Genomic DNA, 254,839 nt, shown 5'->3' with positions numbered 1-254,839 from the left:
GCGATCATTTGGATGCAGAATTATTTTGGTACCATCCCCAGATAGACCACCCACAGGCCATTCATTGATCACCTGATGTGTGTAACTCAAAAAATTGGAAAGTACGCTGTCGATGTAGAAAGCTTTAATTGGATTGGCTACAGTACTTGGAATAGTTTAAATAATTCTTTCAGCATTAAACTTTACAAGATTACAGAAACAAGGATGACTTCTCCAAAAATATTTTTAAACATTTAGTGGGATCAAATTTGTAGCTGCTAAACAAATATTTTATTTAAGGACACCTTACTCTTTGTTATTGACAAAGCCGGTGAAAGCTGAAAAAATAATAAATAACAGCAATCCTATAGTATTAGATAAGTAAGGAAAAATGTATCGGCAGCCGGTTGTTATTACGCCCCGACAATGCATTTAGGACACGATGCAAAGCGGAGCATCTTGTATCACACTAAAGGAGCTTATTTCGTGATAACAACAGGCTGTCTATACATCATGCCGCTTATTACACAGCTATTAACCATATAAGTAATGTATATTACATTACACATTAAATATTGATTTGAAATATAAGAATAAGACGAGACATTCAAATGTCACAAACACACTATTTGGTTTAATCATTTGTAAATATAATGTGAAATATGTTATTAAAATACAAATTTATTTCAGTTTTGTGTAATATTAAACTGTACCTGTCACAATGATTTGCAGCATCCGGATTACCATGTGTTATTAGTTTTGAGCAGTTGTTATCTGGAAATGACAAACATACAAATGTCACGACTGGCCAATCAAAATTAAGCATTCCAACGAGCTGTATAATAAATATGTAATACCACAAAGAACAAATTATTAACATATGGAAGATGGCAATTCTGTAGGTCTTCACTCTTCAGCTATTTTGCACAATATTATCTCTGGATTTTAAGAAAGCTTTTAACCTCTATGTTATTGACTACTGCTTATTTAAATGACTCACTGTTTTACTTAAGCTAATTGTAGAATAATTAAGTCATTAATCTACTGAGGGACTATTTAGTATTCTTAGAACGCAGTAAATTGTTTTTAAGAGATAATGTAGACAATAATGAAGTGGTTTTAACCTATAATTCCCCTGTGCTTCATCCAAACAGTTTATAAAACACAGAAGTACAGTGAAACACACTCAATGTTTCTTATAAAGAATAAATGCAGCAAGCTCTTGTATTTTGGCATATTAATGTGTATTTAATAAACAGTAGCAGCTCTTCCACTGATATACTGTAATATTAGCTTACAGTATAAAGGCATCTTGCGTGTTTTGGAACTGCGATGCACCTGTTAATGTTTCACAAAGCCAAAAAAGAAAACCACAAGGATGATATCTATTCAATTTAATTTCCGCAAAGCATGCTTTGGTTTCCTCATCCAGTCTCACCGTGTGCTCTTCAGTGCGTTTCCATTAGTTGCTGAGGTGTGTAATTTGCCTCCCTGGAGCCAATTACAGGTACAATTTACAACAGATACATTCTTTCAGTGTCCTCTGGTTCTTATTCGTAAACATGGGCAGCAGCACCAATGCGGCTGGCAAGAATTCATGTAGTGTACTTCCATGGGTAACGTTATTTCAACTGTGTATTTCACTCATAAAACAACAGGCCTATCAAAAGAGAGGCTCATGAATATTACTTATTACATGTAAACACGACCTGTTCTTAGAAGAGTTGTAAAAATATATAGAGATTGTTTTTGGTCATTAAACTGCAAATATGTATTCTTAAAGGGGACATATCATGAAAATCAGATTTTTTTCAGATTTAAATGCTATAATTAGCTCCCCAGTGCTTTTATCAACCTAGAAAATGTGAAAATGAACAACCCAGTAACTTAGTTTTGGTAAACCATTCTCTGCGAGCATGTGAAAAAATAAGTAATTGACATTTTGCTCCCCTTGTGATGTCAGAAGGGGATAATACCGCCCCTTAATCTGCACTATCCAACCACGGCACTGCATTTAGTGCAGAGATCAGCTAATTTGCATTTAAAAGGACACCCCAAAAAATGGCACATGCTTGCTCACACCTACAAAGTGTAAATTTTAATGTGTTGTAATAAATGATCTATATGGTATTTTGAGCTTAAACTTCACATATATACTCTGGGGACACCAAAGATTTATTTGACATCTTAAAAAAAAGTCTTGTGAATGACTCTGATGACTCTGTCTTTGTCAGGCAGCTGGCCTGTACTTGACTGTGTTCTGTCCTGATAGAAATTGATAGAATTATAGGTTTGCTGTCTCCCCAAACCTCCCCAGCATAGATAGCGTAAACATCTCAATGGCCCTTCTGGGGACGCATGGATTCTGAGAAAGAGAGAGAAAGAATACTTAGTCGGAACTATTTGTGAAAACAGGGTGTTTTTTTTATTAGCACCTGATATGAAATATACTAGCTTGCTCTAGTAGTGATATGACTACAGAAAGTGAGCAGAAGAGTCGCAGAAGCCCCTCCCATGACACGAATTTCCGCGTAAATGTCTCAAAAGCTAAAATTTCACATGCCTCTTTTACGCACCATCCGCGCCGCGCCTAACGTGTGTACCACACCGCAGGATGCCTAAGCGCGTCTTTGCATTGCTTAACATGTAAATCACTCGTGCTTGCCGCCTTTACTGCGCCTGGTGTGAACCCTGCAAGAGTCCCACTCCGGCCCTGTATATACTACTACTGTACTACAGCATACAAAGTACTTTAGTCCTCTGTTGCTGTTATAAAAGTGACTATAAAAAACCACAAGCATAAACTACCAGTCAAAAGACTTAAAAAGCAACTTTTCTTGAACAACAAACACGCGGATTGTAGGCATTAAAAAGGTCCAGGGTAGGGTGTTAAGAGTTAACAAACGCTATCCCAGGTGAAAAAAGTGCACTTAAATAAAATACATATTTTTAAGTACACTTAGTAAACGTACTATTTTCGTGCACTCATTTTGTGGCTTATATATCACATTTGTTTTTGGTACTTCTTAAAATTAAGTTAAGATTCTTCTTACTTTTTCAGGTAAACTGAAGTACTGCTCAAGTACAACTTTACTTTTAATGAGTATATTTGTAGCATAACTTTTCATAACTTACAAATGTACTTGCTAGTATTTAAGTGGTTTAAGTACATTGAAGCATACTTTATTTTTACCTGGGATCTAAAATATTCTGTCTTAACCTTTTTACACTTTGGGTGCATACTCTGTTTTGTGGGTTGGACTGGGACTGCTGGATTATTTATTACTTTTTCATGCAACAATGTTTATTTTTGTAATCATTTTAATAAGCAATATTATATAACGAAAACGTTACAAGATTTTAAACAAGAACTTGTTTAGTGCTCTTATTGTTTTCAGCATGACTTTGTTAAAGGTTAACTTCTAAATTAAATTAAATAACAGAATTCTTATGTTTTGTTGAGATTAGCTTTACCGTTTTACGCTACGTTTTTTAACATTTGGCATATTTTATTTAAACCTAATTCTTCTACATTTTGTACCAGAGTTATTTTATGTTTTTCGATAGTGTTGTTGATACTGTTGATACTCTTATAGACACAATTATGATGATTACTGCTTTTATCTTACCGAATGTAGTATTAGCAATAACCTGCTCGCGCTGAATGATGCGTCTTATATGATAACTTTCAGTTTCCATGTTGCCAGATATTAGTATGAAAAACAAAGTTCGTCCAAACCTTGTATTTCAGAAATAAATCAGAGAAATCTCTAATACTAACCTACACCTAACAATCACTTTATAGATAATGTCAAAGTGTCACATTAATTGCTAAAACACTACGTCTAAAGAGGATTTTTAACAATAGGATCTGGCAACACTGCAAATTCTGTACCCGTGCCATCGCAGCTTAAACCAAACTTCGTCATTTTACACTAAACTATACAATAAACTGTCCAAACTTAATTATAAATACGGATTATTTTTGAAAAATTAATTAGTCATTCAGAGAACTTCAAATTTAATTTTTTTATATGAAAAAAATTACAGAGGTCCGGACCTCTGTGACCTCATAGCTGGCTATACGGCCATGATTGTAGGCAACAGTTTACTTCCTGGGCCTGTTGACATAGACAAGACCGACAATATCATAATTCCTCCCGCTTCGGACTAGCCTGTTAGTTAACTCCTGTTAGCATTGCATTGTGAGGGAATCTTTCAAACATGGTAAGGAGCGTCACATTTCCAGCTGACCAATTACAACGTACAGGTTAGCTGGCCAATCAGGGACACAGCGCTTTTCAGAACAATGAGCTTTGTACAAAATGTGTGTTTCAGGAAGACAAGAACATCAGGAGCTACAAAAATATACAGTATTTGGAAGTTTTTTTTACCATAAAACACAAACAGATTGTATTATACCAAATACACAAAATAACATTGTTTTTTAGCAATGAAATATGTGCCCTTTAACATTATACAGTATAGAGCTATGCATGCTATACGTTACCTGTACTTTTTGTGTGATCTGTCTGTGTTATTGGGCCATGTAATGAGGTGCTGTATTGATCTGTTTAGTGCATGCAGAACACAGTCCAGTCAGCCATCGGGCAAACTGCTCTAATTCAGACTGATCGCACCTGCATTTACTGCTTTAACACAATGCAGAAGCAGCACAACATATAGTATGGAAGCTGTTACCATGGCAGCAACACTGTGATTGAGTCATCTATACATACTGTATACACATATATACACATTTATGAACAATTAAAAAGAATAATAATAAAGCAGTTCATATTATGTGACTTGATCATTATGCAATCCAAATGACGTAAAGAGGGGAACCACATGCAGAAACCATCGTGAAACTGTAATCTGCTGATATGGGTGCCAAAACAAACATGTGGCTTTCGTAAGCGGTAACAGTTAAACACAATGAGGTAATAATAATGTGCTCAGTGTACAAATGAATTTGTACACTAACAAACAATTAAGATTTGTAGTTGCCGCTTAACAACATTTTGCTGTTGGATCTGAGATTTATTAGAGGCTTCATGATGATTCAGTCAGTATGCAACAATGTAATTTCTAAATAATTGATTTTTAAATTGACTCTCTTTTTTCAGAAACTCTTAAGAAATTGAGCATTAAAGTAAGTTTTAGACTTAATTTTTTATTTTCACAAATGTCACTTTTAGTCATTTCATTGGTATTTAACAAATTTCACGTTCTTTCACTGCAAAACCCTCTCAGTGCATGGAAAACATCCACTTCTAAAATAAATAAATAATTCACTTTTTTGGACAAGACTAAAGATGCAACTAGAAACAATGCTAATGATGTAAGTCGGAATGTAAAAATGAAGAAACTGAACCACACATTAGGGGTTGTGATCCATGTCACTGCAACATTTTGGTTTTATGTATTTAGATCCAAGTATTCACAAAGTCCACGGTCATTTTGCACGCAACGTTCACCAAATTTATCTTTCATGCACAGAGGACTTTGCTAAAAAAACCAAATAAATAACAGATTCTGCCAAAAAAAGCGTGTTTTCATGTGTTTTGTCCAAGGCTTTGAACTGGTTCACGGAACGAAAACCAGAAACTTTTGATGTTTTGCAAGGAACAGAAACGAAACCAGAAACTTAAAAAAAAGTTCCGGAACAGAATCGTTTATTTAAAATAATGGTAACCGGTTAATACTATTATTTTTTTGTTCTTTGACAAGATTTCTGTGCGATATGACTCCGTGAAGTTCAAGAAATGCGAAGCTTGCCACCACCAAGTAGCCTATACTCAAGAGCAAGTCTCTAATGCTCAATCATAAGAGGTAAATATTGTAGGCTACCATGCATCTCAAGGTGTTTGTTTTTTTTAATACTAATTAGTGGTGTAAGGGATCGCAGTTGATCCGAGATCCATACAGATCGCGACCCAAGGTTCGGTTCGCATGCGATTCGCGGATTAATACGCAAATTTAAATAGGGTAAAAGTTAATAATTTGCACGTGTTTCAAAGGCTTGCTAATGTTAACACTTAAAGGACAAGTTCGGTATTTTACACTTAAAGCCCTGTTTTCAGATTGTTTATGATGAAATAGAACGGTTTTGACTGAAATTTCGAGATTTGCGGCTGCCCCGAGAATTTTTGGGTGTTTGTGTTTCAGCTCCTACCTTTACAATGTGTTAATGGTGCACTGGAACAATCCTTTCTAAAATGCATTAAACTTTCGTTTACAAAGACGTGAAACTTATCGAGTGGTCGGGGGTGTTCAGTGGTGTGCTCACACAGAGATCGCGTTAAAGGATGCTTTCCAACAGGTGTTTTAGCATTCGTTGTTAACTTGTGGACCTATTTTTCCAAACGCCCCACACCCGTACATTCTTCCGCTTAGAGCTCAAATAATAGACACTCCAGCCCAGTTGGTGGCGCTAATCCGCCTTTGCCAATTGCAAGAATAGAAACAAAGTTTCCGGCGCGGAGTAATACCGTACCTCACAGCCGACTAATACAAGTCAATGGATTTGGCAAAAACTACGATAAAACCTGTTGGAGTGCGTATTTTGCAGCGGTTTTTGTGTGGGCATACCGGTGAGCGCCCCTGACCACTCGGTGAGTTTCACGTCTTTGTAAACGAAAGTTTAATATGCATTTAAGGAAGGACTGTTCCAGTGCACCACCAAACCCATTGTAAAGGTAGGAGCTGAAACACAAACACCCAAAAATTCTCAGGGCAGCCGCATATGTCGAAATTTCAGTCAAAACCGTTCTATTTCATCATAAACAATCTGAAAACAGGGCTTTAAGTGTAAAATACCGAACTTGTCCTTTAAGTGATTTTAAACAATTTAACCACAAAAAGGCGCTAAAGTGAGCAATTTTCTGTACGCACAGACGCACATGCGGTTGAACGTGTCCGGTCAAAATCAAACGTGATTATCCCTATGCCCTTCAAAGATCAGAACTCTTGATGAATAAATTTGAGAGAGCGTTGCGCTGCTGTGTCTCATAATGTAGTCCATTAACATACATTTGGTGAATAAAGCACTGAAAAACAACGTAATTTTCACTTTATGTGGAACGACTGTTTATGCTGCATCTTCTTCCCGATGCGCCGTTTGGAATTTGTCCCCCATCTGTGTGTGCGCGCATGTTTAAGTGCACTCAAAAGTGCATACACGGAGAGACGCGTTTCAAAAAGCAAGCGAACCACAGTATTCTTTTTCTAATAAAAACATTAGTTTAAGTTGTTTGCCAATAAACAACGTGGCAGAAATTGTCTTAATTCATGTATAATGCTGAAACAAATGTAGGCATGTCAGAATTACAGTTATGCCACTTATAAATGTAGCCTTTTTTAATGTTTGATGACAAGATAGAGACTTAAGGAAAATTATGTAGACTAATAGGGGAGACCGGGGTTGGTTGTCACAATTTTTACTCATGCATGAATTGCTCATCTTCAAAAAGTCTTTCAGCAGTAATTCCTACATGAAATGAAACTTTGGAGTCTTGGCTTTAAATGTGTATACTTTTTACTTTTCAAATATATTGTAACAGGAAGTAATTAACCATCAAAGACACTCTGACACAATGTGACAACCAACCCCATCACGGGGTTGGTTGTCACAGGGTATGGGGTTGGTTGTCCCTATAGTGGTTCTATAGGATTTCAGTGATAAATTGGGATCTGAAAAGATAATGTGTAATTTTGTTTTTTAAGCTAGTAGAAACTGCAAATAAGTTTTAATATGAATCCACCCTATGATAGTTGTTATTAATGCCCCTTATGTTTAAACAATAGGATTAAAGTGGGTGATCAGTTACTTGAATAGGCTTTATGCTCAGCTGCACTATGAACTTCAGGCAGCTCCTTGTTTCCTGTCTGCCATTTTTGGACAAACTGATTAATCCAGGTGTGTCTGATTATTGTTGTTGTGACTACTGAGGTCAGCCACACCTGGATTAATCATCAGTTTGTCCGGTGGTGGCAGGCGGGAAGCGGGAAGCTGGCTGAGGTTCAGGAAGTAGTGTAGCTGGGCATAAAGCCTATTGTCTACTGTGTTGAGAAATAAAATGAAATAATTTTTAGTGTTAAGACCTCTTTATTTAACGCTTTATTTTATTTTAACAGCAAACAAAAACAAACAAACAAACAGACAAACAGTCTTAAAAGGTCTACATGTCCAATATTCTTATGTGACAACCAACCCCGCAAGCTATGTGACAACCATCCCCAACTGACTTCTTGACAAACATGATAAGCTAGCTGCCACACGGCTTTAACTTGATCGCTAAAAGATGATTCAAAATAAAGCTACTACTTTTAGCTTTTTAATGGGTGTTTTGTTTTTGAATGACTAATATCCTACAAGCTCTCAACACAAAAACAACACCAACATGAACATTTACTCTGACCCATAAAAATAAAAAATTGTCTCCTAACCTTAATGTTTTGTGTCTGCTCAGCAAAATTTCATGTGCAAATGAGTAAGCTATTAAAGGCTAACAAATTGATATCAAAATTGTACCACAGCGCCATGTAGTGTGTCTGGAATAAGCAGTGTGACAACCAACCCGTGAGACAACCAGCCCCGGTCTCCCCTAATTTAAGTTTAATGTCCTAATAATCAACCTACTTATTTATATGTCCCACAGCTGACATGGAACGTTATTAACCGGTTTGGGAACTTTATTTTTTTTGTTGTAACCGGTTCAGGAACTTCAATTTTTTCAGGAAACGTTAAAATGCTGTTTCTGTTCGGAACGAACCAAATGGGGAAAAATCTGGTTCAAAGCCCTGGTTTTGTCAAAATAAGTGCCTGCTGCACACGTCAAAACCTTTTAAGACAAAAGATACGCTCACATTCACAAAACACACACAAGACACTCCCTTAACAGTAAACTCTGCTTATACATGAGATTATGTGAGTATCTTGCAAACGCGAGCGTCTCTTTTATCATAAACTCTTTAGACGCATCTGCAGCAGGCACTTATTTTGACAAGACGCGTGATGCACATAGGATCACTCGACCCGCAGAACACATATTTTGAAATTACGAACCACTCACACGACGGACTATATACATGTTGTGACGAACTTCGCATCGAGCGCCCTCGAAAAAAGAAGTCACCGGCCGCCACTAATACACAGTCCAATCTACAGACTGCTATAATTTTACCAACCCTTTCAGATTTTTCCATTAAACTGAGTGGGTATAGTTTATAATTATAGTAAATTATGCAATTCAGATGACAGTTTTCCTCAAGGGCTTTCCATTATCACAGTAACTGCCAACAGTTCATTTCCCAAAGTAAAGCAAAAACGAGAGGAGACAATGTAAGAAAGCGAGAGGGGAAATTATAACATTGTCTCTTCTGGCATAAACATGAACCATTATTTTTAATTTAGATAAATGCACTCATTTGCTTGCTTAATACTGCGTAAAATACACAAATTGCGTTTTTTCCTTTTGTTTGTTTTTTTCTTGACAGTATAATAGCACATATGCTGAGCTGTATAGTTATCTACATCTCAAGATGCTTTGTTATTCTTGTCAAAATGAAATGTTTACAGAAAAACTGCTCTGAATTTCATAGGGCAGCCGTCACATTGTTATCAATGTTACAGCCTGAGCCGAATCTCTTTGGCTTCACAGCCTTCAGTTGAACCTGTCAGAGTCTGATTGATGTAACACTGCATATTTCAGGTGGAAGAGGTTTATCCATTTCCTCTACACACGAACAGAGAGCGATAATAATGTTCAAAAGGAGCATGCAGGTATTGTGGGAATTGCCCTACAGTACCTGTGTGTTGCTTGTAAATAATAGCCTATCTGGTAGGGCAAAGTCACAGGGGACGCGAATGCATTCATTCAGGAGTAGACATGTTTAACACTGTACAATCTATTGAATGCAGAAAAATACATTTATCAACCCTGCTGAAATAAAACATTACAAATTCAAATGGTTTCCATTACGAAGACCAGTACGGTATGAATCATCGGTTCACTTTATATAGAGTATGCGTTTGGTATTCCATTAGGATTTAATTGTGTACTATTGGTTCCCATCTTCCAGATAACATCCCACCAATAGAAACCAACACATTGCAGTAGAGACCCACACAGACCACTCAAGTCCACATCCCTGCAAATAAAGTCTATTAAATTGAGAAAATCCTGGAATGTTTTCCTCCAAAAATATTATTTCTTCTAGACCGAACAAAGAAAGACATCAACATTTTGGACTAAATTATCTGGATTTTTTTTAGAAAGCGGAATAATCCTTTATAAATGCGTAAAATCCACCAGAAACATCGACAAGCAAGAAAAATGACAAGCACTAAATTCACATTGTTGTCTGAACTGCACCAGCATGGCGTGGGAACATTGAGTACTCAAACTAATCAAGTGTCTTTTAAAGAGAGGGAGATGTTATTTTTTATGTTTGTCTGGTTAATAAAAGTGTAGCAAATAGGATTTCGTTTATCTACACGCTCTGATTGGCTGCTCAATTCGGATGACAAATCAGTTGATTGGCAAGCATCTTGCTACTGCACTCAGAGAAAATCAAAATATCCTTTATAAGACTCTGGGCTTATTTATTTCCCTTGCTCGGCTTTATTTGGACAACTTTTGGTGTCAAAATTAACCCGCACACAAAATGCTTTCTCTGGAGCCTTCTCATCTTACCACTTACAGTTTTTCTCAGTCGCTTTAGAAAATTTATCAGGTCAGAAATTATTTAAAAAAAAACTTTGTCTACAAGTCAGTTGTGCACAACATCAAAGCAAATTCTCATAGTTTTGGACAAATGCTTTGATAAAATCATGCAGTTGATTATGTACAGTTGTCTGCTGTTTGCAACATTTTTATTGCTTTGCTTATGTCATTTTCATCAAAATACATTATATTGGTTTCTGTTGAATAGTTTTACACCTTAAAACTACGACTGTCAAAAGATTAATCGCGATTAATCACATACAAAATAAAAGTTTGTGTTTACAATATATTTGTGTGTGTGTACTGTGTGTATATATTATGTATATATAAATACACACATACATGAATGAATTTAAGAAAAGTGTTATATAGATTTATTTTTTATTTAAATTTATAATATAAAATATATATATTTAAATATACATGTAAATGTTTCTTAAATACAAACATTAATGCGTGTGTATTTATATATATATATATATATATATATATATATATATATATATATATATATATATATATATATATAAAATAATTACATACAGTGCACACACATAAATTATGCAAAAAAACCTTTTATTTTGTATGCGATTAATCGCAAATAATCTTTTGACAGCCCTATTAAAAACATTAAAAAAATAAGTTAATCGCATAAGTCATGACATGCAGAATAGTTGACCTTTTTGACATAATCTGTTTGTTTAATAAACTTTTGTAAAAGTGAACTGAATTAATATATTGCTAAAGGGTAATGAATGTGTGAAGTGTAAGATCACTGTATAAGAGTTATTATGTACGTTGTAAAGAAATATCTGTTTTGATTTGTATGAGAATTTTTCGCTGACAGTATGGGACAACAGGATTTCAATCAGGAGAAAAATTTTAGTTGGGATTTTAAACTTTTTACATAGAGGGTATGCATTGACGTCACTTTTCCACGTGACCACGCCCTGTTGAGTGGCAAACGTTAAACAAAATGGCTGGTTTTCATAGTGGGTGCTGCGAAAATGCCAGTAAAACTGACTATTATAAGCTGAAATTGAATTTAATTGGACTTGATAGCAGAGGTGGACAATACTTAGTTACATTAGTCACATTTTCCAAGCATCTGTGCTTTATTAGGGTGTTTGTCCTGGGAATTTTTTTTACCTCACTACTAAAGCATAGAATCATACTGTGTATTCTTTAATATTGCATATTAAAATGGATCTAATACCTAATTACATTAAAATTGTGTACTTTAACTTGAGTAAAAGTACGTTAATGTACTTAAATATTGAATGTAAAACAAAAACTTGTATTTATGAAATGTAATAGAGTATATTTTATGCTTTATTATGATAATATGCTTTGGATTGTATGTTTTCCAAAGAAAAACACTGATAAAATACAAATACTTGAAAAACTACTTTTAAGTAGGAAGTAAAACCTCTGCTTGATAGTGACCCTAGCAACTTGTCAACCCACCTGTGGTCTGTGGATGTTGGCATGAATGAACGATCAATTTACTTCTCCTTTCGGTGTTTTTTATCAGTCTGTAAAACGATAGCTCAGAATTCTTGTTAAATATGCTGGTACAATCTATCGCACAATTGCCTTTTCCCATTTAGACACGTTTCCCGCGTGTTTTCGCTGATTTCACACTGTACACAAATGCTGCCGCTCTCTTTTTTGTCACTCAGTGGGCGTAACCGCAGTCACTTTCGCCGAATGTGACGTCACGTGCATACCTTTCTAGTTTTGTTATTTTGTATTTGTGCTGTAAAATATAATTTGTTCAATACCACAATATGTGTAACTTTTTTTACAGAAATGGTAAAGTTGTAAATAATATTTGACATCATTGAAATTGAAAAAGTGCAGTCATGTTCATTTACGATCATCATGATCAAAACTGTATAAAGCTCACATCAGAAAATAATGACACCTATAATTGTTTACTCTTGGTATATCGACAACATTGCTCTTGTTCATGAACAATGACACAGCCCTTACGAAAATTAACCATGGTTTTATTGTGGTAAAAGTGTAGTAGCCTAACCATGTTTTTGGTGTATTGATTACTATGAGCAAAACCATGGTTTTACTACAATAACCATGGTTTAACTATGAACTAAAGATTTGTCAATGATGTTGTGCAGTTTGTACAAATTGTTCTGAAAAATGCACTTATTATTTTGCAAATTTTAAGAATGATTCGAGAAATGCTCCAAAGTTACTGAGGAAAAACTGTAATAGACATTTAGGGCCTTCTACTGCCATCTAGCGGATGGAAGCTGTATTACATTTACATTGCATTACACAGCGAAAAGATGTACACAAAAATGCTCGGTTGTTTCAACCTGTGTTAGGTTAAACTGGACAAACTCAATCGTTGGATTAAAGTAAGCTAGACAATGTCCATATTTTACCTAGACATGGCAATGATATGACACAAACACACACACACACACACACACACACACACATATATATATATAATTTATTTATATAAAACACACACTATATATATATATATATTTTTTTTATTTATTTATTTATCAAAGCATGTGATTTTTATATATATATATATATATATATATATATATATATATATATATATATATATATATATATAATACAATTTACAAAGGATTTGTTTGGTTAAATTCATTTAATTTAGCAAGAAATTGGCAGTAAAACAAATATGGGGCGGCTTCCCTAGTCCCAGACTAAAATACATGTTTGAACTGCTTTAATATAAAAACAACTTGTCCTGTTTAATTTTAACATATTTCATTGACATTGTTTTGTCTTAAGATGCACACTCGTAGTGTTTTTTGTAAAGTATGTTTGTAAAAACGTCTTAAATTACCTAATATTAATAAGGCCTAGTCCTGGATTAACCTAAACCCTGTCCAGGACACCGCCCCTGTGTGTATAAAAACTATTTTTTTTTTTTGACTTATGTAATGAGCATTGTGACAGTGTTTTAAACTTCCATTAAAACAAATTCACAATTAAAAATCCAAATGGTCTTAAACAGGCATTGCTTACTTTACACGTCTTGCATGCTCTGTAAAACATTGTGTTGAATCCACATATACATGTTACTCATTTTTATGTTACTTAACAAATTAAGTATAAATTATGTCAACTTCTCACAAGTCAAAACTTAAAATAGTAAGTTGAATTGACTTGCAAAACTAAGTTTAATTTTTACAGTGCGGTTACCTAAAGTTTATCTTAAAAAAATGTGTGGGATTCACCCAAAAGATATTATAAAAGTCTACTGTATTACTTTAGTTTAGTAATCACGTTTATCATGTGTGTGTTTTTTTTATCAAAGCATGTGATTTTTGTGTTGCAAAACAATGCATTATGAAGCACTCCAACTACTCAATCTCACTTTAACCTCTCTCACTTGCACACAACTAAAAAGAAATAAATCACAGCAATGAAACATAAGGTCAAAAAATGTATTTTTATTTATTTATTTGGACTCAAGAATGGTTCACATCCAAACAGCGGGGTGGTGTACGATAACATCACGGGGGATCCGACCATTCGAACACTCATTTAAGAACAGCATCACCAGACGAGAAGTGTTTAGAGGAGGAAAAAACAACCCACTATAACAGACAGATGGCACTTTTGTCCCGTAGGACATCGTGTCCAGAGAAGGAATCCTACTGTAGCATACATACAATAAACACCCACAAAGGCATACATACAATACACGCCCAATGTTGCATACATTCCCAAAACATACTTCCAGAAATATCACATATAGTCTGTTAAGTACAGGGATGCACCAAGTGCCTTAGTAATCGTGCAAGTACCATACAACATCCTATTATAATAAGACCAGCAACGTCTTAAATACTGCAATGCATTAGCTTGGGTAGCAGGTTTCAACTTAACAGCAAAAGTATACGCTTTTCACAGAACAACCTTGTTGGATCACTGGGCACAGGATGAATTATGGATGATATTATTACCTGATATTATTCTTTATGTCAACATCAGCTCCATTACTGTATACATATGTGGATTGTACAACAGACATATGGAAATGTAATGCACTTAATATCCCAGCAGCAGAGAAAAAGAAATCTAAAGATACTCAAGTATTCAAATGCATGAGTGTTACAGAGACAGTGAGCGTATGCAAATCCAAGGTTGTGAAAACACACTTATTTAACCCTTTGGTGCACGGCTGCTAGTGCAAGCTAGAGTTGCCTAAAATGTTAATGGGGGGGGGGGGGGTTATGCTGAAGCATGAATAAATGTGATTACAACTTCAAACTGCCAACTTGGTAGTTGCCCAACACTATTTTTATTTTGTACGTCCTTTTATAATGATCAACAGAGGGAGATGATGAACAAAGAGAGGTCCGTTTTGGCCACCAGAGGGCAGTATTTGTCTTAGCCCTTTTAATGTTCAAAGGCAAATAATCTGATTCATTCATCTGATACCTCCATGGTACACTTTTTATATTCTACATATTTTTTATGAAAATCTTTCATGGTTAGTGAATATTTTTTATTAAAGCCAAATAATTGTTTTAGATCAAAGCAAAATGTGCATATCATGGAAACTGCCATGACTTTTCTGAGATATGTAAATTAGCTACAAATGTCATATTTTCCAGGCATTTTCTCATATTTTTTTAACATTGGAGCCAAGTCAGTCTCAGTTTTAAACGTTGCATTACTTTGCACACTTTTCTATCTGTAAAGATAATCCTATAATTGTATTTTTATAAGGCAAAAGTATAAAGGCTGGATTCAAATGAACATCTAAAAACAAATACGTATATAATTATAGTCTTAAGGTACGCTATGTCACACACATTAACATGACACCTCTTGGGAAATCATACTGGCAATTGTAAATAAAAAAAGTTGCAGAATTAATTCCTGAGATGAACCTACTGTAATCGGTGCAGCTACATCTCCGGTTTTCCTTATCTTATGTAGTCATGTGTATTTCATTTAGGGAAAGGCACCACTGACAGTCTTTAAACTGTCGTATTGGACGGTGTAAGCACGTGCAAGTTGGTCTCCCTCGCATGCGATCAACAGACCCATGCAACTACAAAGTTGAGGCATTCGGACGTATTCAGACTCGAGCTAGTACCACAGCGTAAAAGGTAATGCAACTTCTCAAGACAAATCTTGGAAGTCATTCGTAAATGTTCCTAATGCAAAAATAATATGGCACGTAAAACCTCTAAAAGCAAATTAAAAATATATTGCAAATTAAAAATTGTGCGTAGTAACAGTACAGGTTTCACAACGTAATTCACTTTTCCCTATAGCTATGCAAGCTTTCACATACTGAAATACATACAGTTGTGAGTCCTAAGGCAAATTATAGAAATGTAAAATCGGCAAAGAAGATGAGGAAAAAAACTATGGGCTCAGTGTATTTATGTGAATATCTAGGTCAGTCGGGCAAATTTTGTGCCTGACTTGGTGTTCCCTCTTCAAGCACGGCTCGTGGAGGAGGGGTAACGTTGAAGATGAACTGGAGATGATATGACAGATTGGGGGCAGTGGAGTTTCTCATGTTGGAGATTGTTTCTTTATGCTATTGAATATTCAGATAGGAAGCCGGAAACTACTTTATGAGAGTTCAGATTTATAAATGAATAATTTTCCATTCACACTTTAAAAATAAAGGTGCTGCAAAGGGTTCTGCACTGATGCCATGTCAAAAAACCCTTTTTATAAAACCGTTTTCACTACAAAGAACCTTTTGTTAAAAAGTACCCCGACTATAAACACATGTATGGCTTATTAGATTAACACTATAATGTGAAACTTCAAACAGTACAAATGTCATCATTTTAATTAACCGGAGGCCACCATTTTTTTTAAATCACGATATATGATGTCAAATGGTTGGAATCAAAACCTGTTCTATTAATGCTATAGCATGGTAAACATGGTAAACAAGTCTTCATTCAGTAGACTGTGAAATGCTGTGAAACAGCATTTGGTTCTGACAAATGCTGTGGTTTTGACATCTGCATGCGATTAAAAATACAAGAACATCGACGTCTTCTGTTCAGCCCTTTCAATATGAACCGGAGAGTACCATAAATGATGAACGATACAGAAAACATCTATAAAAACGAGTTAATAGGTAAGAAGTTGGGAGTGGAGAGTAAAACATTGAGTGCGTTTACATGCACAGTCTTACGCTGATTATGCTTAAAGGAATAGTCTACTCATTTTCAATATCAAAATATGTTATTACCTCAACCAAGAACCGCCGACACATCCCTCCACCATCCGTGCGCGCGCACGCAAGCGCCGGAGCGCGCCGCGACGCCCCGACAGCACCCAGCTCAGCCCCATTCATTCAATGGCACCATCCAGAGACAAAGCCAGAAGTGACCAAACACATCAACGTTTTTCCTATTTAAGACGAGTAGTTATACGAGCAAGTTTGGTGGTACAAAATAAAACGTAGCGCTTTTCTAAGCGGATTTAAAAGAGGAACTATATTTTATGGCGTAATAGCACTTTTGGGAGTACTTCGACTCGCCTGAAAAGTCCGCTCCCCTTCTCACTCTCATAATGGGAGAGGGAGGGTGTTACTGCGCCGAGTCGAAGTACTCCCAAAAGTGCTATTACGCCATAAAATGTAGCTCCTCTTTTAAATCCGCTTAGAAAAGCGCTACGTTTTATTATGTACCACCGAACCCGCTCGCACAACTACTCGTCCCAAATAGGAAAAACGTTGATGTGTTTGGTCACTTCTAACTTTATCTCTAAATGGTAGCATTGAATGAATGGGGCTAAGCTAAATGCTTTTGAAGCATCGCAGCGCGCCCCAGCGCCCACGCGCACGCACACAGACGACAGAGGGATGCACCAACAATTCCCAGCCAAGGCAACAACATATTCTAACATTGAAAATGAGTAGACTATTCCTTTAATAAAATAATAACGTGGGGTTATGTAAACGCGTAAAACGCTTTTCTTCTTTTATCGGGGAAAACCGATTGGCACAGGTAGTTTTTTGCTCATTACCCCAATTTCGCGTTGCATGTAAACACCTTAACTGGCTTTCTCACAGTTTTGCTCATGTGCGCACATAGTATTGTGTATTCATATGCGCATGCACAAGTAAGCGCAAAGTAATGCATAAAAGTCTGCGCTCGACTCAAGTAGTTAGCTTTAAAGGGATTTGTTTGTAACCAAACTGATCATGAGCCCCATTCACTTCTATACAGTACAGTAGTAGGAAAAAAGAATACTATAGAAGTGAATGGGGCTTATGAATGGTTTGTTTACAAACATTCCTCAAACATCTTCCTCCGTGTTCATCAGAATAAAGAAATGTATACATTTTTGTAACAACATGAGAGTCAGTAAATAATGACAGAATTTTCATTTTTGGGTGAACTATCCCTTTAAGATAGATTTCCCATCTGCATTTAAAACAAATAGTATGTATTATAGGCGGTGACGTCATTGATGGCGAGAAACCTGACAAATCTCCAAATCCCATGTAAACACAGGTTTCTGCATAGACGGTTTATTGATTTGCATCTAAACGCACAAATAATAAGCAGATTTTGGATAGTTATCTGCTTATTCTGTGCATCTCATTCTCACATTAAAAAACTATAGTAGATGCCATATTATTTATGCTGCATTCCATACAATTTGGATATCATATTTTTCCCCACCTCACACCCCGGAAGTAAACGGCTGGAATGGCAAACGAAGTGTCCGACCTCTCAACTAGGGGTAGATCGATCAACCCAACCTCAGCGAGACACGTAATTTGACATCATGGACAAGATGACGGCCAGCTCTTCGCAATCTTATTTGAACCGTAAATGATTTTTACAGCCTGTAATATGTATGAAAATTAATGTTAAAATATTCCGTTTTTGCCATAATTTAAACCATTACACATCGACCCAGAATGCACTACAATTGGAACATAATGGCGGCCTCCATAGGTTGAAATGAGTACTACATGCTGAGTTTTTTTTAAACTTTATTTTAAGTAATGAATTTGCACAAGAACATGAAATTGTCTTAGTGTCTCATCGGCTGCGTCCGAAAACTCTAAATTGCTGCCTTCTACGGCAGCTTTCCAAGGCAGGAAGGCATCAAGGCATGTCCGAATCCAATGTTAGGTTTACTTCCTGACTCCTGAGATCTTGTCCCACAATTCTATGCGTGTGCGCGCATGGGGAATGTGATTGGTCGAGCCTGGTCGAGTTCGAAAAAATAAAATAGCGGCCAAGAAAGCGTCTGGAGCACAAATTTATTGTAAATAAATGTATATTTTCACTTTTTACACCTTTTAATTGCATTTCTAGTGAGAAATTTGTATTGTAGTTTTCAAATATGTGATAAGTTAGTTATCACGAAGGCGCCCTCTGTTTATATTTCAAACACGCTGCCTTTGAAGTGTGTCCGAAAGCGTTTCTCTTAGCTGCCTTCATGCCTCCGAAGTCATTGCCCCGTGAGGTAGCGAGGCAAAAAGTCAGCTGACTAAGTTTTCGGACGCAGCCGCCGTGACGGAACGCAGCATTACTATAGTAAATTGTAGTAATATTTCACCACAACCATTACACATCGACCCAGAATGCACTACAATCCTAACATAATGGCGGCCTCCATAAGTTGAAACCAGTATTACATGTTGAGTTTTTTTATAAAAATATTAAATATTTTTAATGAAGTAATGAAAATATTTATTGGGGCAGTTTCCCAGACAGGTATTAGACTAGTCCTAGACTAAAATAAATGTAAGAGCTGTCCAAACTGAAAACAACTTGCACTGACATATCTTAAAATACATCAGTGCCCTTTGTTTGGGGCTGTTTACACTTAAGATGTGTTTTCATCGATCGGATCACAAGTGGACGAGAGAGACACATTACGTTTACACCTGGTATTTAAATCCGCCTCTTTGGTCCACATTTGACCGCTTCTGTCCTGAATACTGTGAGGGGGTGGTCTGTGAGACGGTGGGCGAGTCTCTTCTGCTGTCATCTAAACGCTAGCGGGAGTAATGATGAGTTTATATGGACACGAACTAATATTATGACGGAGTTCGCTGCTTGTTTAGCAAGTTAACATGCTGCACAGTGTTTTGTACGTGTATATGTTAGAGCTTTCTCTGAATTTTCAGCGCAATTGATGAAATATGATCGCGCAACTTTCACACGCTTTCAAAACGAAACTACAGAGATCAGCCGGTTTAGTTTTATCAAAGAAAGGCTAAAAATAGCACTGTTCACGCCAGAAGTCAGAAAAGACGTAAAACTTGTGTTTAATACCTCAGATTAAATAAATGGGTGGAGGGAAGGCGGTCGCGTGTGGCTGTTCGAACACATTCAACCACATGTGCGTTCCGCAACTCCAAAGCGATCCGATCGAAAGTGGTTTCGACTACCTCTGGATGTGGTTGAAAGTGGTCGAAAATGCTCAAAACGTTTTGAACACCGTTTACACCTGGCATTAACGTCGTCCACTTGTGATCCGATCGATGAAAACGCATGTTAATGCCAAGTGTAAACAGCCTCTAAGTCTCAAAATGCACACAATGTTTTAAGCATGTTTGTTAAAACTAGTTCTATTTCCTGATTAAACCAAGGTCTAGTCCTGGCCTAAGCTAATCCCTGTTTGAGAAACCAACCCATTGTGTTTTAGCAATGGATTTTAGTAGTAGAAGAAAAATATAGTTTTAAAGCACACAAGCTTCATAGTCGAGGTACCCTTTAAACAGTAAGGTTCTTTGGTTGTTAAAGGTTCTCCATGGAACCACACAGCCAAAAAGTGTATTTTATGGCATCGTGAAGCACATTTATTTTTAAGTGAAAGTGGTTTGCTGATTTTTGTAATAATCATTATTTTGTAACAACCATCATGACCCAAACATATATTGTGCCAGATATGTGAGATTCATCTTTTTAGGGACAATTTGGTTAAAGGAATATTCAATTTTCTTAAAAGAAAAATCCAGATAATCTACTCACCACCATGTCATCCAAAATGCCGATGTCTCTTTTTTGTTCAGTCCAGAAGAAACCACGTTTTCCGAGGAAAACATTGCAGGACCCCTCCAATTTCAATGGACCCCAATAGAGCCCAACATTCAATACCCAACTCAACACTTAACAGTTTTTTTCAACGGAGTTTCAAAGGACCACAAACAATCCCAAACGAGACACAAGGGTCCCATCCAGCAAAACGATTGCCATTTTTGACAAGAAAAATAAAAAATATACACTTTTAAACCACAACTTTTCGTCAAGGTCCGGTCCAGCGCGACCTAACGTAAATGCGTATTGACGTAGGGAGGCCACGTGTTACATATATAAAACGCACATTTGCGGACCATTTTAAAAAATAAACTGTCACAAAGACATTAATTAGTATCAGTTGACATACAACAACGTAGGAACGGTCCTCTTTCAAGACGCTTGTAAACACTGGGGCGGAGTTTCGCGTTCGCCCTCTGTGACCTTTTGACGTCATGACGTATTGCGGTGACGTAGTGGGGTCAGCTGGCGCATCACGACCGGATCTACATGACGAGAAGTTGTGCTTTAAAAGTGTATATTTGTTATTTTTATTGTCAAAAACGACAATCGCTCTGCCAGAAAAGACCCCCACGCCTCGCCTGGGACCGTCCACAGTCATTTGAAACTCCGTTGAAAAAAGTGTTGAGTTAAGTATTAAATGCTGGGCTCCACCAAAGTCCATCAAAACTAGAAAAATCATGCAATGTTTTCCTCAAAAAACACAACTTCCTCTCGACCGAACAAAGAAAGACATCAACACCCTGGATGACACGGTGGTGAGCAAACCATCTGGACCCTTCCTCCAAGAAAATGGACTAATCCTTTAAAGTATCTATATGATCATTCATGAGACACAAATCAAAAACGAGATGTAATTTCTAGATCTCACTGTAACTTAAAATTAGCTTGATTATTAATCTGTTAAAAAAAGTAACTTATGAAAAATGTTTTTGAAATATTCTTTGAAACTGCTACAGTATACGTATTAGCAACTGATGTGGTCCACCCAAAAACACTATAGAGAAGAAATAAGCAGACAACTCCCCAAACTAACATTAATGGCTCAGACTAAAGTATCTGCTTACTTATTCGTTATTTGTTTGCTTATTGGTTGTAAATATCTTGATTCTGGTCATCCTAATGTAGTCTCCCTGTCTCTTACTGTATGTACTAACTAGGCTATACAAGATTGACACTTAAAAAAAGATTCTACCCAAAATGTATATACACAAGTAAAACTACATTTTACCACAGGTATCTTAAAATTAGTTGGTATATTGGTTTTCTGCATCTCATATATGTTTACAGCTTGGCTATGATGTTACTTAATATAATCGCTTATTCTACAAACGAAAAGTATTACAAGTTCAAGTACAGTATATCTCTATTTACAACAGCTCGGCTGTAGGCTGGCTGTCTTTGAGTGAGTTTGGTTTTATCATATATTTACAGTCCAGTTCTGGAAGGCGGGACTATCTCACAACAGTCCTCCAATGAGAGATGGAGTTCATACCCTTTCGAATAACAAAACGTATTATTTTGCAAACAAATGTAATTTTTCTCTAACTAAAACAAGCAATGTCTAAAAGGTCAAAAAAAATTGTCTTAATTTTACTTCCAGCTATCCCTCTATTACATATTTTTATCATACATCACCGTCACCCTGTTAACTTGTTAAAAGTGTAGGCTTTTGCCACTTTTATTCACAGAAAGTAGTAACAGAACTGGAAAAATCACCTGAGCCAGACCCGATTTGCATTGCACGCCCCAAGGCTCAACATATCAGAGCACATGCATCGAACTTTCCAAGGCTCAAAAAAAGAACAAAAAGAAAACAGGGGTACAGCTTTTTCAAAACCTGAATTTCCTGGCCTGGGCGTGACTATTCTGCTCCGCCGCTATCTCACAGATGAAGGCCGCTACGCCGTACCACCGAGGCTACATGGTTCCGGGTTTCTCTCCTGAGTTGGCGGAGGATGCTGCAGCAGCGTTGCTCGGAAACATCTTCTCCGTCGGGGTCACTGCTGGACTTCCCATCCCAGAGGAGCTAGAGCTGCTTGAGCGGTGCTGTGTGGGTGGGGGTCGAACGGGCCGCATGGGCGGAGGTCTGAGCTGGGCTCCCGCAAGCCTCGCGGACAGCGCCGGTTTAAAGGTGGTCATCATCTCGGAGGTGGAACTGCTGCTGCGTCTCAGGGCTGCGTCGGGGTCTCGAATCATGATGGTGTGTAAGGGACTCGCCGGCTCGGAGCTCACGGGGTTCTTGAGGGGTTCTAGAGTGTCCAGAACCACGTCAGGAGCCTGTTTGGCCGTGTTTTGGCGTTCCAGTTCGCGTAGCTCGTGAAGCGCAGTGTTCATTGTCTTCTCGATGTCCTGCGGCACAGATTTATACACATGTGTTACTAATGTAGACATTACGTTGAGAATGACTAAGCAGAAATGTTTGTCATTGGGGTGGTAACTGTGTTAAGATTGCCCGAGCTTACAGTATTATGTGTTTGTACATGAACAAAACTATATTTTTTTCATTTTTTAAAGGGTTATGGTTAAGTCCTGTGGGTGCTTTTCTTAGGATGTTATGGGTAGTTGCTTACAGGTCTACAAAACAAGCTCTATCTGGATGGGTACAAGGGCAATGCTTTGTAATGCAAAGGTGTTTTTAGTACATGGTTATGGGGCTACCAGGGTCACCAAACCTAACCAAGTTTCTATGGTCATTGGATATGGCATGTGTCCCTCATTCAAGTCTATAGGATTTTTTAAACCGTTTCATAGTTCAAAGTTACTATGAAAGGTCATGGTGCATCTCTCCAGAGGTCTTTATGGGTCCACTTATGGCGCTTTTCCATTGCATAGTACCCCACGGTTTGGTTTAGTTTGGGTCGGGTCAGCTTACTTTTGGGAGCTTTTCCATTAGGTGCAGTACGTGGTACCCGATACTTTTTTTCGTACCACCTCGGTTGGGGTTCCAAGCGACCCGAGCTGATACCAAACGTGACGCGAAAACACTGTAGATCACTGATTGGTCTGAAAGAAACATCACTAACAGTGTCATCGCTAGCTTTACCTGTGCTAGGCTAGCTTGCGCTGTCTCGAGCAAACATGCTGTCATCTGTGCTCTGCTATAAGTTCCCAAACACCCTTTTAGCGACGAAAAACATCCACATGTTGAGAATCAGGGACACCATAACAGTTTTTTCCAGGCTTGCAGTTTGTGGCGGAACATTCGCGACGAGCACGTCAGCATTATATGCTTAAATGCAACTTCAGTGAGGCTCAGCGGAGCGCCGTCGGCTGACGCCGCGGGTGTTTGAAACTGTCATGTGATACAGAGGTAGTGATAAACGCGATGGCAAACATCTATTTCTGGTGGCCAATTTTAATTTTGTGGCGGACTGAGAAATAAATAATGTATGGGAATGTACAACAACGCTCTCCTCTCACTTGTATGATGTCACAGCTGTGGGCAGCGCAAATATAACGACACGCCTAAAATCCCTCCCACTGCGAAGTGATACTAATCTCGATGGAAAGGCTAACTACACCAAAGTAAGGTGAGCTGGCCCGGCCCGGACTGGACTAAACCGTGGGGTACTATGCAGTGGAAAAGCGCCATTAGATCCCGAAAACCCGAGGTCCAACCCAAAACCTGATCGGGTTCAGGTCTAATGCAGGGTTTACACCAGACGCGGTAGAGGCGGAAAGCGCAAGTGATTTACATGTTAAGTCAATGCAAAGACGCGATTAGGCATCCTGCGGCGCGGATTGTGCGTTCAGCGCGAATTGTCGCGGGAAACGCGCAAGTTAAAAAATCTGAACTTCGGCGGATTTCCGTGGCACGTTAACCATTCAGGACCTTGCTGTAGTAGTGATGTGATTGCAGGAAGCGATCGGAGTGGCGAAGTCTCAGCAGAGTTGCAGAAGCCCCTCCCATGACGCAAATGTTTTGAATGACTACAATTTCACACGCGCGAACGAAGCGAGTAAACTCAAATGTTCAACCGTCCAACTACATGCGAATAGCCCGTTTTTGCCGCCTCTAACGCGGCTGGTGTGAATGCACCATTAAAGTATCACGTGTGCCTCGGACACAAGTCGGCTATAATAATAGTGGCATCGGGTGTTTTTGCTGAACGGACCCCTTGGGTCTTTCTTTTAAAAAAACGTATTTATGCACGTCGGGTCGTCGTGATTTCACCAAGAAAGATGTGATCCTGGATCAACATTTTAATCAAAGATACCCCAACCTACCCTTAACTCAAACCCTAACCATTTTAAACCCTCAAATGAGTATGAAATAAAAGATTGAGGAGTATTTCTTAAAAGCCCCTAACCCAATCCTAAACCTAAATCTAAAATACACACTTATCCTAATCCTGCAATCTGATTGGTTAATGAAAATGTTGATCCAGGACCAACAATGGTGTTGATCCAGGATCACATCCTACTTGGTGAAATCACGTTCACCTCGGGGGGTCGGGTATAAAGTGATTCGGATCCTTTTGGGTCAGGTACATTTCTTTGGACGAGAAGACCTCTACATCTCTCTTCAAAACACTCCTTGATTTGAGACATCATTCATGTCCAGAACACAAGCAATGTGTGAGACGCTATGCACCAATTCTTGTATTTGTTTATTCAAACTTCTAACCCTATGTATGTCAATAGAAATAGTGATGCTTGCCTTACAACTAATACATGTTAGAAAATTACTTATAACTTCGATTTGTATGTTTCTCAAAATCTGACTTTTTCCATGTTTAAGTGCTATAATTGGGTTCCCAATGCTTCTATCAACCTAGAAAATGTGAAAAAGATCAATCCGGTAACTTAAGTTTTGTTAAACCATTCTCTGCAAGCATGTGAAAAAATAGGTCATTGAAATTTGGGTTCCCTTGTGATGTCAGAAGTGGATAATATCGCCCCTTAATCTGCACTATCCAACCACGGCACTGCCATTTAGTGCAGATATGAGCTAATTTGCATTTTAAAGGACACACCCAAAGTTTGGCACTTTTTTGCTCACACCTACAAAGTGTTGCTATAATAAATGATCTACGTATATGGCATTTTGAGCTAAAACTTCACATATGTACTCTGGGGACACCAAAGATTTATTTGACATCTTCAAAAAGTCTTGTGAAATGTCCCATTTAAAACTGCACAGAAACTATTTCCTGAACTGTGGCCTTGTTGTTCTCTAATCTTTCTAGGTATTTATCTTACTTTTCTACGAGGTCGTGTGTAGTACATCACCACGGTGGATTATGTTTGATACGCACCCAGTGTCCCGGCCTTCCCTCATTCATCTCCGCCCTCTCTTACAGCTGAGCATGCCATAAAAATTTAATGCTCAGAAGATAAAAGGCTCATGAAGACACACACTCGCAAAGAATATGCACCTTGCAGGATCTTATTACTAGACAGATGCTGCACGCCCCCTAAAACGCATTTACAAGCATCCCTTAAAATGCACATAAATCGGATGATTCAGTTTACACTTATAATACAGAAATGCAGTATTAATATACTAATTCACAAATTTTCCCTGACAGTGCTGCACAGTATAAGTCATGTGTTTGTTTTGATATCTATATCCATATAAATCATTTTTGTTTATTAGATGAGCAGAGCACACATGCAATGAAGTCATTACAAAAGATGATAAAGTGTTCAGTGTGTCAGACTTTATTATTTAATGGAGAAAAAATGAAACAGATGGATTAGTGCCATTCAATCGTGTTCATGCTGATATCTGCTCACGAGTGCAAGCGCTTTAGAAATTCCTCCAGCTTCTGCAGGCACACAGATTTTTAGGCTAATTGCACGGCTCATAAGAGCATTTAAAATCTCTTTGAGTTATAGCTCTGATTCATATGCGTGCAGATATAAAGCATTTCTGTATGCCACATCAAGATTTTTTTAAGGTTATACATGAGATAATGATATTAACAAAATGCTCTCGATACGGGTTCATCAAATACTTTTGCTTCAAATCCGCTAAAAATAATCCCGGCCTTGGATCATTCAGAAGGTATTGCTTTGTTGGCAGAAAATCTTAAATGCTTACTTACAAGAAAACATGCAAGACGCACTTAAGAGGGTTTTGCATCTGAGCTCTTCATATAGTTACATGTGTGCTATTAAAGGGACACTCCACTTTTTTTGAAAATAGGCTCATTTTCCATCTCCCCTAGAATTAAAGATTAGATCTTTTACCTTTTTGGAATCCATTCAGCCGATCTCCGGGTTTGGCGGTACCACCTTTAGCATAGCTTAGCATAATCCATTGACTCTGATTAGACCATTAGCATCACGCTCAAAAATAACCAAAGAGTTTCGATATTTTTCCCATTTAAAACTTGACTCTTCTGTAGTTACATTGTGTACTAAGACCGACAGAAAATTTTAAGATTTTCTAGGCCGATATGACTAGGAACTATACTCTTATTCTGGCATAATAATCAAGGACTCTGCTGCCGTAACATGACTGCAAGACACGCAATGATATTACGCAGTACCCGGAAATAGTCCTCTGCTATTGAAAGTTACCAAGGGGACTATTTCAAGCGCTGCGTAATATCATTGTGCTTCCCCTACAGAACAGTCAAGTTTTAAATAGGAAAAATACCGAAACTCCTTGGCCACTCTTCAGGCGCGATGCCAATGGTCCAATCAGATTCAATGGACCATGCCAAGCCATGCCAAAAGTGGTAAGTGGTATATGATGGCATGGTGGCCTAGGACTTTGGCACAGTAATGTCAACTGTCAGAATTTTTTTTTTTTTTTTTGAAAATATGTACCCCAGCTGTCACTGGGGCTGTACCATTTTAAAAAGTATAGCTTTGGAAATAAAGTTGATATTAGTCAGTCCTTCCAGAAAAACGCAGAGTTTTTTGTGATTGTTGTGGGCAAAAATCCATGATCTTGCGGCATGTTTTTTTTTAAATGCGATGGAATATGCGAGATATTTATGCAATGAAATTGCGAGAACTTGCAAAAATTGCGTGAACATGCAAAAACTGTTTTCAGCTTTTCATTGATGTTCACGTCACGTAATTACATCACTTCTTAACATTCCCATGACTACAGCGGACATGGTTGCGCATGTGTGAAATAAATACAAAATTTTTCAACTTTCTGCTTAGATATGCATGATATTTGCTAAGTATATGCGGGATTATGAAATCATGCAAACCCCGCATTTGCAAGCAGAAATGGGCAATTTATTCGACGAAAGTGCGGCGTATTTAAAAACTACGGTCCCCGCATAAATATGCGGACTTCGGCTGATTATGCATTGAATCATGCAATCGCATAATGCCGTTTTCATGGAGGGACTGATTATTACCTCAGAGGTAAGTATTGGTACCAAAGACACCACATTAGTATCTTAAAGGTACATACTGGTAGCAAATGTATACATATCTGTACCTAATTTGGACATATTAGTGACAGCTGGAGTACATATTTTGACCATTTTTCTAACAGTGATCATAAAATCGTGCACTATATTATTGAGCATTTATAAACTGAAAAACACTCACCTCTGCTAAAGCTTCAGCCTCCAGGGACTTATGGTCTCCTAGACTACTGTGTCTTGTTGTTCCTGGGACAGGCCTGAGAGGATGACCCTCAGGATAGATCTTTCTCTCGGGGTAGTTAATGCTACCGGCACTGCCGAAGGTCCCCAAACGTCTCTTCTCTGGACTTTCTATGTGGCCTCGACTGACTGCAATCTTATGGGGGCTGCTGGGGCAGGCGGCGGCCCGTGGCGGTGTGTCCCGGGGAGGGCTGTGTGCATCCGTCCCGCTGCGACGCCGGGGAACAGCAGACCCATCAGAACGCAACCGAACCCTGCACAAATGCATAATTAGATGGTAAACACTAGCTTAATACCGTACAGTTTTAAGGTCTTATTTTTTTCAGGCAGTAAAAGCATGAAGTATCTTCATCACAAACATCCCTTAAAGGGACACTCCACTTTTTTTGAACATATGCTAATTTTTTTGCTCCCCTAGAGTGAAACATTTGATTTTTACCGTTTTGGAATCCATTCAGCGATCTCCGGGTCTGGCAGTACCACTTTTAGCATAGCTTAGCATAATGCATTAAATCTGATTAGACCATTAGCATCGCGCTCAAAAATAACCAAAGAATTTCAATATTTTTTCTATTTAAAACTTGACTCTTCTGTGGTTGCATTGTGTACTGGGACCGACAGAAAATTAAAAGTTGCGATTTTCTAGGCTGATATGGCTAGGAACTATACTCTCATTCTAGCGTAATAATCAAGGACTTTGCTGCCGTAACATGGCGGCAGCAGGTGCAATGATATTATGCAGCGCTCGGAAATAGTCCCCTTGGTTCCTTTCAATAGCAGGGGACTATTTTCGGGCGCTGCGTAATCATTGCGGTAAAAATGAGCCTACTTTCAAAAAAAGTGGAGTGTCCCTTTAAAGTGATAGTTCACCAAAAAAATGAAAATTCAATCATCATTTACTCACCCTCATGTTGTTTCAAACCTGTATAAATTTCTTTGTTCTGCTGAACACACAGGAAGATATTTTTAGCAATGTTTGTAACAAAATCATTTTTGAGCACCATTGACTTCCATAGTATTTTTCTTTCCTACTATGAATGTCGATGGTGTTCTGTTTCATGCTTAATTACAAATATCTTCCTTTGTGTTCAGCAAAACAAAGAAATTGATACAGTTTGTAACAACTTGAAAGTGGGTAAATAATGATTTGGGTAAACTATTCTTTTAAGAAAAGAGGCAAATGAAGTAGATCAAGATTAAACACGTTAAGAGGGATCATTAATTCATCCTGAGGAAGGAAACGTGGAAGAAACCAAGCATAATTTTGCGTAATTAGAAAATGGGCTACTGACCGTCCCATGACCCCGCTGAAGCTGTATTCAGATGAGGGTTCGCATGGAGACTGAAGATCATTTTTGGATGAGGCTTTATCATCTAGTAAAGGTCCACTGCTGGCCTCGCTGTCCGCCTTCTGGCTCAAACTATCAGAGAATGCATCATCCCTAAAGAAACAATGTTATTATGAATTACCAGTTACAATCACTTTTTTAATTATGTAAGAGATAATCTTCATACAGTATCATATCGATGCCATAACTGTATTTTAAAATATTGCAATATCTTATAGCTTATGGCTTCTTTAGATCATGTGTAGAATCATTTTACAGACAGGTATTTAAATTCATGCATTTGGTTGATGATTTCATCCATAAGCTTATTGTGCTATTAAATATAAATTTTTAGTCCAGTGGCGTTGTTTTTCACCTGTTGAGCTACATGAAAATTAGATTTTTGTTCCCAGCAAGCAAACATTCACAGATCGCAATTTCACTGCATGTACACAAGCTGTTTTTACAGTTCCCCTGCGTTCTCATCTTCTTGTGAGACGGCAGCAGAAGGTGTGTGGTAATCTAAAGCTGTTCGATGTGACTTTCACGAAACAACCCAACAGCACAAGAGTTTCATTAACTTGTTTACTGTTTAAAATGCGATGCATGATTGTTGACCTTTGAATATTTTTGCTGCCTGGCAGTAACCATTTTTTGTGATTGATGGTAAGATTCATTTTAGCAGCATCCATTTTCATAATTTGCTGCTGTCAAATCTTGCAATTTTGGAAACAGGTCTTAGATTGACCCTTTTAATAAACTCATTCATCAAACTGACACCGGTTCGACATTACAGAGGGATAATGAGTGTGTCATCTTTTTAGTAATTACTGAAATGCAGTATGGTAGTTAATATCAGTCAATGGCTTAAATATGATCAACCCAAGGACAATGCAATTAAAGGGATAGTTCACCTAAAAATGAAAATTCTGTCATCTTTACTCACCCTTACATTGTTTTAAACCTGATCTTTTTTTATTTTGATAAACACAAAAGAAGATATGAAGAGTTTGGTTCCAAAACGCAATAAACGGCATTTTAAAAAAAAGTTACCACCAAAATTAGTATTGTATCAGGTCAGTATTAAAAAGTATTTTGACGCAAAATCCAATATCCGCTGTGTTATTCTGTCATCTTTTCTCCCTTTTTCCCAAAACGCGATAAACGCCAGTTCTCCTTCTCTACAGAATGCAATAAATACGCTTAACCAATCACAGCACACTATTCCCCGCATTGTAAACAATAATGCTGGTGCTTTGAATACACACAGAATCCTAGTTTTCCTCATCTACTTTGTACTTCGTGATCAACAAACAAACATAAACAAAATAATACTTTGATGGCATTGATAAACCTGTGGTGGTTTTCTGTGGCGGGGAAGACACGTAAGCAACTCGGGCGAAGGAAAAATGCCGTCTGTTTCTTGTTGTCACACAACAACATCAAGCTTCTGTCATGCTAACACATTGACCCCAGGTGATCTTATAAAAAACTTTACATTATTTTACTCGAAGTCAACGAAAATCAGCAAGACGAAATTTTTACAGCTGATCGCTGTCAAAAAAGTTCAGCGCCGACGTCCCAAGGATGACAGCAGCAAAGACAGTGTTCTTAATATGACAAAGTAAGTGTTTTGATTAATGCCATTAATGTTAACTTTTTTTTTATCTGTGTATACCACTAGTCAGCTAAATGAATATAACATGGCAAAGATGAATGCACATTTATATATTGATTCAATAGATTTATAGTATTTTGAAAAAAAACTTGTCATGAATTTATTATATTTTGCGGGAAAAAAAATCAGTTTTTATAATAAATCTTTGAAAATTATGGATTTGAATTTTTAATGTTATTATAACCTAAAGATGCCATGTGAAAGTTTGTAACAGAAAATAGTGGTTTTCATCTTTCACTTTCTTGGTATAGAAAACACATTTTTACCGAAATTAGTCAAAATGGATTTATTGCGTTTTGGAACCAAACTCTTCATATTTTGATAAATTATGGTAAGCACACAACTTCCATAACTATTGACTTCCATAGCAGGACAACAAATATTATGGAAGTATTGTGATAACTGACGAAGAAGATATTTTGATAAATGATGGAAAGCACTAGGGGTGACCCCGAATAGTCGAAGATTCGATGCATCGATAGGAGAAGCCTGATTCGACTACCAATCTCACAGTCGAATCGTCGCAGATGTGTTATGAAATGAGGATCCTTTAATTTTGGCCGTATATGGGTGCACTGTACACAACTCTGATTTCACATATACCAGCTTTCTCCCAATATATTAATATACAGCATATTATTATAATTCTGCAAATAATATGTGAAGTATCAGCTTTCAATATATTTTTAAAATGCGTTAATAAATCCAGCAACCCCTGTGACCGGGCTACACGTCCATAAGAGGTTCCTATGTTAATAAACCATTGACTCTTTGTTTCTACATTTAAAAGAAAAACCTGGCAATTTTGGCTATACGTTCATTCTTTTAATAATTTCTTTATTTTATTTTATTTATAAATCACTCTGGGTTATCTGATTTATCTATTTGGCTTGTGTTTTGTTTTCGTGCACTTGAGGCATTTTGCACATTTGTTCTGCACTTTGTTACTTCTGACCTTATTTTATTAAAAAAATGTATTTTTTATAAACGTAAAGTCTGATCTATTTTAAGTCTGTACATTTTGGATTGCTTTTTGTTGTATAGATTTTGCACTATTGCGTGCTGGCCATGTTTGCGCATGCAATTTAGCTGAACGTGCTAGGTGCGCTTCGTCTCATATTTAGAAGTTCATCAAACTAAACATTAAAAAACGGATGTTTTCGATGGGTATAAGTTTTTAAAATGTATTTAGAATATAGTGGTTATCTAAGTAAAACTACAAAACAGGTAAGCCGTTTCTTTAAATTTCGGTGATGAAACAGAAAATATCTGCACCGAACCTATATTTATGCCTGACACGACTGTCTTTCTTGTGATTTAATATTCGCGTCGGTGTTCACTTTCAAATGATAGAAAAGAGATTTCTGAAATAAATAATATCATCAGTTGTTTCTGTATCTAAAGTGAATGGAGATGATCAAAGTGAAAGCAAGCAGGTATTTCTGTGCTAAATAATAACGCGTAGTGTCTATAAAATCATTAATTTCAGTGTTTTTATGAATTGTATATAAAGCTTAGTTTTTATAATTTGCAGTAACAATCACAAATTATTTGTAATTTCTCATTTGTTGTATTTTTGGTCATGACTGCTTTGACGCGCTTAATCTCCAAATTAAATAAATACACTGAATTAGGCGAGGTTTCCAAGGCAGGACGCGGCAAAGCGTGAAATTTTCACGCTGGTCCGTGCGTGAAATAGTCACGCAATTTCGTGATACTGGGTTGCAACGTTCTGTACATCGTGGCTTTAAAATGTTATGAGCAATAATTAAACAAATGTTGCCTTACATTTTACCTTAAAAATATATAAATGCATCGTCAGTTTTGTCTTCGTTCATCACTTGAAAGACAGTTTTGGTCACTTAATCAGAAAGTTGTTTGTGTGTGCTGCTTGTGAAAGAAAATAAAAGTTATCAATTTGTACCTGGTCTGACCCCCTCCCAACCCATGCACACACACATAGATGATTCGACTATGGGTCGACTATGAAAAGATTCGACAATTCTGATTCGAATATGTAAATCCTTAGTCGAGGACAGCCCTAGAAAGCACACAGTTGACGGTACCCATTCAATTCAATTCCATCGTATTTGTTTTTTCTACTATGGAAGTCAGTGATTACAATCAGCTGTGTGTTTACCTTCATTTATCAAAATATCTTCTTTTGTGCTCATCAGAAAAAATAAATTCATACAGATTTCGAACAACATGAGCATGAGAAAATGATGACAGAATTTTCATTTTTAGGTGAACTATCCCTTTAAGTCTTTCCTGATAATGCACGTCCTTAAAAAATAATTTTTGCTCACTTTAACCTTAGTGAAGTATGTGATGTCCCATTGCACCAAGATGCCTTTGACATAACTGCAAAAGTGCTGTAGGAACCGCCAACCATTTTGGCACATTAGTACACCTCTAATGTTTTTCCCACAAAGAATGCACACATGCACAGCACACTTAGAGGCCTGGTATTTTAGATACATTTAGCCCATGCCAAGGACATAAAAGCATTATTTAATTTTAATTAAATTCCTAAGTGTTAATGGCAGGAACTATTTGATTCTCACTTATGACTATAAGTTATTACAGACTGAACAGCCTGGTCCATTAGTCATATAATACTCACAGGGCAACACTTTGGCAACATGCATCAACTAATGCCAAATCTCCTGTGCATATTATTGTGAACTTAATTTTACATGAGGGGGAACACTTTACAATAAGGGTGTATTTGTTAATATTAGTAAATGCATTAGTGAACTAAGAATAAGCAGTATGTGACCCTGGACAACAAAACCATAAGTTATTGTATTAATTTGTAATGCCAAAATCATTAGGATATTAAGTAAAGATCATGTTCCATGAAGACATTTAGTAAAATTTCTACTGTAAATATATAAAAAAATCCATTTATCATTAGTAATATGTATTGCTAATGACTTCAAAGGTGATTGTCTCAATATTTACTGTAGATTTTTTTGCACCCTTAAAGGATTAGTCCATTTTCTTAAAAGAAAAATCCAGATAATTTACTCACCACCATGTCATCCAAAATGTTGATGTCTTTCTTTGTTCAGTCGAGAAGAAATTATGTTTTTTGAGGAAAACATTCCAGGATTTTTCTAATTTTAATGGACTTTAATAGAACCCAACATTCAATACCCAACTCAACACATAACAGTTTTTTTCGGCGGAGTTTCAAAGGACTATAAACAATCCCAAACGAAACATAAGGGTCTTATCTAGCAAAACGATTGTCATTTTTGACAATAAAAATGACAAATATACACTTTTATTGCACAACTTCTCGTCTAGATCTGGTCGTGATGTGCTAGCGTGACCCGACGCAATACGTCATCACGTCAAGAGGTCACAGAGGACGAACGCGAAACTCCGCCCCAGTGTTTACATGTGTTGAGAAAGAGGACCGTTCCTACGTTATTGTATGTCAACTGATACTAATTAATGTCTTTGTGTCAGTTTATTGTTTACGATGGTCCGCAAATGTGCGTTTTATATATGTAACACGTGACCTCCCTACGTCACCACGCATTTACGTTAGGTCGTGCTGGACCGGACCAAGACGAAAAGTTGTGGTTTAAAAGTACATCTTTTTTTATTTTTCTTGTCAAAAATGACGGTCGTTTCGCTAGATGGGACCCTTGTGCCTCGTTTGGGATTGTTTGGGGTCCTTTGAAGCTCCGTTGAAAAAAACTGTTAAGTGTTAAGTATTGAATGTTGGGTTCTGTTGGAGTCCATTAGAATGGGAAGGGTCCTGCAATGTTTTCCTCGAGAGACATAGTTTCTTCTTGACTGAACAAAGAAAGACATCAACATTTTGGATGACATGGTGGTGAGTAAATTATCTGGATTTTTCTTTTAAGAAAATGGACTAATCCTTTAAACTCCAGATCTGGGCCAAATGTCCTATACTAAAAACATAATATTAATGAAAAGCTAATTTATTCAGCTTTCAAATGATGTATTGTAAAAATCAAAATAAAATAAAAAATATGCTTGCTTATCAATTCTTATATGATTTTCCAAGTTATCGCCCACCAAAAGATAATTGTATTTTTGGTCAAATGAAAACTGATTATTGAAAGTCACAAGAACCATCTATCATCTGTGCAGGACATGCAGTGGTAATAGTTTAGATACTCACAGGTCTTGTACCACAATGTATTGGTGAGGTATAAGTCCATCAACCCCATTGTGTCGGCCTTCCCACCAGTCTTCAGACGCACGATGATAAAGCAAGAGGGATGCGCCTTTTTTAAATGACAGCTCTCGAGGAGTACGACCCGTGTAGTCAAACTTTGCGATTGCCTCAATCTGCTCCACCTCTGTGAGAAAACAGACAGGACGAGTGAGACTTGGAAAAAAGACTTGTTTGTGCAAAGAATTATGTCAACAAATTTGCAAAAGGCTATAAAGCAATAGACTTCCAATCACACTCCCAGCTGGTTTATATACCAGGCATGACAAGATAGCAAACAGTTTTTATGTCCAGACCGAACATGAAAACGTGCAATGTCTAAGTCAAAGCATCAAAATATATTTGAAAAAAAAAATTAATCTTTGGTATAAGGGGAAGTTCATAGAGATCCATTAGCTCATAACAAAGTCTTATTTTTGCAGTGTTAAAGGGATAGTTCACCCAAAAATGAAAATAATGTCATTAATGACTCACCCTCATGTCGTTCCAAACTTGTAAAGCCTCCGTTTATTTTCGGGAACACAGTTTAAGATGTTTTAGATTTAGTTCAAGAGCTTGTTAACCCTTCATTGAAAATCTAAGTATAGTATACTGTCCAGAAAGGTAATAAAAACATAATCAAAGTAGTCCATGTGACATCAGTGGGTCAGTTAGAATGTGTTGAAGCATCGAAAATACATTTTGGTCCAAAATAACAAAAATTACGACTTTATTCAGCATTGTCTTCTCCTCTGCGTTTGTTGTGAAGCGCGTGCGTGAGACTAAAGTACGACATGGCTGACGTGTTATCTGGTGCGCCCCAGCTGGGTTTTTTATGCAGCCGGGCTTCGTTTAAAGTCTAAAGGAGATGCACGCTGTAAAATTGAAAAAAAACCTTTGCAAACATGTCTGAGGATAACACGTCATCCGCGTCATGCAGTCATGTGACATGTGCAGTCTTGTGCATGCACTTCACAACAGAAGACAGAAGAGAAGACAATGCTAAATAAAGTCGTAATTTTTGTTATTTATGGACCAAAATGTATTTTCGATGTTTCAACACATTCTAACTGATCCACTGATGTCACATGGATTGCTTTGATGATGTTTTTGTGACGTTTCTGGGCATGGACAGTATACCAGACATAGATTTTCAATGAAGGGTCAACAAGCTCTCGGACTAAATGTAAAACATCTTAAACTGTGTTTCCGAAGATGAACGGAGGTCTTACGAGTTTGGAACGACATGAGGTTGAGTCATTAATGACATTATTTTTATTTTTGGGTGAACTATCCCTTTAAAAAATCTGATTTAGCCTTGATGTGAAGTAGTATTTATTTAAAATATCCCCTCTGCTGCTACCCCACATCCTGGATGTCTGAAGGAAAAGGTGTTAAAAGTTTACTCATAAAATGGTCCATATATTCACAGGGCGTAATAAAAAGCAATAATATGATGATGACAGACTGCCCCATTGACCAGAGTAAATGTGTTTAAGCATTTACTATTGAAACACATAGAAACTATATTTCATATAACAAAGACCCACCCTGACGACAGAGTTAAGATTATACACAACAAAAGATAGGACCTCCCACCGTTATTTCATCCCATCAGGACCACAAGATGCTTATTTCACATGGATGGGCTGCTAAAAATGCAAAGTGGACTTTATCTAAATCCCATCAAATCTGCCACCCAGCTTTCATTTAACGTTACCACTGCCATCGCCTGACCACAGATCAGTTCACGCATCAGCTCCCAGATGCTGGCGGGGGCAAACACACTTTGGGGTGATTCGGGGTTAAGAAGATACACGGCGCAAATCAGTGCTTGCCAGAAAATCTCAAAGTCAAATAGAAATACCAATCAGTTTCATTAGGGTCTCCAACCAGGGGTGAAATTAAATGCAGGTGCTGCACAGAAGTGGGAAAGATAGAAAGTAAAACTGCAAGTATGAATGCTGACTGATTGTTTCTATGGTGACTGAACCTGATTGGTTGAATTGTAGTGTTAAAATCCAACTGCGAGGATAAGGTTGCAAAAGCCCTGTACAAGACCTAAAGCGTGTGATCAGAAGTCAGGAAAAAGCCAGGTCTGAATAGGGAACATAAACAGTGGCATGGCAAAGTATAATACTTTGGATTTTAGAAATCTTAAGAGAAATAGCGTTCATGATGTTTGCCCTAATTAGTAGTACCACAAAAAAAAAAAACAATGCTGTTATGTTAAAAACTAAGATGGCCTTTTCATCAAATAGTTAAACAGTAAAAATGTCTGTCTCCCTGAATGAGCAGCCAGCTGGATGCTAGAGATGCTATCAGGCATGTGAATGGTGTTTTGGGTTAGGATCTGAGTGCAGCTCCATCAATCAGTAAATGAAGGGAGCAGAGGCAAGAGTCCCACGAGACCTGTTTTCTCACCCACGAACAAAGAGAGTGTGGTGTTGGGGGGGTGTTGGACAAAGCGATAAAAAGCAAAGGAGGCAATTAAGCAGGGGAAACCGAGAAGAGAGATATAGTGCATAGATTACTGACACTGGGCCGATAGAGATATTCCTGTCACGCGCTGTATGCATCCCTACTATTGGCATATTGCATGGATTCAATTCAATTTAGAAAAAAATTGAATATATAAATAATACAATTTATAACATATTCGCATTGAAGATGGAAAGCATTCTAGACAATGCAATCATTTACATATAAGAAATGAAAAAGAAAGAATGAGATTAGCAAAAATGTCCCCTTTATGAAACTGTGTTGCCAGATTTCAATTTGAGATCAACCCTTTTATCTCCTCATAGCTTACTAGCCAATAAGAATGCAGCATGCTTATAGAACACCACTGTGATTGGCTAAGCTAGAGGTCAATCATAGCATCCACTGAACAATATGATTTGGTATGTCGTATTTCTTTCATTTCTATTTCTTTTAGTAAAAAAACAAGCTTGTGTTGGCTGTGTGGTATGAATGATATTCTTTCATGGAAACGGTTTAGATCAAACTGAATGTGACCCAGATATTGCAATGCCAGGTTTAACATCTGATTTCAATTTGGTGGTTTACATTCATGTGCAGGCGCACACAAACACAGAAGCCAAAAAGGTCAGCCTGAGCAACGCTGAAATGCTAATGAGCACATTATCTTTGATACACACGAAGCAAAACAACAATTTGTCCTAAAAAAACGAGTATTTTAGATTCCATTCGTTCCCCAAAATTTGTCTTCATATCTGCCCATACACTGATACAAACTAAACAAAACATTTACACGTACATTTAGATTTAGGTTTTTTTCGCAGTTGCTTTTATCCAAAAATGAAGAACACAACGAAGCGATTCATTAAGGCAGTAATATGAGACATTTAACAAGGAAGGCAAAAATATGAGAAAATCTATACAAGTAACAACAAAACATAATCCAATATCTTGCCTCTGGTTATAATCTGCATGCTTTTCCAAGACAATACAAGAGACATGAGAGACTGTCGTGGGTGTGTACAATATAAAGGAATGGATGAATGCTCAAAGAAAACATAAATAAATAATCTTGCTTGTCTGTGCGTACCATCATCGCTAGTGTGCGGCTCCGTGCCGTTGTCTGCTTCGTCAATGGTGCCCGGTTCACTGTGAGGGCTGTCACTGTACAAATACACACAAAGAAAGAAGGAAAGCTTTAGTACAAAAAACTAAATAACGTAAACGATTCCTAATAATGGTATCTATAAAGACCCCATGAAATGGCTTGAGGAGCGCAGTATCCTCTGGTTTGATTTATTTCCTATTTAAACAGGAAGGTACAGTAAAGTGGGACAAAGCATATCAAAAGTATCTAACCTTCCATCACCATGAACCATGACTTGCCAATTTTAATTGGTAATCCACGACAGGTGGTATTAAAAGAAGAAACATATTGAGTGGCCCCTCCCCCTTGTAAAACAGCCAATAACATTTAGTTCACCTCCTAGTCTGAAAACTGATGAGAAGAGAAGGCGCAGAGTGATGTCACAAAAATCATTGATCAGTGGAAATGAGAGATTGTAAGTTGTGAATGCTTATACAATAGTTTATAAATGTGAATTTTGTCAATGTTTTCTTTTGGAGCTCACTAGTTTATAGATACCTTTAACCTATTCATACTAAAATAAAAAAACTTCATTTTTGATTTAATGGGGACTTTAAATGCCTATGTCTGCTTAAATTCAATTTTTAGGAATACATTAGTCTGCAGTGATTTTATGATGGTAAACGGGTGTTGTTGGGCAAGTGCACTAAATTAGTAATATAGAATTTATGATTAACATATGTACCAGTACATGTAAAAATGTTACTGTTTCCAAAAGGGATGCCAACCAACCAAGTGCATTAATATAGACCACCTGAGTCACCTAACTGTGGCCACAGCTTTTCGCACTTTTCTCATATTTTAAAGTCAAATTAAGTTGCTTTTCCAAAGAATTGCTTAAAAGAGTTTTCCTCAAGTATTTCACTTTACGTGACCTTTGGGCTAAGCCCTCTATTAGAGTTGAGAAATTAGTATAACACTTAAGCGGCTGGCTTTACTGTAGGAATTATGACATTCCTGAGTAACATCAAAATCCAGCTTAAGTCCTAGAGCTCACCAGTACTCCTCTCCTCCAGTCATGCATTTCTCATAGACAGGACCATCCAGCTCACGGTGACTGGGGAAGATGACTTCATGGTTGATGATGATGGTCTTGATGACCTCATTAACATGAGCCTGGCAGGCCACGGGGTCCTGACCGTCCGGAATGGGCATCAGAGTGGGTCCGAAACAGATGGCTAGGTTATATGGGTCCATCATGTTCTCATCACTGTACTGGGACAGGCTAGAGGAAGAAAACCAATTTGTAAAATATCGATGTCTGTGTTTATTAGTCCACCACTGTATGTTTTTATGTGAAGTAGTAGTATGATACAAAATTGCAAAATAATGGTTTCCCAAAACCTTTCTGTCTCCCATTGGTCAGACAAACGGGTAACTACACCACAACTGTTTAAAGGGACACTCCAATTTTTTTTGAAAAATGCTCATTTTCCAGCTCCCTTAGAGTTAAACATTTGATTTTTACCGTTTTGAAATCCATTCAGCTGATCTCCGGGTCTGGCGCTAGGACTTTTAGCATAGCTTAGCATAATCCATTGAATCTGATTAGACCATTAGCATCGCGCTCAAAAATAACCAAAGGTGGCGTAGTGATATTACGCACTGCCCGAAAATAGTCCCCTGCCATTGAAAGTAACCAAGTGGACTATTTTCAGGCAGTGCGTAATATTACTACAGAAGAGTCAAGTTTCAAATAGGAAAAATATTGAAACTCATTGGTTATTTTTTTGCCCGATGCTAATAGTCTAATCAGATTCAATTGTGCTAAGCTATGCTAAAAATGCTAGCGCCAGACCCGGGGATCAGCTGAATGGATTTCAAAACGTTAAGAACTCTAGGGGAGCTGAAAAATGAGCATATTTTTAAAAAAGTGTAATGTCCCTTTAAGGTTTTGACCATAGTCTAAGAATGGGTTATATAAATTTAAGGGAAACTAACAGCTTAAGGGAAAATTACAGCCATTGTTCCTTTATAGTAGTTCCTTATACAGAACTTTGGTTTGTTGTTAACTAACTAAAATTTTACTTTGTTGTTAAAAATTGGGTTTATATCATAAACATCAGTGATGGTCCAAAATACAATTTTTACAATTCAGTAACTGTATCTGGCAGTTTCTAACTAAAGTAATTATCTTAATAAAATTACCAGCCAACTGGCCAGCAACTCCATTTAATTTACAAACCAAAGACAATTTTAGATTACATTTGGCACATTTTGCATCATGGGTGACAGGAATGTTTGGGAAACCTCTGATTGGTGCTGCTATAATGGTCCAGCAAAGGCACACTTCATCTGTCTCTTAAAAGGACACTCTACTTTTTTGAAAATATGCTTATTTTCCAACTCCCCTAGAGTTAAACAATTGAGTTTTACAGTTTTGGAATCCATTCAGCCGATCTCCGGGTCTGGCGGTACCACTTTTAGCATAGCTTAGCATAATTCATTGAATCGAATTAGACCATTAGCATTGCGCTTAAAAATAACCAAAAAGATCTCATTCTGGCATAATAGTCAAGGACTTTGCTGCCGTACCATGTGTGCAGGAGACGCAATGATACGCAGTGCCCGAAAATAGTCCCCAACTATTGAAAGTTACCAAGGGGACTATTTTAAGCAGCTGCGTAATATCATTAACTCTTTCGCCGCCATTGACGAGATATCTCGTCAATTAAGAGAAAACGCTTCCCCGCCAATGACGAGATTTTCCGTCTTTCCGCAATAACGCTATTACCCACCATCTTCCACCACTTCCGCAACTTATACAACCCGGAAGTAGCGCCTCACGTGAAAGAGAAAGAACTCCGTGTATGTTTTAAAGATTGCTTTGCATCTGATCTCTATCAAAAGTCCTTCGCAAAAATTGAATTATCTCAGCTTTTTGTTCAAAATTAGGTGTTTTTGAAGAAACCTACCCATGTTTGAGAGGTGATTACAAGAGAACTAATGAAGGTAGGATGAAACGTTTTTTTTTTTTTGTTTGAAAGCAGATGGTCTGTTCTTTCATCTGATATATTGTTTGTTTATATATTTAAAGAAGAACATTTTCTGGAAGGCATTAAACTTGAAAATCATGAAAAATGCTGGCGCTGGCTGACAACTTTTTTAAAAAACGCTGGCGAGGAAAGAGTTAATATGCCGGAATGAGAGTATAGTTCCTAGCCATATCGAAAAAAAATCTGATTCAATAAATTGTGCTAAGCTATGCTAAAAGTGGTACCGCTAGACCAGGGATCGTCTGAATGGATTCCAAAACTGTAAAACTAAATTGTTTAACTCTAGGGGAGCTGGAAAATAAGCCTTTTTTTAAGTGGAGTATCCCTTTAACATTTCTCATATCCAAATCTTATTTCAGCCGTCTATTTTAATACATCCATCCATAACTTCCAGAAGTCATCTTCGTGCACAGTGCATTATCTTTCAATAGAGATGAACTCTTGTCTCTTATTGGACGTTTTTCCGAATGCAAAAGTGAAACTGTAATGAGTCCCAGCTGTAAGAGCTGAAGGCATAAAGAAAAACTGAAGGGGAAAAATTCATATGGAAAACTCGTGACAAGAAATCAAATTCTTTGTTCGGTGTCTGGTCGAGAGTAAGCGCAGGAAGCATTAATAAAAGGCCAGCGGAAGGGGACAGGTGAAGTACAGTAAAGAGCAATGGATTTCCTCTGGAGTAAATATCCTCTAAAGCGCTCCTTAACAGACAGGGTCATAAATTAGCCTGGAACAGAGGGGGGCTGTTGAATCGCTCTTTGTAAACATAATGAATGTCTTTGCTTGTGACTGCGGCTATTCATAAATGTTTATTTACTGATTTACAGTTTAAAGACAGGATGTGTTAAAACATTAAGGATTACACTCCAAATTTAAATGTTTATCTGTTAAAGCAAACAGCAACAGGTCAGCTGGTTTAAAGTATACTACTTGTTTAAAAAAAAGCTTACTGATTGAGAAATGCAAATAGGTATCTCATGACGATGATGACGGTACGAGGAAGGGTGACTACTATCTGCTGGACGTGGTGAGCTCTCTCCGCGGACGATTCAAGCTCTGAAACGACAAAACAACAAATCATCATTCATACAACATACAAACGGCATATGCAACACCAACCCGTAGCTCCTCAGTCAAAATTTATTACGACCTTTTATGCAAAATTGTGTACTTTTTATATTTTCATGCCACACGGTTTCTATTGCTTCGCCAGGCAGCACAAAGCGAATAAAAGATGAAGTCAGCCAGAAATAAGACCATACAACCCATCACAAAAAATGGCATCTATTGTCTAACATCACGATTAAAGGACACATTATGCAAACATTTTTAGTTTGGACATAAATGTGTGTTGGCAGTGTGTGAACACATCAAGCCTACAAAGAAGAAAATCCACCCTCTACTTCTTTTTTAATCCCCATTAAACCAAAGCAGTCTTATTTGATACATAGTTTTGATTCTCTTGTTAATGTGACATCACAAAAACAAAGCCCACCCACGTCCGCTGACTCCCTGGTTAATTTTACCCAAATGCTTTTCTTAAAGGGATAGTTCACCCAAAAATGAAAATAATGTCAGTAATGACTCACCCTCATGTCGTTCCAAACTCGTGGGACCTCCGTTCATCTTCGGAAACACAGTTTAAGATGTTTTATGTTTGGTCCGAGAGCTTGCTTGACCCTTCATTGGAAATCTACGTGCGGTGTGCTGTCCATGTCCAGAAGGGTAATAAAAACATCATCAAAGTAGTCCATGTGACAATAGTGGATCAGTTAGAATGTGTTGAAGCATTGAAAATACATTTTGGTCCAAAAATAACCAAAAATACGACTTTATTCAGCATTGTCTTCTCTTCCGCGTCTGTTGTGAAGCACATGCGCAAGAATAAAGTCACGTAACTGCAGTGACGCGGATGACGTACGACGCGGCTGACGTGTTATCTGGGGCGCCCCAGCTGTTTTGTTTTTTTGTTTTTTTTCTGCCCGGGCTTCGTTTATAGTCTGAGGGAGACGCACGCTGTAAGGTAAGTAAGTAAACATGTCTGAGGATAACACGTCATCCGTGTCACATGACTTTAGTCTCGCGCATGCGCTTCGCAACAGACGTGAAAGAGAACACAATGCTGCGTAATTTTTGTTATTTTTGGACCAAAATGTATTTTCGGTGCTTCAACACATTCTGACTGACCCACTGATGTCACATGGACTACTTTGATGATGTTTTTATTACCTTTCTGGACATGGACAGTATACCGTACGTAGATTTTCAATGAAGGGTCAACAAGCTCTCGGACTAAATCTGGAACATCTTGAACTGTGTTCCGAAGATGAATTGAGGTCTTGCGAGTTTGGAACGACATGAGGGTGAGTTATTAATGACATTATTTTCATTTGTGGGTGAACTATCCCTCTAATGTGTTTGTTAGCACATTATAATGCTAATGCAGGAATCAAATCTATTTTAAATGAAAACGCTCACTGTCTGTTGGTAAGGGAGTGAGGAGCTGTAGCTCATTTGTATTTAAAGGTACAGACATTAAAATAGTGCTTTTTTGCTTCAGCTAAAGGCAATACTCACTGATGGTGGAGATGAGATCTAAGAAGCGCTCCTTAGGGAACAGAGGGTTTTCCAGACCTCTAAAGTAGAGTTTCAAAACACCTGCCACTGAGTTGATGTCGTGATCGCTCTGATCATCCACCAGTGGGTCTTCACCTGAAATACACGGTTGTAAAATCTGGTAAGTGTCTGCTGCGAAGCACATTCATGATTCACACTGTAATGGCAACCGCAGCTGGCTTGCAGGCCAGTCAATAACTTATCAGATACTTAACAGACACCATTTGGGCATGAAGGTAACTCCTAGGACCGGGCTCACACTACAGAATATTTTGAAATCCTAGCTGATTCATCACACAAAATGATATTAAGATTACCATGCCAAAGAGAGCGCAAACATGATCTCAGGTTTAAGAGTTTGACATTTATTATTATTTTTAGGGGCGGTTTCCTGGACAGGGTTTATCCTAGTCCCAGACTAATATGCAAGTTTGAGCTGCTTTAATTTAAAAACATCTTGTCCTGACTCATTTTAATATATCGGTGACATTGTTTTGTTTCAAGATACAAACCTGTAGTGTTTTTGTAAGGTATGTTTGTAAAAACTTCTTAAATTACCTAATAAAAATAAGTTGGAGTCCTGGATTAACCTAAACCATGTCTGAAAAACATATATTTATGTATAATTTATATATAAATACTTAATATATGAATATATATTTTTTCTTAAAAATATACATGCATGTGTGCATATTTATATACATACATAATTATTATGCACAATTCACACACACACACACACACACACACATATATATGATATAAACAAAATAGGGCTGGGAAAAGATTAATCACGATTAATCGCATACAAAATAAAAGTTAACCACACACACATACATATATTCATGTCAGATTTTTTTTAAATATAATATATTTAAAATTAATTTAAATATAATATAGAATATATAAAAATATAAATAAATATATATACACATGTAAATGTTTCTTAAATACATACATGAATGTGTGTATATTTATATTTACATAATAATTACACACAGTCACACTCATATATTATGCCAAAAATCACTTTTATTTTGTATGCGATTAATCTTTTCCCAGCCCTAAAAAAACTTTTATTATAGATTAATCGCAATTAACCGTTATGCATCCCTACTAGGGAACAGTTGTTCCTTGTGGTTAAATTGTGCTTGTTTCACAACATCCAAGTTAACGACTCACTTGTTGTTATGACAATGTGTTTCACGTTATGTATTAACATGGGGGATAGGGCTATATCAGAATTTCATTCCCACAACCCATATTCATACTATATAAAACCTACTGTTTTAACGGTCGATGAGTAGGTACTTTATCTATTCAGTAACAGTATGCCGTTTCGGACACAGGGTTGCTATGCTTAAAATCTTAAATGTTTCATATATTCGGGGCAACCACTATTTGCTTACAAGCAGATTGGGAGGTGTAAGATTTGTTCTGTAAACGTCACACATTACACGACAATCTGAGACAAACATCGGAACCGATCAAGGACCTGGACCCGATTTCGGGGAATATAAATATAAATATTCAGGATACAGATAAAGTAAAACATAACTTACCTTTAATAAACTTCACAACTTATCAATCAATGATTACATGCAAAGAAAGTGTGCAGACTACAATAGCTTTGTATTTACATCAGTAGCCTACAGTAGAATGCAAAGCTTAGAGAGCTTAATACGGTAAATCAATTCCTGATGTCAAATCAAATTTTCTGATGTTTTTTTTACTCTGGTATATACTCAAGGTGACAAACTTAAAGCTTGGAAAACACAAAAATAAAGTTTTGAATCTGAGATCATACTATAAGAATTACTGTTTGACTTACCCCTCTCGAATGAATTTTTAATATCGTTCACTTCCACCTGAGATCCAGGAACTCTAAATATGCCTTGTTGCTGCAGCCCTTACAGATGGAAAGAAAAAGAAACGTAAGACCCAGACTTGTCAAGGTTTGAAATAGCATTATTTCAGTCGCACGGCTTTCAGGCAATCTCTATATAGAAAAGAGCCTGTTTTGTGACACGTGGCAACCATTTTTCTGAGATTACATGATATCCTGAAAGGAAGCAAGAGTATGCCTGTAATCTTAAAGCAATAATCTGAAAGATATATGGAAAGAAATAAAGGCTTGAGCCATGTTAGCAATCTTCCTGCTGGGACAGAGAATTGAGAATTGTGTTTTCTTTACTTGATATCCGTAAAAATCTATAGTCTTATAACCGGCAGGCGGTAAATAATAAATCACCAATCCAAAGCATGTTTAGGACCCAAACTGATGTCATTCCCTAAATTTACTGACTCCAGTTTCACCCTGACAGATGGACTTTATATGGAACTATTTTGAAAGTGCCACGGGATCACTAAAACTCGCAGCAGATGAGATCCTTTACGGATTAGCATCTGCGTCTCTTTTTGGTTCTGTGTGTAGGGTCTTGTCTGAATGACAAGAGCTTGTGCTGTTTTTTCGAGGGCTCTCTAATGGTTTCCAGTAGACTTTGAGTCAGCATGTTTAGCTGAAATCAATTAGCGACCTTTCTTTGAACCTCTTACCATATAGATTAATGTATCGTATGCAGCTCTCCACCACCAGAGGAATGGGTTGACCTGAATCCTAAGAAACAACAAGCATTACAAGATGCCATCAATTTAGAGTAGTGACAGAAATTGAAAATGGTTTCTAATGAAAAATAAATACAGTAAGTTACAATATGAAAATTATCATCTATGTAAAGGTGCACTAAGTAGTTTTGTCTTTATTTGTTCATGCTTGCTTATAAAAAATATAGGGCTGTCAAAAGATTAATACAAATACAAAATAAAAGTTTTTTGCATAATTTATGTGTGTGCACTGTGTACAATAATTATTATTGTGTGTGTGTGTGTGTGTGTGTGTGTGTGTGTGTGTGTGTGTGTGTGTGTGTGTGTGTGTGTGTGTGTGTGTGTGTAAAATAAGTATTTGATACATCAGCGTTTTTATCAGTAAGGGGTTTCTAATTCTAAGTGGGCAATTGACACAAAATTTCCACCAGATGTAGCCAAATATTGAATTCATACAAAGAAATCAGAACATTTAAGTATACAAGTTGAGTCATAATAAATACAGTGAAATGACACAGGGGATAAGTATTGAACACACTTTATTTAATACTTTGTAAAAAGCCTTTGTTGGGGATTACAGCTTCTATATGCCTCTTGTTGAAGGTTCCTTGGGCCTCTTTTATGAACTTTGATCTTCAGTTCTCTCCATAGATTTTCTATGGTATTTAGGTCAGGTGTTCTGATTTCCTTGTATGAATTCAATAATTGGCTGATGTGTCAAATACTTATTTTCCCCGCTGTAGATATATTTTATATAAAAATATAAATAAATAACATTTTTCTTAAATTCATACATGCATGTGTGTATTTATATATACATAATATATACACACGGTACACACACATATATTATGCAAACTTTTATTTTGTATGTGATTAATCGCGATTTATCTTTTGACAGCCATAAAAAAGCTAACTTTTTGTGTTAAATCTTCTGTCTTTTAGCCATTTGTAGGTTGGTTCCCCAAAATGCAAAAACTGTGGTATTGTGGTATTAAACATTGCTCTGTTTGTCTATGCTGGTGGTTCTCAAACTGGGGGTGGGCCCGAGATGGTGCCAGGGGGCACTTTTATGACATTTTATAAAATACATTAATTTATTGCAAATTGTGTGCAATTATACCCCAGAAAAATAAGGCTACTAACCAAGAGCACTACATTGTGCAATTTTATATGTTTTGTTTAATTCTAAGTTTGAGGTTGTTTTATGCCAGGAATTTTCTTTGGTGGGGTGACGCAAAGGGATGCACCCTACACAAGGGGGGGGGCACGCTGAAAAGTTTGAGAACCACTGGTTCTAAGCATAAAATAGGATTTAGTAACATTGACTTAATCAGTGGTGTTTGTTTGTGGTGAGGGTTTCTGTTTATTCAACCAATGACAGACAAAAGGAGTGCTCATGAAACTAATTTAAGAACCAAGTAATTATTTTTGCAATTCTATGTGGTGATGCCAGATTTTACACAATTCAACTTTAATGAGTCACCAATTTAAACTCTCTTTAAAGAAAAAATATGACTTAGTGCACCTTTAATTAACATGCTGTATGTGTGTTTTATGAACAAATTTCTAGATGCTTTAAAAACAAGAAATATGTTCACAACCTCGAGTAAAATGAACTTTCTAGTAATTTTAGTACAGAATAAAGCAAAGCATTAGGCATATCTTTCCACAAGAGTATTTCACAATAGAAAAAACATGTTTGGAAGTCCAAGCCAGGGTTGTCAGTACGACTAGTATTGTTAGAAAAAATCCTGTAACTAATACAAGGTCACTACAGAAAGCTTTGTTTTTGACCTCTTGGGGAAAGAGGCAATGACGTGCCATTTCAAGTAACTGCATTACAGTGCTATCAGACAGAAAAAGTCAGTTCATGCCTGGCCCTATTGTAAAGTACCTGATTGCGGGTACGAGCATTCCGTCTTCCCCTAGGACAAAAGCAGCGTAGAGCAGAGCAGAGTGAAAAGAGAGATTCACAGTTAGAGAGGAACGGATGACAGAATCGCCATGGAGACGACAGTGTCGCCGTGGTGACTGGGTAAAATAGCATTAGGGCAGCTGCTGGAATGGCTTGAGATGCAGTAAAGGGAGGCAGGAGAACACAATGTCTCTGTGGAAAATTTTTCCATTGTATCTTTAAATCAGATCGTCTAAAAGTAGTACTCAAGCATTTAATAGCACAAATTAAGTATATTATTTCAGCAATAGGCAGTTTCTTAAAAACTACTGGACCTGTGCATCATTTGCCACCCTTATTATCTGCATCATCGCCATCTGGCGAAAGACGGATTGAAATAACAGGAGCGGGTAGAGGGCGTGAGCGCATGAGTCAGCGGTAGGAAAGTTAAGAGACAGAGCTTGTGACAGCTATCCCTCCAGCCCACCAGGAGGCGCAACTGGCGCCACAGTCAGTGGATACCTTAATGAAACTCTCCATATTGCCATTAAACAGCTTATGGTTATAGATGGAGCGAGGCCTTGGTTTTCGCAATTTCTGTGGTTTCGGAGGAAGGGTTGGGGGTCTGAGGAATGGATATGGTTAGGAGAAACAAAAATACACACAAAGCTTCCTTAAATTACATATTATATCAAAGACCATATGAAGAGTTTGGTTCCAAAACGCAATAAATCCATTTTGACAAATTTTGGTAAAAACGTGTTTTCTATACCAAGAAAGTGGCAAGATGAAAACAACTATTTTCTGTTACAAACTTTCACATAGCAACTTTAGGTTATAAAAACATAAAAAATTCAAATCCATAAGTTGATTTTCAAAGATTTATTATAAAAACGGATAATTTTTTCCACAAAATGCAATAAATCCATGACAAGTTTTTATTCAAAATGCTATAAATCTATTGAATCAATAGCCTATATAAATGTGCATTCATCTTTGCCATGTTATATTCATTTAGTTGACTAGTTGTACACACTAATTAAAAATATAAACATTAATGTCATTAATCAAAACACTTACTTTGTCATATTAAGATCACTGTCATTGCGGTTACTTGACGTCCTCGCTTAACGTCTTTCACAGAGATCAGCTGTAAAATGTTTTTGGTCCTGCTCGATTTTCGTTGACTTTGAGTAAAATTATGGAAAGTTTTTCATAAGATCCTCTGGGGTCAATGTGTTAGCATGAGAAGCTTGCTGTCGGGAGAACAAGCACCCGTCTCCCGAGTGCCTCTCAGGGAAAATATTAGATGCTGATGGCTTACGTTTCTTTCCCATCACAGAAAACCATCACAGGTTTAGCGATGCAATTAAAGTATTATTTTGTTTTGTTTGTTGATCACGAAGTACAAAGTAGATGAGGAAAACTAGGACTCCGTGTACTCAGCGCGTCCGCCATTGTTTGTTTACATTGCGTGACTGGTGGGCTGTAATATCAGAAATGGATTTATTGCGTTCTGTAAAAAAGGGGGGAGTGGCGTTTATCGCATTTTGGGAAAAAAAGGGAGAAAAGATGACAGAATAACACGGCGGATATTGGATTTTGCGTAAAATTAAGAATTTACTTTTAACTACTGACCTGATATAATACTGATTTTGGCAGTACCTAATTTTTTTCAAAAATGGCGTTTATCGCGTTTTGGAACCAAACTCTTCATATATATATATAAAGGGACACTCCACTTTTTTAAAAATATGCTCATTTTCCAGCTCCCCTAGAGTTAAACATTTGATTTTTAACATTTTGGAATTACTGAGCCGATCTCCAGGGCTGTCGGTACCACTTTTAGCATAGCTTAGCTTAATCTATTGAATCTAATAAGACCATTTAGCATCGCGCTCAAAAATAACCAACCAGTTTTAATATTTTTTCTATTTAAAACTGGACTCTTCTGTAGTTATCGTGTACTAAGTCCAAAGGTCTTTGGTTATTTTTGAGTGCGATGCTAATGGTCTGATCAGATTAAATGGATTATGCTAAACTTTGCTAAAAGTGGTAGCGCAAGAACCGGGGATCAGCTGAATGGATTCCAAAACGGTAAAAATCAAATGTTTAACTCTAGGGGAGCTGAAAAATTTGAATATTTTCAAAAAAAGTGGAGTGTCCCTTTAATATATACATTATATATGCACCTCTGAAATAACTCTTACTAACTAATCTCAGTTGAGGTAACAGCCTATAATGACAGGTTAAATAAGCAACAGGCATTATTTGTTGTGTTTCTAATTACATCCTAAGCCATTTGACATCGATTCAACCAATAACAACTGCAGGGGGGTTTCTATTCATTAAAGGTGCCTGAATTGGCCCCTTATTGAAATATTTAGCTATGGAAACATAATTGCCATTGTGACATGCTGGTAAATGCAATTAAACTCAAATATGACATGACTCTGTACTTTGTCTGTAAACCTGAGGGCATTGCACACTCTGTTGTTTATATTTGCTAGAGATTAATCATTAACACGATGAAACTGGTTGTTGTCAGTGGAAATAAATGTTAAATATTAAAGGATGTACATAACGCAATGTCCAATGAAGAAAACTATTATTCCCTTGAGTACTGAGGTCTGTTACCACCAAAGTAATGCAAGAATGCACATGAAGTACTGTATGTACACACTTGCATATAGTATTTTTATGGCTTTATATTTTGTACTATGGACATTTCAAATAAAGGGCTTTTGAATATCCATCTATACAATTGTAGGTGCCACCCAACCGGGAGGTGAGAAGGGGTACAGATGTACAGATGATGCTCTGCATCTGTTTATCATGAAAGCAGTTTTCTCAGCATTATTAGACTGCCTGAGGGCATTTTGGACAACCCAGCAGGAGAAGAGTCCTTGCCAGCGACAGCTTGAGGACAAACCTCTATCCAAAATGCAGTGCGATATCTATGTGGACTGCCAAAAAACTTTTATTTGTCCTTGTTGGGTTTTACAATGGCTTGTTATGGGTTTATGAGTTTATTTATCAGCTGAACTCGCAGTAAATGGACTGACAAAAATAGTTTTGTCCAAGTACAACAGAAACTCAAGATATCACATATTTATCTATCACATGCTCCCCGGTGAAAAACAAACGATTGTATGTTAGCTTGTAATAACATAATAAAAATGCAAAAAAGAGGAGGAGAGATGGGGAAATGTTTCATCAATCTTACCTTGTAGTTCCACATTCGGCCCTTTCTCCTGGAAATGAGAGAGGAAAAGAGGGCGGAGTTAGAAATGTCATTATTAGTATGATCTCATGCAGTGCGTTCTAAAGCTCAGTCAGACTGCACTGATGGCTATGGTGAGAGTGACCAGCGCTATTATAGGAGAGATGAATGGGTGAACAGCCATACTGTTTCTGAGACAAAGACCGGCGCTGGTCACCGTAGAAACCTCGGAAGGACACTGTGGGGTGTCAGACGGTTCACAGAAGTGAACCAAAAGGGGTCTAAATAAGTGTGTGTGTGTGAGAGTAAGGGCGCACTCACACTATCCAAACCAAACCGCGCTCGGGCGCGTTTGACCCCCAAAGCCTGGTTTGTTTGACAAGTGTGATCGCTCTGTTCCGCGCCCGGGCGCGGATTGGTTAATCGCGCCACGGCCGGGTTGCAGAGGTGGGCCGGAGCGCGGTTCACTTGGGCTCAGGCGCGGAAGGCTGTGGTGTGAGCGCATTCGCGCCTGAGCGCGATTCAAAAGGTGAAGACGTCAGCTGCGCGACCACTCACCTTCATCTGCCGCCGTAAAAACCTTTTGATGCGAGCAGTGGGGTTATGTGAATGTCCGAGCTGCGCACGTGACAGATCAACTAAGCAATATGATGACATGCGAGAAGGCTGTCTGTAATCGCGCACCAAACGACTCCGAATAAAAAAAACACAGACTTATCATTACGGTGGGTTCCAGTGTTAAGAGAGAGCTTTACTTCCTGCTTTTTTCAAAACAATCGCATTTTAATGACGAAAGCGCGCCCGGACTCGGATCGATAAAAAGTACAGTGTGAGTGCGTGCACCTAGGGGAGTAGGGAGGGGTGACAAACGCGCTGGGGCATGGTTTGGTTTGGATAATGTGAGTGCGCCCTAAGTATCTATGAAGGGATTATTTCACACTGGCTACAATGACTGAAGTTTGTGGCAGCTCACTTAATACTTTTTCCCAATCTTAAGTCTTCTCAAAAGTGTCCCCTGCTATCAACATGATACAAACAATAAAAAACATGCACACCTACAAACCTAAACATGAAGGATGGCTACAAAAATATATATTTGAATGTCAGTCTCTGAATTACACAGTCTCACAAGGTTTCGTGATATAGTCACGTACATTTTTTATTCTTTTTTCATGATATTATCACAAATTTTTTCTCGTGATTGTATAACGAATTCCTGTTTTCGTGTGATTATCACGTATTGGTTACTCAACCACTTTTTCTTAATTTTAAACCATTGTCGCTTCAGTTTAGGGTTAGATTTGGTGCTTGCATTAGAATGTCTCTTTATGTATTGGTCAGAGGTGGAAAGTAACGAATTACATTTACTCATGTTACTGTAATTGAGTAGTTTTTTTGTAGTTTTTAAAATCTGTACTTTTACTTTTACTTAAGTATGTTTTGTTTAAAGTATTGTACTTCGCTAAATTTTAAATCATATCCGTTACTGAGTAAAAAATATTTTTAAAAAAAGCAAGGTGATAAAGACGCGCAATGGATGATTGATGGGCGGGGGAACGCGCAAAAAGAACCATGGAGACGGACGAGACAGGCGCTCGCTAATGCAGACCCGCCTCATGTCAAATCTTATGAAAGAAACCCCTGGTTATATTTTACACTGACGCGAAGCGAGTGATTCCTATGAAAGGTAAGATTCATGCTCTTGAGTACGAAATTGCCGACTGGGTTTTTACCGCTCATTTGCACGACGCGTTTTTAATGCCATGCGCATTATCTTCAGAGGTCTAGCAGCTTCGCTTTAAGTCAAACACAACTTCAGAACGTCCTCGAGAATGCGCAGGTCATTAGACATTGCAGAGAAAGAGAGAGATAGATAGATTACAACCTTACTATAGTGATTGCTGACCACCTTCAAAAGTGCATAACTCACATGTAAAAATCATTAAACAATTCCATAAATGTTTCTTACTTTAAAAAAGCTTTTAATTTTATTAACTTTTTGTTATTGCACTTAAATTGTAAAGATGTTCCTACAATTACAAACAACTAGTTTGAGATTTATATTCCCTTGTCGTTTTTGAACTATACTAGAATCCTCCACCTCTCCCCGCTGTAAAAAAAAGTAACTTTTACTCTGAGTAAAGTTAAAATGACCGAAAACAGGACATTTGTGATAATATCACGAAAAAATAATCACAAATTTACGTGACTATAAAACGAAATTTCGTGAGGCTGAGAAGGGGTGGGCTGCTTTGAACTACTGAAATTTTAATACTGTATTTTAAATGTACTGTATACACACATATACACATACAGTATGTGACCCTGGACCACAAAACCAGTTGTAAGGGTAAATTGTTTTTAAATTGAGATTTATACGTCTGAAAGATAAATAAATAAGCTTTCCATTGATGTATTGTTAGGATAGAACAATATTTGACTGATATACAACGATTTGAAAATGAGAGTGCACAACATAAAAATATTGAGAAGATCACTTAAAGTACAAAGCTTACCAGTGTAATGTTGTTGACTAAATGGGGAAAATTGTAAGCGTTTACATAAAAAATTAACTTGAATGGAAAGTCCCCAATGGTAGCAATACAAAGTTTGTAGGCGAGTTTCTGGCCAATTTTGATAGCGATTTGGATCCACTCACAAAAATAAAGTTTGGATATATTTACGGTAGGAAATGTACAAAATATTTTCATGAAACATGATCTTTACATAATATAATAATGATTTTTAGCATAAAAGAAAATTTTATTATTTTAACCCAAGTACCGTTTCCGGACTATAAGTTGCAACATATAGGTGTGACATATACCTCAAAATGATTTCATATGAACCAAGAGAAACCATTACCGTCTACAGTCACGAGAGTCGGCTCTATTCTGCTCCTGTATTTATGTATTTCAATGGATTCAGTGATGCCGAATGACTTCGGGACCTTTTTGAACCTGATTTGGCTTATCGTGTTAATTTAAAAAATGATTTCACTAAATCCAAGAACAGACATTTAATCTGGAAAGGCAAGTTATTCAACTAAACAATTCGTTTTGTGGTATACAGCAAGTTCAATTTAAAGAATACTTCATCTCCTAAGTACAATGTGCGACCAATTACTGTATTTGCCAACATTTGATAAATCTTTGCCTAATCTTTGATTTATTTTTTTTATAAAATTCCTGCAAGGATAATAATATTTCACTTTAAAAACAAAATAATGCAAACCAAAAGAGTCATTTTTTACCTATTATTTAAGACAGAAGGTTAAAAGCCAAAGTCCACTCGCTACCATTCATTTACATCCATGATTAATACACTAAGCAATCTCGTCCAAGAACCCCAAAATTACAGTCTGGATCCCACCTGCCCAAATCTCCACATAATGCAAACCCAGTTCTTCGTCCAATTCTGAAGCGCTGTGTAATGAGGTGGAACTACAGATGTGTCTACATAGGCCCTTCAGAGATGTGTAGTGGCCCTCAAATCATTTCATTTCATTAAATCTGCATATCAAATGAAGTGGTTCCACTTTCTATGCTTGTTTTCCCCTTTTAAATCATTTTAAACACTGAAAGGCTTTTGTCCTGACAGCTGAGGGGTTAAAAAAGATTCAGAGTCCTTTCCAAGAGCTCATTCGCGTTTCTGGGAGATTTGGTTTTCGACATACTTCGGATATGCAGATTTGAGATACTCATTTTAATGTCCATGAGCACAAGCATTTAAGCCAGGTGTCTGGCACCATGGCAACCCCCGATAACATTAATGGAGAGAATTAGATGTGCCAAGCTAATTGGCTTAATGGATCTAGGATCAATTAGGTGAATAATTAAAAACATAGGCGAAACCTGCTGCAACCATATGTGCCAAACTCATGTATTTGCACCATGCACACAAACACATGCACACACACACACACCTTGGCTTTAAATCACTTTGTGTGTCTGGTGTTAATCAGCCGATGATGTCAAGTGTAAATGAGCACACCGACTGGTAAGGATTGGAGAGCAGGACTGGTCAATGATCATATTTGTGGATGGCTGGACTCAGCTGTGCCGTCCCACAGCACACCACCATTAGATCACGAGCCGCCACACATGCAGCTGCCGTAACGCGCCCCCTCGGGTGCCGCTGGCTGATTGATTGGGCGTAAACTGCCCGTAACCAAAGTGACAAGGGGTCTTATGGGAAATGTGGCCGTGAAAGCGGGGTCTCTATAATGATCTGACAAACGCAGGGTTCACGCTTAAAAGAATATTCAGGGTATTTTTCACATTATTGTATGTGGACCCCATCTGCGTCATTATGTCAGATGCCAAACAATTATGTCAGGTGCTTCCAAATGCACATTGGAAATATTATGCTTTGTCTGTTTTGTTAAAGCACTTTTTTGTATGTTAGGCTAATAATATAATATGTAATACTTTACAATAAAGTTGTATTTGTTAACATAAGCAATATATTTAGAGCTTTTATATTGTACTATTTATGTTCTTTTTAGCATTTATTAAAATATTTTTTTAATCAAAAGTTATAACTAGTTAATGCACAATGAACTAACATTAACAACTGCATTGGAAAAACATAAATGCTGAAAAACTATATAACTTATTGTTATATATGAAGAGTTTCGTTGCAACCACCATTTTTTTTAATTGTTCATAAATCGCGTTTTTTGGTTGTGCATTCCAATTAATTTCAATGCAACAGCAGTTGGTCTGTTTTGATTTAAAACCTTCATAACTTAAAAAAATACAGCTAAGTAGCACCATAAAACAAAATAATAACATGATAACATAATAATAAACATGTTTTGACAAAAATGTAAAAAAATGGATTTATCTCGTTTTGCAACGAAACTCTTCATATACTAATGGTAACAAATGCAACCTTGTTGTAAAGTGTTTCCATAAAGTTTGAAATAACATTACAAAATAATGCAAAAAAATCCTAATGATTTAAAACTTCCTGTTTTCACAACCGCGTTTGAGGCGTCAAATCGTGACTACTGAATCTAGTTTGCTGCATAAACATTTTGAGTTTACTCGCTTCATTCGCACATGAAAGCCAAGCGTGAAATTCTAGTCAACGAGACATTCACACGGAAATTTGCGTCATGGGAGGGGCTTCTGCGACTCCGCTCGCTTGCTGTAATCACATTACTACTAGAGCAAGGTCCTGATTGATTAACGCAGCGCGTTTTTTCGCCAAAGTTAAAATTTTTCAAGTCGTGTGTTTCACGCGGCAACGTCTAATTTGCGCCATTCCCCAAACTAGACGCGCAAATGAGGCGGAATCGCGTCTAACACGCTAAACGCCTTATTCGCACCGTGAGACCTCCAGATGTGCGTCAATGCGTCTTCACATTGACTAAACATTGAAATCACTCACGTTTGACGCCTCTACCGTGGCTGGTGTGAACGCAGCATTAGACCTTACTGTTGTCAATAAGTCTGACACCATTTATTAGATATTACAGTCAACAATTTCAGCTTATACATCTAACTGGGACCAAAGTTACACTTAGTTTCATTTGACAATTAAAATGTTGGCAATGCTGACTTTCCAAATTTTCCAAATAACAGAGGGAAGCTTATTTAATAAACTGACTGCTCACCTTCCCCCAGGGTCTGCTTCAGCAGGTCATGCTTGGCCTGCAGTTTAATGATGAGGTTGCTGCCGTTCAGGTACTCCTTGAATTTCTGCGGACACAGATAAAGGCATCAGTGAGCTAATGATTTTAATAGGACGTGACTAAAACAGGGGAGGTAACGTCTGTTGCGGGCAGATTTCGGCGTACTTTGCACGCCACAAATTTAATCTGTTCCAATAGGAGAATTTAATTTCCGTCTCATTGGCGAGGCAAGGGCGCTGTCGCCAATGTTTTGAGCCATCGTGTGTGATGAGTTTGCAAGGATAGATAAGACAGGATGGGTAAACTTTCATATTGGTGCGCACAGGTGATGAGAACCACGTAATAAAAGATCTACTGATATCTACTGGACACCAGGACCTCAAGGGTATCTTTAAAAACAAGATATATGGAATGGTATCATAGGATGTACAAAATAAATATCCTTTTTCAAACCATGTGAGCTGCCTACAGAAGCAGAATTTTAAAGCACCAAAGACTTCAAGTGAAGGCGATATCAAAAGTAAGCGGTGTTAAAAATTTAGCTACGGCGTAGAACTTACGCACGACTATAAATCGGGAGATGGCAGATTTCCTGCGAGTGGGCGTGGCTTCAGTGCAAGATTTTGATCACTTATTTTGCCAAATTTGAACGATGAGAAAAAATGTTGAGTGGTTAAAAACATATTTTTTCGTGGTGTGACAAACTGAGAACACATTTAATATCTGACTTTACACGGACATTAAATGATTATTATATGTTTGTCATCGTAAATTGGGGTAAACACTGTTTTGAACACTGACGGTTTGTGTAGGCCTACTTCAAGTTCACTAAATGATTTTTGTTTATTTCTAACCACAAAAAGTTACGAATTGCAGCTTTAATTGTTTTAGTACCGAATAAGTTTGATTTATAATAGACATTTCTGTCATGTGTCATCCACCATATTCAAAACCCAGTTCACTGGGTTTAAAGCAGAACTGTGGTTAAATATTGTCAAAAATAATATAACCGTACATGAGGTCTCCATCCTTATTGACTGAGAAAATAAGGCCACTCACAGTGAAGTAGAAAACTTCCGTCTCCTGCTGATTGGCTCTCCTCTTAGCGATGTTTAACTTGCTCATATAGCTCTCGGAAGCAACAGATTTAATGGACTCTGTGGATCGGCTGTGCTGGAAGGCGTCTGACACATCAAAGTCCTCCACTGTCAGCATGTCTTGTAAGGTCTGCATGGTGGCATCCAGGGTCTTGCGTACCTAATTAAAACACAGCGGGGACTCGATGAGCCGAGAAAGAGGCCAGTATGAACTTTGGAATATAAGTTATGCTTAACTTTCTGGAAGTTTGACAGTGACATACTTCAAATGAGGAAGTAGTATCGGTATACAGGTTTAATTGAAGTTTTCACATTCAGTTAAAGGATTAGTCCATTTTCTTAAAAAAATCCAGATAATTTACTCACCACCATGTCAGCCAAAATGTTGATCTCTTTTTTTGTTCAGTCGAGAAAAAATTATGTTTTTTGAGGAAAATATTCCACGATTTTTCTAATTTTAATGGACTTTAATGGACCCCAATACTTAACAGTTTTAATGCAGTTTAAAATTGCAGTTTCAAAGGACTCTAAACGATCCCAAACGAGGCATAAGAAGACAAATAGAAAAATAAAAAATATGCACTTTTAACCCACAACTTCTCTTCTTCCTCCGGCTGTGGGACGAGCCAGCGCGACCTAACGTAATTGCATAATGATGTCGAAAGGTCATGTGTTACATATATGAAACGCACATTTGCGGACCATTTTAAACAATAAACTGACACTGTCATTAATTAGTATCATTCGACATACAACAACGTCGGAGCGGTCCTCTTTCTCCACATGTGTAAACACTGGGGCGTAGTTTCGGTACGTCATCCATGACCCTTTTGATGTCATGACGTATTACGTGAAGTCGCGCTGGTGCGTCACAGGACCGGAGGAAGACGAGAAGTTGTGGTTTATAAGTGCATATTTTTAGATAAGACCCTTATGCCTTGTTTGAGATTGTTTAGAGTCCTTTGAAACTGCAATTTTAAACTGCACGTTTTGGGGTCCATTAAAGTCCATTACAATTTGAAAAAAATCCTAGATTGTTTTCCTCAAAAAAAATAATTTCTTCTCGACTGAACAAAGAAGGACATCAACATTTTGGATGACATGGTGGTGAGTAAATTATCAGAATTTTTTATTAAGAAAATGGACTAATCCTTTAATTTCAGCATTTTCATATATTTAAACGCACAATGTATTGAGTGAATATAAGCCCAAGAATATTGAGTGATTTAATATCATATTACAACCTATATCCGAGTATTTGTGTACAGTAAATAAAATAAAAAAATGACTGATAAAAAAAGCAAGTCTTAATGTGCTTCACCCGAATGTCTGCAATAACAGGTAGGCTATGTTTGATTTTTCTGTATCTACGCCCACAGTAAATGTGTTGCTGCTTATCTACGTCATTTAAAACAAGAATCCTAGAATGTTTATGCTGGTAAAGCTTTCAAACCTTATAAGTGAGCAACAACCCAGATAAAACAAACCACACGTGTGCAGACTGGAAGATGTGAATCTATTCCCATCTATTTAAAAAAAAAAATCACAAATACCACAATTGACCTTCGCCTTCAATGTTGTACATCCCTCTGAAACTTCTTAAACCTCTAATCTGAAGCGATCCCTAATGATCTGTTCATGGTCTGATTCAATTCGACCCTGGGTTCAAAGATCACTCACGGCAAAGTGAAAATGAGGATGGTATGAATGCTATAGAGACCAGTGTGTAAATTGGCCCCGGGCTCGAGCTTCACAGCACACAAATTAATGTGGCACATTTCCTCCATGACACAAAATCATCCATTACAAGCTGGTTATGAGAGACAAAATGATAAGGGCAAGATGAAGCCATCAATACACATACAGATGGGAGCTATTATAAAATCCATTAGCACCTCCATACATTTAGACAAAAAATTACCCTCACCAAAAACCAAACATGGAGATAACATTTCATCCCAGAAGAAACACCATTAACACATGAAAATACTAAAAATACACTTGCAGTTCCAAGGAAATGCACACTAAGTTGCAATGAGTCTGATTTCCAGGCTGAAGTATTCTCTGGAGTGGTTTAAAAGCAGCAGAGGAAAATGTATGAAGGGCTCTATGAGCGCTAAAGACTCTCTGCAGTGTTATGACTTACACTAGACAAGTTGATGGACTATATACCTTCCCAATGTGTAAATAATGCTGTATAGTTTCTAAAGCATTTGTAAACTGTGCCTGTGAAATCCAGAGTAAACTCTCAATGTAATTATGAGATTAGGAGCATCAAAGTTTGATTTCACTTTAATTTCAATTTTTGGCATGGCCTTAATCAATATTAAGGATATCAAGGTTATATTTTTAAAAAATGTTCTTTACATTATGAAGGACGATTTTATGTAGATAACAGAGTAAATCACTAAAAATTACTTTAGCTTGGTTTTCACAGGCAATGAAATAGTCCTACAATTTCTGAGAAGCTAACTTTAGTGGTTAAATTCAACATGAAATGTCATTTTTACAAACTATTTTACTTTTAGAATCTGACACATTTTTAGGTCAAATTATATTTAAAGGAATATTCCATTTTCTTAAAAGAAAAATCCAGATAATTTACTCACCACCTTGTCATCCATAATGTTGATGTCTTTCTTTGTTCAGTCGAGAATAAATTATGTTTTTTGAGGAAAACATTCCAGGATTTTTCTCATTTAAATGGACTTTAATAGAGCCCAACATTTAATACTTAACTCAACACTTAACAGTTTTTTTTCAACGGAGTTTCAAAGGACTATAAACGATCCCAAACGAGGCATAAGGGTCTTGTCTAGCGAAACGATTGTCATTTTTGACAAGAAAAATAAAAAATATCCACTTTTAAACCACAACTTCTCATCTAAATACGGTCGTAATGCGATAGCGTCACCCCAGGCAATACGTCATGACGTCAAGAGGTCACAGAGGACGAACGCGAAACTCCGCCCCAGTGTTTACAAGTGTTGAGAAAGAGGACCGTTCCGACATTGTTGGTTGTCGAATGATATTAATTAATGTCTTTGTGTCAGTTTATTGTTTACAATGGTCCGCAAATGTGCGTTATATATATGTAACACGTGACCTCCCTACGTCACTACGCATTTACGTTAGGTCGCGCTGGACCGGACCTAGACGAAAAGTTGTGGTTTAAAAGAGCATATTTTTTATTTTTCTTGTCAAAAATTACAATCGTTTCGCTAGATAAGACCCTTATGCCTCTTTTGGGATCATTTATAGACCTTTGAAACTCCGTTGAAAAAAACTGTTAAGTGTTGAGTTAAGTATTAAATGTTGGGCTCTATTAAAGTCCATTAAAATGAGAAAAATCCTGGAATGTTTTCCTCAAAAAACATAATTTCTTCTCGACTGAATAAAGAAAGACATCAACATTTTGGATGACATGGTGGTGAGTAAATTATCTGGATTTTTCTTTTAAGAAAATGGAATATTCCTTTAATATAAAACATGAACAGGTCTTTTAAAATATTAATGATTATGAGCCATATGTGACCCTGGACCACAAAACATAAGTCAAAACCATAGACTTAGGTTTGAGAAGAGCATTTTTGAAGTTTGAAGTCTAAAACATCTTAAACTGTGTTTCCAAAGATGAACGGAGGTCCTACAGGTTTGGAACAACATGAGGGTGATTAGTTTCATTTTTGGGTGAACTATCCCTTTAAGTCACTTCCGTGTTGGCTTCACGCGGGTGATCGGAAGGTTTTCCCTTGGCTTTTATCTGACATTGTAAATCAACCCTTATCCTTTTACTCTTAATTTTTACATTTACATATGTCTTTGTCTGATAAGTTTATCCAAAGCAACTTACAGTGCATTTCTATGCTTTTTCCTACATCTATTAATGTAAAGCTGCTTTGAAACAATTAACAATTGTGAAAAGCGCTATATTGAATTGAATAAGCCAAACATTATCTCCATGTGTGTTCACCTGGATTAAACCATGACTTTTTTGGGTGCTAAAGCAATACTTTACCAATTCACCTACATGAATTTTTCCTTGCTAACTACTGCATATCTGTGATGATTGTTAGGTAGCGCTCACCTCTTCATTCTCGATCTTGAGAGTGGCCAGGCGTGACTGCAGCTGGTGGTAACGCATCAGTAGCTCCGTCTGCACTGGCTGTTGGGCACTCACCTGGCACACCTGAGACACAAAATGCACATTGTTGCTTTCTTATGATTTATAAGAGGTATTTGCAGTCGTACTGTATGTGAATGACATTATTTCTACTTGTTGGGTGATATGTGAGATGAAGTTTAATACCTCATCTCCCATGTGCGGCAGGAACTCAAAGCGCATTGGTGGGCAAAAGACCTGATTGTACATATCCATGATCTTGTGCTTATCGCTGCGAGGGTCCAGGTTGTCCACAGCATTCTCAATGACGTCCAGACCCTCATGACGGGAGGTCTCCAGGTTATACTCAGCAGATAGGTACGTCCTAAACGTGCGTGCCAAGCTAGCATGATATCCGAGGTCACAGCACTGTTGAAAGCAGAAGTAAAATAATGAGGACAGGAAAGATGCAACTCACAGGCGAACCCGTCTGACATTTAGATGAACACAATTCAATCTTTCTTTCTGTCAAGCATTGTATAAATGAAGTTTTTCTGGAAAATGTTTCCATGGTGATGCCTATTTTTATCCGTCACGAGATTTCACATTCTGTCAGGGCAAAGTGTAAGACAGGTAAAGTCTCCTGAGCGTGAATCGTAATGTCATTATATTGACATCATCTAAATGAGTGGATATGAACCTGCTGAGAATTGAGATCCTCAATATCTATAATTAGAAAAACAAGCACAGTGGGATATCTAAGCTAATTAGTTTAACTGCACAACAAATGTCCAACTAACCTCTTTTAGCGACGTGAAACAAGTGCAAATTTGCTAGATGGAAACTTAAAACCTTCATGAACCATTAAGATGTGCCAGCTGTCTCTCTATTACACTGTACACCTCCATAATAAGCTTGGAAAGGTTTTGGGTATACAACAATAGACATTATGACCTGTTGATATTTTAAAGCAAACCAAAAAAGTCCACGAGGTTACATTATAGTTTGTTCAGATCAGCATATTGCTTCTAGGTATCAGCAGAAAGATGAAGCCCTACTGGGTTGTAAATATTCTTTATTATTTTATAGAGAAGCATGGAGATTAAATGCTCTCCATTGACTTCATAAACCTGTAAAATCCTTAAAAAATATATATTATTAAGGATATGTGGAAGTCTTAGAAATGTTACCCTAGAAAGAGGAGAAAGGTAAATCGCACCACAATGATACACAGTAATGGCACAAGACCATACTTGTATATATACACAGTAATAAATATACTTAAAGGCAAATGAGCAAATGAGTACTCAAAGGAAATTTGGTTAAAAGGGGACATTTCATAAGACTTTTTAAGATGTCAAATAAATCCTTTGTGTCCCCAGAGTATGTATGTGAAGTTCTGACTCAAAATACCCCACAGATAATGTATTATAACCAGTGATGCCGGTAACGCGTTACTTAGTAACGCGTTACTCTAATTTTACCACTTTTTTTAGTAACGAGTAATCTAACGCGTTAATATTTCCAAACCAGTAATCAGATTAAAGTTACTTATCCAAGTCACTGTGCGTTACTACTTTTGAAATGTTCCTTACTAAAATATATATTTTCTTGTATATTTCTTCTTGCGTCTCGGGAAGTGAAGTCAGGTGTGCGACAAGTCACGTTTTCAGCACGAGGACAATTCAGGTCACGTGTAAGCGACACAAACGTAAACAACGTACAATGGAGAGAGAAGAGAGATGCAGCTACAAAAAAACTACGTCAATTTAAAAAAAATCATTTGGAGTCGCGGCACGGCGCAGACAGTCAAACTAAGAGCAAGTCCCACCCGGTGATGCGAAGCAGCGAGCAGGAGTTCATCCACTACCCAAACAACAAAAGCTGGACTTCATTGCAAAACCAGTAAGTGTGGGAGAGTTGAAGAACGAAAGTAACAAAGCGATTTTCTCCGAGCCGTGATAACATCTAAATCTCACTATGACAGCATATTAGCACCTCTGAAAGAGTTAACAAATATCGCGTTATTTACTCACCGATTTCCACGTGTAGATCCAGAACTGTGTTTTCAACCATGATAAGTACATTCCAAAAGCGGTCTTTTTTTCTTACAACGCGTTGTTTTCTCGTTTCATGTGTTACAATACTGATAAATCTACAAGGTATATAACATCCTGAAGACTTCTCAGTTTTTCAAAATAAAAGTAAGTCGAGTTTATAGAGTAAGTAGATCCTGTCGGGTCAAAAGTAACACTTGTTAGTTTTGTCCCGCTGCTAATACTGTGTATAATGTGGTAAAAATTGATATTATTCTAATTTGATTTAATTTTATTTTCATAGTGTTCAAACTATTGAATTTTTTTTAGTCTCAGCAATTTAAGTTTGTAGGCTACTGTTGGTTGCTTTTGAAACATTTGATAAAACTGAAATTTAAAATAAAAATGTAATTTAATTATTTTTTACAAAGATAAATGACAAAATAAGTTTGCAGTTACATATTAAAGAGGTCATAGTAATATATATTTAATAAAAACAAGTGTAACACAAAAATCTATCATGTTTTGTTGTCTTACTTTTGACCCACCTGTGTGTTACTTTCGTCCCTGCTGTCAAGGTCAAAAGTAACAATTCACTACTCTTGTTTAAAGTGAAATTATACAGAAGTCGTTTTACATTTGTTCAAAATTTCAGCTGGTTTTGATAGACCACACTTGTGAGTTATTGACCACAGCAAAAATATATCTCTGTCTAAAACATTAACTTTTAAAATTAAGTTTTTCTGAAAATGGCCCCTACTCACCCCTATTTATGTTTAGTGAAGTCAAGAAAGACTCATATATATATATATATATATATATATATATATATATATATATATATATATATATATATATATATATATATATATATATATATATATATATATATATATATATATATATATATATACATATATATAATTATTCGTTTTTTAAAACACAACAGTTCAACTTAAAATGTCAGGAGATACATTGTTGACGTTACTGTTAAAAATGCACTTCCAATAAAGTGAGTGTTGGCAAAACCGGTTGTCATTTTTAATGTTGAGGCAGTGGCGGTGTGGCAGCTACTGGAATGTAACTAACAAAGTAACTTGTAATCTAACTTAGTTACTTTTAAAATCAAGTAATCTGTAAAGTAACTTAGTTACTTTTTAAAGGAGTAATCAGTAATCAGTAATCAGATTACTTTTTCAAAGTAACTGTGGCATCACTGATTATAACATATTAAAATGGCCACGTTGTAGGTGTGAGCAAAAATTTGCCGTTTTGGGTGTGTCCCTTTAAATGCAAATGAGCTGATCTCTGCACTAAATGGCAGTGCCGTTGTTGGGTAGTGCAGATTAAAGGGCGGTATTATCCCCTTCTGACATCAGAAAGGGAGCCAAATTTCAATTTTTTCACATGCTTGCACTGAATGGTTTACCAAAACTAAGTTATTGGGTTGATCTTTTTCACATTTTCTAGGTTGAATAAAGCATTGGGGACCCAATTATATCACTTAAACATGGAAAAACTCAGATTTTCATGATATGTCCCCTTTAAATCACTGTGCACATAATACGCTCCTTAATACTCAGGATGTTTTCCAGCAGTAGCATGGGTGGTCAAATTTTTTGGACTCGCAGGCATATCACAACATTTTATGGTAAAAGGTAACCTGGCATCCTAATACCAGAGCAGGCCACAATTACCACATGAATTTCTATATAAACAATGGTGGCTATAGAAGTTCTGTAAGTTTGGGTTTGGAGGTTTCAACCTATTAGCGGCTTTAAAGACAACCTAACTGAAAACCAGTTAACCTGTTTTGATTTCACAACTAAATGATTCAAATCTTTTTTAGCTGAAATGTATTTGAACAAGGTGAAGTAGCAGCAGTTAGTCAACTTAGATTGATGCTGGTGGTTTACTTATGCAATGAGGTATGAGTGGGCACATTGTTATTTAATCACTGTTCATATAGTCTTTGACATGCAAATTATCTATTGTATAATGATATTTACTTTCTCTTTTTGCTTTGAACAGGAAATACATGATTGTATGTGTTTTGTCAATATGACACAGGATATCATGGTGTACTGGTGGACAGCAATGCGGCACACTTTGCATCTCTTAGCAAAAACCACAGAGGTCTGACTTTTACAGCTTAGAGTAAACGTGTTGAAAGTATGCAACACCACTCTCTGTCCCTCTTGCTTACACACACATACATGACTATCACCACTGTTACCCTACCTTGATATGAAAGTTTGATAATAACAGAATTGACACTGACTAATTCGTACAATATAGCAAATCATGATTTTCAGCTACATTATCGATCTTAAAAATGTACCGATCCATCTGAAGATGTACAGTTAAATGCTAAATTATTGTTGTAAGCAAAAATATCAGATTCAGATGATAAAATGTAACAGAGTTTGGATCATTTTAGTCACCAACATCATTCCCACAGTTACATTTGTGTTATGCCATAGTTTGGACAAGTTTATTATTATTCATTTTATACCACGGTTACCACAGACATTGCTCTGGTGGTGATTTTAAGACATTTGACAGGTTAGTTGTGCATTTTACTGAAAAATAATCAACAACCATGGAACATTTCTCAACCAATCAAAATAAGCATTCAAAAGATATAATAATAAAAAACCTGCGGTGTAATGGCACTCCAATGGCCCTTTGTAAATTATTTCTTACGCAAAGTAGTGTACCAAAACTTTTGACCGGTAGTGTATATAAAACACTTTTTACAGGCAATAGTCCATTATTGTGGCCTGTAACATCTTGTAATAGATAAAAATAGCTATTTTCCATCCACCTATTTTTATATGCATTTTGGAGATGCGCATAAAAAACGCTGGATAAAAACGCCAAGATGCACATAAATTCTAAAAATTTCCATAAAAAACGTATGCACATAATAGTAAAAAAAAATCTTATCCGATAAGAAAACGTGTATGAACTACGATAGAAACACTTTAAACAAATAAATCCCTATGCGCAGCAAAAAAGTCATGAAAGTGTTGGAAGGCATAACTGAACTAACCATCTTACAGAACTCATTGCACAGCATCTAAAAAATACAGTTTTGTAAGTTCTGAAATAAACAGGTAAAGACTTTTATCTCAGTTGGTTCGGTAATATTACTTGACAGGGATGTCTTACTTGACTGTCAAGGCAAACAGCAGGAATCCACATCCGAAAGCAGTTAACAGGTTGAAAAATTACAGTATTACTGGGTATTACTGGCAACTAGCTGCCAGTAACTTACTGTAGATTTTACATTTATGTTATTTACTGGCAACAGTTTGTTCAAAGTTAAATGAACATGAAACATTTTCAATCTTTATCTTCTACAGTAAGTTACTGGCAACCAGCTGTATAATTACAGCAATTTTTTTACAGTGTAGCCTATAGTGTTTTGTCTCCGGCTGCGAGCTCTGAGGTAATTATACACGAAAATGGTTAAATACAATGGCTCTAGTTTTTTTAATGATATTTAGTGCTAGTTTATCAGTAAGTGACGATTTTGCTCCCTTCAACTTACTTGATGAAATCGCATGCTTTATTCACAAATGTTTAATGCGATATTCCACTGATGCGCATAAGTTTAATACACAACATTGGATGGAAATAGAGCTAATGAGTATCAAAGTTATACAATTATTTATAATTTAACCCTTTAAAAAAGCTGAAAAAATAATTACTTGGGACACCAAATGTACTTGCAATTATATAATCACCCAAAAATGATTTATGAAGAAACTAATAGGCACTAATGTAAAGACAGACAAATCACAAATAGAATCTCTATATTATCAGTCTAGTTTATCCAAGACATAAATGAAAATAAACAGGGAACTAATGGAGCTGGAGGACAAATGGAGTCTTCTGCTATTCAGATGTGTCTTCTAATGCTGCGTACACATCAAACGCGAAGCATAGCGTTCCCCGCTCTAGATTACTTGCGGGATTTAACTTCGTGTCATGTGGATTTTTTGCTTAAGTTGAATATTTTCAGCTTGCACGAAGACGCGTTTGAGGCGCATAACGTATGGGTTTTTTTGCCGCAATCGCACCGTCCAATTCGCATCATTCGCATGGCCCTGCATGGGTTCGCGTCTATTCACATCTTTGCATTGACTTTGTATGTAATCTACTCGCGCAAATCATCAATTTGCTGATTTGGTGAAAGTTCAAAATCAGCAATCAAAACTAAAAGATTGTAGTATAAATCAAAACATTTATCATGTGTTATACAGTATGTTATCCACATTTATTTGACAGTTTTACAGTATATTCTTACTCTACGACAACTATTGTTGTCTAGCTGTTAAGTGAATCTCTGAGAAATAACATGTTTCCACTGAAATGGTTTATGTGCAGTTAAGCTGGCTAATTAAACCTTCATCTTTTAGATCTGACAGAAATCATTCTAGGTGGCAGAATAATAGTTTTATAGTCTTTGTGATGCTGAATGAAGCTGTAAACTAGATTAGATGACAGTAATGGAGATTATGAAAATATAACTTAATGAAAAATAAATCAATAGAAAAGCAAATACCAGGGGAAAGAAAAATAAAATCACGGTAACATCAAATTCCAATTCACCAACAATTACACTCTCGTAAATACAAAGCAAACATTATGAGAACGCAACCAAGGAAAACCACTTTAGCACAGGGACAATTTACCCACAATGCAAAGAGAAACAGATGGAGTTGAGCCCTCGTCAGTTCCACTGTGTTAAGCCAACGCATTTACATCCCAGCTGATAGACACAAACAAACAAACAGGTTTCATTGTGCATACTCACATCAATCATATCCGAAACGTCGTGGATGTAATATTTCGCCACAACGGCGTTGGTGGCTGCCAGGTTCAATAAATAGTCATTACGAGCTTTTGTGCATTTCAGCTTGTTCTCTGAGTACTTGGCTTGCCTCTAAAAAATGGAAACAAATAGAAGAAATCACAAACAGGAAAGAAATGGGGCATGCTTAAGTTGTTACAAAGGCAGTTCCACACTTGAAATAATGAATTAATTCCCTAAGCACGGATATTTTTTATATATCATATACAGTAATCATTTTGGTAATATAAACACGCCATACAGACTGGGTCTCATCTACTCATATGCTCCAGATGGATCCTGCTGAATTTTTCATCAAAACACAGGAATTCTGAAAGCAGACAGCTGCTTAGTACCATTAATAACACGACCCAGCTGACTGCTACATAATGCTATTGACTAAACAAAATACTTAAAGGAAGAACAAACAGAAGTGATTACTGATCAAATGAGTCATTGTTACATAAGTCAAGTTATGAATGCATGTGTGATGTGAACATTACATAATTTATATCATTTAGTAAATTTGTTAGACACTTTAATACAAATTAATGTACATGTACAGCGGGTAAAATAAGTATTTGACACATCAGCATTTTTATCAGTAAGTGGGCTATTGACACAAAATTTCCACAAGATGTAGCCATCAAGGCAAATATTGAAATCATACAAAGAAGTCAGAACATTTAAGTATACAAGTTGAGTCATAATAAATAAAGTGAAATGACGGTCATATTAAATGCATGCACACCTGCCTGGATATCAAACTGTATTAGTAACTGATACAATAGTTCATAAAGGTTATTAAGGTTGCCAGCAGGTGTATTAAGATGACTGTAACCTGCAAATTCAGGTCATGTTGCAGACACACACACACACACACACACACACACACACATAGAGCATCCATGACTACAACGGTTATAAATAGTGTGAGGCTGAGTGGCTTTCATGCCAACATCTCTACGCATTGCAGCCTGAAAACGGGGATGGGAGGATGGGGGAAGAGAGAGACAGAGACAGACCGATAGCTGGCAAGCATTGAAAACCGTTATGATAAACAATTAATATATATGCATTTATACATATTTTGTACTGTATAATGGAGCAGTCAGTATAAATTATCTTTCTACCACGGCTCTTGTTAAGAATTAGCATGAATTAGGGCACTGACCTGAAATGTTGAATCTGGTATGTGTGAGTAGCCAGCCATTCAGACTCCGGGCTGTCTATGGTCTCACTGACCTTATTGTCCATTCTTACATAAAGCTCAGCCCACACTCATTTTTATAAACCATCAGGTTCACTCAAACTTTAGTGCATTTGCATGACTTTTTGAAATCAAACATTGATGCTCCTAATCTTATAATTAGATCATGAGACTTTAGCATGGATTGTCACTTTGTTTGCCTCGATCATGTTAAACCAAAGACAAACTTTTGCAAAAAATGTATGGGTTTTGGCATAGTGGTAGATGCTATGTCTATCAGTCTTGCAAACAGACATCCGCATTTGGCCCTTGCATTGGTCATGATGATGGGAATGAACTTCGAAGTCATGAAGTGACAGACATCGCATAAAAGCCTGACTGATCCTGTACTGTAAACAGACAGGGTCTTAATCCTCCTCAAGAATGTATTATAGAGCACCTGAATAAGTGAGATTTGGACAGCAATGGCCTTTTCTTTTAAATAAACAGTCTGGCATTATGAGTTTGGCGGCTCGGGAAAGCATTCTCACCTTTTCCTTCATCTTTTCAATCTTCCGGACAGAGCTGCGGCGCTGGGGTCGGTCCTCGTGGCGCAGGAGGTTGACGTTGAGGTCTCCAGACTTGCTAAATTGCTTTTCCTCTTGTTTTTCAGCATCCTTCAGCTTGCTCTCCGCGCTGATGCTCTCCGTATGGTACATGTGATACGTCTTCATCACCTGCAGGAGAAGGTGCACAAGATGATGAATAACGCAAGTCACGCTTGAGTTACCATGAGTCATTCCATCGTATTCATTCAATTTCATCATTCATAATTGAGATATGAATCTGATTACTTTGCTTAGTAGACAGCTGTGCAGAAAGTGTAGATTATTTTGTTAATCAGTTCTATATGTATGGCACTGTACCGTGAAGCACCAACCACTGCGAAATCTCATTGGCCAAAAATGTCACTATCCATACACTCACCTAAAGGATTACCTGTTCAATTTCTCATTGTTGCAATTATCTAATCAACCAATCACTTGGCAGTTGCACAATCTGCTCAGTTACTGGGATTTTCACGCACAACCATTTCTAGGGTTTACAAAGAATGGTGTGAAAATAGAAAAACATCCAGTATGCGGCAGTCCTGTGGGCGAAAATGCCTTGTTGATGCTAGAGGTCAGAGGAGAATGGGCCGACTGATTCAAGCTGATAGAAGGGCAACTTTGACTGAAATTACCATTCGTTATAACCGAGGTATGCAGCAAAGCATTTGTGAAGCCACAACACGCACAACCTTGAGGCGGATGGGCTACAACAGCAGAAGAATCTACCGGGTACCACTCAACTACAAATAGGAAAAAGAGGCTACAATTTGCACAAGCTCACCAAAATTGGACAGTTGAGGTCTGGAAAAATGTTGCCTGGTCTGATGAGTCTCAATTTCTGATGAGAGATTCAGATGGTAGAGTCAGAATTTGGTATAAACAGAATGAGAACATGGATCCATCATGCCTTGTCACCACTGTGCAGGCTGGTGGTGGTGGTGGTGTAATTGTGTGGGGGATGTTTTCTTGGCACACTTTAGGCCCCTTAGTGCCAATTGAGCATCATTTAAATGCCACGGCCTACCTGAGCATTGTTTCTGACCACATCCATCCCTTCATGACCACCATGTACACATCCTCTGATGGCTACTTCCAGCAGGATAATGCACCATGTCACAAAGCTCAGATAATTTCAAATTGGTTTCTTGAACATGACAATGAGTTCACTGTACTAAAATGGCCCCCACAGTCACCAGATCTCAACCCAATAGAGCATCTTTGGGATGTGGTGGAACGGGAGCTTCGTGCCCTGGATGTGCATCCCACAAATCTTCATCAACTGCAAGATGCTATCCTATCAATTTGGGCCAACATTTCTAAAGAATGCTTTCAGCACCTTGTTGAATCAATGCCACATAGAATTAATGCAGTTGTGAAGGCGAAAGGGGGTCAAACACAGTATTAGCATGGTGTTCCTAATAATCCTTTAGGTGAGTGTATGTCGCTGTAATATGTAGCACCACCCACTGCGAAATCTCATTGACCAAAAATGTCACTATACATATGTCACTGTACCTTATAGCACCACCCACTACAAAATTGAATTGGGCAAAAATTTCACTATACAAATGTCGCTGCATTGTATAGCCCCACCCATTGTGACATCTTATTGGTCATAAATCAAGCTACATAGCACAGCATAGCGTAGCCATACCCACTTGGCGTTTCTTTTACATTACATTTCTCATTTGTCCTTTTTGGCTTACAGTGCATTATATTTTTGATATTTACATGTATATTTTGTATGCAGTCGCTGGGAGCGGCTTCACATGTAAACAGTATTAAATATAAAGTGTATCATTTTCTGTGTCACTAGCAGCCCCAAATAGAATTGTAAATAATATTTTTCAAAAACTCCAACAAAATGACAAAGTATTTTAACATTAAGAAATGATATGCTTCACCTGTAAACACACATTTGCTCTTTTTGCTCATATGGCCCCAAATGTTTCATATTTTCATAAAAATGTAAATGGCACTCTGTAATAGAGAGATAACCGAAGGGTTTAAATGTCAAACAACAAACAAAACATTTCAGAAATACTGTTCTCACACTTGCAAGATAAAGATGTTATAATCTTTGGTGATAAAGCGGAAATGAAACTCAATGAAATGATCTCCAGTAGTTTCATTTCAGGAGAGCATTACAGTTCACCGTCAAAGAGATCAGCTGTGTTCCCATCAACACTACAGAAGCAGGCCACCTCATGAATATGCATGCGAGTATAAACTTGGCAGCAGTGTTACCCATAATCCTCTTTTCCACTACAACTCCAAGCTTCTCATTCAGACCTAGGAAAATACGCACAGCACTGACTGAATTAAACTACACATTTCGCTAATTCGGAAAAGGCTTCTTATTGTAGAAATGGGTCATAACAGCTGAATAATCATCCAACAACCTTTACCTCGTTTTTAGTGTAGTTCTTTACAAATTCAATTTTATAAAACAAAGGTAAAATAACTGGATTGATTCAAAGTATTTACATCATTTATCAAGCCCATAGCTCATCTGTCTTTAAAGGTTTATTAATTATAGTTAAAAATCTATTTCTCTACAGAGAAAACAAATGTGATCTTAACTTCCGGAACATAAAAAAAAACTTCCAGCCGATGTGCTCTATTGAAAATTTATCAACACAGGAAAGAAAACAGCACTCTTTATACCATTTCATGGCGACTATAAGTCAGATTTGACTAGCTGTTCAAGGAACCCATTAGTGGCAGTGAAAGAGAGATCAAAGAACGAGAGCAAGTGAAATAGGAGAGGGATTCTCTGCACTATTGCCCTGCTTTATTCTGCTCCTTTTAGCCTGCAGACGCCTGTCTGATGGTGTTTTCAATAAAACGCTTATTAAATCTCCAAGCCTACGGGCATCCACAGACTACTCATTGAGACCGACCCTGACACTAATGTACATACAACTCGGTGCTTTGAATCTCACTTCACACACCCAGATCTTCACTTTATTCCAAAGGTTGTTGAGTGCATCCACAGGATGGCACTGTATTGTATATCCCCCTATATCTTAAACGGGAATATAAGTAGTCTATGTATACTACAATTTTGAGCTTACGATTTATGGTCCGTATTTTCATCACAGTAAAATATGTATAGTTATATGTTAAATTAAATTACCTCCCAAAAGTAGACATAAATAAGGCCCCAAACCTAATTCCTTAGAGACACAGAGTCCAAATTTGCATAATGTGGTGGATGAGCATGAGAAATATTTTATTGGAAGTTTTTTAATACTCTATATGTTTATGATTTGAGTCGTACTTATACCAGCTATAGGGTTAAATGTCTACCCAACAAAGCCAATTTTAACTGTGGGCTGTGCTTCTTCTTTAAAATAATACAAGTTCTACTCATTAAACAGTACAAATGTTCCCGACAAACCGTCCCTAGTATTCCCCGATGGAAAAGCTGTTTCCTCAAACCCATTAGGGTGCAAAAGATATTTCTCAGAGAAGCGCTAGCAGTGTCTCACCCCGAGACATCATCAGCCTTTTTATAACAGGGTCTGGTAAACATACACAGATGTTAGACATATCTAACAGCTAACCAGTGCCAAGACTGGTGTACTCATCTGATTCATACACAATTATTTACATGACATTGCCTTTAACAGATTGATGGAGGGTGATATGTGAAGCTAGAAACGGTATACAGTATAAATTATTTATAAAGATTAAACAACAGTTTACATCATTGTCATTACATATTAAACATTTAGAACAGACATCAGTATATATAGGTACTTACAGTATATCCAAATAATAGTTTAGTAGAATATTAATATCATCATGTTATTATTTCAATGACATGCTTTGTATTCTTCTACATATTCTTGAAACATGGACTAAAACATGAATTAAATTGTAGCTTGCAAGAAAAATCAGTAGTGTCTGTTCATTGATTTGACAGGATCTATATTCTCTAGCGCCAAAGAAAAACTAGGTTAGCACTCAGCACCTCCCAAAGCTGTCAACCATCAGCAACACAGCAAAGACATATTTACAAGCTGATTTGATGGGCATGGCTGGCAAACCTCCAGCAACACTATCTTATTTATAAGCATGGTGAGGTGAGATGCCCTGAGTTTTAAAGAGTAATGCTAGGGCAAGACTGACATTACAGTAATAGGTACATTAACCATAAATACATGTAAGGTTAGTAATCACAAAATGTTATTTTTGGGGTGAACTGCCCATTCAAGGGAACTAAAGCTACACTGGGTTGCTGTAAATTTGCCACCATTAGGCATAGGCCAGTATGAAATTTTGGCAGTATTATTGCCATTACAACACTAAAATGTGTTATTTTCAAATGTCTGCATATACAAACAACTTTTCAAGTGGACACAATATATTTTATTTTCAATAACATACAACATGTATGCCACATAAAAATAAAACCTTTAAATAATCAGGGGTGCAAACTCACAAAGACAGTTTATACAGTATATCAATTATTATTTATATTTGTATTCTAAATATTTTGTAATGTATTAATTACAAATTAAATTAAAGCTGCAAGCAGCGATGGAAGGGCCCTCGCACGCATGTGCACCGCTACCCTATGGCATTAGTAAAGCAGTGAACCAGGGGGATATGAATTAAAGTGGGTAAATATAGGTAGATATTCAAAGGAAAATGTGCAGCAGGTGGCGCTATGACTGTACATGATTATTATTATATTGACGTGTTCAGGCCGGGACCCTTAACACACGTGTGAAGTCTGGAGCAGATCGAACAATGTATGTCTGAATTACAACAGCTTTCTGTTTCATGGCGAAACATCACACTTTGCCAGGCCGCCACGGACACGCCCTTCAACGAAAAGTCAAGATCTTCTGAATATATCATATTAAAGTCCTTAAGATCAGTATTACCAAAAATGATGATGATTTGATTAAATCTCTAAGAGCAGTAAATCACAGCGTAAAACATGTAATTTCCTGCAACCTCTAGGTGGCGCTATGATTAAAGCTGAATATTGGCATTGAAATGTGTTCAGGCCAAGACCCTTATCAAACTTGTGAAGCATGGGGCAGATTGGACATTGTATGCCTGAGTTAGAGCCACTTCCTGTTTCATGGCGAAAATGCCGAAATTTGTCAGGCTGCCACGGACACACCCTCTAACGAAAAGTCAAGATCTCCGCAATTTAACACCGCAAAGGCCTTTAGATGACATTGACCAAATATTACGATGATTTGATTAAATCTGTAGGAGGAGTTTGTTAAAGTATGAAGCCTGGAAATGACCAAATTTGCACAGAAATCACAGCAAAAATTCAAAATGGCCGACTTCCTGTGGGGTTTAGAGCTTAGCTTCAAGAGACTTTTTTGTAAGTCTTGGGGTGATAGATGATCCTACCAAATTTCATATCTGTATGTTTTTCGTAGTGGGGGGGCTGTTCTTTTGAAATTTTGCAGGTGGCGCTATCGAGCCATTTCTACACGCCCACTTCTGGCGCCTATGCCACATGTAAATTTTCGCCACTTCTGACGTGTGTGCAACGTTTTATGACTTTTTGGGCTTGTTTAGCCTGTCAAAAATGCGATTCATTTAGCGATACTTGGCGAGGCCGCCATGGACACGCCCTTTAATGAAAAGTCAAGGTCGTTGTTTTTTATCATCACACAAGGTCTTGAGATTACACTGGTGAAATATGATGTTGATATGGTTAAATATCTAAGAGCAGTAAATCACAGTGTAAAACATGGTATTTCCTGCTGCCTCTAGGTGGCGCTATGAGTGTTACTGAATTATGCCATGTTGATGTGTTCAGGCCTGGACCCTTATCAAACGTGTGAAGTCAGGGGCAGATCGGACATTGTATGCCTGAGTTATAACAACTTCCTGTTTCATGGCGAAACATCACACTTTGCCAGGCCGCCACGGACACGCCCTTCAAAGAAAAGTCAAGATCTTCGCAATTTATCAAGGAAAAGGGCTTAACATCAGTCAGACCAAATATGATGATGATTTGATTAAATCTCTAAGAGCAGTAAATCAGAGCATAAAACATAGTATTTCCTCCTACCTCTAGGTGGCGCTATGAGTGAAGTTGAATATTGGCATTGAAATGTGTTCAGGCCAAGACACTTATCAAACGTATGAAGCGTGGGCCAGATTGGACATTGTATGCCTGAGTTAGAGCCACTTCCTGTTTCATGGCGAAAATGCCGAAATTTGTCAGGCCGCCACGGACACACCCTCTGACGAAAAGTCAAGATCTCCGCAATTTAACATCGCAAAGGCCTTTAGATGAGATTGACCAAATATGACGATGATCGGATTAAATCTGTAGGAGGAGTTCGTTAAAGTATGAAGGCTGGAAATGACCAAATTTGCACAAAAATCAAGGCAAAAATTCAAAATGGCCGACTTCCTGTTGGGTTTAGAGCTTCGCTCCAAGAGACTTTTTTGTAGGTCTTGGGGTGATAGATGATCCCACCAAATTTCGTATCTGTACGTTTTTCGTAGTGGGGGGGCTGTTCTCTTGAAACTTTGCAGGTGGCGCTATCGAGCCATTTCTACACGCCCACTTCTGGCGCCTATGCCACATGTAAATTTTCGCCACTCCTGACATGTGTGCAAAATTTCATGAGTTTTCGAGCATGTTTCGCCCCTCAAAAATGCGATTCACTTTGGAGAAGAAGAAGAATAAATAATAATTAAAGCTGCAAGCAGCGATGGAAGGGCCCTCGCACGCATGTGCACCGCTAACCTATGGCATTAGTAAAGCAGTGAACCAGGGGGATATGAATTAAAGTGGGTAAATACAGGTGGATATTCAAAGGGAAACTGATGTGCCACACCGCCTGTGTGCAGCAGGTGGTGCTATGACTGAAGCTGAATATTGGCATTGAAATGTGTTCAGGCCAAGAACCGTATCAAACATGTGAAGTCTGGGGCAGATCGAACAATGTATGTCTGAATTACAACAGCTTCCAGTTTCATGGCGAAACATCACACTTTGCCAGGCCGCCACGGACACGCCCTTCAACGAAAAGTCAAGATATTCACAATTTATCACCGCAGAGGGCTTTACATCAATCTAACCAAATATGATGATGATTTGATTAAATCTCTAAGAGCAGTAAATCATAGCGTAAAACATGGTATTTCCTGCTACCTCTAGATGGCGCTATGACTGAAGCTGAATATTGGCATTGAAATGTGTTCAGGCCAAGACCCTAATCAAACATGTGAAGCGTGGGGCAGATTGGACATTGTATACCTGAGTTAGAGCCACTTCCTGTTTCATGGCGATAACGCCGAAATTTGGCAGCCCGCCACGGACACACCTTCCAACGAAAAGTCAAGATCTCTGCAATTTAGCATCGCAAAGGCCTTTAGATAAGACCGACCAAATATGACGATGATCGGATTAAATCTGTAGGAGGAGTTTCTTGCAGTATGAAGCCTGGAAATGACCAAATTTGCACAAAAATCAAGGCAAAAATTCAAAATGGCCGACTTCCTGTGGGGTTTAGAGCTTCGCTCCAAGAGACTTTTTTGTAGGTCTTGGGGTGATAGATGATCCTACCAAATTTCGTATCTGTACATTTTTCGTAGCGGGGGGGCTGTTCGCTTGAAATTTTGCAGGTGGCGCTATCGAGCCATTTCTACACGCCCACTTCTGGCGCCTATGCCACATGTAAATTTTCGCCACTTCTGACATGTGTGCAACGTTTTATGACTTTTTGGGCTTGTTTATCCTGTCAAAAATGCGATTCATTGACAGATACTTTGCAAGGCCGCCACGGACACGCCCTTTAATGAAAAGTCAAGGTTGTTGCTTTTTATCTTCACACAAGGTCTTGAGATTACACTGGTGAAATATGATGTTGATATGGTTAAATACCTAAGAGCAGTAAATCACAGCGTAAAACATGGTATTTCCTGCTGCCTCTAGGTGGCGCTATGAGTGTTACTGAATTATGCCATGTTGATGTGTTCAGGCCTGGACCCTTATCAAATGTGTGAAGTCAGGGGCAGATTGGACATTGTATGCCTGAGTTATAACAACTTCCTGTTTCATGGCGAAACATCACACTTTGCCAGGCCGCCACGGACACGCCCTTCAACGAAAAGTCAAGATCTTCGCAATTTATCAAGGAAAAGGGCTTAACATCAGTCAGACCAAATATGATGATGATTTGATTAAATCTCTAAGAGCAGTAAATCAGAGCATAAAACATGGTATTTCCTCCTACCTCTAGGTGGCGCTATGAGTGAAGTTGAATATTGGCATTGAAATGTGTTCAGGCCAAGACCCTTATCAAACGTATGAAGCGTGGGGCAGATTGGACATTGTATGCCTGAGTTAGAGCCACTTCCTGTTTCATGGCGATAACGCTGAACTTTGTCAGGCCGCCACGGACACACCCTCCAACGAAAAGTCAAAAGCTCCGCAATATAACATCGCAAAGGCCTTTAGATGAGATTGACCAAATATGACGATGATCGGATTAAATCTGTAGGAGGAGTTCGTTAAAGTATGAAGGCTGGAAATGACCAAATTTGCACAAAAATCAAGGCAAAAATTCAAAATGGCGGACTTCCTGTTGGGTTTAGAGCTTCGCTCCAAGAGACTTTTTTGTAGGTCTTGGGGTGATAGATGATCCTACCAAATTTCGTATTTGTACGTTTTTTGTAGCGGGGGGGCTGTTCTCTTGAAATTTTGCAGGTGGCGCTATCGAGCCATTTCTAGACGCCCACTTCTGGCGCCTATGCCACATGTAAATTTTCGCCACTCCTGACATGTGTGCAAAATTTCATGAGTTTTCGAGCATGTTTCGCCCCTCAAAAATGCGATTCACTTTGGAGAAGAAGAAGAATAAATAATAATAATAATAATAATAAATATAGCTGCAAGCAGCAATGGCGGGCCCTCACACGTTTTTTTACCGCTACACGGTGCCTCCGAGAAAATGATGCACGGTGGGCATGTGCATCAAGTGGGTAAATATCAGTGGAATATTTCATGTTGCTACTGATCCATTTTGGTACTGTAGGTAAAAGAAACCCCACATTTTAGACAAATGGAGGCGCTAGTGAGACACTAAATAGACACGCCTTTATCTGACGTTTTTGTCAACACTTAACAGCCGACAACTCTGATGTGTTTGCCAAATTTAAATTTAATCTAAGCACGCCAAGAGCCTTAAATATGCCTTAAATTAAAGTAAAGTTTGAAGCATTGCCATGGCAACAGCGTTCGAAATGTCAAAAATTCCTTCAATTTAGCATCTGCAAAGTCTCAGCATCATGATAACCACTTTTGGTGTCAATCGCATAAACATTCTAGGAGGAGTATTTAAAAGAACATCACATGGAACTGTCAAAAAAATCAACCTTTGTGACTGCAACACTTCCTGGCGCCTAGTGGTGGCGCTATACCCGAGACTCACAATAGGCACATCGATGCAATCAGAATCTTCAGACGAACAAACACCCCGTGTGTCATCACAATAAGACATTTTTTTACCTTAGATATTAGACACTTCCTGTTTCTCTGATTTCGCCATGAATTTGTCGCCTCGCCATGGCAGAACCGTTCGAGATATCAAAAATCCCTTCGCAATTTAGCAAGTACAATGTCTCGGCATCATGATCAGCACGTTTGGTGTCAATCCCATGAATCCCCTAGAAGGAGTATTCAAAAGTTCACCGTATGCATTTTTGAAACCATCCAAAATGGCCGACTTCCTGTGAGGCGGAGCTAATAGGTTTGATTGTGAAAGTTGTTCGGGTCGATGAGATCTATATACGTACCAACTTTCGTACATGTGCGTACATGTTTGCCCGATTTGTGCACCAATATTTTTTTTGCATTACAGGGGGCGCTACAGAGCCCTACTGCCACACCCGTGTTCCAGCGTTTGCCCAGTCCTAATGGCCAATGACTTTGAGGTCTGTGCCAAATTCCCGGTGTTTTCGAGCATGTTAAGGCACCCAAAGTGCATGCCAAGTGCTTAAATATCCCTGAAAATGAAAGTAAAGTTTGACGTGTTGCCATGGGAGCAGCATTCGAGATATCAAAAATCCCTTCGCAATTTATCATCTACAATGCCTCAGCATCATGTTGACCACTTTTGGTGTCAATCGCATGAAAATCCTAGGAGGAGAATTTAAAAGAACATTGCATGGAACTGTCAAAAAATCCACCTTTTGTGACTGCCACACTTCCTGGTGCCTGTTGGTGGCGCTATACCCGAGACTCACAATAGGCACATCGATGCGATCGGAATCCTTGGCCGAACATACACACTGCGTTTCATCCCAATAAGACATTTTTTGCTTTAGATATTAGACACTTCCTGTTTCTCTGAATTCGCCATAAATTTGTCGCTTCGCCATGGCAACACCGTTCGAGATATCAAAAATCCCTTCGCAATTTAGCAAGTCCAATGTCTCAGCATCATGTTCACCACGTTTGGTGTCAATTGTATGAATTCCCTAGGAGAAGTATTTAAAAGTTCATGACTGACACACTTCCTGGCGCCTGGTGGTGGCGCTATACCCGAGACTTACAATAGGCACATCGATGCGATCGGAATCTTCAGACGAACAAACGCCCCGCGTGTCATCACTATAAGACATTTTTTGCCTTAGATATTAGACACTTCCTGTTTCTCTGATTTCGCCATGACTTTGCCGCTTCGCCATGGCAAGACCGTTCGAGATATCAAAAATCCCTTCGCAATTTAGCAAGTCCAATGTCTTGACATCATGATCACCACGTTTGGTGTCATTTGCATGAATCCCCTAGGAGGAGTATTCAAAAGTTCACCGCATGCATTTTTTAAACAATCCAAAATGGCGGACTTCCTGTTGGGCGGAGCTAAAATGTTAGAGGGCGAAAGTTGTTCGGGTCGATGAGATCTATATGTGTACCAACTTTCGTAAATGTGCGTACATGTTTGCCTGATCTGTGCACTCCTGTTTGTTTTTGCATTACAGGGGGCGCTACAGAGCCCCTGTGTCACGCCCGTGTTCCAGCCTTTGGCTTTCGGCGATCACGGACGACTCTGATGTCTGTGCCAAATTTCAAGAGTTTTCGAGTATGTTAAGGCCCCCAAAATGTCCAAAAGTGTTGAAAAAAATAATAAAAAAAAAAAAAATAAAAATAATAATCCGAGCAAAAACAATAGGGCTTCGCACCTTTCGGTGCAGGCCATTCTGGCCTGCTCCTCGGTGCTCGGGCCCTAATTAAAACTGCAAGCAGTGATGGAAGGGCCCTCGCACGCATGTGCACCGCCACTCTATGGCCTTAGTAAAGCAATGAACCAGGGGGATTGAAATTTCAGTGGGTAAATATAGGCGGATATTCAAAGGAACGTTGAAGTGCCACACCTCCTTTGTGCAGCAGGTGGCGCTATGATTGTATTTGATTGTTGTAACATTGATGTGTTGAGGCCAGGACCCTTGTCAAACGTATGATGTCTGTGACAGGTCGGACATTGCATGCCTGAGTTACAACAGCTTTCTCATGGAGAAACATCACTCTTTGCGAGGCTGCCACGGACACGCCCTTCAACGAAAAGTCAAGATCTTCGCAATTTATCATCGCAAAGGGCTTAAGATCAGTCTCACCTGATATGATAATGATTTGATTAAATCTCTGAGAACAGTGAATCACAGCGTAAAACATGGCATTTCCTGCTACCTCTAGGTGGCGCTAGGACTGAAGCTGAATATTGGCATTGAAATGTGTTCAGGCCAAGACTCTTATCAAACATGTGAAGTGTGGGGCAGATTGGACATTGTATGCCTTAGTTATAACAACTTCCTGTTTCATGGCGAAAACGCTGAACTTTGTCAGGCCGCCACGTACACAACTTCCAACGAAAAGACAAAAGCTCCGCAATTTAACATCGCAAAGGCCTTTAGATGAGATTGACCAAATATGATGACGATCTAACAAAATCTCTAGGAGGAGTTCGTTAAAGTACGAAGCCTGGAAATGACAAAATTTGCACAGAAATTACAGCAAAAATTCAAAATGGCTGACTTCCTGTGAGGTTTAGAGCTTCGCTCCAAGAGACTTTTTTGTAGGTCTTGGGGTGACATATGACCCTACCAAATTTCGTATCTGTAGGATTTTCGTAGCGGCGGGGCTGTTCTCTTGAAATTTTGCAGGTGGCGCTATCGAGCCATTTCTGCACGCCCACTTCTGGCGCCTATGCCACATGTAAATTTTTGCCACTTCTGACGTGTGTGCAACGTTTTATGACTTTTTGAGCTTGTTAAGCCTGTCAAAATGCGATTCATTTAGCGATACTTTGCCAGGCCGCCACGGACACGCCCTTTAATGAAAAGTCAAGGTCGTTGCTTTTTATCATCACACAAGGTCTTGAGATTACACTGGTGAAATATGATGTTGATATGGTTAAATACCTAAGAGCAGTAAGTCACAGCATCAAACATGGTATTTCCTGCTGCCTCTAGGTGGCGCTATGAGTGTTACTGAATTATGCCATGTTGATGTGTTCAGGCCTGGACCCTTATCAAACGTGTGAAGTCAGGGGCGGATCGAACAATGTATGCCTGAATTACATCAGCTTCCTGTTTCATGGCGAAACATAGATCGGATAATGTATGCCTGAATTACAACAGCTTCCTGTTTCATGTCAAAACATCACACTTTGCCAGGCCGCCACGGACACGCCCTTCAACGAAAAGTCAAGATCTTTGCAATTTATCACAGAAAAGGGCTTAACATCAGTCTGACCAAATATGATGATGATTTGATTAAATCTCTAAGAGCAGTAAATCACAGCGTAAAACATGGCATTTCCTGCTACCTCTAGGTGGCACTATGACTGAAGCTGAATATTGGCATTGAAATGTGTTCAGGCCAAGACCCTTATCAAACATGTGAAGCGTGGGGCAGATTGGACATTGTATGCCTGAGTTATAACAACTTCCTGTTTCATGGCGAAAATGCCTAACTTTGTCAGGCCGCCACGAACACACCCTCCAACGAAAAGTCAAGATCTCCGCAATTTAACTTCGCAAAGGCCTTTAGATGAGATTGACCAAATATGATGATGATCGGAATAAATCTCTAGGAGGAGTTCGTTAAAGTACGACGCTTGGAAATGTAAAAAAATGACAGAGAAAATTCAAAATGGCTGACTTCCTGTGGGGTTTAGAGCTTAGTTCCAAGAGAGTTTTTTGGAGGTCTTGGGGTGATAGATGATCCTACCAAAATTCGTATCTGTACGTTTTTCGTAGCGGGGGGGCTGTTCTCTTGAAATTTTGCAGGTGGCGCTATCGAGCCATTTCTACACGCCCACTTCTGACGCCTATACCACATGTAAATTTTCGCCACTTCTGACGCGTGTGCAAAATTTCATGAGTTTTTGAGCATGATTAGGCCTTCAAAAATGCGATTCATTTCGGAAAATAATAATCATAATAATAATTAAAGCTGCAAGCAGCGATGGAAGGGCCCTCGCACGCATGTGCACCGCTACCCTATGGCATTAGTAAAGCAGTGAACCAGGGGGATATGAATTAAAGAAAGTGGGTAAATATAGGTAGATATTCAAAGGAAAATGTGCAGCAGGTGGCGCTATGACTGTACATGATTATTATTATATTGACGTGTTCAGGCCGGGACCCTTAACACACGTGTGAAGTCTCGAGCAGATCGAACAATGTATGTCTGAATTACAACAGCTTTCTGTTTCAGGGCAAAACATCACACTTTGCCAAGCCGCCACGGACACGCCCTTCAACGAAAAGTCAAGATCTTCTGAATATATCATATTAAAGTCCTTAAGATCAGTATTACCAAAAATGATGATGATTTGATTAAATATCTAAGAGCAGTAAATCACAGCGTAAAACATGTAATTTCCTGCAACCTCTAGGTGGCGCTATGATTAAAGCTGAATATTGGCATTGAAATGTGTTCAGGCCAAGACCCTTATCAAACTTGTGAAGCATGGGGCAGATTGGACATTGTATGCCTGAGTTAGAGCCACTTCCTGTTTCATGGCGAAAATGCCGAAATTTGTCAGGCTGCCACGGACACACCCTCTAACGAAAAGTCAAGATCTCCGCAATTTAACATCGCAAAGGCCTTTAGATGACATTGACCAAATATTACGATGATAGGATTAAGTCTGTAGGAGGAGTTCGTTAAAGTATGAAGCCTGGAAATGACCAAATTTGCACAGAAATCACAGCAAAAATTCAAAATGGCCGACTTCCTGTGGGGTTTAGAGCTTAGCTTCAAGAGACTTTTTTGTAAGTCTTGGGGTGATAGATGATCCTACCAAATTTCATATCTGTATGTTTTTCGTAGTGGGGGGGCTGTTCTTTTGAAATTTTGCAGGTGGCGCTATCGAGCCATTTCTACACGCCCACTTCTGGCGCCTATGCCACATGTAAATTTTCGCCACTTCTGACGTGTGTGCAACGTTTTATGACTTTTTGGGCTTGTTTAGCCTGTCAAAAATGCGATTCATTTAGCGATACTTGGCGAGGCCGCCATGGACACGCCCTTTAATGAAAAGTCAAGGTCGTTGTTTTTTATCATCACACAAGGTCTTGAGATTACACTGGTGAAATATGATGTTGATATGGTTAAATATCTAAGAGCAGTAAATCACAGCGTAAAACATGGTATTTCCTGCTGCCTCTAGGTGGCGCTATGAGTGTTACTGAATTATGCCATGTTGATGTGTTCAGGCCTGGACCCTTATCAAACGTGTGAAGTCAGGGGCAGATCGGACATTGTATGCCTGAGTTATAACAACTTCCTGTTTCATGGCGAAACATCACACTTTGCCAGGCCGCCACGGACACGCCCTTCAACGAAAAGTCAAGATCTTCGCAATTTATCAAGGAAAAGGGCTTAACATCAGTCAGACCAAATATGATGATGATTTGATTAAATCTCTAAGAGCAGTAAATCAGAGCATAAAACATGGTATTTCCTCCTACCTCTAGGTGGCGCTATGAGTGAAGTTGAATATTGGCATTGAAATGTGTTCAGGCCAAGACCCTTATCAAACGTATGAAGCGTGGGCCAGATTGGACATTGTATGCCTGAGTTAGAGCCACTTCCTGTTTCATGGCGAAAATGCCGAAATTTGTCAGGCCGCCACGGACACACCCTCTGACGAAAAGTCAAGATCTCCGCAATTTAACATCGCAAAGGCCTTTAGATGAGATTGACCAAATATGATGATGATCGGATTAAATCTGTAGGAGGAGTTCGTTAAAGTATGAAGGCTGGAAATGACCAAATTTGCACAAAAATCAAGGCAAAAATTCAAAATGGCCGACTTCCTGTTGGGTTTAGAGCTTCGCTCCAAGAGACTTTTTTGTAGGTCTTGGGGTGATAGATGATCCTACCAAATTTCGTATCTGTACGTTTTTCGTAGTGGGGGGGCTGTTCTCTTGAAATTTTGCAGGTGGCGCTATCGAGCCATTTCTACACGCCCACTTCTGGCGCGTATGCCACATGTAAATTTTCGCCACTCCTGACATGTGTGCAAAATTTCATGAGTTTTCGAGCATGTTTCGCCCCTCAAAAATGCGATTCACTTTGGAGAAGAAGAAGAATAAATAATAATAATAATAATAAACGGAGCAGAAACAATAGGGTCCTCACACTTGTGTGCTCGGGCCCTAATAATAATAATAATAATAATAATAAACCGAGCAAAAACAATAGGGTCCTCGCACCCCGGTGTGCTCGGGCCCTAATTAAAGCTGCAAGCAGCGATGGAAGGGCCCTCGCACGCATGTGCACCGCTACCCTATGGCATTAGTAAAGCAGTGAACCAGGGGGATATGAATTAAAGTGGGTAAATACAGGTGGATATTCAAAGGGAAACTGATGTGCCACACCGCCTGTGTGCAGCATGTGGTGCTATGACTGAAGCTGAATATTGGCATTGAAATGTGTTCAGGCCAAGAACCTTATCAAACATGTGAAGTCTGGGGCAGATCGAACAATGTATGTCTGAATTACAACAGCTTCCTGTTTCATGGCGAAACATCACATTTGCCAGGCCGCCACGAACACGCCCTTCAATGAAAAGTCAAGATATTCACAATTCATCACCGCAGAGGGCTTTACATCAATCTAACCAAATATGATGATGATTTGATTAAATCTCTAAGAGCAGTAAATCATAGCGTAAAACATGGTATTTCCTGCTACCTCTAGGTGGCGCTATGACTGAAGCTGAATATTGGCATTGAAATGTGTTCAGGCCAAGACCCTAATCAAACATGTGAAGCGTGGGGCAGATTGGACATTGTATACCTGAGTTAGAGCCACTTCCTGTTTCATGGCGAAAACACCGAAATTTGGCAGCCCGCCACGGACACACCCTCCAACGAAAAGTCAAGATCTCTGTAATTTAGCATCGCAAAGGCCTTTAGATAAGACCGACCAAATATGACGATGATCAGATTAAATCTGTAGGAGGAGTTTGTTGCAGTATGAAGCCTGGAAATGACCAAATTTGCACAAAAATCAAGGCAAAAATTCAAAATGGCCGACTTCCTGTGGGGTTTAGAGCTTCGCTCCAAGAGACTTTTTTGTAGGTCTTGGGGTGATAGATGATCCTACCAAATTTCGTATCTGTACATTTTTCGTAGCGGGGGGGCTGTTCGCTTGAAATTTTGCAGGTGGCGCTATCGAGCCATTTCTACACGCCCACTTCTGGCGCCTATGTCACATGTAAATTTTCGCCACTTCTGACATGTGTGCAACGTTTTATGACTTTTTGAGCTTGTTTAGCCTGTCAAAAATGCGATTCATTTACCGATACTTTGCGAGGCCGCCACGGACACGCCCTTTAATGAAAAGTCAAGGTCGTTGCTTTTTATCATCACACAAGGTCTTGAGATTACACTGGTGAAATATGATGTTGATATGGTTAAATATCTAAGAGCAGTAAATCACAGCGTAAAACATGGTATTTCCTGCTGCCTCTAGGTGGCGCTATGAGTGTTACTGAATTTTGCCATGTTGATGTGTTCAGGCCTGGACCCTTATCAAACGTGTGAAGTCAGGGGCAGATCGGACATTGTATGCCTGAGTTATAACAACTTACTGTTTCATGGCGAAACATCACACTTTGCCAGGCCACCACGGACACGCCCTTCAACGAAAAGTCAAGATCTTCGCAATTTATCAAGGAAAAGGGCTTAACATCAGTCAGACCAAATATGATGATGATTTGATTAAATCTCTAAGAGCAGTAAATCAGAGCATAAAACATGGTATTTCCTCCTACCTCTAGGTGGCGCTATGAGTGAAGTTGAATATTGGCATTGAAATGTGTTCAGGCCAAGACCCTTATCAAACGTATGAAGCGTGGGCCAGATTGGACATTGTATCCCTGAGTTAGAGCCACTTCCTGTTTCATGGCGTAAATGCCGAAATTTGTCAGGCCGCCACGGACACACCCTCTGACGAAAAGTCAAGATCTCCGCAATTTAACATCGCAAAGGCCTTTAGATGAGATTGACCAAATATGACGATGATCGGATTAAATCTGTAGGAGGAGTTCGTTAAAGTATGAAGGCTGGAAATGACCAAATTTGCACAAAAATCAAGGCAAAAATTCAAAATGGCGGACTTCCTGTTGGGTTTAGAGCTTCGCTCCAAGATACTTTTTTGTAGGTCTTGGGGTGATAGATGATCCTACCAAATTTCGTATCTGTACGTTTTTCGTAGCGGGGGGGCTGTTCTCATGAAATTTTGCAGGTGGCGCTATCGAGCCATTTCTACACGCCCACTTCTGGCGCCTATGCCACATGTAAATTTTCGCCACTCCTGACATGTGTGCAAAATTTCATGAGTTTTCGAGCATGTTTCGCCCCTCAAAAATGCGATTCACTTTGGAGAAGAAGAATAAAACTGCAAGCAGTGATGGAAGGGCCCTCGCACTCATGTGCACCGCCACTCTATGGCCTTAGTAAAGCAATAAACCAGGGGGATTGAAATTTCTGTGGATAAATATAGGTGGATATTCAAAGGAACTTTGAAGTGCCACTACTTCTTTATGCAGCAGGTGGCGCTATGATTGTAATTGATCGTTGTAACATTGATGTGTTGAGGCCAGGACCCTTGTCAAACGTATGATGTCTGTGACAGGTCGGACATTGCATGTCTGAGTTACAACAGCTTTCTCATGGCGAAAAATCAAACTTTGACAGGCCACAACGGACACGCCCCTTTAACGAAATGTCAAGATCTTCACAATTTATCATTGTGAAGTCCCTAAGTTCAGACTGACCAAATATGATGATGATCTGAATACATTTTAATGAGCAGTAAATCACAGTGTAAAACATGTCATTTCCTGCTTCCAGCAGGTGGCGCTATAACTTTTACTGAATATTGCCATGTTGATGTGTTCAGGCCAGGACACTTATCAAACTTGTGAAGTGTGGGTCAGATTGGACATTTTAAACCTGAGTTAGAACAACTTCCTGTTTCATTGAGAAACACAGAAATTTGGCAAGCCGCCACATACACACCCTCCATTGAAATGTCAAGATCTCCGCAATTTAGCATTGCAAAGCCCTTTAGATGACACTCACCAAATATGATGATTATCTGATTCAATTTATAGGAGGAGTTTGTTAAAATACGAAGGCCAGAAATGGCAAAATTTGCACTCAAATTACAGAGAAAATTCAAAATGGCTGACTTCCTGTGGGGTTTAGAGCTTTGCTTCAAGAGACTTTTTTGTAGGTCTTGGGGTGATACATGATCCTACCGCATTTCGTATCTGTGCGATTAACGTAGCGGGGGGGCTGCTCTATTGAATTTTTGTAGGTGGCGCTATAGAGCCATTTTAACACCCCAAGTTCTGAAGCCTATATCACATGAAAATATTCGCCACTTTTGACACGTGTGCAACGTTTCATGACTTTTTGAGCTCGTTTAGGCTGTCAAAAATGGGATTCATTTAGCGATACTTTGCGAGGCCGCAACGGACACGCCCTTTAACGAAAAGTCAAGGTCGTTGCTATTTATCATCACACAAGGTCTTGAGATTAGACTGATGAAATATGATGTTGATATGGCTAAATCTCTAAGAGCAATAAGTCACAGCATCAAACATGGTATTTCCTGCTGCCTCTAGGTGGCGCTATGACTGATACTGAATTATGCCATGTTGATGTGTTCAGGCCGGGACCCTTATGAAACGTGTGAAGTTGGGGGCAGATCGGACTATGTATGTCTGAATTACAACAGCTTCCTGTTTCATGGTGAAACATCACACTTTGCCAGGCCGCCACGGACACGCCCTTCAACGAAAAGTCAAGATCTTTGCAATTTATCACTGCAACAGGCTTAACATCAGTCAGACCAAATATGATGATGATTTGATTAAATCTCTAAGAGCAGTAAATCACAGCGTAAAACATGGCATTTCCTCCTACCTCTAGGTGGCGCTATGAGTGAAGTTGAATATTGGCATTGAAATGTGTTCAGGCCAAGACTCTTATCAAACGTATGAAGCGTGGGGCAGATTGGACATTGTATGCCTGAGTTAGAGCCACTTCCTGTTTCATGGCGAAAATGCAGAAATTTGTCAGGCCGCCACGGACACACCCTCCAACGAAAAGTCAAAAGCTCCGCAATTTAACATCGCAAAGGCCTTTAGATGAGATTGACCAAATATGATGATGATCGGATTAAATCTGTAGGAGGAGTTCGTTAAAGTATGAAGCCTGGAAATGACCAAATTTGCACAAAAATCAAGGCAAAAATTAAAAATGGCGGACTTCCTGTTGGGTTTAGAGCTTCGCTCCAAGAGACTTTTTTGTAGGTCTTGGGGTGATAGATGATCCTACCAAATTTCGTATCTGTACGTTTTTCGTAGCGGGGGGGCTGTTCTCTTGAAATTTTGCAGGTGGCGCTATCGAGCCATTTCTACACGCCCACTTCTGGCGCCTATACCACATGTAAATTTTCGCCACTTCTGACATGTGTGCAAAATTTCATGAGTTTTCGAGCATGTTTTGCCCCTCAAAAATGCGATTCACTTTGGAGAAGAAGAAGAATAAATAATAATAATAATAATAATAATAATAATAATAATAATAATAATAAACCGAGCAAAAACAATAGGGTCCTCGCACCCCGGTGTGCTCGGGCCCTAATTAAAGCTGCAAGCAGCGATGGAAGGGCCCTCGCACGGATGTGCACCGCCACCCTATGGCATTAGTTAAGCAGTGAACCAGGGGGATATGAATTAAAGTGGGTAAATATAGGTGGATATTCAAAGGACAAAAAATGTGCCACACCGCCTGTGTGCAGCAGGTGGCGCTATAACTGTACCTGATTATTGTTATATTGACGTGTTCAGGCCGGGACCCTTATCAAACTTGTGAAGTCAGGGGCAGATCGGATAATGTATGCCTGAATTACAACAGCTTCCTGTTTCATGGCGAAATATCACACTTTGCCAGGCTGCCATGGACACGCCCTTCAACGAAAAGTCAAGATCTTTGCAATTTATCACGGCAAAGGGCTTAACATCAATCTGACCAAATATGATGATGATTTGATTAAATCTCTAAGAGCAGTAAATCACAGCGTAAAACATGGCATTTCCTGCTACCTCTAGGTGGCGCTATGACTGAAGTTGAATATTGGCATTAAAATGTGTTCAGGTCAAGACCCTTATCAAACATGTGAAACGTGGGGCAGATTGGACATTGTATGCCTGAGTTATAACAACTTCCTGTTTCATGGCGAAAATGCTGAACTTTGTCAGGCCGCCACGGACACACCCTCCAACGAAAAGTCAAGATCTCCGCAATTTAACATCGCAAAAGCCTTTAGATGAGACTGACCAAATATGATAATGATCGGATTAAATCGCTAGGAGGAGTTCGTTAAAGTACGACGCTTGGAAATGTCAAAAAATGACACAGAAAATTCAAAATGGCCGACTTCCTGTGGGGTTTAGAGCTTAGCTCCAAGAGACTTTTTTGTAGGTCTTGGGGTGCTAGATGATCCTACCAAATTTCGTATCTGTAAATTTTTCGTAGTGGGGGGGCTGTTCTCCTGAAATTTTGCAGGTGGCGCTATCGAGCCATTTCTACACGCCCACTTCTGACGCCTATACTACATGTAAATTTTCGCCACTTCTGACGCGTGCGCAAATTTTAATGAGTTTTCGGGTATGTTTAGGCCCTCAAAAATGCAATCCATTTCGGAGAAGAAGAAGAAGAAGAAGAAGAAGAAGAAGAAGAAGAAGAAAAATAATAATAATAATAAACGGAGCAAAAACAATAGGGTCCTCGCACCCTGGTGTGCTCGGGCCCTAATAATAATAAACGGAGCAAAAACAATAGGGTCCTCACACTTGTGTGCTCGGGCCCTAATTAAAGCTGCAAGCAGCGATGGAAGGGCCCTCGCACGCATGTGCACCACCACCCTATGACATTAGTAAAGCAGTGAACCAGGGGGATATGAATTAAATTGGGTAAATATAGGTGGATATTCAAAGGGAAACTGATGTGCCACACCGCCTGTGTGCAGCAGGTGGCGCTGTGACTGTAACTGATTGTTGTTATATTGATGTGTTCAGGCCAGGACCCTTATCAAAAGTGTGAAGTATAGGGCAGATCGGATAATGTATGCCTGAATTACAACAGCTTCATGTTTCATGGTAAAATATTACACTTTGCCAGGCTGCCACAGACACGCCCTTCAACGAAAAGTCAAGATCTTCGTAATTTATCACGGCAAAGGGCTTAACATCAGTCTGACCAAATATGATGATGATTTGATTAAATCTCTAAGAGCAGTAAATCACAGCGTAAAACATGGCATTTCCTGCTACCTCTAGGTGGCGCTATGACTGAAGCTGAATATTGGCATTAAAATGTGTTCAGGTCAAGACCCTTATCAAACGTATGAAGCGTGGGTCAGATTGGACATTGTATGCCTTAGTTATAACAACTTCCTGTTTCATGGCGAAAATGTCGAACTTTGTCCGGCCGCCACGGACACACCCTCCAACGAAAAGTCAAGATCTCCGCAATTTAGCATCGCAAAAGCCTTTAGATGAGACTGACCAAATATGATAATGATCGGATTAAATAGCTAGGAGGAGTTCGTTAAAGTGCGACGCTTGGAAATGTCAAAAAATGACAGAGAAAATTCAAAATGGCCGACTTCCTGTGGGGTTTAGAGCTTCGCTCCAAGAGACTTTTTTCTAGGTCTTGGGGTGCTTGATGATCCTACCAAATTTCGTATCTGTATGTTTTTCGTAGTGGGGGGGCTGTTCTCTTGAAATTTTGCAGGTGGCGCTATTGAGCCATTTCTACACGCCCACTTCTGACGCCTATACTACATGTAAATTTTCGCCACTTCTGACGCGTGTGCAAATTTTCATGAGTTTTCGGGTATGTTTAGGCCTTCAAAAATGCGATTCATTTCGGAATATAATAATAATAATAATAATAATAATAAACGAAGCAAAAACAATAGGGCTTTGCACCCACGGTGCAGGCCATTCTGGCCTGCTCCTCGGTGCTCGGGCCCTAATAATAATAATAATAATAATAAACGGAGCAAAAACAATAGGGTCCTCACACTTGTGTGCTCGGGCCCTAATTAAAGCTGCAAGCAGCGATGGAAGGGCCCTCGCACGCATGTGCACCGCTACCCTATGGCATTAGTTAAGCAGTGAACCAGGGGGATATGAATTAAAGTGGGTAAATATAGGTGGATATTCAAAGGAAAATTGATGTGCCACACCGCCTGTGTGCAGCAGGTGGCGCTATGACTGAACCTGATTATTAACTGATTGCTATATTGACGTGTTCAGGCCGGGACCCTTATCAAACTTGTGAAGTCGGGGGCAGATCGGATAATGTATGCCTGAATTACAACAGCTTCCTCTTTCATGGCAAAATATCACACTTTGCAAGGCTGCCATGGACACGCCCTTCAACGAAAAGTCAAGATCTTCGCAATTTATCACCGCAAAGGGCTTAACATCAGTCTGACCAAATATGATGATGATTTGATGAAATCTCTAAGAGCAGTAAATCCCAGCCTAAAACATGGCATTTCCTGCTACCTCTAGGTGGCGCTATGACTGAAGCTGAATATTGGCATTAAAATGTGTTCAGGTCAAGACCCTTATCAAACGTGTGAAGTGTGGGGCAGATTGGACATTGTATGCCTGAATTATAACAACTTCCTGTTTCATGGCGAAAATGTCAAAATTTGTCAGGCCGCCACGGACACACCCTCCAACGAAAAGTCAAGATCTCCGCAATTTAGCATCGCAAAGGCCTTTAGATGAGACTGACCAAATATGATAATGATCGGATTACATCGCTAGGAGGAGTTCGTTAAAGTACGACGCTTGGAAATGTCAAAAAATGACAGAGAAAATTAAAAATGGCCGACTTCCTGTGGGGTTTAGAGCTTCGCTCCAAGAGACTTTTTTGTAGGTCTTGGGGTGATAGATGACCCTACCAAATTTCGTATCTGTAAGTTTTTCGTAGTGGGGGGGCTGTTCTCTTGAAATTTTGCAGGTGGCGCTATTGAGCCATTTCTACACGCCCACTTCTGACGCCTATACTACATGTAAATTTTCACCACTTCTGACGCGTGTGCAAAATTTCATGAGTTTTCGGGTATGTTTAGGCCTTCAAAAATTCGATTCATTTCGGAAAATAATAATAATAATAATAATTAAAGCTGCAAGCAGCGATGGAAGGGCCCTCGCACGCATGTGCACCGCTACCCTATGCTATTAGTAAAGCAGTTAACCAGGGGGATCTTAATTATAGTGGGCAAATATAGGTGGATATTCAAAGAAAACTGATGTGCCACACCACCTGTGTGCAGCAGGTGGCGCTGTGACTGTAACTGATTGTTGTTATATTAATGTGTTCAGGCCGGGACCCTTATCAAAAGTGTGAAGTATAGGGCAGATCGGATAATGTATGCCTGAATTGCAACAGATTCCTGTTTTATGGCGAAACATCACTCTTTGCCAGGCCGCCACGGACACGCGCTTCAACGAAAAGTCAAGATCTTCGTAATTTTTCATCGCAAAGGGCTTAAGATCAGTCTCACCTGATATGATAATGATTTGATTAAATCTCTGAGAACAGTAAATCACAGTGTAAAACAAGGCATTTCCTGCTACCTTTAGGTGGCGCTAGGACTGAAGCTGAATATTGGCAATGAAATGTGTTCAGGCCAAGACCCTTATCAAACATGTGAAGTGTGGGGCAGATTGGACATTGTATGCCTTAGTTATAAAAACGTCCTGTTTCATGGCGAAAACGCTGATATTTGGCAGGCCGCCACGGACACACCCTCCAACGAAAAGTCAAAAGCTCCGCAATTTAACATCGCAAAGGCCTTTAGATGACATTGACCAAATATGATGACGATCTATTAAAATTTCTAGGAGGAGTTCGTTAAAGTACGAAGCCTGGAAATGACAAAATTTGCACATAAATTACAGCAAAAATTCAAAATGGACGACTTCCTGTGGGGTTTAGAGCTTCGCTCCAAGAGACTTTTTTGTAAGTCTTGGGGTGATAGATGACCCTACAAAATTTCGTATCTGTAGGTTTTTCGTAGTGGGGGGGCTGTTCTCTTGAAATTTTGCAGGTGGCGCTATTGAGCCATTTCTACACGCCCACTTCTGGCGCCTATGCCACGTGTACATTTTTGCCACTTCTGATGTGTGTGCAACGTTTTATGACTTTTTGAGCTTGTTTAGCCTGTCAAAAATGCGATTCATTTAGCGATACTTTGCGAGGCCGCCACGGACACGCCCTTTAATGAAAAGTCAAGGTCGTTGCTTTTTATCATCACACAAGGTCTTGAGATTACACTGGTGAAATATGATGTTGATATGGTTAAATATCTAAGAGCAGTAAGACACAGCGTAAAACATGGTATTTCCTGCTGCCTCTAGGTGGCGCTATGAGTGTTACTGAATTATGCCATGTTGATGTGTTCAGGCCTGGACCCTTATCAAACGTGTGAAGTCAGGGGCAGATCGGACAATGTATGCCTGAATTACATCAGCTTCCTGTTTCATGGCGAAACATCAAACTTTCCCAGGCCGCCAAGGACACGCCCTCCAACGAAAAGTCAAAAGCTCCGCAATTTAGCATCGCAAAGGCCTTTAGATGATACTGACCAAATATGATGATGATCAGAGTAAATCTCTAGGAGGAGTTCGTTAAAGTACGACGCTTGGAAATGTCCAAAAATGACAGAGAAAATTCAAAATGGCCGACTTCCTGTGGGGTTTAGAGGTTCGCTCCAAGAGACTTTTTTGTAGGTCTTGGAGTGATAGATGATCCTACCAAATTTCGTATCTGTTCGTTTTTCGTAGTGGGGGGGCTGTTCTCTTGAAATTTTGCAGGTGGCGCTATCGAGCCATTTTTACACGCCTACTTCTGACGCCTATACTACATGTAAATTTTCGCCACTTCTGACGCGTGTGCAAATTTTTATGAGTTTTCGGGTATGTTTAGGCCCTCAAAAATGCGATCCATTTCGGAGAAGAAGAAGAAGAAGAAGAAGAAGAAGAAGAAAAATAATAATAAACGGAGCAAAAACAATAGGGCTTTGCACCCACGGTGCAGGCCATTCTGGCCTGCTCCTCGGTGCTCGGGCCCTAATTAAAGCTGCAAGCAGCGATGGAAGGGCCCTCGCACGCATGTGCACCGCCACCCTATGGCATTAGTTAAGCAGTGAACCAGGGGGATATGAATTAAAGTGGGTAAATATAGGTGGATATTCAAAGGACAAAAAATGTGCCACACCGCTTGTGTGCAGCAGGTGGCGCTATGACTGTACCTGATTATTGTTATATTGACGTGTTCAGGCCGGGACCCTTATCAAACTTGTGAAGTCAGGGGCAGATCGGATAATGTATGCCTGAATTACAACAGCTTCCTGTTTCATGGCGAAATATCACACTTTGCCAGGCTGCCACAGACACGCCCTTCAACGAAAAGTCAAGATCTTCGCAATTTATCACGGCAAAGGGCTTACATCAGTCTGACCAAATATGATGATGATTTGATTAAATCTCTAAGAGCAGTAAATCACAGCGTAAAACATGGCATTTCATGCTACCTCTAGGTGGCGCTATGACTGAAGTTGAATATTGGCATTAAAATGTGTTCAGGTTAAGACCCTTATCAAACATGTGAAGCGTGGGGCAGATTGGACATTGTATGCCTGAGTTATAACAACTTCCTGTTTCATGGCGAAAATGCCGAACTTTGTCAGGCCGCCACGGACACACCCTCCAACGAAAAGTCAAGATCTCTGCAATTTAGCATCGCAAAGGCCTTTAGATGAGACTGACCAAATATGATAATGATCGGATTAAATCGCTAGGAGGAGTTCGTTAAAGTACGACGCTTGGAAATGTCAAAAAATGACAGAGAAAATTTAAAATGGCCGACTTCCTGTGGGGTTTAGAGCTTCGCTCCAAGAGACTTTTTTGTAGGTCTTGGGGTGCTAGATGATCCTACCAAATTTCGTATCTGTACGTTTTTCGTAGTGGGGGGGCTGTTCTCTTGAAATTTTGCAGGTGGCGCTATCGAGCCATTTCTACACGCCCACTTCTGACGCCTATACTACATGTAAATTTTCGCCACTTCTGACGCGTGTGCAAATTTTCATGAGTTTTCGGGTATGTTTAGGCCCTCAAAAATGCGATCCATTTCGGAGAAGAAGAAGAAGAAGAAGAAGAAGAAGAAGAAGAAAAATAATAATAATAATAAACGGAGCAAAAACAATAGGGTCCTCACACCCTGGTGTGCTCGGGCCCTAATAATAATAATAATAAACAAAGCAAAAACAATAGGGCTTTGCACCCACGGTGCAGGCCATTCTGGCCTGCTCCTCGGTGCTCGGGCCCTAATTAAAGCTGCAAGCAGCGATGGAAGGGCCCTCGCACGCATGTGCACCGCTACCCTATGGCATTAGTAAAGCAGTGAACCAGGGGGATATGAATTAAAGTGGGTAAATATAGGTGGATATTCAAAGGGAAACTGATGTGCCATACCGCTTGTGTGCAGCAGGTGGCGCTACGACTGTACCTGATTATTGTTATATTGACGTGTTCAGGCCGGGATCCTTATCAAACTTGTGAAGTCGGGGGCAGATCGGAAAATGTATGTCTGAATTACAACAGCTTCCTGTTTCATGGCGAAATATCACACTTTGCCAGGCTGCCACGGACACGCCCTTTAACGAAAAGTCAAGATCTTCGCAATTTATCACGGCAAAGGGCTTAACATCAGTCTGACCAAATATGATGATTATTTGATTAAATCTCTAAGAGCAGTAAATCACAGCGTAAAACATGGCATTTCCTGCTACCTGTAGGTGGCGCTATGACTGAAGCTGAATATTGGCATCAAAATGTGTTCAGGTCAAGACCCTTATCAAACATGTGAAGCGTGGGGCAGATTGGACATTGTATGCCTGAGATAGAACAACTTCCTGTTTCATGGCGAAAATGCTGAACTTTGTCAGGCCGTCACGGACACACCCTCCAACGAAAAGTCAAGATCTCTGCAATTTAGCATCGCAAAGGCCTTTAGATGAGACTGACCAAATATGATAATGATCGGATTAAATCGCTAGGAGGAGTTCGTTAAAGTACGACGCTTAGAAATGTCAAAAAATGACAGAGAAAATTCAAAATGGCCGACTTCCTGTGGCATTTAGATCTTAGCTCCAAGAGACTTTTTTGTAGGTCTTGGGGTGCTTGATGATCCTACCAAATTTCGTATCTGTATGTTTTTCGTAGTGGGGGGGCTGTTCTCTTGAAATTTTGCAGGTGGCGCTATCGAGCCATTTCTACACGCCCACTTCTGACGCCTATACTACATGTAAATTTTCGCCACTTCTGACGCGTGTGCAAATTTTCATGAGTTTTCGGGTATGTTTAGGCCTTCAAAAATGCGATTCATTTCGGAATATAATAATAATAATAATAATAATTAAAGCTGCAAGCAGCGATGGAAGGGCCCTCGCACGCATGTGCACCGCTACCCTATGGCATTAGTAAAGCAGTGAACCAGGGGGATATGAATTAAAGTGGGTAAATATAGGTAGATATTCAAAGGAAAATGTGCAGCAGGTGGCGCTATGACTGTACATGATTATTATTATATTGACGTGTTCAGGCCGGGACCCTTAACACACGTGTGAAGTCTCGAGCAGATCGAACAATGTATGTCTGAATTACAACAGCTTTCTGTTTCATGGCGAAACATCACACTTTGCCAGGCCGCCACGGACACGCCCTTCAACGAAAAGTCAAGATCTTCTGAGTATATCATATTAAAGTCCTTAAGATCAGTATTACCAAAAATGATGATGATTTGATTAAATATCTAAGAGCAGTAAATCACAGCGTAAAACATGTAATTTCCTGCAACCTCTAGGTGGCGCTATGATTAAAGCTGAATATTGGCATTGAAATGTGTTCAGGCCAAGACCCTTATCAAACTTGTGAAGCATGGGGCAGATTGGACATTGTATGCCTGAGTTAGAGCCACTTCCTGTTTCATGGCGAAAATGCAGAAATTTGTCAGGCTGCCACGGACACACCCTCAAACGAAAAGTCAAGATCTCCGCAATTTAACATCGCAAAGGCCTTTAGATGACATTGACCAAATATTACGATGATTGGATTAAATCTGTAGGAGGAGTTCGTTAAAGTATGAAGCCTGGAAATGACCAAATTTGCACAGAAATCACAGCGAAAATTCAAAATGGCCGACTTCCTGTGGGGTTTAGAGCTTAGCTTCAAGAGACTTTTTTGTAAGTCTTGGGGTGATAGATGATCCTACCAAATTTCATATCTGTATGTTTTTCGTAGTGGGGGGGCTGTTCTTTTGAAATTTTGCAGGTGGCGCTATCGAGCCATTTCTACACGCCCACTTCTGGCGCCTATGCCACATGTAAATTTTCGCCACTTCTGACGTGTGTGCAACGTTTTATGACTTTTTGGGCTTGTTTAGCCTGTCAAAAATGCGATTCATTTAGCGATACTTGGCGAGGCCGCCATGGACACGCCCTTTAATGAAAAGTCAAGGTCGTTGTTTTTTATCATCACACAAGGTCTTGAGATTACACTGGTGAAATATGATGTTGATATGGTTAAATATCTAAGAGCAGTAAATCACAGCGTAAAACATGGTATTTCCTGCTGCCTCTAGGTGGCGCTATGAGTGTTACTGAATTATGCCATGTTGATGTGTTCAGGCCTGGACCCTTATCAAACGTGTGAAGTCAGGGGCAGATCGGACATTGTATGCCTGAGTTATAACAACTTCCTGTTTCATGGCGAAACATCACACTTTGCCAGGCCGCCACGGACACGCCCTTCAACGAAAAGTCAAGATCTTCGCAATTTATCAAGGAAAAGGGCTTAACATCAGTCAGACCAAATATGATGATGATTTGATTAAATCTCTAAGAGCAGTAAATCAGAGCATAAAACATGGTATTTCCTCCTACCTCTAGGTGGCGCTATGAGTGAAGTTGAATATTGGCATTGAAATGTGTTCAGGCCAAGACCCTTATCAAACGTATGAAGCGTGGGGCAGATTGGACATTGTATGCCTGAGTTAGAGCCACTTCCTGTTTCATGGCGAAAATGCCGAAATTTGTCAGGCCGCCACGGACACACCCTCTGACGAAAAGTCAAGATCTCCGCAATTTAACATCGCAAAGGCCTTTAGATGAGATTGACCAAATATGACGATGATCGGATTAAATCTGTAGGAGGAGTTCGTTAAAGTATGAAGGCTGGAAATGACCAAATTTGCACAAAAATCAAGGCAAAAATTCAAAATGGCTGACTTCCTGTTGGGTTTAGAGCTTCGCTCCAAGAGACTTTTTTGTAGGTCTTGGGGTGATAGATGATCCTACCAAATTTCGTATCTGTACGTTTTTCGTAGTGGGGGGGCTGTTCTCTTGAAATTTTGCAGGTGGCGCTATCGAGCCATTTCTACACGCCCACTTCTGGCGCCTATGCCACATGTAAATTTTCGCCACTCCTGACATGTGTGCAAAATTTCATGAGTTTTCGAGCATGTTTCGCCCCTCAAAAATGCGATTCACTTTGGAGAAGAAGAAGAATAAATAATAATAATAATAATAATAATAATAATAATAATAATTAAAGCTGCAAGCAGCGATGGAAGGGCCCTCGCACGCATGTGCACCGCTACCCTATGGCATTAGTAAAGCAGTGAACCAGGGGGATATGAATTAAAGTGGGTAAATAATATAGGTAGATATTCAAAGGAAAATGTGCAGCAGGTGGCGCTATGACTGTACATGATTATTATTATATTGACGTGTTCAGGCCGGGACCCTTAACACACGTGTGAAGTCTCGAGCAGATCGAACAATGTATGTCTGAATTACAACAGCTTTCTGTTTCATGGCGAAACATCACACTTTGCCAGGCCGCCACGGACACGCCCTTCAACGAAAAGTCAAGATCTTTGCAATTTATCATATTAAAGTCCTTAAGATCAGTATTACCAAAAATGATGATGATTTGATTAAATATCTAAGAGCAGTAAATCACAGCGTAAAACATGGCATTTCCTGCAGCCTCTAGGTGGCGCTATGATTAAAGCTGAATATTGGCATTGAAATGTGTTCAGGCCAAGACCCTTATCAAACTTGTGAAGCATGGGGCAGATTGGACATTGTATGCCTGAGTTAGAGCCACTTCCTGTTTCATGGCGAAAATGCCGAAATTTGTCAGGCTGCCACGGACACACCCTCTAACGAAAAGTCAAGATCTCCGCAATTTAACATCGCAAAGGCCTTTAGATGACATTGACCAAATATTATGATGATTGGATTAAATCTGTAGGAGGAGTTCGTTAAAGTATGAAGCCTGGAAATGACCAAATTTGCACAGAAATCACAGCAAAAATTCAAAATGGCCGACTTCCTGTGGGGTTTAGAGCTTAGCTTCAAACAGACTTTTTTGTAAGTCTTGGGGTGATAGATGATCCTACCAAATTTCATATCTGTATGTTTTTCGTAGTGGGGGGGCTGTTCTTTTGAAATTTTGCAGGTGGCGCTATCGAGCCATTTCTACACGCCCACTTCTGGCGCCTATGCCAGATGTAAATTTTCGCCACTTCTGACGTGTGTGCAACGTTTTATGACTTTTTGGGCTTGTTTAGCCTGTCAAAAATGCGATTCATTTAGCGATACTTGGCGAGGCCGCCATGGACACGCCCTTTAATGAAAAGTCAAGGTCGTTGTTTTTTATCATCACACAAGGTCTTGAGATTACACTGGTGAAATATGATGTTGATATGGTTAAATATCTAAGAGCAGTAAATCACAGCGTAAAACATGGTATTTCCTGCTGCCTCTAGGTGGCGCTATGAGTGTTACTGAATTATGCCATGTTGATGTGTTCAGGCCTGGACCCTTATCAAACGTGTGAAGTCAGGGGCAGATCGGACATTGTATGCCTGAGTTATAACAACTTCCTGTTTCATGGTGAAACATCACACTTTGCCAGGCCGCCACGGACACGCCCTTCAACGAAAAGTCAAGATCTTCGCAATTTATCAAGGAAAAGGGCTTAACATCAGTCAGACCAAATATGATGATGATTTGATTAAATCTCTAAGAGCAGTAAATCAGACCATAAAACATGGTATTTCCTCCTACCTCTAGGTGGCGCTATGAGTGAAGTTGAATATTGGCATTGAAATGTGTTCAGGTCAAGACCCTTATCAAATGTATGAAGCGTGGGGCAGATTGGACATTGTATGCCTGAGTTAGAGCCACTTCCTGTTTCATGGCGAAAATGCCGAAATTTGTCAGGCCGCCACGGACACACCCTCTGACGAAAAGTCAAGATCTCCGCAATTTAACATCGCAAAGGCCTTTAGATGAGATTGACCAAATATGACGATGATCGGATTAAATCTGTAGGAGGAGTTCGTTAAAGTATGAAGGCTGGAAATGACCAAATTTGCACAAAAATTAAGGCAAAAATTCAAAATGGCGGACTTCCTGTTGGGTTTAGAGCTTCGCTCCAAGAGACTTTTTTGTAGGTCTTGGGGTGATAGATGATCCTACCAAATTTCGTATCTGTACGTTTTTCGTAGTGGGGGGGCTGTTCTCTTGAAATTTTGCAGGTGGCGCTATCGAGCCATTTCTACACGCCCACTTCTGGCGCCTATGCCACATGTAAATTTTCGCCACTCCTGACATGTGTGCAAAATTTCATGAGTTTTCGAGCATGTTTCGCCCCTCAAAAATGCGATTCACTTTGGAGAAGAAGAAGAATAAATAATAATTAAAGCTGCAAGCAGCGATGGAAGGGCCCTCGCACGCATGTGCACCGCTACCCTATGCTATTATTAAAGCAGTTAACCAGGGGGATCTTAATTATAGTGGGCAAATATAGGTGGATATTCAAAGGGAAACTGATGTGCCACACCGCCTGTGTGCAGCAGGTGGCGCTGTGACTGTAACTGATTGTTGTTATATTAATGTGTTCAGGCCGGGACCCTTATCAAAAGTGTGAAGTATAGGGCAGATCGGATAATGTATGCCTGAATTGCAACAGATTCCTGTTTCATGGCGAAACATCACTCTTTGCCAGGCCGTCACGGACACGCCCTTCAACGAAATGTCAAGATCTTCGTAATTTTTCATCGCAAAGGGCTTAAGATCAGTCTCACCTGATATGATAATGATTTGATTAAATCTCTGAGAACAGTAAATCACAGTGTAAAACAAGGCATTTCCTGCTACCTTTAGGTGGCGCTAGGACTGAAGCTGAATATTGGCATTGAAATGTGTTCAGGCCAAGACCCTTATCAAACATGTGAAGCGTGGGGCAGATTGGACATTGTATGCCTTAGTTATAAAAACGTCCTGTTTCATGGCGAAAACGCTGATATTTGGCAGGTCGCCACGGACACACCCTCCAACGAAAAGTCAAAAGCTCCGCAATTTAACATCGCAAAGGCCTTTAGATGAGATTGACCAAATATGATGACGATCTATTAAAATCTCTAGGAGGAGTTCGTTAAAGTACGAAGCCTGGAAATGACAAAATTTGCACATAAATTACAGCAAAAATTCAAAATGGACGACTTCCTGTGGGGTTTAGAGCTTCGCTCCAAGAGACTTTTTGGTAGGTCTTGGGGTGATAGATGACCCTACCAAATTTCGTTTCTGTAGGTTTTTCGTAGTGGGGGGGCTGTTCTCTTGAAATTTTGCAGGTGGCGCTATTGAGCCATTTCTACACGCCCACTTCTGGCGCCTATGCCACGTGTAAATTTTTGCCACTTCTGACGTGTGTGCAACGTTTTATGACTTTTTGAGCTTGTTTAGCCTGTCAAAAATGCGATTCATTTAGCGATACTTTGCGAGGCTGCCACGGACACGCCCTTTAATGAAAAGTCAAGGCTGTTGCTCTTTATCATCACACAAGGTCTTGAGATTACACTGGTGAAATATGATGTTGATATGTTTAAATCTCTAAGAGCAGTAAGACACAGCATAAAACATGGTATTTCCTGCTGCCTCTAGGTGGCGCTATGAGTGTTACTGAATTATGCCATGTTGATGTGTTCAGGCCTGGACCCTTATCAAACGTGTGAAGTCAGGGGCAGATCGGACAACGTATGCCTGAATTACATCAGCTTCCTGTTTCATGGCGAAACATCAAACTTTCCCAGGCCGCCAAGGACACGCCCTCCAACGAAAAAGTCAAAAGCTCCGCAATTTAGCATCGCAAAGGCCTTTAGATGATACTGACCAAATATGATGATGATCAGAGTAAATCTCTAGGAGGAGTTCGTTAAAGTACGACGCTTGGAAATGTCCAAAAATGACAGAGAAAATTCAAAATGGCCGACTTCCTGTGGGGTTTAGAGGTTCGCTCCAAGAGACTTTTTTGTAGGTCTTGGAGTGATAGATGATCCTACCAAATTTCGTATCTGTACGTTTTTCGTAGTGGGGGGGCTGTTCTCTTGAAATTTTGCAGGTGGCGCTATCGAGCCATTTTTACACGCCCACTTCTGACGCCTATACTACATGTAAATTTTCGCCACTTCTGACGCGTGTGCAAATTTTCATGAGTTTTCGGGTATGTTTAGGCCCTCAAAAATGCGATCCATTTCGGAGAAGAAGAAGAAGAAGAAGAAGAAGAAGAAGAAGAAGAAGAAAAATAATAATAATAATAAACGGAGCAAAAACAATAGGGTCCTCACACCCTGGTGTGCTCGGGCCCTAATTAAAGCTGCAAGCAGCGATGGAAGGGCCCTCGCACGCATGTGCACCGCTACCCTATGGCATTAGTAAAGCAGTGAACCAGGGGGATATGAATTAAAGTGGGTAAATATAGGTAGATATTCAAAGGAAAATGTGCAGCAGGTGGCGCTATGACTGTAAATGATTATTATTATATTGACGTGTTCAGGCCGGGACCCTTAACACACATGTGAAGTCTCGAGCAGATCGAACAATGTATGTCTGAATTACAACAGCTTTCTGTTTCATGGCGAAACATCACACTTTGCCAGGCCGCCACGGACACGCCCTTCAACGAAAAGTCAAGATCTTCTGAATATATCATATTAAAGTCCTTAAGATCAGTATTACCAAAAATGATGATGATTTGATTAAATATCTAAGAGCAGTAAATCACAGCGTAAAACATGTAATTTCCTGCAACCTCTAGGTGGCGCTATGATTAAAGCTGAATATTGGCATTGAAATGTGTTCAGGCCAAGACCCTTATCAAACTTGTGAAGCATGGGGCAGATTGGACATTGTATGCCTGAGTTAGAGCCACTTCCTGTTTCATGGCGAAAATGCCAAAATTTGTCAGGCTGCCACGGACACACCCTCAAACGAAAAGTCAAGATCTCCGCAATTTAACATCGCAAAGGCCTTTAGATGACATTGACCAAATATTACGATGATTGGATTAAATCTGTAGGAGAAGTTCGTTAAAGTATGAAGCCTGGAAATGACCAAATTTGCACAGAAATCACAGAGAAAATTCAAAATGGCCGACTTCCTGTGGGGTTTAGAGCTTAGTTCCAAGAGACTTTTTTGTAGGTCTTGGGGTGATAGATGATCCTACCAAATTTCATATCTGTATGTTTTTCGTAGTGGGGGGGGCTGTTCTTTTGAAATTTTGCAGGTGGCGCTATCGAGCCATTTCTACACGCCCACTTCTGGCGCCTATGCCACATGTAAATTTTCGCCACTTCTGACGTGTGTGCAACGTTTTATGACTTTTTGGGCTTGTTTAGCCTGTCAAAAATGCAATTCATTTAGCGATACTTGGCGAGGCCGCCATGGACACGCCCTTTAATGAAAAGTCAAGGTCGTTGTTTTTTATCATCACACAAGGTCTTGAGATTACACTGGTGAAATATGATGTTGATATGGTTAAATATCTAAGAGCAGTAAATCACAGCGTAAAACATGGTATTTCCTGCTGCCTCTAGGTGGCGCTATGAGTGTTACTGAATTATGCCATGTTGATGTGTTCAGGCCTGGACCCTTATCAAACGTGTGAAGTCAGGGGCAGATCGGACATTGTATGCCTGAGTTATAACAACTTCCTGTTTCATGGCGAAACATCACACTTTGCCAGGCCGCCACGGACACGCCCTTCAACGAAAAGTCAAGATCTTCGCAATTTATCAAGGAAAAGGGCTTAACATCAGTCAGACCAAATATGATGATGATTTGATTAAATCTCTAAGAGCAGTAAATCAGAGCATAAAACATGGTATTTCCTCCTACCTCTAGGTGGCGCTATGAGTGAAGTTGAATATTGGCATTGAAATGTGTTCAGGCCAAGACCCTTATCAAACGTATGAAGCGTGGGCCAGATTGGACATTGTATGCCTGAGTTAGAGCCACTTCCTGTTTCATGGCGAAAATGCCGAAATTTGTCAGGCCGCCACGGACACACCCTCTGACGAAAAGTCAAGATCTCCGCAATTTAACATCGCAAAGGCCTTTAGATGAGATTGACCAAATATGACGATGATCGGATTAAATCTGTAGGAGGAGTTCGTTAAAGTATGAAGGCTGGAAATGACCAAATTTGCACAAAAATCAAGGCAAAAATTCAAAATGGCCGACTTCCTGTTGGGTTTAGAGCTTCGCTCCAAGAGACTTTTTTGTAGGTCTTGGGGTGATAGATGATCCTACCAAATTTCGTATCTGTACGTTTTTCGTAGTGGGGGGGCTGTTCTCTTGAAATTTTACTGCAAGCAGTGATGGAAGGGCCCTCGCACTCATGTGCACCGCCACTCTATGGCCTTAGTAAAGCAATAAACCAGGGGGATTGAAATTTCCGTGGATAAATATAGGTGGATATTCAAAGGAACTTTGAAGTGCCACTACTCCTTTATGCAGCAGGTGGCGCTATGATTGTAATTGATTGTTGTAACATTGATGTGTTGAGGCCAGGACCCTTGTCAAACGTATGATGTCTGTGACAGGTCGGACATTGCATGTCTGAGTTACAACAGCTTTCTCATGGCGAAAAATCAAACTTTGACAGGCCACAACGGACACGCCCCTTTAACGAAATGTCAAGATCTTCACAATTTATCATTGTGAAGTCCCTAAGTTCAGACTGACCAAATATGATGATGATCTGAATACATTTCAATGAGCAGTAAATCACAGTGTAAAACATGTCATTTCCTGCTTCCAGCAGGTGGCGCTATAACTTTTACTGAATATTGCCATGTTGATGTGTTCAGGACAGGACAATTATCAAACTTGTGAAGCGTGGGTCAGATTGGACATTTTAAACCTGAGTTAGAACAACTTCCTGTTTCATTGAGAAACACAGAAATTTGGCAAGCCGCCACATACACACCCTCCATTGAAATGTCAAGATCTCCGCAATTTAGCATTGCAAAGCCCTTTAGATGACACTCACCAAATATGATGATTATCTGATTAAATTTATAGGAGGAGTTTGTTAAAATACGAAGGCCAGAAATGGCAAAATTTGCACTCAAATTACAGAGAAAATTCAAAATGGCTGACTTCCTGTGGGGTTTAGAGCTTTGCTCCAAGAGACTTTTTTGTAGGTCTTGGGGTGATACATGATCCTACCGCATTTCGTATCTGTGCGATTAACGTAGCGGGGGGGCTGCTCTATTGAATTTTTGTAGGTGGCGCTATAGAGCCATTTTAACACCCCAAGTTCTGAAGGCCTATATCACATGAAAATATTCGCCACTTTTGACACGTGTGCAACGTTTCATGACTTTTTGAGCTCGTTTAGGCTGTCAAAAATGGGATTCATTTAGCGATACTTTGCGAGGCCGCAACGGACACGCCCTTTAACGAAAAGTCAAGGTCGTTGCTATTTATCATCACACAAGGTCTTGAGATTAGACTGATGAAATATGATGTTGATATGGTTAAATCTCTAAGAGCAGTAAGTCACAGCATAAAAGGTGGTATTTCCTGCTGCCTCTAGGTGGCGCTATGACTGATACTGAATTATGCCATGTTGATGTGTTCAGGCCGGGACCCTTATGAAACGTGTGAAGTTGGGGGCAGATCGGACTATGTATGTCTGAATTACAACAGCTTCCTGTTTCATGGTGAAACATCACACTTTGCCAGGCTGCCACGGACACGCCCTTCAACGAAAAGTCAAGATCTTTGCAATTTATCACCGCAAAGGGCTTAACATCAGTCAGACCAAATATGATGATGATTTGATTAAATCTCTAAGAGCAGTAAATCACAGCGTAAAACATGGTATTTCCTCCTACCTCTAGGTGGCGCTATGAGTGAAGTTGAATATTGGCATTGAAATGTGTTCAGGCCAAGACCCTTATCAAACATGTGAAGCGTGGGGCAGATTGGACATTGTATGCCTGAGTTAGAGCCACTTCCTGTTTCATGGCGAAAATGCAGAAATTTGTCAGGCCGCCACGGACACACCCTCCAACGAAAAGTCAAGATCTCCGCAATTTAACATCGCAAAGGCCTTTAGATGAGATTGACCAAATATGACGATGATCGGATTAAATCTGTAGGAGGAGTTCGTTAAAGTATGAAGCCTGGAAATGACCAAATTTGCACAAAAATCAAGGCAAAAATTCAAAATGGCCGACTTCCTGTTGGGTTTAGAGCTTCGCTCCAAGAGACTTTTTTGTAGGTCTTGGGGTGATAGATGATCCTACCAAATTTCGTATCTGTACGTTTTTCGTAGCGGGGGGGCTGTTCTCTTGAAATTTTGCAGGTGGCGCTATCGAGCCATTTCTACACGCCCACTTCTGGCGCCTATACCACATGTAAATTTTCGCCACTTCTGACATGTGTGCAAAATTTCATGAGTTTTCGAGCATGTTTCGCCCCTCAAAAATGCGATTCACTTTGGAGAAGAAGAAGAATAAATAATAATAATAATAATAATAATAATAATAATAATAATAAAAGCTGCAAGCAGCGATGGAAGGGCCCTCGCACGCATGTGCACCGCTACCCTATGGCATTAGTAAAGCAGTGAACCAGGGGGATATGAATTAAAGTGGGTAAATACAGGTGGATATTCAAAGGGAAACTGATGTGCCACACCGCCTGTGTGCAGCAGGTGGCGCTATGACTGAAGCTGAATATTGGCATTGAAATGTGTTCAGGCCAAGAACCTTATCAAACATGTGAAGTCTGGGGCAGATCGAACAATGTATGTCTGAATTACAACAGCTTCCTGTTTCATGGCGAAACATCACACTTTGCCAGGCCGCCACGGACACGCCCTTCAATGAAAAGTCAAGATATTCACAATTTATCACCGCAGAGGGCTTTACATCAATCTAACCAAATATGATGATGATTTGATTAAATCTCTAAGAGCAGTAAATCATAGCGTAAAACATGGTATTTCCTGCTACCTCTAGGTGGCGCTATGACTGAAGCTGAATATTGGCATTGAAATGTGTTCAGGCCAAGACCCTAATCAAACATGTGAAGCGTGGGGCAGATTGGACATTGTATACCTGAGTTAGAGCCACTTCCTGTTTCATGGCGAAAACACCGAAATTTGGCAGCCCGCCACGGACACACCCTCCAACGAAAAGTCAAGATCTCTGCAATTTAGCATCGCAAAGGCCTTTAGATAAGACCGACCAAATATGACGATGATCGGATTAAATCTGTAGGAGGAGTTTGTTGCAGTATGAAGCCTGGAAATGACCAAATTTGCACAAAAATCAAGGCAAAAATTCAAAATGGCCGACTTCCTGTGGGGTTTAGAGCTTCGCTCCAAGAGACTTTTTTGTAGGTCTTGGGGTGATAGATGATCCTACCAAATTTCGTATCTGTACATTTTTCGTAGCGGGGGGGCTGTTCGCTTGAAATTTTGCAGGTGGCGCTATCGAGCCATTTCTACACGCCCACTTCTGGCGCCTATGCCACATGTAAATTTTCGCCACTTCTGACATGTGTGCAACGTTTTATGACTTTTTGAGCTTGTTTAGCCTGTCAAAAATGCGATTCATTTACCGATACTTTGCGAGGCCGCCACGGACACGCCCTTTAATGAAAAGTCAAGGTCGTTGCTTTTTATCATCACACAAGGTCTTGAGATTACACTGGTGAAATATGATGTTGATATGGTTAAATATCTAAGAGCAGTAAATCACAGCGTAAAACATGGTATTTCCTGCTGCCTCTAGGTGGCGCTATGAGTGTTACTGAATTATGCCATGTTGATGTGTTCAGGCCTGGACCCTTATCAAACGTGTGAAGTCAGGGGCAGATCGGACATTGTATGCCTGAGTTATAACAACTTCCTGTTTCATGGCGAAACATCACACTTTGCCAGGCCGCCACGGACACGCCCTTCAACGAAAAGTCAAGATCTTCGCAATTTATCAAGGAAAAGGGCTTAACATCAGTCAGACCAAATATGATGATGATTTGATTAAATCTCTAAGAGCAGTAAATCAGAGCATAAAACATGGTATTTCCTCCTACCTCTAGGTGGCGCTATGAGTGAAGTTGAATATTGGCATTGAAATGTGTTCAGGCCAAGACCCTTATCAAACGTATGAAGCGTGGGGCAGATTGGACATTGTATGCCTGAGTTAGAGCCACTTCCTGTTTCATGGCGAAAATGCCGAAATTTGTCAGGCCGCCACGGACACACCCTCTGACGAAAAGTCAAGATCTCCGCAATTTAACATCGCAAAGGCCTTTAGATGAGATTGACCAAATATGACGATGATCGGATTAAATCTGTAGGAGGAGTTCGTTAAAGTATGAAGGCTGGAAATGACCAAATTTGCACAAAAATCAAGGCAAAAATTCAAAATGGCGGACTTCCTGTTGGGTTTAGAGCTTCGCTCCAAGAGACTTTTTTGTAGGTCTTGGGGTGATAGATGATCCTACCAAATTTCGTATCTGTACGTTTTTCGTAGTGGGGGGGCTGTTCTCTTGAAATTTTGCAGGTGGCGCTATCGAGCCATTTCTACACGCCCACTTCTGGCGCCTATGCCACATGTAAATTTTCGCCACTCCTGACATGTGTGCAAAATTTCATGAGTTTTCGAGCATGTTTCGCCCCTCAAAAATGCGATTCACTTTGGAGAAGAAGAAGAATAAATAATAATTAAAGCTGCAAGCAGCGATGGAAGGGCCCTCGCACGCATGTGCACCGCTACCCTATGGCATTAGTAAAGCAGTGAACCAGGGGGATATTAAAGTGGGTAAATATAGGTGGATATTCATTTGATGTGCCACAACGCCTAGTAGGTGGCGCTGTGACTGTACCTGAACGTGTTCAGGCCGGGACCCTTATCAAACTTGTGAAGTCGGGGGCAGATCGGATAATGTATGCCTGAATTACAACAGCTTCATGTTTCATGGCGAAATGTCACACTTTGCCAGGCTGCCACGGACACGCCCTTCAACGAAAAGTCAAGATCTTCGCAATTTATCACAGCAAAGGGCTTAACATCAGTCTGACCAAATATGATGATGATTTGATTAAATCTCTAAGAGCAGTAAATCACAGCGTAAAACATGGCATTTCCTGCTACCTCTAGGTGGCGCTATGACTGATGTTGAATATTGGCATTAAAATGTGTTCAGGTCAAGACCCTTATCAAACATGTGAAGCGTGTTGGCCATTGTATGCCTGAGTTATGACAACTTCCTGTTTCATGGCGAAAATGCCGAACTTTGTCAGGCCGCCACGGACACACCCTCCAGCGAAAAGTCAAGATCTCCGCAATTTAGCATCGCAAAGGCCTTTAGATGAGATTGACCAAATATGATAATGATCGGATTAAATCTCTAGGAGGAGTTCGTTAAAGTGCGACGCTTGGAAATGTCAAAAAATGACAGAGAAAATTCAAAATGGCCGACTTCCTGTGGGGTTTAGAGCTTAGCTCCAAGAGACTTTTTTGTAGGTCTTGGGGTGCTAGATGATCCTACCAAATTTCGTATCTGTACGTTTTTCGTAGTGGGGGGGCTGTTCTTTTGAAATTTTGCAGGTGGCGCTATTGAGCCATTTCTACACGCCCACTTCTGGCGCCTAAGCCACATGTAAATTTTCGCCACTTCTGACGTGTTTGCAAAATTTCATGAGTTTTCGAGTATGTTTAGGCCCTCAAAAATGCGATTCACTTTGGAGAAGAAACGGAATAATAATAATAATAATAATAATAATAATAAACCGAGCAAAAACAATAGGGTCCTCACACTGGTGTGCTCGGGCCCTAATTAAAGCTGCAAGCAGCGATGGAAGGGCCCTCGCACGCATGTGCAACAGGCATTAGTAAAGCAGTGAACCCGGGGGATATGAATTAAAGTGGGTAAATATAGGTGGATATTCAAAGGAAAATTGATGTGCCACACCGCCTGTGTGCAGCAGGTGGCGCTATGACTGTACCTGATTATTGTTATATTGACTTGAACCCTTATCAAACGTGTGAAGTCGGGGGCAGATCGGATAATGTATGCCTGAATTACAACAGCTTCCTGTTTAATGGCGAAATATCACATTTTGCCAGGCTGCCATGGACACGCCCTTCAACGAAAAGTCAAGATCTTCGCAATTTATCATCGCAAAGGGCTTAACATCAGTCTGATCAAATATGATGATGATTTGATTAAATCTCTAAGATGATTTGATTAAATCTCTAAGAGCAGTAAATCACAGTGTAAAACATGGCATTTCCTGCTACCTCTAGGTGGCGCTATGACTGAAGCTGAAAATTGGCATTGAAATGTGTTCAGGTCAAGACCCTTATCAAATGTGTGAAGTGTGGGGCAGATTGGACATTGAATGCCTGAGTTATAACAACTTCCTGTTTCATGGCGAAAATGCTGAACTTTGTCAGGCCGCCACGGACACACCCTCCAACGAAAAGTCAAGATCTCCGCAATTTAGCATCGCAAAGGCCTTTAGATGAGACTGACCAAATATGATAATGATCGGATTAAATCGCTAGGAGGAGTTCGTTAAAGTACGACGCTTGGAAATGTCAAAAAATGACAGAGACAATTTAAAATGGCCGACTTCCTGTGGGGTTTAGAGCTTAGCTCCAAGAGACTTTTTTGTAGGTCTTGGGGTGGTAGATGATCCTACCAAATTTCGTATCTGTACGTTTTTCGTAGTGGGGGGGCAGTTCTATTGAAATTTTGCAGGTGGCGCTATCGAGCCATTTCTACACGCCCACTTCTGACAGCCTATACTACATGTAAATTTTCGCCACTTCTGACGTGTGTGCAAATTTTCATGAGTTTTCGGGTATGTTTAGGCCCTCATAAATGCGATCCATTTCGGAGAAGAAGAAGAAGAAGAAGAAGAAGAAGAAGAAGAAGAAGAAAAATAATAATAATAATAAACGGAGCAAAAACAATAGGGTCCTCACACCCTGGTGTGCTCGGGCCCTAATTAAAACTGCAAGCAGTGATGGAAGGGCCCTCGCACTCATGTGCACCGCCACTCTATGGCCTTAGTAAAGCAATAAACCAGGGGGATTGAAATTTCCGTGGATAAATATAGGTGGATATTCAAAGGAACTTTGAAGTGCCACTACTCCTTTATGCAGCAGGTGGCGCTATGATTGTAATTGATTGTTGTAACATTGATGTGTTGAGGCCAGGACCCTTGTCAAACGTATGATGTCTGTGACAGGTCGGACATTGCATGTCTGAGTTACAACAGCTTTCTCATGGTGAAAAATAAAACTTTGACAGGCCACAACGGACACGCCCCTTTAACGAAATGTCAAGATCTTCACAATTTATCATTGTGAAGTCCCTAAGTTCAGACTGACCAAATATGATGATAATCTGAATACATTTCAATGAGCAGTAAATCACAGTGTAAAACATGTCATTTCCTGCTTCCAGCAGGTGGCGCTATAACTTTTACTGAATATTGCCATGTTGATGTGTTCAGGACAGGACAATTATCAAACTTGTGAAGCGTGGGTCAGATTGGACATTTTAAACCTGAGTTAGAACAACTTCCTGTTTCATTGAGAAACACAGAAATTTGGCAAGCCGCCACATACACACCCTCCATTGAAATGTCAAGATCTCCGCAATTTAGCATTGCAAAGCCCTTTAGATGACACTCACCAAATATGATGATTATCTGATTAAATTTATAGGAGGAGTTTGTTAAAATACGAAGGCCAGAAATGGCAAAATTTGCACTCAAATTACAGAGAAAATTCAAAATGGCTGACTTCCTGTGGTGTTTAAAGCTTTGCTCCAAGAGACTTTTTTGTAGGTCTTGGGGTGATACATGATCCTACCGCATTTCGTATCTGTGCGATTAACGTAGCGGGGGGGCTGCTCTATTGAATTTTTGTAGGTGGCGCTATAGAGCCATTTTAACACCCCAAGTTCTGAAGCCTATATCACATGAAAATATTCGCCACTTTTGACACGTGTGCAACGTTTCGTGACTTTTTGAGCTCGTTTAGGCTGTCAAAAATGGGATTCATTTAGCGATACTTTGCGAGGCCGCAACGGACACGCCCTTTAACGAAAAGTCAAGGTCGTTGCTATTTATCATCACACAAGGTCTTGAGATTAGACTGATGAAATATGATGTTGATATGGTTAAATCTCTAAGAGCAGTAAGTCACAGCATAAAAGGTGGTATTTCCTGCTGCCTCTAGGTGGCGCTATGACTGATACTGAATTATGCCATGTTGATGTGTTCAGGCCGGGACCCTTATGAAACGTGTGAAGTTGGGGGCAGATCGGAGTATGTATGTCTGAATTACAACAGCTTCCTGTTTCATGGTGAAACATCACACTTTGCCAGGCTGCCACGGACACGCCCTTAAACGAAAAGTCAAGATCTTTGCAATTTATCACCGCAACAGGCTTAACATCAGTCAGACCAAATATGATGATGATTTGATTAAATCTCTAAGAGCAGTAAATCACAGGGTAAAACATGGTATTTCCTCCTACCTCTAGGTGGCGCTATGACTGAAGTTGAATATTGGCATTGAAATGTGTTCAGGCCAAGACCCTTATCAAACGTGTGAAGCGTGGGGCAGATTGGACATTGTATGCCTGAGTTAGAGCCACTTCCTGTTTCATGGCGAAAATGCCAAAATTTGTCAGGCCGCCACGGACACACCCTCCAACGAAAAGTCAAGATCTCCGCAATTTAACATCGCAAAGGCCTTTAGATGAGATTGACCAAATATGACGATGATCGGATTAAATCTGTAGGAGGAGTTTGTTAAAGTATGAAGGCTGGAAATGACCAAATTTGCACAAAAATCAAGGCAAAAATTCAAAATGGCCGACTTCCTGTGGGGTTTAGAGCTTCGCTCCAAGAGACTTTTTTGTAGGTCTTGGGGTGATAGATGATCCTACCAAATTTCATATTTGTATGTTTTTCGTAGTGGGGGGGCTGTTCTTTTGAAATTTTGCAGGTGGCGCTATCGAGCCATTTCTACACGCCCACTTCTGGGGCCTATGCCACATGTAAATTTTCGTCACTTCTGACGTGTGTGCAACGTTTTATGACTTTTTGAGCTTGTTTAGCCTGTCAAAAATGCGAATCATTTAACAATACTTTTCGAGGCCGCCACGGACACGCCCTTTAATGAAAAGTCAAGGTCGTTGCTTTTTATCATCACACAAGGTCTTGAGATTACACTGGTGAAATATGATGTTGATATGGTTAAATATCTAAGAGCAGTAAATCACAGCGTAAAACATGGTATTTCCTGCTGCCTCTAGGTGGCGCTATGAGTGTTACTGAATTATGCCATGTTGATGTGTTCAGGCCTGGACCCTTATCAAACGTGTGAAGTCAGGGGCAGATCGGACATTGTATGCCTGAGTTATAACAACTTCCTGTTTCATGGCGAAACATCACACTTTGCCAGGCCGCCACGGACACGCCCTTCAACGAAAAGTCAAGATCTTCGCAATTTATCAAGGAAAAGGGCTTAACATCAGTCAGACCAAATATGATGATGATTTGATTAAATCTCTAAGAGCAGTAAATCAGAGCATAAAACATGGTATTTCCTCCTACCTCTAGGTGGCGCTATGAGTGAAGTTGAATATTGGCATTGAAATGTGTTCAGGCCAAGACCCTTATCAAACGTATGAAGCGTGGGGCAGATTGGACATTGTATGCCTGAGTTAGAGCCACTTCCTGTTTCATGGCGAAAATGCCGAAATTTGTCAGGCCGCCACGGACACACCCTCTGACGAAAAGTCAAGATCTCCGCAATTTAACATCGCAAAGGCCTTTAGATGAGATTGACCAAATATGACGATGATCGGATTAAATCTGTAGGAGGAGTTCGTTAAAGTATGAAGGCTGGAAATGACCAAATTTGCACAAAAATCAAGGCAAAAATTCAAAATGGCGGACTTCCTGTTGGGTTTAGAGCTTCGCTCCAAGAGACTTTTTTGTAGGTCTTGGGGTGATAGATGATCCTACCAAATTTCGTATCTGTACGTTTTTCGTAGTGGGGGGGCTGTTCTCTTGAAATTTTGCAGGTGGCGCTATCGAGCCATTTCTACACGCCCACTTCTGGCGCCTATGCCACATGTAAATTTTCGCCACTCCTGACATGTGTGCAAAATTTCATGAGTTTTCGAGCATGTTTCGCCCCTCAAAAATGCGATTCACTTTGGAGAAGAAGAAGAATAAATAATAATAATAATTAAAGCTGCAAGCAGCGATGGAAGGGCCCTCGCACGCATGTGCACCGCTACCCTATGGCATTAGTAAAGCAGTGAACCAGGGGGATATGAATTAAAGTGGGTAAATATAGGTGGATATTCAAAGGGAAACTGATGTGCCACACCGCCTGTGTGCAGCAGGTGGCGCTATGACTGTACCTGATTATTGTTATATTGACGTGTTCAGGCCGGGACCCTTATCAAACTTGTGAAGTCGGGGGCAGATCGGAAAATGTATGCCTGAATTACAACAGCTTCCTGTTTCATGGCGAAATATCACACTTTGCCAGGCTGCCACGGACACGCCCTTCAACGAAAAGTCAAGATCTTCGCAATTTATCACGGCAAAGGGCTTAACATCAGTCAGACCAAATATGATGATGATTTGATTAAATCTCTAAGAGCAGTAAATCACAGCGTAAAACATGGCATTTCCTGCTACCTCTAGGTGGCGCTATGACTGAAGCTGAATATTGGCATTAAAATGTGTTCAGGTCAAGACCCTTATCAAACATGTGAAGCGTGGGGCAGATTGGACATTGTATGCCTGAGTTATAACAACTTCCTGTTTCATGGCGAAAATGTCGAACTTTGTCAGGCCGCCACGGACACACCCTCCAACGAAAAGTCAAGATCTCCGCAATTTAGCATCGCAAAGGCCTTTAGATGAGACTGACCAAATATGATAATGATCGGATTAAATCGCTAGGAGGAGTTCGTTAAAGTACGACGCTTGGAAATGTCAAAAAATGACAGAGAAAATTCAAAATGGCCGACTTCCTGTGGCGTTTAGAGCTTCGCTCCAAGAGACTTTTTTGTAGGTCTTGGGGTGCTTGATGATCCTACCAAATTTCGTATCTGTATGTTTTTCGTAGTGGGGGGGCTGTTCTCTTGAAATTTTGCAGGTGGCGCTATCGAGCCATTTCTACACGCCCACTTCTGACGCCTATACTACATGTAAATTTTCGCCACTTCTGACGCGTGTGCAAATTTTCATGAGTTTTCGGGTATGTTTAGGCCTTCAAAAATGCGATTCATTTCGGAATATAATAATAATAATAATAATAATAATAATAATAATAATAATAAACGAAGCAAAAACAATAGGGCTTTGCACCCACGGTGCAGGCCATTCTGGCCTGCTCCTCGGTGCTCGGGCCCTAATTAAAGCTGCAAGCAGCGATGGAAGGGCCCTCGCACGCATGTGCACCGCTACCCTATGGCATTAGTAAAGCAGTGAACCAGGGGGATATGAATTAAAGTGGGTAAATACAGGTGGATATTCAAAGGGAAACTGATGTGCCACACCGCCTGTGTGCAGCAGGTGGCGCTATGACTGAAGCTGAATATTGGCATTGAAATGTGTTCAGGCCAAGAACCTTATCAAACATGTGAAGTCTGGGGCAGATCGAACAATGTATGTCTGAATTACAACAGCTTCCTGTTTCATGGCGAAACATCACACTTTGCCAGGCCGCCACGGACACGCCCTTCAACGAAAAGTCAAGATCTTCTGAATATATCATATCACCGCAAGTCCTTAAGATCAGTATTACCAAAAATGATGATGATTTGATTAAATCTCTAAGAGCAGTAAATCACAGCGTAAAACATGGTATTTCCTGCTACCTCTAGGTGGCGCTATGACTGAAGCTGAATATTGGCATTGAAATGTGTTCAGGCCAAGACCCTTATCAAACTTGTGAAGCGTGGGGCAGATTGGACATTGTATGCCTGAGTTAGAGCCACTTCCTGTTTCATGGCGAAAACGCCGAAATTTGGCAGCCCGCCACGGACACACCCTCCAACGAAAAGTCAAGATCTCCGCAATTTAACATCGCAAAGGCCTTTAGATGAGATTGACCAAATATGACGATGATCGGATTAAATCTGTAGGAGGAGTTCGTTAAAGTATGAAGCCTGGAAATGACCAAATTTGCACAGAAATCACAGCAAAAATTCAAAATGGCCGACTTCCTGTGGGGTTTAGAGCTTCGCTCCAAGAGACTTTTTTGTAGGTCTTGGGGTGATAGATGATCCTACCAAATTTCGTATCTGTATGTTTTTCGTAGTGGGGGGGGCTGTTCTTTTGAAATTTTGCAGGTGGCGCTATCGAGCCATTTCTACACGCCCACTTCTGGCGCCTATGCCACATGTAAATTTTCGCCACTTCTGACGTGTGTGCAACGTTTTATGACTTTTTGGGCTTGTTTAGCCTGTCAAAAATGCGATTCATTTAGCGATACTTGGCGAGGCCGCCATGGACACGCCCTTTAATGAAAAGTCAAGGTCGTTGTTTTTTATCATCACACAAGGTCTTGAGATTACACTGGTGAAATATGATGTTGATATGGTTAAATATCTAAGAGCAGTAAATCACAGCGTAAAACATGGTATTTCCTGCTGCCTCTAGGTGGCGCTATGAGTGTTACTGAATTATGCCATGTTGATGTGTTCAGGCCTGGACCCTTATCAAACGTGTGAAGTCAGGGGCAGATCGGACATTGTATGCCTGAGTTATAACAACTTCCTGTTTCATGGCGAAACATCACACTTTGCCAGGCCGCCACGGACACGCCCTTCAACGAAAAGTCAAGATCTTCGCAATTTATCAAGGAAAAGGGCTTAACATCAGTCAGACCAAATATGATGATGATTTGATTAAATCTCTAAGAGCAGTAAATCAGAGCATAAAACATGGTATTTCCTCCTACCTCTAGGTGGCGCTATGAGTGAAGTTGAATATTGGCATTGAAATGTGTTCAGGCCAAGACCCTTATCAAACGTATGAAGCGTGGGGCAGATTGGACATTGTATGCCTGAGTTAGAGCCACTTCCTGTTTCATGGCGAAAATGCCGAAATTTGTCAGGCCGCCACGGACACACCCTCTGACGAAAAGTCAAGATCTCCGCAATTTAACATCGCAAAGGCCTTTAGATGAGATTGACCAAATATGACGATGATCGGATTAAATCTGTAGGAGGAGTTCGTTAAAGTATGAAGGTTGGAAATGACCAAATTTGCACAAAAATCAAGGCAAAAATTCAAAATGGCTGACTTCCTGTTGGGTTTAGAGCTTTGCTCCAAGAGACTTTTTTGTAGGTCTTGGGGTGATAGATGATCCTACCAAATTTCGTATCTGTACGTTTTTCGTAGTGGGGGGGCTGTTCTCTTGAAATTTTGCAGGTGGCGCTATCGAGCCATTTCTACACGCCCACTTCTGGCGCCTATGCCACATGTAAATTTTCGCCACTCCTGACATGTGTGCAAAATTTCATGAGTTTTCGAGCATGTTTCGCCCCTCAAAAATGCGATTCACTTTGGAGAAGAAGAAGAATAAATAATAATAATAATAAACGGAGCAAAAACAATAGGGTCCTCACACTTGTGTGCTCGGGCCCTAATTAAAACTGCAAGCAGTGATGGAAGGGCCCTCGCACTCATGTGCACCGCCACTCTATGGCCTTAGTAAAGCAATAAACCAGGGGGATTGAAATTTCCGTGGATAAATATAGGTGGATATTCAAAGGAACTTTGAAGTGACACTACTCCTTTATGCAGCAGGTGGCGCTATGCTTGTAATTGATTGTTGTAACATTGATGTGTTGAGGCCAGGACCCTTGTCAAACGTATGATGTCTGTGACAGGTCGGACATTGCATGTCTGAGTTACAACAGCTTTCTCATGGCGAAAAATCAAACTTTGACAGGCCACAACGGACACGCCCCTTTAACGAAATGTCAAGATCTTCACAATTTATCATTGTGAAGTCCCTAAGTTCAGACTGACCAAATATGATGATGATCTGAATACATTTCAATGAGCAGTAAATCACAGTGTAAAACATGTTATTTCCTGCTTCCAGCAGGTGGCGCTATAACTTTTACTGAATATTGCCATGTTGATGTGTTCAGGACAGGACAATTATCAAACTTGTGAAGCGTGGGTCAGATTGGACATTTTAAACCTGAGTTAGAACAACTTCCTGTTTCATTGAGAAACACAGAAATTTGGTAAGCCGCCACATACACACCCTCCATTGAAATGTCAAGATCTCCGCAATTTAGCATTGCAAAGCCCTTTAGATGACACTCACCAAATATGATGATTATCTGATTAAATTTATAGGAGGAGTTTGTTAAAATACGAAGGCCAGAAATGGCAAAATTTGCACTCAAATTACAGAGAAAATTCAAAATGGCTGACTTCCTGTGGGGTTTAGAGCTTTGCTCCAAGAGACTTTTTTGTAGGTCTTGGGGTGATACATGATCCTACCGCATTTCGTATCTGTGCGATTAACGTAGCGGGGGGGCTGCTCTATTGAATTTTTGTAGGTGGCGCTATAGAGCCATTTTAACACCCCAAGTTCTGAAGCCTATATCACATGAAAATATTCGCCACTTTTGACACGTGTGCAACGTTTCATGACTTTTTGAGCTCGTTTAGGCTGTCAAAAATGGGATTCATTTAGCGATACTTTGCGAGGCCGCAACGGACACGCCCTTTAACGAAAAGTCAAGGTCGTTGCTATTTATCATCACACAAGGTCTTGAGATTAGACTGATGAAATATGATGTTGATATGGTTAAATCTCTAAGAGCAGTAAGTCACAGCATAAAAGGTGGTATTTCCTGCTGCCTCTAGGTGGCGCTATGACTGATACTGAATTATGCCATGTTGATGTGTTCAGGCCGGGACCCTTATGAAACGTGTGAAGTTGGGGGCAGATCGGACTATGTATGTCTGAATTACAACAGCTTCCTGTTTCATGGTGAAATATCACACTTTGCCAGGCCGCCACGGACACGCCCTTCAACGAAAAGTCAAGATCTTTGCAATTTATCACGGCAAAGGGCTTAACATCAGTCAGACCAAATATGATGATGATTTGATTAAATCTCTAAGAGCAGTAAATCACAGCGTAAAACATGGTATTTCCTCCTACCTCTAGGTGGCGCTATGAGTGAAGTTGAATATTGGCATTGAAATGTGTTCAGGCCAAGACCCTTATCAAACGTATGAAGCGTGGGGCAGATTGGACATTGTATGCCTGAGTTAGAGCCACTTCCTGTTTCATGGCGAAAATGCAGAAATTTGTCAGGCCGCCACGGACACACCCTCTGACGAAAAGTCAAGATCTCCGCAATTTAACATCGCAAAGGCCTTTAGATGAGATTGACCAAATATGACGATGATCGGATTAAATCTGTAGGAGGAGTTCGTTAAAGTATGAAGCCTGGAAATGACCAAATTTGCACAAAAATCAAGGCAAAAATTCAAAATGGCGGACTTCCTGTTGGGTTTAGAGCTTCGCTCCAAGAGACTTTTTTGTAGGTCTTGGGGTGATAGATGATCCTACCAAATTTCGTATCTGTACGTTTTTCGTAGCGGGGGGGCTGTTCTCTTGAAATTTTGCAGGTGGCGCTATCGAGCCATTTCTACACGCCCACTTCTGGCGCCTATACCACATGTAAATTTTCGCCACTTCTGACATGTGTGCAAAATTTCATGAGTTTTCGAGCATGTTTCGCCCCTCAAAAATGCGATTCACTTTGGAGAAGAAGAAGAATAAATAATAATAATAATAATAATAATAATAATAATAATAATAAACCGAGCAAAAACAATAGGGTCCTCGCACCCCGGTGTGCTCGGGCCCTAATAATAAACGGAGCAAAAACAATAGGGTCCTCACACTTGTGTGCTCGGGCCCTAATTAAAGCTGCAAGCAGCGATGGAAGGGCCCTCGCACGCATGTGCACCGCTACCCTATGGCATTAGTAAAGCAGTAAACCAGGGGGGTATAAATTAAAGTGGGTAAATACAGCTGGATATTCAAAGGGAAACTGGTGTGCCACACCGCCTGTGTGCAGCAGGTGGCGCTATGATGGTACCTGATTATTGTTATATTGACGTGTTCAGGCCGGGACCCTTATCAAACGTGTGAAGTCTGAAGCAGATCGGATAATGTATGCCTGAATTACAACAGCTTCCTGTTTCATGTCAGAACATCTCACTTTGCCAGGCCGCCACGGACACGCCCTTCAACGAAAAGTCAAGATCTTCGCAATTTATCACGGCAAAGGGCTTAACATCAGTCTGACCAAATATGATGATGATTTGATTAAATCTCTAAGAGCAGTAAATCACAGCGTAAAACATGGCATTTCCTGCTACCTCTAGGTGGCGCTATGACTGAAGCTGAATATTGGCATTAAAATGTGTTCAGGCCAAGACCCTTATCAAACATGTGAAGCGTGGGGCAGATTGGACATTGTATGCCTGAGTTATAACAACTTCCTGTTTCATGGCGAAAATGCCTAACTTTGTCAGGCCGCCACGGACACACCCTCCAACGAAAAGTCAAGATCTCCGCAATTTAACATCGCAAAGGCCTTTAGATGAGATTGACCAAATATGATGATGATCGGATTAAATCTCTAGGAGGAGTTCGTTAAAGTACGACGCTTGGAAATGTAAAAAAATGACAGAGAAAATTCAAAATGGCTGACTTCCTGTGGGGTTTAGAGCTTAGTTCCAAGAGACTTTTTTGTAGGTCTTGGGGTGATAGATGATCCTACCAAAATTCGTATCTGTACGTTTTTCGTAGCGGGGGGGCTGTTCTCTTGAAATTTTGCAGGTGGCGCTATCGAGCCATTTCTACACGCCCACTTCTGACGCCTATACCACATGTAAATTTTCACCACTTCTGACGCGTGTGCAAAATTTCATGAGTTTTTGAGCATGTTTAGGCCTTCAAAAATGCGATTAATTTCGGAAAATAATAATAATAATAATAATAATAATAATAATAATAATAATAAACGGAGCAAAAACAATAGGGCTTTGCACCCACGGTGCAGGCCATTCTGGCCTGCTCCTCGGTGCTCGGGCCCTAATTAAAGCTGCAAGCAGCGATGGAAGGGCCCTCGCACGCATGTGCACCGCTACCCTATGGCATTAGTAAAGCAGTGAACCAGGGGGATATGAATTAAAGTGGGTAAATATAGGTGGATATTCAAAGGGAAACTGATGTGCCACACCGCTGTGTGCAGCAGGTGGCGCTATGACTGTACCTGATTATTTTTATATTGACGTGTTCAGGCCGGGACCCTTATCAAACTTGTGAAGTCGGGGGCAGATCGGATAATGTATGCCTGAATTACAACAGCTTCCTGTTTCATGGCAAAATATCACACTTTGCCAGGCTGCCACGGACACGCCCTTCAACGAAAAGTCAAGATCTTCACAGTTTATCACGCAAAGGGCTTAACATCAGTCTGACCAAATATGATGATGATTTGATTAAATCTCTAAGAGCAGTAAATCACAGCGTAAAACATGGCATTTCCTGCTACCTCTAGGTGGCGCTATGACTGAAGCTGAATATTGGCATTGAAATGTGTTCACTTCAAGACCCTTATCAAACATGTGAAGCGTGGGGCAGATTGGACATTGTATGCCTTAGTTATAACAACTTCCTGTTTCATGACGAAAATGCCGAACTTTGTCAGGCCCGCCACGGACACACCCTCCAACGAAAAGTCAAGATCTCCGCAATTTAGCATCGCAAAGGCCTTTAGATAAGACCGACCAAATATGACGATGATCGGATTAAATCTGTAGGAGGAGTTTGTTGCAGTATGAAGCCTGGAAATGACCAAATTTGCACAAAAATCAAGGCAAAAAATTCAAAATGGCCGACTTCCTGTGGGGTTTAGAGCTTCGCTCCAAGAGACTTTTTTGTAGGTCTTGGGGTGATAGATGATCCTACCAAATTTCGTATCTGTACATTTTTCGTAGCGGGGGGGCTGTTCGCTTGAAATTTTGCAGGTGGCGCTATCGAGCCATTTCTACACGCCCACTTCTGGCGCCTATGCCACATGTAAATTTTCGCCACTTCTGACATGTGTGCAACGTTTTATGACTTTTTGAGCTTGTTTAGCCTGTCAAAAATGCGATTCATTTACCGATACTTTGCGAGGCCGCCACGGACACGCCCTTTAATGAAAAGTCAAGGTCGTTGCTTTTTATCATCACACAAGGTCTTGAGATTACACTGGTGAAATATGATGTTGATATGGTTAAATATCTAAGAGCAGTAAATCACAGCGTAAAACATGGTATTTCCTGCTGCCTCTAGGTGGCGCTATGAGTGTTACTGAATTATGCCATGTTGATGTGTTCAGGCCTGGACCCTTATCAAACGTGTGAAGTCAGGGGCAGATCGGACATTGTATGCCTGAGTTATAACAACTTCCTGTTTCATGGCGAAACATCACACTTTGCCAGGCCGCCACGGACACGCCCTTCAACGAAAAGTCAAGATCTTCGCAATTTATCAAGGAAAAGGGCTTAACATCAGTCAGACCAAATATGATGATGATTTGATTAAATCTCTAAGAGCAGTAAATCAGAGCATAAAACATGGTATTTCCTCCTACCTCTAGGTGGCGCTATGAGTGAAGTTGAATATTGGCATTGAAATGTGTTCAGGCCAAGACCCTTATCAAACGTATGAAGCGTGGGGCAGATTGGACATTGTATGCCTGAGTTAGAGCCACTTCCTGTTTCATGGCGAAAATGCCGAAATTTGTCAGGCCGCCACGGACACACCCTCTGACGAAAAGTCAAGATCTCCGCAATTTAACATCGCAAAGGCCTTTAGATGAGATTGACCAAATATGACGATGATCGGATTAAATCTGTAGGAGGAGTTCGTTAAAGTATGAAGGCTGGAAATGACCAAATTTGCACAAAAATCAAGGCAAAAATTCAAAATGGCGGACTTCCTGTTGGGTTTAGAGCTTTGCTCCAAGAGACTTTTTTGTAGGTCTTGGGGTGATAGATGATCCTACCAAATTTCGTATCTGTACGTTTTTCGTAGTGGGGGGGCTGTTCTCTTGAAATTTTGCAGGTGGCGCTATCGAGCCATTTCTACACGCCCACTTCTGGCGCCTATGCCACATGTAAATTTTCGCCACTCCTGACATGTGTGCAAAATTTCATGAGTTTTCGAGCATGTTGTGCCCCTCAAAAATGCGATTCACTTTGGAGAAGAAGAAGAATAAATAATAATTAAAGCTGCAAGCAGCGATGGAAGGGCCCTCGCACGCATGTGCACCGCTACCCTATGGCATTAGTAAAGCAGTGAACCAGGGGGATATGAATTAAAGTGGGTAAATATAGGTAGATATTCAAAGGAAAATGTGCAGCAGGTGGCGCTATGACTGTACATGATTATTATTATATTGACGTGTTCAGGCCGGGACCCTTAACACACGTGTGAAGTCTGGAGCAGATAGAACAATGTATGTCTGAATTACAACAGCTTCCTGTTTCATGGCGAAACATCACACTTTGCCAGGCCGCCACGGACACGCCCTTCAACGAAAAGTCAAGATCTTCTGAATATATCATATTAAAGTCCTTAAGATCAGTATTACCAAAAATGATGATGATTTGATTAAATATCTAAGAGCAGTAAATCACAGCGTAAAACATGTAATTTCCTGCAACCTCTAGGTGGCGCTATGATTAAAGCTGAATATTGGCATTGAAATGTGTTCAGGCCAAGACCCTTATCAAACTTGTGAAGCATGGGGCAGATTGGACATTGTATGCCTGAGTTAGAGCCACTTCCTGTTTCATGGCGAAAATGCCGAAATTTGTCAGGCTGCCACGGACACACCCTCTAACGAAAAGTCAAGATCTCCGCAATTTAACATCGCAAAGGCCTTTAGATGACATTGACCAAATATTACGATGATTGGATTAAATCTGTAGGAGGAGTTCGTTAAAGTATGAAGCCTGGAAATGACCAAATTTGCACAGAAATCACAGCAAAAATTCAAAATGGCCGACTTCCTGTGGGGTTTAGAGCTTCGCTTCAAGAGACTTTTTTGTAAGTCTTGGGGTGATAGATGATCCTACCAAATTTCATATCTGTATGTTTTTCGTAGTGGGGGGGCTGTTCTTTTGAAATTTTGCAGGTGGCGCTATCGAGCCATTTCTACACGCCCACTTCTGGCGCCTATGCCACATGTAAATTTTCGCCACTTCTGACGTGTGTGCAACGTTTTATGACTTTTTGGGCTTGTTTAGCCTGTCAAAAATGCGATTCATTTAGCGATACTTGGCGAGGCCGCCATGGACACGCCCTTTAATGAAAAGTCAAGGTCGTTGCTTTTTATCATCACACAAGGTCTTGAGATTACACTGGTGAAATATGATGTTGATATGGTTAAATATCTAAGAGCAGTAAATCACAGCGTAAAACATGGTATTTCCTGCTGCCTCTAGGTGGCGCTATGAGTGTTACTGAATTATGCCATGTTGATGTGTTCAGGCCTGGACCCTTATCAAACGTGTGAAGTCAGGGGCAGATCGGACATTGTATGCCTGAGTTATAACAACTTCCTGTTTCATGGCGAAACATCACACTTTGCCAGGCCGCCACGGACACGCCCTTCAACGAAAAGTCAAGATCTTCTGAATATATCATATTAAAGTCCTTAAGATCAGTATTACCAAAAATGATGATGATTTGATTAAATATCTAAGAGCAGTAAATCACAGCGTAAAACATGTAATTTCCTGCAACCTCTAGGTGGCGCTATTATTAAAGCTGAATATTGGCATTGAAATGTGTTCAGGCCAAGACCCTTATCAAACTTGTGAAGCATGGGGCAGATTGGACATTGTATGCCTGAGTTAGAGCCACTTCCTGTTTCATGGCAAAAATGCCGAAATTTGTCAGGCTGCCACGGACACACCCTCTAACGAAAAGTCAAGATCTCCGCAATTTAACATCGCAAAGGCCTTTAGATGACATTGACCAAATATTACGATGATTGGATTAAATCTGTAGGAGGAGTTCGTTAAAGTATGAAGCCTGGAAATGACCAAATTTGCACAGAAATCACAGCAAAAATTCAAAATGGCCGACTTCCTGTGGGGTTTAGAGCTTCGCTTCAAGAGACTTTTTTGTAAGTCTTGGGGTGATAGATGATCCTACCAAATTTCATATCTGTATGTTTTTCGTAGTGGGGGGGCTGTTCTTTTGAAATTTTGCAGGTGGCGCTATCGAGCCATTTCTACACGCCCACTTCTGGCGCCTATGCCACATGTAAATTTTCGCCACTTCTGACGTGTGTGCAACGTTTTATGACTTTTTGGGCTTGTTTAGCCTGTCAAAAATGCGATTCATTTAGCGAAACTTGGCGAGGCCGCCATGGACACGCCCTTTAATGAAAAGTCAAGGTCGTTGCTTTTTATCATCACACAAGGTCTTGAGATTACACTGGTGAAATATGATGTTGATATGGTTAAATATCTAAGAGCAGTAAATCACAGCGTAAAACATGGTATTTCCTGCTGCCTCTAGGTGGCGCTATGAGTGTTACTGAATTATGCCATGTTGATGTGTTCAGGCCTGGACCCTTATCAAACGTGTGAAGTCAGGAGCAGATCGGACATTGTATGCCTGAGTTATAACAACTTCCTGTTTCATGACGAAACATCACACTTTGCCAGGCCGCCACGGACATGCCCTTCAATGAAAAGTCAAGATCTTCGCAATTTATCAAGGAAAAGGGCTTAACATCAGTCAGACCAAATATGATGATGATTTGATTAAATCTCTAAGAGCAGTAAATCAGAGCATAAAACATGGTATTTCCTCCTACCTCTAGGTGGCGCTATGAGTGAAGTTGAATATTGGCATTGAAATGTGTTCAGGCCAAGACCCTTATCAAACGTATGAAGCGTGGGCCAGATTGGACATTGTATGCCTGAGTTAGAGCCACTTCCTGTTTCATGGCGAAAATGCCGAAATTTGTCAGGCCGCCACGGACACACCCTCTGACGAAAAGTCAAGATCTCCGCAATTTAACATCGCAAAGGCCTTTAGATGAGATTGACCAAATATGACGATGATCGGATTAAATCTGTAGGAGGAGTTCGTTAAAGTATGAAGGCTGGAAATGACCAAATTTGCACAAAAATCAAGGCAAAAATTCAAAATGGCCGACTTCCTGTTGGGTTTAGAGCTTCGCTCCAAGAGACTTTTTTGTAGGTCTTGGGGTGATAGATGATCCTACCAAATTTCGTATCTGTACGTTTTTCGTAGTGGGGGGGCTGTTCTCTTGAAATTTTGCAGGTGGCGCTATCGAGCCATTTCTACACGCCCACTTCTGGCGCCTATGCCACATGTAAATTTTCGCCACTCCTGACATGTGTGCAAAATTTCATGAGTTTTCGAGCATGTTTCGCCCCTCAAAAATGCGATTCACTTTGGAGAAGAAGAAGAATAAATAATAATAATAATAAACGGAGCAAAAACAATAGGGTCCTCACACCCCGGTGTGCTCGGGCCCTAATTAAAGCTGCAAGCAGCGATGGAAGGGCCCTCGCACGCATGTGCACCGCTACCCTATGGCATTAGTAAAGCAGTGAACCAGGGGGATATGAATTAAAGTGGGTAAATATAGGTGGATATTCAAAGGGAAACTGATGTGCCACACCGGCTGTGGGCAGCAGGTGGCGCTATGACTATACCTGATTATTGTTATGTTGACGTGTTCAGGCCGGGACCCTTATCAAACGTGTGAAGTTGGGGCCAGATCGGACAATGTATGCCTGAATTACAACAGCTTCCTGTTTCATGGCAAAACATCACACTTTGCCAGGCTGACACGGACACGCCCTTCAACGAAAAGTCCTTAAGATCAGTCTGACCAAATATGATGATTATTTGATTAAATCTCTAAGAGCAGTAAATCACAGCGTAAAACATGGCATTTCCTGCTACCTCTAGGTGGCGCTATGACTGAAGCTGAATATTGGCATCAAAATGTGTTCAGGTCAAGACTCTTATCAAACATGTGAAGCGTGGGGCAGATTGGACATTGTATGCCTGAGATAGAACAACTTCCTGTTTCATGGCGAAAATGCTGAACTTTGTCAGGCCGCCACAGACACACCCTCCAACGAAAAGTCAAGATCTCCGCAATTTACCATCGCAAAGGCCTTTAGATGAGACCGACCAAATATAATAATGATCGGATTAAATCGCTAGGAGGAGTTCGTTAAAGTACGACGCTTGGAAATGTCAAAAAATGACAGAGAAAATTCAAAATGGCCAACTTCCTGTGGGGTTTAGAGCTTAGCTCCAAGAGACTTTTTTGTAGGTCTTGGGGTGCTAGATGATCCTACCAAATTTCGTATCTGTACGTTTTTCGTAGTGGGGGGGCTGTTCTCTTGAAATTTTGCAGGTGGCGCTATCGAGCCATTTCTACACGCCCACTTCTGACGCCTATACTACATGTAAATTTTCGCCACTTCTGACGCGTGTGCAAATTTTCATGAGTTTTCGGGTATGTTTAGGCCCTCAAAAATGCGATCCATTTCGGAGAAGAAGAAGAAGAAGAAAAATAATAATAATAATAAACGGAGCAAAAACAATAGGGTCCTCACACCCTGGTGTGCTCGGGCCCTAATTAAAACTGCAAGCAGTGATGGAAGGGCCCTCGCACTCATGTGCACCGCCACTCTATGGCCTTAGTAAAGCAATAAACCAGGGGGATTGAAATTTCAGTGGATAAATATAGGTGGATATTCAAAGGAACTTTGAAGTGCCACTACTCCTTTATGCAGCAGGTGGCGCTATGATTGTAATTGATTGTTGTAACATTGATGTGTTGAGGCCAGGACCCTTGTCAAACGTATGATGTCTGTGACAGGTCGGACATTGCATGTCTGACTTACAACAGCTTTCTCATGGCGAAAAATCAAACTTTGACAGGCCACCACGGACACGCCCCTTTAACGAAATGTCAAGATCTTCACAATTTATCATTGTGAAGTCCCTAAGTTCAGACTAACCAAATATGATGATGATCTGAATACATTTAGATGAGCAGTAAATCACAGTGTAAAACATGTCATTTCCTGCTTCCAGCAGGTGGCGCTATAACTTTTACTGAATATTGTCATGTTGATGTGTTCAGGACAGGACAATTATCAAACTTGTGAAGCGTGGGTCAGATTGGACATTTTAAACCTGAGTTAGAACAACTTCCTGTTTCATTGAGAAACACAGAAATTTGGCAAGCCGCCACATACACACCCTCCATTGAAATGTCAAGATCTCCGCAATTTAGCATTGCAAAGCCCTTTAGATGACACTCACCAAATATGATGATTATCTGATTCAATTTATAGGAGGAGTTTGTTAAAATACGAAGGCCAGAAATGGCAAAATTTGCACTCAAATTACAGAGAAAATTCAAAATGGCTGACTTCCTGTGGGGTTTAGAGCTTTGCTCCAAGAGACTTTTTTGTAGGTCTTGGGGTGATACATGATCCTACCGCATTTGGTATCTGTGCGATTAACGTAGCGGGGGGGCTGCTCTATTGAATTTTTGTAGGTGGCGCTATAGAGCCATTTTAACAGCCCAAGTTCTGAAGCCTATATCACATGAAAATATTCGCCACTTTTGACACGTGTGCAACGTTTCATGACTTTTTGAGCTCGTTTAGGCTGTCAAAAATGGGATTCATTTAGCGATACTTTGCGAGGCCGCAACGGACACGCCCTTTAACGAAAAGTCAAGGTCGTTGCTATTTATCATCACACAAGGTCTTGAGATTAGACTGATGAAATATGATGTTGATATGGTTAAATCTCTAAGAGCAGTAAGTCACAGCATAAAAGGTGGTATTTCCTGCTGCCTCTAGGTGGCGCTATGACTGATACTGAATTATGCCATGTTGATGTGTTCAGGCCGGGACCCTTATGAAACGTGTGAAGTTGGGGGCAGATCGGACTATGTATGTCTGAATTACAACAGCTTCCTGTTTCATGGTGAAACATCACATTTTGCCAGGCTGCCACGGACACGCCCTTCAACGAAAAGTCAAGATCTTTGCAATTTATCACCGCAACAGGCTTAACATCAGTCAGACCAAATATGATGATGATTTGATTAAATCTCTAAGAGCAGTAAATCACAGCGTAAAACATGGTATTTCCTCCTACCTCTAGGTGGCGCTATGAGTGAAGTTGAATATTGGCATTGAAATGTGTTCAGGTCAAGACCCTTATCAAACGTGTGAAGTGTGGGGCAGATTGGACATTGTATGCCTGAGTTAGAGCCACTTCCTGTTTCATGGCGAAAATGCAGAAATTTGTCAGGCCGCCACGGACACACCCTCTGACGAAAAGTCAAGATCTCCGCAATTTAACATCGCAAAGGCCTTTAGATGAGATTGACCAAATATGACGATGATCGGATTAAATCTGTAGGAGGAGTTCGTTAAAGTATGAAGCCTGGAAATGAACCAAATTTGCACAAAAATCAAGGCAAAAATTAAAAATAGCGGACTTCCTGTTGCGTTTAGAGCTTCGCTCCAAGAGACTTTTTTGTAGGTCTTGGGGTGATAGATGATCCTACCAAATTTCGTATCTGTAAGTTTTTCGTAGCGGGGGGGCTGTTCTCTTGAAATTTTGCAGGTGGCGCTATCGAGCCATTTCTACACGCCCACTTCTGGCGCCTATACCACATGTAAATTTTCGCCACTTCTGACATGTGTGCAAAATTTCATGAGTTTTCGAGCATGTTTCGCCCCTCAAAAATGCGATTCACTTTGGAGAAGAAGAAGAATAAATAATAATAATAATAATAAACGGAGCAAAAACAATAGGGTCCTCACACTTGTGTGCTCGGGCCCTAATTAAAACTGCAAGCAGTGATGGAAGGGCCCTCGCACTCATGTGCACCGCCACTCTATGGCCTTAGTAAAGCAATAAACCAGGGGGATTGAAATTTCCGTGGATAAATATAGGTGGATATTCAAAGGAACTTTGAAGTGCCACTACTCCTTTATGCAGCAGGTGGCGCTATGATTGTAATTGATTGTTGTAACATTGATGTGTTGAGGCCAGGACCCTTGTCAAACGTATGATGTCTGATGAGGTCGGACATTGCATGTCTGAGTTACAACAGCTTTCTCATGGCGAAAAATCAAACTTTGACAGGCCACAACGGACACGCCCCTTTAACGAAATGTCAAGATCTTCACAATTTATCATTGTGAAGTCCCTAAGTTCAGACTGACCAAATATGATGATGATCTGAATACATTTCAATGAGCAGTAAATCACAGTGTAAAACATGTCATTTCCTGCTTCCAGCAGGTGGCGCTATAACTTTTACTGAATATTGCCATGTTGATGTGTTCAGGACAGGACAATTATCAAACTTGTGAAGCGTGGGTCAGATTGGACATTTTAAACCTGAGTTAGAACAACTTCCTGTTTCATTGAGAAACACAGAAATTTGGCAAGCCGCCACATACACACCCTCCATTGAAATGTCAAGATCTCCGCAATTTAGCATTGCAAAGCCCTTTAGATGACACTCACCAAATATGATGATTATCTGATTAAATTTATAGGAGGAGTTTGTTAAAATATGAAGGCAAGAAATGGCAAAATTTGCACTCAAATTACAGAGAAAATTCAAAATGGCTGACTTCCTGTGGGGTTTAGAGCTTTGCTCCAAGAGACTTTTTTGTAGGTCTTGGGGTGATACATGATCCTACCGCATTTCGTATCTGTGCGATTAACGTAGCGGGGGGGCTGCTCTATTGAATTTTTGTAGGTGGCGCTATAGAGCCATTTTAACACCCCAAGTTCTGAGGCCTATATCACATGAAAATATTCGCCACTTTTGACACGTGTGCAACGTTTCATGACTTTTTGAGCTCGTTTAGGCTGTCAAAAATGGGATTCATTTAGCGATACTTTGCGAGGCCGCAACGGACACGCCCTTTAACGAAAAGTCAAGGTTGTTTCTATTTATCATCACACAAGGTCTTGAGATTAGACTGATGAAATATGATGTTGATATGGTTAAATCTCTAAGAGCAGTAAGTCACAGCATAAAAGGTGGTATTTCCTGCTGCCTCTAGGTGGCGCTATGACTGATACTGAATTATGCCATGTTGATGTGTTCAGGCCGGGACCCTTATGAAACGTGTGAAGTTGGGGGCAGATCGGACTATGTATGTCTGAATTACAACAGCTTCCTGTTTCATGGCGAAACATCACACTTTGCCAGGCTGCCACGGACACGCCCTTCAACGAAAAGTCAAGATCTTCGCAATTTATCACGGCAAAGGGCTTAACATCAGTCTGACCAAATATGATGATGATTTGATTAAATCTCTAAGAGCAGTAAATCACAGCGTAAAACATGGCATTTCCTCCTACCTCTAGGTGGCGCTATAAGTGAAGTTGAATATTGGCATTGAAATGTGTTCAGGCCAAGACCCTTATCAAACATGTGAAGCGTGGGGCAGATTGGACATTGTATGCCTGAGTTAGAGCCACTTCCTGTTTCATGGCGAAAATGCAGAAATTTGTCAGGCCGCCACGGACACACCCTCTGACGAAAAGTCAAGATCTCCGCAATTTAACATCGCAAAGGCCTTTAGATGAGATTGACCAAATATGACGATGATCGGATTAAATCTGTAGGAGGAGTTCGTTAAAGTATGAAGCCTGGAAATGACCAAATTTGCACAAAAATCAAGGCAAAAATTAAAAATGGCGGACTTCCTGTTGGGTTTAGAGCTTCGCTCCAAGAGACTTTTTTGTAGGTCTTGGGGTGATAGATGATCCTACCAAATTTCGTATCTGTACGTTTTTCGTAGCGGGGGGGCTGTTCTCTTGAAATTTTGCAGGTGGCGCTATCGAGCCATTTCTACACGCCCACTTCTGGCGCCTATACCACATGTAAATTTTCGCCACTTCTGACGTGTGTGCAAAATTTCATGAGTTTTCGAGCATGTTTCGCCCCTCAAAAATGCGATTCACTTTGGAGAAGAAGAAGAATAAATAATAATAATAATTAAAGCTGCAAGCAGCGATGGAAGGGCCCTCGCACGCATGTGCACCGCCACCCTATGGCATTAGTAAAGCAGTGAACCAGGGGGATATGAATTAAAATGGGTAAATATAGGTGGATATTCAAAGGAACTTTGATGTGCCACACCGCATGTGTGCAGCAGGTGGCGCTGTGACTGTAACCTGATTATTGTTATATTGATGTGTTCAGGCCGGGACCCTTATCAAAAGTGTAAGTATAGGGCAGATCGGACAATGTATGCCTGAATTACAACAGCTTCCTGTTTCATGGCGAAATATCACACTTTGCCAGGCTGCCACGGACACGCCCTTCAACGAAAAGTCAAGATCTTCGCAATTTATCACGGCAAAGGGCTTAACATCAATCTGACCAAATATGATGATGATTTGATTAAATCTCTAAGAGCAGTAAATCACAGCGTAAAACATGGCATTTCCTGCTACCTCTAGGTGGCGCTATGACTGAAGTTGAATATTGGCATTAAAATGTGTTCAGGTCAAGACCCTTATCAAACATGTGAAACGTGGGGCAGATTGGACATTGTATGCCTGAGATAGAACAACTTCCTGTTTCATGGCGAAAATGCTGAACTTTGTCAGGCCGCCACGGACACACCCTCCAACGAAAAGTCAAGATCTCCGCAATTTAACATCGCAAAAGCCTTTAGATGAGACTGACCAAATATGATAATGATCGGATTAAATCGCTAGGAGTAGTTCGTTAAAGTACGATGCTTGGAAATGTCAAAAATGACAGAGAAAATTCAAAATGGCCGACTTCCTGTGGGGTTTAGAGCCTAGCTCCAAGAGACTTTTTTGTAGGTCTTGGGGTGATAGATGGTCCTACCAAATTTCGTATCTGTACATTTTTCGTAGTGGGGGGGCTGTTCTCTTGAAACTTTGCAGGTGGCGCTATCGAGCCATTTTTACACGCCCACTTCTGATGCCTATACTACATGTAAATTTTCGCCACTTCTGACGCGTGTGCAAATTTTCATGAGTTTTCGGGTATGTTTAGGCCCTCAAAAATGCAATCCATTTCGGAGAAGAAGAAGAAGAAGAAGAAGAAGAAGAAGAAGAAAAATAATAATAATTAAAACTGCAAGCAGTGATGGAAGGGCCCTCGCACTCATGTGCACCGCCACTCTATGGCCTTAGTAAAGCAATAAACCAGGGGGATTGAAATTTCCGTGGATAAATATAGGTGGATATTCAAAGGAACTTTGAAGTGCCACTACTCCTTTATGCAGCAGGTGGCGCTATGATTGTAATTGATTGTTGTAACATTGATGTGTTGAGGCCAGGACCCTTGTCAAACGTATGATGTCTGTGACAGGTCGGACATTGCATGTCTGAGTTACAACAGCTTTCTCATGGCGAAAAATAAAACTTTGACAGGCCACAACGGACACGCCCCTTTAACGAAATGTCAAGATCTTCACAATTTATCATTGTGAAGTCCCTAAGTTCAGACTGACCAAATATGATGATGATCTGAATACATTTCAATGAGCAGTAATCACAGTGTAAAACATGTCATTTCCTGCTTCCAGCAGGTGGCGCTATAACTTTTACTGAATATTGCCATGTTGATGTGTTCAGGACAGGACAATTATCAAACTTGTGAAGCGTGGGTCAGATTGGACATTTTAAACCTGAGTTAGAACAACTTCCTGTTTCATTGAGAAACACAGAAATTTGGCAAGCCGCCACGTACACACCCTCCATTGAAATGTCAAGATCTCCGCAATTTAGCATTGCAAAGCCCTTTAGATGACACTCACCAAATATGATGATTATCTGATTAAATTTATAGGAGGAGTTTGTTAAAATACGAAGGCCAGAAATGGCAAAATTTGCACTCAAATTACAGAGAAAATTCAAAATGGCTGACTTCCTGTGGGGTTTAGAGCTTTGCTCCAAGAGACTTTTTTGTAGGTCTTGGGGTGATACATGATCCTACCGCATTTCGTATCTGTGCGATTAACGTAGCGGGGGGGCTGCTCTATTGAATTTTTGTAGGTGGCGCTATAGAGCCATTTTAACACCCCAAGTTCTGAAGCCTATATCACATGAAAATATTCGCCACTTTTGACACGTGTGCAACGTTTCATGACTTTTTGAGCTCGTTTAGGCTGTCAAAAATGGGATTCATTTAGCGATACTTTGCGAGGCCGCAACGGACACGCCCTTTAACGAAAAGTCAAGGTCGTTGCTATTTATCATCACACAAGGTCTTGAGATTAGACTGATGAAATATGATGTTGATATGGTTAAATCTCTAAGAGCAGTAAGTCACAGCATAAAAGGTGGTATTTCCTGCTGCCTCTAGGTGGCGCTATGACTGATACTGAATTATGCCATGTTGATGTGTTCAGGCCGGGACCCTTATGAAACGTGTGAAGTTGGGGGCAGATCGGAGTATGTATGTCTGAATTACAACAGCTTCCTGTTTCATGGTGAAACATCACACTTTGCCAGGTTGCCACGGACACGCCCTTCAACGAAAAGTCAAGATCTTTGCAATTTATCACCGCAACAGGCTTAACATCAGTCAGACCAAATATGATGATGATTTGATTAAATCTCTAAGAGCAGTAAATCACAGCGTAAAACATGGTATTTCCTCCTACCTCTAGGTGGCGCTATGAGTGAAGTTGAATATTGGCATTGAAATGTGTTCAGGCCAAGACCCTTATCAAACGTATGAAGCGTGGGGCAGATTGGACATTGTATGCCTGAGTTAGAGCCACTTCCTGTTTCATGGCGAAAATGCCGAAATTTGTCAGGCCGCCACGGACACACCCTCTGACGAAAAGTCAAGATCTCCGCAATTTAACATCGCAAAGGCCTTTAGATGAGATTGACCAAATATGACGATGATCGGATTAAATCTGTAGGAGGAGTTCGTTAAAGTATGAAGCCTGGAAATGACCAAATTTGCACAAAAATCAAGGCAAAAATTAAAAATGGCCGACTTCCTGTGGGGTTTAGAGCTTCGCTCCAAGAGACTTTTTGTAGGTCTTGGGGTGATAGATGATCCTACCAAATTTCGTATCTGTACGTTTTTCGTAGCGGGGGGGCTGTTCTCTTGAAATTTTGCAGGTGGCGCTATCGAGCCATTTCTACACGCCCACTTCTGGCGCCTATGCCACATGTAAATTTTCGCCACTTCTGACATGTGTGCAAAATTTCATGAGTTTTCGAGCATGTTTCGCCCCTCAAAAATGCGATTCACTTTGGAGAAGAAGAAGAATAAATAATAATAATAATAAACGGAGCAAAAACAATAGGGTCCTCACACCCTGGTGTGCTCGGGCCCTAATTAAAGCTGCAAGCAGCGATGGAAGGGCCCTCGCACGCATGTGCACCGCTACCCTATGGCATTAGTAAAGCAGTAAACCAGGGGGGTATGATTTAAAGTGGATAAATACAGGTGGATATTCAAAGGGAAACTGATGTGCCACACCGCCTGTGTGCAGCAGGTGGCGCTATGGCGGTACCTGATTATTGTTATATTGACGTGTTCAGGCCGGGACCCTTATCAAACGTGTGAAGTCGCGGGCAGATTGGATAATGTATGCCTGAATTACAACAGCTTCCTGTTTCATGGCGAAATATCACACTTTGCCAGGCTGCCACGGACACGCCCTTCAACGAAAAGTCAAGATCTTCGCAATTTATCACCGCAAAGGGCTTAACATCAGTCTGACCAAATATGATGATGATTTGATTAAATCTCTAAGAGCAGTAAATCACAGAGTAAAACATGGCATTTCCTGCTACCTCTAGGTGGCGCTATGACTGATGTTGAATATTGGCATTAAAATGTGTTCAGGCAAAGACTCTTATCAAACATGTGAAGTGTGGGGCAGATTGGACATTGTATGCCTGAGTTATAACAACTTCCTGTTTCATGGCGAAAATGCCGAACTTTGGCAGGCCGCCACGGACACACCCTCCAGCGAAAAGTCAAGATCTCCGCAATTTAGCATCGCAAAGGCCTTTAGATGAGACTGACCAAATATGATGATGATCGGATTAAATCTCTAGGAGGAGTTCGTTAAAGTCCGACGCTTGGAAATGTCAAAAAATGACAGAAAAAATTCAAAATGGCCGACTTCCTGTGGGGTTTAGAGCTTCGCTCCAAGAGACTTTTTTGTAGGTCTTGGGGTGCTAGATGATCCTACCAAATTTCGTATCTGTACGTTTTTCGTAGTGGGGGGGCTGTTCTCTTGAAATTTTGCAGGTGGCGCTATCGAGCCATTTCTACACGCTGACTTCTGACGCCTATACTACATGTAAATTTTCGCCACTTCTGACGCGTGTGCAAATTTTCATGAGTTTTCGGGTATGTTTAGGCCTTCAAAAATGCGATTCATTTCGGAATATAATAATAATAATAATAATAATAATAAACGAAGCAAAAACAATAGGGCTTTGCACCCACGGTGCAGGCCATTCTGGCCTGCTCCTCGGTGCTCGGGCCCTAATAATAATAATAATAATAATAAACAAAGCAAAAACAATAGGGTCCTTGCACCCCAGTGTGCTCGGGCCCTAATTAAAGCTGCAAGCAGCGATGGAAGGGCCCTCGCACGCATGTGCACCACTACCCTATGGCATTAGTAAAGCAGTGAACCAGGGGGATATGAATTTAAGTGGGTAAATATAGGTGGATATTTAAAGCAAAATTAATGTGCCACACCGCCTGTGTGCAGCAGGTGGCGCTATGACTGTAGCTGATTATTGTTAAATTGACGTGTTCAGGCCGGGACCCTTAACAAACGTGTGAAGTCTGGGGCAGATCAGATAATGTATGCCTGAATTACAACAGCTTCCTGTTTCATGGCGAAATATCACACTTTGCCAGGCTGCCACGGACACGCCCTTCAACGAAAAGTCAAGATCTTCACAATTTATCATGGCAAAGGGCTTAACATCAGTCTGACCAGATATGATGATGATTTAATTAAATCTCTAAGAGCAGTAAATCACAGCGTAAAACATGGCATTTCCTGCTACCTCTAGGTGGCGCTATGACTGAAGATGAATATTGGCATTAAAATGTGTTCAGGCCTGGACCCTTATCAAACATGTGAAGTGTGGAGCAGATTGGATATTGTAGGCCTGAGTTATAACAACTTCCTGTTTCATGGCGAAAATGTCGAACTTTGTCAGGCCGCCACGGACACACCCTCCCACGAAAAGTCAAGATCTCCGCAATTTAGCATCGCAAAGGCCTTTAGATGAGACTGACCAAATATGATGATGATCGGATTAAATCTCTAGGAGGAGTTCGTTAAAGTACGACGCTTGGAAATGTAAAAAAATGACAGAGAAAATTCAAAATGGCTGACTTCCTGTGTGGTTTAGAGCTTAGTTCCAAGAAACTTTTTTGTAGGTCTTGGGGTGATAGATGATCCTACCAAAATTCGTATCTGTACGTTTTTCGTAGCGGGGGGGCTGTTCTCTTGAAATTTTGCAGGTGGCGCTATCGAGCCATTTCTACACGCCCACTTCTGACGCCTATACCACATGTAAATTTTCACCACTTCTGACGCGTGTGCAAAATTTCATGAGTTTTTGAGCATGTTTAGGCCTTCAAAAATGCGATTCATTTCGGAAAATAATAATAATTAAAACTGCAAGCAGTGATGGAAGGGCCCTCGCACTCATGTGCACCGCCACTCTATGGCCTTAGTAAAGCAATAAACCAGGGGGATTGAAATTTCCGTGGATAAATATAGGTGGATATTCAAAGGAACTTTGAAGTGCCACTACTCGCCTATGCAGCAGGTGGCGCTATGATTGTAATTGATTGTTGTAACATTGATGTGTTGAGGCCAGGACCCTTGTCAAACGTATGATGTCTGTGACAGGTCGGACATTGCATGTCTGAGTTACAACAGCTTTCTCCTTGCGAAAAATCAAACTTTGACAGGCCACAACGGACACGCCCCTTTAAAGAAATGTCAAGATCTTCACAATTTATCATTGTGAAGTCCCTAAGTTCAGACTGACCAAATATGATGATGATCTGAATACATTTCAATGAGCAGTAAATCACAGTGTAAAACATGTCATTTCCTGCTTCCAGCAGGTGGCGCTATAACTTTGACTGAATATTGCCATGTTGATGTGTTCAGGACAGGACAATTATCAAACTTGTGAAGCGTGGGTCAGTTTGGACATTTTAAACCTGAGTTAGAACAACTTCCTGTTTCATTGAGAAACACAGAAATTTGGCAAGCCGCCACATACACACCCTCCATTGAAATGTCAAGATCTCCGCAATTTAGCAATTGCAAAGCCCTTTAGATGACACTCACCAAATATGATGATTATCTGATTCAATTTATAGGAGGAGTTTGTTAAAATACGAAGGCCAGAAATGGCAAAATTTGCACTCAAATTACAGAGAAAATTCAAAATGGCTGACTTCCTGTGGGGTTTAGAGCTTTGCTACAAGAGACTTTTTTGTAGGTCTTGGGGTGATACATGATCCTACCGCATTTCGTATCTGTGCGATTAACGTAGCGGGGGGGCTGCTCTATTGAATTTTTGTAGGTGGCGCTATAGAGCCATTTTAACACCCCAAGTTCTGAAGCCTATATCAAATGAAAATATTCGCCACTTTTAAAACGTGTGCAACGTTTCATGACTTTTTGAGCTCGTTTAGGCTGTCAAAAATGGGATTCATTTAGCGATATTTTGCGAGGCCGCAACGGACACGCCCTTTAACGAAAAGTCAAGGTCGTTGCTATTTATCATCATACAAGGTCTTGAGATTAGACTGATGAAATATGATGTTGATATGGTTAAATCTCTAAGAGCAGTAAGTCACAGCATAAAAGGTGGTATTTCCTGCTGCCTCTAGGTGGCGCTATGACTGATACTGAATTATGCCATGTTGATGTGTTCGGGCCGGGACCCTTATGAAACGTGTGAAGTTGGGGGCAGATCGGACTATGTATGTCTGAATTACAACAGCTTCCTGTTTCATGGCGAAATATCACACTTTGCCAGGCTGCCACGGACACGCCCTTCAACGAAAAGTCAAGATCTTTGCAATTTATCACTGCAACAGGCTTAACATCAGTCAGACCAAATATGATGATGATTTGATTAAATCTCTAAGAGCAGTAAATCACAGCGTAAAACATGGCATTTCCTCCTACCTCTAGGTGGCGCTATGAGTGAAGTTGAATATTGGCATTGAAATGTGTTCAGGTCAAGACCCTTATCAAACATGTGAAGCGTGGGGCAGATTGGACATTGTATGCCTGAGTTAGAGCCACTTCCTGTTTCATTGCGAAAATGCAGAAATTTGTCAGGCCGCCACGGACACACCCTCCAACGAAAAGTCAAGATCTCCGCAATTTAAGATTGCAAAGGCCTTTAGATGAGATTGACCAAATATGACGATGATCGGATTAAATCTGTAGGAGGAGTTTGTTAAAGTATGAAGCCTGGAAATGACCAAATTTGCACAAAAATCAAGGCAAAAATTCAAAATGGTGGATTTCCTGTTGGGTTTAGAGCTTCGCTCCAAGAGCCTTTTTTGTAGGTCTTGGGGTGATAGATGATCCTACCAAATTTCGTATCTGTACGTTTTTCGTAGCGGGGGGGCTGTTCTCTTGAAATTTTGCAGGTGGCGCTATCGAGCCATTTCTACACGCCCACTTCTGGCGCCTATACTACATCTAAATTTTCGCCACTTCTGACATGTGTGCAAAATTTCATGAGTTTTCGAGCATGTTTCGCCCCTCAAAAATGCGATTCACTTTGGAGAAGAAGAAGAATAAATAATAATTAAAGCTGCAAGCAGCGATGGAAGGGCCCTCGCACGCATGTGCACCGCCACCCTATGGCATTAGTAAAGCAGTAAACCGGGGGGTATGAATTAAATTGGGTAAATACAGGTGAATATTCAAAGGGAAACTGATGTGCCACACCGCCTGTGTGCAGCAGGTGGCGCTATAACGGTACCTGATTATTGTTATATTGACGTGTTCAGGCCGGGACCCTTATCAAACGTGTGAAGTCTGGAGTAGATCAAACAATGTATGCCTGAATTACAACAGCTTCCTGTTTCATGGTGAAACATCACACTTTGCCAGGCTGCCACGGACACGCCCTTTAACGAAAAGTCAAGATCTTCGCAATTTATCATCGCAAAGGGCTTAAAATCTGTCTGACCAAATATGATGATGATTTTATTAAATCTCTAAGAGCAGTAAATCACAGCGTAAAACATGGCATTTCCTGCTACCTCTAGGTGGCGCTATGACTGAAGCTGAATATTGGCATTGAAATGTGTTCATGCCAAGACTCTTATCAAACGTGTGAAGTGTGTGCCAAATTGGACATTGTATGCCTTAGTTATAACAACTTCCTGTTTCATGGCGAAAACGCTGAACTTTGTCAGGCCCCCACGGACACACCCTCCAACGAAAAGTCAAAAGCTCCGCAATTTAACATCTCAAAGGCCTTTAGATGATACTTACCAACTATGATGATGATCTAATAAAATCTCTAGGAGGAGTTCGTTAAAGTACGACGCTTGTAAATGTCAAAAAATGAAATAGAAAATTCAAAATGGCTGACTTCCTGTGGGGTTTAGAGCTTAGCTCCAAGAGACTTTTTTGAAGGTCTTGGGGTCATAGATAACCCTACCAAATTTCGTATCTGTACGTTTTTCGTAGTGGGGGGGCTGTTCTCTTGAAATTTTGCAGGTGGCGCTATCGAGCCATTTTTATACGCCCACTTCTGACACCTATACTACATGTAAATTTTTGCCACTTCTGACGCGTGTGTAAATTTTCATGAGTTTTCGGGTATGTTTAGGCCCTCAAAAATGCGATCCATTTCGGAGAAGAAGAAGAAGAAGAAGAAGAAGAAGAAGAAAAATAATAATAAACGGAGCAAAAACAATAGGGCTTTGCACCCACGGTGCAGGCCATTCTGGCCTGCTCCTCGGTGCTCGGGCCCTAATTAAAGCTGCAAGCAGCGATGGAAGGGCCCTCGCACGCATGTGCACCGCCACCCTATGGCATTAGTTAAGCAGTGAACCAGGGGGATATGAATTAAAGTGGGTAAATATAGGTGGATATTCAAAGAACAAAAAATGTGCCACACCGCCTGTGTGCAGCAGGTGGCGCTATGACTGTACCTGATTATTGTTATATTGACGTGTTCAGGCTGGGACCCTTATCAAACTTGTGAAGTCGGGGGCAGATCAGATAATGTATGCCTGAATTACAACAGCTTCCTGTTTCATGGCGAAATATCACACTTTGCCAGGCTGCCACGGACACGCCCTTCAACGAAAAGTCAAGATCTTCACAATTTATCATGGCAAAGGGCTTAACATCAGTCTGACCAGATATGATGACGATTTGATTAAATCTCTAAGAGCAGTAAATCACAGCGTAAAACATGGCATTTCCTGCTACCTCTAGGTGGCGCTATGACTGAAGCTGAATATTGGCATTAAAATGTGTTCAGGCCTGGACCCTTATCAAACATGTGAAGTGTGGAGCAGATTGGACATTGTATGCCTGAGTTATAACAACTTCCTGTTTCATGGCGAAAATGTCGAACTTTGTCAGGCCGCCACGGACACACTCTCCCACGAAAAGTCAAGATCTCCGCAATTTAGCATCGCAAAGGCCTTTAGATGAGACTGACCAAATATGATAATGATCGGATTAAATCGCTAGGAGGAGTTCGTTAAAGTACGACGCTTGGAAATGTCAAAAAATAACAGAGAAAATTCAAAATGGCTGACTTCCTGTGGGGTTAAGAGCTTCGCTCCAAGAGACTTTTTTGTAGGTCTTGGGGTGCTAGATGATCCTACCAAATTTCGTATCTGTACGTTTTTCGTAGTGGGGGGGCTGTTCTCTTGAAATTTTGCAGGTGGCGCTATCGAGCCATTTCTACACGCCCACTTCTGACGCCTATACCACATGTAAATTTTCGCCATTTCTGACAGGTGTGCAAATTTTCATGAGTTTTCGGGTATGTTTAGGCCCTCAAAAATGCAATCCATTTCGGAGAAGAAGAAGAAGAAGAAGAAGAAGAAGAAGAAGAAAAATAATAATAATAATAAACGGAGCAAAAACAATAGGGTCCTCACACCCTGGTGTGCTCGGGCCCTAATTAAAGCTGCAAGCAGCGATGGAAGGGCCCTCGCACGCATGTGCACCGCTACCCTATGGCATTAGTAAAACAGTAAACCAGGGGGGTATAAATTAAAGTGGGTAAATACAGGTGGATATTCAAAGGGAAACTGATGTGCCACACCGCCTGTGTGCAGCAGGTGGCGCTATGATGGTACCTGATTATTGTTATATTGACGTGTTCAGGCCAGGACCCTTATCAAACTTGTGAAGTCTGGAGCAGATCGGATAATGTATGCCTGAATTACAACAGCTTCCTGTTTCATGGCGAAATATCACACTTTGCCAGGCTGCCACGGACCCGCCCTTCAATGAAAAGTCAAGATCTTCACAATTGATCATCGCAAAGGGGTTAACATCAGTCTGACCAGATATGATGATGATTTGATTAAATCTCTAAGAGCAGTAAATCACAGCGTAAAACATGGCATTTCCTGCTACCTCTAGGTGGCGCTATGACTGAAGCTGAATATTGGCATTAAAATGTGTTCAGGTCAAGACCTTTATCAAACATGTGAAGTGTGTGGCAGATTGGACATTGAATGCCTGAGTTATAACAACTTCCTGTTTCATGGCGAAAATGCAGAACTTTGTCAGGCCGCCACGGACACACCCTCCAACGAAAAGTCAAGATCTCCGCAATTTAACATCGCAAAGGCCTTTAGATGAGACTGACCAAATATGATAATGATCGGATTAAATTGCTAGGAGGAGTTCGTTAAAGTACGACGCTTGGAAATGTCAAAAAATGACAGAAAAAATAAAAAATGGCTGACTTCCTGTGGGGTTTAGAGCTTCGCTCCAAGAGACTTTTTTGTAGGTCTTGGGGTGCTGGATGATCCTACCAAATTTCGTATCTGTACGTTTTTCGTAGTGGGGGGGGCTGTCCTCTTTAAATTTTGCAGGTGGCGCTATCGAGCCATTTCTACACGCCAACTTCTGACGCCTATACTACATGTAAATTTTCGCCACTTCTGACGCGTGTGCAAATTTTCATGAGTTTTTGGGTATGTTTAGGCCCTCAAAAATGCGATCCATTTCGGAGAAGAAGAAGAAGAAGAAGAAGAAGAAGAAGAAGAAGAAGAAAAATAATAATAATAATAAACGGAGCAAAAACAATAGGGTCCTCACACTTGTGTGCTCGGGCCCTAATAATAATAAACGGAGCAAAAACAATAGGGTCCTCACACTTGTGTGCTCGGGCCCTAATAATAATAATAAACGGAGCAAAAACAATAGGGTCCTCACACTTGTGTGCTCGGGCCCTAATTAAAGCTGCAAGCAGCGATGGAAGGGCCCTCGCACGCATGTGCACCGCTACCCTATGGCATTAGTAAAGCAGTGAACCAGGGGGATATGAATTAAAGTGGGTAAATATAGGTAGATATTCAAAGGAAAATGTGCAGCAGGTGGCGCTATGACTGTACATGATTATTATTATATTGACGTGTTCAGGCCGGGACCCTTAACACACATGTGAAGTCTCGAGCAGATCGAACAATGTATGTCTGAATTACAACAGCTTTCTGTTTCATGGCGAAACATCACACTTTGCCAGGCCGCCACGGACACGCCCTTCAACGAAAAGTCAAGATCTTCTGAATATATCATATTAAAGTCCTTAAGATCAGTATTACCAAAAATGATGATGATTTGATTAAATATCTAAGAGCAGTAAATCACAGCGTAAAACATGTAATTTCCTGCAACCTCTAGGTGGCGCTATGATTAAAGCTGAATATTGGCATTGAAATGTGTTCAGGCCAAGACCCTTATCAAACTTGTGAAGCATGGGGCAGATTGGACATTGTATGCCTGAGTTAGAGCCACTTCCTGTTTCATGGCAAAAATGCCGAAATTTGTCAGGCTGCCACGGACACACCCTCAAACGAAAAGTCAAGATCTCCACAATTTAACATCGCAAAGGCCTTTAGATGACATTGACCAAATATTACGATGATTGGATTAAATCTGTAGGAGAAGTTCGTTAAAGTATGAAGCCTGGAAATGACCAAATTTGCACAGAAATCACAGAGAAAATTCAAAATGGCCGACTTCCTGTGGGGTTTAGAGCTTAGTTCCAAGAGACTTTTTTGTAGGTCTTGGGGTGATAGATCATCCTACCAAATTTCATATCTGTATGTTTTTCGTAGTGGGGGGGGCTGTTCTTTTGAAATTTTGCAGGTGGCGCTATCGAGCCATTTCTACACGCCCACTTCTGGCGCCTATGCCACATGTAAATTTTCGCCACTTCTGACGTGTGTGCAACGTTTTATGACTTTTTGGGCTTGTTTAGCCTGTCAAAAATGCAATTCATTTAGCGATACTTGGCGAGGCCGCCATGGACACGCCCTTTAATGAAAAGTCAAGGTCGTTGTTTTTTATCATCACACAAGGTCTTGAGACTACACTGGTGAAATATGATGTTGATATGGTTAAATATCTAAGAGCAGTAAATCACAGCGTAAAACATGGTATTTCCTGCTGCCTCTAGGTGGCGCTATGAGTGTTACTGAATTATGCCATGTTGATGTGTTCAGGCCTGGACCCTTATCAAACGTGTGAAGTCAGGGGCAGATCGGACATTGTATGCCTGAGTTATAACAACTTCCTGTTTCATGGCGAAACATCACACTTTGCCAGGCCGCCACGGACACGCCCTTCAACGAAAAGTCAAGATCTTCGCAATTTATCAAGGAAAAGGGCTTAACATCAGTCAGACCAAATATGATGATGATTTGATTAAATCTCTAAGAGCAGTAAATCAGAGCATAAAACATGGTATTTCCTCCTACCTCTAGGTGGCGCTATGAGTGAAGCTGAATATTGGCATTGAAATGTGTTCAGGCCAAGACCCTTATCAAACTTGTGAAGCATGGGGCAGATTGGACATTGTATGCCTGAGTTAGAGCCACTTCCTGTTTCATGGCGAAAATGCCGAAATTTGTCAGGCCGCCACGGACACACCCTCTGACGAAAAGTCAAGATCTCCGCAATTTAACATCGCAAAGGCCTTTAGATGAGATTGACCAAATATGACGATGATCGGATTAAATCTGTAGGAGGAGTTCGTTAAAGTATGAAGGCTGGAAATGACCAAATTTGCACATAAATCAAGGCAAAAATTCAAAATGGCCGACTTCCTGTTGGGTTTAGAGCTTCGCTCCAAGAGACTTTTTTGTAGGTCTTGGGGTGATAGATGATCCTACCAAATTTCGTATCTGTACGTTTTTCGTAGTGGGGGGGCTGTTCTCTTGAAATATTGCAGGTGGCGCTATCGAGCCATTTCTACACGCCCACTTCTGGCGCCTATGCCACATGTAAATTTTCGCCACTCCTGACATGTGTGCAAAATTTCATGAGTTTTCGAGAATGTTTCGCCCCTCAAAAATGCGATTCACTTTGGAGAAGAAGAAGAATAAATAATAATTAAAGCTGCAAGCAGCGATGGAAGGGCCCTCGCACGCATGTGCACCGCTACCCTATGGCATTAGTAAAGCAGTGAACCAGGGGGATATGAATTAAAGTGGGTAAATACAGGTGGATATTCAAAGGGAAACTGATGTGCCACACCGCCTGTGTGCAGCAGGTGGTGCTATGACTGAAGCTGAATATTGGCATTGAAATGTGTTCAGGCCAAGAACCTTATCAAACATGTGAAGTCTGGGGCAGATCGAACAATGTATGTCTGAATTACAACAGCTTCCTGTTTCATGGCGAAACATCACACTTTGCCAGGCCGCCACGGACACGCCCTTCAACGAAAAGTCAAGATATTCACAATTTATCACCGCAGAGGGCTTTACATCAATCTAACCAAATATGATGATGATTTGATTAAATCTCTAAGAGCAGTAAATCATAGCGTAAAACATGGTATTTCCTGCTACCTCTAGGTGGCGCTATGACTGAAGCTGAATATTGGCATTGAAATGTGTTCAGGCCAAGACCCTAATCAAACATGTGAAGCGTGGGGCAGATTGGACATTGTATACCTGAGTTAGAGCCACTTCCTGTTTCATGGCGAAAACGCCGAAATTTGGCAGCCCGCCACGGACACACTCTCAAACGAAAAGTCAAGATCTCTGCAATTTAGCATCGCAAAGGCCTTTAGATAAGACCGACCAAATATGACGATGATCGGATTAAATCTGTAGGAGGAGTTTGTTGCAGTATGAAGCCTGGAAATTACCAAATTTGCACAAAAATCAAGGCAAAAATTCAAAATGGCCGACTTCCTGTGGGGTTTAGAGCTTCGCTCCAAGATACTTTTTTGTAGGTCTTGGGGTGATAGATGATCCTACCAAATTTCGTATCTGTACATTTTTCGTAGCGGGGGGGGGGCTGTTCGCTTGAAATTTTGCAGGTGGCGCTATCGAGCCATTTCTACACGCCCACTTCTGGCGCCTATGCCACATGTAAATTTTCGCCCCTTCTGACATGTGTGCAACGTTTTATGACTTTTTGGGCTTGTTTAGCCTGTCAAAAATGCGATTCATTTACCGATACTTTGCGAGGCCGCCACGGACACGCCCTTTAATGAAAAGTCAAGGTCGTTGCTTTTTATCATCACACAAGGTCTTGAGATTACACTGGTGAAATATGATGTTGATATGGTTAAATATCTAAGAGCAGTAAATCACAGCGTAAAACATGGTATTTCCTGCTGCCTCTAGGTGGCGCTATGAGTGTTACTGAATTATGCCATGTTGATGTGTTCAGGCCTGGACCCTTATCAAACGTGTGAAGTCAGGGGCAGATCAGACATTGTATGCCTGAGTTATAACAACTTCCTGTTTCATGGCGAAACATCACACTTTGCCAGGCCGCCACGGACACGCCCTTCAACGAAAAGTCAAGATCTTCGCAATTTATTGAGGAAAAGGGCTTAACATCAGGCAGACCAAATATGATGATGATTTGATTAAATCTCTAAGAGCAGTAAATCAGAGCATAAAACATGGTATTTCCTCCTACCTCTAGGTGGCGCTATGAGTGAAGTTGAATATAGGCATTGAAATGTGTTCAGGCCAAGACCCTTATCAAACGTATGAAGCGTGGGGCAGATTGGACATTGTATGCCTGAGTTTGAGCCACTTCCTGTTTCATGGCGAAAATGCCGAAATTTGTCAGGCCGCCACGGACACACCCTCTGACGAAAAGTCAAGATCTCCGCAATTTAACATCGCAAAGGCCTTTAGATGAGATTGAGCAAATATGACGATGATCGGATTAAATCTGTAGGAGGAGTTCGTTAAAGTATGAAGGCTGGAAATGACCAAATTTGCACAAAAATCAAGGCAAAAATTCAAAATGGCCGACTTCCTGTTGGGTTTAGAGCTTCGCTCCAAGAGACTTTTTTGTAGGTCTTGGGGTGATAGATGATCCTACCAAATTTCGTATCTGTACGTTTTTCGTAGTGGGGGGGCTGTTCTCTTGAAATTTTGCAGGTGGCGCTATCGAGCCATTTCTACACGCCCACTTCTGGCGCCCATGCCACATGTAAATTTTCGCCACTCCTGACATGTGTGCAAAATTTCATGAGTTTTCGAGCATGTTTCGCCCCTCAAAAATGCGATTCACTTTGGAGAAGAAGAAGAATAAATAATAATTAAAGCTGCAAGCAGCGATGGAAGGGCCCTCGCACGCATGTGCACCGCTACCCTATGGCATTAGTAAAGCAGTGAACCAGGGGGATATGAATTAAAGTGGGTAAATATAGGTGGATATTCAAAGGGAAACTGATGTGCCACACCGCTTGTGTGCAGCAGGTGGCGCTACGACTGTACCTGATTATTGTTATATTGTCGTGTTCAGGCCGGGATCCTTATCAAACTTGTGAAGTCGGGGGCAGATCGGAAAATGTATGTCTGAATTACAACAGCTTCCTGTTTCATGGCGAAATATCACACTTTGCCAGGCTGCCACGGACACGCCCTTTAACGAAAAGTCAAGATCTTCGCAATTTATCACGGCAAAGGGCTTAACATCAGTCTGACCAAATATGATGATTATTTGATTAAATCTCTAAGAGCAGTAAATCACAGCGTAAAACAAGGCATTTCCTGCTACCTCTAGGTGGCGCTATGACTGAAGCTGAATATTGGCATCAAAATGTGTTCAGGTCAAGACTCTTATCAAACATGTGAAGCGTGGGGCAGATTGGACATTGTATGCCTGAGATAGAACAACTTCCTGTTTCATGGCGAAAATGCTGAACTTTGTCAGGCCGTCACGGACACACCCTCCAACGAAAAGTCAAGATCTCTGCAATTTAGCATCGCAAAGGCCTTTAGATGAGACTGACCAAATATGATAATGATCGGATTAAATCGCTAGGAGGAGTTCGTTAAAGTACGACGCTTAGAAATGTCCAAAAATGACAGAGAAAATTCAAAATGGCCGACTTCCTGTGGCGTTTAGATCTTAGCTCCAAGAGACTTTTTTGTAGGTCTTGGGGTGCTTGATGATCCTACCAAATTTCGTATCTGTATGTTTTTCGTAGTGGGGGGGCTGTTCTCTTGAAATTTTGCAGGTGGCGCTATCGAGCCATTTCTACACGCCCACTTCTGACGCCTATACTACATGTAAATTTTCGCCACTTTTGACGCGTGTGCAAATTTTCATGAGTTTTCGGGTATGTTTAGGCCTTCAAAAATGCAATTCATTTCGGAATATAATAATAATAATAATAATAATAATAATAATAATAAGAATAAACGAAGCAAAAACAATAGGGCTTTGCACCCACGGTGCAGGCCATTCTGGCCTGCTCCTCGGTGCTCGGGCCCTAATAATAATAATAAACGGAGCAAAAACAATAGGGTCCTCACACTTGTGTGCTCGGGCCCTAATAATTAAAGCTGCAAGCAGCGATGGAAGGGCCCTCGCACGCGTGTGCACCGCTACCCTATGGCATTAGTAAAGCAGTGAGCCAGGGGGATATGAATTAAAGTGGCTAAATATAGGTAGATATTCAAAGGGAAACTGATGTGCCACACCGCCTGTGTGCAGCAGGTGGCGCTATGACGGTACCTGATTATTGTTATTTTGATGTGTTCAGGCCGGGACCCTTATCAAGCGTGTGAAGTCGGGGGCAGATTGGACATTGTATGCCTAATAACAACTTCCTGTTTCATGGCAAAAATGCTGAATTTTGTCAGGCCGCGATGGACACACCCTCCAACGGAAAGTCAGAAGCTCCGCAATTTAGCATCGCAAAGGCCTTTAGATGATACTGACCAAATATGATGATGATCGGATTAAATCTCTAGGAGGAGTTTGTTAAAGTATGAAGCCTGGAAATGACCAAATTTGCACAAAAATCAAGGCAAAAATTCAAAATGGCCGACTTCCTGTGGGGGTTAGAGCTTCGCTCCAAGATACTTTTTTGTAGGTCTTGGGGTGATAGATGATTCTACCAAATTTCTTATCTGTATGTTTTTCGTAGTGGGGGGGCTGTTCTTTTGAAATTTTGCAGGTGGCGCTATCGAGCCATTTCTACACGCCCACTTCTGGCGCCTATGCCACATGTAAATTTTCGCCACTTCTGACGTGTGTGCAACGTTTTATGACTTTTTGAGCTTGTTTAGCCTGTCAAAAATGCGATTCATTTAGCGATAATTTGCGAGGCCGCCACGGACACGCCCTTGAATGAAAAGTCAAGGTCGTTGCTTTTTATCATCACACAAGGTCTTGAGATTACACTGGTGAAATATGATGTTGATATGGTTAAATATCTAAGAGCAGTAAGTCACAGCGTAAAACATGGTATTTCCTGCTGCCGCTAGGTGGCGCTATGAGTGTTACTGAATTATGCCATGTTGATGTGTTCAGGCCTGGACCCGTATCAAACGTGTGAAGTCGGGGGCAGATCGGACAATGTATGTCTGAATTACATCAGCTTCCTGTTTCATGGCGAAACATCACACTTTGGCAGGCCGCCACGGACACGCCCTCCAATGAAAAGTCAAAAGCTCCGCAATTTAGCATTGCAAAGGGCTTAAGATGATACTGACCAAATATGATGATGTCCGGATTAAATCTCTAGGAGGAGTTCGTTAAAGTACGACGCTTGGAAATGTAAAAAAATGACAGAGAAAATTCAAAATGGCTGACTTCCTGTGGGGTTTAGAGCTAAGCTCCAATAGACTTTTTTGAAGGTCTTGGGGTCATAGATGACCCTACCAAATTTCGTATCTGTACGTTTTTCGTAGTGGGGGGGCTGTTCTCTTGAAATTTTGCAGGTGGCGCTATCGAGCCATTTTTACACGCCCACTTCTGACACCTATACTACATGTACATTTTCGCCACTTCTGACGCGTGTGCAAATTTTCATGAGTTTTCGGGTATGTTTAGGCCCGAAAATGCGATCCATTTCGGAGAAGAAGAAGAAGAAGAAAAATAATAATAAACGGAGCAAAAACAATAGGGCTTTGCACCCACGGTGCAGGCCATTCTGGCCTGCTCCTCGGTGCTCGGGCCCTAATTAAAGCTGCAAGCAGCGATGGAAGGGCCCTCGCACGCATGTGCACCGCTACCCTATGGCATTAGTAAAGCAGTGAACCAGGGGGATATGAATTAAAGTGGGTAAATATAGGTAGATATTCAAAAAAAATGTGCAGCAGGTGGCGCTATGACTGTACATGATTATTATTATATTGACGTGTTCAGGCCGGGACCCTTAACACACGTGTGAAGTCTCGAGCAGATCGAAAAATGTATGTCTGAATTACAACAGCTTTCTGTTTCATGGCGAAACATCACACTTTGCCAGGCCGCCACGGACACGCCCTTCAACGAAAAGTCAAGATCTTCTGAATATATCATATTAAAGTCCTTAAGATCAGTATTACCAAAAATGATGATGATTTGATTAAATATCTAAGAGCAGTAAATCACAGCGTAAAACATGTAATTTCTGCAACCTCTAGGTGGCGCTATGATTAAAGCTGAATATTGGCATTGAAATGTGTTCAGGCCAAGACCCTTATCAAACTTGTGAAGCATGGGGCAGATTGGACATTGTATGCCTGAGTAAGAGCCACTTCCTGTTTCATGGCAAAAATGCAGAAATTTGTCAGGCTGCCACGGACACACCCTCTAACGAAAAGTCAAGATCTCCGCAATTTAGCATCGCAAAGGCATTTAGATGAGATTGACCAAATATGATAATGATCGGATTAAATCGCTAGGAGGAGTTCGTTAAAGTATGACGCTTGGAAATGTCAAAAAATGACAGAGAAAATTCAAAATGGCCGACTTCCTGTGGGGTTTAGAGCTTAGCTTCAAGAGACTTTTTTGTAAGTCTTGGGGTGATAGATGATCCTATTAAATTTCATATCTGTATGTTTTTCGTAGTGGGGGGGCGGTTCTTTTGAAATTTTGCAGGTGGCGCTATCAAGCCATTTCTACACGCCCACTTCTGGCGCCTATGCCACATGTAAATTTTCGCCACTTCTGACGTGTGTGCAACGTTTTATGACTTTTTGGGCTTGTTTAGCCTGTCAAAAATGCGATTCATTTAGCGATATTTGGCGAGGCCGCCATGGACACGCCCTTTAATGAAAAGTCAAGGTCGTTGTTTTTTATCATCACACAAGGTCTTGAGATTACACTGGTGAAATATGATGTTGATATGGTTAAATATCTAAGAGCAGTAAATCACAGCGTAAAACATGGTATTTCCTGCTGCCTCTAGGTGGCGCTATGAGTGTTACTGAATTATGCCATGTTGATGTGTTCAGGCCTGGACCCTTATCAAACGTGTGAAGTCAGGGGCAGATCGGACATTGTATGCCTGAGTTATAACAACTTCCTGTTTCATGGCGAAACATCACACTTTGCCAGGTCGCCACGGACACGCCCTTCAACGAAAAGTCAAGATCTTCGCAATTTATCAAGGAAAAGGGCTTAACATCAGTCAGACCAAATATGATGATGATTTGATTAAATCTCTAAGAGCAGTAAATCAGAGCATAAAACATGGTATTTCCTCCTACCTCTAGGTGGCGCTATGAGTGAAGTTGAATATTGGCATTGAAATGTGTTCAGGCCAAGACCCTTATCAAACGTATGAAGTGTGGGCCAGATTGGACATTGTATGCCTGAGTTAGAGCCACTTCCTGTTTCATGGCGAAAATGCCGAAATTCGTCAGGCCGCCACGGACACACCCTCTGACGAAAAGTCAAGATCTCCGCAATTTAACATCGCAAAGTCCTTTAGATGAGATTGACCAAATATGACGATGATCGGATCAAATCTGTAGGAGGAGTTCGTTAAAGTATGAAGGCTGGAAATGACCAAATTTGCACAAAAATCAAGGCAAAAATTAAAAATGGCCGACTTCCTGTTGGGTTTAGAGCTTCGCTCCAAGAGACTTTTTTGTAGGTCTTGGGGTGATAGATGATCCTACCAAATTTCGTATCTGTACGTTTTTCGTAGTGGGGGGGCTGTTCTCTTGAAATTTTGCAGGTGGCGCTATCGAGCCATTTCTACACGCCCACTTCTGGCGCCTATGCCACATGTAAATTTTCGCCACTCCTGACATGTGTGCAAAATTTCATGAGTTTTCGAGCATGTTTCGCCCCTCAAAAATGCGATTCACTTTGGAGAAGAAGAAGAATAAATAATAATAATAATAATAAACGGAGCAAAAACAATAGGGTCCTCACACTTGTGTGCTCGGGCCCTAATAATAATAATAAACGGAGCAAAAACAATAGGGTCCTCACACTTGTGTGCTCGGGCCCTAATTAAAGCTGCAAGCAGCGATGGAAGGGCCCTCGCACGGATGTGCACCGCCACCCTATGGCATTAGTTAAGCAGTGAACCAGGGGGATATGAATTAAAGTGGGTAAATATAGGTTGATATTCAAAGGACAAAAAATGTGCCACACCGCCTGTGTGCAGCAGGTGGCGCTATAACTGTACCTGATTATTGTTATATTGACGTGTTCAGGCCGGGACCCTTATCAAACGTGTGAAGTCTGGAGCAGATCGGATAATGTATGCCTGAATTACAATAGCTTCCTGTTTCATGTCAAAACATCACACTTTGCCAGGCCGCCACGGACACGCCCTTCAACGAAAAGTCAAGATCTTCGCAATTTATCACGGCAAAGGGCTTAACATCAGTCTGACCAAATATGATGATGATTTGATTAAATCTCTAAGAGCAGTAAATCACAGCGTAAAACATGGCATTTCGTGCTACCTCTAGGTGGCGCTATGACTGAAGCTGAATATTGGCATTAAAATGTGTTCAGGCCAAGACCCTTATCAAACGTGTGAAGCGTGGGGCAGATTGGACATTGTATGCCTGAGTTATAACAACTTCCTGTTTCATCGCGAAAATGCCTAACTTTGTCAGGCCGCCACGGACACACCCTCCAACGAAAACTCAAGATCTCCGCAATTTAACATCGCAAAGGCCTTTAGATGAGATTGACCAAATATGATAATGATCGGATTAAATCTCTAGGAGGAGTTCGTTAAAGTACGACGCTTGGAAATGTAAAAAAATGACAGAGAAAATTCAAAATGGCTGACTTCCTGTGGGGTTTAGAGCTTAGTTCCAAGAGACTTTTTTGTAGGTCTTGGGGTGATAGATGATCCTACCAAAATTCGTATCTGTTCGTTTTTCGTAGCGGGGGGGCTGTTCTCTTGAAATTTTGCAGGTGGCGCTATCGAGCCATTTCTACACGCCCACTTCTGACGCCTATACCACACGTAAATTTTCACCACTTCTGACGCGTGTGCAAAATTTCATGAGTTTTTGAGCATGTTTAGGCCTTCAAAAATGCGATTAATTTCGGAAAATAATAATAATAATAATAATAATAATAATTAAAGCTGCAAGCAGCGATGGAAGGGCCCTCGCACACATGTGCACCGCTACCCTATGGCATTAGTAAAGCAGTGAACCAGGGGGATATGAATTAAAGTGGGTTAATATAGGTGGATATTCAAAGGGAAACTGATGTGCCACACCGCTTGTGTGCAGCAGGTGGCGCTACGACTGTACCTGATTATTGTTATATTGACGTGTTCAGGCCGGGACCCTTATCAAACTTGTGAAGTCTGGAGCAGATCGAACAATGTATGCCTGAATTACAACAGCTTCCTGTTTCATGGCGAAACATTACTCTTTGCGAGGCCGCCACGGACACGCCCTTCAACAAAAAGTCAAGATCTTCGCAATTTATCATCGCAAAGGGCTTAAGATCAGTCTGACCAGATATGATAATGATTTGATTTAATCTCTGAGAACAGTAAATCACAGTGTAAAACAAGGCATTTCCTGCTACCTCTAGGTGGCGCTAAGACTGAAGCCGAATATTGGCATTTAAATGTGTTCAGGCCAAGACCCTTATCAAACATGTGAAGTGTGGGGCAGATTGGACATTGTATGACTGAGTTATAACAACTTCCTGTTTCGTGGCAAAAACGCTGAAATTTGTCAGGCCTCCACGGACACACCCTCCAACGAAAAGTCAAAAGCTCCGCAATATAACATCGCAAAGGCCTTTAGATCAGATTGACCAAATATGATGACGGTCTGATAAAATCTCTAGGAGGAGTTTGTTAAAGTACAAAGCCTGGAAATGACAAAATTTGCACAGAAATCACAGCAAAAATTAAAAATGGCCGACTTCCTGTGGGGTTAAGAGCTTCGCTCCAAGAGACTTTTTTGTAGGTCTTGGGGTGATAGATGACCCTACCAAATTTAGTATCTGTAGGTTTTTCGTAGCGGCAGGGCTGTTCTCTTGAAATTTTGCAGGTGGCGCTATCGAGCCATTTCTACATGCCCACTTCTGGCGCCTATGCCACATGTACATTTTCGCCACTTCTGACGTGTGTGCAATGTTTTATGACTTCTTGAGCTTGTTTAGGCTGTCAAAAATGCGATTAATTTAGCGATACTTTGCGAGGCCGCCACTGACACGGCCTTTAATGAAAAGTCAAGGTCGTTGCTTTTTATCATCACACAAGGTCTTGAGATTACACTGGTGAAATATGATGTTGATATGGTTAAATATCTAAGAGCAGTAAGTCACAGCGTAAAACATGGTATTTCCGGCTGCCTCTAGGTGGCGCTATAAGTGTTACTGAGTTATGCCATGTTGACGTGTTCAGGCCTGGACCCTTATCAAAATTGTGAAGTCATGGGCAGATCGGACAATGTATGCCTCAATTACATCAGCTTCCTGTTTCATGGCGAAACATCACATTTTGCCAGGCCGCCACGGACACGCCCTCCAATGAAAAGTCAAAAGCTCCGCAATTTAGCATCGCAAAGGCCTTTAGATGAGACTGACCAAATATGATGATGATCGGATTAAAACTCTAGGAGGAGTTCGTTAAAGTACGACGCTTCGAAATGTCAAAAAATGACAGAGAAAATTCAAAATGGCAGACTTCCTGTGGGGTTTAGAGCTTAGCTCCAAGAGACTTTTTTGAAGGTCTTGGGGTGGTAGATGACCCTACCAAATTTCGTATCTGTAAGTTTTTCGTAGTGGGGGGGCTGTTCTCTTGAAATTTTGCAGGTGGCGCTATCGAGCCATTTTTACACGCCCACTTCTGACGCCTATACTACATGTAAATTTTCGCCACTTCTGACGCGTGTGCAAATTTTCATGAGTTTTCGGGTATGTTTAGGCCCTCAAAAATGCGATCCATTTCGGAGAAGAAGAAGAAGAAGAAGAAGAAGAAGAAGAAAAATAATAATTAAAGCTGCAAGCAGCGATGGAAGGGCCCTCGCACGCATGTGCACCGCTACCCTATGCTATTAGTAAAGCAGTTAACCAGGGGGATCTTAATTATAGTGGGCAAATATAGGTGGATATTCAAAGGGAAACTGATGTGCCACACCGCCTGTGTGCAGCAGGTGGCGCTGTGACTGTAACTGATTGTTGTTATATTAATGTGTTCAGGCCGGGACCCTTATCAAAAGTGTGAAGTATAGGGCAGATCGGATAATGTATGCCTGAATTGCAACAGATTCCTGTTTCATGGCGAAACATCACTCTTTGCCAGGCCGTCACGGACACGCCCTTCAACGAAAAGTCAAGATCTTCGTAATTTTTCATCGCAAAGGGCTTAAGATCAGTCTCACCTGATATGATAATGGTTTGATTAAATCTCTGAGAACAGTAAATCACAGTGTAAAACAAGGCATTTCCTGCTACCTTTAGGTGGCGCTAGGACTGAAGCTGAATATTGGCATTGAAATGTGTTCAGGCCAAGACCCTTATCAAACATGTGAAGCGTGGGGCAGATTGGACATTGTATGCCTTAGTTATAAAAACGTCCTGTTTCATGGCGAAAACGCTGATATTTGGCAGGTCGCCACGGACACACCCTCCAACGAAAAGTCAAAAGCTCCGCAATTTAACATCGCAAAGGCCTTTAGATGAGATTGACCAAATATGATGACGATCTATTAAAATCTCTAGGAGGAGTTCGTTAAAGTACGAAGCCTGGAAATGACAAAATTTGCACATAAATTACAGCAAAAATTCAAAATGGACGACTTCCTGTGGGGTTTAGAGCTTCGCTCCAAGAGACTTTTTGGTAGGTCTTGGGGTGATAGATGACCCTACCAAATTTCGTATCTGTAGGTTTTTCGTAGTGGGGGGGCTGTTCTCTTGAAATTTTGCAGGTGGCGCTATTGAGCCATTTCTACACGCCCACTTCTGGCGCCTATGCCTTGTGTAAATTTTTGCCACTTCTGACGTGTGTGCAACGTTTTATGACTTTTTGAGCTTGTTTAGCCTGTCAAAAATGCGATTCATTTAGCGATACTTTGCGAGGCTGCAACGCACACGCCCTTTAATGAAAAGTCAAGGCCGTTGCTCTTTATCATCACACAAGGTCTTGAGATTACATTGGTGAAATATGATGTTGATATGTTTAAATCTCTAAGAGCAGTAAGACACAGCATAAAACATGGTATTTCCTGCTGCCTCTAGGTGGCGCTATGAGTGTTACTGAATTATGCCATGTTGATGTGTTCAGGCCTGGAACCTTATCAAACGTGTGAAGTCAGGGGCAGATCGGACAACGTATGCCTGAATTACATCAGCTTCCTGTTTCATGGCGAAACATCAAACTTTCCCAGGCCGCCAAGGACACGCCCTCCAACGAAAAGTCAAAAGCTCCGCAATTTAGCATCGCAAAGGCCTTTAGATGATACTGACCAAATATGATGATGATCAGAGTAAATCTCTAGGAGGAGTTCGTTAAAGTACGACGCTTGGAAATGTCCAAAAATGACAGAGAAAATTCAAAATGGCCGACTTCCTGTGGGGTTTAGAGGTTCGCTCCAAGAGACTTTTTTGTAGGTCTTGGAGTGATAGATGATCCTACCAAATTTCGTATCTGTACGTTTTTCGTAGTGGGGGGGCTGTTCTCTTGAAATTTTGCAGGTGGCGCTATCGAGCCATTTTTACACGCCCACTTCTGACGCCTATACTACATGTAAATTTTTGCCACTTCTGACACGTGTGCAAATTTTCATGAGTTTTCGGGTATGTTTAGGCCCTCAAAAATGCGATCCATTTCGGAGAAGAAGAAGAAGAAGAAGAAGAAGAAGAAGAAGAAGAAGAAAAATAATAATAATAATAAACGGAGCAAAAACAATAGGGTCCTCACACCCTGGTGTGCTCGGGCCCTAATAAACGGAGCAAAAACAATAGGGCTTTGCACCCACGGTGCAGGCCATTCTGGCCTGCTCCTCGGTGCTCGGGCCCTAATTAAAGCTGCAAGCAGCGATGGAAGGGCCCTCGCACGCATGTGCACCGCCACCCTATGGCATTAGTAAAGCAGTGAACCGGAGGGATATAAATTAAAGTGGGTAAATATAGGTGGATATTCAAAGGACAAAAAATGTGCCACACCGCCTGTGTGCAGCAGGTGGCGCTATGACTGTACCTGATTATTGTTATATTGACGTGTTCAGGCCGGGACCCTTATCAAACTTGTGAAGTTGGGGGCTGATCGGATAATGTATGCCTGAATTACAACAGCTTCCTGTTTCATGGCGAAATATCACACTTTGCCAGGCTGCCACGGACACGCCCTTCAACGAAAAGTCAAGATCTTCGCAATTTATCACGGCAAAGGGCTTAAAATCAGTCTGACCAAATATGATGATGATTTGATTAAATCTCTAAGAGCAGTAAATCACAGCGTAAAACATGGCATTTCCTGCTATCTCTAGGTGGCGCTATGACTAAAGCTGAATATTGGCATTAAAATGTGTTCAGGTCAAGACCCTTATCAAACATGTGAAGCGTGGAGCAGATTGGACATTGTATGCCTGAGTTATAACAACTTCCTGTTTCATGTCGAAAATGTCGAACTTTGTCAGGCCGCCACGGACACACCCTCCCACGAAAAGTCAAGATCTCCGCAATTTAGCATCGCAAAGGCCTTTAGATGAGATTGGCCAAATATGATGACGATCTAATAAAATCTCTAGGAGGAGTTCGTTAAAGTACGAAGCCTGGAAATGACCAAATTTGCACAGAAATCACAGCAAAAATTTAAAATGGCCGACTTCCTGTGGGGTTTAGAGCTTAGCTCCAAGAGACTTTTTTGTAAGTCTTGGGGTGATAGATGATTCTACCAAATTTCATATCTGTATGGTTTTCGTAGTGGGGGGGCTGTTCTTTTGAAATTTTGCAGGTGGCGCTATCGAGCCATTTCTACACGCCCACTTCTGGCGCCTATGCCACATGTAAATTTACGCCACTTCTGACATGTGTGCAACGTTTTATGACTTTTTGAGCTTGTTTAGCCTGTCAAAAATGTGATTCATTTAGCAAAACTTTGCGAGGCCGCCACGGACACGCCCTTTAATGAAAAGTCAAGGTCGTTGCTTTTTATCATCACACAAGGTCTTGAGATTACACTGGTGAAATATGATGTTGATATGGTTAAATATCTAAGAGCAGTAAGTCACAGCGTAAAACATGGTATTTCTGGCTGCCTCTAGGTGGCGCTATAAGTGTTACTGAGTTATGCCATGTTGATGTGTTCAGGCCTGGACCCTTATCAAAGTTGTGAAGTCAGGGGCAGATCGGACAATGTATGCCTGAATTACATCAGCTTCCTGTTTCATGGCAAAACATCACATTTTGCCAGGCCGCCACGGACACGCCCTCCAACGAAAAGTCAAGATCTCCGCAATTTAGCATCGCAAAGGCCTTTAGATGAGACTGACCAAATATGATGATGATCGGATTAAATCTCTAGGAGGAGTTCGTTAAAGTACGATGCTTCGAAATGTCAAAAAAATACAGAGAATATTCAAAATGGCCGACTTCCTGTGGGGTTTAGAGCTTAGCTCCAAGAGACTTTTTTGAAGGTCTTGGGGTGATAGATGACCCTACCAAATTTCGTATCTGTAAGTTTTTCGTAGTGGGGGGGCTGTTCTCTTGAAATTTTGCAGGTGGCGCTATCGAGCCATTTTTACACGCCAACTTCTGACGCCTATACTACATGTAAATTTTCGCCACTTCTGACGCGTGTGCAAATTTTCATGAGTTTTCGGGTATGTTTAGGCCCTCAAAAATGCGATCCATTTCGGAGAAGAAGAAGAAGAAGAAGAAGAAGAAGAAGAAAAATAATAATAAACGGAGCAAAAACAATAGGGCTTTGCACCCACGGTGCAGGCCATTCTGGCCTGCTCCTCGGTGCTCGGGCCCTAATAATAATAATAATAAACGGAGCAAAAACAATAGGGTCCTCACACTTGTGTGCTCGGGCCCTAATAATAAACGAAGCAAAAACAATAGGGTCCTCACACTGGTGTGCTCGGGCCCTAATAATAATAATAAACGGAGCAAAAACAATAGGGTCCTCACACTTGTGTGCTCGGGCCCTAATTAAATTATTTATAAATTGTAAATCTTATTAATTTGAGCACTTACTAATCATTTTATAATAACGTTTAGTTCATGCACTAACGTGATAACTGTACTGACATGAACAAGAATTCATAAATTCTGAAAAACGATATAGTTCATTGTTTGTTCATGTTAGATAATGCATTTACTAATGTTAAAAAATACAACCTTATTCTGAAGTGTTACAGAAATTTGTTTTACATTTTATTCAGTACACATAAACAAATAACCCAGGGCCTCTTCTGTTCACACAACATTTTACAGTCACAGCTCTAATATAATGTATTAGATGTACAATATACAATACCCTGATCTGTAAATTAACCTAATCTGGGATTTAATTTACCACACATGATGTTTCTTGTGTCTGTGCAATTTCTGTCAAGGCAAACAAACCAGCGCACCTTTACTTGTTGCTTAGGGACGGTTGTTCAGATGTAAAAGCCAGAAATGCGCAGATGCTTCACAATTTGACTATATCTAACAATATGTTTACATGTACCCTAATCATTGTAATCTGATTAAAATGTTTGTTTAACTTTACATGTACATTCTATGTAATCCTAACCAAACGTCAGCGTAAGGGCAGAGGGTTGCCAGATTCGCGTATCAAAACCACCCCAATGAACATTCAAAACTAGCCCAAAAGCATCCCAATCTCTATTTACAGCCCAAATACCAATAACTAATAAACAAAATCTTTTCATCTTAAACTCTTTCCCCGCCAGCGTTTTTTAAAAAAGTTGCCAGCCAGCGCCACTGTTTTTCATGATTTTCACAAAATTTAATGCCTTCCAGAAAATGTTCTTCTTTAAATATATAAACAAACAATATATCGAAAGAAAGAACAGACCCTCTGCTTTCAAACATACAAAAAAACTTTTCATCCTACCTTCATGAGTTCTCTTGTAATGACCTCTCAAACATGGGTAGGTTTCTTCAAAAACACCTAATTTTGAGCAAAAAGCTGAGATAATTCAATTTTTGCGAAGTACTTTTGATAGAGATCAGATGCAGAGCGATCTTTAAAACATACACAGAGTTCTTTCTCTTTCACGTGAGGCGCTACTTCCGGGTTGTATAAGTTGCAAGTTCCGGCTTGGGAAGCGTTTTCTCTTAATTGACGAGATATCTCGTCAATGGCGGCGAAAGAGTTAAAGGAACACGCCCACATTTTGGGAATTTAGTTTATTCACCGTATCCCCCAGAGTTAGATAAGTCCATACATACCTTTCTCATCTCTGTGCGTGCTGTAACTCTGTCTGGTGCAGCCCCAGCTAGCTTAGCTTAGCACAAAGATTGGAAGTGAATGGCTCCAGCTTGCATACTGCTCCCAATAAGTGACAAAATAACGCGAACATTTTCCTATTTATCACACCGTGTACAAATAACAAGTCATATGAGACACAGCCATCTTAAAACAGTATACATACTGGGAACTATATTCTCAGAAGGCGAAGCACTGCTACTTGGGCGGAGTGATTTGCTCGCAGCACCCGAGAAGCCGCCTGGTGAGGAGCAGAGAGTTCGGTCAGAGTTGTGCTAATCACTCCGTCTAACAGGACACGGTGTGATTATACAAATCACAACACATAAATATTAAAATGTTTGTGTTATTTTGTCACTTATTGGGAGCAGTATGCTAGCTGGAGCCATTCACTTCCAGTCTTTGTGCTAAGCTAAGCTAGCGGGGGCTGCGTCAGACAGAGTTACAGCACGCACGGAGATGAGAAAGGTATGTATGAACTTATCTAACTCTGGGGGATACGGTGAATAAGCTAAATTCCCCAAACCTGGGTGTGTTCCTTTAAGCCGCAGAAAAACATAAACTCGCTGAAACGGTTTAAAAGTACCCCAAATCTGAAGTCCGCAAAAAGCAGAGGACTTGGCATCGCAGCGCACAGAAAACTTCTCTTGTCGCGACAAGAGAGTTTGAAAGTTTGTTCATAAGAAGTTTTCAGATATTTGAAAACAGCTTTTGAAAGGTACGACACTATTTTATTGTTTTTATGTAATGTTATGAAAGACATGAACGTTGCAGAATGTACAGCGCATGACAACTTTATCCTTAATAATGCGTGTTGCCACTGCCTTGCTATTGCGTGTTTCTGTTTTATGAGAATCATGTGATACGTAAATAAGAGGTAAATATAAGGACGTGAACTTAAGAACAATTCTTCTGCGCATGTGAACAAGGTATTTTTTTCATCTGATTGAGAAAATACTATTAGTTGAGTATGTGCACCTAATCTGCACCTACTGCTTAAATTTCGGCAGCAAATAAGGTGATATAAATTGTAAAACATAACAGGCCAAACGGGTTAGTGTTTTGAAATTGTTACCACAATAGTTGGACATGATTTTAATAATTTCATTCACTGCGATCCTGTCTCAGAACCCCCTCACCCCTCATTTTCAAAAACACAGGATCTAGAGGGACCCTAAAAAATTCCTTATTTTGGATCCAAAACGATGAATTTTGCCGAAAGGTGACAAGTTTGCAACACTGAAATTATAATATTATTTAAAAACAAAATAAATGTAATATATATAAAATGTAAACATCAAAACAATTACATGATTTAATTAATTTTGTGCAAACAGCTCATACCATGGAAACAGTATCACAAAAATTTTTTAAAACCTCTGTATACCTTGAAATCAGTAACCGCACAATCACCATTTAAAAGAAAAACGACTCTTCTCAAATGCACAACCAATATTCCAATGCAGTTTTGCTCTCATGAATTTAAAGCCTGTTTGCGGGCAATATCTGCTAAGCTTTCATGGTCAACAGATGAGCAAACATCATCTTAAATTATACAGTCATTATTTGACTTCCTGTAGCTTGTAAAATATTAAATTAAACTGGATGAACAAAATGCATTATCTTTGGATTCTTCATTATAGGAAATCAAGGTCCATTTATCATACTAATACACAAACACAACAAAAAAAAAACAAGTGCAGTGCAGATATTTCATGTTGTTATTCAGGGCGGCAGAATCTTTACCTTCATATTTCTTGTTGCCAATTCAGAACACATAACTCTAGCCACAGGAAGGAGGCAGATGGATCAATACTCAAGGCTTGCAGTATAGACCTTCCTTTCTTTATATTGCTCATACATCAAGAACAGCTAATCAGCAGCAAACGTCGCTAGTCATACTTTTGATACTACTGCTTTTAAAGTTTAACATTTACATTACATCCATTTGGAAGACAGTTTTGTCCAAAACGACACAGTGCATTCAGGTTATGCATGTGTGTTCTTAAGGGTTTTAAAACCATGACGTTTGCATTGCTAATTCAATGCTTAACCAATTGAGCTATAGCAACATAATATGTTTCAATCCATTAATTCCTTAATCCCCAGTTTATAGAGTCACTTAAGGGTGTATTGTGTAACTTCTAGACGTATCTTTTAACAGAAATGCAATATAATTTACATAACTATAGTATCAGTAGTGTATAAAGACCTTACAAAATGAACTGTGTTGTTTTTATTACCTTAGAATGAGCCGTTTTGCATACACTTTGGGTCCCCTTAAATGGAAGTCGCCATTTCGCGCCACCATGTTTCTGCAGTAGCCCTTAACCATAGACTGTAAAAAAAATGAACGATGCGACACCGCTTCCTTCCATTGTAATAAACTGAAAGTAAAATGTACGATGATGGGCGCCGACAAGTTACGCAAAAACGTTTGAAGCCTTGGCATGCGCAAAAGGAGCCCGGAGGCAGAGCTGCGGTATCAAACTTCCGCCCAAACGCTCGCACGCCCAATTCAACCACGCCCCTTGAACGTCACATTTGACTGGCATGCTAAAATAAGTTAAGTTAAATACAACTAATTTTGTCAATGTGAAATAACACAGAAATCAAAAATTAATAGTAAGTTATATGTTCAATCTTCCCTTGAATCTCCGACAGTCCGCTCAGAGAAGCTGTCAATCACAAATTTCAATAATCATAAATTTCAAATAACATCAAATTACTAGCTAAAATAAAACTTATCATAAAAATGAACATTTGAACATATATCAGCGTGATAACAACTACCTTAACTCGTTCCCGCCAGGGTTTAAAAAAAAAGTTGCCAGCCAGCGCCAGCATTTTTTTATGATTTTTATGAGTTGAATGCCTTCCAGAAAATGTTCTTCTTTAAATGAAAGAACAGACCCTCTGCTTTAAAAAAAAATCATCCTATCTTTATTTGTTTTCTTTTTATCACCTCTCAAATATGGGTAGGTTTCTTCAAAAATACCAAATTTTGAGCAAAAAGCTCAAAAAAGCTTTTTGTGAGGGACTTTTAATAGAGATCAGATTCAGAGCGATTATCAAAACATACACGGAGCTTGAACAGTTTGACCTTAGCAGTTGCTTCCGGGTTTTATACGTTGGGTAAAAGTGTCACCTGGTAGATAATAGTGGAAATATGTATTGCCGGAAAAACCCGTCATTGGCCTGGAAAGAGTTAAAAGACCAAAACCATCTTTCGGAAAATGTAATTGGATGTTTAATTATTTTTTTATTTTGACCCGATTCCCATTCGTTTCCATGGAGAGAGCGGGGTTCATGACTTGTACTGCATCTAGCCACCAGGGGGCGATCAAAAAGCCAGCAGCTTCACTTTTCAGGACATATGAGGTACACCCGCCCTAAACGGACAAACTGTCCTATAGATCGTGTTTTGTCACAACGTTGTCTCAGACGATGACACGTTTGTCATGTGGTGGCTACTGTAGCTTCTCTATGCATTTCAAAAGGGAGGGGTGAGCTGTGGACTGTGCTGTCGGTTGCAATTCAAAATCTCACTGCTAGATGTCGCTAAAAATCTACACAGTGGACCTTTAAGTCATGAGAGGTCGACCAACAATAAAAGCAACTATTTACAGAGCTAATCGCCAATAAAATGCTGATGTACAGTATATTAATCTAAACTAATCATCAAACTAATAAGACATTAAAATAAGTATATGAAACAAAGTTAAACTAGTGTATTGTATGTAATAATCCAATAAACAAATTCTACACAAGTAAAAAAAAAAAAAAAGATATCATCATAAATTATAAACAGCACACAGCCTGTTTTCTAAAAATACAGCCAAATGCTCATAGTAGCCTATACATTTTAATGTATAGTAGAAAACACAAATAATTCGCAATCATCCGGAACGTATTCATTTGGATCGTTCTGTAGGGAAGGAGAAGAGAAAGGAAGGGTAGTGAAGGGAGGATAATGATCCTCTCCCATGTCTTTTCCAGCGACACATTACCCTAGCTGTCAGTAACCTTGAAACACACCAGCGTCAGAAAGGCAGAACTGAAACCACATATGTGACTATTTCAAAAATGTATAGAAAGAAACAGAATCGGCCTGATTTATAGGTGACATTTATAGGATTTAAGGAATGGTTTTGAGAATCTTTTACAGAAGATGGATTGCAGCCACTTTCTTTAAATTATTTATTACTATAGGATGAACAGAAATGACTGTCTTTTCTGCCACTTTACTTTTTTGTAATTTAACTGTAATTTATAAAAGAATAAAGCACTGGGCAGAAACAGTGCTTACATTTCTAAATCATAAGGATCCACTGTTAAAAATCGGGCTCCTACAGAGCACCATTATTTTAAGAGAGGCGATTAGTAAGAGGATTAATTTCTAGCAATATTTAAAGTTTATTGCAAACAAAAAAAATATTGCAGGGAATGTAAAACATATTTTAAGTTTATTACAAGGGAACACGTTAGCCTTCATAAAAAAAAATGTACACAGGATATCACCAAAGACAAACTGGTGCGCTACACAGCCATGCAATAATAAAAGCTTAATATGGCTTATATTTTTAAAATGGAGTCAACCAGTGGTGTGATTTTAGGAAGGGCTATCTGTCTGCTGAGACAATAACATAACAACAGACAGGGGAAGTGTTTTGAAATCAGTCGCCGTTGCAATTTCACTTGGTGACAAAAGATTTTTGGAAATTGCACACTTCACCAAAGCCCACAGGAACTGTGACACACTTTAATCGACTGTATTCTGTTGTTATGCCTCCCGCATAAAGATGCTTAGGGGACATCTGGAAAGGGTCAAGCAAAGGGGACGTGTGAAAGATTTCTCTCTGATGCCCCGTCATGAGTGACAACATTAATCTCAGACCGATCCTTTGCAGAGGTATCTTGGATTTCATCCAGACAAAAAAAAACAAAGAAAGAGGAAGCGTCTCAGTTTAAAAGAAATTTCTGTTTGTAACAAAGCGTTTTATAGATAATAATGGCCTTGATTTTATTTGAAATGTTTAAAAGAAATCGAAACAGATTTAAAATGTGAGTACTATTGTACAGGAAGCTTTAAAACAGACGTTTGATAGTATTAGCTATCAGATAGTATAAACTGACCTAGTGTGCATGTAAGCTGCAATCTGATCTCAGGAAGTGGTTTGAAATGCATACAAAATGCGACTGTAAATGCATCTGGTTGTTCAGGCCACATGCTTAAAATTTACGCCTTTCAATCTGAACAATGTCAGCATCAACGTCAGAATCTTGAAATCCGCACTAAGTGGCACATGGGGCATATAACAGAAAATGTTACTGCAGTACATTAGCATCGCCATAACGGAAATAAGCACTGATATATCACCATGCAGTTCAGCAACAGCAGAACAGATTTAAATCAGTTATATAACAATGCAATGCTCATACAGGCAAACAGACCAAAAATATAAATAATAATTTCTCATTAGTACCGCAACAACAACATTACACATCACTATACGTTCCCTTGATTTGGTTCTCTGTGCTTTAATATAAACCTATTTTATGCAACAGTAACTTCAGTTCTACCCAAGCATGTCGCACAGCCAAAATGCTTTTGTTTCTGGCCAGAATGTCTGTGTTACCATGGTGCAATGTTAGGACACAGTGGGTAAAAGCTCAGTTCAGGGGAAGAGAGAGAGAGAGAGAGAGAGAGAGACAGAGAGAGAGAGAGAGAGAGCTCTTAGAGGCTTTATACTCACAGTATACAGCTCGTTTGTCACTTTCACTAGCTCCTCGTGCATCTGAATCCCAATTTCTTTACTCTGAAATAAAAAGAAAGGGTTACAAATATAAAACAATGTCTAAATTCTGCAGTTACAACCTTACATGTATACAGTTTAAATCTTTACCCCAAGTAAAAGCTACAGAAACACTGAATCGTATTGTAGTTGTAACTCTACTGAAAAATCTAGCAAAGACAAGCATAAGCTGGTAGCTGGTTTTAGCTGGTATAAGGTGGCAGTAGCTGGTCCTCCCAGCTTGGCAAAGCTGGTGGGTCAGCTGGTCTTCCAGCCTGACCAGCTAAGTCCATCTAGACCAGCTTAAAAAGTGACCAAAACACAGCTAGACCAGCTTGCTACACCAGCAAGCTAAAACCAAGCTGGAAGGCCAGCTAAAACCAGCTCACCAGCTTATGGTGGTCTTAGCTGGATCTTTCAGTAGGGAAGCAGTACTAATAAAATGTAAAATGAAGATTGGTCTACGTATTAACCACCCAATTAAATTTGAATGATGGAAAAAAATGCCAAGTAAAGAAATTAAGTTATCAAAAATAGGCTGCATTCTCTGCTTTCAAGCGGTGGGGGGTGCCCGCTGTTGGCACTAAAACCACGCCTACTGGCGGGAAAGCTGCCATCTCTTTCAATTTTCAAATACCACTAAAACCTGAATGAATGCTCGCGATTGTGTTAGGGGCGGGGCCAAAGAGTTTTATTAAAGGGACATTCCACCTCTTTGAAAATATGCTCATTTTGCAGCTCCCCTAGAGTTGAACATTTGATTCTTACCGTTCTGGAATCCATTCAGCTGATCTCTGAGTCTGGCGCTTTAAGCATAGCTTAGCACAATCCATTGAATCTCATTAGACCATTAGCATTGCGCTAAAAAATAACAGAAGAGTTTCAATATTTTTCCTATTTAAAACTTGACTCTTCTGTAGTCTGTAACATGGCTGCAGCAGGCATAGTGATATTACCCACTGCCCGAAAATTGTCCCCTGCCATTGAAAGTAACCAAGGGGACCATTGTCCTGCACTGCGCAACACAACTGCGCCCCCCGCAGCCATGTTACATCAGCAAAATCCTTGATTATTACGCCAGAATAGAATATAGTCCTAACCATATCTGCATAGAAAATCGCAACTTTACATTTTCTGTCGGTCTTAGTACACGATGTAACTACAGAAGAGTCAAGTTTTATATATCGAAACTCTTTGGTTACTTTTTAGGCTCGATGCTAATGGTCTAATCAGATTCAATGGATTATGCTAAGCTATGCTAAAAGTGGTACCGCCAGACCCGGAGATCAGTTGAATGGATTCCAAAAATGGTAAGAGTCAAATGTTTAACTCTAGGGGAGCTGGAAAATGAGCATATTTTCAAAAAAAGTGGAATTTCCGTTTAATGATTAGATAAATTATATTTTAATAACTTCAAATCTACACTCTCAGAAAAAAAAGTACAAAAGCTGTCACTAGGACAGAACCTTTAAAAAAAGGTCTTAATATTTACCATTGTACAGATATGTCCCTTTGAGATACCAGTATATACCTCTAAGCTACCAATATGTGCCTTTGAGGTACCAATATGCCCCTTTTAGACACAAAAGTGTACTTTTTGAAAAGGTACCGCACCAGTGACAACTTTTTTACTTTCTTGTACATTTACTTCGGAGAGTGTACTAAGCCTTTAATTGTGCAAAACATTCAAATACGTTGCAGCACAGTTGTCCTCTGACAACGGCAATAAAAACAAATGCATATTGCTGTGCTAAATAAAACTGCACTTTATAATTCTACAAATATGTCTGTAAAGACGAAGACGACTTCAGGAGAAAAACATTTTGTATCTCCTCCCACACACCACAGAAACTTCTCCATACACAAACATACACAGCCATGTGATCTAAAAGCGAGAGAATTTTCTGCATTTAACTTTTAAGTAGGTGAGACAATCTGCCAGGAACAGGAGGACTGGAACTCCAGGGAAGCTAGAAATCATTCACTGCAAGCACAAGTCCCTTCATTAGTCACAAACCAGTGAGACTGACACAGAAAAGGCGTCTGGGGTGAGAAAGACAAAGTAACATTCCCTTATCTACAGACTCTTCCGATCCCAGAACCATTCTTCACTTTTGTTTTCAACAGTTAAAAAATGAAGCAATGAGCATGCTGGAATAAAGCAAGATGGTGCGATTTACATTCAGTGATATTTTGAGTCAAACAGAACGATATACATTTACATTTTGTGATATTTTGAGTCGAATACATAGTTATTCATTATCTGTCACACTGTAGAGTTGATTCTGATCCCATCCCAGTCTAAGCATTCACCTAAAAGCATCACCCCAGTCTCCATCCCATGCCATTTTACAGTCATAAATCATAATGCACTATAATTCTGAATGATCAATAAATGTTGCAGTATGATTACAGTCAAGGCTGTGCCTGGAGAAGAAGAATCTCTTACACTTTCAAATGAGCACAGCCACTTACTGCAACCAATATAAGCATCTGGTCAGCCACGTTAAAAGTACTTTTACATCATACATACATTACGATTTTATTTTTAGATAATACACAGGAATAGCATATTGTACATCTGAAGTTGACTTCATGTAAGGATGGAAGATTGTGTCTATGAAATGGTAAAACTTTCATAGCTTTAGATACTTAATCTAACTCTCAAAATTATGTGGGATAATAAACGAGTATAGAGTTATACAATTTAAGAATAATTTGATGTAAAGTGTTTAAATTCAATTGCAATTGTTCATTAAAGGCTTTGGCATCTCGGCAAACCTGAGCACAGTATGAGACATCGAGACATTATTGCGCTTTATCAAACATACAATTTAGGCCTTCAAATGTAAGCTTAAATAAGCATTTATATTATCCTGTCAAGACCTGTATTACCAAGCAACAAGATTTCATACAGTACTGTACATTACTGTACTGTACGCTGCCTAGATTTATGCTCAAATAATCAAATGAAATGAAAAACAAAACGTTTCAGCCATATCAAACTTTATTATGCATTCAGAATCATTATTAATTGTAAATCTGCATTGTTGTTGTGCATGTCACATTCACAGAAGAAAATATATGGCAATAGCTCTCTGATGCAATTTTATGAAAGAGCCAAAGCCACTAACTCACTGCAATCTCTCTCCACCGGTAACACTGTTGTAAGAACACTGTCATGTTTCCCAGAAGCCTTTGCTGCTCATTCATCTATAACCGATCCACCAGAGAGACAACACAAGTCGATGCTGAGCTCTTGCTGTGTGCTGAATCTTTACATTTGTCAAAACTTCTGTTAGTGTTTACTTACTGCTTATTTAAGCCCCAAAGACATAAAGTACAAATGAAGAGTTTCGTTGCAAAACGAGATAACTCAGTTTCTAACATTTTTGTCAAAACATGTTTATTATTATGTTATCATGTTATTATTTTGTTTTGTGGTGCTACTTAGCTGTACTTTTTAAGTTATGAACGTTTAAATCAAAACAAACCAACTGCAGTTGAATTGATATTAGGGACTTTAAGCAACAGCTGGGAATGGAACGGCTACGGCGACCGGAAGTATGCTGTCACACCCCCGTAGCCAAGAACGTTAAAATCACTAAGCAACCGTAAACAGGACCGCGCAACGCGGTATTAATTCATTTATTGAGAAACAAAAAAATGAGATTTCTGAAAAATTGTAAAAACTGAGTTATCTCGTTAACTCTTCAAATAAGAACTTACAAAATAGCACGAAGGCCACTACCTATCCACAAAACGCGTTTCTCAGGTGTGATGTGTTGAAGACAGTGTGTTGCAGCAGGGTCTAACTTCTAGTCGATTTGACACCTTGAACACATTGTGTAAAATTCACTCTATAATATAAATAAATAATTGTAATCTGTAAATTTGCTTGCAAGAGGACTTATGGTGTGTTCACACCAGCCGCGGTAGAGGCGGCTACCATGCGTAATTGGGTTTACTCGCTTCATTCGCGCATGAAAGCCGCGTGTGAAATTCTAGTCATGGGAGGGGCTTCTGCAATTCTGCTGAGACTCTGCTCACTTCCTGTAATCAGGTCACTACTATAGGAAGGTCCTGATTGGTTAACGCGGCGCGAAAATCTATCAAAGTTCAGATTTTTCAACCTGCGCGTTTCCCGCGGCAACGTTCAATATGTGCGGAACTCGCCATCCACGCCGCGCCTTTCGCGCCGCAGGATGCGTCTTTGCATTGACTTAGCATATAATTCACCCACGATTGCCGCCTCTATCGCGTCTGGTGTGAACGCCTAGTTAGGAAGTTTGTTTGTTTATTCATGAAACAGGACGCAATAATCAACGCACCACAAAAATATCTTTCTTACTTAGTATTTTTGTCTTGTTTTTAGTACATTCTTAAATCAGTGATGATATTACGCAGCACCAGAAAGTAGTCCCCTTGGTAACTTTTAATAGCAGGGGACTTTTTTCAGGCACTGCGTAATATCAATGCGCCTCCTGCACCCATGGTACGGCAGCAAAGTCCTTGATTATAACGCCAGAATGAGAGTATAGTTCCTAGCCATATTCTGACTAGAAAATCGCAACTTATAATTTTCCATCGGTCTTAGTACACGATGTAACTACAGAAGAGTCAAGTTTTATATATCGAAACTCTTTGGTTATTTTTGAGCACGATGCTAATGGTCTAATCAGCTTCAATGGATTATGCTAAGCTATGCTAACAGTGATACACCCAGACCCGGAGATCGGCTGAATGGATTCCAAAAAAGTAAAAAATCAAATGTTTAACTCTAGGGAAGCTGAAAAATGAGCATATTTAAAAAAAATTGGAGTGAAGTTTAAGAAAAAATCTCTTACCCCATTGGAATTTTTTTATCTTGTTTTAGATAAATTTTTTTGTACTTAAAACAAGATGAAATACTAAGTAAGAAAGTCATTTCTGCAACATCCTACACACATTTCAACTGCAATTTGTCTGGTTTTAATATGGGTGTCTGGTCAGTGCAAGAAGGGCACAGGATTGAGGTCAACAAAAACTGGGACATACTGTACAGGTGTGGTCCACAATTAAACAATGAAACCAGACAATCTGCTGCATACAAAATACTTTAAATAAATGACTTATTTTAGCACAGGCCATTTTTTAGACAATTGCACCATGCTGTGTCCTCTGCTCATCTTTTTTTGCCACTGTCTTGCATTATTTGGGAGGTTGCTAGACTGACATTGCAATATTTTGGTGTCCTGATGTGAATATTACGGTATGAGACCTGCTGGATGACTTTAAAAGTCCTATTTAAGAGGAATTAACTTCTGCCTTGTATTTCTTGTTTAGCTCTGGGATGTCAACTTGAGGAAAATAGTTGCATGATGGTTTTACATACACCTTGTCATTTGTCAAGCAACCAGACTGTGTTATTAAAACCTCTGGAACCCTCTTTTACAAGGTGAAATGTTATTAAATCTGTTATTGCTCATATACTAGTTAAAAATATACACCGCATGTTTTGCAATGTGACTACTTCAGATGTGCACATTGCAATGTCAATGTTGAAACGACATCTTGTGCAGCCCTCTTATAAATCTTTATGACGAAACTAAGCCTGTCATCTCACAAAAGCTGAACAGTCATTTTTAGTAACGTTGTTTGGCGACTTTCATTAGATTGACTGCAAGCAATTAACGGTTTCCTAGGATGCCCCGGGTGCATCTGCTGTCAGCTCACCACCAAAAAGGTTCCCTATGAAAGGTGGCTGGAAGCAGAAGGCCTCACCTACAGGAAAAGCAGCCAGGTGTAAACACGCTAGTAGTGTTTAGATTAGACCACAGGAATCTGGGATATGTGTTGACAACGTGCCAACTCATACAGGCGAGACCCCTTAAGGCACACTACTGAGAAAACTGCCAGCAGTGGCACACCTCACCGCAGTATGACTTTTACTCCAAAAGGGATGTGCATAAATTGGGTGTAGTCTTGCTGTGAACCAGCGTGTGTTTAGGCATGCCCATTCATTTTGTCGCATACCAAGTGTTTTCTCCCTGTCTGCAGACGTTGAAAATGAAAGGCCTGGGATTGCAGTATGGCAGCAGCTACTCTAGGCAAGAAGGCAAGAGGTTGCTGTGCAAGAAAAATGCGTGCCAAGAAAATACAAGCGAATGTATGAGATCAGCCGGCTGGGATAAAGATACAGAACAATTTTAAAACAGGCTTGGTGTTAATATCTGCCACATTTCGAGAAAATGTTTGCGTTGTGTAGGAAAAGTACACTTGTGTGCAACCTAAAAGTTGCAATTTGTATCTTTTTTTAACAAAAATTGGTTAACCAAGGACATTAAAACATATTACATATACAAAACTTGCAATGCTAAGCTTTTAAAAATTATTTGTAAGTTAAGATGAAAAATATATAAATAGGAAAAATATCGAAACTCTTTGGTTATTTTTGAGCGCGATGCTAATGGTCTAATTAGATTCAATGGGTTATGCTAAGCTATGATAAAAGTGATACCGCCAGACCCGAAGATCAGCTGAATGGATTCCAAAACTGTAAAAATGTCTTACCCCATTGGCAGATTTTTTTAAATTCTTGTTTTAGACAATTTTTTTGTAATTAAAACAAGATAAAATACTAAGTAAGAAAGTCATTTCTGCAACATCCTACGCACATTTCAACTGCAATTTGTCTGGTTTTAATATCAGGTACAATTTTGTACGAAATGTCACCTTGACCATTTACGTAAAGTGCGCATATAAAGTGACCTGGAATTTCATGTTTCAAACAGAGATGGCATTATGGATGCTAAAGTTACAGACTGCAACTTTAACTAAATTGTGACTTTTTCAGTGTGTGTTTTACTCTATTTGAGTGCATCTCTACACTACTGTATTTCCTAAAAAATAATAAAATTACCTTTAACAGGTATATGCACTTAAAGCAACACTGTGTAGTTTTTTTACCTTTAAATAATGTCTCTAAAATTGTTTCAGTGATAGAACAACTTTTAACTGGACAAATTGTACTGTTGCTGCAACCTGAGCAGCCTCCTAGCTGCTACAAGCACACTCTGAAAGTGGCGGTGGAGGGTAGAGCACACAGCCCCGCCCCTCCCCCTGCCTGCAGAAGAGTGTCTGATACCAGGCACTGTTGCGCTTTTCAACCACATGGGGGAGCTGTAAGTCATTTTTACATGGAAACTACATAGTGTTGCTTTAATACAGTGTTTCTCTCTGAATGCACACTGATATGGCAGACAACAACAAACGCCAACAAACTTATTCATTATACATTCAACTTTGAATGTTGGTGTTCATATGTTTGTTGCCATTTGTGGGATCAGTGTGAATTAGCTTTTATAGAAACTATACATAGATGTGAGAGGATACAGACCTTTTTGAAGAGCCTGATGACATCATCGCTAATCTGAGCCAGGCGAACAATGACGTTGTTGATGTAGATGTCATTAAGCGTGGCATGATCTCTGCTTTCTCTTCGAGTCTGGTTCAGTACCAAATACCAGCAGTTTACCGACGAAAGAAGGTGCTGTTCTTTCCTACAGAAGCAAACAATGAAAAACAGAAAAGTTAAATACAAATAAAGGTTCACTTGCTGTTTGATCGCTTGGAACATAGAGATGATTATTCTTGCAGGCACCACTGATAACTATACTTATAATTTCACACACACATCTAACAGTACGACGATGGCTTAAGATCTGCTAAATATAATGACTACGAGGCAGAAATCAGCCTAGCTTAAATCTAATCAGCTTTCAGGGCCTTAAGCTTCTGCTCGGTAGCAACCTTCTAACTTTTATCTCCTTAACCAAATCAACAAGCTAATGTTCTGGGAGAGGAAAAATAAATAAATAACAGAATAAAAAGTATTGAAAGTGGAGAGAGAGATACTGGGGTGAAGTTTTGGATAAATGACATGAGGAGCAAAAGCAATTACTTTAGGGAGTTTGCAGATTTAAGGGGAGAACTTCAAAGTGTGTCCTTATGTGAGAGTTAGTGAAATGCTAATCGCTACTAATGAGGAACGTATATCTCCCCGTTCCATGTGGTGAGCGTTATTAGCCCTGTGATCTGCCCTTAAATAGGGATAAACTGTAAACAAAGATGAGTGCGCTAACTGGCATCCTATTAATGCTGGGGTTTTTTAGGCACTGACATACCAAAGTGTAACATATCCAACTTTAAATATTTTATTAAAGATACAGAGTAATTAAAATTTTAACCTTATCCCATGAAAAAAACAAGTTTTTACCCAAATGTTTGTAACTATACTGATATCTCAGATGTCACTTTGATGGCTTAAATACCAAAAAAGGTCTGACCATTATCAGAAGCTAGCTATTATAATAAAGATGGATTTCTCTACTTTCCAGATAATTTACTCACCCTCATGTCATTCATAATGTTTATGTTTTTCTTTGTTCAGTCGAGAAGAACTTAGGTTTTTTTTTTTGAGGAAAACATTCCAGAATCTTTCTAAATTTAATAGACTTTATTGGACCCCAACAGTTTACAGTTTAAAATTGCAGTTTCAACGCAGCTTCAAAGGGCTCTAAAAGATCCTAAACTAGGCATTTTTGGCAAGAAAAATTAAAAATATGCATTTTTAAACTACAAATTCTCGTCTTGCACCAGCCGTGTGAAGCGCCAGCGCGACCTCACGTAATTGCATAAGCATGTCCAAGGTCACGCGTCACATATGTGAAACGGACCATTTTAAACAATAAACTAACACAAGGATATTAATAAGTATCATTCCACATACAACAACGGCAGAACGGCCCTCTTTCTCCACACTTGTAAACACTTGAGCGGTAGTTTGGCATAAGTCATGCGTGACCTTTTGACGTGATGACGCATTACGTGAGTTCGCGCTGGCTCATCACACGGCTGGTGCAAGTCGAGAAGTTGTGGTTTAAAATACATATTTATTATTTTTCTTGCCAAAAATGACAATCATTTTGTTAGATAAGACCCTTTTGTCTCGGTTGGGATCGTTTTGAGCCCTTTGAATCTGCGTTGAAACTGCAATTTTAAATTGCATTTAAACTGTAAACTGTTGGGGTCCAAAAAAGTCTATTAAATTGAGAAAAATCCTGGAATGTTTTTCTTAAAAAACGTAACTCGAATGAACAAAAAAGACATCAACATTTTGGAAGAAATGGGGGTGAGTAAATTATCAGGATTTTTTTTAGAAAATGGAGTAATCATTTAAGTTTTATGGATATTTTATTACAAAATCAAATTGATTATCCACAGAATGCCTTTATTTATCCACTGGAGCCATGTGGATTACTTCTTTGAAGGATGGATGCACTTTTTTAGGCTTCAAAGTCAGAAGCACCATATACTACCATTATACAGCTTGGAAGAGCCAGGACATTTTCTAATATAAATACAATTGTGTTCGTCTGAAAGATGATAGTCATGTACATCTTGGTTGGCCTGAGGGTAAGTCATGAGGTAATTTTCATTTTTGGCTGAACTATGATGGTTTCATCTATCTTTAGGGGGGCAATAAAAGCAAATCTTGTACAAATTTTCCTCCTCTGACATCACTTTTGGCAATTGCTGTAATATAGTACCAGAATACCCAGAAATTCAAGATCAATTTTGAAGCAAGTTTGTTGGTGACTGAACACCATCGCTGTGGATACTTGATACAATGTCACATGACTTGCAACACAAAACCAGCCCATTTTACAAGGTCAAGCCCACACAAAAAGCATAAAGATAAAGTCCATTAGATGAGGATTTGAATTGTATTAATGGGAAGGGAAGAAATATAGGCTAAAGAAGAGAAATAAAAATAACGGCAATGCATTTACATTAACGCATTTGGCAGACTCTTTTATCCAAAGCGACTTCAGTGCATTACAAGGTACACTCTTAAAAGGTACACGAAGGTACAAAAGTTGTCACTTGGGCAGTACCTTTTCAAAAAGTACACTTGTCTACCTAAAAGGTACATATTAGTAGGTACATATCTGTACCTAAATGATACATATTATAAAACGTACCACCTCAGTGACAAAACCTTTGTACCTTTTCTCTGAGAGTGTATACGTTTTATCAGTATGTGTGTTCCCTGGGTTCGAACACATGATGTTTTGCGCTGCTAATGCAATGTTTTACCTGTGAGCTACACAGGTTAGTGTAGTATTAGGCCAGAGGCTAGATCTACAGCTGATTGAAATAACCCAATTTTATCTAGAACAGTGGAACAACATTTTCTGCTTCCTTTCGTCTTTGTAATGCACTTTTTTCAATATTCAGAGACAAGATCAAAAGTGCCGCTCCAATTCAGGATACAATCTACAATCATGGCCAGAGAAAGGGATGGGACATCATATGATTCATAATCATGTTACTCCAATTCCTTTTCTCAATATTCACGGTCTACAATCCATAGAAAAGGGCAAAAGACGATCACACACAACTCTGAATCTAATTTAAATTCCTTTGAAACAAGATTAAGAGGTCTGGTGCTCATGTACTTTTGATTTTGGGCAGATGTGCTAGTTATAACAGGCTCTCATGGACCATATAACAAATTTTTAATTAAAGGGACAATCCACTTTTTTTGAAAATATTTTTCAGCTCCCCTAGAGTCAACATTTGATTTTTACCGTTTTGGAATCCATTCAGCCGATCTCCGGGTCTGTCAGTACCACTTTTAGCATAGCTTGGCACAATCCATTGAATCTGATTAGACCATTAGCATAGCGCTTAAAACTTGACTCTTCTGTAGTTACATTGTGTACTAAGACTAACAGAAAATTAAAAGTTGCTGTTTTCTAGGCAGATATGGCTAGGAACTATACTCTCATTCTGGCGTAATAATCAAGAAGGACTTTGCTGTCGTAACATGGCTGCAGGGAGGCGCAATGATTTTACACAGTGCCCGAAAAAGTTACCAAGCTAATAGTTACATGCTATTGAAAGTTACCAGGGGGACTATTTTTTCAGTCGCTAATATTATTGCGCCTGCTGCAGCCATGTTACGGCAGCAAAGTCCTTGATTATTACGCCAGAATGAGAGTATAGTTCCTAGCCATATCTAGCGCTATGCTAATGGTCTAATCAGATTCAATGGATTGTGCTAAGCTAAGCTAAAAGTGGTACAGCCAGACCCGGAGATCAGCTGAATGGATTCCAAAACGGTAAAAAATCAAATGTTTAACTCCAAGGAAGCTCGAAAATGAGCACATTTCCAAAAAAAGTGGAGTGTCCCTTTAAGAATCGTCTTGCTGATGCTCAATGGGTAGAGAATGGCATTAGAAACACAAACATTATAATTTCAAAGTGAACACATATATTGATAAAAGTAATGTATAGACTAAATGCAGTGTCAAGTCGTTTTGAATAAATGCATCTGACATATGCATAAATGTAAAGTTGCAAAAGAACACAAGTGCACATTCAAGATCTATGCACCTCCACAGAAACTCTGACCACACAAACTGTATCCTTCTTGCATAACTCAATATAAAAGATTTATCTGCCAATGGAAAGCCCTTTTAACTTCTAAATATACACTCAGCTGTTTTAACATGACAGGAGCCTTGGGCTTTCCACATCACACCTTTGTTTTTGACAGTAGGCAGGCTTTTGGGTTTTGGTGATATCCTTTTTGCAGACCACTTTAGTACCCAGACAGCCTCTGGCACAATAGCAATATTAAATACACTTCCTATTATTACTTCATGGCTGTAAACATTGTAGCTTTGATGTACAATAATATATGCAAAGCAACTGTTTCACTTCTAAAATGTATTTTCTAAAATGAAGTGCATGTAGTTTGTGCTTTGGATAATGTGGTTGTGTTTGACTGGGGGTTTAAAATTCCCTTAACACTTTGCTTTGGTATGGTAACACAAACCATAAAACACACCGTAGACTCTCAACATTAATTCGAGAAAGTGTTGTCTGTTTTAGTGCCAAACTCGATATTACTTTATCAAAGGGCATTTAATCCAGTCTGTAGTGGCTTGCTCAAGCTTATCTCCTGGCGGAAATGCAGTGAAAGAAATCACGCAGCAAATCAAAGAAAGTGGTGGAAAGAGAGACGGGGACAGAGACGCCCCCAATTCATACGCATTTATGCCTTTTAAACCATGCTCAATATGCCGCAATGGCCATTTTCGTTATTTTTGAGCACCCAACCCTCCAATGAACCGATGACGACCAACCCACAAACACAGAAAAAGTATGATTGCTCCCAGCTGTAGCCCCATGAGAGAACGGGCGAAAAAGGAGAGAGTTTCATTGGTGTGGAGAATGGTAAGGCGAAGATAAGATTAAAAGTGATGATTCTGACTTTATAAAAGGAACAGTTGATCCAAAAATGATCATTTTGTCATTACATAAGATTGTCTTTCTTTTGTGGAATGCTTTGTGAAGTACAAAAAAAGATTTGTTATGAAGCCATACAACACATTTGACTAGAATTGAATCATTATCTCTGATAATCTTCTTCTCCAGTGAGCTGCTAACCAGATCATTGAATCTGTGAACGAATCACTCAAGACTCAAGTTTTAGGAAACGCGTGCATTCACTCATTCACGCATGCATTCACTCATTCACGCGTGCATTCACTCATTCATGCGTGCATTCATTAATTAATGGATGCAATTGTTCATTCATACGTGATTTCATTCATTCATATGTGCATTCGTTCATTCATATGTGCATTCGTTCATTCATACGTGCATTCGTTCATATGCTTGCATTTGTTCATACATGCGTGCATTCATTCATACATGCGTGGATTTGCTCATACATGCGTGCATTAATTTATTTATGTGAGCATTCGTTCATTCATGTGAGCATTCGTTCATTTATGTGAGTATTCGTTCATACATGCGTGCATTCGTTTATTCATGTGAGCATTCGTTCATTCATGCATGCATTCATTAATTAACGGGTGCAATTGTTCATTCATACGTGCATTCGTTCATTCATGTGAGCATTCGTTCATACATGCGTGCATTCGTTTATTCATGTGAGCATTCGTTCATTCACGCGTGCATTCACTCATTCACGCATGCATTCACGCATGCATTCACTCATTCATGTGTGCATTCATTCATTAATGGGTGCAATTGTTCATTCATATGTGCATTCGTTTATTCATGTGAGCATTCATTCATTCATTCATGTGAGCATTCGTTCATACATGCGTGCATTTGTTTATTCATGTGAGCATACATTCATTTATGCGTGCATTACTTTATAGTCATACATGCGTGCATTCCAGTGACGGCTCTTCCGAGGGGCGCACAATTCAAAATATGTGTCATGTGAACCATGTGCATCACGTGTTTTGTCAAAATAAGTGCCTGCACACGCGTCAAAACCATTTATGATAAAAGAGACATGTTCACAAAATACATGCAAGACACTCATTTAACAGTAAACTCTGATTACGCATGAGATTATGCGAGTATCTGGCAAACGTGAGAAGCTCTTTTATCATAAACCCTTTAGACACGTCTGCAGCAGGCACTTATTTTGACAAGACACTTAATGCACATAGGTTTACTCAAGAGGTTTAGTCGTTCATACATGCATGCATTCATTCATTCATTCATGCATGCATGCATTCATTTATTCATGCATGGATCCGTTTATGTATTCATTCATGCGTGCATTTGTTCATTTTTGCATACATGAATAAAGCAACCAGTGCAATTCTTCGATATTTCCCAAAAAAGTCATATGGTTTAAGGGTCAATAAATGACAGAATTTTCATTTGGGGTGAATTATTCCCTAAATCTCACCTTATTGGCCACATAAACCAAAGACTTAGACCACAGGCCGAGTACAGCATGTCACACCAGCACTGAACCTTTTATTTGGACTGAGCTTTAATGCTCTGAGAGATCCACTTTCCTAACATGCACATTCCCAAGAGCTTTGGCACGCTGTCTGAGAGGCCTGGCGGCAAGTGAATGAATGCTGGAGGTGGAAGGCAGGTGCTGCCGTGCGAGCAGCGGATTGCAGCAGGAACGTACTGCAGGACAACTTGGTTTCGGGCTTGTGTCCAACAGGCTGCAGCAAATCTATCCTGCGTGCTGCCATATCTACACCAGGGCTGCATCTCTTCCCAAAATATCTACATCTTTACTCGTAATATCACTATTTATTCACAGGTTTTTTTTTGTCCACATGAATGAAAATTAGGATTTCATTTTATTAATATTTATTTATGCACAATGAAAGCACAATTTAATATGCAAATAGATGGATCATAGTGCGGATTAAAAAAACAATCCTGGCAGATTGTTGGCAATGCTTTGCCCCATAAGCCAGAGCATGAACTTCATGAATAACTTAAAGCAATCTGTACAAACTTACATATTCATGAAAATACTGCCATTCATGAGAGCACCATAATATCATATTTAATGCATACTGAGTCACATTAGAATTCTGTACTGTAAATGAATATTGATTAAATTAAATGAAAATAACCCCAGGTTCTTATCAAGGAAAAAAATGGTGGAAATGGCTAAAAAAATGTAACATATTCATTAATTTTTTTTTAAATTAATAATGACCTTTTTTGTCATGTTAGATCAACAAAACATGGCCAAGTAGTTTAAATTCCTTGCAGTCCTGGCAAGCCCGGCCGCCATTCACGTATAGCTCCTAAGTAACCTATGCTTGTCTGAATGTATAGACAGTGCAGAACTGCAGAGCAGGTCAGATTAGTATTCAGACAGTCTCTGCAGCAACATGCATCAAATGAGACTGCAGTAACAAACATGCAGGCCAACGAATGAGGCTAGATAACCACAGGAAACAAGGTGCAAGTAAAGCAGAAAGTGTGCAAGACACAAAGACACACAAACACACTGTTTTGAGCAGTAAAGCTCAGCGTGGCCAACAAGTCTGCTTTGTGAAGATAGGGAGAGGTATTTAATGGCACACACAGAAACACAAAAATGACACTATTGTAGACAAACTCTTATCTCCTCTAGACATGTTATGGTCTGTGTGAAGCACATAAGCATTGGTGATTAATGCAGGGATTTTTTACCCCCCTTAACTACAATTAAAATCTACTTTTTATAAGACAAACTTCTTAGGTGCCCTTTGGGTCACAATTTAGTCTTGCCAAACCTGTTAGTCATAATAAAAACCTGTTAGTCTAGAACATCGTGGGGCAGTTGTGGGGTAAAGGTTAGATAGGGCTTGTAACTCAATGGTCGCCAGTTTGAGTGTAGTGGTAGCTTGCAGACAGTGTGTGTATTAGGGTTGTGCCGATAGACGATAGTATCGTGTATCGACGATCTTCAGACATATCGCCAATGGCTGGCTTTCATGGCGATAGTCAAGACGATAGTTGGCGAATGGTTATTATTATTATCATCATAGTTTTATATTAACACCGACAATGCATGCTTTTCAATGAGTTGTAGCAACACGTCCCTCGTGTTTAATATATTATTGTGTTTAAAATATGATCGCGTTCCGCTGGACCGATGCGTTTGAAAAGGCACCTCATGAGAGCACCACTGCTTGACACGTGTAGTCTTCTGCAACAGCACTAAATAAATGCATTGAATAGTTTGTATGTGCGCGCACGTGTGCATGTTTTTACAGTTATTAAGTAATCATGATGGGGTTTTAATGACGCGGTCGCTTTAATGGCATCAGTTTTAAGAAGGTTGCGGTCATGACGTTGTTACGGTCTTGTTTTTTTTTGTCCACCCATCAAGTGACTTGTTATAATGAGTAAAAATGAACAAATAAAAAAAGAGTAAACTACTGCCACGCCCCCCGATAATATCGTGTATCGCCGATCTCACAGGCTGACGATAGGACGATCTGAAAATAGGGCATATCGCCCAACACTAGTGTGTATATGCATTTGTTTGTCTATTTATGTATTTGTTTCTTGGCATGAGTCAGCTAAGCCTGTGGTTAGTCTAGCATCAGCAAAACTTCAGCTTATCCAAAAAAAAATAAAGGAAAAGAAGAAGTAAAAACATGAAACGAACCAGAAACCACTACAGAAACAACTACAGACAATGTTAAAGGTAAACACCACCATTTTACAATATTTTACTATATTTTTACTTCATTATAAATGAATTAATACTTTTAATCTTTGTACAGCACTCGTAAATGTGTTAGCATTTAGCCTAGCCCCATTCATTCCTATGGCTCCAAACAAAAGTTTTATTTTGTGCCACCATACTTACTCGTGTTACTACTCATGTAACAGTCTTTAAATAGGGAAAACATGAAAGTGTTTGGTGGCTTCAAAATTCATCCCTGTTTGGATCCATAGGAATGAATGGGGCTAGGCTAAATGCTAACACATTCACGAGGCGCTGTACAAAGATTAAAAGTGCACACATTGAAAAAGATAGGTATGTATTAATTAGTCTAAGTTGAGGTAAGAACTTAGTAAAATATTGAAAAACAGTGGTGTTTTCCTTTAAGACCAGATGCACATTGGGTCACGTTGGCAATGCCATTCACCAGATTGCCAGATTGCCAGGGTCACATTGGCAATGCCATTCTTCATTGTTATTTGCTGTAAAGCAGTCAATGATGCAGAGAGACTGGCCTTCAGTAGCAGACAGCCTGCTTATACCAGCCACTATGAATTAAACCCCTCAAATCCTACTAAAGCATAATTACGACACAATTACAATAGCAGTGATAAAACGTGCACAGTATGAGCTAACACTTGCTTGCCCAAACTCCATCTTTAAACGTCTGAAGCTGACAATTACATTTACAATTATACATTTGGCAGACGCTTTTATCCAAAGAGACTTACAGTGCATTACGAAGTAGGCGTGTAGATTCGAAACCCATGACCTTTTGTGCCTCTAATGCAATGCTTTACCAACTGAGCTACAGAAACACTTAATAGCTAACATTGTTATTAGCATCGTTATAGCATTTGTTTATCCGTAACGGCAAGTTGTGACAGAATAAAGTCTTGTTTTACTACAGCTTGCTTCTGAATTTATTGTTGTCTTGTGCTTTAGTTGTGATTGGGCTTATAAATTGGGCTTTTTTTTGGAGTAATAGCACAAAGCAAAGCACCTTTACTTAGAGGAAACAGTTCATTCAAATGGCCATTTAACTTAAAAGGCATAGATAACATCCTGAAGCCTAAGGGTGTTTAACAACTTCCTAAAAGTAGGTGAAAAGAAGCGGGTGGGGATCAATCCTTGTGTGACGGATGATATAAAGCAGCACGAGAAGCTATTCACCAGCAGCTATTTCTGCTCTGATAGGAGCAGTAAGACAATGGATAAAACCAGCAGAGAAGTTAATACTTAACAGTTCACCCAAAAATGAAAAATCTGTCATCTGACCCTCAAGTCCTGCTAAACCTGTAAGCCCTAGTGAGTTTTATGGACAAAAAAATGACATACTGCTTGATTTTTCCAAATGCAGGTGGCGTTTAGCGGCTTTTGCATACGAGCTCTTCGTATATAGTCAAATGATGAAAAAAAACATGACTCACCTCGGGCCGCGAATCTTTGACGAAAACCTCTCGGCTAGTTTATCCAGACTACGTGAATACTCCAGCTGAATCTCGGCCTTGCGGCGGAAAAACTCTTGCAGGTCCTGTAACAGCTGGATCCGAGCCTCCGACTGCTGCTCCAGACACTTGAACTGCTCCACCAGTTGATTACGGATTTCTGGGTAACAAATTAAACACATCAGTCTCACAGTTCACAATATTTACATAACTACATAAATTCTTGATTTGCAGACTTTGATTTAATTACTTTTTGAGAATGCTTTATACATTGTTATTTACTAACCCATTAAAAAAGCTATTTTTCTTAATGTAAAGCAAAAAACTTTATTTTGTTAAATGTATGTTTACAGATACAATGCAATTATCATTGAGATCAGATCATTGAATATTCTTACTGAGAAACAAGAAAATACAGATTTTCTGCAAAATACTAAACATTTGCCCACAACATCAAAGCTTTGCTGCAACCTTTAAATGGGAAATATCAATACAGTCTCAGCTTTGACCTATGCTGCCCATATGTTTTAAACAATCTCCCTGTGTCAGCTAAAACAAGAGATGCACTAAGACAGAGACCAGTGAAGACTAGATTAATGTAAAGGTCACATTTTCGGTTTTGTAGCATTATTGTCATATAGGGAAAAACAACAAAAAATATTTACAGAAACATATGCCGTTTTACAGAAAAATCATTGATTAAGTGCATATATAATATGAAGGGTTTTCTGTCACAAACAGTGCATGTTCTTCAGGTGATAAAAGAGAGCAAAGCAGAAGAGAAAAGTGAGAATTATACCATCAAAACAGCAAGTTACATTTACAGTAAGTCAAGTCTCTTGGGCAGTCGGTTTCCACAGCGGTGAAGTAAAGCTTCTTTCATGTGTTATTTGAAAGGGGACTCTGTTGTTTCAAAGCCTTCCTTTGATGGAACCTTTCATTATTTGCATTCTCTGTACTAAGGTTAACAGAACAATTTGACAACAAAAATGTAGCTTGTCAAAGTAAATCAAGTTTAGTTAAATAAAAATTGGCTTTACTGAAAACAAAAGCCCAAAGTCAAACAGCAGGACAAATTTATAAGGGTGCGCTTCAGCCTCTAAACACCCATTTACATGACATTTATGTATTTGGAAGACATTTTTAACAAAAGCGACTTACAGTATGCCTTTTTATCAGCATGTGCGTTCCCTGTAAATCAAACCCACAACCTTTAGCATTGCTAATGCAATCCTTTAGCTACTGAGCTACAGGAACACTACAGTTGAGGTACAGGAACACTACAGTTGAGGTACAGGAACACTACAGTTGAGGTACAGGAACACTACAGTTGAGGTACAGGAACACTACAGTTGAGCTACAGGAACACTACAGTTGAGCTACAGGAACACTACAGTTGAGCTACAGGAACACTACAGTTGAGGTACAGGAACACTAAAGTGGAGCTACAGGAACACTACGGTGGAGCTACAGAAACACTACAGTGGAGCTACAGGAACACTACAGTTGAGCTACAGGAACACTACAATTAAACTACAGAAACACTACAGTTAAGCTACAGGAAGACTACAGTTGAGCTACATGAAAACTACAGTTGAGCTACATGAAGACTACAGCTAAGCTACAGGAAGACTACGGCTGAGATACAGGAACACTAAAACTGAGCTACAGGAACAGAACAACTGAGCTACAGGAACACAATAACTGAGCTACGGAAACACTACAGTTAAGCTACATACAGAAACACTTCAACTACAATACAGGAACACTACAACTAAAATACAGGAACACTACAACTGAAATACAGGAACACTACAACTGAAATACAGAAACACAACAACTGAGCTACAGAAACACTACAGTTAAGCTACATACAGAAACACTTCAACTACAATACAGGAACACTACAACTAAAATACAGGAACACTACAACTGAAATACAGGAACACTACAACTGAAATACAGAAACACAACAACTGAGCTACAGGAACACAATAACTGAGCTACAGAAAAAATACAGCTAAGCTACAGGAACACTACAGCTGAGCTACAGGAACACTAAAGTTGAGCTACAGGAACACTAAAGTTGAGCTACAGGAACACAACAACTAAGCTACAGGAACACCACAGCTGAGCTACAGGAACACTACAACTGAGCTACAGGAACACCACAGCTGAGCTACAGGAACACTACAGTTGAGCTACAGGAACACAATAACTGAGCTACATGAACACTACAACTGAGCTACAGGAACACCACAGCTGAGCTACAGAAACACAACAACTGAGCTACAGGAACACTACAACTGAGCTACAGGAACACCACAGCTGAGCTACAGGAACACTACAGTTGAGCTACAGGAACACAATAACTGAGATACAGAAAAACCACAGTTAAGCTACATACAGGAACACTACAACTGAAATACAGGAACACTACAAATGAAATACAGGAACACAACCACTGAGCTACAGAAACACTACAACTGAGCTACAGAAACACTAAAGTTGATTTACAGAAACACTACAGTTGAGCTACAGAATCACTACAACTGAGCTACAGAAACACTACAGTTAAGCTACATACAGGAACACTACAACTGAGCTTCAGAAACACTAAAGTTGAGTTACAGAAACACTACAGTTGAGCTACAGAATCACTACAACTGAGCTACAGGAACACTACAACTGAGCTACAGAAACACTACAGTTAAGCTACATACAGGAACACTACAACTGAAATACAAGAACACTATAGTTGAGCGATAGCAACACTACAGCTGAGCTACAGGAAGATTACAACTGAGCTACATACAGGAACACCACAACTGAAATACAGGAACACTACAACTAAAATACAGGAACACTACAACTGAAATACAGGAACACTACAACTGAGATACAAGAACACAATAACTGAGCTACAGAAACACTACAGTTAAGCTACATACAGGAACACTACAACTGAAATACAAGAACACTATAGTTGAGCTATAGCAACACTACAGCTGAGCTACAGCAACACTACAGCTGAGCTACAGGAAGACTACAACTGAGCTACATACAGGAACACCACAACTGAAATACAGGAACACTACAACTGAGCTACAGAAACACTATAGTTAAGCTACATACAGAAACACTACAACTGAAATACAAGAACACTACAGTTAAGCTACAGGAACACTACAGTTGAGCTACAGGAACACTACAGCTGAACTACAGGAACACTACAGCTAACCTGCAGAAACACAATAATTGAGCTACAGAGAAAACTACAATTGAGCTACAAAAACACTATGCACCAAACAGACATTCAATGGGCACTTCCCAAAGGGTTTAGGAAAACACATGTCTCCCCCAGCTTTGAAGCCTAACATTGGGTAAAGCTTCTTGGGACTAAAATTCAGATTGAATACCAAAAATCTCAATACATATAACAACATTTCTAACCCAGAGGGGACAATTACCCATTTTTTCAACTGCATAGAATGACCCCAATGTTGAAAGGAAAGGGCGTTGTATTTTCTTCTGATATTGTGCCGGGATGACTAGGCACAGTGCAGTATTACAATCTCTGGTTAACCACCAAACCTGGCCGTTCCTTTTAAAGCTAAGTGCCTGCCAGCACTACATGTGGTTAAACCCATGTGTGCTCTATTCAGAGCTATCTTACGTATCGAAGAATAATGCCAACCAATCCCTGGCCCTGTAGATACCATTCTCTGAAACTCTCCCAGACTGCCCCAAAACTTCTTTTTTTCCCCAGACTGTTTTTCATTCTTTGCACTGCTTTTTGATTTCTAAAGCCTTTTTCAGAATGTATTCGGTGACAAAACAAGAGAGCCTAGAGGAACGCCCCGGCAACATCTGACACTGCTTCGCATGAATGGCAGGCAGGACTTTTAAAAAATACTCTCGTAAAAGGAGTGGGTTGAAAAACCTGCAGCAGTGCATGAGCTGACAGCCGAAGCTGGAAAAATAGGTCACGTTGTAAATGAGCCTCTTGCAAAGACCCTGAGCGATCTGAGAATTATTCAGGAGAAAGAGGATTCGGAGAGTGGTGCGACTTGCCGTAGCTTAACTGGTAAAGCATGCTGGTATTAACAATGCCAAAGTCATGGGTTCGAAACCCAGGGAACACACTTACAGGTAAAATCTACCTCCAAGTCTGCCAAATACATAAATGTAAATGATCAATTTGCGAATTTAGGTAATTTCTGAAAGACTCTTATCGCAACCACAGACCTAGCAAATAGTTAACCAATTACATCACGCAACCCCGAATTACACTTTAAAAACAAACACACGGGTCGCGACCATCTGATTTCTATGAAAAATAATGGCCTGCCTTTCACATTAACAAGACATGATTACTAAGCCATCTGCAAAAATAAGAAATGGTGAATCCTTATTACAGAGTAGTCAAAAAGCAGAAGTTAAGGGTCAAAATTACACAAAAGCTCATCTAATTATACAAGCCACCAACGTAACGTTTAATTTAAGATAGCACAGCATGATTAAGGAAAGCTACAATTATCCTATATGCTCTGCACATTCCCTTCCCTAAAACATTCCCATTTGAACCTAGAGTTCTTTTGTCTTGGGGATTGGCAATTTAAAATAGAGTTGAAATGGAGGAAACGTTCATTGCAATTACAATTCACCAGGCGTGTTTCGAAAGGTCACAGTTAACCTTTGTTTAAACAGGAGAGGACAAGAATGGGTAATAGAGAGAGGTAATATTTTCTTTTTACAAACAGGACAGGACAAGTTAAATATTCAGGTTTAAGGATTTGTTGAAAGAATGATCGGTAAGTCTTGCCTCGGCAAACTCATATTTAATGATTTCCCCTCACAAAGGGAGACACTTACAAGTCATCCAAGAAATCCCATTATATGCTGTGTTTGTGATACAATGAGAAACTTGTTCATCTCAAATACCCAATCTTGACAAACGGTACAACAAGTAACAAGCAAAAACTCTTCCCTGCAGCTTTTGCATAAGAATTCACTCGCTTCATTCGTTTCTATACAATGGTACACTGGTGGTCATGCACGTTTAAAGCAAAATAAATCAATACCAAATGGTTCCACTGGGAATAAAGCACTGGAGAGTTTTAACTGCACCATAAAACGAGTGTTGTAGTCTATACATGTTAGAGAAAGCGTTCACGTCTCTAGTCTTTGCATGCATAATGCATTTACTGTACTGTATGCACAGACATCTCTGACTCACGATGCAATATAAACTAGACATTAGATTCAGTTTAGCTATCTTTATATCACGGCTACTCATGCATACAGACGTCTTGCTAATAATCCACTTCGGATACATGTTGACTCATATGTACTGTAACTGTGTCAATGAGGCTCTCTGTGCTGAAAAAGGCCAAACACTACCCTTGGACAAAGAGATGAGTGAAATATAGTTAGAGGAAATATTTACGTCGATAAGTATGAGTGTGGGTGTAATGTACTGTTTGTCACTGTCTTTTTCTAAAGAATGTTTCAAGCACGATTTATTAGTGAGCTAAAAGAGGTAACTAGCCATTGGTAAGCTGAATTCCTGAAAGTGTCAACAGTGTGAACCATTTAAATTCGATCAATAATGAGCTGTTTTTTGATTGACAAATGACATAAACATTGCAATGTGACAGGCAGACTTCACATTGGCTTCACGGAGGCTTCAACGGCTACACCACACGATAGTGCAACGTCACCAGCATGCGCTAGTGGTAAACAAATACCAGTCCGCGGGTCGTAGCAGCAAACACACAGTGCATTGCTCATGATGAATTTCTGACACTGTCAGAAAACTATTGTAGGCTATCTTTGGACTAGTGATGCACCGATGTATCGGCCACCGATATTTATCGGCCGATTTTTGATGAATTTGAAACCATCGGCATTTCGGCAATAGCACGAGACAGGCCGATACCGATTGTTTATTAATTAACTGCATAAAGAAATCCACTATATGTAAAAAATGAGTAAATGATGTTAATAAAATAAATGCTGAATAGCAAAAAACACCTTTGAAGGTTGTCATGCTGTCTTATTATATTTGTTTGCTTAATTTGTGCCTCTCTTATTATGTTGGTCAGTTGATTAGATCCAATCCATGTTCAGTAAAAATAATTTGATGCAGAAATAAACTAGCTAATAGACCAACTGTATAGTATTGTATACAAGTGTTTAATATCGATATCGGCCAGAAGTTGTCTGTTTAAATCGGAATCGGTATCGGCCCAAAAAAATCCTATCGGTGCATCCCTACTTTGGACGCAAGACCGGGAAAACTGACATCTTTGAACCTCTCTCACTGTACGACATACGACCACCGATAAAGAGCCACAATCACAGAAAATCGTGCAGTGCTTTCCAGGCTTAAAAGGGATAGTTCACAAAGAAAGGAAATCCTGTGATCATTTACTCACCCTCCCGTTGTTCCAAGAAACCAGTATTCATTTCTTTGTTCTGCTCAATACAAATTAAGATATTTTGAAAAATGTTAATAACAAACAGATCTGGAGCACCATTGACTATTATTTTTTCTTATTATGGAATTCAAAATATTCAAAATATCTTCCTTTGTATTCAGCAGAACAAAGAAATTTATACAAGTTTGGAACAAATAGGCTTTATGCCCAGCTGCACTACTTCCTGAACTTCAGCCAGCTCCTTGTTTCCTGTCTGCCATTATTGGACAAACTGATTAATTCAGGTGTGCCTGACGTCAGTAGTCACAACAACAATAATCAGACACACCTGGATTAATCAGTTTAATGATTAATTAAAGCCTATTGAGGGTGAGTAAATGATGACTAAATTTACATTTTTCAGGGAACTATCCATTTATAACAATAGATCATCATTATCTCCTGAATCTTTTGGAGTGTAAAGTAAAATATGAAGCAAAAGCTCATCTAAACAAAAATAAAAAAATCAAGATAATTTACTCACCACCATGTCATCCAGGTTGTTGATGTCTTTCTTTGTTTAGTCGAGAGGAAATTGTGTTTTTTGAGGAAAACATTGCAGGATTTTTCTCATTTTAATGGACTTTAATAGAGCCCAACACTTAAAACTTAACTCAACACGTAACAGTTTTTTCAGAGTTTCAAAGGACTATAAACGATCCCAAACGAGGCATAAGGGTCTTATCTAGCAAAACGATTGTCATTTTTGACAAGAAAAATAAAAAATATGCACTTTTAAACCGCAACTTCACGTCTATATCCGGTCCTGTGATACGCCAGCACGACCTAACGTAAATGCGTAGTGACGTAGGGAGGTCACGTGTTACATATATGAAACCATTGTAAACAATTAACTGACCCAAAGACATTAATTAGTATCATTCGACATACAACAACATCGGAACGGTTCTCTTTCTCCACACTCGTAAACACTGGGACGGAGTTTTGCGTTCGTCCTCTGTGACCTCTTGACCGTATTGCGTGAGGTCACGCTGGCGTATCACAGGACCGGATATAGACGAGAAGTTGTGGTTTATAAGTGCATATTTTTTATTTTTCTTGTCAAAAATGACAATCGTTTTGCTAGATAAGACCCTAATGCCTCGTTTGGGATCGTTTATAGTCCTTTGAAACTCCGTAAAACTGTTAAGTGTTGAGTTAAGTATTAAGTGTTGGGCTCTATTAAAGTCCATTAAAATGAGAAACATCCTGCAATGTTTTCCTCAAAAAACATAATTTCTTCTCGACTGAACAAAGAAAGACATCAACATTTTGGATGACATGAAAATGGACTATTCCTTTAATGATGCAAACTTAAAGGAATGGTTCACCCAAAAATAAAAATTCTCTCATTTACTCCCGGGTGAATACTGTTTAACTTTAGTTGAAGAGTTATTTAAAATGATATCACGGCTAACAATATTTGGGTAGCAATTGTATATATGTTCACAGGAGAATCGAATTCCGACGTAAACGTGACCTCTGACCTTTCACAAACCTATCATATGCCTCACAAAGGAATTGTAGAAGTCTGCAACGAATACAATTTGCTTCCGTACGACATTCATCCTGTTCCTCCTTAAAGAACCACTAATCCAAGCATTTAAAGGCTTATACATGTCTGTCTAACAGGCTGCTTATCATCACTTCTTATTCCACAGTAGAAAAAAAGGTCACTTAAAGGGATAGTTCACCCAAAAAAGACAAATCTATCATCATTTACTCATCCTCAAGTTGTCCCAAACCTGTAAAAATGTCCTTGTTCTGCTGAACACAAAGCAAGATATTTTGAGGAGTGTTTGTAATCAAGCTGTTTTGGGGCGACACTGACTTCCATAGTAAAAAAAATACTATAGAAAGTCAGTGGTAGTCCAAAACTGTTTGGTTTTCATTTTTAGGTGAACTATTCCTTTAAGTTTGGAATGACACCCTAAACACCCCGGTATCCTACAAGTCCACACTTTCGTGACGTAAAGCCACTTTGACTTTCTTCAGGAAGAAGTTTGATGGGAAACTCGCAAAAGTGCGGGCTCAGGAAAAGTGCACATCAAGGTCGCGTATTGACAGAAAAGGTGGCGCCAATGAGCACTTAACAGACATGCACACACAGTGGCCATTGTAAGTCCACTACTAGACTGCCATTTGGTATGCAGCCCTAAAGAGGAGTCAATAATACAGAATTGTAATTTTTTTGGGTGAAGAATCCTTTTAAAAACTGTAAACTTTGACCTCCGAAGCACAATATGAAATCATCAATTCAGTTGATACCTGAAAGTGGAAGACACACTGGCAATACATCAACACTTTGTAACTCAGCAACTGTGTAAGTGATACTATTCTAGAGAACACAATCCACAGCTTTTAACTAACAACAGCTGAATCAGCATCATTCCCCACTCGGTGCTCACAGTCATCAATAACAATGTATGAGCAGTGGTCACAAGTTAAGCAGGGGTCACTGCTGAACAATATTTAAATCTTTGGCAGGGAGTATTTGTTCTCACTCACCTCCTTGCTCTACCTCTCAGCATTACTATTCCTTTAGCCATCTGTAAAGCAAGTCCACTGCAGCACCTTTAAATAGTTCACATTAAAGGTTACATAACACACACACTGCAGGCAATTAACTTCAAACCGAATCTAATAAAGATCCCCTGTTGGTTCTATTCACACCCATTCATTAACGACAGCAAACCTGACCTTATTAGACCATTAGCTGAACTGATTAACCTAATACAGGAAAAGGTGAAAACACACAGATATATAGATACGTCTTGCGGAAAAGATTCAGTATTCCAGAGAATAAAACTTTAGGTGACATTTGAGCCTTAGTTTTATCATTTATGTAGTTGCAAAACACTCTGCGGTTTATTGTCCCTTGAAAAGGCCACTGATTTATGTTTATATCTTCATAATGGACTGCTATAGACATTATACCCAATCGGCAAGATATAATTTAAACAATGCTGTCTGTCCCATAATGCCTCATATCATTCATGCAGCCTAATTCTTTTGAGCGAAGGACCTTTGATGGGCTCCAATTATTAGATCTTAACTACCGGTATACTGCTATCATGGTGCACGCACTGAAATAGAGATGAAATGCAATAAGTGAATATGATGTGAATACTTTATACTTCTCAGGATACCAATCAGAGCAAAACTGCTATGTACCTTGGGAAGATTTAAACAAAATTAGTGATATGCTAGTGGTAGACGATAAATCACTGTGGTTTATATATTGGACGATAACTGGAATTTTTTTATTATGGGCATTGACCAATAAACTATTACATTTAATTAAAAAAACAGTTCTGCCAACATATATGGAATTAGCACTTTGTTCCTTAAGCTACTTCAAATTTTGAGATTCCTCTGCCTGATCTAACGGGAAATCATATGCATTTTACAAGTTGGACAATTTGTATTAAGTGAAATCATACAAAAACATACAATTGTAAAATATGTATACAAATTGCCATTAGATTGTGTTGGTTTTCTTCTAAATAAAAACTGTCATGTGAGATACTTTGTACCTTAAACTACTCAAATTTTTGAGTTTCCTCAGCTTGATCTCACAGGAATTCGTATGCATTTTACGATTTGGCTAATTCATATAAATTCGTACAAAGTGAATCATACAAAAACGTACGATTGTCATTAAAACAATTAAACCCCAACCCTAAATCACAGGGCAAAAAGTAAATTGTACAAAAATATATGAGCGTGGTCGTACAAATTAGGAACCTTGTAAAATACGTATGAATTGCCATAAGACTGCGTTGGTTTTCTTTTAAATAAAACCTGTGTCATGGGAGGTACTTTTTTTCTTAAACTACTCAGATTTTTGAGTTTCCTCAGCCTGATTTTACAGAAATTCGTATGCATTTCACAAGTTTACTAACTTATATAAATTCGTACGAAGTGAATCATACAAAAAAGTAAAATTTTCATAAAAAACAATAAAACACAAACCCTAACTCCAACAATCACAGGGATGAAAAGCAAATTGTACAAAAATGTACGAGCGTGGTCGTACAAATTAGGAACCTTGTAAAATACGCACAAATTGCCATTAGATTGCGTGTTTTTTTCTAAATAAAACCTGTGTCATGCGAGGTATTTTGTACCTTAAACTACTCAAATCTTTGAGTTTCCTCAGCCTGATTTTACAGGAATGCATTTCACGAGTTGACTAATTCATATAAATTCGTATGAAGTGAATGATACAAAAACGTACGATTGTCATAAAAAAACAATAATAAAACTCCAACACTAACTCCAACGTCACAGGGGCGAAAAGCAAATTGTACAAAAACATACGAGCACGGTCGCACGAATTAGGAACCTTGTAAAATACATACGAATTGCTATAAGCCTGCGTTGGTTTTCTTTTAAATAAAACCTGTGTCATGGGAGGTACTTTTTTCTTAAACTACTCAGATTTTTGAGTTTCCTCAGCCTGATTTTACAGGAATTCGTATGCATTTCACAAGTTTACTAACTTATATAAATTCGTAAGAAGTGAATCATACAAAAAAGTAAATTTTTTATAAAAAACAATAAAACACCAACCCTAACTCCAACAATCACAGGGATGAAAAGCAAATTGTAAAAAAATGTACGAGCGTGGTCGTACAAATCAGGAATATTGTAAAATATGTACGAATTGCCATTAGATTGCGTTGGTTTTCTTCTAAATAAAAACACTCATGTGAGGTAATTTGTTTCTCAAACTACTCAAATCTTTGAGTTTCCCCAGCCTGATCTCACAGGAATTTGTATACATTTCACAAGTTGGCTAATTCATATAAATTCGTACAAGTGAATCATACATAAACATACGATTGTCATAAAAAACAATAATAAAAGACCAACCCTAACTCCAACCTCACGGGGCGAAAAGCAAATCGTACAAAAACATACGAATAGGGTCGTAAGAATAAGCCACCTCGAAAACTACACACGAATTGCAATTCGATTGCATTGGTATCCTTCAAAATAAAACTAGGGTAAGCTGGATGGAATAAAAACATTGTATGGAAAGTATTGATATGTTTAAATTCCTATGTACTTTCATTCAATATCGCCATATTTAACTGTCCACAATTAGGTCTTTACAGTTTTAATACAGTTTCAGTTCATTACCCGTTATCAGTTTTGATGCTAAGCTACATGCCACTACTAATAATTTAATGCACAATACATTTTCATTTATTTTGACCAGGTTACAGTATGTCTCTCATTTACTGTAATTGCATGTGTGCGTGTTATATAAGTCTCATATCGGCCACATCACTTTCTTAGTATCGTATCAGCATTGGCCATCCCAATACCCATCAGTCAACCACTAGACATAATCTGGTCATCTAACATTATAGTTGCAGAGGAAGCATTGTACATTTATCATGGCTACACTTGCAGCATTTTAGGCTGTATTTTTGGACTTGAGCCTGGGGCATCCAGAGAACCTGCAGAAATATGAATGGATGTAAGCTTGTGTGGGTTTTATAAGCCATATATCTTTCCTAATTGAAGCCAAATTGTCTCACACAGCCTTTAATGCAGACATAGATCACCCAGCCGATCCAATATATGAACATATGCTAACATGAAATCTATTTAATACTTGCATTACATGGCTGATGCAAAGTACCTAGAACATCAACTAGCTAAAATTGGGCACACGATAAGATACTGTTTCAATATCTTTGGGGGAAGGACAGAATCGCATTGTCTTGGCCAAAACAGAACATATACGATCACACATAGAAACAAAGGAACAGATGCACAAACACACCACCATCTAACTTCCTATCCATTTAACGCATTGATTTGTCTTCTGTGGCTGGAGTATTACCATCAGCATAATGTCATGTGATCTGGCTGCTTTAAAGAACTTGAGACGTCCCTTTAGGCTGTGCCTTCAATCACAGCTGTCTCACTGCCAGCCGCACTCGTAAAGAAAAATGACTGTACATTGTCTCTACGGCAACGGACGGGGTATTCTCCCGGGAGAAGGTCTGAAGCGGCAAGAGAGATGGAGGGCGCAGAGATGTTGACACGTGCACATTTACACAAGGCAACATGACAAAACAATCTGACTTCTTTTGTTCCCACCTGACTCTTGTGTAGCAGTGATTTTCATACCCCCCAAAATACTTCATAGAGACATCAAGAAAAATAACATAAAAGATGACCAGCAAATTTCTATGAGTGACAATATCATAACACAATGCTAGAGTTAAGCTATTCCCAGCAGATTTTATGCATATATAATATACTTTAACCTTGATATCTTTAATGTTGACTGAGTAAGGCCATTAGTGAGTGAAATCAAACTTTGATGCTCCAAATCTCAAATTAGGTTTTGAGACTTCTGCCTAAATTTCACAGACTGGGTTGCATATGGTACACAGTGGGGCAATTCGCCCCAATAGCATGATTCACAACACAATTAATATGATTGTTCAGAATGCAAATCCCCAAAAATCTGCTATGTAAAAAAATAGCTGCCTAGCTTCATTGCTTTGACTTTACATTAGCATGGTCCGTCAAAGAAGAACAAAGAAGCTGATTCACAAGTTGCCTTTGAAATAAAGTTCAGCCCTACGATGCCTTATTATCAGCATGTAAATGGAATTTAAAAACTTTGCCTCAATAATGCATTTTAGGAGAAAAACAAGCTTCAAACACTCACGCTCAGATTTTTTTCTTTAAAGGCACAATATGTAGGATTTTCACAACTAGAGGTCGCTATTTCACAGAAACAATAACAAAGGCGAAGCTTAATGACATTATAAAGTCAGTGAAATGATGGGAGATGTCGTTTTCACAAATTAGAGATGGATGTAAGGAATGAATTTGCGTATCATGTTCATTGATGAGGTAATGAATCAATGTTTTACCTGTACGTATGATCATGTCATTTTATGCCATCGTAATGAATTAGTCGCAAGGCACAGCAGCTGCGTGTTGAATAACAAAGCTGCATAACTGCCACTTGGGCATTTATACACTCGTGTTGCCATAGTTTCTACAACCGGAAGATAACACAAATATTAAGGCACAAACATCCTGACAATTACAAGGAAGACAAGGGATGAGCCATATAGGAATTTCTCTGGATTTACAAATCCTTGGGAACTTTTGGCATGTAAGTAATGTAAGTACACAACTCCATGAAATATCTCACACTGTGCAAATGGTTTTATTACAAATTTTATTACAAAAATCTTCCACCTAAGATTGTGGCTAGTCCTGTCGCAATAATGACTATATCGACTTTACGCACAATAAATTAACATGACCTTGGTAGATTTTTACCTCGGTAGTGTTTACATGTCTGTTTAAAATTGAACTGCGTATTTTATAATATTTATTTATGTTTTAAATATTTGAATATTATTTTCTTACATTTCAATTTTTTATATTAATATTTTTTATTTTTCATCTTAATATTCTTAAAAATCTAAGTTGTGTTCTTAGAAACTATGTACTTGCATTACTATGCTATTTTATTGTCACATATAATCATCGGTGACATAAAATGGTCTTAAAACGACAATACTATCAACTATCGACATTATTTCTGGGGCAATTAACCAACTAAAAAAGTAGTAAACTGAAAAGTAGTTATCGTGACAGGCCTAATTGTGGCTTTAAATGTGCCAAAGAATGCATTAATACAATATGTTACCTTGTTCTCTGATACCATATATACAAAAATGATCATTTGACGGTTGATGTCTATTTAAAACCCTAGGATTTGTCCTCAGAATAAAATGGTCTATCATTACCTTATTTGAAAGGGTCTTGATTGGCTTTTCTCAGAGCGGCTCATTTTTTAACAGCTCTGTGCGTGTGCAAACACAGACCTTATGTTTGAGCCTGTATCAGACGAAGATACAAATTTGTAAGGAATAACTGACGACGGGCCGTTGAATTATTAGAAAAATAATGCACACCCAAGCTGGTGATGCGGTCACGACGCGAAGCAGAACGTCAATTATTCCGCTTATACTACTGTTAATACACCTCAAGATATCGATCACATGACACATTTAAAGGGATTCATCCGGTTTTTGTACTTAAATCGCTATTGTGAGTAGGACTATTTCTTCCGCGTCTCATCCACCGGCTCTTTTGCTTGTTCCAAAATTTAATTTTAAAGCTAGCAATGGAGGCTTGAGTCGTTGATAGCATTCTAGTGCAGTTATTAATGAAGTTATTAGAGAGAAAGAGAGAGAGAGAGAGAGAGAGAGAGAGAGCAAGTGAGCGAGAGAGAGAGAGAGATTGTGTGAGGCTACCTCTGTCCGTCTCTAAACAGCGCTGTTATTGCCTCGGAAAACCGTCTGTCATGTTGTTTTTGTTAGTCCGTTATTACAGTTAACTATGCGAAGTGATATGGATCTGTAATGCGGTCAAGATAGCTGCCTGGAACTACATTCGCAGTGCGTTTCCCAGAAAATAAAAGCACACCTCAAAACGTTCTTCAGCCAATCAGATTTTAAGCATTCAACGGACCCGTAGTATAATGAGGAATTCAATTATTCAGAGATTGGAAATGGACATTTCTGAGTGGTACGTTTGTGTGTTTCACTATGGACCAGCAAAATGTAACTGTCAATAGTAGAACTTATAACTAGCATATAATGCTAACTTAGCAGTCACAACTTTGTTTTTAGCATTGTAACAACATTGTAATTAATTAAATGTGTAATTTAATTATCTCAACTGGAACATCACAGTTGGTGTTATGTTGAGATTGGCCTGTTTTCCAGCTGTCTTTTGCATGCACAAGGTTTACATAAGAAGGAGGAAACAATCGTGTTTCCGGCTAACGATATGTCATTACCATGTACAGAACTCTTATTATTCATCTATGCCTACAGTTTTACATTATATGCCAAATTAAGGTGCCATAATATGCTTTTAGAGGGATGCATGAATACATTTATTATTTATTAACAAAAATGTTAAACCAACATGAGGACCAACACCTAACAAGTACTTTACATAAGTTTCATTTTTGAGGGAACTATGTTAATACAGTCCACTGACAAAGTAATAAATATAAGAAGCTGTTGTAGATCTTTTGTAAAATATAAAACAAACTTTTCCAAGATCTGACAAAAAAACTTGACTGACTGTAACTCCTAAGTTTCTGTTCAACAGACATCGATTGCACAAACGGCTGCCAGAGGATCTGATAAGTGATGCGATCACATTCCAAGAGCAGTTCACCATTATGCAATCAGATAAACCTAAGCAATCTATGTTTAACATCTCAGAACAAGGTAGTCCAAATAACACATGTAACAAAAGTAACACAAAATAATTCCATTAACATGAAAAGTGTCGCAACACTTGCGACACAGGAAAAACAACAGCTTAAGGGTGTTAAAACACAACCATGTGCAGGTTGTTAACAATGGCAGAAACATATCTGCATGTACTGAAATGATCTCTTTTTGGCTTACTTATGTTCAGTTCATCTATGATCACTTCAAACTGTCTCTTTCCAAAGCATCACACAGAGGAGATCTTGAGCCCCAACCACAGGTTCTAAAACACAGCCTGGCGCCAAAGACCACTGCCAAAAACCAAAACCACCTGCTTTCCCCCTAATTTGGATTGCAGAACAGAAAATTAATAGAAAATGACAGAGGTAGAGTTTAAGACCAATCAAACTCAAGCCCATAAAAACACAAGCTCAGACCGTGCCACAGGCCCAACACCATGATGACCACAATGAGAACATCTGTGATTTAAAGGGAACATATTATGCCCATTTTTACAGGTTGTAATATAGGTTTCAGGTGTGCTTACAATCTGTCTTTGAAGATTTAGCTCAAAATGCCCCATTTGTTATAGCATTTCCAAAATGCCCTTATTTGGGTGGAAGCAAAAAAGCACTGTTTCCACGTGTGTATCTTTAAATGCAAATGAGCTATAGCTCCTCACTCTCTTACCTACAGTCAGTGAGCGTTTTTGGGTAAAAATAGACCTGATTGCTGAGAACACAGTCTGAGACAATACTTTAGCCGCATTAGCGCTACATGGGCTTACAAACACATTTAGAAAAGCTTTTGCGTAAAATTTTCACTGTGGGCAGGGCTTCGTTTGTGTGACGTCACATTGACAAGAGAATTAAAACAGCATAATGAGACTGCTTTGGTTTAATGGAGATAAAAAAAGAAAAGAGGGTGAATTCTTTTCATTGTAGGGTTGTTGTGTTCACACACTGCCAACACACTTTGAAGTCCATACACCTTGTAAAAGTAGATTTTGCATAATAAGTCCTTTACAAAAACAGTCTAAATATGTAAATTGCATTATTGTTATACCCTCATGTTGTTCCAGGCATTTTTTTATGAAATTTTGAGTGAACTATTGCTTTAAAAAAGGGGTATTGGGGAGTGTTTTTTCTAATAACGATACATGAAGGTGTCGTTTTTTTTTAATAATAAGCTCTCCTATTTCAGAACATAATTTTCTTCCACAAAAAAACTTCCACAATCTGGTAATGTGTATTCCTAAATAGTCACCAGCTTGAAAAATAATAGTATCTCTCGACCTGTAAATGCATTTGAATACAATGGCAGACTGACACCAAATCCTACATACAGTACAATTGTAAATCCATATACCGGAACCACAAAAAATAACATCCTTTTCTGGAATGAAGCCCGTATTTTGACTCTCTTGCCCCAGTGCTGAAAGAGGCAAACGAAATTTAGCAGGCCCTCACTGTCAAACCTTGACCCATTACATAACACACTTCCTTTACTGACAACCTGATTTTGACAAGACTAAAAAAGACAGAGGACAAGCAGGAAGTCCTCACCCACCCTCCCATCACATTCTCCTCTGCGTGACAAGAAAGACTAAATGCCGATTTTGGACCTCTAGCCATTCCTCCACTTGGATCCTAGCTATTTAAATGCAAATAAAGCTGCATGGCAGCTGAACAGCTTGGATGGAGGTGAGGTGCACGGCCCCCTGGTCCTTCTGGGGCCCTTGGCCAGGCACTCATCCGCTGGGTCCTAAAACTCTTACTAATAGGCAAGCAGCTAATAAGAAATCAGCTCACGGCTCAAGGGCCACAGGAAGAGATTTTGTCCCTTTATAATTTCTCACTTTTAACTTTTAAGAGTGTGGGAATCTATATTAAGGTAAAATACATATGAATGTAAACTGTATACTGTATAAATGTAAACTGTATATAGATGTCCAATAACTGTTTACCATTATTTTTAACCATCTTTCACTAGTTCATTCTGTCACAAAGACCCCATCTAAAATACAGCAAGAAGAGAGATCTGGCAACCCAATAATATGTGTTTTACGAGACAAATATCGTATTTTACAAGATGGATATTGTATATTAAATTTTACATAAAATGCATCAATTCGTATACTTTTGTATAAAGTGAATCGTACAAAAAATATAAATAAACATATAGATACCCCAGCCCTTAACCTGCCCCTAAACCAGGAAAAATCAAAACATACTGTGCGAATTTGACCATACGAATTCATACCAATTAGCCACTTTGTAAAAAATTTATGAATTGCCATGAGACTGTGTTGGATCTATCATGTAAACTGAGGACCACAGATTCTGTACCCAAACCGGATTGAATACTGGATGGGTTTTGCTTTTGTCCAACAGATATCTATGCACAAGGCTTTGATTGAATATGAGTTGCTATGGCGATAGTCACTGTCTGCTTGCATTCAGAGTGAATAAGAAAGGCATTCTGTGAATCACATAACTGTGTGGCACTAAGAAGCCCTGCACAAACTATTAAGTGCGCGAGTGTGCGTACGTGTGCGACTTTGCGGTAAGAGCATGAATCACTGGGCCTGTAGCACATTAACCTGTCATTTACATTCCAGCTGTGTGATGTATGGTTAAGCGGGGTCCACAACCCAGTTTAAGAGCAGGTAGACCAATTCATAGCCCACGTATGATGAAAGGAGGACGTTAAAGCCAAAAAGAAAGCCAGACGCTCGGGCGCAGATGTTTCCCACTTGTATTGTAATTTCACAATAACAGGGAACTCAAAGACATTTTGAGAAAAAAGCCGGTTAAATTCAGATACAAAAAGAACTGTTTATTCACGCACTCGCTGTTTCCACTTTGAAAAGAATTTGACGCCTGATGAGATAAAAGCCGGAATTGTTGACAGACATTATGAATCATTTATTTTGCTTTCTTAGAAAGGAGAGGAAACGGTAATTCATCGAGGTGGCAATGCAAGTTACAAGATAGAAAGTCTGGTTAAACCTGGTTAAACCTGTTTGATAGACGTCATTTTTGTCTATACCACATATGCTCTCAAGTGTCTGTCATGACTGGAAAAAACTTTAAGCCTGTAGCAAAAACAACTTAAAAGACAACAGGCATTAAAGGGATAGTTCACCCAAAAATTTAAATTCTGTCATCATTTTCTCATTCTAAATCTGTATTATTTTGATAAATGATGGTTAGCACACAGCTGATTGTAACCATTGACTTCCATAGTAGGAAAGACAAATACGATGGAATTCAATGGGTACCATCAACTGTGTGCTTACCATCATTTACTTCCATAATATTTGTTTAATGTTAAATTAAGCTCGTAACTTTGCACAGTGTAAAATAATGTTGAATTCAGATATTCTTGTTAGATCTGTCTGTTATTTTTACCGGATAGCCACGGAGCAGAGTGCGTTTTTCATCAGCCCCGGCATTATTGTAGATGAACAGGCTTTCTCCGGAGCAGGTAGGTTAAATATGGTTGTATTTCGTCACAAAAACATGTAAAACTAAATAAAGAAGATATTCATATCCGACTGTGCCATCTGTTATGTAGCCTATGTTTTATCGCTCGCTCTGGGGTCTCACTTAGTGTTTCGAGTCTGTTTACATGATGATAGCGGACTTCATGCCAAGTCTTTAAACTTTAAACTTCACTTGGAGTTAAGGTATAATATCATTTCTGTAAGATCGAACAGTACTGAATTCGTGCTAACTACCGACTTGAAACAACAAGGACTTGGCTCAGACTACGCTCCGCGTGGGGTTTAACACCAGTTTTCTGTAGGCTATTTTTTTAAGAAGAATTTTAAAGAGATCTTTTTACAATGTTGTGAACTTAAAAATAAAAAATAAAAAAATAAATAAATAAATGTATGTATTCTATATACACACACACACACACATAAAACTTCAAAAACGTCATAATTAACATAATTTTAATATTTAATAAGCTCAAATATTCGAATATTACTGAAAAATGCTCATCCATTCCTTACTAGCTAGACCAGACACCTGCGGCTATGCTCAACCAAATACGAAATACTGAATATTACTATTTTTTCCAAACATAATGGTCTTAAAGTCGCCATGGCAATTAAATAAAAAACTGTAATTTGTTTTGGAATATTGTGGTATTTACAAATGACTTATCTGTGAGCTTCATTATTTAAAAAAATTCATGTGCCTTCATAATCTTTAATCAAAAGTTGCATGATTTAATGCATAATCAGCCAAAGTCTGCATATTAACGCAGGGGCCGCATTTTTTTAAATACACCGAACTTTTGCTCCATAAATTGCAGATTTCCACGTGCAAAATAAGCAGGGCTTGCATGATTTCATAATCCCCGCATTTTTGTAGCAAAAAGTCATATATATCTTAGCAGAAAGTTGAAAATTTTGCATTTACTTCACACGACCGCAGCCATGTCCCCTGTTGCCATGGGAACATTTTGAAGTGACGTAATTACCGCAGTTTTTGCAAGTTGCCGCAATTTCATTTCATAAAATTGCATAAATATCCTGCATATTCCATTGCATTTTTTAAGAAAACGTGCCGCAAGATCAAAGATTTTTGCCAGCAACAATTACAAAAAAAAGATTTTTCTGGAAGAACTGAAATCTTCTGCCCTCCACAAAACGATCTCTCTTTACTTCCGGTCATATGGTATGGGCAGGTGGGCGGGGTCCGCGAGAAGATCGCTGCGATTAGCAATTAGCAACATGACCCAACTTCAAATGATCCAATCAGATCTCAATGGACAAATTCAGACCAGTCTTGCCTTATTGCATTTCAGAAGCATGTTTCACTTGGATATACATCACCACGTGGAAAATAAGGCATTCGCTACTTCTGTTTCATGGCGACTTTAAATATACTATAAAGATTCTTCCATGTTATCTATTGCATTTGCATTTATGCATATGGCAGATGGTTTTTATCCAAAGAAACGTACACTGCATTACAAGCTACACATTCATCAGCATGTGCAACGAAACAAACCCATGAAATTTTGCACTGCTAACACAATGCTATACCAGTTGAGCTACAAAAACACATTTGGCAGACGCTTACATCCAAAGCTATAGCCTACACATTTTATTAGTGTGTGAATTCCCTGAGAATCAAAACCACGACCTTGATGTTCCCAGCAACGTGCTCTGCCAATTTAGTTAGGATTGCTATTCTCCAATGACATTACATCATCAATTGTAAACATATTCAGCATACCAAACAAGCACCTTAAGATGCCTTTTTATATAGATGCCTCTATATTAAAAAAAGTGTTTATTATTTTAATTACACAATCAAATCAATGTGACTTACAGAGTAGTAATCATACATCTCTAGCGCACAAATCAAGCCATGTCACAACAATGTCTCATGGCATCGCAGAAGCTATTTAAATCTGCATTTCATTAGTAGCTTCCTAAAACAGCCCTTAAGAGACTCAACCATCAAAAACCAATCACTGTGTAAAACCAGCATAATATGCATGCTGGTGAAATCCCCGTTTAGGATGATAAACAGCCCTTGCAAACAGCTGAGAGCGAATTAGCATAAACCCACCCACACCCAAGTCTTGCATGTCTACATTGCTTAATTAAACAGAAGCAGTGCACCACTGACACGTGTATGTGCAAACTACATAATTAACACTAAAATTCATGAGAACCTTGCAAGGTGTCAGTATGGGTACAAAGAGGGGCAAATGCAATTATTTTAAATGTGCCAAGTACTGTAAAAGAAAATCAGATGGAGGTTACAATGCAGTTTCATAAATTGACAGACAAAGGTTAAAGCAAAGCAATGAAAAGACATTAGAGTGAAAACATGTGTGTCCCTGTCTGTGAAATTTAATGTCTTATAACGTAATTATGAGATTAAGAGCATCACAGTTCGATTTTACATTGATTTCAAGCCTTAACATAAGATATCAAGGTTATTTTTCACAGAATCTTCTTTACATTATGTGTGATGATCAGGGTTTCCCGCAGCACTTTGCAGTTTGGGCAGCCCGCCTAAGCTGGGAAACCCTACCACCTTAACTAGGTCGTCCCAAAAAAAAATTTGCTGCACAAAAGGCCGTCAAGTGCATCTCAGCAAATCGGGCAGGCAATGCGCACCACACGGCCAAATGAGAGAATGACGTGGTCCGTCACTGTCTGGACGATAACTAGTAGCCAGTTGATAAAACGCGTGTCCGTGAGAACTGTAAGTGGACTTATGTTTTGGGTTTATTTAAGTCTGTTATTGTATTTGTCTATAGTTCTTGCAAATTTAAAGTAAGTTAGCTGGTGATATTGTTGTTGGAGCAACCTGCTGGATAGGTTGCACGTGCCTGTTGATTCAATATAATTGTTGAGCACTACTGTAGATTTACATGCTACAGTAGTTACACTCCTTTAAGATAATGTAATTAATAAAAAGTTTTTACAATCTTCGCACTCTGTGCAATCTATCATCGTTCACCAGACGTTCTTCAGCTTTGTGTTTATTAACCCTTTAGTTTCACTTCATCACGCAGCTAAAGTATCTGTTAAAAACATTTAATTCATTAATAATCTAGTATGTGTTCATTTTCTGTCATAGTTTCTTCAAAATTAAGTTTTATTTGAGTGTTTTAAATAAAAATATTTTCATTTTCATCATGACGCGTACACCCCGTCCCTTTGATCGCCATGCCCCCCAGCCAATCCCACCCGCCCAACCATACCACCTTAACTAACAAATTTTCTGCAGGAAACCCTGAGGATTTAAAATATTTCAACACAAAGTACTGACTTTAGCTGGGTTTTCAAAAGCAGAGTGAAAATTATTTTGGAAACCTGTTTAAACTTTTGATGATGCACGAAAGGTGTTGACAGACTATATAAAATATAAAATTCTCTTTTTATCTTTTCAACCTCTATTCTTCTATAATTCATTTTTGAATGTTAATTAAATTATTCACATTATTTTTCAAAAGCTGAGCTTTTTCTGCTCCTCACTTGGCCTCTTTTTTGCACATTATGTAGGTGAATTGTTCTATGGTGATTATACATGTGGCCTGTCTGCACCAGTTTCCATCTCTGAATCTCACTCGACATGTTACTTCACTTCCATTCTCTCGGGTTTTACAGCAACATGTGGGTTTTGATAGGTGTCAGACAGTTAAGTGTTAAGAGCTGGGTGCTTTAAGTGTTAATAGCTTCAGAACTGTTTCAACCGTCTGAATAAAAGTGTGATCTGAAAAGGTCAAAGTGGTTTATGTTTAGATGTATTTAAACAAAAATTGTGATACACTTATATTTGCGGTATAGTGCAATTTTACCAAACAAATGTAATCGAATCAGGGCTCGATATTCGCTTGTCAGCTTATCTGAAACAAGTGAATGTTTTGGATGGGCAAGTAAGAGAAAATTTTACTCTAGTAACTTAAAAATGACACAAAATCTAAACTGACTGACAGCCACGAACAGAACTTTGCACATTGCATTTTTCACTGCCTCTCTCACATGGCAGGTTCTTTACCAATCAGGTATAACCAAACTGACATGACTGAAATAACTGGACAAGTAACTTTTTACTTGGACATGTGAATGACAAATTTACTTGTCCGAAGGATAACAACTGACTTTGCTTAATGTTAAGCCCTGCAAATAATGTGCAGTAATGCTGACTACATTATAATATATTTGTTTTTATCTAATCAATGGTATGTTGTTGTGTTGCATGCAAGACTCTACCAGCTAACTGAGCTCTAACACGGGACTGCGTCACTGGACCCATCTGGCCTTAACAAGCCACTTAGTGTCATTTGCAGCTTGCTGTTCATACTGGTGTTTCCAATGACAGACCAGTGCAGATAAAGCTCATTACTATTCCAGACTATTCTTCCCTTGTGGATATAAAGACCAGACTATGGAGCTGCTAGCAGTGGCGACCTTCTGAGTTTGAAGATCACCAAACCACAAAGGCTACATGCACTGAATCTTTATGCAGCACAAAAAAAATGTGATTAAAATCCAAAATTGAATTTTTTATATATGAAAAATCCACACATCAGTTAAAAACACTTTGCAAATGTTTAGACTATAAAATTTTATTTCAGCTGGGGGGAGGTCTGTTCCACATTTTAATGTTAATAGCATTTGTTCAAGAAGAGAGCGGCCGTATTATAGATCACAACAGTTATGTAAATCCGAAGTATGGTAAGGGCCCCTTTATGCATGAGAGCCATGTGGCCTCCACAAACACCGAGGGCCAAGACTCTCTTTTAACAAAAGCTACTCAGGCGAGAATCGCATCAGACATTTGCTCATCCCTTAAATGTGAAGGGACTCTTGAGCTCAGTCCTGCTGCAGATCCAGTGTGCTTCAAGTACATTTAATCCCTGCTGTTCATTTTACAATTCAAGTAAGGATGTAAAAATCTGGCAAAGGGATGTGAATTGAACAGGAATGCAAATTTCACTAAATCTGGATTAGGAATGGGCGGTATAAAGGTATATACTGTTGCAACAGAATAAAATATCAACCGGAACAGATTTTTCTATTCCGTGCATACCAAGATAGGTAAATAAGGGGGCAATGCTAGTAACTAGTGCAGAACTCCTTTTTTGTTAGACCAAGAAAGATGCTGCATATGACACATGGTTTGGGTTTCTATATATATATATATATAATAATTTAATAACTATATCATGGTATATATAGTTACCTTCAAAGAAATGTTTTTAATCAGACCGCTTAAACCTAATCTGGATCAACTTAAAGTCACACTGAAACAGAAGTAGCAACTGTCTTCTTTTCTGTATTGTGACATGCATCTAAGTGAAACAGCTCCTGAATGAAAAAAAAATGTAGGGTGGAACTTGATTTAGTCCTTCGAGAACTAATTGGATCATTGGACGTTGGGCCATGTTGCCAATTGCTAATCCCTGGGATCTTTACCCGGGCAGAAACAAGTCTCTGACAGACCCACATTGCGTTATGATGAGTTAATTATAAGAATAGAAAAGGTTTTTAATTTCAATTTAATGGTGACTTTAAAGGGGGGTCTAATGCTATTTCATAAATTTTTATTTACACTATTGAAGAGTTGTATTCTCATGCTAAACATGGTTAAAGTAAAAAAAAATGTTGGAGGTATGATGAAATATTTCTGTCCCGAATACACTTCGTCATGGTTTGTACTAGGGGTGCTCCGATCAATGCCGATATCCACTAAAAATATGTGACCGATCACTATTCTGAATCGAACAGCCGATCTTATTCGCTGCTATTTCATGTAGTATGGCTTTTGATCAGTAAGTCCTTATCGATCTGAAATCACTGTTAGTTTGAATCCTAACATGCATTTGAAAAAGTAACACTCGTCAAATATAATTATTATACATATTCTTTATTATCATAAAATACCCGAAAATGTTTGAAAAACAGCAATATAAATATATCCTTAAACCATTTCCTGGAGCTGCGTGTCATTATAGCTGCGTGTGTATTGTCCTTCGTCTATAGCGCATTTTGAGTTTCTGCACGAGAGCGCCCCCTGGCTTTTGGATGTAGCTGCATTTCACCGTAATTCATTGAGAAGCATAGCAATCATTATCAGCCGATCGATCGGAGCATCCCTAGTTTGTACCTTTCCGAATGTTTTATTCGAGTGTGGTTTTTTGTTACGTCATGACAGCTGAAAGTAAAGTCCTTGTAATGGTACGTTTACACCAACCGCGGTAGAGGCGTGAAACGCGAGTGATTTCAATGTTAAGTCAATGTGCAGACGCGTTGATGCGCGTCAGGAGGTCCCGCGGCGCGGAAGAGGCGTTCGGCGCGGAGCGGAAGACGCGTTTCCGCCTCCTTCGCGCGTGAAGCTCGCGCGAAAGGCGCGAATGGTGCTTTTGTGCATTTTGCGGTTCACGCGAATTTGCGGCTGACGCCTGAGTTGAAAAATTTGAACTTTGGTAGAATTTTGCGCCGCGTTAACCAATCAGGAGCCTGCCTGCTGCTGTGGTGGCAGCCCCGCCCGGAGTCACTCACTCAAGCAGTCACTCGGAGCTATATGACACAAGTTCTTATTTCTATAGATGAGACAGGATTAAAAAGGACCTCGCTTGGAAGAGTGTCCGTAAGGACTTTGGGCAACCTGGTAAGTTGTAATACAGCTTTCACTTTTGAGTCGCGTGAGGTTTATCGACCCGCGCCGTTTATTCCCCCCCTATAATAAGGTTACCCAATACAAACTGGTAACTCTCTTGATAAATGCACAATCAACATCAGTCATCTTGCAAACAGACACTCGCACAGCAGTTGCCCCTCCCACAAGAAGCGGAGTTTGCCTCGGACGCGCGTCAAATGCTTGCTTTTTCCGCGCGTCGACTCCGCTCTACACGCGTGAATGCATTCAAAGTGTTCAAGCGTCAAACTAGGCGCGGTAGACGCGATTTTGACGCCCAAAACGCGTTTGGTGTAAATTCAGCATAAGCGGTACAGGTGTATCTGTCTTCTATGAATGTGATAAAAAACTGAAGGATGCAATGCTACTATTAGGTTGTAGTAATGTGTGTTATGTGACCTTTAAAGACACACTGAAGCACCCACAAAGCGAAATGTGCAGCTCTGTTCGATGCAATGACGTAAAATCCACTGAAACAGGAAGTTGGGGTGGGGCATATGATTCTGTGCAGAATGATGTCATAAAAATAGGTAGAAGCTATACATTTTGAATGTTTATATTTATATCCTCTAAATGCTAATTTTGCCAATCTTTATGAGCACATGGGGTTATAGATATCCTTAAGACTAACATATTCATACTAAAAGGCAAAAAAACTTAAATTTGATTTCATGGGCACTTTAAAATGTATCCACCTCTAAGGACAGAACCAATAAAGGGTTAATATTAACCATCAATAGTTAATGACTGGAGAATCCCAGTTATTATCTACATTTTCTCTAGGGTTTATTGTTTATTTAGCCTTTTATTCAATTGACTGTCTTACGAATCTTTACCATCATTGTGGTGGACAGTCAGTGAACTGCTTCTGCAACGCCCTTTTCAGCCTAGTTAGTTTTCAAACATTGACAAGCACACACAATAAATATACAAAGCATTTACAGGTGCAGTTAAAATGCTTTGTGTCTTGAAAAACACATAGTGATTCGGGTTCACTGAGGGGGAAAAATACCGGAGAACAATACTATAACATCTGTTCATCTGTTCACCACACCAATGACTGGAATATGCTACTTGTCCGACATGCAAACACACACATCAAGTTGGCGCGTATTTATTGGTGTTAGAAATGCTCTCCGTACATTTCCCCTGGGTTTTACCTGATATTTGATCTGCTAAAAGGTCTGGTAAATTGTAAACAAAGGGGAAGAAACTGAGGGGAGCTCGCTGGTCCACCCATATGTGCAGAGAGCGTGACACTACAATACCTCATTCTACCCAGCAACAAAAACATCTAATTTTTCTTCTTAAACACAATATATCCTGAAAAATGTTAACGGTGGGAAATCATGCGCAGTGTGGCATGAGTCACTCCAATAAAATATATTATCCTGTAACACCATTCCTGCGGTTGCACCATACCCCATCAAAACAATCAAAGTTACGCTACTAACGCCGCTTCCATTGGAAACATTTTTGACACGCGCAAAAGACAGTTGGCTACAAAACAGCAAGGCCACTAAATAATTGCACAACTTCGACCAAACAAAAGCAAAGTCCAACACAACGAGGTTATAATTGGCAGCAAAATTACTCAATGTGGTCCAACGTCTCGATGCGCAAACGCCAAACCAATGCAATGCTGCGTGCTGGTTTTCGCCTCAGAAATCGCGCTACAAAAAGTAACATAAAGACTGCCAATATAACGTAAAAGCATCTTCCCAACACAACTCCTCAGATCGATTCATAATAGTCAATCCCACCAACCTTTCACTTGCGTTTCATACTCCGCAATGATCTCCTTGTCTTTCTTGGTCTTCGTTTGAGATGACATTGCTCCTGAGGTAAAAATGTAAGATCCAGTGATTCGTTGAGCCTCGCGCCAGAGTGTCACAGTTTTCTTGCTTTCCTCCTCCTTCACCACTTCAAACGCACATCGGCTCTTCAAATACACACTTCCCCCGTATGGAAGTAACCTCACCCCAAGCCAAAAACCAGCTTGACACCAGGCACACCTGCGCTTTCTTAGATCCGATGCGTTTAGAAGAGCTGCTACAGTCGGGGAGAGGCTGCAAGATGTGCCATCTGAAGAGATGAAAATACGATTCCTGACTACGAAAGGAGGATACTATATGGATGATGATGATGGGGCTTTATGTCTTTGCCCATGCCGTTTATATTATCCTCAGGTCTTCATGCTTAAGATAAATAGTTGAGATGGCATAATCTACGTTTGATTTTGGCACCGCAGCATTGGAGTCTCAGCACCAAAGCAAGAAACAGAATTGCGCCCGAGCGTCGTATGTGACTCCTCCTATTGTACAATACACCCGTTCAACCAATCCAATCAGTTCCATATGCACCCCTCCTAGGACACCCGCGCGCGCACACACACACACACCATTGTCCACAACAAAATTTGAAAGTCCCTCAACTCTAAATATTTTACAGTTTAGCATAAGATGTGAAGTAAGATGTAAAATCGTCATAAAAAATAACCAAACACAAAGCAATGTGTTGAGTTATAGCTGTTTTAGCTTATTTTAATGTTTTCTTTTTCAAATTTGAATTTTTTTTAAGTCATCTGAGCCACCTTGAAAGTTTGTTTAGGCCCCCTAGTGGGCCCCCGTCACTGCACTAGAATTATTATAGACTTCTAAATGCAATTGTGCTCATAATGATACTGTATTTATGTGAAGTAAATAAAGCAAAGCATCATATATGTTTAAATTTAAATAGATTTAAATGTCCTTAAAAATATATGTATATACTATATATTGTATATTGCTATATGACACTTTTTCATAAAAATAACCCCTAATAGATTAGAATGGAGAGGAATAAAATAGAATGGATTGAAAATGGAATGGAATGAAGAAGATAGGAGTGGAATAGAATAGAATAGAATGGATTAAAGACAAAACACGACAAGACAAGACGAGACGAGACGAGACGAGACGAGACGAGACGAGACGAGACGAGACGAGACGAGACGAGACGAGACGAGACAAGACAAGACAAGACAAGACAAGACAAGACAAGACAAGACAAGACAAGAATAGAATAGAATAGAATAGTTATTGCACATCTGTACAACATAAAGTACAGAATACAGAATAAAGTATAGGCATTCCTGTTCACACACTAAAACCTATATTAGAGGCTTTTCTATTTCCTCTGCTGCAAAGGCCAACATGAATTTGTTCATCTTTAAAAACAATTAGGATTTAAAGGGGCCATATACCATGAAAATCTGACCTTTTTTCATGTTTAAGTGCTATAAATGGGTCCGCATTGCTTCTATCAACCTAGAAAATGTAAAAAAAAAAAAAACAATCCAGTAGCTTAGTTTTGGTAAACCATTCTCTGCAAGCACGTGAAAAATGTGGTTATTGAAATTTGGCTCCCCTTATGATGTCATAGGGGGATCTTATTATAATATTCCCACGCCTTAATCTGCACTATCAAATCACAGCACTGCCATTTAGTGCAGTGAGTAAAAGATAGACAAAAATTATTGACAGCACAATTAAGTTTCAATTTCAACAAACCACCATCATGGTGATCAGTGTTTGCACTTCATCTGCTCATTTGCATTTTAAAGGACACACCCAAAATGGCACATTTTTGCTCGCACCTACTAAGTGGCAATTTTAACATATAATAAATCATCTATATGGTATTTTGAGCTAAAACTTCACTTATGTACTCTGGGGACAGCGAAGATTTATTTTACATCTTAAAAAATCTTGTGACATGATCCCTTTAAAGTTTTTTAACAGTAGTTTATGTAAGATGATGATATTTGATATGTGCCTTTTGAAAAGTAAAAAATTTAATGTCCTCAAAAGTAGGTTTTTAATTTGCTTTTGTATATCGCTTAAGACATTTTATAAATGTGTCCGTCAAAAGTATATACACACACAAACAGACAGAAACGGGGTGTTTTATAAACAGCTTTTTGTTTTATAGCCAATTTATTTAGCTGACAGCATTATTTTCACCAGGGTTTCATTAGAGTTTGGCCTATAGGTTTCATGGATGTGACAGCATTTGACACATAATTAATTGTTAATTTATTGTTATTATCATACTATGACATGCTTTGCTATATTTGCCAGTATCTCTTTATCCTCCTAATAAGACCCGAGCTTTGGTTTGTCTTTTTTTCAGATTTATACCAGCTATTTTGGGGTTAGGAAGAACCAATAAATATAATAAACAAATATTTTTCTTTGAACATGAATCAGTGTAATTGTTTGTGTACAACAGGTTCCAGTTACACAGAATTAAGTATATTATGGTGCAAACAACAAAAAAAATGTGATGTCCACGTACATCCAGGAGGTTAAGTTTATGTCACTATAAGCAGGTAAAAGTTGCATAAATACTTATAAATCCCACGTTCATTCAAAAGATTATAAAGATATCATGAAGCCTAAAATAACTGTGAAATATCTGTTGGGTACATTGTTGCTAAGAGGAAAAACAAAAGGCACAGATGTTCAGTTCACAAAGTTTTTTTTTCTTTATTCTGTGGGTGTTTCATAAAAATATAATTTGAATAACATTACAGTATGCATTAAAATACATTTGGAAATTTTGATGTAACATCTAATATGTTTTGCATGTCTAACCTTTTGTGCTCAAGATGTGATTTTGGGTAAAACCCATTGAGGAAATACAGCATTCATGAGCATGTAATGTGGGTTTTGTTCATTCAGATGTCTGAAAAACAATGTTCAAAGGTTTGAAGTTCTGAGAAATAAGATGGTGGTCGGACAGTTCCTGTCAGTGACATGCTGTGGTCTTAGAGACCCACATCATATAGTAGCTCTGTCATCTTTCCATTTTATCAAAGATCTTGCAGTGCAGAAGAAAAGCTTTTAGTTAAATGGGCAGCGATCAGAACGGCATTGCAAAACATTGCATGCCTAATGTGACGTAAGATGTTGCATAGCTTGCATAACGTGGTGGGCTTGGTTTTCTCATTAGAATCACTAAAATATATACTAATTATTTATTTTACAAAAAAATTACAGATTTGTTTGGGGGTTTTTTTTGCAAATGCTTAGTGAATAACTCTCCTATAATCAAGTTATGCAGTTAAATAAGTGTTTTACTTCTTCAGTGTATTTGTAATTTGTCACCTCTATTTCATATAAATAAACACAAGTCAGACATTTCCGCAGCCAAACTTCATCATCAGAGTCTCGAGCAGTGCTTAATGGACAAAACAGTTGACCTTTTCAAAGCACACTTTTACAAGCTTACCTCAGGAATCTGTAATGCAATATGCAAACAAAGACATGAAAATATTTCTCTAAAAACTCCTGAACATCCATCAATTGCATTACTTAAAATGCATCTCTTACAGGGAACACAGCACCACAATGGCTGAGCGTGACTTTTGTCTAGTGGACTGTTTCACTTTTCCAACACAGTTGAATGTATCATCTTCCACAGTCTTTAGTATCAAAAACCATATTATTATAGGAAATGTCTACCTATATTTTTCAGCTTGATCTATATATAACATTACGCTATAGGACATCATGTGCTCCCTATGCCAATCAGCTGTGATTGTGCTATACTGCATTGCCGAGAGTCCCTACAGAGGCACAAAAATGCATCGCCCCTTTTGTTTGTGGCGAAAAATTACCAAGCAATTTACCAAGCCTGTGCCCCTCCTCTTTCCTCATCACTACTAGGCATCTCAGGGGGCAGTAGCCTGGGAAACTATGACTTCAGTGTTTTTGAGGGACAAAGCGGCATTGTGAGGTTCTTCTTAGTATTGCAGCTTAAAGAATTACAGAGAGAGAAAGAGAGCTTCCTTCAGAAGGATCCGAACACCAGAATGAGTCGCTGTTGGGAAAATGCATGCCGGAAAGAACTCGATTTGGACCGCTGCCATGCAAATAAAGCTCAGTTCAATTTGGACACATTATGAATAAAATATGACCTTGCATGTCCAAGATTGTGTTGTGATTTATTGTTTTAAAACCATACATAAAGTCAATTTTACTGGCAGGGATCATCAATTTCCCTAATGACACAGATTTGTTTTCTGTGATATTTTGACCTTTTATCTCATTTCTTCAATTTCATATTTTTATCTTCCTCTTCTGTTTCTTACCAACATCCCCTTTTCTTTTTACATTCCTCTGTTTCACTTTTTTATCTCATCTACTTTTTTTAAATGGCATAAAGGCAGTCCATGTGTCCATACTGATTGTCAAACTGAGTTTTGTGGTAAACACAGGACTTGCAGTTGGAGTCATGTGCACTGGTGCTCATAAATAGACTGCGGCTACACACTGCAATCCCTGCAGCACACAGTAACAATCAGTCCCATCTGGCTGACAGCTCCAGTTCACCCTCCCCCATCCTATTCTCATCTCACATGATCTCTGCAGCCTTCTCGCTTTCACTCAGAGTACAGACATCTCAATAAAGTCTTGTGGGAACTTCTACATTTAACCCTTTTTTTACTGTTTTTGAGTGTGGAGGTAAAAAGGTGATGTGCACCTTCAAGGCATTATTTGGTCTAGAAGCAAAATCTTGGTCTCTTTTTTAAAAAGGCACTTTAAAAGGTTTTCACTGAAGTGTTTGAAGTTCTGAATATGAGACAAATTTTTTTATTGCAATTTAAATTTATTTAAAGGCGGGGTGCATGATTTTTGAAAAACACTTTGGAAAAGGGAGGCGGGCCGAGTACCAAAACATACTTGTTGCCAATCTACTAACCGACATCGTTGCCTGGGTTGCGTACGTGTGGGGTGGGTCTATCAAAAGAAGGTCCAGATTCTATTGGGGTAGGGGCGTGTTTATTTAGGTGATTTTAAATGTCAACACTGGCATGCACCCAGCCTTTAAAAAAAATAAAATAATGCAATAAAGTATGTAATTTATATTTAAAAATGTTTTACTCCCAAAAAACTACAAAAGTTTTAACTCTTCCAGTTCTCATCCAAATTTCAAGTTTAAATCACAAAAAGGTTTCTGTCACACTTTTAATGGTTCTACCAACAACGGCCACTAGGTGTCAACGATTTGCTGTAAAATCTTTCACAAATTAATAAATTACTGTCACTGCATTATTATTACTGCAAAAGATCTATCTATCTATCATGTAGTCATCTTTATTATAAGAACCACTGTTGTCTAGTTTTATATTGCATAAAGCAAGTTCTGTTGAATTCCCATTGAGTATTTTTCATTCATATTTTTACATTTATTTTATTATTATTGATCCCTGCATCAGCAAATGTGTTACTCTGCACTCTAATGTCATTTGAAAAAGTTAGTCATTGTCGGTAGTATGTAAGAGACTGGCATCCATGCACATAAAGCACTTGCGCCCTCTGGTGGTCGTATAAGATCAGAACGTTTTGCAGTTTTTTTCAGTCGCTTTGGAGCAAAAATTTGCAAAACAATTAATGTATTTCTCAGAACAATTCGTACAAACTGCACAACATAATGGATGTCGTATATTGTTCAAAATCCTTAGTTCATCTGTCAAAAGTACATTTTTACGTCAGTGAACATTTCAGTGCCATCAAAATAACAAGACCGTCAAAAGTTTAGCCATGTTGTCAATATACCAAGTGTACAAAATTAAATGGGTCAGTTTTTTATTCACATTTTTTATGTTGATCATGTGGAGGTTAAACAAAGTGTTTTGATTTCTGATCTAAAAAAAAAAATGCTCCAGAGCGACTGAGAAAAACTGTAATCAATTAGGGCTTTTATTTTGAAATATATCAGAGCTTTTATTTTGTGCACGTGAACTTATGGGTTGATGCGTGTGTTTCAATGCAGAAAATACAGTATTTATTTATTTACAGTAACCCGGGATGTAATGTCTGCTAGATTAACCCACACTACGGCACGATGACATCTAAATCCATTTGGTTTTTCAGCCAAATAATTAAGCGACACGGGGGAGCTTCACAACTGAGAGTAAGTTATCGTTACTGACCTTCCTCCGTTGAATGAGTGAAATATCGTCGTTACTTTGCCCGAAAATGTGCTTCTTGTGTGATTGTACAGATTATTACAATGTGTATGGGAAGGTTTGACTAATAAGTTAACTGGAAGGTATTTGTATGATGATCGCATGCTACTATTTCTTATTAGTATTTTCTTTTCTGTTTGTTTTATTTGCTCAACAAGTTGTTATCCCATATTTTAATATATAAGTGATTACTTGTGATTTATTATTATTATTATGTTTGTGTAATTTATGTTTGAATATTATAAAATGATTACAGTACTTTCCTTTTGACAGAGTTTTGTGAGGTGTTCATCATGTGCAGCAGAGGGCGCTGTTGTTCCTCCATTACACTCTAGCATCACAGCAGAGCAGGCAGTCAAACTGTGGACCCAATACTTCACACTGCAGGGCATCTCTGAGCCTCTCCTCTCCAGTCAGTACATAATAGCTCATGCACTTGGCAGAAAAACGGTGAGATTTCAGCTCCAGGTGTCTGACACAGAACAATATGACTTGCATATGTTTTTGCATTTTTCTTACATTGGTAGATGCTTTAATTCAGCAACTTAAAGTGCATATATTTTTTTAATCAGTATGTGTGTTACCTAAGATCGATCACATGACCTTTGTGTCACTAATTCAGGAACACACTATAATAAAATCTACTAATATCAAGATCAGCTGGATGTTTTCATAGTTGTGATCAAATTAGTAATGTATCAGCCGCCGATATTTATTGGCCGATTTTTGATGAATTTAAAACCATCGGCATATCGGCAATAGCACGAGAAAGGCCGATACCGATTGTTTATTAATTAACTGCATAAAGAAATCCATTATATGTAAAAAATGAGTTAATGTTGTTAATAAAATAAATGCTGAATAGCAAAAACCACATTTGAAGGTTGTCATGCTGTCTTATTATATTTGTTTTAGCTTAATTTGTGCCTCTCTTATTTGGTCAGTTGAATGTTAATTAGATCCCATCCATGTTCAGTAAAAATAATCTGATGCAGAAATAAACTAGCTAATAGACCAACTGTGTAGTATTGTATACAAGTGTTTAATATCGGTATCGACATCGGTATCGGCCAGAAGTTGTCTGTTTGTACCGGTATCGGCCCAAAAAATCCTATCGGTGCTTCCCTAAATCAAATCAAGCGATTGTAGTTATTTCAGCATTTTTTTTTGTACAAAATTGACATATGCTTTCCTCTCTTTTGTCAAAACAGAAATATTTCTTATTCACGGTTGCACACTTTTATTTTATCTCTTTCTTTGTTGTTGAAAGCTGGATGCTGTGGACAGAAGGCGGCTAAGAGACCCACTTACAGACAGAGAGAGAGACAAAGTGTGGAAACTTTGCTCTAAACGTCTAACAAGGTACATTTAATATTTTTACTCACTACAACTGAGCATTATAACTGCTGAAATAGATGCCATGTCCAACAAAACCCAATAAAATGGGTAAAAAAAGCCTTTATTCCGCAGGGCTAGAACATCTTTACCACCAAAAATAGACAAAGTGTGTCAGTTTATAACTTCAACACGAGGGTTTTGTTATATTGAAAAAATTTTTTGAGTAGGCTTTCAGATTTTACATTGCATGAAAGACACATCCATAATATCTCAAAATATCCACTTGCTTTACTCCTCTTAACCACTATGCTGGTTTTGAGTAACTGGTTCATTATGTGCATTTTAGTTATGTGTTTATTTAAATGTGTGTTGTTCAGCATGCCAGTACAGTATGTGATTGAAGAGTGGGACTTCAGAGATCTTACCCTAAAGATGACTCCCCCAGTATTCATACCCCGTCCTGAGACAGAGGTGAAAAACAATTTGACACACCTCCTACCACACCCAGATTCTATGAAACGTGTCGTACTGTACATTTTAAACATTCTTTCAGTTTTGATGTCCATGCATACTTTCAAAACATTATTATATTAGTTAAGAAAAAACATAATGCTAGCATTCATTTCCATACGTTTTATATTTTCCATATATTTATTTATATTTCCGTATGCTGTTACGGAAAGGTTGGTGGCAGAGTTCAGAGTAAGAACATTATTTACATGTATACAAGAAAGACAAGTAGTACATGTTTTGTTAAATGACACACTTATCAGAATTTTGCAACAAACTTCGAATGGACTTCAAATGAATGTCACTTTTTGTATAAACACAGACTGTGTGTTTGAAAACAAATATTTCCGTTTGGTCACAGTGTATGTCTGTGTGTGCTTTTTTTTGCAGGAGCTGGTTGGTCTTGTTCTGGAGGACCTCAGGTTAATGCTGGGGGAGTCGTACGGGACTGATTTACGATGTCTGGAGGTGGGCTGTGGATCTGGGGCTGTCTCTCTCAGTTTACTGCACGACATTCCACATGTTAGCACTCCCTGCCTTTATTTCTCATAATTATTTATCTTGCTGTTCTCAGTAATGTAGTGTGTCATCCATTACATATGTTCCCATTATTTTTTTTAAGCTCAGGGTGCTTGCATTGGACCAAAGCCAGGCAGCAGTTTGTCTTACGTTGGAAAATGCATGCAGGTGATAACTTGCGCTGCTTAGTGCAGACTGTATATACTTGCATGATTCTATTTTGATTATTTTCTTATTCATTGTGTTATATTGTACGTTTCAGATTGGGTCTACAGGACAGACTTGAAGTTCAGCATTTGGATGTGATGGGCGGTAAGAGTAACGTAAACGTGGGAAATTTCTTCTTTACAATTTCGTTTTTCCTCAATAAATGTTTGTCATATTTAAAATGTACCTCGCAGCTTTAAAAGTTAACAACAGTGAGGGGTTAAAAAACACATTTTATTTCCAAACTTTTACATTTTTAAATGAAGCAGGATGAAACAAAAACATTGACAACAGTGTTATCCATTAGAAATTGGTATGTGCCCTGCCTACATGAACTATCCTTGTGGTTTTAGTGACAAGAGAAAAAGACATTTCAGGGGTGGAGCAAGTTAATTATTTTTAGTATAGTTGTTACTAAACATTGTATTTATGTTTTTATTAGGCTACACTGTTTAAAAATAATTGCATTTTTATTCAATATAATAAATTTCATTATAAAATATAATTTCATTATTAACCGCAAGAACAATAGAGATTAAACTCTTTTACATTTTTACATTTTAAAATAATTTTACATTTGAGTCAAATATAAAATAGTTAAGCCAATTAATCATTCAATAATTCAAAAATTTTAGTATTTATCAAAATGTAATCATTTGTTACATATTTGACAATATTAAACATTACCTGTAACAAAACTGTAAACATTACACTTTTCATTAAAATAAGACAGCCCAATAGGGACCGTTTCTTGACTGTTTCTTCTGACAGTGTATAAACTTGTTTAAATTTAGATTTTAAATTCATTCTTGTTTTGTATAGAGTTGTTAAAGGTGTGCACAGTAGGTAATGCAAATACGTCATAAGTAATTGCAATTTAAAAAAACAAAAACATCTGCAAAAAGCCTCAATGTAAATGTAAAAATTATAGGTAATCTCTCACTAAACTTTTTTTTTTCAGGGAAAGTCATTTAATTACAGTAATTAGTTACTTAGTAAGACATCACACCCAAGTTTCACGAACTTAATTTTTTTAATTTTCATTTTAATGACATGTTCATGTTTAGACAAGTTTTGTCTATGGGTTTTATGGGTGTATTAGTTACTCGGTTGGTACATTTGATGAAGAGACTGTTGTTAAAAAGACAAAGCTTTTAAAGGCCATGTAAACATTTAGTTTAGTAATGAATGGGGTTTCCAGTAATTTCCTTGAGGACAAATCTTATTGCATATAATGGCATTCTATAGAATTGTGTGATCTTGAGTTAGTGGAAACTGTTTGGGCACGGCCCTTTTCTGTTCATCTAAATAATGCCTTTATGAACAAAAAGCAAGTTCATATAAAGAACTTAAAAAGCTTTTGGATTATAATTGCGGTTGCGAGACAATAAATGAGAGCTGTTTAGGTCATCACAGAGATATTAAATAGCTCAGATCTGAGTTTCGCAGGCCAAAAAAGTTTTTTTATGGATTACATTGATTTTTTATATGTCTCTTTATATGTTGTAGCTTAACTCTTTCACCGCCATTGACGAGTTAACTTGTCAATTACAGGAATAGTCTACTCATTTTCAATATTAAAATATGTTATTACCTTAACTAAGAATTGTTGATACATCCCTCTATCATCTGTGTGCGTGCACGTAAGCGCTGGAGCGCGCTGCGACGCTTCGATAGCATTTAGCTTAGCCCCATTCATTCAATGGTACCATTTAGAGATAAAGTTAGAAGTGACCAAACACATCAACGTTTTTCCTATTTAAGACGAGTAGTTATACGAGCAAGTTTGGTGGTACAAAATAAAATGTAGCGCTTTTCTAAGCGGATTTAAAAGAGGAGCTATATTTTATGGCGTAATAGCACTTTTGGGAGTACTTCGACTCGGCGCAGTAACACCCTCCCTCTCCCATTATGAGAGGGAGAAGGGGAGCGGACTTTTCAGGCGAGTCGAAGTACTCCCAAAAGTGCTATTACGCCATAAAATATAGTTCCTCTTTTAAATCCGCTTAGAAAAACGCTACGTTTTATTTTGTACCACCAAACTTGCTCGTATAACTACTCGTCTTAAATAGGAAAAACATTGATGTGTTTGGTCACTTCTAACTTTATCTCTAAATGGTACCATTGAATGAATGGGGCTAAGCTAAATGCTATCGAAGCGTCGCAGCGCGCTCCAGCGCTTACGTGCAGGCACACAGATGATAGAGGGATGTATCAACAATTCTTAGTTAAGGTAATAACATATTTTAATATTGAAAATGAGTAGACTATTCCTTTAAGGTACAATAAGTAGGATTTGACCCCATCTAGTGTTGAAATTGTATTTTGCATTCAAACGAATAGTGCTCTCTAGCGCCTTGCTTTTCCAAATGCGTGTTGCAACTACGGTAGCTGTTATGTACTCACTGATCTCCTTGTCCGTTTCAGCTAGTTCACGTGTTCGGAACGAAAACGCGTTGTGGTAGGCTAGCGCTTTTTGTCCCTCTCTGCTATTACAGTTTTTCAATACGGCGAAATGACACAAAGTCCTTCTAGGACTTAACCGTTCAATGTAAAAAAAGCGAAGAAATTCTAAGCTTACAAAGAAAAGTCAGATCATAGGCAGAGGTAATTTGACACCAATGAAGACATATTTATGAATAAAGACATACTTTAAGAAAAAACATTTGCATAAAAAAGTGTTTCTGAAGAATTTTTATGTTAATCCGCAAAACCGGGGCTATCCACTAGATGGCAGTACAGTACTTACCCAATTTATTAAAAAAAACTGAAGCCAAAACGTTATTTACTAATTTTAAACTCTATGTATGTTTTGATAATCATTCTGAATTTGATCTCTAACAAAATTCCTTCACAAAAATGCAATCATTTCAGCTTTTGGCTAAAACATTTTTATTTTTAAAGAAAAATACCCATATTTATATAGATAAAAAAATATAGATACGATAAAACAGTTTTCCCCCGTTTTGTTTGTTTGTTTGTTTAAAAAGCAGATGGCATGTTTTTTCATTTGATATATTTTTTATTTGATATGTTTATATATTTTTAGAAGAAAATTTTCCTGGAAGGCATTTTGTGAAACTTGTGAAAATCACAAAAAATGCTGGCTGGCAATTTTCAAAAATGGCTGGTGGGGAATGAGTTAACTAGTGCATGGCAATGTCAGTGGTTCAAATTCCAGATGACACACAGATTAATAAATATGTACTGTATATATTATCTAGCGATAAATTATTAGTGGATTTATAATCATTTAGCGTTCACAAGGGTCAATTTTAAAAGCTATCTAGTGGAAAAGAAAGCATAGGCTGTAACCGAAAAGCCAAATGAATCCCTGGAATTAGCAAAACATTTCCATGTAACCACCTCAGAGGACTCTACACTGTCAGAAATAATGGTTCCTGGTTGTCACTGGGGCGTTACCCTTTGAAAATGTACCTAAAAGTACATATACAGTAATAGTACATCAGAGGTACATATTGGTACCTAATGTATACATACCTGTACCTAAATGGTACATTTTAGGACCTTTCTAAAGGATACTGCCCCAGTGACAGCTAGGGGCCATTTTTTCTGACAGTGTAGAGAGTCCTCTGACGTGGTGATATGGAGGTGTTGTGCTGATTCCAGGGATTTATTGGGCTTTTCCTGTTGCAGCTTATGCTTCTTTTTCCACTGGATGGCATTGGATTCGACCCTTGTGAAGGCTAAATGATTTCTAACTCTGAGATACCTGCATTGGTTTTTATCTGAACTGAGAAAGGTGTTTTCCTTTTAACCGCAGCACTTCATCAGTTCTGTAAATGGAGATAGTTCTACAGAAATGTTAGTCGAAGGCTTTTTAAGTAAGAAAATTTAGTTTTTTATGGATCGTTACATTGACGCATTTGGCACACCTTTTTATCCAGAGGTAAACATTTTTATCAGTTGTGTGTAGGTAACTTACAATTTGCTTAATGCATACATCATATTATATAAATACATACTGCGCTATTTAAAATGTAATCTTGCTTGTAGTTTTCAGGGTTCCCACGGCTCCTTGAAATAATTGAAAGTTTGTGAATCTGGGAAAAAAATTCAAGTCTCTGGGAAGTTTTTGAAAATAAACATACATAGATACAGGTCATTGAAAATGCTTGAATCTAGTTTGTGCAAGAAGTTTTCTGGAAAAAAAATCCAGAAGTGTAATGTAGTGTAGGATAACAAAATAACTATAATTCTAGACTTTTTACGCACACACGATAAACTGTTAGTATTAAATGCTTATATCTTCTGTATGTAAATGTTGATTCATACCAAAATGCTTTTTTGCATAGTTGTGTTTGACACATGAAAACGTCTCGGGTTACTTATGTAACTGTTGTTCCCTGAGAAGGGAATGAGACACTGTGTCTCCCTTGCCATACTTCCTGCGTCCCTGTAACGCCGTCTTAGGCAATATTTCAGATAGCGATATACTTCCTGGCTCCAGCGTGACCCTGTCTTTGTCGTTAAGCCTCACCATTGGTTGAATTTGATATACACATTCAGACGCACTTACCCCTGAAGCGTCCCCAAAGTGTCACCACAGTGACGCAGCGCGAGTTCCCCCGTAAGGCAACTGTAACAATGTATCTTAAAGGTGCAGTGTGTAATTTTTAGAAGGATCTTTTGAAAGAAATGCAAAATAATATACAAAACTATACTATCAGGGGTGTATAAAGACCTTTCAAAATGAACCGTTATGTGTTTATTAACTTAGAACGAGACCTTTTTATCTACATACACCGAGGGTCCCCTTACATGGAAGTCGCCCTTTTATGCCGCCATTTTTCTACAGAACCCCTTAAAGGTATTTTTTTTATTAAGTTGTCTCCGACGATGACATGTTTGTCCGGTGGCGGCTACCATAGCTTCTCTATGTGTTTCAAAAGCAAGGGGTGAGCCATGGACTAAGCCGTTGGTTGCAAATCGCAACCTCACCACTAGATGCCGCTAAAATTTACACACTGCACCTTTAAAAAGTAACATGATGTAACCTTGCTCTCACTTAAAATGTGTCCCCACATTTAGTCCTTGAATTTGAGGGTATTGGGCCGGGAAAGTCCTTGAAAGGTCCTTGAATTTGAAGTTTACTAAGGTATGGGAACTCTGAGTTTTATATTTTCTGATGTAGGCATAAAATATCTCTCTTTATGCCCAGTGTACACAAATACAAAATTGTATTTAATTATTATTCTTTAAACTTTATTCTCTTAATGTCCCCATGAACAGGAAGTTGTGATCGATTTTTCTTCCGTATTGCGATGTATTTCTGAGTGAAACGGAAAATCGTGCTATAAATAGTGGGTGTGGTTTGTGTATTCCACTGTAAATTGATTGGATATAGACGGTTTCATCGGACGCACGTGCGGTGACGCAATTATGCGTCTGGTCGGAACTTTACTACCGGTTTCTGTTTGTTTAATGGTCTGACATGTTGCTAAACTGAACTCTTGAACAAATACGTTTTTGTTTTCCTAGGTAATCTATGTGTTGTTTATTTTGCTTGTTATATAAATAAACTACTTTAAAAGGACTTTGTGTAATTTTTTCTTAGCGAAGTTTACCGAAGTCACGTGTGTTCCACAAAAGCCGTCTATAGAAAATTTTGAGCAAAAAGCTGAGATAACTGCATTTTTGTGAAAGACTTTTTATATAGATCAGATTCAAAACGATGATCAAAACATACACAGAGTTCTTACGGTTTGCCCTAAGAGGTTGCTTCCAGGTTTTATAAGAGGTATAAGAGCACCACCTGGTGGACAATAGCAGAAATACGGATTTCCGGAAAAAAATCGTCATTAGCAAGGAAGCGTTTTCTCTTACTAGTTAACTCGTCAATGGCGGGGAAAGAGTTAAAAGGACATTGTTTGTAATTTACTTTTTTCTACATAAAATCATCCTATATAATGTAAATAACTTTCTGTGAAAATATTACCTTGTTATCTTTAATATTGACTGATGCTCCTAACCTCATAATTAGATTATAAGACTTTATCCTATATATTCTGCATAAGACATCTATTTCTATTCCTAGATGCAGATACGATACTAAACAAATGTGGCCCCATCCATTTTCTAGTCAGCAACCCCCCCTACCTGCTCAGTAAGGACATGCAGTCTTTACAAACTGAGATACTTCAGTAAGAACACCACACTTAAATCATTTGATTTGTTTGTTCGACCCTATCATATAACCTTAGAACCGGCTCTTCCTGTTCCCTGAAGGTTCGAAGACCACGCTGCGTTGGATGGAGGTTCGGATGGCTTGTCTGTGATTCGCTCCATTCTGGCTTTAGCCTCTCAGCTTTTAATAGAGAGAGGGTAAGTGAAAACCACGTGTTTGTGTTCGTCCGTAGGCATAATATGTGTTCTGGATTTTCTTTGAATCTTCTCTCGTGCTACTGGGCTTTTAGTGAAATGCTACGCAAATAGTTCGGCATAATCTCTCTAAGAGGCTTTCCCAGCATATCTTAAACACTTCGGGGAACTGAGCGCTACACGGTTCTGTGTAGTTCACTAGATAACAGCTTTCCCTGTAATGCTCCACCCTCATCTCTCCCAAGACACACACACACGTATGTACTTGCATACACAATAGTGAATAACCTAATTAGTAGTAATGGCAGTTGCAAAACCAGGCTTATGAATGGCCATACAATAACAAACTGGGTAATTATTTCACAGTAGGATGAGTAAGGAGTTGTGTTAAGAAGAGTACTGCAAGTTTTTCATTCCACTTAGTCAGCGTACGTGCCGTAACTCAGGTGGTCTGCTTAAGGTTTCAGATTTCTGAGCGTGTGTCCACTTTAGATTTGTTTCCTTTGCAGAAATGACACGTGCTCCCGTTCATACATACGGGGAAGCTCGGTTAAATTCGGCTGTCCAAGCATAGTTTTTCAGTCTTGGGCATGTTATTGTTCGTGACTAATGGCTTTAGAGATTGTTTACATGGTAAAAATCATTTTCTTTACTTGTGTTCCTTTGTATGTCCAGGCGTGTTTACCTTGAAGTTGCCCCATGCCATCCTCCAATCATTCAGCAGCTTATAGAGGAGAGGATGCCAGAGTTGCTTTATCTGGAAACCCGATGTGATCTCACCAATAGGTCAGGATTTTACTAGATGATGAAATTTGTGTTATTTTTATTTAAAATTCTGAAAATGTCTAAATGTTCATATGAATTTCATTCTTCCATATAACACACAAAGTACAATTTTAAAGAATATCACAGCTTCTCCTTTTAATATATCATTGAAATAAATATAAACCAGAACTGATGGATGAATTTAAAATTGTAAGTGAACTATTTCTTATTTTTTGTCTATATATATACCACTCTCAGAAAAGAAAGGTACAAGCAGCATTTTTTATATTTCTATGTTACTTTAACTTAAAAAATTAAGTTAAACAATTTCAACTTGATTTTATAAGTTATGTCAACTTTTCACATGCCAAACCTTAAAATCAGTCCTTCCAGAAAAACCTGGATTGATCTTGCGGCACGTTTTCTTAAAAAATGCGATGGAATATGTAGGATATTTTATGTTTTATGCAATGAAAGTGCGGGAATTTGCAAAAACGGTGTTAACTTGCAAAAACTGTTTGCAGCTTTTCATTCATGTTCACGTCACGTAATTACGTCACTTCTTAACATTCCCATGACAACAGGGGACATGGCTGCAAATGTGTGAAGTAAATGCAACATTTTTCAACTTTCTGCTAAGATATATGTCATTTTTTGCTACGAAAATGCGTGATTATGAAATCATGCAAGCCCCGCATATTTTGCGAGCAGCAATCTGTAATTTATGCGGCGAATGTACGGGGTGTTTAAGAAATGCGGCCCCCGCATAAATATGCGGACTTTGTCTGATTATGCATTGAATCATGCGATCGCATAATCGTGTTTTTATGGAGGGACAGTAAAATAGTAAGTTGAAGTGCATTGCAAAACCAAGTTATTTTAAATTCATGCTGCATTTTTTTTACAGTGTGGGATGGTACGTTTTTTTAAAAAGTACACTTTTGTATTTAAAAGGTGCCTTTTGGCCTACATTGGTACCTTAGAGGTACATACTGGTACCCCAAAGTTAGATACATGTACCGAAGTGGTACATATTAGGACCTTTTTGAAAGGTACCGTCCCAGTGACAACTTACCTTTACAGCGACGGAAAAATTTAAGGGGCTACTTCAAGATTATTTTTAGGCTTTTTAATACTACTTACTATTTATATGGATGTGTTTAAGTAAATGTAAATTTTTCTTTCATTCTGTCTACTAATGACATTTCTACAGAGCCCCTAAGGGGACATGGAGCGAAAATTCAATAAAGTTTGGTTTCGAATGCGCACGTGAAACTATCGCATGCTCACGTGAAACTATTACGCGCGCACGTAAAACTAGCGCGTGCGCACGTGAAACTACCGTGTTTAGTTTCGCGTGCTCACTTGAAACTTTCGCGTGCTCATGTGAAACTTTCGCGTGCTCACGTGAGACTTTCGCGTGCGCACGTGAAACTTTCGCTTTCACGTGCGCGCGCAAAAGTTTCACGTGAGCACGCAAAACTAAACTTTTGATTTTTTTACTCCAATGTCACCTTAGGGGCTCAGTACATTTCTGCCAAATTCTTAATAAAATATATATATATATTTTTTTTGCATTTGTTTACTGAATTTAAATAGGGGAAATGGTCAAAATAACACAAAAATGTGGATATAGCATAGTTAAAAATAATGAATATTTGATGGAATAATCCTGATTTTTTTAATCACATTTTTCATGTGTCTTGTCTTTTACATTGCTGCTGACTTTGTCACTCCTGAGGTTTGCCTTTGTTGAAATTCAATAGACACTGAACCAAATGTTCACAATACATGCAGAAATGAAGATTAAAGGCAAAGGCAAGGCGTGGTTTCTTAATTTTTCCATGGCTGTATACATATACGTACAATTATTATCTTCTATATATACAGTATACATGAGATCTTTACTGATTGAAATGATAGGCATCTCTATCACCCTAGTATCTCTGGATGTCAAGTCAGCAGCATTATGTGTTTACACTGCACTTTATCTGTTTTACAGGCCACGGTTCTGTATTTTACAGAGAAAAGGAAAGGATGACTGAAATAAAGGACACAAGAAAAACACATTGAGGACCAGAGGTGGTTACAAAGTGTATAAATATAGCAAGAATAAATATAAACGGGTAAAACGTCCACCATTAGATAATGCCTGTAAATGTGGCCTTAGCCAAATTGCCAGCGTCACACTCTCGGTCACCTCACTGTATCCTGCCAGCTCCCAGCACGCACTGTTTTTCTAAGAATTAAAAACCTGCCAGTCATACCGAGAAACCGCTTCCTGAAATCCGGCAAGCATGTGTTTCTGTTTGTTCAATTTACCATTGTTTTTACCTTCGCTCGTCTTTTAATTGGTAAGCGTACGTGTGGCTGTATTTTGTTGTGGTAAGACCGCATTGATTGCGAGTATGCGCTCGGTGTGCAAGTGTCAGTGCGCAGTAGGCTGAAGGTAATTATCGAGGCCTTTTCTAAGAACTCCCCCTCCCAGCCGCGCACTAGTCGCTCCCTAGAACTAATGCCCTCGTTCTGCGAAACAGCTGGCCCATTGCCTCCAGCTCGCTTACTCAGCTAGCCCACAAAATACAGATAACTAGGACAACCTGACATGCTTCACTACCACAATGTATGACTGTATATACAGTAGATTTTGTCTGTTGTAGTCTAGTAATGAGTGACAGGTTTGCACGTACACACGCTGTTTTTCTGTAATGTTTTTTTTTCAGTAACGTTTAATAAAAACTTTGTATTTATCGTTTTTGTCGACTTGTGCAATGGCATTAAAATTTGTTTAGGTTGAATTCAGTACTGAAATATAAATTTACTAGTCGCATATGTAATTGAGAATTGTTGCAGTGGCTTGTTAAGTTAAATCACTCACTTATTGATATCTGATTTACAGTTATTTAGACCACCAGCAAGTTTATGTTATCTATCGAGTTTCAAAAAAAGCTCTGCCCCAGTTTCTTGGAAAGACTAATCACGGTTTGCCGAAAGAATGATTCACTTTCGGGAAAATGGGATCAGAAAACAATGTTGTTATGTCGCTACATGCCTCATTCGACAGTAATGATAAAAATTCCATTATGCTCGGCCGTTCTATGGCTTTGTTCCTATACACAAACATTACATCATCCTTTACAGTACATCAGATCCCTGCCTATATACTGTATGTATTAGATCTGCCTATATACTGTATGTATTAGATAATAAATAAATAAATAAATAAATAAAATATATATATATATATATATATATATATATATATATATATATATATATATATATATATTTACTAGATGTTTGGGTTTAGCTGTGAAACATTTAGTTAGAAATTCAGTTAATAATATTGTATAAGGAGCATTACGTGTGATGAACAGTATTGCATAGCAATTTCATGCACATTTGTTCATCTAATAATCCTATTATTCTAAGATTAGAGATGCGAATGACCTTGTTTGACACATTTACTGGAAGGCCAGTACTTAGAAGATCGTGTTTGATTCACTGTAGGACTTCTGCATTTTGTATCTATTTCATTCTGTGAAAAGGGACCATTTTCTCTCTCTAGCTTAAATGCTGAACGGTTTCCTGTCATCATTTTTTTGTCTTTTTTAATCATTTTTATAATTCCTCTCAAACATGACACAAATATTGGACTTCACATACTTTGTCAGTTTTATTGTAAAAAACGAAAGGATTTGTATCCATAAATAACATATAAACTCCACATTGTGGATGTAGAAAAATATGTAAATCTTAACTGATTAAAATAGTCAAAAAAAAAAAAAACATCTCACTGCATTTCAAGAAAACAGTTCCAGTCAAAGCATCACAGTAAGCTATGTGCCTCTTGTGAGCTCACTGTTTAGACAAGCTGATCTCATTTCGAACAGTCTCTTAAGGGGTCGCGTGACCCACACAAAGTTTCATGAAGATGTTAAATTCATCATGAAACCCACCAAAGCCTGCGGCCTAACTATTCGCAGTAAGTCATCATGGTCAATTTATGACTCGTGTCTTGACTCAATCCTCTCTGTTTAGATAGACCCACTGACCATCAAATTTCTGCTTCTGTAGTAAAACAGTCAAAGGTGGCGTTATGCATAACACTGCGTTTGGTTCCAAAGCTCTCTCACTTGGGGCTTCGGATTCTCCCGGTTTGCCACCGATGAAACATCAGCATCACTGTCATGGTTGGCTGTGATGTGCATTTCCATGCCAATATTAGAGCTGGAAAGGGTAATCCTGTATATACTGAAGTAACGGTTTTGGTAAAGGCAAGCTCTCTGTGCAGGTTGTGTGTTTGTTAATAACCAATCGTGTAAGATGTTGCAAAGAAGGAAACGCTTGAGGACAGTGGATTGGTCTTTTGAGTTTCAACAACACGGCACATTCCTTGGGTGTTGATGAAGGTACGGGATTGATCTCTTCAGGTTTTTCCTCCTGCTTTTCGCTCTTGGAGCCTACGTAGTGCTGTACAAGGCTGGGTATATCAGGAAAAGACTGCAAGCGAGATTTGACGGGTGAACTGGAGTCCAGACAGAAACGTCCGAGGGTGTACTCGATACGAACGTTGGTCGGTCCGCGGCCAGTTTTAACAGACAGTGTCAACATGTAGAGGGGGTGACTGCTGTCCCGCACCAGAAAAGTCCCCTCAGATGCCCCCTGTAGGACAGCGTGGGCCTCGCTAGCAGAAATGGCACCCCAGTACCAACCTGCATAAAAAATAGATGGCATTAAAAAAAATGTCTTAGGAATTGATTTCAGAATGATCTGATTAATGAATGCACATTCATTTGGTAACACTTTTTGTATTCATTAGTTAAAAGAAGATAATAGGAAGATTTGGTGTACCTGAGGCTTCCAAATAGGAGAAATTGTTGTAGATGGATATCAAATCCTTTTTAGGTTCCCACCGTGCAGGAGCGTGGATGCACCGGGTGGATGAAAAGGGCACCTCAGCAAAGAAGCTATCGGGCAAACGAGTCCTTGGGCTGGAAAAAATAACAATAATCATTAAAATGGCTTGTTATTTATTTATTTAGTCGACGGTTTTATCCAAAGCCACTTAGAAAATATTTTATCAATGAGTTAACAATAAGTGCATTGTACAAAGCCATGTTTACAAATAGTACTTGAGGTTACAGCTGTTCAAGGTAAAGATAAATTAAAAAGCATCGATCACTGAGTTAAAACGAGTATTTATTTGCACAAATTGGTTTAGCTGATGTAGACGATTTTTCATGAGGCATTTTTAATTAAATAATGACGTTTACAACGTATAATGAATAATCGATGAACGGTTGCCATATATTAATGTAATGTCAACAAAAACAACACCCTGTAACTAAATATGTTTTAAAATACACATAGCGATTATTACACCTACCCAAATATCAGAATGTGGTAACTTAAGGGGCGTCTTATGTATCTACCCTGGTGCTGTTTAAAATAATGTTTATATTTAAAAATTAAATATTATGTAATGATTAACGTTTTCAAATATTATCTATGACTACACAAAATGCAAAAAATTTGAAGTTTATTTATTACTTGTGTTGTGTTAATTATAGGTTAACAAAGAGCCAAACAAAACTTCATCTACAGAACGCAAAAATGTCTGGTATTCCGTTAATTAAAAAAAATGGACCATGTATGGTTTATTATTGTATGTATTAATATAAGGAGGAAGTGAACTTACCCTTGGACGCACAGAATCATTGTTAAAATGTCCAGTTTAACAGCTCTCCTAAATGTTTCTACGGTTTTACACTAATAATCCTAACTTCTCAGCTCAGTGACATTCTTAATCGTAGACAGGATGTAAAATAGTGTCAGCCGGACGTAAAAAAATTGTTTTGTAAAGTACAGGATTGACAGGGCAGAGCGGAGACGAGCGGCGTTTCTGTTCAAGCTCGTGCCCTAAAACTGAACAAGAAGCGGAACACCGCAGGGTTTGGCTTGTTCGGTTCGTCTGACTTCCCTGAACTAGCTTTCTGAGAACCTACCACCTCCCCCCCGCGCGCATTTAGCGCCTGTGACGCGATCAGCTCTGTGAAACCCGGAGAATCAATCCCCTTTTCTTTCTCATTCAAGCATGCGGCAGTCCCGTGAGTAATACACTAGAAGCGGAATGGTTCTTGAGTGACTCATGTGGGAGTTTTTTTGTTTTTTTGGCTACGATCGGTAATTGCTTCATGATGTTTGTGATTGACGTTTGTGATTCTCGTGAAACCGCACTCCTAGCGTTCCAAGAACTTTCCAGGAAAACTGAACGCCTGTGCGGAGTTCAGCCAATCAGGTCCCACCCCGCCGACGAAACCCCACCCCTCTGTGTACATGCGTCCGACTTAACCATTTGTTGACTGTTGAAATTCATATATAAACAAATGTGAACTCTTGAGATCTAAAAATAGACAGCATACAGTATTTATATTAGTCACATTTTTATATTTGTGAAAATAATAATTATTTAATTAATTTAAAAAAATTAGATTTAAATAAAAAAATTTAATACATAACAACGTCACAAAACACTGCTGTTGCATGTTATCTTTGTAAGTTTATTGACATTAAGTTGCGATTTAATAATGATGCTCTTCAATTCGACTATTTTTTTTCCAGTTTTGCTTTAGTTTTGTTCAATTTGATAGTTTGTTGTAAATCCTACACTTAAGATTTGTTTTTCTGCCATCTGGAGGTTATCAGGTGTATTACAGTCTATGCAGAAGAACAGTACAGCCCTGAGGGAAGCTGAAAATAATCACCAAAAACTCAGTCACACAAATTTATTTATGTAACATTATGTTCATAAGTGTTGCAGAAAGGGTCTGTTTGTGGTCTGATTATCAACACTGTTATATGTAGGCCTACTTATAAAAAACAACAGGAATATTTTTGATAAAAATCACAAACAGTTGTTAGTTCAATAACATTCAATATCATTCAATAAGACTCGTATTTTCAATGGTGAAAAAGTGTTGGACATAAAAGTTTTATTTGGAATTATCTGCCTACTAGAAGATACTTTTACACAACATTTTGAGATGAGATACACTCTAAAAAAAATGAGTGCTAAAAGCTCGTAATCATAGGGGAACCATTTTTAGTGCTACATAGCACCTATGAAGAACCATCTGGGGGTGATATAGCGTCACTATAGCACCAGATATGGTTCTATATAGCACAATAGGGTTCTACACAGGTGCTCACTGTAAAAAAAATTCAGTGGAAATTACAATGTTATTGCAGCTGGGTTGCCGGTAATCCACCGCAGATCAAAATGTATGCCATCCACTGGCAAGAGTTTGTTCAAAGTTAAATAAATTCCAAACATCAACAAGTCTTTATCTTTACAGAATAAAACCATACAATAACAGCCACATGCAAAGCATTCTGGGAACCAGAAATCATCATCAACCTTTTTCAGATTTTGTTTCCCAGAATGTTTTGCTTGATGCTGTTTTTTTAGTTTTACTCTGTAAAGACAAAGACCTGCAAATGTTTAATGTTCATTTAACTTTGAACAAAATGTTGCCAGTAAAAAACATACATTCAAATCCACAGCAAATTACCGGCAACCCAGCTGCAATTTCTACGGAATTTTTTTTACAGTATATGGCACTCAAAATGGTTCCCCCATGATTACGAGCCAGTGAGCCAATTTTAGTGCTGTATGTTTATGATATATGACAAAAAAGAGAAACAAAATTATCAAATCAATGTATGAGACAAAAAATATTATTCATATTCATCACATTGAATCACATTTACTTGTCTAAAAGTCAATCTGCATCGTTCAGCATCTGTTACCAGCTGAAAAGCTGACATACAGTAGTCAAGTAATCACATTTTGTTTTTATGTCCGATCTGGCTCTACTTGTTCTTGGACTATTCAATGGTTACATGTTTTTCAGAGTAAACCAGCCTACCTTATTCTCTTCTAAATTATTAATACAAACCACAAACATGTTTATAATATAAGCTCTCTACTAGCATTAAAAACTGTTATTTCTTATCAAAATTATATTGAGTGTAGACATTTAGAAGAAATGTGTACATGTGTATGAGAGTACGCATGTACGAGATTGTGTAGGAAAATATGCTAAGAAAATGTACATAGACATAATGAATTCCTGAGTTTTCCTCTTTCTCAAAGATATACAGGTTAGCACACCAAATTAATAAATATCCAAAGAGATACCAAAGCCAAAAAAAGTAAAAACAAAAAAAATGAACACAATATTTAAACTATCGTGGGAAGAGCAGATTAGAAATAGGAACTGTGGAACATTACAGGTACAACTGAAGTTCATCTTTCTCTCCTTCCTAGCTGTCTCCACTTCCCTTGATGAGACGTTTGTTTCCCCTTTTCCCAGCAGGCCCGCGGGGTTTGGCGAAGGCTTGCTTGTGAGTCTGCTGCTTAGGATGGACCTCATCATACAGGTATTGTTCTGTCAGTTCATCTCCGCTATCAATCTCCAGCTATATGAAGATACATGAAATTATTAGAAAAGCTAAAACAGGCAGCCAAATTATAAAGCACTTCAATTCGGTTCTGAACTTTCAGAAAGTGAGTGTAGCTTTACCTTTTTAGCCACCTCTAGGTGAAAATCCCTCTCGACTTCCTCCAGCAGTCGACTTTTGCAGCTAGAATACAGCATCCTTTCCTTGACACTGCAGCTGTATCCCGGCATGGAGTATATGAACACTGTGGAGAGCGATAGGGGAAGGTGTGCCAAAAAAATTAGTATATGGTGAGGTCTTAATAAGGAATATGTGACCCAGTCTAATGTTATTTACTGTTTTCTACATAAAATCCTATCACATAACGTAAAGACAGTTCTGTGAAAATATAACCTTGATATCTTTAATCAATGATTGAAATCATATTTGAATATAATATCATAATTATATTATGAGCATGGAGGGTCACGAAAGGACTTACCGACAGACTCCAGGTGTTCCCCCTCATGTGAATGTTTGTAGAGGAAGAAGTGATATCTGGGTGTATCCGTTGGGATCCGGCGGGGTAGATCACGGATGTCTGTCGGGCTGGTGTGAACCAAATCAATGGTTTCCTTCTCTGTGTCCAACTTCTATAAACAGAACACAAAAAATGGTATCATCAATGTACAGTAAATGTAATGTATTGTAAATGTGACTGTGATGTTTTTCTAATGCAATAATATTCATTTCGAATTGAGGCTGAAGCACCTAAATGTTTTTCAACTGTGAGTGTTGTGTGTATCGCACCAGTTGGATGTAGTTGATCCGTCTCTCTGCGAGCTGTTGTAGGGCACGTTTAGCCTCGACCTTTAAGGGAAAGGCAAGACCCTGTAGAGTTTGATGTTTAGGGTCCACGCTGATCTCAGTTTTCACCTAAAGACGCCCATAACAGAAGCATTTTGTTACCACATTAGCAAATAGTTTGACCCCATGAGACAAATACTTAATAATGTGGTATACTATTAGTATTTGGGTAAACTCTAGTAAACACTGCAGTGTGCTGTAGTATATTACTGTAAAACTGTACACAACTTTTTTGAGTTAACCCCTTTTTTTTAGTTGAAATAACTTTTAAAGGGGACTTTTTAAGATGTAAAATAAATCTTTGGTGTCCTCAGAGTACATATGTGAAGTTTAAGCTCAAAATACCATATAGATCATTTATTATAGCATGGTCAAATCACCACTTTGTAGGTTTGAGCAAAATGTGCCATTTTTGGGTGTGTCCTTTAAAATGCAAATGAGCTGATAAAATGCAAACATTGATCGGCATTGGGTCGATTATTCTCTCTCTCTCTCGCTCTCTCTCTCTCTCTCTCCACTAATGGAGTAATAAGAACCCCTTTTGACATCACAAGGGGAGCCAAGTTTCAATTTCAATTTTCACATGCTTGCAGAGAATGCTTTAACAAAACTAAGTTAAGGCAAACAGGTAACTTACTTTTTTAAGTTAAACCAACAAATGTTTTATTTTTCTGTGCAAAATATACACTTTATTAATACTATAGTATTCATAGTATTAACTATATTGAATTGATAAACTAGAATAAATACTGTAGTATATCATAATATAATATTTACTATAATACTATAATATTTGTGTGTGAATGCACAAACAAATTTCGAAAATCATTGGCAGCGTGAACCACAAATTAAACGATCCCGGACGCATTTTATCTAAACTATGTGTTAAAAGTGCTTAAGTCACATAACATTCTATTCATCTTTAATTAAAAAAATACCAATTAGGGTCATTTTTATGACAGTTAAGCACATGTTTCCACCCTATCAAAATATCAAATGTTAAAAAAAAAAAATGTCTACGAAAGCAAAATGTTCAGACTTAGGGCTAGTTTTAGAATATGCCTATTTGTTATACAACATTGTGTTTCACATTTTATATATAAGGTGAGCAATTTTCTAAGTAAGGGATAATGTAGAGGCAGCCGGTAGTTATTGGGAAATAAGCCCCGACAGTGTGATCAGGACCCAACGCGAAGCGGAGGGTCCTGTATCACACTGAAGGGGCCCACCTCCCAACAACCACCGGCCGCCTCCACACCATCCCGCTTATTACACGGCTACTTGCCACATAAGAAAAAAACTGGACATGAATATGAATTTGAAACATTTTATTGGCATATTTGTTTTAAATTAACATTTTTATCCTTCCGCGAAACTTTGCACAGATGCATAAAATGATCGTAATACCTTATTAAGATCCTCTGCTTCATACTTGTCTGTCTCCATTTTTTTTTCTGTTTTAGCCAGTCTTTGAGAAGTTTTAATGCCCATTCTGTTTTTTTTTTGGTGTTGGCTTCGTAGCTGTCATGCTCTATTTTGTCAAGTTCAGTCTCAGTAAGCTCTCTGTGTCTTGTCGTTGTTCGTTCTTCTATCCACTGTTTAAATGTTTTGTTTTTTCCGTACATGTTAAAATTAATGTCAAAATGTTCCATTCTTAATTGTGGTTGTCCAGTGTTTGTCACAAGATGGTGCCAAACAGTAATCTTTGTTGGCGCGGAGGGATTTAAAACATACAAGTAGTCCGGCTATGCGTTATTACTTTGGAGCGGTTATTATTTGAAAAGAACGAACCTGCAAATGTCTCAACTGACCAATCAGAATCAAGAATTCCAGAGAGCCGTGTAATAAAGATATAGATTTCAAGCACTCACCTGTCTAACTCTCCCCTGGCAGCACAAAGATTGAATAAAGAATGTGTTAAAGTTTAAATGTACATTGAAATGTCCCCATGTTTGAAGCGTTAACAAATAGCTCAAGCATTAAATGCATGGTCACCATACAATGTAGTGTGTGTTAGTATAGATGGATAGCTGTAGTGTTTTTTCACCTCTGTGATTTTGATTCGCTGTAGCTCCTGTTCAGCAGCTGTAAGAGGGGCTGGTGCTGAACACGACGTCATGTGACGCAGGTAACCTTGAAGGCAAACATCTTCCTGGTGATGATACAAAATAGAGGAGGTATCAGTGCCGGCTCGTGACTGCTCATCCGAGGGGCGCTAATTCAAAATATGTGTTTGTTGCATCATGTGAATCAAGTGCATCACATGTTGTGTCAAAAAAATTGCACATGCATCAAAACAGTTTATGAAAAAAGAGGTCCACAAAATACACGCAAGACACTTCCTTAACAGTAAACTTTGATTACGCATGAGATCATGCGAGTATCTGGCAAACGCAAGCATCTCTTTTATCATAAACCCTTTAGACGCGTCTGCAGCAGGCACTTATTTTGACAAGACACGTGAGGCACATAGGTTCACTCGATGCGCCAAACACATATTTTGAAATTACAAACCACACACATGACAGGGCGGCGCTACATATATGAACAACTTCACATCGAGCGCCCTCGAAATAAAAAGTCACCGGCTGCCACTGGCAATTATTTACAATGACATTCACATTCACATATTTATTGATTTTGTAAGTTGTCCTTGAGTGCCATGAAAGGCGCCTTGAAATAAAATGTATTATTATTATTATTATATGGTGAATAAAAAATCAACATGGGGTGGCTTCCCAGACAGGGTTTAATTTAAGCCAGGACTAGGCCTCAGTTATATTAAGCCATTTATTTTAAGATATGTCGTTTTTAAATGAAGGCAGCTTAAATATGCATCAACCCTATCCGGGAAATCACCCCATTGTATTGTACATCTTTATTTTAAGTGGAAATTTATCCTTCACTCTTTTAGGCAATATGTAAATATATGAAAATATTCTTGTGCAAATGTTAATTTGATCCATTCTTTCTGAAACAAAATGACTATAAATATTTTTGTAGGTAAAAAAATACTAGAGTTGCACTCTAAATACACAACTTTACCTCATAAAAGCAGATTTGGCAAATGCTTTAATTCAAAGCACCTTACAGTACGAAGTTTTCAAAGTTTGTTAGTATTTGTGTTCCTGGGAATTGAACCAATGACCTTTGTGCTGCTGCTGATGCAACGCTCTACCAGCTGGTTTACAGGAACATATGTGTACAGGCGTTTGTTCTGTATGAACAGTGTATATTTATTTTCTTTGTGTTGACCATGGCTGGTGATGAATTCCAAGAACATTCCTAGAACAGTCCCAAAAGAGGTCTGTTTCTAAATAAAGGAACATGGTGGTCCACTTTGTGAACGTTATCAAGGGGAAATAATACAGGTTCAGGGTACAGTATTTGACTGGCAGGTAAATACAGATAATGGGGGAATGAGTTTATATATCAGCACACATCCCTTATTATGGCTTTTTGGTGTTTCATGGAAAATACATAATGTTTTATTTGCAATCAATCGGTCTAAAACCGTATTTAGGTGATCATTACTTACATTAGATAAAAGCAAAGCAATGATGTCAAAGTCGAGCAAAAAACGTATTTTATCAGTTTGGGTGTTCTCTGGGATTGAACCCGTGACCTTTGCATCACTAATGCAATTCCCTATCCACTGAGTTGCAGGTACACTTCTAAAGTTGTAAATGAATTCTAGGATGAGAGATTTCATTTGTGGATCTACAGTATACAGACATTATGGAAAAACTGTGAAACAATGTTAGGCGTACTGTCCTAAAATGTTCTTCAAGCATGATGTTACTGTGTATGTTAGTACCTCGACTGTCCCGAACATCTCATCTTTGACGTGGCCACCACCAAACTCTTTCTTCACTGTTGCTCGGGTGGCTGCATACAGCATCTTTTGTCTGACCTGTATCAAAAACCAACGATTTACATTGTTACACAATTCAGCAGTAAACTCTCTGGCATGTATACCAATTAACTATTAGATTTAAACATTTTATTAAGAAAAATGAAATGGCGACCTTAATGCTGGGTTGGTTTTAACCCAGGGCTGGGTTGTTGTTACTCAACCATGGGTTGAAACAACCCAACCCCAGCATTGGGTCATTTTTAACCCAGCCCTGTGTTCTGTGCAATATTGACCCAGCCCTTGGTTAAAATAATAAGTGTAGATGTAAACCGTAACACCCTCTAAAAAGGTAAAAGATTAATATCAAAGGTTCAAAAACACTGTGGTATCTAGGAATTGTATGTAGTTTACTAACTTCAGCCTGACGTCAAGCTCTTACATCAGGTTGACGTCAAAAACCAACGTTGGACTGACATCAAGCTGTAACGTCGAGTTGAAGTCATAAATTAAAGGCGGAGTCCACGATGTTTGAAAGCCAATGTTGATATTTGAAATCACCTAAACAAACACGCCCCTACCCCAATAGAATCTGGACCTTCTGTTGATAGACCCGCCCCACACATACGCAACCCGGCAAGGATGTCGGTTAGTAGACACGCTCCTTACTGCTGATTGGCTATAAGTGTGTTTTGGTAGTCGGCTCGTCTCCTTTTCCAAAGCGTTTTTCAAACATCGTGGACTCCGCCTTTAATGTTGGCATGACGTCATGCTGTAACGTTGAGTTGACGTCATCAATTAATGTTTGCCTGACGTCAAGCTGTAACGTCGGGTTGAAGTCAAAAACATCCAAATGTAATGTTGGGTTGACCAACGTCGGAGTGACATCAGTCTGTTTTGTCGGGTTGACGTCATAAATCAATGTTGGGTTGACGTCAAACTGTAATGTCGGGTTGATGTAAAAACAAACGTCAGACTAACGTCCAAATGTAACGTTGGGTTGACATCAAGCTATTATGTTAGGTTAACCAACCTCAACCTGATGTCAAGCTGTAATTTCTGGTTGAAATCAAAAACCAACTTCGAACTGATGTCAAGCTGTAACATTGGGTTGACGGCAAAACTCAACATCGGTCTGAAATCCAAATGTAACATCAGGTTGATGTCAGAACCCAACATTGGCCTGACGTCAAGCTATTACATTGGGTTGACGTCATAAATGAATGTCGGCCTGATGTCAAGCTGTAATTTCGGGTTGACATCAAAAACCAACATTGGACTGACGTCAAGGTGTAACATTGGGTTGACGGCAAAACTCAACATCGGTCTGACATCCAAATGTAACATCAGGTTGACGTCACAACCCAACATCGGTCTGACATCCAAATGTAACATCAGGTTGACGTCAAAACCCAACATTGGCCTGACGTCAGGCTATTACATTGGGTTGACGTCATAAATAAATGTCGGCCTGATGTCAAGCTGTAATTTTGGGTTGACATCAAAAACCAACATCGAACTGATGTCAAGCTGTAATTTTGGGTTGACGGCAAAACTCAACATCGGTCTGATATCCAGATGTAACATCGGGTTGACATCATAAATTAATGTCGGCCTGATATCAAGCTGTAATTTCAGGTTGACGTCAAAAACCAACATTGAACTGACATCCGAATGTAACATTAGGTTGACGTGAAAAAACAACATTGGCCTGACGTCAAGCTATAACATTGGGTTGACGTCATAAAGGAATGTCGGCCTGATGTCAAGCTGTAATTTTGGGTTGACATCAAAAACCAACATCGAACTGATGTCAAGCTGTAACATTGGGTTGACGACAAAACTCAACATCGGTCTGACATCCAAATGTAACATCAGGTTGACGTCAAAACCCAACATTGGCCTGACGTCAAGCTATTACATTGGGTTGACGTCATAAATGATTGTAATTTATTGTAGGCTAATGAAGAACTATAGATAGTTAAAGTCAAACCACATCAAGCTACACATCTTCATGTCTGGATGTCCAACCTACTGGAGACTGGTCAGGTGACCAGGAGATAAAGAGCCATTCATAGCCTTGGGCGTTTTTAGAGTCCAGACGATATAAAATGTAACAGGGCTCGAGAGGGCTCAGAAGGGGAAGTAGGAAATGGTCATAGTCTTTATCCCAACTCTGACGTGGCTCTCTGTATGCACCCAGGACCAGCTGCTCTGAAACACAGAAAATGCTCTCATCACAAATCTAGCGCAACCAACACAACACACATAACAAATATTTTATAACATTTATCATAGCATAGTGTTTATCGCTAAACATGTTTACACTTGTGTAATATTACTAATAACAAACAAGTGAAATGTTATCCATTATCTACCTTATGCTATAAAAAGTACATGACAAACCTTGTCTCTAACCCAATATAGCAACTGCAGCTTACTTCACATAGAGACACTGTAATCTTCAGTTATTTATATATCAAACACTTCAATAGTGAAGGGTGTCATCAATTTTGGATACACTTGACTAAATGTAAAGTATGAAATTAGGTAATCGTTATATACATTTTTATATAGTTCAGTTATAAACTGGGCCTATATATTCACTTCTTTTAATTTATGAAAAATACATTTTAAGATTAATTTAATTGTTTATGCATTCAGAAGGATTTTGGAAAGGTAGTAATGGAAAAGCATAATTTAGTGTCCATGATACGTGGTATCTCCTAAGAAAGCTGGGAAGGTACCAAAGCTGAATGAATTTTAATACATTTTTAATACAGTTAATAAAATGAGATACTAATCTATTGAAAAATTGCATTATTTAATTTACTCAATGAACACAATAAGTGTCAACAACAGAAAATCACACATCTATTCTTAAGCACCTCAAAAAAAAAAAAAACTACTAAAAAGTTACAAGCATGGGTTTATGATCCTCTCACAACCTTTATAGTCTCGGGTATTCTGGCCTATGTTTGTACTGATCCAAGCCATGTAATAGATACAATATGATCTTTGATATGCTATAACATTAAACTTTTATATGGTTATTTAGCTCGTGACATATTTGCCAACTTACTTCATCAGTATAAACTGTGTTTTCCAAAAACATTATACACCACAGAATAAAACTGTACCTTTTCTGTCACTGGGGTGGTTCCCCTTAAAGGTACAGACTACAGCACATTGAAATGATGTAACTTTAGAGGTACAATATTATACCCTAAGGACCAATTGTGTACCTTTTAAAGAACAATTTTGTACTAGTGAAATAACCTTTAATAATACCTTTAAAATGGGTCAATAAAGGTGACATATCACAGTTTAAGTGCTATAATTGGGTCCCCAGTGCTTTTATCAACCTAGAAAATGTGAAAAAGATCAACCCAGTAACTTAGTTTTGGTAAACCATTCTTGCAAGCATTTGAAAAAATAAGTCATTGAAATTTGGCTCCCCCTGTGATGTCAGAAGGGGATAATAACGCCCTTTCATCTGCACTATCCAGCCACAACACTGCCATTTAGTGCAGAGATCAGCTCATTTGCATTTAAAAGGACACACCCAAAATGTCACAAATTTTAACATGCTATAATAAATTATCTATACGTATTTTAAGCTAAAACTACACATACATACTCTGGGGACACCAAAGACTTATTTGACATCTTAAAAAAGTCTTGTGAAATGTCCCCTTTAAAGTGCAGTAATGTACCCCAAAAAAGTACAACACTGTATTATGTTGTAAAGGTACAAAAGAGGGCAGTGGTTCCCAAACTTTTTCAGCGTGTGGCCCCCCCTTGTGTACGGTGCATTCCTTCGCGGCCCCCCAAAGAAAATTTGTGACAAAAAATTGTTCTAAAACTCAACATTTGAATAAAAAAAACATTCAATTATACAAAAAAGTAGTGATTTTGGTTAGTAGCCTTATTTGTTTAGGTTTAATTACACAGAATTCATGATAAATTAATTTGTATTTCATAAAATTTCATAAAACTGGGGCCCCCCGGCACCATCTCGCGGCCCCCAGTTTGAAAACCACTGCCTTAGGGTACCACCTAAATGACAGAAAAGGTACAGTTTTGTAAAAAAAATTCTGACAGATTACATGGTTAAATTTTACCTTTATGGCTATACAACACATTGACATGTTGTACCTTTTGGGTTCAATATTATACCCTAAGGACTTATTGTGTACCTTAAAGGGATAGTTCAGCCAAAAATGAAAATTCTGTCATCATTTTTGGCTAAACTATCCCTTTAAGAAACAATTTTGTAACTGTTTAGGGGTACAAAACAGTTAACTATAAAAGTACACAATAGATCCTTAAAGTAGAGTAATGTACTCAAAGAGGTACAACATTGCGTTATGTTTAATATATCTGTAAATTACAAATGCATTTTTTCTGTATATAATTTTTTTTAATAAAATTTGTTGTATAAATAGTTTCTATTGCTTAAAAATATGCCGAAGATAAAAGTCCAGGGCAAAAGCAATAACAGGAAGGTGTGATTTTAAAGGCCTTTTGCTCTATAACAAGTGTAAATGTTATTACCATCATAAAATGATCATCACAACACAGATCTTAAGAAGTGATTCATGCTCATATAAAAAGATGGGATGACTGTGGGATCTATAAATGCGCTGTAATGTGGAGAGTGTATTATAGTGCATGGAAACACTGCCCTGTAGGAACTGTCCATCTAAATTCACTTATAAAAGATATGTACAATATTCACATATAGGAAGAAAAAATCAGTATTTTATCAGGTCAGTATTACAAAAATAAATTCTTAATTTTATGCAAAATCCAATATCCGCTGTGTTATTCTGTAATCTTTTCTCCCTTTTTTCCCAAAACGCGATAAACGCCAGTCATCCTTTTCTGCAGAATGCAATAAATTCGCTCAACAAATAACAGCGCACCATTCCACGCACTGTAAACAATAATGGCGGCGGGTTGAATTCACATGGAATCCTAGTCTTCCTCATCTACTTTGTACTTCGTGATCAACAAACAAACAAAAACAAAATAGTAATTTTGATGGCATTGATAAACCAGTGGTGGTTTTCTGTGCCGGAAAAGAAAATTAAACCATCAAAAAAATAATTTACGCGAGAGGCACTCGGGAGACGGAAAAATGCCGGCTGTTGCTTGTTTTCACGACAGCATCAAGCTTCTGTCATGCTAACACATGGGGATCTTATGAAAAACTGTCCATTATTTTACTCAAAGCCAACGAAAATCGAGCAGGAACAAAACAGTTTACAGCTGATCGCTTTAAAAAGGTTTAGTGACGACGTCCCAAGGATGACAGCAGCAATGACAGTGTTCTTAATATGACAAAGTAAGTGTTTTGATTAATGATATAATGTTTATTTTTTATTTTAATGAGTCTATACCAGTGGTTCTCAAACTTTTTCAGCGTGCGGCCCCCCTTGTATATGGTGCATACCTTCGCGGCCCCCAAAAATTTTTTTTATAACAAATTTGTTCTAAAACGTAACATTTAATAAGACAAAACATATTAAATTATACAAAGTAGTGCTGTTGGTTAGTAGCTTTATTTTTTTTTAGGTTTAATTACACAGAATTCATGATAAATGAATTCATTTTATAAAATGTCATAAAACTGGGGCCCCCCTGGCACCATCTCGCGGCCCCCAGTTTGAGAACCACTGGTCTATACCACTAGTCAACTTAATGAATATAACATGGCAAAGATGAATGCACATTTATATATTGATTCAAAAGATTTATAGCATTTTGAAAAAAACTTATGGATTTATTTTGTGGAAAAAATAATAAGTTTTTATAATAAATCTTTGAAAATCAAATTATGGATTAAATTTATTTATATTTTTATAACCTAAAGATGCCATGTGAACGTTTGAAACAGAAAAAAGTGGTTTTCATCTTGTCACTTTCTTGGTATAGAAAACAGTTTTACCGAAATTAGTCTAAATGGATTTATATATAAATGAATATATATATATATATATATATATATATATATATATATAAATGAATATATATATATATATATAAATGAATATATATATATAAATGAATATATATATATATAAATGAATATATATATATATATATATATATAATATATATATATATATAAATGAATATATATAATTATTCTGAAAGGGGTTTCCAGTTTTCACAAATACTGTATGTTATCAGCAAGTTAAACATCAGACCAACAACACAGTTATGCACACGCATACAAAACCAGGCAAGTACATTGCTGATGTAAGCACATTTAGTGTTACCGAAATCACATCTGATCCTACAGGTCCTTCGTGTCATTGGTCTACTGTCTCAGCCTTTACACAGATCACATCGCACGCGAGCACATCACTGACTTCCTGAAACATTCAGCCCAACGCACCCTCAATAACCACTGTAATAAAGTACCGCTTACACTATAAAAATGATGGGTTGTTTTAACCCATTGTTGGGTCCAAAATGAACATTTTCTGAATGAATTTAACCCAAAAGGTAGGCTTGTCCCTTTTTGACCTAATGCTGGTTTAAAAATAATTGGGGAAACGTGCATTGCAGTTTTTTTTTGTAGCCCTGCTTTAATTAAAAGCTTGCTATGAATGCAATGCCATTCCTATTATAACTGCAATTGCATTCAAGGCCTCTGCTTTAAAGGTTGTGCCGACTGTGAGAATTTGCACCTGAACTGAAATGAACTTCAATTGTGCACATTGTCAAAGACATCTAGCAAATCAATAACCGCATGCATCACGAACACCGTGCACCCACGTACACGTAAGCAGTCTGATCGACCATCAAGGGGATTTCCTGATGCTCTTTTGCAGCAGCTGCTATTCTGAGGTTGCACACATTCCAGCTATCAGCACGGACACATAGTTTCCATCAGCTTTTCGCGTACCCCTTAACACACACATACGGAAAATTGTTTGCCGGCACGTAGGTGCCAGTATCAAAAGACAAGCATCTCCATGAGCCCTGCATGTCATAATAAACATCGCCACAACAAATATCACGTGACACCATGTTCGGATCGAATGTCAGCCTCTTTCTTTGTCAGTTTTAACAAAGAAAATCCTATAATTACGAACCCTAGCAGGTGACCAGTCTTCCAGTCTGACCAGCCTAAAAAGTGACCAAAACACAGCTAGCCCAGCTTGCTACACCAGCAAATCCAGCTAAAACCAAGCTGGGAGACCAGCTAAAACCAGCTCATGCTAGTCTTCGCTGGATTTTTCAGTAGGGATATCAAGGGTATATGTAGAAAACAGTACATCCGTCACTGGAAATAAACTTTGAATCAAGAAAGAGTGTGAACACCAACACATGCGCACACCCAGAAGTGAACTTAGGTAATAGCGAGTGACTTCAACACAAATTCGATAGTGTTTTGATCTTTTAAGCAACTGGATCTTGTCACCCGATAGTGAGCTTGCATTTCAGGAGTACTTGACACTCGTATGCAAACACACACACACGCGCACACCTTCATTGCAACAGAGAACAGGTCATCGTTCCTCTGACCTCGGCACAGTTTAGCTCTCCTGAAGCTTCTGTGTCATCTGACCGAGCTCAGATCAAAACACATTGTGAAACATGTTTTGTTTCTCTGTCCTCATATATGCCCTCGCCTCAACGGCAATAGCACCCCCCCCCCCAAAAAAAACCCCAAACAAACTACTAACCAGTAAGATATCCAAATTAATTCTTAATAAAATAGGATAGATACATAGATATGAATAGATATGTCCTCTTGAGGTACTAATATACAGCCTTAAGGTACAAAGGTGTACTTTTTGAAAGGGTATTGCTTTAGTGACAGCTTTTGTGAACGAAAAACGAAACGAAAAAAAGTACACATTTGTGTTTAAAGAGTGCATATAAGCACCTCAAAGAGACATATTGGTACCTAAATAGTACACGTTACAACCTACAACTCAGTGACAGGATTGGTACCAATTTGTTCTAAGAGTAAAAGGTACCAAAAAGCACCATGGTACAATATCAACACAATAGAAATATCAAAGTGTTTTGTAAATTTACCATGACTACCACAGGGTCAGATGAAACAAAGATTACATCTTGTTGAGAAAACATACATTACTGGAAAGTACACCCCATATAAAACCAACATGTGTAAGGATCCATCTTCTAAAACCTACATTTTAAAATAGGTTTACTCTTTTTTTTTTTTTTTTGATTAACAAATTTAACACATTTTCCTAAAGCTCTTTCTAGGTAAGTACAAAGAGTCCGAACACATCGCACCCCTCAGTTCACTCACCGTCTTTGATCAACACCTGGATGAGGCGGCCAAATCCACTTCTTGCTCTGGCCAGGAACTCCCTCAACTCTTCTGTGACCACCAGAACCAGAAACATGGCGGGTCAGCGTGATGCCTTCCTACCCGCCGAGCAAACTTCCGAGTTGGATGAAGCCGGATGCACAGATCGGGTCACCTGGATGATCTCGAAAATCTTGGTCTGTTAGGAAGGGGTTTGTTAAAAGAACATTAAAACACAATATAAAAGAGCGTGAGTTCGGTGAGTGACAGTGTGTGTGCTGTTCAAGCTGAAGAGGAGCAAGTGTGTGAGAGAAGGCTCCTGTAACTGGGACAGGATCATGTGTGCTTGCAGAAGGAACCCGATCCCTCTCGCCCCAAATTTAGCAGGCATACTGGCTGGCCTAGGGTGACCACCTGACCATCCCCCAGCACTGCCCAGGGACCACTTGGTGAAATCATGCATACAAATATTGTATTTACGGTTAATTTCATCATTTCTCTTAAAGGGATGGATGGTTCACCCGAAAATAAAAATTCTTTCATTATTTACTCACCCTAATCTTGTTTTAAACGTGTATACGTTTCTGTTGAACACAAAAGGAGGTACACTCTCAGAAATAAAGGTACAAAAGTTGTCACTGGGACAGTACCCTTTCAAAAAGGTACACTTTTGTACCCAAAGAGTGCATATTAGTACTTTAAAAAGGTACATTTTGGCAGTTTAAAGATACATATACTTGTACCTAAATGGTACATATTAGGACCT

At 39.2% G+C, this 254,839-nt stretch overlaps 4 protein-coding genes across 5 annotated transcripts; 1 reads left to right on the top strand and 3 right to left on the bottom strand.

Annotated features, from left to right (window-relative positions):
* Nucleotides 1-19,405: 19,405 nt before the first annotated feature.
* srgap3 (SLIT-ROBO Rho GTPase activating protein 3) lies at nt 19,406-217,180 on the bottom strand. 2 transcript variants are annotated; one of them, XM_055212339.2, is made up of 22 exons: nt 216,676-217,180; nt 188,944-189,121; nt 178,817-178,979; nt 171,400-171,462; nt 71,999-72,184; nt 70,223-70,351; nt 63,569-63,790; nt 63,347-63,448; nt 59,222-59,419; nt 58,145-58,229; nt 52,525-52,552; nt 49,821-49,923; nt 47,354-47,414; nt 46,629-46,706; nt 44,759-44,893; nt 43,132-43,237; nt 40,186-40,413; nt 39,132-39,205; nt 35,528-35,708; nt 29,649-29,798; nt 28,301-28,610; nt 19,406-23,125 (listed from the first exon to the last, which is right to left on the bottom strand). In XM_055212339.2, the coding sequence occupies exons 1-22, from the start codon at nt 216,740-216,742 to the stop codon at nt 22,694-22,696; spliced, it is 3,279 nt and encodes a 1,092-aa protein (XP_055068314.1). In that variant the 5' UTR covers nt 216,743-217,180; the 3' UTR covers nt 19,406-22,693. The 2 variants fall into 2 exon arrangements, with proteins under 2 accessions (XP_055068314.1, XP_055068315.1); XM_055212340.2 differs by lacking the exon at nt 49,821-49,923 and adding an exon at nt 49,299-49,329.
* A 5,499-nt stretch (nt 217,181-222,679) lies between these two features.
* Nucleotides 222,680-235,361, top strand: hemk1 (HemK methyltransferase family member 1). The gene is made up of 11 exons (XM_055212606.2): nt 222,680-222,870; nt 223,199-223,375; nt 224,196-224,287; nt 224,641-224,734; nt 225,164-225,295; nt 225,396-225,460; nt 225,555-225,604; nt 231,558-231,663; nt 231,749-231,844; nt 232,517-232,627; nt 234,609-235,361. The coding sequence occupies exons 1-11, from the start codon at nt 222,802-222,804 to the stop codon at nt 234,649-234,651; spliced, it is 1,035 nt and encodes a 344-aa protein (XP_055068581.2). The 5' UTR covers nt 222,680-222,801; the 3' UTR covers nt 234,652-235,361.
* A 902-nt stretch (nt 235,362-236,263) lies between these two features.
* Nucleotides 236,264-238,882, bottom strand: cisha (cytokine inducible SH2-containing protein a). Its single transcript, XM_055212608.2, has 3 exons — nt 238,308-238,882; nt 237,461-237,600; nt 236,264-237,321 (listed from the first exon to the last, which is right to left on the bottom strand). The coding sequence occupies exons 1-3, from the start codon at nt 238,325-238,327 to the stop codon at nt 236,831-236,833; spliced, it is 651 nt and encodes a 216-aa protein (XP_055068583.2). The 5' UTR covers nt 238,328-238,882; the 3' UTR covers nt 236,264-236,830.
* A 2,038-nt stretch (nt 238,883-240,920) lies between these two features.
* Nucleotides 240,921-254,445, bottom strand: twf2 (twinfilin-2). Its single transcript, XM_055212609.2, has 8 exons — nt 254,074-254,445; nt 247,807-247,985; nt 245,736-245,831; nt 243,966-244,070; nt 241,862-241,987; nt 241,554-241,704; nt 241,195-241,316; nt 240,921-241,090 (listed from the first exon to the last, which is right to left on the bottom strand). Exons 1-8 carry the CDS (start codon nt 254,168-254,170, stop codon nt 240,935-240,937), a joined length of 1,032 nt encoding a protein of 343 aa, XP_055068584.1. The 5' UTR covers nt 254,171-254,445; the 3' UTR covers nt 240,921-240,934.
* Between the last annotated feature and the right edge of the window lie 394 nt (nt 254,446-254,839).

Source organism: Misgurnus anguillicaudatus, chromosome 8, assembly GCF_027580225.2.
Source record: "Misgurnus anguillicaudatus chromosome 8, ASM2758022v2, whole genome shotgun sequence".
NCBI classification, from domain to species: Eukaryota; Metazoa; Chordata; class Actinopteri; order Cypriniformes; family Cobitidae; genus Misgurnus; species Misgurnus anguillicaudatus.
The sequence above is the reverse complement of the archived record's forward strand: the minus strand, read 5'-3'. Positions and strand labels throughout refer to the sequence as shown.

Coding starts and splice junctions, on each gene's coding strand:
- srgap3 (XM_055212339.2), bottom strand. CDS start 216,742: ATGTCATCTCAAACGAAGACCAAGAAAGACAAGGAGATCATTGCGGAG. Junction 72,185..171,399: donor TGACAAACGAGCTGTATACT/GTGAGTATAAAG, acceptor CTTCTCCTGCAG/GTGATGAAGACGTATCACAT. Junction 58,230..59,221: donor CGGAAGTTTTCTACTTCACT/GTGAGTGGCCTT, acceptor CTGTGTCCGCAG/AAATTCAAGGAGTACCTGAA.
- cisha (XM_055212608.2), bottom strand. CDS start 238,327: ATGATTCTGTGCGTCCAAGG. Junction 237,601..238,307: donor ATGATTCTGTGCGTCCAAGG/GTAAGTTCACTT, acceptor TATTTTTTCCAG/CCCAAGGACTCGTTTGCCCG. Junction 237,322..237,460: donor CTCCTATTTGGAAGCCTCAG/GTACACCAAATC, acceptor TTTTTTATGCAG/GTTGGTACTGGGGTGCCATT.
- hemk1 (XM_055212606.2), top strand. CDS start 222,802: ATGACATCTAAATCCATTTGGTTTTTCAGCCAAATAATTAAGCGACAC. Junction 224,735..225,163: donor TACCCCGTCCTGAGACAGAG/GTGAAAAACAAT, acceptor TTTTTTTTGCAG/GAGCTGGTTGGTCTTGTTCT. Junction 231,664..231,748: donor TTACAAACTGAGATACTTCA/GTAAGAACACCA, acceptor TGTTCCCTGAAG/GTTCGAAGACCACGCTGCGT.
- twf2 (XM_055212609.2), bottom strand. CDS start 254,170: ATGTTTCTGGTTCTGGTGGTCACAGAAGAGTTGAGGGAGTTCCTGGCC. Junction 247,986..254,073: donor CCAGGTGTTGATCAAAGACG/GTGAGTGAACTG, acceptor TCTGTGTTTCAG/AGCAGCTGGTCCTGGGTGCA. Junction 241,091..241,194: donor ACCTAGAGGTGGCTAAAAAG/GTAAAGCTACAC, acceptor ATCTTCATATAG/CTGGAGATTGATAGCGGAGA.